This window comes from Crocodylus siamensis, chromosome 8 (genome assembly GCF_052110815.1).
Source record: "Crocodylus siamensis isolate JL-2025a chromosome 8, ASM5211081v1, whole genome shotgun sequence".
In the NCBI taxonomy this organism is placed as follows: Eukaryota; Metazoa; Chordata; order Crocodylia; family Crocodylidae; genus Crocodylus; species Crocodylus siamensis.
In genome coordinates this window covers 11,906,688-12,158,492 of record NC_143402.1, presented here as the reverse complement: position 1 = coordinate 12,158,492, position 251,805 = coordinate 11,906,688, and the positions used below count along the sequence as shown (strand labels likewise).

Genomic DNA, 251,805 nt, shown 5'->3' with positions numbered 1-251,805 from the left:
CCTTGAGAGCTTTTTAAGGGTGCTGTGGGATGCCAGGCAATGCTAGCACTGCTGGGTATGCAAACAGGATTCCCAGAGATTTCAAATAAGAACCTGTAGTGTTAAACTCATTCTGCCCTGTTGTGGTTTTTCTGAGCTCTTTGCAACTAAAGTATTGCCCTAGTGTTATTCTGTAGTCAGAAACTGAGTGAAAACTAAGAGCTGTCCTTTTTCTGAGGGGTGCCTCAAGTCTAAAAGGGGGGGTTGAAAAACCACTAGCCCAATATGTTCAATGTAACTCAGGTTTCTACAATGATCTTGTGACTATGGTTTGTTTGCTCACTGATCACCAGAGGTATTTACTGCTCTTGGCCTTTGATTACTAAGAAGATGATATTTCTTGCTCCTAGATGGCTGACTTGGTTTTACAGACTGGAGGCATTCTCCTTTGTTCTGTTGTCTCCGGGAACATATATGAGTTTATAGCTATTGTGCAAACAACATAAAGGTCTTTTAGAAGATGGAGGCAAAACTGGTTTAAATGCTGTTATGCATGTTACCCAGCTCTGAGATCTGTGAAGCTAGTGCTTTCTGAATTGTTACCAAACAAAACTCTGTCATCTGGATCTAACAATGACCAATGGACTAAGGCCAGCAACTTAAAAAGTGACCTATAAGCATTGGTGCTTCTGTTCTGGGATTGTCAATTTGATATGCATTAAAAGAGCCTGATGTTGAGAGGAGGCTGAGCACCCTACCTATTGAAAAGCTAGCTCCAAGTGTGCCTCTCAACCACTAATGCACAAGATCATTGATCATTACTGACAGTCTTGGCCCAAAGGGGCTACTAGCACTTGGGGAAAAAAATGGATACTTTTTTTTCCTCCCAAAATACTCACAAATACTTCCTTTGCTGTGTTCATTTTACTCTATTGAAAACAAAACCAGTGTGATATGAATGGACAATGTATAGACTATAATTATGAAGCCATAAGACTTAATTAACAAATATTCCCTATCATTAAACAAAGACGCTGATATTTATATTGTAAGCATGGGTAAAAAGGGAGACATGGCTTTGTACCTATTTTAGCATAAGAAAATTAAGTCATCTGTGGTGCAATCTTGTATGTGCTGTCTTCCAACCAACTGATGTCAGCTGAGGGGGCTCAAGGGGACATGATACAGGGGCGGAGATGCTGAATATGCCGGGTGTTGCATATTCATGGGTTTGAGCTGCAAAAATCCACTAGTTAGATTTATTCTTATTGGTCAGATGCTATAGCTGAACGAATTAGGCCCGGGACAGCTCCAGGTGCCCCAGTTCGAGAAGGGTATTGACAAATAGGAGAGGAATAATCATCATCATCATCATCATCATCCTGTTGTATCCAGAAAGGTTCTGGGTGGCTTCCAATAATGACAAACGAACCCCAGGTGAGAACAATAGTAGACTCCCCCAACAATACCCCCAAACTTGAAAACGACCTCACTTCTGCTTCCCTGCCTCTCACCTATAAGAGCTAACTCCCCTGCCCACTCAGTGTCAATGCCCAGTCTCTCACCCAGGGAAGAGCCTTACATTTTCCTCTTATATTTCTTTCATGCCTTTGGCCCCTCTCCTAACAGGGTCTCTGGCTGTCTCCAAAACCATATCGTTCCTCCCCTGCTCTCCAACAAACACAGGTGTAACAGACTGCCAACGTGGGCTCACCAGACTGGCTTGAGTTACTTACCCTGGGCTAGAAACAGTGCCGGTAAGCTCTGAGCGACCCCGAGAGTGGAGCAGGGGAGCCCTGCCCTGGGGAAAAGGAGACGCCAATCTAGAGAAGAGGTTTTTGGTCCCTCGTTCGCAGGGAAGGGGGATGGCCGGGGTTGGGGGCCCACCGCCCTGAGCCCTGGCTGTCTGGCTTGCAAGCCAGGGAGGGACGGCCGGAGGGGATAAAAGCAGCGGCCGAACTGGTGTGTGGGGGCTGCTGACAGCGACGCCGAGGAACGATGCAGGCGGCCTAAGAGGAGCTGGGGAGAGCTGACCCAGCCGAGGGAGCAGAGACCTCTGAAGAGCCTCGACGGCCCTGGGAGAAGACGGCGGCGGGAGGCGGCCGTGCCTCCAGCCCTGCAGCAGAGAGGGAGCCGCGGCCAGGGCTTGGGGCAGAGCTGGTGCCCCAAGGCCCCATCGCAGTGTGCTGGGCGTGCCGGGTGACCCGGAGGCAAGGGGTGGCACTCGGCCCCCCACTCCACTGTGGAGAAGAGCCAGCGGCCAGGAGCACAGGCGGCATCTTTATCCGGAGCAGGGAGCTGTGCCGGTGAATTGAGGAAACCCCTCACCTTCCCTGGGGAAGCAGGACAGCAGCAGGCAAGGCACTGGGATCCTGAGGAGCAGCAGAGCGCCAGGACGAGGGTCCCTGGGAGCTCGGGGCGCAGGCCGGCGCTCGGAGAGGGATTGGCGAGCAATGAGGCGTGTGGGGCACCCAGCCAGTCATCTGGAGCAGGGGTTTAGAGCAGCAACCCCTGGGAGCTGCCTGTGCTGCTGACCCTCTGCCACTGACTGCCCCAGAGGGGACTCGGTCCTGTCCCTTATTCTGCCACTGACTGTCATCAGATGGAGTCCCTGAGCTTTGTGCTTGGGTCATGCAGGAGTCTACTCTGTTGCTTGCTGCTTGCCTTTTCCATTGCCACGGAGGGTCACCTTTCAGCCTCTTTGGGGGTTTGGGGTTTGATGCAATTTGATTGCTGCAGACCAGAAGTGCTGAACCTGTTGCAGTCTGTCGCTTATTGGGAAGCCTGTTGGAGCTGCTGGGGGTGAGCACCCTGCTTCCTTGCTGTAGCATCTCAGCAGTGGCTAAAAGCTGCCAGTGACCCTACCCGTGGTTCTTGAGTCGAGGGTTGGCTAATGGATTCTGGTTGGTTTTGTGATTCTGGTTTTGCCGTTTAAATTCACTTGTAAATAACCTTTCCTATTATTCTTGTTTTGTACATAAAGTGTAAATAGTTAAATCAGCTAAGTGTTAGACCTTCTTGGGACCCCAGGCTGCTCTGTGGGGAGCAGGGGCTGGCTGGAAAGTAAATTGGTGCCAGCTAGAAGCCCTGCCCCACTCTCACCATGCCATCCCTGATATTTGGGCAGAGGTGGCAACTATTGGGCCGCCACCCGAGTTACACAGCATTGAAGTCAAAAGTATCAGAACAAGGAACTAACAGAAAGACCCTCCGTCCCCAGCTGTGTCTTTGCCAAAGGACGCCCTTTAGCATCAGCCTTTAGTGCCACCCACCCAGAAGGGCCTGTCGGCTCTGTAGGGCCTGCAGGCTGGTCTGGTCCTTCTTCCCCAGCTCAGGGGGTCAAGATGGTGCCCCAGCCCCACCCCCAGTGTTATCAGCCTGATTGCTAGCAAGGACAAATTGCTAGAAGGAAGATTAACCAAACTAAACCCCCAAGCAAGCTCAGCTCCAGCCATGTAGATCTGCAGCAATTTGTCCAGGTTTATGCCACAGTAAATGGAGTCTGCACCTGTCCTGTAGCCTGCATACATGCCAACTTCCATCATCCTTTGCAACTGCATATGTTAGTGGCTGTCTGGAAGGGAGCTACTTGGAAAGGGCGAAGAGCTGTTTAGTGCTCTTGCTTGCAGGAAGAGGATTGAGTACAGATTTAAAAAAAATTGCAGTGGGGTCATCTGCTATCAATCTGCTAGAGAAAATGATGGATGCTCCATCATTTCAGACATTTAGTAGTGAACTGGGAAACCACTTAAAAATAACCTGTCCCAACTATACCCATAATGGAGGAGAGTGGCCAAGAAGCTGCAGTCTTCATGCAGGAAGCCTACGTCTCTGCGCAGTTTGGTTGCAACGGTCACTGAGGCATAGGAAACTTGAAGTGGAAAGCTTATTTTCTGAAGCTGCGCCTTGTTTGAGAAGTGCGGCGTTAACAGCAAAAACAGAACAGCTGCAAATTGCAGCCGTCAAACGAGAAGAGAAATGGTCGACCGTGTAAGAGGTAACAGACCCGGAATGAATAACTTAAGGAGTTTTCTACAACCACCCGAGTTCTTGATAATGGCCATATTAACAATGTCAGCAGCCTTGAGGCGAGGGGGTGATTTTTTTTAAGGGAAGGAATGCAAAGGAAAGGTAATGTTCAGGCCCCTGAATATTGTAATTCAGGCAGGTGTGTTTGGAAAGGTCAGTGCGAGCTGACAGATGCTGGAAGGAGAGACTTGCACGTATGGTAGCTTTGGGAGAGAAGACCTGGAGAAGCAGGTGGGAGAGGGGCGGTAATGCCACGGAGAGAGAGGGAGGAGGCAGACGGCACGCAGGAGCAGGAGCTCTGGGAAATGGAGCCAGGAGGGTAGGGACACCCAGAGGAGGGCTTGCATAGTCGAGGTAAGGGTTGGGCTTTGAGCAAGGCGAAGCACTGGAAATGGCAGTGGAGTGGCAGTGAGGCGATTAGCAGTCTAGTCCTGGCCTTGCCACAGGGAGAATTCGGGGAAGTTCTTTAACTTCGCCGTGTCTCGATTTTCCTTCCTGTAATATGAGCGTAACACGGCCCTCTGGGGATGTTATGAAGCAGCTTCAGAGGTGCTCAGATACCACCAGTGCTGGGAGGCTCCAAAAAAGCCTATCCATAAATATAAAATTGAATACCTGGGACTCGGTGGGTCCATCCAGACCTGGCTTTGCGGGGGGACCAGCCCGACTGGCTACACCAATCTGCAGCGCCCGTGACAAGTCACTGTTGTAGCTGTTCCATTATAAACTCTTTTGCTGAATCGGGCAAATTTCAGTTGTGTTTAAAGGGCAGGGGAGTCTTGAATAAATACCATTCGTATTTATTTGCCTCCGACCAGGGCGTGGCTCTTTTGTTAATTCTGTAGGTTCTTAGTAATTAGGCCGTTCGGCCCATATTAGGAGTACCAAGTCAAAATTTGTAGAACAGCTTCAAATCATATTAAAATATGCTCAGTGGCATCTACCAGCAGCCAATAACAAATACCTCTCCTTTCTAGAAAATGTCAGCTTTCCGAGAGAGTGTGTTTCTAACACAGCATCGAGGAAAAAATGGTTTAGCTCTACGGGTACAATCGCAACGTGGCCTGGGCTCTAAAGGCTTGGTGCTAGGTGGACTCCTTTGCAATCGCGCGCATACCTGTGCGGCTAGCCTTTCTACCAGGGCTATATTGGATTTGAAGCAGGAAATATATGCTGAATGTGGACGCAGGGCTTGTTGTCGTCAGGGCTAAATCTTGCTCGGTTCTGAGTGCCTCAGCTCCTTTCTGGCCACGTTCAGCATCTCCCAGATTCAGGCCTGTGGTGGGAAATGCACATCCCCTACTGCACAGATCAGCATAAGGAATTAGCACTTCTTGCCACCCTTCCTGGCCACTGAATGTCAGTATTGCTCCAAACAAATGCAATCGAAAGGAACATTCATTTGAAAGGAAAACCTCCGAGCCTGACAGTCTTATTTTGCATAGATTGAAAGGACTAGAGATTGCTGTCAAAGCTGCACATTACTTGCAATCTCTCTTGCATTTAATTTAAAATAAATTCAGACACACCGCTATGCAGACTAACGGTCAAAATATGAGGTGGGGGGAAAGGGCTTTTCATGCAGCTGGTTGAAACATTTTTGATAGCCTTTTTTTGCTGTTAGAAAATGTCAGTTTGTTTGAAAGCACGACAGTTTGTGGAAGCGTGGTGGCTTGGCGGAAATAGTGCAAAGCAAACGGGGGGAAAAAGTGGTTTGAGAAGGTCGAAATGTTCAACCTTCTTAGAGCAGAGCATTTATTTTGTCTTGAAACAACTGTTTCATTTTTTTCCCTCCATTTCATAAAGTAATTCAAATTAAGAAGTCAATTGGAGGGAAATGCTTTGATTTTTGTCAGTGAAATGTTTTGATCAACCCAAAACATCATCATTTTTTTAAATTGTTTTGTTGGAGTTGTCTCCTTTTTTTCAGTTCCGTTCTGTCTGAAATGAAAGACGTTTCAGAATCGCAGCATACCACCCCCAAATCTTCACCTAGTTACTCTTGAGTCAAGCTGCGTTGATGCACCGTCTCTTCCATCTGCTCCCGCCCTTCAGCATCCTTCCCAGAGCTAACCTCAACTACCCACTGCCCATTCCTTTTTATTAAATAGAAAAGCAAAACCTGAATCTAAAACAAAATAAAAGCTCTTTTAATTGGCTCCTCGGGGCAGCAGAGTAGGCACAGATTATCATGTTTTGAATCGTAGATATATCATGATCTTTACCTGCTGCAGTAAATTAACTCTGAGTTCACCTTTAGGTGTGAATTTTGCCTGCCTACTTTGAGATGTCAACAGCCTCACCGCCATTTGGAAATAATGTTCTCCCCCAAGCCCTTTTCTTGTGTCACTTGTCTTCCATTTCCCTTCACCCCATGGTCCGTCATGTCTCATTACGTTCACCTTCTAGCTAATGGCCCCATGCTACAGTTCCATTGACTTACATTAGTAATTGTTCAGGACAGGGATCTTGTCTTCTTGCTCGTTTGTAAAGCACCCTGTCATCTGATGATGCTGGAGACATAATAAATAATTTAGTAATAACAGTTCGGTATTAGAAATCGGAATACATAAATGTCTGAGATAAGCACAATGCTTTCATTATCTCCTGTTCTCTGCTGTCAGGCGTCGGATGAACCTATGTGGAGCACTCTCCAGCTCACTAGCCTGCCAGTGCAATGATGTCAGATGAAAACTCACTGCAGAGTCACTTGCTAACAGATGCTTAATTTTTTACATGACTTATGCTGGGATGGTCAGGACAGCTGATAGTGCATGGAGTTACGCTGTTGAATGGGCTATGGACTACTGCTCAGTTAAACCTCTCTCCTGTTTAAGCCCTACTTTCTCCCTGACTTGTGTCTACATGAGACACTTTAGTGCTAATTGGACTAATCTACTGCACAATAAAGCATCACCGTCTATACATGCAGGCACTTAGTACACAGTAAATTAGTCTGCTGCACAGTAACTTTAACTACCTACCTATGCATGTGCAGGTAGTAAAATTTACTGCTCGGTAAAGCCAAATAGCATTAACTGCACGTGTAGACACACCCACTGCCTCTTTATTTAACATGTGTTGATTGGTCAGATTCTGGCCTAGCAAATGAGCACGTCACAACCTCTGTGGTTGTGGGAACTGTTTGGAAACGCCTAGACAGCTGCTGCTCTGGGTATATGAATAGTCATCAGACATCACTGTTCTGGTCTGGTTGTCAACAGTTGTCAGGAATTGCTGGCACAAATTTTTCTTTATAAAGCAAAGGCAGGAAATCAAAAGCTGAGCAGCTGTCTGCCATTGCTTCAGCACCTGTGGTGCACCAGGCACTGTACAGGATGTGAAAAGACACATGTTCTGTCTCCATTAAAATCAGTAAAGGGGTAAAACCCCACTGACTTCTGTAGGGCCAAGGGTTCACCCAGAGTTCCCATCCTTGTAGTGTACATATAGCATATATCTTTGCACACTTGCGTAACCCTTCAGACCTTGAAGAGGTCTCTGATCAGAAAGAAGTCCAATCAGCTGGTTCTGTTTACAGGGAAGGGATTCAGCATTGCCGAAGAAGGAGGTTAAAAGTGTGCAGAGAGAGAGAGGAGGAAAGGAAGATGGGGAGGGAGAGAGTAAAGGATGGAAAAGAACAGATGAGAGCTGTGCCAAACCAGGAAGATAATGATGTATTGTGCAAACAGCTGCTGGGGAAAACGGATGGACCCCACCACATGGCTCTTCCACAGCACAAATCTATGAACCTTGGTCTCCAGCAATGTGGTAGGTAATCAGACAGCTACTGATGTTTCTACAGGCTGTGAGCAATACCCTATGGAAAGGTTTTTTTTTTTTTTTGGTTTTTTTTAGTGATATTGCTGGAGCATCCTTTGTAGAGGTGGCTACTTCAGAGGCAGATAGACAGCCTGGACTTGAACTCACCGATCTCAAACTGGTTTGTGAAGACTTCAAGTCTCCACTGCACCAGAATGTGCTGATCCTTAATGTTTCAGGTAGTGGAGGAAGGAAAGCGAGAAATTTAGATGGTGGCAAAGAATGATGAGCATTGGTGGGGAGAGGACACCGCACCTAAAGATAACAGCAAGAAGAAAGAGGGAAATAGATGATTTATTTTTATATGTACAAGAGATGAATCTGGACCTCTTCACCAGTGCCAGTGTTGCAACTGTATTAATGGATTGATGGAGGAAATGTTCTGGAATCTAGCTTCATGGAGACCCATCTTTCTGGAAAGATGCTCTTTTTTTCCAGTCATATTTATTAACCCAAACTAGAAGAGCATTAAGATATGCTGGCCTGACCATGCCACAGCCGAAGATGCTACAGTGAAGTCTCGAGAGTATCTGGGAAACTGCTTTTTGAGTGCTAGCAAGGGGAACTTCCCAGTGAAGCATGCAAAGCCACGGATGCCATCAGCTACACATGGGAAATGATGAAATTAGCTTCTCTTTGACATTTGTTTTAGTATTGGCAACAGTTTGTGTATATCTCAGTATGGTATTAAAGATTCAGCATTGGGGGCAGGAAAACATTATGTTAAAACAGCTTTTTTAATTTGTAGCTCAAAGGCTTACATGTTACGGGGTGTCTTAATTTTAGCAATACATACTGCATTTCACAAGCTCCAGGGATCACCAATAAATTGAGATCAGCTACATAACCCTCTGAAATGATGATGATTGTCATGACTTGTGTACAATATTTTCTTTGTAAACCAATTTTAAATATATTATGCTCTGAATGAATATTACTCTGAATTTTATAAAATCCATGGAAAAAAAAAAATCTATGTACTTAAATTCTTTAGTTTAATTGACTAGAGCTATCATTACCCAGTGGTTGTTTATATACTGCGGTCTATAAAATAAGCATCAATTTTTTCCCACACCAAGGCAATGAATATGAACACCAAAATATTTTGGTAATTTAATTTTAATGACCACAAATAATTATTACTTTCATACCTATGAATAATATATAAAGCATTGTGCTGTGTAGCAAACCTTGGCAAGAAGGCCATGGCAGTATAAACAATTCTTGAAGAAGGGCCATAATTAATTATAACTGCCCTTATGATTTAATTTTAGTGTCAAATGTGTTATTTGCTATGAAGGGAAATGCTTGTGTTTCTGTATCCAGTCCTGTCCAAAGCTGCCCTGTCACCCTTCCTAAAGACTTAACTGGGAGGTGGGATGCTGGGAACTGTACTAAATGCAGTCTGATATGGTGCTAAGGCAAGGGCTAGGTTACAAAAGAGTTGCTTTTACGTATCATTTAATATGATATACATTACATGGCTATTGCAAGAGGCAAGGATTGCTGTGAATGTTCTCGTTTATTGGCCCAACTGCATGGTTGGGGTAGATGTAGACAAGCGTTTGACTGCAATTTCTTGTATTCCTTAGTCAGGGAACCTGTATAAAACTGAACCGTAACTGTAGTCTGAGAACACTTAGCAGCTATGGTTGGAGCCATCGGACTAACCAGAATAGGGTTAGGATCTGAGTGAGAATGTGTCCTTTGGTTAGGTGGTTTTGGGCTAACCTAAAGGTTAAACATGGCCCCAGTAAACTGCTGTGGTTAAGATTAGGACTTGCTGCTACTATGGTATGGACTAGGGTGGGGTTGGGACTAGTCAGCCTCTTTGGCTAGGGACAAACATTATGCACAAACTGGTTTAAGTGATCAGAAGCTGGTTTAAACCTGTAACAGAACAGATGTTCGGTGCACATAAACTGTTCAGTGCACAGTTTGAAAGGGGCTGAATCCAGTTTGAGATAAACCTGGTTGAATGTAGTATCAGCCTTAACCGATTTGGGTCAAACCAGTTTATGCAACATCTGTCCCAGACCTCTTGCTGGTTTAAGGTCAACCAGACTCCTACAGCATCCCAGCATGCTCTCTGGGCTGGGCAGGGCTCTCTGCTCCACAGCAGGGCTGCCCCCACCCCCCCGCTCCCTGGCTGGAGCTCCAGCAGAGACTGCAGGCATAGCAGGGTCTGTCTGGCTTCCCCCTGCCCTATCCCCCCTCCCTGACTGCTCGCTACTTAAGCAGGAATCCACCCCCATCTCCCACAGCATGGACCCCAGCCCCATGGACCCTAGGCATGTGGGTATGCTAGCTAATGCTGAGGGATGTCTGTGTGTGAATGTCTCCAATTTCACTGGGACAGGCAGACAGAACAGTGACCCCTTAGGGCAGCGGTTCCCAATCCATAGTACGTGTGCCACCAGTGGTATGCAGAAAATCTGTTAGTGGTACATGTTAACAGGTTTATTATTATTACTTTATATGACAAACATTTGCTGGTGGTACTTAAGGTCGTATCATTTTAAATTGGTCGTGCGTGATCTGTCAGTTTGGGAACCACTGGCTTAGGACATTTGGAGCTAATCAACAGGTCAGCTGGTAAGCTGTTTAAGAAGAGTTTGAATTAATGGAGAGAGGCTATTCTTTTGCCGATGAGGTGATAAACACTGTTGTCAGCTCCCTGCTGGCTTGTGTGCCTGTCAGTTTGCTGCAGACAGGATAAAGAAGCATGGTGAGGGAGAGTGAAAAGCTCGGTATCATCAACAGATGCCTGCAGTGCGCACCGCCACTTGACTCAGAGTACAAGCCCAGGGCTGGGGGTCTAGTAACACTCCCGCCTCTTGAGCAGCAATCAGGAGAAAGCCTGGGATGGTGCAGGCAGATTTCCTTAATCAGAGGTCCTGCCATGCCCTCCTCAGCTCAGTACTGTGGAAGGGAAGGGCAGGTTACTCTAGTGCCGCCCCCCCACCCCCCCAGCATCTAGCCTGAGCCACTGCAGCCATGTGCCTGGATTTCCTCATCCCAGAGAGAAAGTCTGTCTAGTTGCAATCCAGTTCAGTTTAGCCAGGTTAGACCAACCTACGAAGATTGAATCAATTCAGACTCAGGCTTTTTTTTTATGTCTGTCCCTAGGCTCTGGGTTCAGGTTAGTTTTAGTATCGGGTCTGGGTTGGCAGCCACAACCACGTCCTGGCCTGTATTGAGATTGTTGGAACTTAGGTGGCCTATAGCTAGGGTGAGGGTTTGGGCAGCTGTTCATCACCAGGCTAGAGACAAGGTGTTTTACACTAGTTGGATCCAGCTAGGGTAAAGGTTGGAGCTGCCACGTGATCTCGGTGAAGGGACATGGGCTAGGGTTAGGGGGAGTTTGATCAGAAGGTGACATCACGGCTGGTTGTTGTGGGGTGGAAATTAGCCAAGAATAGGATTAACCTGGAGTCTGAAAGATGAACCTGAAGTAGGGTTGGGGCCGGTATATGTCCTCAAGTAACAGGATAGACTACTCTTGGACTAATTGGCTGTTGGTTTGGGGACCAGGTGCCTAGCTCTGACCCTACTGTGTGCTGCGCTGTATAAACACAGAACAGAGTTCCTGCCCCAAAGAGCAGTCAAAGACAAGCTACAACCATCCAGACATCTGTGTACGAAGAGCCAAGGCGATATTACTGGACAATACACTACGGGCAGCGGTTTCAGCACACCAACTGCCTAACTGATGTCAGCTTCCCTGTCGGCAGCATGGAAAACAGGAGGGTTTGGATGGAAGTAATGAGTCAGTTCTGCAGAGGTTTATAGGGCACACCCCCCATGCAACGGGGCAGAATAGAAGAAAACATGGAAGTTCATTAAATAGTCAGAAAAAGCAGGTGATGGAAACCTGCATCCTGGGCCAAACAGTGAGGAACCATGCACCTCGTAGGGCAGATGAATCGTACACCAGAAGCTGATGGCATCATGAGCGTGCTTGGAAGATTATGGGGAACGGAAGAGAGAAAACCAGGAACCAAACTCGGCAGGGTGAGAATTGAGGCTGCCTGTGGCCGCGGACAAATAGGTCTGGACATCTTTGCCAGTATTTCGCTTCCTGGTGAACAGCAACTGGTGCTTTAATTGACTTGTTTGGCTTAATGAAAATTTATTAGAAAAATGTAAATGAACCATTTTGCTACATTCTTGAGGCTCAGTGAGACAACTGCAGGGGTAGCTTTGCAGAGGCTGCTCTCACAGGGAGAAGATTATTTATTAGTCTGTCATTACAGTTTCTTTCACACTTTTATAGCTCCCACATTGTGAATACGCAGACAAATTAACACCCCAGCTCTCAGTGGTGTGCTGGAAATTTTGACATGTACATCAGGTGGTAGAATATCAATCACTCACATGCTGCTGGTTTTGGTTCTGCTTCCTGGCTTCTTACATGTTGTGTATTGGGTCACAATAGTATGGTCGTAAAGGAGGAAGACACTCATTAGCCTGTTCTGCATGTGACTGAATTTGGGGCACGCAATGAAGAAGGTGGTAAGGAAGGTTATTTTTTTTTTTTCATGCTTCCTTGCCTAGATTGTGTGGGATGCTTTACATATAAATGGAATTGTTTTCTGGTCTTCTTCTACCAGGCTTAATTTGAGGGCAGCATGTGTAAAAGTCAAGCCATAACAGGATGTTGTTTCTGCCTCTTTTGGTGGAGGGGCTATGCTAAGTATGAGCATGAAGCCCATATTCCCACCAGCCAGGCTGGGAACAATCCCAGGATGGTCTGTACAGCTGATCTGCTTACCCCTTTTTCCCTCTGAATGAAACACTTGTGTAATAAGACATTTTTTGCTCATGGCTGTAGCTTATTAGTCAGTATTTTGCTAGGTTTCCCTCTCCCGTTTCGTTTTTCTGAAGCCTGAGCAATTTTCTGCCCAAATCCTTCCTTGCCCACTTGCTTGCTCTAGGAGAGAGTAGGCTATACTCATAGCAGAGACTGAACAGGCTGAAAGGCTCCCACATGCCCCAGTCCCAGCAGCCACGCTCTACCCACCTGTGTAGGAAGAGATGGGCATGTAAGTTTGATTTTAAGTTTGCTTGGCTCCCTGTTAGGAGCTGTCGTCCAGAAGCCACGTGCACTTCACATGAGTAACTTTATCCGTCTTGCAAACTCATGGACAAAGTTTTACCTGGCAGGAGACAGCACTGCTGCCATGCATACAGGTCTCTCTCATCTGATAGAAGTCCTGGCGCCTCTCCTGACAAGGCAGACACTTGGTTTAGGGCCACAGGGCACTGAGGTGGTGTTCAGGCTGGTCACAAGCTTCTCCTTACAACACCCATTTTCTTTTTAAATACTGAAAGTGCAACGTGCCAACTGGATGCTCATTGGGGGCCATCAGCAAGCGTGCCAGCTGAAGTGCATCAGCCTGTAATGATGAATAATGACTGGCAAGAAAATATAAGGCCTAGGGGAAAAAGCTTACTCAAATTGCATTTTTCCTGACTGCAAGGGGGTCTTCATTGCTAGCACAGTCTTTGCTTAGGTTGAAAGAGGCTCAGGCTGCCAGGGATTGTTCTCGAAGGCATGAGATCAGCTTATTCATCACCAAGTAATGAGACGCTTGGCTTTGCTTGGCAAGATGCTGTCTTTTTTTGCTCCGAGCCAGGTAAGACCTTGTCTGGCAATCAATGGCAGGAGGTGCAGAGGTCTTTGCAGTAGAGCAGGGCTCCAGTGGTACTGTATATGCCTAGTGTGAAAAGCTGCCTCTTATTTTTGCCATCAGGTAACACCCCCCCCCCCCCAGCAACCACAGCGATTGCTTACATGTAAAAGTGCTATTAGAAAAATGGTTTAAGGCAGTTAAGCTGCTGAAAACAATGAACAGCCGTCTCTCCAGGGACCCGCTAGAGCTCTGTAGACTACGCATAGGCCGATTACCACTACAGCAAGAGCTCAGCAGCGCTGGAGGGGAGAGCCCTGGGAGGATTATAGTGGCATTTAGAAACCTCATCAGCTGCATTGTGGCATCTGTAGTAATGTTGAGGAAGTCTGGTCTCCCTTACTGTAGCGACCAAGGAAATGTGCCATGCTAATACTCCAGCGCTGTCTTTTCAACTCGGAGGCCTTTGTTTGCCATCCTTCAGATGGTTTCTCTTGTCTAAAGCACGACAGGGAGCATTTGACCGTGCATTTCTGAAGTGGCTTCCCTGCTACTATGCACTGTGCTTCGACTGCTAGCGTCCAGAGTTCCTTATTGGTAAATTTTAAACTTCAGTGCTTTTGTCTATGCCTCTCTCACAAATTCATTCCAGCTCTGTGGCCTTTTTCATGCATTGTCTGGCATGTGGTGATGTACGTAGGGACTGATTAAACCAACACCTGTAGGTACCAGACAAAAGGGACATTCAGTGCTGAACTCTTAGGGTGAGGATCAAATTATACGTCTAATTCTGTTCCAGGGGCTGGGCAGGAGGCTTTGAAGCGTTATCCTCTTCCTGCCTAGGGCCTGAATCTCAGCAGTGGACTGACAATTTATTATCATGATTACTTGATCTAGTTTGTAGCTTGCAAAGTGCTACAGTAACTAACTGCTCAGGAAGTAAAGTCCTCTCCAGAGTTTGGCTTGCAATAGGGCAAATTTAGCTGGACTGAGATCATGGTCCCAGGCAGCGCACGGGGTGGATGCACTTGAGAAGGGTTTTGGTTGCAGAGTTCTGATGAATGTATTTCTAGCAGCACCGTTGAAAATGTGGTGGGAGTTATGGGGACACGCGCACACGCGCACTCTCCAGGGTTTCCTTTAAACTTTAGCACTATCCTGTCTCCATGGTAATCAATAACCATTTAAAACTTTATCTATCTTATCTCCAGCTCAGTGGAAATAATTCTGGTTAGCTTGCCTTCCCTACCTGGCGGTCTGCGTATCACTTTGCTCAGTCTCTCCCCACAACAATAAGCTGCAACAACTGGAGCACGAGACTTTCAGAGGGCCTACAGTCTACTTACACAAGTAAAACACTGACAAAGACCCCCCCGTCCAGTGCTAGTGGAGGCCAGGAGCTCTCACCAGCTCCCAGGGTGATGAAATGACATTCTGAATTTCAGAAAGTGGACAAGTCCCTCGGTTTTGAAGGCAGCGACCTCTAGTCTGTCCTGACAACGAGATGTGCACGGCTCGCGAGCTGCCAATGAAGAGCTGGGGGAGTTGCACGGTTGGGCCCTATAGTCTTTATTCAGTTAAGCAGCATGTGGAATACAGCAGCAGGGAGCGGGTTTTCACATGAAAATACCAAGGAAACAAACTCAAACTGTTTCACAGAAAAGAACAGATTTCATAGAATTTGTTTCCTAGGGAAATTATTGCAACATTTCATTTTGACATTTTCACTTGGCCTCGCTATTTAAAACACAAGTTGAAAGAAAGCCGAGATGAAAAATTTAGGCTTTATCAAAATGAATTGGTTTGATGGTCCTGGGGAAAACCCTATCTGGTCACGTGGCTGTTTCTAAAATGATGCGGGTTTGGCGTTTTTGTTTCAAGGCAAATTTCAACACTGTTTGTTTTTCTAGGTCCCGCTTGGGATGGAAAGGGCTTCAGCAAAGATGGCATTTCCCCTTGGAACAGAATTCTTCCCCACCCAGCTCGACTCCCCCACTGGCACAGCGGACAATGCAACGCTCGGTTGTTTGTGCCATGCTGCCTGCCTCTGTCGGGTCACAGGGTCACAGTGGCTTCTGGTGCTGATGGTTTGAGGGGAGGGATTGACTCATGGACCGTGAGGCTGGAAGGGACCTCAGAAGATCATCGGGTCCAGCCCCCTGCACCAAGCAGGAAAGACAACGGGGTCAGCAAGGTGACTGTCCAGTCTCCTCTTGAAGATTTCCAGGGTAGGCGATTGCAGCACTTCTGGAGGGAGCTTGTTCCACAGTCTGGACACCCTGACTGTGAAGAAGTTTTTCCTAACGTTAAGCCTGAGACGGTCTTCCAGGAGTTTGTGGCGATCACTCCTGGTTCTCCCCAAGGGTGCCCCGGTGAACAGTTGCTCCCTGATGTACTCCTCTGATGTAGCAGTAAGCTGCTACCAAGCCCCCTCTCAACCGTCTCTTTTTTCCGGCTGAAGAGTCCCCGGTCCCTCAGCCTTTCCTCGTATGGCTTGCCGTGCTAGCCTCTAACCATACGGGTGGCCCTTCTGGACTCTGTCAAGTTGTGCTGCATCCTTGTTAAAGTGTGTCACCCAGAACTGGATGCAGTACTCCAGCCGCGGACTCACCAGTGCTGAGTAGAGGGGAAGAATCATCTCCTTGGTCTTGCTGGAGATGCATCGTTGGATGCACGCCAAAGTATTGTTTGCCCTGCTGGCACAGAGTCGCACCGCTGGCTCGTATTCATGCTGTGGTCTATTATTACCCCCGGGTCTCTTTCATTCGTGGTGCTGGTCAGATTGGCAATGCCAAGCCTGTAGGTGTGCAGGGGATTGCTCGTCCCCCAGTGGAGCACTTCACTTTTCTCAACATTAAGCTTCATCTGGTTCTGACTCACTTAACTTGCTAGCCTGTCTAGATCCACCTGTATCTGTAAGCTGTCTTCAAGCGTGATCATGCTTCCCCATAACTTGGTGTCATCTGCAGACTTGGCCAGTGAGCTTTTCACCCCCACATCCAAATCATTGATGAAGATGTAAAGTACAGGACCAAGCACTGTACCCTGCGGGACACCACTGCCCACTTCTTGCCAAGACGACACAGATCAATTCACTACGACTCTCTGGGTCCTGTCCCCGCAGCCAGCTTCATACCTACCTAACCATCTCACAGTTAAGCCCATTATATTCCAACCTTGCGAAAACATCCCGGCATACCAGATCAAAAGCTTTTTGGAAGTCAAGGTATACAATATCTAACACTTCTCCATATCCAGGTGGCGAGTCACGCGATCATAAGGAAATGAGGTGGTTAGACAAGACCTGCCCACGACAAAGCCATGCTGGCTGTCATTCAGAATCCTACCTTCTGTAAGCCTATCACACATAGACTCCTTAATGAATTTTTCCAGGATTTTCCCTGGGATAGAAGTTAGGCTAATTGATCTATAGTTACCCAGGTCCTCTCTTCTACCCTTCTTGAAGATAGGCACAACATTTGCCTTCTTTCAGTCCTCAGGGACCTCTCCAGAGCACCACGGGTTTTGGAGCAGCTTTGGCGGGGGCTCCGCATTGACTTTGGCCAGCTCCTTCAATGCTCTTGGATGGAGTTCATCTAGTCCTGCAGACTTATCCATGTCTAATTTCTTTAATTGATCACGCACCAGTTCTATGGAAGCAGTAGGGAGGTGGTCATTGCTGTCCTGCTCATTCTGTACCCTATCCGGCATGATTTTCCCCACGGCCCGGTGAAACACCAAGGCAAAGTAGTCATTCAGGAGTTCAGTTTTCTCCTGAGTGGTAACTAGGTGTCCTGAGTTGTCGAGCAGCGGCCCCACACTGCCATTTGCTTTCCGCTTGATCCCTACGTACCTAAAGAAGGACTTTTTGTTGTCCTTGATTCCCGTTGCTAATCTAAATTTAGTCGCCGCCTTAGCCTTTCTAATTTGTTTCCTACAAATGTGGGTCATTGCTGTATAGTCCTCCTTCAGGCCTGTCCCCGGCTTCCATTGTTTGCACGCCTCTTCCTTCTTTCTAAGGAGGACTGTGATTTTCCTGTTTAGCCAGGAGGGCTTCCCAGCCCTTCTGTTGCCCTTTCTCCACGTGGGAATGGACTTCCTTTGTGCTTCAAGGATCACGTCCTTAAGGAGAGACCACGCTTCATGCATATCTTTTGCCTTTGGTCCCTGGTCCGGCAGCACTTGCCCTACTAGTGACCTGAGCTTGTTGAAGTGTGCATTTTTGAAGTCCAAGGCTTCAACCCTGCTATCAGATTTGCCTGCCTTGTGATGGACAGTGAACGTGATGGTTTTATGGTCACTGTCACCCAGGCTACCCTCTATTTTTAACTCGGCCACCAGGTTGTCTCCTTTGGCCAGGACCAAGTCTAGGAGAGGGGTAGGCTGAAGTTTGGGAGCTGTGATGTGCAGGTGGCTGAGCCAAGCTTCCCGATCCCTGCCCCTCTGCACTCTGACCTGGAGAGGTGGCTAAACCATACCTCAACCAGTGGTCTTGATGGTGTGCAGCGCCTCACAGATTTGTGGCCCTAATCTAACATGTGGCTCTTTGAGCTCCTGTGGCAGGCTCACCATAACTTATAATCAGAGGAACGTTATAGACGTACCTTTTACAGGGTCAGTAAGCTGCATTAGTGGGTAAGACGCTCTTCACTGAGAAATGATGAATGAACAGGGATAGGTTCTTAATACTACACAGTCGTTTAGTGACAACAGCCTGGTCACTTCAGCCAGCCAGGCGGGATCCTTGAGCGAAAAGGTCAGACCGGTCTTGTCTTTTTTTTTTTTTTCTTTACAATTTTATTTACAAAATGTATTAAAACTCTTTGTACAACACCTCATTAAAATGAGGCTCAGTAATTTATGCCCACACATGCAGTTTACGCTTTTACAGCCATTAGTTTGCTTGGCAATTTTTCTGTTCACTGAAGTGCAGTTGTAACCACCAAAAATTGGAACTTAAAAAAAAAAAAAAAGAGGAAAAAATTAAAAAAGGAAAAAAAGAAAAAAGAAGGAAGAATAAACCCCAAATAAAAACGTAAACAAGAACTCCTCGCGTGACTACTGCTGGACTTCTGCAGCTTGAAGTTGGTAGCAGGAATTTGTAAGCATCAACACTTTTTTTTGTTTTTTTTTTTACATGCAAGTTTTTAAAAATAACAATCCATTTTACCAAACCCCTTCACCGGTGTGAAGCTTCCACTCTTAAAAATCGATGTGATAAACATACATTTCTCTTTATACAGCTTCTACGAAAATGTTTGTTTTTAATACAACTTATAACTGCGGAGCTTTCCTTTCCCCCCTCGCTGGGATGTGATAGCAGTTGGAACCTGAAAATCAGTTTCATGAAAAAAAAGGAACAAATAGTTTCTTTTTGTTCAATAGTGTGTTAAAAACTTGAACAGTGCGTTGTTCTTCCATGAGTTTTTTAAAAAAAAATTTATAGTACATTTTGTTGGAAATATTTATTTCTTTAGCAAGACTTTCTCCATATTATCTTTCTTTCCTTTTTTTTTTATTCTAATAGAAGATCAAATCTATTGTCAAGGAACTAAATGCCTAAAGGGTCAAACTTTTTTTTTTTTTTAAAAGATTATTCATTATCATCTGGAAGATTTTTCCATGTATGTTACTGATGAAAGAAAACTCTATTGAACTACAGAAAGTACTTATTGTCATATTAGAGGTAATTAGTATGCAGATACTTCCTTGAACATTTCTCTGTAACTGTGACAGTAAACGTTTCTTTTTTTTCTTCCTTAAAAATGCAGTAAAGTAGTTTTCTGGCACAGAATCAAGGTTGAAAAACTGCCTCTATTGAGAAGTTGGATGTGAGTAATACTGAGCCTCTATCTTTAGCAGTATATCTTGGAATGCATTGTATTCTTTACAAACTGGAAAGGACACAAGCATCCTTTGATGAATAGCCATGAAACAATTATTGGCAGGAGCTGATATAATATAACAGTACTGGCAATAGTAATGTTAGATCGCATAATAATAGTCTCAAACTGTAGGTCTCATTTGAGACGCTCTCGTTTCCCCATCTCTGTTTTCCAAATGACAATAATCCAAGAAGCATCATCTGAGCACACTGCTAGTATTGAGAAAAGTCGTTTTAACCAGGTGTGGGGAAAAAACTATTTTGCACTTCTCTTGCCTCGCTGCTGAATATTAGCTATCGACTTAAAATGCAAATGCACAGCAAGAAAAGACAGATATATGTGGTCAGAACCTAAATTCACAAGTGGCTATTTTTTTTTCTTTTTTAAAGCCAGCTAATGCCATTTTAATAAAGCACCTGTAGTTATGCCTGATTATAGAGAAAAAGGAGTACAGTATTTTTTTTTTTTTTTTTACTGGCACTATAGTTAGCTTGTCAAGAGAATTCATTTACTGATCTGGAAGCAAGATCTGCAGTTCCACAATCATTTTCTTTTGGACTTACAGATGCATAATCACTGACTTCATCTTTTTTTTTCCCCAGCACATTTTCTTTTTTGATGTGTGTTACATTCACCTTTTACTGATATACATGTTTTACCAATTTAAAGTGGCTAGAAAGAAAAAAAAAAAATCACACCACCCTTTTAAGAAGTACCCAAAGCATCTTGACAGTCGATCACAGAAGTAGCGACAGGCTGGTCTGTGCTCACAAGCAGTGGACGTCTGAGGCTTTAGATCAGGAACGGGGCAGACGATGAGACCGACTTTATTCTGGTTTGAGGACGTAAGTTCATATACTGTGCAGTGGTATCAAAGAATGGCTTTTGTTGAACTGATGTTTTTACAAGTATATTTGTTCACATACTAGTATTTTGTCTAGTTACCAGTTCTGTTGTTTTGTTTTTGTTTTCAAGCAAAGCAAGAATATTTCAGTGATGGTTTGCATTGTTGTGAGTCTCAGAGTCTTCCATAAGGCACTGAAGGAAAAAAAAAAGTTCATTGCACCATCATCAATATGTGTCATGCCTGACACCTAGGAGAGAGTAAAACTGGCTCAGGTGGTCAGGATCCATGAAGTAGCCACAATCTCCACTGCTTCTCCTCTTGCATGCTGTCGTAAGTGAGGATCTATATAATAAGAAAACAAATGTGTCAGTTCCCTTCCTATGAGAGGAGATCACTGTATGTGAACTAGATTGCCTTTAGGGGTCCTTTCCAGCCCTGTTTATTTGATTAGATGGGTGGACTTGTTTGGACAAAGAAAGGGCTAACTGGAATGAGTTATCCAAAGCTTTAGATTGTAAGTCTTTCATAGTATATGGATTTTCTCTTCTTTACATTTCCATAGTGCCCAACACAATGTCACCCCAATATTAAGTGTGCCCCATGGGTGCTTTCATAGTATATTTCCTGCTCATTAAAAGTCGGATTAAATAGCTTCTCTGGAAATCCTTTGCCCTTTTTTCTACTTGCCTTTTTTTCTACTTCTGGCCGGAAGTGGAAGCACTCAAATGCCAGAAGCCGGATAGTTCTTGTGCTATTTCTTATCTGGCCAGAGGCAGGAAGCTCTGGAAAGACCACCAGTCCAGGGCAGAGGAGACCATTTCTTTGCTGATGTCAGTAGAAAAGGTCCAACTCAGCTTAGTGGAAGCAGGACGGGAGCACCCATTGTGTAGGCTCAGGAGTCCTGTAGACCAGGCGTGGGCAACCTTTCAGAGTGGCAGGTTGGGTGCTGGCAATCCAACCACTGCCATGGGAAGCTGAAACCCACCCCTGCTGCCCTGAGCCCTCCTCTGCTCTGTGTGCCCTCCACTTACTGAGTGCTGTTGAAAGCCAGGGCAAAAAGCAGAAGGGGACAACAAATTCACTAGTGAGGGATCAAAGCATGAGGCTTTAACTGGCTGCTTCAACATAGCCCCTTTAAATCACCACCGTAACCTGCCTCCCTTAAGTTATCACTTCAGCGGGGTCCCGACACACCAAATTAGACCTTGAGAGGCAAGATCCAAGCTCTTCACAGGCTAGATCTAGCCCTTCGGCTGTAGGTTGCCAACCCCTGGCTAGACTTGTGGTAATTATCATGACTCCTAATTGCCTCTCATTACTTGTAACAACAAAGTTCATCTGAAGGCTGGAAATCCTTTGATTTCTGTCAACATAAAGGTGGAATCCGTGAAATACTTGGCTGGAATAACTTTTAGAGAGGCCTTTAGTCATTCATTTCTACTGCTTCATGCTTAAGAAATTAACTTCAGCTAGGGTGCATCTACACGTACCTGTTCACGTACCACAATAAACGCCGGTGCTTATCGCACTGGGGTTTATTGCTCCCAGATGCACATTTGCACATGCACCCAGGACCTCAGCACGGTGAGCTGGGTCGCAGCAGCCCCAGCTGGCAGAGGTCTGGGGGGTCAGCCTGCCAGCCCGAGGCTGCTCCTCGCACAATCAACGTGTTGCGGAGAGGCTGGCTGGGACACAAGGTGTGGGGTTAGCCCCTGTACTGAAGCACCCTCATGCCCCAGCTAGCTGGGACAATGTCTACATGTGTGCTGCTGATGAATTTTTTATATTAGTTTACTCCACCCTAATAGGGGCCCGCATGTAGATGCCGAGACACTTACTGCAAGGTTCATTAGTCTACTGAGCAGTAAACATCTTGCATAGACATGCTGCTGTTGTAGCATTTTTGATACTTGGTGAATCTTTGATCAGAAGGACATAAAATACTTCCAAGATTTCCTACTAGCACTTACCTGAGCTGAGCACAGCCCCTTAAAAAATATGGGGGTAAATGTAAGAAGAAAGGAGAAAACAATTCTGGATTACATTTATCACTTAAAGGGATGAAAAGACATTTTGGAATCACTGATATTTCAAATACAGGAATCATTCACTTCAGCATCGATGCTGGCATCGTCATTATAGAGACGGGCTACTTCTTGATTAAGAAACAAAATTAAATCCCAGCTACTGCTTGTGAATTACGGGGGGGTGGGGGAAGAGTGCGTTGCTAGCATGTAGTATAAAAAACCCCCTGTAATTATTTCCCACCAATACATAGAACAGTTCCACCACATTACTGAAATGGAAAAAGGGTATTAATAAAAGGAAAATGAATGAATTAGTTTAGTAGACCTTCGTCGTACCCCTAGATTTTAACACTTTCTGTTCCATACACGTTGTAGCCTTCTCTGTATGTAGCGTAATTCTGGGTATTGGTTGCAGGAGCAGGTTTAAAGTTTTGGGTGTTCTTTGTGAGTTTCATTCGTTTGGATTCTGCCCGAGACTTGTAACAAAACTCTATCAAAGCAACCATCATGGCGAGACCAAGACCTCCAACAAGAATATAGAAAACCCCAGCAACATTGCTCAGGCTCAGAGCGCTTGTCTTGTCCTAAGAGAAACGAACCACTTGATTAGTTTTGCTGCGGCAGAAGAGACAAATGATTACAAGTTATTTTGCAATCAGTCCTACAGTTTGTCTGCTTAGAGTAAGTAAACATAGAAATGACTCTCTTCTTTGTGACTCCAGACTCCCTGTGCCCACACAACCAACCAGTCCAGAGATCCCAGGTCAGAATATCAAGAATATACTCTTACCTAGTTACTTTTACACACTGGAGCTCATGTATCTGTGTTTGTTTCAACTTTGTCCAAGAGACACAGAAATACTAAAACTAGGGATTCTCAGCAAAGTTACTGCTCTGTCTCATTCTGTTCAGGAGGTGAAGCTGAGTTTTGCCATTGGCTTCAGCAGGGTTTGGATTTCACTCAGCAAACCTCTCTACTGCTAAGCACAGCTGGTAGCAAGCAAAAGGCTCCCTGCCAGGGCGTCTCTTATTTTACACAGCCATTGCTTTCCCATATGGGGAATTCCAATAATACTTTCATTTTTTTAACAGCTTCTGGAAATTCGCTGACCCCTCCCCTGCCCCCCTGAAAACCAAACAACTCCCCCCTCCCCCCAAAAAACAAAACAAAACCCCTCAAGCCCACCAGCAGGCATTTGTTCTTGGTGAATGTAGAGAAAATAACTGTAGGTGTTGCTAACCTTATCTATTTTGTATTTAACAATAAAAGTAATTGAGGAAGATGGTCAGTTACTTTCAGGTCAGGCTGTGGATCCCTGTCTAAACTAGCACTTTCAATCACAGACAGAGATAGGGCAACCGAATAAAAGAAATAATAATACTAATCCTAATTAAAAATGCTGTCTAGGTCATCCTGTCAGGGCATGACAAACACGGAAAAAAGGTTTGCAACTTAAAAAAAAGTAGGGTTCTGGCATCAGTCAACAGAACGGTAACCATTTTGCAGCGGGATTGGATTGCTTGCCAGGCTGGTTCCATGCTATTCGGACACACGTTTCTTGCCGAAGTTGCAGCACAAAGACCACTAACACTAACTGGCTGCTCTTAAGTGAGGTGGCAGACCAGTCTGCAACAAGTCTTTGCACTTGCTGAAGACAGTTTTCAAGAAGTACAGTTAGATGTACTTAGTTAGAGGTACTCAGTTTTACCCACATTCTCTAAGGCCATCCCCCATGTCTGTAAAACTAGGATTGGCACAGCCTGAGGAAAGTACAGGCACTTTGGATAAATGCAGTTGTGAAAACTACCTGTTATTTTAACTAATGATAGTTCATTTGAACTATCTGTACTTTGTTTGGTTCAAATACATGGGGCCTGATTTGGCAACTGGTGTGCATTCGTGTCCTCACTGATCCCGAGGTAACCTCGCATGTAGCTGCAAAGTCGCATCCGAAGAGAGTAAATTCCAGTTCCACTGAAACCAGTCACTGTTACTGTTGACTTCAGTGGTGTCAAGAGATGACCTCCAGACTTTGAACCACACAGTAAAAATGGGGGAGATTTGCAAAGGCACCAGCATTAAGCACTTAATCCCCGTGGGTATTTAATAGGAGCGGGCTGATGATCTCCCCTTGGTGGTTTTTGAAAAATCCACTCTCTAATCGTTAGGGATCCTTTGGCACCTTGCTTCCTCCGTGGCACTGTAAGCATTAACTAATCCTTTTGTCTTCTTACTGAATGGAGCAAGCAAAATATTTGCTCCCTAATAAATAGGAAAGGGATAATTGATGGGTCAGATCCCCCACTGGGGTCTCTGGGAATCTGCCCAAGAAACAGCTGCAGGTCCACCCAAAGTGTCTGGCCCTCTTCAGTACAGCCTTTCTGTACAGTTTGGTTACGCTAACCAGTGAGCTGTGCCAATCGCGTGCTCCAAGTATGCACCGTGGTCGAACTCCCCAAGAGCAACAACGTCTGGGCTGTGCAATGTAGCAATACAGCAGCAAAACGGTTCAATATACAATAAAAATGGATGTCCAAGATTTATGGAACGAGCTACCAAGAGGATCATGATAGTAGATTGTTGTTCAAAACTCAAACAGAAATTTTTAAACTTGTTTGGGGATGGCTCGGAAAAAAGGGGTTTCATGCTTATCAGTGAGATGTCTTTCCTGAAAACATCCACCCTTACCAAGCCTGCGGCTATTTCTGAAACCAATTTAACTTACAATTTGAAATCAAACTTGACATACTCTATAAAACTCAATAATAATAATAATAATAATAATTTTTAAAAAAATGTTGGACTAAATAATACATTGACTGTAATAAAACTTGGCATTTAAATGGAGATACCAGGTTTGAAGTGTGTGTGTCTGTTCTCTATATTTTCTTTCCAGCAAAATATCCAAGTAGTGAAATGTACTTACAACTAAAGCCTTTGATACTGTAAGAGAAAAGTGCTGTCATGTTCTGATCTTTCTTTGTATTTTTTTTCTATTCTTTTCCTTGAACCTTCACAATGTAAATGTTAACTTTGGAAAGTCATTTTGTATAAACAAACAGTGGGTCAAAATGTGATGTCTAATCAGTACAAAAAGACCTTCAGCGACTGACCTTACTTCCGGAGTCCTTGGCTCCACATTCACCCTTATCGTACCACCATTTGTTTTTCAGCTTGTCTAAGATGCCTTGTTCACTGAGTTTCAATACTGCAAGGTTTACAGGAGTTCTTCACGTGGGAAATAACATAAATAACATTATATTATGTTATTTTATGTTATTCAAGCTTTAAACTACTTTAAAACTATACAAAGCGATAAAGCAGGGTTCCTGGCCACAAAGTAATTATACTGCAGGCAACTGGATCATCCCCTTAAGTTAATGCTAGAGCAACACTATATTACCAGGTCCTGCCCATATCGCTTTGAGTAATCGGCACACACTGTTAAATGAAGATAACATCAACAACGTAACTCCAATTTCCCTTCTTGTTAGACTTGTTAGGCAGCTCACAGTAGCTTTACAAGCAGTTTGAAAGGTTTGATCCAACAGGACGCTGTATTGTACTAACAGAGGCTAAGCACTGTTTTCAACCAGTAGGGGTAAGCATGGCTTTCCAGTGTCTGAATATTTTGATGGCATTTGAGAATCAAATCTATCCACACAGAAATTTTATATGCTCAAATTCAGCTACAGCAAAACTTCTAATGCACGGCAGTGCAAAATCCTCTCCATTTGCCTGGGACCCTTGTTCAGGGCACCACAGAGGAAATTCTATTTTTGCTCTTTTCTCGGGTGGGGTTTTCACCAGCAAAGAGCTGTTTGCAGCACTGAGGACTCCAGCGTACGTATGTGCAGCCTGAAGCAGGTGAAACAGAAACATCACAGCAGTGGAGGTGGGGGAATTTTCCCAGATATCATGGCATCTTGCCCGTGACAAATTTCCGAAGGTTTCCCCAATCTCTGGAACATTGCAAGTTGAACCATGACATTTCGAGTGCACTGAACCAAACCAAACAACCCGGCACCTTCCTCTTCCTCTGCAAAAGCTCCAGTAATGAACCGTTCTCGACTCAGAGCCACTAAGTTCTGCATGCCGCGCAGCCCGGCCTCCTCAGCGGATCGAAAAGGCAAGGCATGGAGGAGGGGCGAGCACTAGCCCTCCTTCCTAAAGTAGATGCTGCTGAAGTGCAACGTCTTGATACTTTCACGAAATATGAGATGATAATACAACGCCATAATGACTTGGTCCACATGGAAACACTGGGTCAAGCCACCAGCTTTTTATGGCGATGCCTGGAGAAGGGAGATTTTGTTTCTTTTTTAAGTTTCTGCTAAACAGCAGGGAGAACCCTGTTCTTTGCCTTTCCTCCACAGAGGCTGAACCTGTGCCCTGTATCTTTTAGGAAAGAAGGAACTAGTCATATCCAATTGCAGCACCACGGGTTGAGGTGGGGAGAGATTTAGAAGCACAGGTCAGCCTCCTCTGGGGCAAAACGATTTGCCCCCAGAGCTTTGCCTGGACTCATTGCAAAGTGCCGTGCCCCTCTCCCTGCCCGCCCACCTCTGGCAACGTGCAAGGAGGTGAGTCAGATTTATATGGCAGAGGCAAATGGGCCATGCCTGGGTGTCTTTTGGATGTTTGTGGAATGAGGGATTCTGCAACTACCTTTGGTCTTATGGGTGGGGGGTAGAAAGTGGTCACTTTGAGAACCTCTGCTTGGTGCAAGCCCTCAGGATGCTGGGGACAGGCCTGCTGCTGCTAAAGAGGGGCTTTCAGCCCTCCTGGCTTAGTATGGGTCTCAGCTGCTGCATGGTATTAAGAGGAGTGCTGATGGGCGATTCAAACCAAAGAGCCCACAGGTTTTCTGATACCCATGCCAAAATTGCAAGGCAATTTGTGTAGCTACCTGGTGCCCAAGTTCTCCCGTCTGCCTTCCCATAAGGTTGCATCTAGGAAAAGGAATCCTACTTAACTCATCTCACGTGGTCCACACATGGACTTGTTCTGACAGGCCATTTCCACCCCAGCAGCAGTGTATTTCTGTTGTGGAGTAAAGTTAGCATTGTGCCTCTGTCCACAGGGTGAGATCGACACCAAGGTGCACTCACTGCAGCATGATCTTGCTCACTGCAGCCACTTGGATCTTCCTGAGCAAAATATGGAGGACTATTCCCACTGACATGGTAGGGAGAGGATAGCGGGACTTCCCCGTAGAAGACTGTATGAGAGCTCCTTTATTGCTACAGCATCTCCTACCAGTAGACGGAAGAAACTCACCTGATGGTTAGTCCATAGGAAGACTTCGTCTATAGCTGAGTTTAATTAAAATCAACTTTGGAAATCAATTTAGTTAAACTAGTGCAGGCCCTTACATGGACAAGTTAAAATTGATTTAGATCTAGCTTACATTGATTTCAGCTTAATCAGGTTACTCAGCTCAATCCACTTTCAAATAGGCCTTGAGCTAAATCATGCCAACTCTTTTATTTTCAACAAGGCTGAAGCTCCACATTGCTGAGAAAGTCAGGCTTTCTCATGAAAGAGGGGGTGACCAAGAGCAAGAAAAAGCAGCTTAAGAATGAAGGTGGGGAGGAGATATTAACAGATATAAAAAAATATGAGGGCACTTGCAGACCGTATCAGAGATCTGGGTTCTCTTGCCTTCTTGGCCAAAGGTGGATCTGAACCCAGAGCTCCCATGAGTATGCTGTACCCAGCAGGCTGCAAGGTATCCTGTGGTAGGAAGAAGGAACAGTTTCATGCCTTCTTGTCCTAGCTCTTCACGCTTGGCATGAACTATTCACCTATTCACTGGGTCAGAGACAGAGAGGAAAAATGATCTTGACTCTATAGCATAGCTGGTATGGCTTTTAGTGAGGGATGGGAGCCCACGTCTGCCCAGGAAAACTCTGCTGCTGAGAAGTGAGGCACCTATTGTGCCTCCAGGGTCAGGCAGCATCAGACTGAGGATGTCATTTGGGATTTTGTGGCAGCGTGGCAACCACAAATGCATACCTCATTTCACTGCTGTGTAGAGATACCTGTGCTGATTCTAAATGTACAGTGTATATCCAGCCCCATTTAGTACTGGATACAGATATTAACTTAGGTTCCAGAATCAGCACGGCTGCATGAGCAAAGCATCACACCCAGGTTAATTAGTCCTTGTTCCTCAGTTTTAATGAATCCAAGTGGGTCGGCACACAGCGATCCTGCTCCCAGCTGTGAAGCACTGTATCAAGCAGTCATACTCTCAGCTGTGGATATGGCCCTGTGCACTCAGTTGTCAAGACTGAGCTTGCCTCTGTGCCCTGGGGCTTGAAATCTGTCTAGTCTTAAGTCAAGGTGCAGTGGGAATGAGAAGGGCTCACAAAGACCATTGCTGTTTCACTAGGGCTGTAGAAGCAGCAAGAGGTGGGCCAGAGGCTGGCCCCCACTCCCACACGGACAGGTGGACAAAGACTCCAGAAAAGCATGCTGATGAAGCTGCCCTTGCACTGGTGCAGAACACCTCGCAGCTCAACAGGAGCCCTTGCTCCGGTTTGCACATACAAGTATATGGTCCTTCACAGAAACCACCCCCACGGTTCAGATAAAGAAATACATTATCCATTCGCTTACTCCTGGTCTGTAGCTCTGCAAGCCGGCAAGTGCCAACAAACCTGGAAATGGAGGGAAGTGGGTTTTTTTCCAAAGAAAAAAAACCCAAACATGCTTTTAAACTTCCAGAGAAAACTAACCAAACGCACTGTCATCAGCACCACCAGACTTGCACTTGCTGCAGTTAGGATGGCTGTTAAGAAACTAGTACAAAGGAACTTTAAAGAAACAATCTCTCTTGCCACCCTCTGCCAATGACGCTGGAACAAAACAATCTTCCCTTCTCATATCAATACGTGCCAGCTAAACCATATGATCCTCAAGGTTAATGCCAGTGGCCATCAGGCAGTAGAGATCTCTCTATGCTTCCCCAACTAGCCAGCCAGAGGCAGCACAGCCCCTTGTGTTTTGCAGGCACTTTGCACATCCAGCTTCGATGCTTTCCAATATTTAATTTTTAAAATTGCTATTCTTTAGCAGCCGCTGTAATCTAATTAACTATCAATCCAGGAAGCTTATACTTTCCCGGCTGGAGACAAGTGCTGCATTGCAGTGATGAGCCCCAGGAGAGATGACACGTTTGCTATTGCAGCAATTATGAAGCCCCTCAACCAGCAGCTGATGGAATTAGAAAGTCAGACTTATCGTGGCTACTGTTTTGCATCACTGTATGTACAGCATTACAAGGCATGTAGGGTCTGTGTTCATGAATCAAGAGTGAACAAGAAAATAGAAGCCACTGACAAATGTTGCAAATGAACCATGCACGAGAAATGACAGCTTCATATTCTGGAATATTCAAACAAGGACAAATGCTAGGAATACCTGCATTGCTCAAATGGCAGAAGTCTATTTAAACTCCCTAAAGCTCATCCCAGCAAGCACTCATGTGATGGTGATGCACTTGCATCTTCCTAGCATGCTATATTATAACATGGACCCAGGAGAAGCAATATAAACTAAACCACGACACGTGGTTATTCAGGCTAGTGGGAGGCATGATGCTGAAAGCTGGGTGTCTCCCTCCACCGTCGGCAAGCCCCAGTAGAAACCTATTGTGGCCTATTGCTCGGAATGCAGCTCTATAATTTTAAGCTTTCCATAAAAAAATCCAATTTGGAGGGAATTCTTGCAACATATTTTTCCATTTTCAGAAATACTGTGTAGTTGAGAATAAAAGAACAACAGAGAAACAGTTAAAAACAGTTTCCCAGCCATCCTGCACATATTTAAAGTGAAATTATCCCCCCATTCCAAATGCTATTTTTAAATGTGCATGAACTTATAAAGCCCATACAGAGTACAAATTTCCATAACATCCACTATATTATAGATTAGCTTTCATAACACCATACAGTACTGGGAAATGAGGATGGCTTAACATGTTAATTAGGGCTGCTTCTTTTTTAAAGCCAAGATTGCGTTGAATTATGCACATACAAGTTCCAAAAACGTAAATGAAAATTATCTTTCCTAAACAGATGGGAGTTTGCCTAAACTATGGTTTTTAACATAGGCTGTCATATTCCTTTTCATTGTAAACCACTGAAAAAACTTCCATGGTGTTATTTTTGTTTAACTATTTCTGCTCCTTCATCTACAGAAGCCAGGGGGTGGGAAGAAGGTCCAAGTTTCGTCCGCCTTTAATTTATCCATAGTTAGAAGTTCCCAGTTCTGAGAGTGTGTTCAGTAGCCATGGGAACAGTAGAGAGCTGCTGTTTCGCACAGCTGCAGATGCTACGAGATGGACAGATCACTGAAAGTGGTGCTTGAGAAGAGAGTTTTAGGGAACATTATGCTTTCTAGCTGCTTTTTAATGACGTCACTGTTACTCTCTTGTTGGTGTTATGTGGCTTATTCTCTAAATTCCTTGCTACTTTCTTACATGATTCTGGCTGTTTTCCCATTGATGGTGCTAATTTGAGCTAGGATCTCATTATTTCTTGCTTAGGCAGTTTCAAGCCCAGCTCTCTGTCCGGTTAGTTTTCCTTGGCCAAACAGAAGCTTGGAGGCTCCAGAAGTTGCGCTGTGCCTCCCAGGGGACCTTAAGCTCGATGCTTTGGATGTCATTGTTTCCCATTGTCCCACATGGCCTTCGTGAGCTCAGTGACGACTTCAGGGACTTGCAGTGAACAGTGTGTTTACTGGCCATCAATGCATTTTATTGTCGTCTGAACTTAATACTTAACACGGCTATGATCATGCAACACTTTTTATTTTACTGCACAGTTTAAAACAGACTAAGAGTCTCCAAATATAGTGCTTAGCTCTGAGGAAGCGTTGTAGGTAGGGGAATGCAATCTAATTCACACAATATCATCTGTATTTCTCAGTTAACCCACTTGCTGTAGGTTCTTTAACATGGATCTGGTTGCGTCCGTTTTATTTGCTTGGAAACCAGACGACTCCAGTATTGTCAATGCCAAACACTTAAAAATTGTGAGTCAGACCCGCATCAAATTATGAGGTTGCCTTGTTTGTTCTTATCCTGCGGGTTCCTTTTGCTTGCCTTCTGAAGCATTCAGGATTAATTTTCAAGCGTTTATATACAACCATAAGGAAGAGATACTTAAGAGAAGTCTGGGATTCTGATACAATAGAAGGAGGTGAAAGAAGTCCATTCGCTGTGGCTAAACTCCACATAAAATCATGAAGGCTGGTATTTTTTGGTGTGTTTATGCGCTAATGATTCAAGCGGTCATCTTGGCTGACTCAGTCGTGGCTGCATCTTAGTCCAGTTCACAGATCTTGCCAAAGATTTTGCATCTTCTTCTGATGCTCAGGTGTTCTTTGTACATTTATCACGGAGTCTGTGCTCACATTCGTCTGTGATAATCAGATGCTCCCCAGCATAGCCTCCTCAATCCTCAGACAACACCTTCTTCACCTGTGCTCTTCAAGACTTTCAGCTGTCAGCGCTCTTTGGTCTTCTCCTAATGAAGTATTCAATCTCTAAATCTAGATCTGAAAGGTCCACTTAGAAATGGAGTTAAAGGCTCTGAACCAGTTGCAGATGAAGTTCCCATTCCTCTTTTATTTGTCAAGTGGTCCCGCCAACATGGCCAATAGCACTTTTTCCGGGAGGAAAGTCAGTCAACTTGAGGTGGGGTCAGGTCATCGTCAGAAGATGCATGCGAGTTCGTACTTTCTAGTGCTCTGCTTTAGAAGTGCTGCTGCTCAGAAAGCTTTTCTAGTGGTGAGATTAAAAATCTGGGGCATTACAACATGCTTGTGCCAAAAAAATTCAAGTGGAACATACAGCTGGGCACAATGGGTAGTTATTTTTAAAAACACATGGGTGATTTAGGAGCATAAATCATGTAGGAACTCTTGAAAATTCCACCTCTAATCTCTATGGCTTTCTCAGCTGCTACTAACTGGTGTCAGAGAGGCTGATAATATGCTAATTATAGGCAATACCACAGCAATGTTTATTATTTGCAGTCACAACCAAACAAATATGCAGATAGCATATTGTTCCCCTCAAACTCAATGAAACATTGTATGTAAATATTGTAAATTAATTCTGAGCAATCATTCCGAAAAGGCAACTGAAAAGGAAAGGCCTAACAATTAAGACTCATTACGACACTAATCATTTCCCTTCCTTGTAAGCTGAACAGCACAGGGATAGCAAAGAGGTATGCGGACAAATGGTGGTACCTCGTAAAAAACTGAGCTACGCAAATGCCAAGTTGGCAGCTTTCCCCAGTTGCACCTTGCAAACTGTGAACTGAAATTTGTCTTTAATTCAGTGTTACTAGGTTTATTATCTGAGTGCAAGTTTGAATAAACATGCTACATGGCACTTTGTCAGCATGGTGCTGCTGTTCTCAGCAAGGCAGTCAGCATCACTACTGCCCCCATGTATCTTTAAAAAAACACCACCCCGAAAACCCTGTAGGCAGGACCAAAAGAACAACAGTGATGTCTGCCACAAATCTTCAAAGGCCTTGGAGACTTCCTCTCTACCACCATGCACACAGCTAGAGGCAGGGGATAACAGACACAAGTTTCCGGGGGTGTCTGCATCACTTCTTCAGACTCTGCAGCGGAGCTGAGGCCTGCTGGGAAGCAGAGCTCCCTTCTCCACTCAGACTGGTGGATGGGTGCAGGGGACTGGGCGGTGGAGGGAATCTGAGCATGGGTGTGGGAACGATAAAAATGTCCTGGAGAGGGGCTGCGAGGCAATGGCACGGGGCTTTGTAGAAGTATGGGTATTGGATGGGAGTGGGGGGAACATGCAGTCACGGATACAACATTATCAAACTGTCTTGCTATTTTTAGAACAGAAACATCCGTCACATATTGAGGACAGCACCCAACATATCCACTTTCCTCACCTACCACATAGCATGGAAAGATTTTTTTATCCCCATGTAGCTCAGGGGAGAGATGCTGCTCTCTCAAAGCCCAAGATGTGTGCTCTCTAGTTTCTAACAAACAGGCCGGTTTGCCCATGGGGGGAAAAACGAGGACAAGGTAGGTCACTGGAGAATAGGGATGTTACAACGTTTTCTTCTACACTGTAGCCTCTGCAGAGTAAAAGGCTCTGGAGCAGGGGTAGGCAATGTTTTTCAGCAGGCTGCCCAAAACACCTGCAACCTCGACTCGTAAGAAGTTGGTATACCACAGCAGATGGCACAGGAGCCACGAGGGGTCCAATCCTTGTTGTGGCAGTGCAGACCTGGCCTCTTCCTCACTCTCTGCTCAGAGGCACGTGCACCAAGCAAAATGCCTTTGTGCGCCACACTCTGGCACCGGTGCCAATGGCTGCCTATCCGTGCCCTGGAGTAAAGGGGTGTTAGTATAAATCATGCCTGAAATGCATTTGTAACCAGAGCATCTCGAGTAGAAGGATTTTTCATGTGTGTGAGACTTAGGGCCCGGATACGTGTTACATTTAAGATGCGATTAACAGGTTAATTGTGCCTTAAATTGTAACCTGGCCAAAAGCTAAAGTCAATTTAAGGAGTGATAATAAGTTAACGAGCCACAAAGTTATTCTACATATAATGTGTAACTACTATCTGGTTCCTTTTTTTAATCAGGCCTTAAATTGAATGTGTGACAGTTTGGGGCTGAGATCCTGATGCTCAGCCAAGTGTCAGGATCCAGCATACCCACAATTCTGGCTTTAACCCGGCACAAGTCATCAGCTACTGCACACAAAACTACTTGTCTCACATGCAGTACGTGTGTGTGTGTGTGTATATTATTAGGGCTATGCAAAATTTCACTGGCTGTTTTGATTCAACACTGTTTTGACTCATTTTGAGCTCAAAACAGCGAAACGGAACTGAAACAAAGGGCTTCAAAACAGCTTCAAAACAAAATAAGGCTAGTCAAAAGTTTTGAAGCAGCCAGCTGCCAGGTGGTGGAAGTTAGGGGAGAACCAGAGCTGTGCTCCCAGCAGCTCCACAGCCCCTTCCCCAGCTCCCCGGTCCCAGGCGGCAGCACCCAGCTTCCCTCCCTCATCCGGCAGGCAGATCAGGGCCCGCAGCCCCAGGGTGACTGGCACAGCCCCCACAGTCCTCCCTGGGTTGCGGGCCCCCATCTGCCTGCTGGATGAGAGAGGCTGTTTCGAGCTTCCCCATTATAGCGTATGGAAGAAACATTGAAACAGTGTCACTGTTTTGAACTAACAAAACGGAACAGCGGTTTCAAATTGAAATGAAATTGAGTTGAAACCTAGAAACTCAAGAACAGTGCCATTTTGCACAGCCCTAATTTTGTGTGTGTGTGTGTGTGTGTGTGTGTGTGTGTGTGTGTGTATTCTGGATTAATAGAACTTTCCAGGGCGGCTGTATACTAAGATGCCAACGTTGCATTATAAACAAACCAAGTCAGCGTAGGGAGAGCTCAGAGCAGCACATGGGATTTTAACATCTGCAGTGCACAGGGCACCTGGGGTCAGGCTGCCAAGACAGCTTTGCCCCAGGCCCTGGGGTTGCCCCATGCTGGATCCTGAGCATCAGGATCTGACAAGCCTTAGACTGACTTGAGATTTGAGACCCATTTAAGTTCTTGACATAATGTTCTCTTTTCTCCAACCTCTCCTGGTTTGATTAAGGCCTCTGACAGACATTGAGGTTAAGGCACCATGGGATCTAAGCTGTGATCCCAAAAATCATGCCTCCAGTCATGCCACACACGGATGGCCAGATGCATGCTAGGGATCTAATCTCTGAACACAAAATCATGTGTCCTGCCATGCATGTATGGCATGACAGGAGCCATGATTGTTGGGATCATGGCTTAGATCCTGTAGTGCCTTAAACTCTATGTCTGAGGCCTTTTTATCCAGTACTAGCAGACCTACTTCTGGCTTTAACACTGAAAAACTCATCAGCTATTAGACACAAATCTACTTGCCACACACTTGCAGTATATAATATATATCCTGGATGAACAGAGTTCTCCAGGGCTGCTGTATAGTAAGATGCCAAAATTGAGGTATAATCAAACCATCAGAAGCGGTCAGAGAAAAAAGAACATTGTGTCAAAAGCTTAAATAGGTCTCATTTCTCCTTGACCTGCCACTGTACGCAGAGCAGTGCTTATAATACACATGCAGCCCCTTGGCTGGTTCCTGGGCATAGGGAGCTTTGCTTGTTGTTGTTCTTCTAAATGGTTTGCCAAAGATCTACAAACTTGGCCATCTGGGCTCCAGCTGGACATTGAAAAATTCACTTCTTCTCAAATGCTGAGGAAGGGCACGGTCTTGGAGTCATAAAACACATCAAAGCCTGCCCCAAATGTGTGTGAGGCATGTGCCCAGCACTAGTGTTTTCCTTTGCAACAACTCTGACCGTGATGCACAGGACATAACTCCATCACATTTCAGCAGCTCCCGTAATGTGAAACCTGAGCTAGTGCTAGTGCTGAGCTATTTACTGGAATAGTCCCAGCATTTTGAACAGCATGACCAATATTACAGAGCAATCAGGTGCATAACCAGAGTCCCAGGGTCATGCACAGTCGCAGCACCAGGGCTCATTACCAGTGCACCTGCATGGCTATCGGAGGAATCCACAGGGTAGGCAAATGCACTGAGCCAGATTAACCAGTGGGATCTGTCTGCCTCACACCAGATTACAATCTTCAGCAGCTGTACAGCTGGTTTAACTGAGGGATTAAGTGGGGTTTGTAACTAAGAGCACACAAAGTGCCGGGGGGCGGGGATAATCTCAAACACTGGAGTTTAAATGAAGTGGACATCAACATCCAGCCAATAAGATTCATGAATAACTTTCTTGCCAAAAACAGTTTTAAATGTAATGCATTACCAAGCAACTGACTGAATGGGCACTGTTACTCCCAGGGACACAAACACAGGTAAACTGTCATGAACAGCTATATAATAGAGTTTACTTACAGCAGTTGATTCAGTTATGTGCTACCACTACCTTGGAAAGGGATTATATTTCCGTTTTATTTTCTATCTCTATTATTTGTAATATCTCTCACCATCAAGGAACTGATGCATCTTAGAGCACTTTAACCTTGTCAGTTTCTGTCTCATTTATTCCTCATGACCCAATGCCAAATTTGCTTGCTGACGTACCATCATGGTTGCTAATGGTAACACAGACTGAGGAACAAAATTGCAATATCAAAGTGTTTTAAGACTTCAGTGACTGCTCAGATTAGGGAGTTCCTTTCCTTGCCAAATAAAGGAAGAGGAAATAAAAAATCACATGCTCTTTTCTAACTCAAGATATCTCAACATTTTTCAAAGTGAATTTTTCAAAATCACTAGTGTCGCCGGTAAAACTCCCACTCAATTAAGACAGTTCAGTATGCCTTTGAAAATGTTACCTTTAATATGTAGTCAGTGGAGCTGAAATATTTCTGGGGAGAAAGAAATACTCCAAACGAATATGCCACTCCACTGGCAAATGTTAACCCCCCCCCCCCGCAAGAAAACGAAACATGCAATTTATATAAAATCTATCATATTTTCTATTGTGATACAAGGTTAAAAAGAACATATGATAATTTATGAGGCCTTTCAGTCTGCACAATGTAATCTGAGGCATCAAGAACCAAACAATTAAACAAACACCAACACCACAAACCCAACCTCAAATTTAATGCTTGACGCACTACAGCAAAGGAAATTTAAGGATGTTTGTTGTAATCAATACTGAATGCTCTGTTAAGCTGGGTAGGACGCCATACAAATATACCTACTTACCATCTTTATGTCTTTAAACTGAAAGATAGAAATAATCTTACAAGAAATGCCATATTCTACAGTATTTTTAGGCTGGCATCACTGGAGGCTAAAGACAAATCTAAATCCAACAAGGCACTATAGTCCCTCAAGCTCTATAAATCGCAGGCTGTTCTGTAACTATTACATGGATTTTTGTTAAATCTTTTTCTTGAAATAATCATGACTGGCTACAAACCCTTAGGGTAAATGTACTGTCCGACTGCTGAGGCCTTCCCTAAATCAGAAACTTTCATAATCTATTGCAAAAAATTGCCCATCATGACACTATCAGTTTAGCAACATTTGCTGTATAAACTCCATCTCATAAAGCATCCAGAAATAATACACGGGTAACACGTGAGACCTATTTGTGTAATTACATAGTGGGAGATATTAAAAACTCAACATATGCCACTGTAGTGAAAACAGTATCACACGTTCCTTCTGGATTGGAAGATGCTGTGGGCACCTGGAACAGTGCATGTTTTGTTTCTCAAGATCCCTGTAAAGGATAAGAATCACATGGGTAATACATGCAGCTCATATCCAAGCCTTCCTCTTCATAAGGCTCATTCTGATTCATGCATGCATGACAGGCAGGTAAAACACATGATGGAAATTGCCAAGCTCATAATATGTAAAAAGTATTGTCTATTTTTTGGCCCAGCATTTGTATAGTCCCCCTAGCACAGTGTGGCCCTAGCTCATGACTGGGAAGTCCAATGCCAGCATGCCATAAATAATGAGGAGATGGATTCATATTTATTTCCAGCTAGTCTTCAGTAAATTATCTTTTATATTTTATAATCAAGCATTTAATTTTCATATCAAAATCACAGGAAATTAAGTTCTGGAATCAATGCTCTGCCATAGTTGTGTTACTGCTTCAGATCTTAGGTCCAAGCTTATTTCTAACCTAATTTAACAAACAACATGCAGCATTTCCAGTTCAGTTTTGCAGTACTGTAGAGAGGGAGAGTTTAGAACCAATAATTATACACTTTAAAAACACAAAGGACCTTTAAATATAGAAACCAAAAGCTAGGCTTCTTAGCTATGCCACCTTGTTCCTTCAAGGTTTCCTCTTCCGAGAGAGCAGTGGAACCGAGTTTCTAAAAGGAAACACTAATTTAGGCAACAAATGCGCTGTGGGTTTGTTGGCACATGCCCAGAATTCCTACTGCGGCAGAAATGTGTGGTGAGAAGATAGAGGCATTAACCTCAACTTGAAATCCTTCAGTAGACACTGTCTTCAAACAGCAAATCCAGAAATGTTCTCCTTTCCCAAGTTGTTCCGGCCTTGGTATCTATTCAAAAGGGAACATTTTCATAGTGGATGGTCTGACGCTCCTGCTGCTAAATGCTTGATCAGTAGCCGAACCACTTTTCCATTAATGGCAGCTGACTCTTCATTTGTAACGCCTTAATTGAAGTCTCTGTATCTTTTGCCTACATACTGCTGCTGTACAGTAACGTGATGACAGAAACCAAGTTTGTGAGTTAGCACATTCAATGCTATTTTCTGCTGTCATTCCTGCCTGCAACAACATTAGTGAATAGAAAATGTTGTCATACCTGCTGTAGGGAATACATGGAAATGAGAAGTGGATATTTATAAGGGTCGCATCTCTTTAAATGACAGCTCTTCCGATGACAATACCAACTCCTAGATTAGCATAGTCGACTGTAGTTCAGCTCTGACAATGAGTTTGTGTAAATAAGCAGCTTTGCAGAAGGCAACCAGTGGTGTTTTTGATATGACCTTTTTGTAACACATCCAAATTGTCTACTGGGGGAAGGTTTCTTTGATTATTTTTATGTAGTTGGTAGCTGCAGGCTTAGGCTTTGCAACAAAAGGAATTCTGTCACAGTTTTCATTAATTCTTTCCCTGTAATTAGTGTTCTCCTGGGTGGTTCAAAAGATTTCTCATTTTGTCTTTATGTGAGCGTAACATTTGCGTCTCTGTTGCAGTGTCTGTAGGTTTTCTCCCTGGCTGCAAATCGGCTTAATTTTTTAAACCACGTAGTAAACAGTGCGATGTTTTTGCGTACCGTGGAAGACATGTGCAGATACCTGCAGCTTCAGATGGTAACACATCGGGCTGTATGGAGGTGTGCATGTTGGTGTCTTAGACTCCTGCCCACACCTTTGCAGAACCAGATGTGTTACCATCTGATACCGCCCATCTCTAGACTCTTTTCTGGAAGCCTGTAGTCTGCGTCTGACAGCAGCCACTTGCTCTCTGAAAGTTTATTCATTTGTTTCATAAATGTAGCTCAAACATTAAACTTTACACTAACAGGATCATAATTTAATATTTAATAGTAGTGCAAAGTACTAATGCAATAACACATGCATACTGGATTAGGAAATGAGAGCAGTTACAAGTCATTTTAACTCATTTATAACAATGCCCAGGATTGAAACGCACTGATGTGGCAGGAGCAGGAGCAGTGAATGGTAATGGTAGTGCTCAAATCTTTACGTCTGACTGCTGCTGGGGAAGCCGTACGTGGAAGGTTGTATGTTTATACTGTAACAAAAACCACCTGGCAGATCTTCTTGTATGAGGATTTTCCCCTGCTCCCTTCCTTTGACCTTTTCTAATCTGTGTGACCATGGCTATGGATGGATGTATGCAAAAACCTTGCCTTACCTCATATTCCAGCTAGCCTTCTCATTGTCTCTCTCTCTCGCTTGTCTATACATACATCTCCTTTTCCATCTCCAGGGGTTTCTTTTTCCTCCTTGTAATAGCTTTTTCAGAGGCTCCTACTTTCTGGATCATCATTAGGGTTCAGTTTGGTGCTGCCTGGTCTGAGGGCTGCAGAGAACATTCTGGGATAGTTGGGTTGGCTCTGTAAAGCCACGGCTGCCCCCAAACTTTGGTAGATGAGGCGGATCACAGAGAACCCACCTGGATGAATGCAGGCATCTGCCTTGGGTATGAACAGATAGGGTTGCTTCAAAGCAAAAAACAAGAGGTCCTTTAAAAAAAGAAAAAAATCGTGTTTCCCCCAGGTGGCTTCTTTGAGAGGACCACTTACCAAGAAAGAGACCAGTGCGGAACGGTGGCAAGCTTCATCCCGTGTTGAGTATTTCCAAATTGTTCATCTTTTCCACGTGTTTCTTAAAGGTCAGCCCCACGTATAAAAGCTGTTCCACCAACTGTATATAATACATTTTCCAAAAACCCTCCCTTCGAATTCCTGAGTTAGGGTCCTTGTTTAATAGATCCTTGCTAATTTGCATACCTATGAATCTCATACAAACTTTTTGGTAAGACTGGAGTGCTGTAATGAAGCCTCCTGTTATGAAATAGGGGTGTGGAAAATGGGCTGTATTTGATCTGAATTCAGATTCAGCTCAAACTGGGGACAGTAATTCGATTAGTTGATTCAGATCACTGTCCCCGATTTGATTCGGCCCAATCCGAATCTGAAGATTTGACGCTGATTTGGTGAATCAGTGATTTGGTCATAGACACAGCTTTAAATGTTTTTTCTACATATCTCAAAGTACCAGGTGTGCCTTGTGAATGCTGCGATGGTGGGGTGGATGGAGCGTCCCACAGGAGCGCAGGGGCCCCCCCCGTGTGCTTGGCGGTGAACCCGGAAGTGGACCAGAAGTACTTCCAGGTCTGCTGCTGAGTGTGCAGGGTGTGGGGGGTGCCCTCCTGGCTTGGACCCCCCAGAACCAGGAGGCACCAGTCGACGAACCGGGGTGGGGTGTAGGGGGATGCCCCATGCGCTCCTCAGCAGACCCAGAAGTGGTTCTGGTCCACTTCCGGGTCTGCTGCTGAGCGCACTGGGGAGCCCCCCATGCTTTTGTGGGATGCTCCATCCACCCCAACATCTCATCATTCACAAGACACCTGGTACCTTGAGGTATGCAGAGTTGGGCCAGATCCCCACTGAACTGAATCAGGGACCAAAGCTTCACACAACCCTATTATGAAGGTTTCATTATTGTTACAAAATAGGCTACAACATCATTTAATAATATGCTATGAAACAGTGTTTGTCAAACGAATGCACAAAATCATTTTTGGTGTCTTCCTTTTAAAAACACTGCTCAGTAATTTGCAAAAAACCAATAATTTTCACTTGCTAACACATAGCTGCAGATTAGCTCAGTGCTACTATGATTAGTTCTGATCTACCATTTTAGCCCATTTCCATCATCATGCATAGCCCCTGCTTACAGCATGCACTAGATGAACATGTAAATGCATGTTGATAAACACTCTTTTCATGCAGATCGCACAAATGAATTGTTTCATGGCTGTTTTTTTAAGGCCGTGTTTGAAAAAATCGTATTTCTGCCAGGCATCAGACATTTGCCAGTGGGGTTTCTTAGCTATAAAGGACAATCTCAAATAACTCATAACAGATTTTTTTTCTTAAAAATGTACCAGTATTAAAAATACAATGAATATAATAGTACATTGTACCCCAAGAAAAGCAGACGAGAGAAGGGGAACAGAATCATTCTGCTTATAGCAACATTCTGCTCTCAAATGTATAGGATACACCACAGAAGACAATATATGCAAAATGGTTACAGAGTGAATTCTAAAATAAAAATAGCCTTGAAAATTAAATAGCATGGAATCGTTCCATGACTTGGAATGTGTTTCTAAAAATATATCAGCTTAAAAAGTAATTCATTATCAACAAAGCAATTCAGTCAAATAATTAGCAGAGATTCTACGCATACGAAATCTGCTTGGGGACTGCATTCACACTAACAGTTTACTGAAGTATTAAGTGTCACAGAATGTTACTGTCAAGGCAAGGAAACAACCAAAATCTGTCAACACTTGAACTACAGAATTATATCTTTGCAGAAAACCGTTCCTATTCAACTGAATGGTAAATTTAACTTAGCCTTGCATCCTGCTACCTTCATCTATATTATATCTTGCAAATTTTGTCCTTCTTTACACTTAGTTTATCTCTGAGGGAAATGGTTGTATAATAAAATAACGGGACCCCAAACTGGAACCATTTAATAACACATTTTGGGGAAGATTTCCTAAATACTACTACCCTACATTGTCACACAAATAAGAACTCGGCTCAATCACGCAATGGTTTCTGAATACAATATGCGGTACAATTTGGCCATGATTCGCTATGGGTGAGATTAAAATCATGTTCATTTAAGAGAGCTAAGTGAATGAATGATGACATGCAGCCAGCATGCCAGCAACAGTTACATCAGCTTATGCATACTACCACACAGAAATCACATATGGATGTGGCAAGACCTCCATTTAGTCTCACTGAGTAAATGAGCATTGCTGGAATTGGTAAGACTCAGTAGAACATTTGTAGCTTCCATGACTTTGTGGGTCAGATCTCTAGGCTTCTGATAATTGTTGTAGCTGTTGCGAATTGACTTCGATAGAGGCAGGAAATTTACACCAGCTGAAGATCTGGTTTTCTCTAATTATTTCAGACTATAATCTCTGCGGTCTTAAATTACAACTGGAACATCTGGTTTTGGATGCAACAATGATAAATGTCGCACAGTTTGTTTGATGGACCATAATAGAAAGACAACCTCCATAACACGTCAATTTTGCATTCATTTTTTCTCAGTTGCATGACTCGAGATACTTCCAAATTACAGAATTTACAGTCACTGGGTATGTAGCCTCACAATAGAAATAAAAGAACAATATCAGGAGGAGGCATCATGATCTAAAACCACCATAAATTACTTGGTGAACCAAAGGGAGGAAGACAGGCAAGCTATGAAAGGGATTTTCCTGTGCGAATAGATATTTATAGTCCAGCAATCGGAAGCAGTATACAGATATGCAAGCAAAGGGGTCACATACTCACCCCGAATCTTGAGCATAAACCAGCATCGAGGTATCACAGAAGTTCAATCTAAGATGCCGATGCCATGGATCTGTAATGATTTAAACCTATATACACTACACCCACACACATGCACACGCCAACATCTGAGGAGGAAGAATCTGAATACAAACTCAGGACGTTGATATCCCAAAGCCTGGGACTCCACCCGGTAAGCTGATAGATCAATTCCATTAGCTTAGCTGATAGAGTATCCCGAGTAAGTACAGTCCGTAAAATAACATCATAAGACAATGGCGCACACATCTCCTTCCATGATGCAGCTTCCATCTGTTCCTTGAGGCCACAGCTTTTACTTTGCCCTAAATATCATTCCCTTTAAAGAAAACAAAAAGAAGAGTTTTGAAAAGACTGTTTATCTTCTCCTCTTGACATGCGCTGTAAGCAAATAAACATATATTTTCATCAAAAGTAGAGATGAGCCTGAACCAAAACTTGAGATCTCAACTCCTTCAAACTTTAGAAAAATTCAGATCCAAAACCAAGTGCTGCTGGAGCCCTACTCTCTCTTTTGTCTCCTGGGCTCAGGCAAAACCAGCAGCAGACTCCTTACTTTTGGAAGAGTTTAGATCTATATCTAGGCTTTATTTTGTGTGTTGAGCTCACCTATAAGTAAAATCTGCATCCTTGACTCCATCTTTGTTCTGAGCCGCTCCACGGGAATGGACAAAGAGCCAAGAAAATACTGTATCCAGCATCACCAATAGCGTTATCTGAGGATCTCAAAGTTCAGTCCGAGCAGTATAATGTCAAGGGAAAAGAAGATTTTAATATATCTAACAACACATCACAAGTCTTCCACACAGGTCTTACCGCATTTGCTGTTATATTCACACTAATACAAAGCAAGACTCAATTGCAACGATCAGTTCACAACATATTTGGCCTAATTCATCCCTAGTGTAACTCTACTTTTTTGAGTAGAGTTGCACCAGGAATGAATTCTGGCCTACTGTGTTTGCATTTTGTTCTAATCAAGAAAAACATCAAAAGAAAACCTACAAACGAAAAACGGAGTTTATCGTTATTTTTTAAACTCTTGCGTTAGCAGTATAATGGCTGCCCTCATCAGAGCAGATACGATGCCAAAGCAAATGGATTAGTGGTGATCAATATTCATTGCACTGTAATCCTCCGCTGTCATGCCATTGGCTCCTTGGTGGTTGTGACTGCGCTAATGCCCGTTAGTTCCTACTGTTCCCGCGCTAGTTAGAACCGACGGGACACTTCCCTTCTGGTCTTATGAGACAGGCTCCTTAGAGAAGCTTGTGAAGCATCCCCTATCTTGTGAGTTTACTATTCACAGAAACAGTGTAGAAATTATTTTTATGTACTACTTTGATGAAATGCTAAGAATCTGGCATAAAAACAAAGTAGATAATTGTAACGTGCCAAGATGAGGATGGAGAATGGGATGGGAGTTGGGTCCACTGTACGGGCAGGAGAGGGAGGCGGCTTCCTAACCTAGCAAGAAGGTAGGGACAGCAAGAAAGCGACTTTGCAAATATGAAACATTTCTCACTTGCCAGCTATGACTGTTCCTCGTTAAAACTGGCACGGTGGCAATGTTGTGGAACTCGCTGTCAGACAACACAGACAACAAGGCAGCGTTTTCTGTCTGGATGAGTCATTTGGTACTTGGCTTTTTGGAAGCCCTTAGGCTTTCCCTTCCAAGCGATGCAGCAAAATCTTCTTCAAGTCATGAGTTTTTATCCAACCAAAATGTCATTGTTACTACTTCTGACAATTAATTAAACATTAAAAAAACCCCTTTGTTTCTTCTTTTGAAGAAACTCAGTATAAATGGTTGCCTTTTGCTTGTGAATGCTGGGCCTGGGCAAACAAATTGTAAGGACTCTTCTTTGTGAAGCAACAGGAGAAAATGTTCAGCTTTCTGTTTTCATGCCAGCTTTCAAAACGGAGAGCACATTAAACAAGCTTGACTTCTCTCTTTCACATCAACTGCTTCCGTGTGTTGCTGCTTCTGCCTCAGGATGCTGAACTGAGGTGTTGCCTTAGCCACGAATGGCATTTGAGGCTGGAAAAACGTAGCATGTATCTGAGCAAAACGTGAGAAAGTAAGAGAGCAGATGAACAGCTATCATATGTAAGACTTAGAAGGTGGATTCAAGCAGGATCATATATTTAACAGAGAAAACCAATGCCAGATTAATTCCCTGACAGACCACTGCTTTGTAAAAGCTTTTTGATTCAATCGGGTGCACAGAACGGAGAATATTTTGCTGTGAGGTTTATCCCCAAACAGGACATTCTTGAAATTTGTGGAGTTCCCAGGGAAACGTGACTTTTGTCATAGAACGACTCCAGTGAACCACCAGGGATTCATGATCAATACCCGGACAAAAATATGCAAAACAAAATTATTCACATTCTTGGGAATGTGACCAAGAAGGAAATTATTTCTAGCTTGAAGCCTGTCAAGTATTGTTCTATTATGCCCGACTGTACCACAAGGAAGTGATGAAGAAGAACACTGATTGTTAGATTTGTAACTGCAAAAGACGTAACTAAGGTAAAAGATGGCAAGTTAATGATCATGGAACAATTTCTTGGTTGACTGAACGTGGCCGGTTCTACTGGCACGCGAGTCAACTGTTAAAAGAAATGTGACTCTTGCTGGGTGCTTTGAGGGGTCAGGGCTGTGACAATGGGGGAAATACAAAAGGCAAGCACACAGTATATCAGAATTTAGGATCTCAAGAAGACAGCAGGTTTTGTCCCATGCAATGACTGATCTTTGAATCTCACACTCAATATTGATGCCAACTGTTGCACTGAAGCCATGGTATTTTTCAACATGGTTTATAGTGGCTACAGACTTTTTGCAGCCTTGTCAGTGCTGAGATATGACCAGTCTGTCTCTCTTCTTAAGTGAAACAAAATGGGAAAACTGATTTGACATGATCCTTATGTTTTGGTACTAAACTTTGGAACTGTGTGATGCTTAAGTTTCAATTGTTGAAAATTCAAACTTAATAAAGGATCTGCAGGAACCCAAACACAAAGCGATGCCAAACTGCTGACTCCCGCAAGCGGCAACAGGAAAGTCTTGTGCTGCATGGTACTTTAAGGTGATATGCTTTATGGAGTCAACCTCATGTGAAATGAGTCAAGAAGCTTAAGCTGATATTGAAGAAACTATGTGGCTGCAAAAAGACTTAAAGGATTCTGTGGTAAACGATCGTTCTGAAAATGGTATTTGGAGTGATGGCAGAAGCTGCCCGACGATCTGAAAAATCAAAGTTTATTTCTCACAAGAAAAACAAGTTAGAATAATAGAAAAACAGGACTAGAAGGGACTAGGAAGTCATTCAATCGAACCCTCTGCTCAAGGTGTAATCATCCCTGTCTAAACCACTCCAGACAAGTGGTTGTCTCACCCAGCTTCCAAGGATGGAGACGCCACAATCTCCCTAGGTAATTTGTTCCAATATTTAACCACCCTCCTAGTTAGAAAGTTCTTCCTAATATCCAACCTAATTTGTTCGTTGTTGTCACTTAAGGCTGTTACTTCTTGTCCTGTCCATTGCAGCCACAGGGGGTGACTGGCTTGGTCTTTCATCATCTACTCTACAAGCACCCTCCAAGTATTTGAAGACCACTATCAAATTTTCCTCAGTCTTCTTTTCTCCAGACTATGTAATCCCAGTTCTTCTAAGGTTATTCTTATAAGTAATGTTTCTTAAATCTCTAATTATTTTTGTTGCTCTCCACAGGGCTCTTTCCAATTTGTCCAGGTCTTGAAGTGCAATACCCAACACTGGACATGGTACTTCAGGTGAGGCCTTACCAGTGCCGAAGAGAATGGAAGAAACACTTCCCTTGACTTGCAAATGAGACTTCTGGTAAAACAACTCAGTATGCTGTTGGTTTTTGCAACAAGAGCATAATGTTGAGGCAGATTCAGCTGACAGGCTACTATAACTCTAGCAGTCTAGCTCAGCCACTCTTGAACCAAAATGAGAGTGTTCAATGACAAGGCCAGAGATGAACCATTACTTAAGCCAGGAAAGAGTTATAATATTAATTTTTTCTATTATGTTTTGGATACTGCTTTCACATCACTTGAAGAAATTTTTACAACTGTTGCTCATTTTTTTTTGAATATCTCTGACATCTAAGATGACTTGCCAAGAATTACAACAGTACTGCATTAAAAAAAAAAAAAATTAGAAGACAGACAGCTTGGTGGAGAGAGATGTCCATGTCCTCGATCTTTGCAATGAACTAGACTCTTGGCAGGTGGCTGAAAGCTGGAATACCACCAAATATTGCACTGGGGTTTCCTGTGCAAAAAAAGCTTTGGTTTTTCTTTAGAAATGCATTAATCGCACTCAAGCTTCTCTCCTATTGTCTGTATCTGTTGCAAACAGAGAATGCAATATTTCAGAACTCAAGCTTATGAAGACATATTTGCATTAGCTCAGTGTCAGTTTAATTTTGACTGAAAGCCAAATTGTGAATATTATTGATGTGCAAGATGCCACCCACATGTATTCACATACATTAAAGCAAGAAAAGTGAGATTTACTAATGATGCCAGCTGCTAATCCCAAAGCTTTGGGAACAAAAGCTTTAAAGGACATGTTGTGTGTCTTATTCAAGTTTTTCACTTTGTTTCATACTTGCACCTTCACCAATAAACACCAGTGATTAATGTAATTCTTACTGGGGAGCCAGGAGGACAATGAGAGAAGGCAGAAACAAATACTCTTGCCTACCTCAGAAAGTAGGGTTTTGGATGGGAGGAGGGAGAAAGAAAAGGCAAGAGAAAAAGAAAGAGAATTCAGATCTGTCCTTAACCACATATAATATGAAGTGACGTACTGGTACCTGCCATATGTACATGGAGAGGGCTACAGTCTTCCCATGGGGTTTGCATGACAGCTTGAACTTTGCTTTAATGGTATACGATGTCAGTACAATCCTTCAAAAGAATTACAGCTGAGCTACCTGAGGCAGCATTCTTCATATTTGAATGCCGGGATACCAGCCTGTAGTATTAAGTACTGGCAAAAATATTACTTTTTAAGACAAAGCTGTCTTTAATCGAAAGCCAATTTATGACAGCTCTGCAAATAATGGCTAAAACCAGAAACAAAATAAAGCAGAGCACCCACCCAGCTTAATCAGTTGTAAGGCGCTTTCCTCCAACACGCGCTCTCCCCCACGAAGAAAATCTCTACATTTGACCCACATTCACTTCCCAGGTGACTTGTGCTAGCTGAGCTATAAGCCCCTGATAATTGGTTGTTTCAGCTCTAAACTTCAACTAGTCCTTAACCACAGCATGCTACAATAAATTACAAATAAATAGCTAACAAGATTAAAAATAGCAAGATCAAGGTTCTCATTTCCATTTTCTTTCCCTGAACCGTTTAGTTTATCATGGAATAACTGACTCTGCTTCCTTAGCATCTTCTAAAACAGACCTAAGTACTTATTAGCATTGAGTATTATTCTTTTCAAGTGATGCCTGAACACATACCAAAATAGAAAGATGACCTTATCCTTACTATTACCATTATAAAAGTGTCCTATTTAGACTCCTCAGAGCTTTAAATGTTGGTCGGCTGTTTGTAATTTAATGAACTCACAGTGATGTGGCCCATTGAAGCAGCAGCCTTGTACAAAGAGCACTCTTTCATGGAGCAGGGTCAGAGAGGAAATTAAAACATTTAATATACTTGCACGTGGAGCGTTATAGAATGGGATGAATATGGGAGCTAAGCCCCTCATAAAAACCCACCCATTTTTCTAGTCTGGTGATGAGTCCTGAAGAACTGGAGTGATTAAATCAATTTGAAATTCTCCTCTCTCTCTTTTCTCTTTTTATTGTCCAACTGCTTTTGCTAATATTCAAGATGATTAAAGGAACTGATTAATTCACTAAGTAGCCAGATGTAATCAACCCTTATTAATAAAATACGACAGTAATCTGCAATAACTGTCCAAAAATCTGCAGCTTACTAAAAATAGTGTTGCTACGGGATTTTGGACTAATACTGAAGTATTTTATAAGAGAGATTACAGGTTATTGTTCCATGGGGAACTGATTTTACTAACTATACTTTTAAAAAGTCTGGAAATAAATGTAAATGCATTTCAACACAAAATGGCATATTTAATTAATTTTCTCGGCAACGCCTATTCTAGTTATGACCATCAATGTCATAGCAATGACAGTACCTAGTCCAGCTAGTGTTCCTGGGCACTCACATAAGCAAATGAAAAAGCAGTCATAACTCCATTAGCTGTGCAAGGAAGTGGGCAGTATATGGATATTAACTGATTAACTTTTGCAACAAATAAGTTGCATAAAGGAAGGGCCTGGACAGAAGGTACTGATGTAACTTTTCATTGCCTTTGTACACCAGGGTAAGTTACACTGGGATTTGGAGTGGATCTGTCCACTCTTTTTACTTTGGTGTAAAGCTTGGTTACACTAGTATAAACGTGGCATCTGTCCCGGCTCTACCTTAAAGTGTCTCGCTAGGATTCATACTGTTTAAAGTAATAAACCTGATTCTATTGGTGCCGTTGGGTTCAATTAGGATCTCATCTTTAAAAAGAGCAGCAAATCTAATTTTATCTTAGCTCTGTACAGAATGCCAGTTCCTATAACTATCAGTACGCACTTTTCTTCTAGGCTACGTGCTACTGAAACCGCTTTCTTTGAGCTTAATTTCCAGATGTAAATGTGAACTCCCAAGCCCACCACACACTTCAGTTGTACAAGCAGTGTATTACTTCAGGCCACAAGTACTGCGATTTCCAAGTACTTATAATATGTTTCTTACCGTTTTTGGGGTCACGGGAGACAGTGACATTTGTCTAAAATAGTGATTCTTAACCAGATGCTGTGCCACCCTAGGATGCCTTGGGATCCTTTCAAGGGTGCTGGGGGATGCCAATGTTAGCACCATTAGGTGTGCAAACATGATTCACAAGATAAACCCAGAGATTTCAACTAGGGATCCAACGCGTTAAAAACGTTCTGACCTGTTGTGATCTAGCTGAGTTTTCTGCAACAGAAGAATTGCTCTAGTACTTCGCTGTAGTCAAAAAACAAGTGAAACTAAGAGCTGACACTTTCTGAGGGATGCCTTGAGCCTAAGGAGGAGTGCCATGAGTCTAATAAGGTTGCACAATGTTGGCCTAACACTATTTTGTTTCTATAATAGTGACTTCACTTCAATGCACTGAGCCTGTCTCACAAATGGTTTTACAACGCTTTCTTTCCTGAGCTATAGGTAACTTCAAGTAAGAAACGTCTCCCTTCTGGAATCTCATATCAGTGGGAACAATGTTGGGCCCTTAGAGAGGCAGGCAATGCTCACTGTAGACCAGCAAAGGAGCTAAGGAGAACTGATCCTATAGACTTCAAGCTTTGTGCTGGTCAGTGACTTCCCCTATAAAAAGAAACGATTACCTTACAAAGAAACAACTCACTGAATTTCCAATATGCCAATTTGGGACCAAAGCTTATGAAACACCTTCTTCTCACTGCATTGATACGAGATAACTATTGTCCTAAATAATTATGAGCACTTGCTCGATTAGTGCAACTCTTGCAGGGCAAACGACCTCTGTCTGTTAGTAGAATAAGGGTTCCGCATTCGATCAAAAACGGTGCAATGAGACCATCATATTTAAAAAAGCTACTGGGCAAGTGAGCAACTTCCCCTGTGGTTATTCCAATGGTTCTAATCTGTGTGCTTTTGTCTTTTTCCTTGACAAGTACAATAACAGCCTTGCCGATTACTCTTTACTAAGGTACCCGATTGTGGTGACATTGAGGCTGACCTTGGAGTCACCTCCCCCGCTGCCGCACTCTCCTTTGTCGTACCACCATTTGTTTTTCAATTTGTCCAAGAGGCCTTGCTCATTCAGTTTTAATACTGCCAGGTTAACAGCATTTCTTGAAACGATAAAACATAACTTGTAAGAAAATGCACAAATGCTTAGGAAATCGTAACGTATAAAAAAAGGAGCACAAGAGGACAAATTGGCTAAATTTCACAGAACGTGGAGCTATAAAAATGTCTGTACAGCAAATACAGGGTTAAATATTGGAAGGTGGCATGGAGGATAACATTTGCTCAAAACTGAAGTGTGCGGGATGGGGAAATTGTCTTTGAGAAAAAAAGTAACAAGAACACCACATCATGCAGTTAACATTCGTCACATAAGGCAGGTTAACTTGGCTTTTACCATTTAAATTGAAAAAGCCATTGAACTGTAAAATTAAAACAGCAACAAACAATCAGAAAGGACAACACGAAGAGAACATTAAAAAATGGATGCATTAAGTAAATGAAACCATAATTTACCGTCTTATTTAACTCCATGGAGTATTGAAGGTTTTAAACGTTAAAGTTACCTCAAAAATCCACAAGAAAGAAAATGACAACACAATACATCAGGGTAGGTGGAATACTATAACAACATGGATATTGTTATATTATTCCACCCACCTTAATGCTGAGCCTTTTGGAGTTGCTACACCATAGCCCTTGGAATCCAGGTTTCCACCAACTTTCATTGTGTCACAGGGCTTCCGCTGCTCAATGTACTCGTTCATGGTCGACTCCAGCAGGAAGGCAAACTTCCCCTTGGACTTCCGCACTCTGGCCACGCCGTCGGCTGTTGTTTTGGTAAACACGGATGGCTCGGCCGACTTCATGTAAGACCACATTTTCTCATAGACGGCTATTTTGGATCTCTGGGAAAGACAATGGAAAGTAGACAAGGACAAAATGCTTACTTGGCGTTTTTCTTACCGCATGTGAATATGTCCAAGTCCACCTGCTAGTGAATGGATTGTAAGTGACCAAAGATTACGGTCGGTAACTTTGACATTGTCCGCAGTGTGAGACCTAGTGGGGCCATAGGTGCTACCACAGCGTATATATGCAGCAGGTGAAGTTGGGCAATATCAAATGGTGCTGACCACTGAAAAATTACCAAATACAGGAAGCAGGTTAGAAAAAAAAAACCGTAGGCAAGGGGAGCATAATCAAGGTATTTATCTTGCTATTCATAGATGCTAGAGTCGGATGGGACCTCAACAGATCATCGAGTCCGACCCCCTGCATGGGCAGGAAAGAGTGCTGGAGGCAGATGACCCCAGCCAGATGCCTTCTCTTAAAGACCCCCAAGGCAGAGGAGAGCACCACCTCCCTTGGAAGCCCATTGCAAATTTTGGCCACCCTTACCGTGAAGAAGTTTTTCCTGACGTCTAGCCTAAATCTGCTCTCTGTCACTTTGTGACCATTGCTCCTTGTTATGCCAAGAGGCGCCCTGGTGAACACAGCAGCTCTGATTCCTTGCTGCACCTTCCCATTTGTATGTGTGCTGCTGTCACACTAAACCAGATAAAGGTTATTAAATCCTAACTCTCCTGCCTTGAGCAGTGCATGACTTCTTTCTATATAAGTTATCCCTGTTAGTTTATTTCATTCTGCAACATATCACTGGTTAACCATAGACATTTGCTTATTAAAAAGCTCCCAGGAAGACAGGAATTGGTGATGTCAGGTTATAACAACAGATGAGGGACCATAATAGTTCTATTGGGCTTGTAGAAGATGATGATGGTGCCTATCTGGGAGATATGTACTGTGATTACACAGACTTTACTAAGCAATGATCAACTTATTTTGTTGTTTGGCGTTTCTAATGTTGCTGAAAGCATACTAGGATTAGTGGTGAGAGGATCCTCTACGTGAAAATATTTTGTTGTCAAAGTGAATCATTTGCTGGAGTACAGCCTATTTTATTATAACCAACTGCTGGTTGTGCCTTTTTAAGTGTACATTTATTTTTGTTTTAGTTTCTTCAGTTTTAAGACCAAGCCAGATATAATGATTCTGGCTCTAAAACATGTGCTTCATATCCGCAACATGCTGAAAAGCTTTTAAAAACAGAACAGTGCATTATTCCCCCATTCTCCTTCAGGGGCATTATAATAAACCACCATAAAATACTGACAATGACAAGCACTAGTCATTGCGCTGTATCATTTTTTAGCATTCCCCATCTGTCCCATAGCACATTGTAGAAATCCCGGGGATATATATGAGACTCTCAATCTAAGCTGTGGTTATCTGAAATTTATGCCTCCAACTTACTGTCAATTTCTTGTCAATAACACTTCTTTTCAAAACTGGAATGAAATATATAATAGTTAAATCCAGTTCAGATTATAGTGAACTTGTGGCAGGAGACTCTTCATTACGATCAGCTGGAGCTCAAGACATCTTTTCTCTTCTTTCACAACAGTTTAGCATGCCTTGGATAATATACTGACTAACAACTACTCAGCAAACGCTTCACAGAGCACAAATCCTGCCTTTCTTGTATAAAAACTGAGCTGTGATTGATGGAGAAGAGAGGAGAGTATTCTGCAGTGGGAGGGTGTTCTCATTCCCTCCCGTTGGATTACGCTGGTTTACATGGAACAGTAATGGCCATTATACCACAGCGTGAGAACAAGATTATCTCCATCACCCAGGGGTTAAAACACTCCTCACAGAGAGAAGAAATTAGGGATCTGGTCCCTGCCCCTATGAATGTTTAATAGAAACATGCTTAAATGCCCATCAGAGCTGGAACCTGGACTTTCCTCCTAGGTGAATACCGTAACTACTAAGTTACCAGAGTCACGCACTCTCTCTCCTTCTACCCCCTCCATCTTGTCCAATAAGTATTTAATTATTCCATGCTTGCTGAGCGGAACAGCTTTAATAGAAACCACTGAGACACTCCACGCCAGAACGCTCCATAAACTGGTGCTCGGATAGGGGGTCATTAATTGAATGGAAGTCAGACCACTCAGACAGGCAGCGAGAAAAAGCCTGAGCACCTGCTTTTATGACATATCACCTTGGTCAAGCCTCCATTTCTACAGAGCATCTTTCAGTCAAACGTACCAGTGGAACTGCAGCCAATTCAAGCGACATGCAGAAATCACTTTCTGCACCACTGAACCATAGCCGCCCGTCAGATGCAATGTGGCAGGTAGTTAACAAAACACAGTAGTGCAGCACGGTGAGACAGACTGTGACGGAAGGAAACAACTTACCTAATTAAAACTGCACGGGCATTTGAGGCAAGCAGATTGTAACAAGAGAAGTTGAAATTTGGCCTTGAGATGGGAAGTGCTCGAGTCCTCAGTTTTATGTCTGGTATACAAGAGACATACCCCTGTAGCTGTAATGCCAAGCCATTAGTTAAGTATTAATCCAAAGGCCATTGGCACTTGCTAAATCACCAGCTTTCTGCAGCTCTGAAATAAGTCTCCCACAAGCTGAGGAATCCTTGTGTGAAGGAACGTAGCAAGTTGGAGTTGCTGGATCAGTTTTAGACCTTTCATCTATTACCAAACCGTTTCTTTGATCCCATACACAGGAGCTGGCAAGCTGCAAGCTCACAGAGGGATTAGGCAGCCTCGGTGCATTATGAAATACAAATGTTGATACATGAATTTTGTGTTAGGCTTATGAACATTTTTTGAACTATGAAAGCTATGCACATAGACTGTGGCTGGGTGCTGATGTTCAAAAAGCCCGAGGTAGACTAGATCAGACCGATGCAGGTTTCTGTAAGCAGGATAGGTTAGATTGGGAACAAGCAGAACACACTTTTACCTTTGTGGGGGGAGGCACAGGCTGCCTGCGTTGGCCAGGGCCGGCAGATTAACCATAGACAGGTTGGGGGCCCTGTCCCCGGGCTGTCACAAAGCCAAGCTAGCACAGGCTCTCTCCTCAGTCTGGCCTGCTGCCTCTGTCCAGCTGTCAGCTGCAGGCGGGTGGGGGACATCTGTGTCCCTGCATGAGCCCCGGCACCAGCGGCAGGCTGGCAGACCATGCTGAGCAGTGAAGACAGGGGGGATCTGCCAAGTGGAGGATCGGGCCCCTTGGAGCTCAGCACCAGTGGCAGCCGGCAGCAGGAGACTGGGGAGTCCTCCTTTCCCCACTGCCTCCTGGGTTGCTGGGGCCCAGCTCTGAGGGGCCCAATCCTTCCCCCAACACAGACCCCACCAGGCAGCCCAGGAGGCTCAGAGCATGGGCCTCCTGGTGCATCCTGCTGGGCTGCTGCTGGTGCTGGGGCTCAAGCAGGGACACAGACCCCTTCCCCCCTGCCTGCCTGTGGTGGACAGCTGGCCCGAGGCAGAGCTGGGGAGAGAGTCTGTGCTGGTTCCCCACTGTGACAGCTCAGGAGTGGTGCCCGTTGGGCACTCGGCCAGAGGAGTGGAGCATGGGGCGAGTGTTAGCATGCCTCCCTGCAAGACAGGGCTAGTGGGGTGTTGCAAAGGTACCCGGGATGCTGTGGACGGTGACCTAACATATACTGATAGGGCATCTGGTACTGAAGTTTGATGTACCAGTCTAATCTAAATTGATTAAGTCTGAATGGAGATCGATCCAGGCCTTAGACTGGGTTCTGCCATTTTTAAATCAGTCTATGTAAGCTGAACTTCTGTTCAGTTACCAGTTTTTAGTCACTTTTACCAGCATATGTGTAATGTCTGTACCTGGCCTGTGGGTCACACACCAGACGTTTTCTTTTGCTTCCTGTGAACAGACAACATCAGAAATATAGGTGACATCTTCTCTGTGGCTTTGTTGGCAAAGGGCATTTCTCTAAGCCAGTGACTGATGTTTGCATAGACATACCTGGGTAAGCTTTAGTGCCCCTCGCTTGGGTGCTATTGGCAGTGTCGCCACAGTAGCAGAGTGCTCACCGTGGACTGAAAATGCCCAAGTGCCAGCTCAGCTTCTCAAGTGGGATTTGCAGCCTGTGCCGATTTCCAAGCTGTTGTGGTTACAGTTGTAACAGTACCTGAACTAGCTTGATATTAGCTTCAGTGTGTTTTCATGAGCTGCAATCACAGGAGGGACCGCAATATAGACCCTAAGTGGTTTCAGACCCAGTATATACTCCACATCTACCCCAAGATGCAGAGATCAGGAGTAGCTAAGATGGAGAAGCTGGTTTATTAAGTAGTGGAATAAGCTGAAGTTGTTACTAGACAATAGTAGTAAAAATCAAATGAGCTTTATGGAACCTGAATCTTACAGAGTCTTATTTCAACAACTGTATCTCCTTGCGTAGCACCTGAGACTGGACTACACAAACAAAAGACCAGAACCGGATTGAATAAATGCAAAGTGTATTCTGTACGCATAGTTCTGACGCCGCGAGGTGTGCAAGTAAGGCCAATGGCTATCAGGATGATTACCACATTACCAAATCCTAAACTCAGAGTAAAAACTTAAAAAAAATCACAATGGATATTTTGTCATTCTTCTATGTACATTCAAATGCTGTATAGGTATGCTGGGTAGCAACAGATAAGTTGGCCAATGCTGTAATCAACCTTAATTCCAACATGTCCTAATTTCTGGGTACTTGATTTTTCAACTCTAATATTCTTTTGACATTTCTTCATGATAGCAGTAAAAACATGTACAGGTGTGCATGTGTGCAGGCAGCCAACAAAAGAAGAGGAAAGTTATAACTTTGTTGTCTAATTCAGAAAGATAAAGTAGCCCGCCTTGCCAAGATTTTATGTGGCTTAAGTATTCATCTCAAGATTACACCTTTAATTACATAGAGAAACCATGAACTGTTTTTCTTTTTCATCTCCTAGTCCACACGGGCATTTCTGTCTTTAATAAGTTCTCTCAGATTGTTTCCAGCTCCCATGACTACCTAATAGCAATTTTCGATACATCTGTGTATTGTTAATACTAATTTTTATTTGATAAGAGCCAACAGTGTGGCACAAGGTGCAAATAAAGACACACTCCTTATTCCATGGATGTCATAATGAATGTAAACAACAGAGGAAGATTTCCGTAGAGGACAGGATGTCCTTGCAGCGAAGGAATGAGTGCTGGGGAATCGTTATGCTCTGCCACAGACTTCTGATAAATTATGCACGTGTCACTTAGGGCTAGATTTTTGAAAGGGCCTAAAAACGCAGATAGGGAACTGGTGGGATTTGGATGAATTAGGTACCAAGTTTTGGAAATCCCACTAGGTGCCTATCTGCACTGTTAATCCCCTGATATTGAAGTAAATCTGTCCTTTTGTCCCCTTTGTGCTCTAGTTGCATTATTTTTCTGCCGGGGGAGCCCAATGGTTGCTCCACAGGAGGGTTTGCTAAAGCTCACAAAATGCTTTAAGTCCCATCGAAGCCATTCCAAGAAGGCAAGGTATTAGCATTGTGGTCTTTTAAAATATTAAATTCCATCTGATTCAAACACAAAACCATAATTTCCAATGAAACATTAATGGCAGTCAGACTGTCGCACTGTTCTTACATATGATTATATCCATTTAACTCTTGTGCATGATATAATAACAAAAATCAATATTTTTTATGAAATCATCCCAAAAGTCAAAGGCATTTTGCCAATTTCTTCTTCAAACAGGATTTTCATGGGAAGCCACATTTGTTAACCTTAGATAAATACCCTGGTACACAGCCATACAAATATATAAGCCGTCACCTGGGACTGAGAGTAGCATACATTGACCAAATATACTAGAGATTTGATAATTTGGGAATGGGTAGAGTTGTTTGGGTGGCTAAAGCAAGACGTGTTTTAACTGAATTGACTCAATCTTTTATTATAATAAAGAAGAAAAAAGTTTTGTTAAAGAGATAAACATTTCCAACTAAAAAGTAGTAAAAAATAAAATTAAAAGCTAATAGAAGAACTAGGTTATGAAGGTACTGAACAAAATGAAAATGTTCTTGTATTTACGGTTGGTGCTAGGGAATTGGCTGTTTGTAGGCAGCAGTGAAGGCAAACGCCATACAGACAATGAAACTACAGGAATTACTGAGCAGAGCAGTCAATATCTTTCACTAGAATTTTGCTTTTAAGGTGAAAAGTGGCATTTTGCTTACATGGAAACTCTGAAGGAAAAATATACTTCTTTTAACTTCCCAATTTTCTACCAAAAACTATTCAACTCAAACATGATAAAAACCCTTTATTTTCTTCTATAAAGCAAGACACTTCTGCAGAATTTTGTTCGGAAATGTTCTCCCCACATTGTCTTTTCTGAAAATACTTTCTATTTTGTGAGCAGCTTTTGTGTGTGCTTGTTTTGCTGCCTCACAAAACTCTGGCAGGCCCCTGTGGGGGAAGAAATGTAAGAAAGAAAAAAATGTAAAAAAGAAATGTAAAAAAGAAAAAGGAACAGATGTCAGCCAAATCTGAAGCCTCTACATGGAACGGCTTTCTTTGTGCTGGGCAACTTCCTTTTCATTTCTTTGATATTGCTCTTCAGAAGTCCATTGACAAACATCTTCATGTTTCTTGAAGAGGAATATCATTACCATTTTTTCCCCCTCAAAAGCAAACTTTTTAGAGTGTTTCATCTTGGCCTTGGGACACATTAAAGCCTTTGTCATTATCACAAGCTTACTGCAGATATAAATAGACGTGACCTTAGCTTAGTCAACAACTCTGTTTTCCCACTTTAATCGGAGATGATTATGGATGAACATGAGCCACATACATTTACTTCACCTGGGAAAGAACGGTCCATTTTCACTGTAGTGGATCCAACACCCTCTTTGTAACACAAGCACTGTCTCCAATTCCCTGCCTGGCACACTGAGCATTTACTTCATTTTCTGTCTCTTCCTAGCCCCTATCCAAAGATACTTTTCCCACAGGTAGCAGTGCTATTATTTTAAATGAAAAACCCAGTTCAATCAATCCCACTTTTTTCCCCCCCCTTGGAGAAAGGTACTTTACTTTCCAGTTCTCCTATTTGTGTGCGCAAGACTCAGGTATTTAAATGAAAAAACACAATACTTGCTAACAGCAGGAGTAAAAAAAAAAAAAGAAAAAAAAGCTTAATCCAGACTAGATTTAAAAATGATGAATGTCTGCAAATAGACTCTGTCAATTACACGTGGTTTTTTCCCGTTATACTCAAGGGCAGAAATGAGCTCAGTTAGGAATTAGCAATCTTGGCTTCAATAAAATAAAATCAGGTCCAGTTTTTTTTGTAACACTAAAACCTATTTCATGATATACTACAGAACCAAATGACACCTTTGGCTAACCCCCGCCTCTAACTCCAAGAAAAAAAATGCTTGAGACAACCAAAACTTGCTTTCATGGACTGAATTACCTTTCCCTCTGTGTTGGTATCTCTCTCCTTCAGAGTTCAGTTGGCGGTGACACTGTGTCAGTCGCTTCCAAAATTGAATTGCAGCGAAGCTATTATATTTGAAAGAAACCAGGATCTTACTCCCATTCTTAAACTATTTTAGAATAGCTTGTCCTCTCCCTTTCAGACTGTTACAGCCTCTTCTATTTATAGTCTCTGCCTCTCCTACTCTATTAGAAAATTTAATAAAAATGACTAAAATGATCCCCTCTTCCTTTTCTCCTTTTTCCAGAAGAGGCACCAGAGGGTTTCTTTTCTCCACATTATATAGTGTAAATACAACCTTGCCAATATACTGAAAGATATTCCCATGCTACCTTCATAAATGTTGCCTATGTTGCCAAACTCAAACATTCCCAAACCACAAGATTAAAAAAAAAAAAGACAATTTACAACAGGTTCCAAACTTTTGTAACACAACAAAAGGCCAGAAAATGCTTTTTTTAAACAAAGAATAAAAGATGCAATATCTTATGTGTTCAAAGCTGAAGCTTTAAAGGCAATACAAAAGCCTGCAAGACATGAAATATAAATGCAAGGAGTGAAAACACTAAGGTCTCTGCTCTTGTCTTAACTGCATCTTCTGGGACCAGATGAGGAAGGCAAAAGGGAACCAGTTTGTAATGATGCTTCTGGTTCAATAAAGGCAAGCTGTAAAAGCCAGAATAAGCATGCAACAACAGCAAAGGGTAGTTAGAGATAGAAGAGATAGCAATCACAGGGTTTAACTTAACTGACCCTTTAAACTATCCCTTTTTCTCCTTTATGGGAGCAACCAATAGTGCTGTTACCAAAGAAAGCCTGACAGACTGGCTGTAGTCAGAGGTAACAATATACCATTTTAAAAGGGAGGTGAGACTTCGTGCTCAGAAATATGCAACTGTTTAATCTGTCCACTCCTATACCAGTGTGAGTGGAGCTAAACTTGTTTGGTTTAAAGTTACAGAAGTTTAGCTTCAATTATATCGAGCTTATACAGTCTTAGTTTGCTTATACAATGAAGTAATTGCCATTACAAATATGGTGCAGCTTCTGTAATGCACATCCTGATACATACATGACCCTAAATCTTCTTAGGCAAATGTCCAGTTTAGCATTGTTTTCTGTTCATAATGCAATCAGTTTTTCCCTAGCAGTCGATGGAGCCAACAACTTCTGCAAGAGCAGGAGGCAATTACCAAGCAGAAGTGAAGAAGAATAGCATCGTGCTTATATGAAGCTGCTTGAGTCACCGGGTGCTACTATTTCTGGCACCTTATACACACAGCTGTAAAGCACTGAGTGGTGGCTGCACTCTTGGCAGCACCATCCTGCAAATGAAACATTATCATGTCGTCTTCTGCCTCTCGCTGGGCAGAGGAGAGTAAATGATTGCACGGGAGTGCTCACAGAAGAGGAGAGGATGACACTCATGACAGACCCACAGGCTGCATGTGAGCTATTGATGAGCACATAATGGCTGTTATAACAACATTGCATTATAATATGAATATGATAATTATTGTAATTCTCTACTGCCTTTGTCTGAGAGATCCAAGCCCTTTACTAACGAGAAAGAATTAGGTCTCACAGCACCCCATGAAGTATCATTACCTTCTTTTTCCAAGTGAGTAAATTAAAGCATAGGGATGTTAAGTTACTTGCATAGTGTGTGGCAGAACCAGCCAGCCACACACATTATGCAACCGTAGAAGATCAATGCCACAGCTTTTACCTGCACGTGACTGGTGCTGTCAACACTTTGGGTTTCTATAGCCCGTTGCACGTAGTCACCTTGTTTGTACTACATTTTGGGTGAGAACTCCAAGAAGGTCACCTTCCACAAATGGAATATGTGCCGTGGAGTGTCCCCTCGCTAAGGCCAGCTCCCGAATCCACCTGGTTCCCAGGTTCTGCAGGATACGTCAGGAAAGCAAGGCTTTGTTGTGTGGTGTTTTGGGTTTATTTGCTGTGATATATTGATTTTTCATCTTACATTCATGAAAAGTGAGCCTCGTGGGCCAGGAAGTGAGATGGAGATGGGCATCACCATACTCGTTCTTGCCATACTATATTGATATTGGTGGAGTTACAATGGGTGATGTAAAACTAATATCACTGAATACAGAATCAGGCCCTTGAAATCCCTGTCTTCAAATTGTCTCATTTCTTGTGTAACTCATGATTCAGGCTTTGCCTGTATAGAGTCCGTGAAAAATGAACCCCACTTCTAACCAAGCTGGCAAAGACATCGCTGCACTATGCCTGAACCCACTGTGTGCCCCTAGCACTACTTAGGGCAGGGCTGGGAAACAAGTAGGTCACTATCTGGCTGCAGCATGGGGCTGCAGACGATTGATGAGCAATTTTAGATACTCAGGAAATGGCTGAAAAGGCTCACAACAAAAAATCATCTATGTGCACTGATCCCAATTTTCCTTGGACAACTGCCCCAGCCATAAAAACAGCTTTTCATCACTAGCTTATTTTTTTTATAATATTTTCCTTTGAAATGTTATCTAAAGGCAGCTTCATCATTCTGAAAAACACATTTGAGCAGGGACTAGATAATTTGCTCTTCCTTCTTTTTTCATCAGACACATCTTATTTACTTAAGTGGGTTCATTTCATACAGAGAGACAAACAAATCCCCATTCAAGCTGTAACTAGACTTCACTTCATTGACATGCCAATAACAGTCTGAGTAATTGATTGCAAATCAAGTTTTAAAGAATTTCCTTTCCTGCCACAATATTGAACTTCAGACAAAGCCTATATTCATCTCCCTGCGCTCTCTTGCTGACATCCGCTCATCTACATTGGAATATTGAACTCAAAATGAAAATGACACCTTTCACCAAGAGACAAGCTGGCTTTTCTTCATGGCGCATGGGCATCGCTAAGTCTAGGTAGACTAGACTTCCCAAACCATGGAAAAGTATTAGGCTGTGCTGGAAGCTTTGAAGCCAGGCTCTTGGTAAGCCCCATAATGTGGAACTGAAGTCCTGTTACCTTCATAAATGTTATCTATGCTTAGAGTTACAGCGATCTACAGTTTAGGGGCAGAGCCACAACTTTTGGAGGTCCCTGCCGAGGTGGAACAAAATAGTTCTGTTGTGCAGGTAGAGAAAGGATGAGCGAGGGAAGCCACACGTGCGTGGGTGGACAGGGGTGGAGACCTGCAGGAGGAACGAGAATGGAGTGACCTTATTTGCCCTTTGGAAGGGCTTGTGAAGACTATGCCGGCCTTTGAGCTGAAAAGTTTCTTTGAACTGGCTCTGCTGCACAGCAGGGTGGACTCCTCTGGTCACCTCCTCAGTATCCAGCTCAGCTACTCGGGCCGTATTCAGGCTTTGGCCCTTTACGCAGCCTGGCATTTTCTGCATGATATTTGAACACCGCTCAGCCTAACGAGCTTTCGGCTCTAGTCAGAACAGACCGCTATACAGGCAATGATGGAGAAATCCCAGGGGACTGCAAAAGAGGATGTTTCATTTTCACATCATTAGAGTTTCTAAACTTTCATGTGTTTTCTAATTATGCAGAAGTAACACTAGCAGCACTGTGGGTAATTCATCAGCACCCATGTATTTTAAATGAATCCCTAACAAGCACATATTAATGTGACACAGCAGCGTTACATAAAGCAGTACAGAGACTTGAAAAAACAGGGTCCTCACTGTCTTGAGCGATGTCATTATCATCATCATAGAGCTGTTCTCAAAAATGTAGAGCATTCAAACAGCAAGTGATTTTTCCCTGAGGCACTCCCTGGTTTGCTTCCACAGAGCTATGACGTTAACCCATTATTTGGTACTGTATTATTTCACCACGGGCTTGCTGTCCATACACCCTGCCTGATTTGATAGTCACCTGTGCAATACAATTGGCAACTCTATTTCTGATTCAACAGGCATCTTAGCATTGGGAAGATGTAGTCAGATACACATGCATTAAAGGGCCCAGTTACACACACAAGAAAAGTGGAGAAAAGCACACATGCTATGTGGTTTACAGTACAAGGAATGTTTAACACTCACATTTATTACTAAGAGCTAATCAGATAAAACTTTGGCTCAAAACCTTGCTAGTGTGATGTCTCCATTAAATGGCCCATTCCTATTAACCCCAGGTTTAATCCAAATGACATCTTTTCCAGCAAGTGGATAATGAATGGCTTACTAATTATAATTTCCAGAAGGACACATTTCTTTTTTGAATCCCACATGCAGAGGAACCAGCATATTTAATTAGAGTGCTTCACAGAAAACTGTTGCTTTTGTATGCTGGCAGCACGAGCTTTGCTCTTCTCTTTAAAACTGCTTGTTAGTTTTTGTACAACAGGAAAATATCAGACCAAAAGAAAAAAAAATCTAAACCCTGCCATCAAGCCATTAGTTACTAGAAGAGAAAAAATAACAGGCCACTTGTTATCCACTCACTGGATACATACTGTACATACACAGATGTATAGATGTTTGCATGTACACACACATATGTACCTTAGATTTATATTTATTATGTACTAGGTGTCTAAATATATTCCTTTTCTAGCATATTGAATTTATTAGACATTTTACTCAACTTGCCAGTTCTGAAAATCATATCTATATCATAAGAGTTAATGAAAGAATTATTTCTTTTGCAGTTATTTGTAACACTGATACATTTACAGTTACATTTATTATTGCTAACCTATCCATATCCCTTCCAAACCTTGTGGAAGAAATGAATAAAACAACAACCTTGGTTCACTACAATCTATATATTTAACTCAGCTCTCTACAACAGTTTTATCTCAAAGCTCTATTTATTTCATATTTCGGAAGTGATCAATTTTCTGTGATAGTCCATGTCTAGCGTCTATGAATGTAACCACATTTTAATATTGAAGTCAGGCATTTGTGATGATGTCTGTGTTGTTATGCTTGATGCCAAAGCACAAAAGCTTTTACTTATTGGAGTTTAATCCAAAGGCAAGAACAAAGCATTTGCATGTATGCTGTTCTCTGAACAAGCCCTTCATCTTTACAAGCAACATACATTTGGAAATTAGAAATCAAAGTGAGGTTAGCTACAGGGGAAGTCCCTGGGGTCCAAGCACACAGTTCACCATGCTATATTTAGGCTAGGAGGCTCTAATACTGATCTCTACTACTGTTTGACTGTATTAAGTGCATCATCTTTCATTGCAAACATTGGTTTTAACTCTACAGTTTCTTGTTGACCTCTTTGCTGATAGAATTTATTTCAATAATCAGCACTTTCTTTGTCTTTACACAGCAATACAGCTGGAAGGCAGTGCATTCTCAATTATGACTGCATGTACCATGATGGGTTGCACGTTACCAGATGTAGTCTGGATGTTTCTTCTGACAAAGGAAAGCTCTTTTTCTCTCAGTTGGCTTAGGAAAACAGGAGGCTGGAATTTGGGCGTAGTTAGGGAAGCAGAAGAAGATGCTTTGGCCCAAAGATGCCCCAGAGCTTTAGCTCAGTTTGCCACAGAATTTGCCTTGTATCAGGAGAGCTCCAGGCAGTGTCGAGTATGTTAACTGTAGTTAAAACCATGAGCGTTCAAGCAGCAAAACATGTGCTAAATGCAATCATAATTGTGTGTAGACAAAACAGGAGCTCTAAGTTGAAGCGATGGGTTTTTAAAAACACCACTTCAATTTAGGGCCCTTTAAACCCCCAGGTCATGCACACACTGACTTACCTCCCTCTCCGGTGGCAGGGAGGGGAGGGTGAGCTGCCGGGGGGCGCAGTGGTCCCTGGGCTGCAGGAAGGGGCTGGTGCTTCCCTCCACACCAGTGGCAGCCCCCTCCAGGCAGCACCTGGCTCGGGCGGTCCCAGGGGTGCTGCAGCTGCGGAGGGAAGCACCGGGCTCCCGTGCAGCTCAGGCTCGCTGCTTTTCTCGTGTGGAGCCTGCTTTCCCAGGCTGCTGCAGAGCCCCTGAGCTCTGCTCCAAGGCTATAGGGGAAGCAAACTAAAATTCCTCCGAGGAAAGTTTGCTGCGCCCCAAGTCATTTAAGGTGCATTACGCTGCCGAATTTCCCACAGTGGCTGGAATTAATGAGCAACACGCAGCTGACGCGTGCAAACACTGGCACCATTAAAGCGCTGCAGAAGCATTTAGCCTGTTTTAAAGTGTCATGCACACATGCCTGTTTTTCACCTACACATGGCCATAGAGTCACAAACACAGGACATTTCTGGCAAGGAGTATCTCTGGTTGATATTACCTAACTTGCGTTGAGCTAATGCCCGACTGCTCTGCAGAGGCGGCTCACGCGGGTGCTGGGGCCGCAACACACTGGAGCCCGTTCCAGATTCCAGTGTGGTGCCAGGTTTCTGCAGCACACCGCAGTGCACTGGGGTCTTTGCGGGGCTCAACACTTAGGACATGTTTTATTTAGATCATAGTAAGCATTACTGTGTGATGCTCAGAAAACTTTCTAACTCGTAGTAGCACCGGTGACATGTAGGGGGTGCATGTGGGTGCATGTGCCCCCCCGCCAAGCGTAGCGGTGCATCCCCTACTTAACCCCCTACAACACTGTTGTTTCCACTTGCTGAGAAATTTTGGCTTCACGAAAGAAACAAAAAAAAGGACAAAGAGACATTTTTCTGGCATCCTTAACCCTGTGCCTCCCGGTGCTGAATGTGTCTGTAAAACTCCCCAGGAGACTTTTTAAACAGTGTTAGAAAGGAACATTCTGCATAGAGATACGGCAAAGAACAAATTTAGTTCAAACACCCGCACACCCACCAGCTTGAAGGGGACCAATGAATGCACCTGCAGGGATAAGATGAAAAACCAGAGCACTTTGCAAAGTTGCAATAAGTTAAATTCTAGGTGAAAAGCTGTCAGTCATCTTGAGTTTGAAAGGCTTTGAGATGGCAGCAACCATTTCTTATCCACAACTCCAACAAAGCTCAGGCAATAGCAACATCCACGTCAGCTTCCTCATGAAACCACTAATAAATATCTGCTCTGTTTCTGAATGACCAACTGAAGGAGAAAGAGTGTAGCTCAGTCTTCATGTCTGTTTGATCCTTGGCTTGTTTTGCTAGTCTCCTTGATTGGATTAAAACACATGGCTTGAAATAACAGATTCTGCAACTAATTTCAAACCCCCCTATTCCTGCCAATTGTTACTTTAACCTAGTTTTTGTAGTGCGATTATGAGCTCCTTTAAATTTCTCTATACAAGAAAACACGATCTAAGTGTTGCACACTGCAATTTTTCATTCTACAAAACAGCTGTACTCCACTAAATCAATACCGGGGGCGCCCTTGCAGAATTTCAAATGTTTTCAGTAAAATTTTCTCAGTGGTAAATCTGTCTGTCAAGAATTTTTTAATCCAAAATGGTCATTACATGCTATTTTGCCAAATCCTTTCATGAGCCCCTTAGTGCTGTCACCTGCGTCAATTAAAAGAAGCTGTTGGAAAATCAGGAGCCGTTCATACTTGTAAATATCTAGAAACACGTACTTCTTTTACTGCTGTTAAAATAAATGTCATTTACATAAGAATTAGTAATTGGTTGTAAAGATCACTGCTTTTGAATGTAGGTAGATTAGAATCCTGAAACCCGTGAGATTGTGGTATGACACTTTTATAGCACTGGGTAGGGATTAAATCACAATACACTGATTTGACGTGCTGGTTATATTTGTTGAAATTATAAATGAATGTATGAGATGGTGATTCTAACATATGAATTCCTTAAAAGAATGAAGTTAAATATTTGTCATTGCTATCCAGTATAGCCTTCTTTTGAATTTCTAGGGAAAGGAAGATGCACTTTTGAGGCTTTAAAACATTTTTTTACTAATAAATTTCTCTTCCCTTTCAGTATGCATGAATGCCCTTTGAGTGCCTAATGGGAACTCATGCAATGTATTGATTGCCATTTACAATGCTTTTATAAACTGAGCAAGCAAAACATGTCAAAGGTTTCTGACCAGAACCAAGCTGCTCAAACTATTATTATTTCTTGGGTTGCTAATAGTTTAGAGGAATAACTCTTACACAGCAACTCACTATGAGTTAAAATGGTGAATATGGTCTGGTGTGAAAATATCTGAAAATGTGCCAGATTGCTATAGCCATTACATGAATATCAAACTGACAGTATTCGGCATGTGAGTTTGGAAGAGAAATTTTGCAGTTAGCTTTAATGTACAAAGCTTGGATACTGCCTATCAGGAGACATTGCAATGGTTGGGGAAAAAAGCCAGCACCACAAAATAGGTCAGTGGCTGGAATCTACCCAGGTCTGAAGTGGCTGCAAGTCATTACCATCTGTTCATGTGAAATGAGGCTTTGGTTTCAGTCCAGTTCTTCGTGTCCACATTATAAAAAGATACCTGCAAAAGGACCATGGACTGAAAGGCCCTTGAGTGAGCAATAAACACCTCTGGCTCTTAAAAAGTAGCTAAGACATGGGACACATGAAGCTTGCTTGTGCTGTATCCATTACATGGAGAACTAGAAGCCTTTTTTCCCAGTCCTGTTAATATCCCACCATTCGCCTGCCAGTAACATTCACTAAAAAAGGTATCTGAGAGAGGTGTTTAGAGAACAGTTGACTTTGGGTCTTATCCATTGCATAAATGGGTCTCAACAGACTGTTTCCTCCCTGGAACAGTGCTGTCAACTCAGATAAGTTCCTCTCTCTCAGGTCGTGTTTTTAATGTGAATCTTACCTACTTTGCCCACTGCTGGTGTGGCTCACAAAGCAGTAAACGGTGATGTCGATAAGGTGAAATACAGCACACATACTATTATATTATGTTACAGAGGGAGGATAATGCCTCTGGCCAACATCCATACTCACTCTTAGTGGGGTTGGAGAGATGGTGAGGAACGTGCTATGCAGCAGTAGTGGAGACAAAGTGAATATATTTTTCTAGAAGTTGGCAGTTATGAATTGCAGAGTTCTTTAGGAATAGTTTCGAGTTATAGCCATCATTATCATTGTGTTAGATAGATAATAAAGATTATACAATGAAATATTTATGGGAACACATGCTTTTAATCTAAGGTATCAGTTTTTGCCCATCTCAAATCAACTGAAGAAGACTCTAATTACAACAATTCCTTGCTATGTCATTACATTCAAATTAACTACTCTCCAGAAGTTAATACAACTGAAATGATGTAGAGCTCCCCTAGAATGAAAAATGTAGACAGGCACTGGTTAGTGCCAATAATATTACATATAATTGCAACTGGAAGAGACCAGTCTCTACCTGCCTTGTTAAAATAAAGCAGGATTTCCTGTTCATTCCCACGGTCAGCAGAGCTCTGCTCTCTTCCTATTTCCATATTGATTTTAAGACCATTCTTCTTTAGTACCTCAGTTCCCCTCAGCACCAGGAGAGAGTCACAGAATGGTTGAAAACTATTGAAAGCAAAGATTTTGTATGCTTACTAGACTTTGTAGCCTCTCAAAAGAAATACCAGCCCTTTTGATCTCGCTCTAAGGACAGATTCCTATGCTATATCAGACAATTCAGGAAATGAAGAAACACCTCCAAATGATTCCTGTTTTCTGTACTCATGGATGCAAGATATACAGAAGCAGATTTTTTCCCCCTAAGAAAATAAGAGGTCTACAAGTAGGGCCAGGGACTTCTAATAACACTTTGCTAGCTTTTCTGCTGCAACTGCACTGGATGCTACCTGTTTATGTACTTTTGGCAATACAAATTATATGGTATATATAATTTTCCTTATGTCTATTATGTGTGTGTGCATGCATGCATGTACGTGCATATACAACATCGTTGATGCTCCCATCGATTGTAGAGCCAGGTGATAAATATTTACCATGCATCATAATTGAGCTCCGCTCGCAATACTTCTGCTTAGCCTGCACTGTAATACTGAAACCCTCTGAGCAGCTGTAAAGAGCCATCAGGTTTTTATCTGTCAGAAAAAGTAAGTTTTCCTTCTCCCATTTCCCTTAGTTTTACACTTTCCCAGGATGCATCCAGCAGAATGACAGCTTTGCTATGCAGTAATATCACAGGTTTAATGTCTACTACCTCTCAGTAATGCAGAGCTAGAGTTGGGAGTTTTCCAAAGGGCCCTAGCATATGCATTCCTTCCTGGAAGGTGAGTAAGGGATTTTAAAATCTTCACATTTTTAGGTATAGAAAATATGTTTTAGGTCATATTTAGACAGCTTTTTGGCTCCTATTGAGCTCTCTGTTGCTCAGCTCATGATGAAGGAACTTGACTTTGCAAGTAGAAGGAGAAAAAAGAGCCCCAATGAATAGTTTACAAATGCTCTAAAATATTCTTAACACTGTTTCTGTACAAGGGGTGGTGCACACAGAATACGCACTGCTGTGTTGTTTTGGAAAGGGTTCATGCTTACCCATTTAAAATGACATGTGTAATTCCCGGCTTCATCATTACCAGACCACACCATCATCTGTACATGGACAAATTCATTCATCTCCCTGTCTTCTTCTGTGTTTACTAGGCTGCTCCTACAGCTCTAATTCAAAAGAGGATACCTAATGTGTTGACACTTGACTACCCAGGATACCCTACAACTACCCAATAAATGAGACAAGTAATACCTATATGAAGACAGACTTCTTCAGGTTAGTTATCACCAACAGTGTCGCTGTTTCCCACTGAATATGCCAACAATTATTCTTACAGGATTATGGGAATTGGAACTGGAAAAATGATCCAGTCTCCAAAATTCCTCTGATCATAGACAACAGTGAATACAGTGCTTAAACAGTCCACAAGCTAGGCTTCTAGTACATGGAGCTACCATAGATTTAATACTTTTGGAGATGAAACCAGAGCTGAAAAAAACTACCAATGAGTTCAATGGACTTACAGTAGTGGAAGATCTTATTCTTGATTTCCAGTTTGAATAGATTTTTCCCAGTTAAAAATCCTGACATTATTCTGTATCACAGCCAATCCACACTCCTGTCCCCCAAAAGCCATACTCTTATTAAATACAAACCACTAAAAGTCCTGAACAGTGCTGCAATTATACTTGCAGTTTGCAGTTCATCACATAAAACTAGCAATTAATTTATTCTTCCCATCTTCCTTTTTAATTTTGGTAAATAGATACCAAAACTGGCAGCTCTAGTTATTTAATGGATCCTAGCAATATTCTTGTCTCTTGTACAAAAAGGCATAGTCATTGCTCCAAGGGCCTTACATTTTAATTGTTCTGTTGGCAATTATACCACTGCCCCACAAACTGACCTTCTGGAGTTGATTAGTTAAACTCTTTTTGCAAGACTGGATATTTGGAGATGCAGATATCTGCCTCAGTACTGAAATGGCCCTGATCACTAGACATTTTGAGGCAAAGTTTTGACTTGACTTGCTGAAACTCTGAATTTCCAAGGCACACAATATTTTTTTTTAACTTTTGAAACCATTTTCATTCCAGTTGGGGAGGAAAACAAATAATTTTCAAATATCCTCTTCAAATGAAAATTCTGAAATGTGAGAAATACTTGTTTTGTAAGCTCGGGGGGTAATTTTGTAGCTCAAAAATTTGGTTGTGAATATTATCCTAATGTATTTTCTTCTTGATTTTTAAGGCATTTTCATATCCTTTCACATGAGATCATGTTATGAAGGAATGTAAATATATATATGAAAATTTAAACCTACCCACTAAAACCAAATCCTAAATGAAAATTAGGAATATTCTCAAATGAGAATTTCAAAACAATTTTTGTTTCAGAAAACTTTTTTTTTGCCATGGCACCTTTTACTAAAAGCGACAGGGTTTTGAAACATATGAGTTTGGCGAATCTAATATTTTAGGATCCCACCCTGAAAAAGAAAATTGAAGACAAGGTATAACCAGCAGAAGAAAAGGTACAACCAGCATTAACTCTGATAACCACGATGACTTCACTGGAGTTATGACCATGAGAAAAGTTGAGCATACATGTGAGTGCCTATATCAGGACATTATTTTTGAGACATTTAGTATTTAGGAAAGCAGTAATAAACCTTTAAACCACACAACTTACTCTAAAAAATTCTTTGGTTGAGCCTGAATCCAAAGTCCCATAGGCTATTTCAGTTTGCTTAGCAAGATCTTCTGCGCTTTCTATGGGAGAGACCATCCTTTCCACAGTTAGGAAGGCAGCAAGATTAGCAGTGTAGGAAGAGATAATGATGAGGGTGAAGAACCACCAGACTCCTCCAACAATTCGCCCTGAGAGAGATCTACAAAGAAACAAACATGGTCAAAATTACCCATTTTTTTGTTTTTCTTATAGAAAAGAAGTGCGATTTTTTTTTTTTTCACGAAAGCTTCCTAAACCTTGCCTGTAAAGTTCACACAAACACAACCCTTTTTGTGCACAAACCCCCATATTTGCACTTTTCCATGTAAATACAAAAAGGACAAGTATAAGCCGATCAGTGACATTCTTGTTCAGATATTACTGTATTTAATTGCATACCACACGCAGCCCTTGCCCAAAAAGTCAGCCCTCCAAAACTGCGGTGTATGGCTTAAGTGGTGAAGCTGATTCCTTCACTGCAATAGAAGTAGAAGCATGAAGACGCTGTTGCAAAATGGCTCCAGCTTCCCTCTCAACAAGGAAGCAGGAAGGGTATAGTCCAGCGGTAACCCTTTCACCGCCACTCTCAGCGTGCTGGCTGAATGGGAAGCTAGCAGTCATTTTGCAACACAGCTTCTCTATGAAAAAAGCCTGTTTTAGGCCACGACTCTGGAAAAATCTTTTCCCCTACATTCTGACTTCAAAAAACAAGATTTGCAGGAGATGTGAGGTACCTGAGAAAATATGGTACTTAAGATATTACTTGAGCACACTCCCAGGAAAATAAGTAGAGCACAGGGGCTGTAAGGGCACATCCTGAAAAGACTTAGTCTATGATGTCCATAGAATTACTAACTTCAGACATTACATATATTCACAAGGCATGCCTGATTCTGCGATTAAATACACATGGGCTTATTTGCTCATGGTTATAGGCACGCATACAAATTTTATAGCCATGGCTTTAAAAACTCCACTGTTGTCATTTTGGCTGTAAATGATTTTTTTTTTAAAATGAGGCCTGAAGTTGACAGAGAAAAGTCTCAGCCTTCAAGGAAAGAATGATGGGGATCGCAAATGCTTTAGTGCACTTCTTACTTGGTCCTTCCAAAATACACTTGGCCATCTTATCCCAAGGAAGGCATGGCCAAGAAGAGGGACAGAGTGCTTAGCTAGATAACAGGAAGGGAAGCACATAGCTCTTGTGTAAGATGCACAGGAATTTATTTCTGAGCAAGAGTAGAGGACATCAATGTAGAGATTACTGCCAGGAATATCCTGTGTATGGATTTCAAGGAGCCTCAAACAAGCGCTTCCATTTCAAAAGGCAGCCAGGCTTGGCAGAAGAAAGCCAACGCTGTGAATTAGTGGGGCCAGTAATACGTCTCTTCTACCACTTCACCCACAGAAACAGAAGACTAGCAAACACCGAAAACTTTCTCCATTCATCCATCCCTGACATATTCCTTGGAAGATGAGCAGTAAGTAGGGGACAAAAAAATTCCCAGGCTATTAAGAAAAATGCTATGCTGGCTGATTAGAGCAATGCATGGAGTCAATTCAACTTCCCACTGAGGCCTGCCCAAGAGGAGAGACTCCAGGGAGCAGCAGGAGGTCTAATCAGCAGGGCAGCTCCAGAACCCCTTGCTAGAGAGGTCTTTTGCCAGCAGACTTTTGGCTTCAGTGGCAGACTAGCCTTTTCCCTTGATTAGTTCAGATCGCTGCAGTACATTAGTATCAGCACCTCTCGAGGATTGCCTAGCTTGAAAGAAACTGATATTTCTTGCTGGATCTGTCCCTAAACTGTGAAATTAGGCAACAAGCAAATAGGAATGTAATATATTCATTAAAATCTACATTTGCCAAACAAGAATTATCAACAGGTTGCTCTTGTCAGGGCCCAGTAGGAATTCGAATGAGACTGAATCATACACATTGACATGAGGAGACATTCTAGTGCATTTTATGTTAATTAAATTTGCATATCTAAAACCCATTGTTCCAAATCAGGCATAGTTTTATTTAATAATCTGCAGCTTCAGCACTGCCATTGCTGCCTACACCGCTAGCGGAGCACAGAGGACAGCAGAAACAATTCTTTTATTTCATTTTTTTTTTGAAATATGATAGACAAAGGCTGAAGAAATAAGATAAAATCATTGTCACCAGACAATGGGAGGGTTCCTCTTTTGAGCTGCTTTGCAGGTAGTTTTACCGCCTGCACAATAGGCCCCAAAAGCTTATTGGAAGCTCATTGCCCTATTCTTTGCTCATGCCGAACTCCAATTTTAGGGCAAGATGTTGAGTACTGGGGAGCTGCTCCTGCCATCCGTGGAAGCCGGTGGGGAGCGATTACGGATCTACTTCAAGTTATGCACAAACAGGGACATTCAGACCAGGAACACTGCACCAAAATGTTAACTAATCGTTTTCCCCCAACTTTCACTTGCTTCAGTGGAAGGATTCATTCTCAAAAATGTTAAGTCCACAATCCTAGATGAACAATGGGAATGTTCATGAATAATACTGAGAAACTGAGCCCCATTTGATGTAATTGGAGCAGATTTTACCCTAGGAAGAGTGCATTCGCCATACATTGAGGAACGAGTATGTATGGTTTTTAATTAGCTTGTGTAAATCTTTGGGGTTTAATACAGTTTGTCAAAATTGTGTTATCTTCTAGTTTGAAAATTAAACTGGGTTATATGTGAAACAGGGAACTTCACCTGCCCCAACAACTTTAATTTTGGCATTTCCAAAGCTTTGAATACTTTGCTTTGCAACCATTATGTCTTCTTCACATTACTTTTTTTGTATTTCATTTTTATAAATAACTGCAGAAAGACTCTGTAACATATCTAAGGAGTCTTTCTTCCCAGCTCCATGAAGTAGAAAGCGTAGTTTTTTTGAGCAAAGAGCAAGGAAAAAAGTGAAACCTTAAAGTTGCTTCATGTTTTTTTAAGATAATGAAATAAAACTCCTTAAAAATACGTATTTGTATACATTTGGACTATATCACCTATGCAAGAGAATGTGCCAACTTCAACAGGGTGAGAAAACAATTAGAGCAGATCAGGTTTGTAGCAGACACATTAGGCTTGCCCTAGAAATAGAGAAAATGGGGAAGATTTAGCTGATTGTTGGTTTCTTCCGGTCCTGAATGCCATGCCTTGCGTAAGCAGTGCATACTGGGTGTCCTTCCAACAAGGAAAAAATGACATTCTTTGTGGCAGGGTCCTGACTCCCCACCTCAGAAACATGGATGGCTTATAATCTACCAGTCGGTACTCAGTGAGAGTTGGCCTGAGCAATAAATAATTTAAAAAGCTATCAGTGATGTGAAAGAGGAGGTAAGGGGTCTGGGAGCCACACTGTTCAGCTCCAGAGATGAAGTACTGCCTCTTTGTCCATGAGGAAGCGGTGACTACCATGGTATAAGCAAAGGCAGACACAAGTCCTCACTTTCGTGGACTGCACTTGCTTCTTTAATGCAAACTCCCATACAAGACACACAACCAATAGACACTATCAAGCACTATCTCTAAGGAGAATCGTATCGCCTGACTTTTCAAATGCCATGTCTCTTTCTGTGGAGTAGACCTGCACAGCTGTTCCTTCTTTCAGGGGTCCGGACAGAAAGATGCACTGTGGAACGAAGATCAGACTACCTTAAAATCACTAGCTCAAGAGATGAAAAAACGTGGTCGGTTGGCTACTGAAAAGCCAGGTTTAAAAGTAAGCTATACCAATGTAAAGCCAATGTTTAGAATAGCTCAAAGAAAGTCTCTCAAGATATTCCTCAGGGACACAGAGCAAACATCTGTTGGGGATGCCAGAGAAAGAGTGAAGCCCTATGTGGCTAAAGGAAGTTAAAGACTTGGGTGCAGGTTAGCAACAGTGCTGCCCTACATGCAACACAGAAAATGTATCTGTGGGAAGTTGTAGAGCTGAGATCTCATGTGAAGGAAGCTGATGACTTCAAAACCTGCCAGCCCCCTGCGACTAGAAACTACAGCGTAGGTAAGGTGAGCCTGCTGAGTGGCACGAGGCTGATCCACATGTGATGGTTCTGCATCCCTAAACCTTTTTAGTCAACCTTTAGGTAAGAAGAACAAGGAAAGGAGCTTTTTTAGACATGGAGGCAAATCTGATGGCACACATTTGAGGAGAGGATGTACTATGGATTCATTCCCCAAGTCTATTCCCTTAGAAAGGGGTCAGTGTGCTCAGTAGCTACCCAACCCTGCTGTGGGACAGATGGGCTACTGTACTGAAAACCCCGCAGGCTACCAGAAAGGAAGAGAGGCAACAACAACGAGACCACCAGCCCATGCGATAGCAAAACATTCACCCAGCACTGCACATTTGCGCAGTGCTTGACGCACAGAGAAAAGGTAGTGTGTGCTATCTATACAAAGAACAACATTCAAGGAGAGCCTGGGCTTTACTACGGTAATCATGAGATGAAAGAAGATGGGTCGCTTGAAGAGGTGGGCTTTCCTGAAGGACCTGAAGCCTAGGAGAGGGTTCTCCATGGATGAGGAGCAGTTCGGCAGTCCAAGAACCCATTTCTGCTGAACCTGGAGTAAGTTTCCATTTGCTCTAAAAGATTAGATCATTTTTCAAGAAAGCTGGATGCAACCAGAGAGCGGCTTCTGCCAGAGTACTCCAAGGAGAATAAGTAAAACACGCATGACTCTGATGAGGAGAGAGAGAGAAAAAAACACCCATTCCTTTTTTGCAGTGCCCTGTGTTATAACCAGTGACAAGGACAGGATAGAGACAAAAAAATTCCACTGAAGAAAATAAAGATGAAGCGTGGAAGTGCAGTCCCATCGGACAAAACCTAGGACAGAGCAGAGCAGGGTCTGATAGCCTCATCATTTAGAAAACAACCTTTACCTCCCCTCTCAGCCTGCTGGGGCTTAGTAGAAAAACTCTGAATTTAAATCAGGCTGATCATACAAGAATAGTTGCACTTTTTGTATGAGGGAGCCACTTAACTCTTTGTCCAATACTCAGAAAATAATGACAGAAAAACCAACCACAACTTCAAACGCAAGCATCGATTGTTCTGGGCAGGTCAGGCCTGTATATGGTACACAGCACTGCTTTTTAAAAAGGGTCCATTTCCAAAACGCAAACAGCTTTGATGTTTTATCAAAGCCCATGCTTTTCTGAAGTGGATGCTCTCTCAATGAGACAGCACGCTGTACAGCATTAATTTTAAACAAACCATGGTATTAGCTAACACATGGAGATTGAGCCAGTGAATGGCAGTGGTTGCAATAGAGTACTCAGGTGGTGCTTTCAAATGGAAGGGTGCATACCTTGAGAGGAAGCATGAAGTGAAATGAGAGCAAATTAGGAACAAGAGAAAAACAAAGCATTATTTTGTACAATTCACATGCGTCTAGCAGAACTTTAAGACTGGCACATAAATACTTAACTTTAGTCAACATAGTCTGAATTTTCCCTTTATACTACAAAGTGTTTGTTGTTATTTATAACACATAATAAAAATTTGGTTTTGCAGACAAATCCATTATAATTGGCCTCGTAATGACCATTTATCATCTAATAATACTGAACTTCTTTTGGGCAGAATCTGAATCTCTACCATCCCCTTTTCTTCCAAACACACACATAATTTGCCACACACAAAGCTTCAAGCCAACTTCTGCCCTTGTATCACCAGCAAGCCCTCTGTCTGGACAGAGCTGCCTGGGGTGTACATTTGTGCAGGACTTGGCCACGTGACCCTAACCTCAATTGTCAAGTTTGAACACAATAATTGTATATAAAGGTCTAGCTTGAAATATCCCATTCTCTCACCATAGGAACTAACAGTGGGGCTTTCCAGTGCACGTGGGTACGAAACTCTCATTAGTGCTTCTGAAAATCCCACTAAATGTCATTCCTATTGCCTTTAATAGGAGTCACTTGGATCTTAAACTAAGAGAATAAGGCCTTAGAACGCTACAGCCTTAAACTCCCAGACTCATGTGACACTTTTTAATAAACACCTTTCTTTTATGTCAACAGTTGATTACTCTATCAGTCTAGGAATGGTGCATCCTGGACTGGGTGACCTGGCAACCCTACAGTTCTTTGATTCATTCATCTGCATGCGTAAAGAGCAAAGGAAAAGGCATCGTCTCAGCTTGGAAGGAAATTATTTTGCTCAAACTGAGTTATACATTTGATTGTGTTTGGAGCTCCTTTTTATTTCTTGTACGTAGCCTCTCTTTCAAGAAACCAAGGAAATCTATGTTTGATCCACCAAGACGCACCATGATTCTGACTACCTTAGCAGACTATGTTGAAAACATCATATTCTTTTGACAGCAGACCAAAATCGTGGGTTTCATAGATGGGTGGACTCTATGCTATATGATTCCAGTTAGATGACTCCTATTAAATACGGAGAGGAGAGTATAGGGATATATCCTCTGGAATATCCATTCAAAATACTCACCCAGTATAGATCTAACTAGCCATTAGATGTCACAGTTGTTCCACACAAAGGCAGCTGAAAGAGCCTTTATCAGGAAGTACAAAAGTGATCTCTCCAGACTGCTTGTTGGCATCTCTCTAAAAGTGTTGTACACTCTCACACAAGAAATGTATACAGACAAAACTCACAATGGAGGAACAAACCCCTTTTAATGGCAATATAATAATATGAAACATTCAATATAATCAAAGCACTATGAATGATGTAACCCTCTTAAAAAAGTATGGATTCAAAATGGAATGCTTGGGAATCATCTTTTTGTAGGGAAAATAAACTAGACATTAAATCAACTAAAATCAACTGAGCCCTCAAAGTAACAGTGTTTCTGGAATTTAAAATGAAAGTTATTAAATTTTTCTTTTTGATGAAAAAAGTCATGCAGCTGTCTAGCCATGTGTTTGTTACCTTTGTGGATAACAAATTAACTGAACAATGTCTTCAAATGAGCTGTCATGTATTGAATTGACAGTTTTTGCTGGACATACATAATAAATAGATTTACTTCCTAAGTCTTTCTGAGGCACCTATAACTGTAGTGTTGACAAAAAATAAAATATGTTCCATCATTATGCAAAATACTGAAGGCTGACTATGTCAAAGAAACACATGAGAGCTTAACAAAAATCCTATGCACTTCTATTTACTGTCAATAAACAGGTCGAGTGGAAACAGTGTAATGCCTGCAGCTTTCCATGTGATGTCTCAATGCTTATTTCCCGGTCTTTTGAATTGGGCAAACCCATGGTCAACAGCAATTTAAATGCTATCACTGTTAGTCATTTTTGGCAGCAAGCAAAAAGGCATAGTTTCATTACAAATTTGGAGATTAAGGCACAAACATAGTATATAGACATGAGGAATAGGCTAAAAGCTATGGCTATAGAGTGAGAAAGCATACCAGGACATTTACCCATTGAACAGATTCCTCGATAAAATTAATGTGTGCACATACTTAGGAAAATGTGCTTTGTGTGTCTATTTCTGCTATTTTTTTTTTTGGAGAAAGGTAATATTGGGCACTTGTACATGTGTGTTAATACGTTTTTCCTAATGTGCATTAAATTGAGTACCTCCAGCATGGGGTACTAAATAAATGTGCATTAGGCTGCACTAACGCACAGTAGCACAAGTGTGCCTTTTTTAGGTAATGTGTAATTCACAGTAGCCTATTCTACTGTGCATTACTGTATTGGCATGGTTTTTTTACATGCTACTTTAACACACAGTAGAATAGGCTGCTGTGCATTAAAACACACGTGTAAACGCACCCATTAAAATCAACTGTTTTTTTAACTGTTAAAATGCACACATTACAAGCACTGAAAAATAACAGGACCTCTCCAGCATCTCTGCATGCCTTGGATTCTCACTGAAATGAATAGGACATCTGGGTCCACAGGAATGAAAGCTCAGCACCCGTACTAGATTATAACAGGTGAAATTCAGGGTCTTTGCAGTCCATGGGAGTCTTACCTCTGACTTAAATACGGCCATGCTTTCACCCATAATTTCTATTATTCTATAGATTATGAAAGTCTGGTATTTTTTCAAAGACTTTGATACTGTCTTCTTATTGAGAAAGGCACAAAAATCACCTGGCTATATCTGGTTTGAACATGAGCACTTATTAAGAAAATATTTGGCTGTTGCAAGCAACTTCACAGCTCCTTTAACAAAGTTGTTAATAAAGTCCATATGGCTTATGTTAAATCAAGATGTATTTTTTATAATTAAAGAAACTATACACTAAACTAAAAAATATAATTCTATACAATACCAGTTAAGACTCCTTAGAGTAAAATTGCTTGGATTTACTGTTCATCACAGACGTTTTCTAACAATGTATCTGTAGAAATATTTTATCGGGATATTTAAAGAAAACATTTGAAGTATACATTGTTCAATCAGAATTTCACCACTCTGCAATGGCTCTCATGTTTTTTCTTAAAGAAAGTAATAAATTTCTACGGTCTTAAGATCAATGTTGTGAAATAAATTAGAGCTAACATTGAATAGGGTTTACTGATGCCTTATTCAGAAAGACTGTTTCCATGAATAAAAAAAGCAATTTTATAAAAACTGGCAACACTTACTAGAAGGCCACCTTGACTATGAAAACAAGGACACCAGACTAGACTAGATTTCCATAATGATACATAAACAGTACAATACAGAAACAATTCTTAGAGGGCCACATACGGAGAAATGAACATATGAAACACGATGGTAAACAAATTAGTAACGGAGGAAAGGATGGTGCAACAGAAACAAAAAATAAAAAGATAAGGTACAAAGGAAACTGAAAAGGTTAGCATAAGCTATGGTTGGCATGGAGGTGTTTTAAAGTGCTGTTGCATGTGGTTTTTGAAGGAATCAATTCTTATTTTGCAAAGCAGAATAAATATGTTATATGCACCAAGCAGATGACCGTAAAATGAGATATGCAGCAAAAACACGGTAGCCCTCCAAGCATTGCAGAAAATGTAAAACCCTATGCATTTTACAGTCTCAACATGGTGTATATAAGTTTTTGTAGAAATGCATGAATGGCATTAAAAGCAAAGCCACTCACACACTAGGTGAATGTCGGCAAGCATAGCGGCTTGATGGTGAAGAGCTTAGCATTGGATGAAATGTTAAACAAAAAATTTGGAATTAGAAAAGTTGAAAAAATAACATATATGCACCATGGCATCAGCAAATGACCATAAAATGCAAAAAGGTGATGGAGTGATATGGAACAAACCTTGGAGAAATATCGCATCCTTGCTGCATAAAGGCACCCAGGGAAAACCAAAGGCTGTTAAATATTCCAAACTCATTTGGAGGGTCAGGAGGGTTCTGAGGGTCACGTGGCTCTTCATTGTTGTCTTCCAAATGCCATTCATAAGGACTGAATCTGCTGACTAGGAAAAGAACTACGCTGACTCCAATATAAGCAAAGACTATACACATCCAAATTTCATAAGCCAAAGGATCCAGAAAGGAGAATACTCCAGGCTTAGATTTCTGAGGCTTCTTGATCATGATGGAGATGCCCAGGCTCATAAAAGGCTTTGAAAAGTCTATGACTTCTTCTCGTACAAGTGTTATGGTGAGTGGGGCAACGGCTATATCTGCTCTCTGAAAAGACAGAACATATTGAGATGAGTTACATAGCAGTCACACATATTTGCAATCTGCAGTCTCAAACCAGATCACATAATAAAGGAGAAGAAGAACCAATATGCTAAAAGTCTTTGCAAATTGCCTATACTTTGCTGTTGTTAAAATGACTTAATTTTCCATCACCGACAAAATATTATGTATACCTCTCTCCGAGGGGTCCAGTAAGGAGGGACGCTTCTATCTTATGCACATTTGTTTTTCTATGCAATTAAGATGGGTGAAGGATAAACACAATAATTTGGACAATGAAATTATAGCTATTTCTACACTTCCTGCAAATAAGGAGGTCTATGTAATACGATCTTAATATAATCTTCACAGAGAATGTACATTAAGGTCTAGAGCAGCCCTAAACTGTCTTTAAACTAAAATCAAAACCTGTGATTCAAGGGAATGATTTGGTGGATTGAAATCTCACGGAGATTATTTTGATGAGGGCCTTTTTGATCCCCTTTCTCTTCCACAAGTTGTGTGATGATATTTTCTTGTGTTTCAGGCGAGGATGATATTAACAATAACAGGATGTGGGTGATCCACTGATGTTCACTTTGTCACAGGCTTAAGTGTATTGCTGGTCACTAGTACCCGTCTTTACACACAAGTCCATCACTTATGGTATCTAGCTGGTATGATTTATAGCTGCAGTAACCTGAATGCCTCTAAGTGCAGGTGGGTTAGTAAAAGACCTGCAAGAAAAAGGACTGGGCCTTTTAAAAAAGTAGTTAAACCCCACAGGTTTTGAGAATTTATGTTGCATTTTTCTTAAAAAGGCTACTTGGCAACATATACTTATTTTTAACCTTTGGTATCATTTCAAGACTGTCTAGCAATTGATAAATATTGACATTATTTAATCAGCTGATGAAATCTCAATGATAATGAAGAATTTCTGAAGCGTCTAACAAGCAGCGTGCAAGAACAGTTTAGATGATCAGTCTCTAAAACACTGTGCACTGTGGCAGTCAGATTTCTGTTTCCAGCTGTGAAGTAACTATCTTTGCCCAATGAAAGCTGCTTCAGTTGAAGTTGAGAGTAGCAGTTGATAGGAAAGGTTAATAAGAGCTGATTAAAATCAGTGCCATAAAAGAAGTGAATATTGCCTTTATTTAAATCTGATAGTGATGTTCATTTCAGCACTTGATTTACTGCTCATGTTAGAGAGGGCCTTTTGGAAGTTTAATAAGTGTAGAAGAAGAAGCAGACTGTACAGCTAGTCACAATGACACGGGCTGTTTACCTGCCAGTACAACTGCAAAATCAAGTATATAGGATGTTCTCTAGATAGCTTTCATTAACATTAAAATTGATTTCCCTGGTTATGTCTATGTGAAGACTGCTGTACTGGGCCCGGCATAGGCCTGATTATCTCAGCTTTCAACATGAGCAAGCTATATTGCTCATATAGCAAAACACCCCACATTGGCTCAATGTGTTGAATGACTGGGTACATGCACAACGGCACTGGTTTGAATAAGCAAACAAGCAGCCTTACCAATTTTGTAGATGCAAGTAAGGAAGATCTTTGAAAAAACTGGTCCTTTACATATATTCTTAGAAGACTTTCATGTGTGCTACACATGTCGACTTGCACACCTGAAAGATTACTCTTCATTCAGGAAGAACATCCACAACTGACCTTTGGTTACTTGTTAGTCCAACATCTAATTTGAAGTGGCTCAAATTAAAAAATGGAGAACGAAATTTGCTTCTTGGAGGCCAGGCATGTATTGCAAATATGGTTCAGGTATATGGACATTCAAAACACAGTTCATGTACATGATGGTGCAACTTTTATGGGGGCAATTTAGCTAAGAATCCAGTAAAGAAATTTAGTAAAGTCAGTACATATATAGGTGACACAGTACATATGTGTCATTATGATGAAGCAATAAGCATCCATGGCTTGATTGGGAGATGAACTGCAGTAAAGGGATCAAGTGCAGAAACATTTTGGTATGCTTGAGGAATATTACTCTTTGCTACATCTGTAAAGGGAAGGATTGATTACCTAGAGTGATATTTCAGGATTTTTCGAGACGATAAGGCTGCTGTTCTGTTTTGTGCTGACAGCAGAGTTTTTGAAGGCTAAAATGTTGCGTGGACTATATCACTACCTTATTTATATTGAGGAACCTGTTAGAATCCACGTGCCAGCAATTTATTTTAAATGAAGTTATTTTGACCTTAATCGTCTGTCACTGAGAGGAAGGCTTGGTTTTACTTTTAATTGATGTAAATCAAAGTGAAGTATTACAGAATAATTTCAGACATGAGTTACCACTATTTATATCTGTCACATATTTTGTGGGCAGCATCCATGTTTTTCAATGAATTTTAAGTACTTTTCTCTGCTAATATTGATTCTGGAGGTCAAATTGAATGCTAAAACCAAAGCAACCCCTCCAATTAAATAAACACATAACAAAACATACCTCTCTTCCACCCACTCCCCACAAATGGAGGAGCAAATGTTAAAAGAGGAAACAATTGTGATATAATATAAAAATACAAAATCCTTGCACAACTCTAAAAGAGTAAGAGGTCTGATCATAATCACACTGGTGAATGATGAAGTGAGGCCAATGTTTGTTTACTTACTTAGGTTTAAAAATAATTAAAAAGATGCTTATCCAAATCTCTAGGGTGCCCTAGCACATCATTAATAATTACAGAACTATAGTGAATTTCTCTCGTGATTACAGATGTGGATAGGCTCAGCCCATTACAACTGAGCCAGATTTAAATTAACCACAAACAAACCCTCCCCAGTGAAGAAGCTGAAGGGTTTCTAAAACAACTAGCCTTGCTAATCTACGGGAAATGTTCATGATTAATGGGGCTTCAGGCATCTTCTTTATTGCTCGCTGCTTCTGAGCCGAGCAAAAGAAAACCTTATGAATTTCTGCAAGGCTTGCTGTGTCTCTACCTGCTCATGCGGACGGGCGGGGGAAGCAGAGGAAATAAATGTACAGACTGCCGACCACAGGAAGGCTTCCTACTCAGTTAGACAGATGAGAGCTAACTTGGTGGTGGAGGAGCAGCTAAGTCTCTTGAGTGACAGGGGAAAATACCACATACAGATGTCCTTCCATATGGGAGAAGTAAAGCAGCACAGAAGGGTATATAAGACACTCCTTTTGCCCTAGCTCAAGATGGGGTTGGGAGACTGGAGATAATCACAAGCCTGGAGATAAATCCCAGTACCAGGTTTGGGCAGCAGAGACAGACCTAGCATGAATATATGGACAGGGGATTAGGAACCTCATTCCTGCCTTTACATATTTTTGTTTGTTGCTGTCTGCAGGCCTGGTAATGTCTTTGCCAGTGCTTTGCTTTTCAAGGTGCAGGACTGAACTTCACCACTTTGGAAGACCTTTGTCTGAGCTGGGAAATGGTCCAAAACGCAGACTGCATTCAAGATGTAATCTGAGTGTCCCTCGACTCCTATGTAAAGAGTAGAGGGACACTACACCAGGTGTTTACCAAGTGATTTCCACTGGGAAACAAAACCCCAGCTGCCTCTTGAAGTGTTGACTGAGGATACAATGGAAACAATAGAAGATAATACTGGGGAATCATGCAGTGCTTGTGATTAAAACTTAACCTTTGCCAATGTACAGTGCTATTTGAGATGCCATGATTTCTCCATACAGAGAGAATAAGCAACCACAGCTGGTGTCTATGTAAGATGTGTGCCAGCAAAGGTTGACATTTGAATGGCATATCCCCTATCCAGGGATAAGATAATATCAACACAAGGGGGAAATCTGTGGTTTTTAATACATAAGCTGACTTTTGTTTACAAACATGTTAAAATCTTAATGTATATAAGGCAAGTTGAAGGCTTAGTGCGTATTAGCTGGATGAGGAAAGCCCGATTATTAACATGTGTTAGAACTGTTTGGACTATCACTTGACTTGTCTACACTCCTGTTAGATGACATTTCGCTAAGAGGCATTAGTGAACACTGAAAACATGCCTCTTCCTCTAGGGGAGGTATGAAGTGTTCATTAATTCAAGCCCCACACTACCCCTGTCAGATAGGGAAGTACTATCATCTCTGTTTCACAACAAGAGAGACCAAGACAGAGGGAAACAAAGGGACACAAGTTAGGGAGCAGACTTAGGAGGAGATTTTGGTTCAATTCCTTCAATTGCTCGTTTTCCACCCAGAACATAACAGCTGCAGATCCTGCTCCTGAGAGCACTAGATAATTAAGCACAAGAGGCCAGAACCATGTGAAGCAAAACATATTTAATTGCCAGTGGTAACTCTGTTTAGTCCAGTGAAGTATACAGGCTTGCCGAGTCCTACATACTGCTAGGGAGAAGGTGCAGCTCCTGCTCTTCCTTCTTCCTCCTTTTTACAGCATGTTACCTTTTGAAAGAGTTTATAAAGCCCCTTTTGTTAAGGGAGGACGTATGGGAGTCCTAGGGCTTGGATTCCTTTTTTTTGGGTATTCATAATGAAGAAATGTGTACAACCTGCTGTTAATGATGTGAAAACCAGATCAGGCCCAGGGAGGGGAAGATTTCCCTGGCTGAGCAGTAAAGAAAGAACAGCAGCATACTTTAAAAAAAGAAGAGAAGAAATACAAGCTGGTAGAAAGAGACTTACTCCAGATAAAGAAGAAGAGCCATTGTCTAGCCCTCAAAGGCTGGTAGGTATAAAGCCCCGAGTGACAGTATCTACTGTGAGCACTCAGTGAGAGGTACAGTTGCTAATTAGCAGAAGTCAAGGGGATGTCATTAGTGGATGGATCACTGCAGTAGTGTGACTGAGGTGGGGGGGGGCACGACTGGGGTAAAAATAGCTGCCTCAGGCATCCTAGAGTAGCCTGGGTCACTGGAGGAGTCTTGCTTTGGTGGCTTGCTCTGCTTGTCAGAAAGACAGCGGGGCTAGGAGAGGGCTCGGCACTGTCTCCACCCAGGCGGTACCTCTGGGCTGCAGTAGGAGTGGGGCAGGATACTCAGAGGCCAGAAATGCCTATGTTTATGTAGGGTGTGAATGGGAACAGGTGTCAGGACCTGTTGCAACCTATTTTGGTGCCTTCTTCACAAGGACTCTGGAATAGATGTTAATACACAGTCTTCCTACACGACCCTCACCATGCCGGTGCACAGCCAGATTCTCCAGTATGGCCCGATGCTTCTGCCCCATCCTGGCAATTCAAAGGGACCAGGAAGTGGCCAGATCCAGCCAACGGAGGAGGGGCTTCCCATATGGCACCATCTATCCCGCCCTGACACAGGGGATGTGTCAGGCAGGGAGAAAATCTGCTAGAGGTCATTGGCTGTCTCCCATGAGGACTGCTGGTAAGTAAGTTAGATAAGAACATACCATTGGCTACTGTGGTTTCTGCTGGGGTCACGGCTGACACGTGGACCCTGCGGAGCACTTCTGAGTCCTCTTTCCGGTTCTCTGGCCCCTGATACATGTTATAGTATGCAATTAAGCAGAGAATCACGCACTAAATATAGACCAGCTGCGTGTGCAAAGTAATTATCACTTAATAAAAAAGACTGTCCAGCTATAAAACCAGCCAAGCAGCTATAACATTACTGCTTGAAAATGTGTAACTACTTTATAGCTGGTTTTTATTTAGCTCTAGTCTGAACATGTAGCAGGACCCTGGGAGTGGAAATGCAGCATAGCAAGAATCTTCTCCTTCATTTAAGACAGAACGTGTAAAACTGTGGATAACCTGGAAATCTAGATTTTTAGTTACAAGAATGTAGTTCCAGAATCTCCCGGCCACTACCCAGAATCCTTTGTTCCCCTAAGGGTCTGTAAAAGAACAAGGAGTTTTCTGTCTCCTCTCCAGGCAGCCCGTGGTGTCCCAAAAGAGGCAGAAAGAGGTGAGAGAGAGAGAGCCAGCAAGAAAGAAAGAGCAAAAACTAAGCATCAATTAATTTTAATTAGATTTTTAGCATAGGAATGTCAGCCCCTGCTTTTTCTACTACCGTCCTTAAAGCAGCACTGAGAAAAGGACTGTCTGAAGTTGGTATGGAATAGGATTTGCATAACGCCTCCTCAGCTGTGAAGACAGGTGCTGACAAACTTGTCAGGTAGCTGGATAGGACCGGCACAGGGCAGGGGTACCATGAAGTAGGGCACCTACAGCAGCTTGGTTGCACAACAAATCAAACCTCCACACCGATACAGGCATTTCAAAAGCAATCCTCCTTTCATCTGCCCAAAATAGAAGCTGGAGGAGCCAAATGCCACCATCATTTCCCAGAGGAGGCTCCTGGGGGCATCTGGGGAGACGAATGCTTTTAGTTGCATAATAGGGCTTTAAACGCACAGGAAAGAGGAGAGCCATCAGAAAACTGACACTGCCGTTCCTCATGATTAGCACTTCTATAGCACTTCTCATCTTCAAGCACACTCCTGAGCCAGGCCCCTCTGCGTGCAGCTGGCAGGGTGCAGCCCCTTTCCACAGACGGGAGAAGAGACGCGTTCTCCGGGAAGGCAGCAGAGGACTGCCGCCGTGGGAGGTGGAGGAGCTGCCTGGAGAAGACAGTGCCAGGTGGGCTCTCCAAGGCCCGCCGATAAAGCACTACCCTGGCAGAGCTGAGCAAGTGCTAGGCTGGCTCTGCAGGCCAACCTCAGGAGACACTATAGAGGACAGTCCGGTTGTCCTCTGTCCTCTATTGATACGAAACCAGATGCCTTTATGTCTTCTATTTTTCTCTTCAAGAGCCTTCATGAGAAAAATCTTCAAGAGAAAAATAGAGGACATAAAGGCGTCAGGTTTCGTATCAATAGAGGACAGAGGAGCAGAAAACCGGACTGTCCTCTATGATGGCCGCCCTAGGAGACGCACAGGGCCTCTGGATAACCGAGTGTAGCAGCTAAGTCAGATTCAGATAAGCAAGCCATGGCTGCATCAGAATAAGGAAATTGCTGTCCTTTTCCAAAAGGCACTGGGGGGAAAAAATGGTTTTCAGTCGGTTGTTGACTAGAAACGTACACCCTTGCAAAGCTGGTTCCTAAATACAAAGAAATGAACCTCTCAGTAAGAAACAAAAGGCAGCTGTACGGGCAGGTTTTTGATTTTCTCACAGAGCAGTATCAGCGTCTGTGGTGCTCACAAAACTGCTCTTCTGCCTGTGGGGAAAGGTTTGTGAATACGTAAAGCACCTGGGGCTTGAAGCAACATGAAACAGGCATGGCCCTCGGGGCTGCTCCAGTCCCAGAAGGATGCAGCTGAGCACTCTACATCAAACCAGCTTATCCAAGGAAAGGTTGGCTTAAACTCAACTGTTTCTTCCTCAAGAGCTGCACTTTGGGGCCAGACTGCAGAGCTCCCAGACGCATGCCCAGGATGCAGAGGCATCTTCCACTGTCCAGAAGCTGCAGAAGCTAATTTATTTGGACCAAGTCCCTAAGGAAATGACATAGTTCATGCCACACTCTCCTTGCCCCTGTGAGATCAGTCATGGTCTGTGACTAAAGAATTAGGAATTTAGTTTTCTCTTTGTCATTTGCCTTTCCCCTGGGCACAGGATGGATTTTTAAAAAATGAGCGTGCCTGTTTTAAGAGCTGCTATGGACTTAGACGTCTCAGGCAGTTGTAAATGACCCCATTACAAGTAGCACTCTTGAGGTTCCTTGAACAGGACAGAGTTTAGGATGTTGTTGCTACGTAATAATACTTTTCACCGAGCCTTTTCCTTCCTTAGATGGTCTCAAAATGCTTTCCTCTGTGGGGACAGGTAATTCCAATTTTATGTGGTAGAAATGTAGGCACACAGATTGGATGACTTAGCGCTCCAGTTAGGGGAGTGTGGAGACAGAACTAAGGATTCTTGATATCTAATTCTCTTCCCAAAATCTGCCATATCACAAAATCATTGTTGATAATGCATAAACAGATAAAAGTTGAATAGGAAATGCACAGGCAGGCACAGGAAATCACAAGTTTAGCCTAAGAATCCTTTAGAAACCACTTTCTAACTTACGTTTTGCAACAGAAAAACTGTATCATATGGTGTGATATATCACAATGGGTGTGTTTACACATGCAATTAATGCGACTGAATATACTCAGGCTCAATTTGAGCCAGAGTATATTCAGTCGCATTAACTGAGCCAGAGTATACTAATCCTGAGTCAGAGTATAGTAATTGAGCCAGAGTATACTAATCCTGACGTTATGGTCTAATGCTCAGTAAAGCACACGTGTAGACCTGCCCAGTGACATTTTTCTCTGACTTTTACAAACAATATATTCCAAAAGGGGGAATAGAGGTAGAAGCCAGAAATATTCATTCCTGTTCTGATAGCCCAGTAAAAAATAACTTTATTAAAAAGAAACTTTAAAAAGGTCTTTCAAGAAATAAAAAATAAAATCATGTAATGTGCAATGGAAGAAGTAATCAAAGATGAAATATCAGCTTACAAAATCTCCTGTCTACAAAGCTAAGCATTTCCAGGCCTGAATTATCTGTGTACTGTTTCACCATTCCAAAAGCCTTTTTTTAAAAATACAATGGTAATAAAACAGTAGTTACTTGGTGCCTTTTTAATCTCTTACACAAAGTGAAACATAAAAATAGAAGCACAACTAATTAGACAGACTGGTGAACAGGAGATATCTAAAACAAACGCCACAGTTATGGAAAGAAAGAGCTTTTTGTGAAGGTGACACTTTCACAGCATGGCTGGTAATAGGCCTGTTTTTTACAGTATGCCTCGGTGAAAAGGCACAACATGCCTTTAGGGCAATTCGGACCTGATTCTATACACACTGGGGCCATCTACACATGTGCTTTACTGCGGAGTTGACTAATTAGCTCTGCAGTGAAGTGTCACTGTCTACACGTGAGCTTGTATTAAACTGCAGTGAGTTAATTAACTCCACCATAGGATAGTACTGCCCGACACAAGCACAAACCTATGGCAGAGTTGTTTATCCTGTTGCAACACACGTGCAGATGGTGACCGGAGCTAGCTGGGGCACAAGGGTGTTGCATACAGTGCGGGAGCTGCCTGCCGCCTAGCCCCACACTGAAGCACCTTCATGCCCCAGCCAGCTCCTCTGGAGCATGTTGAGCTGGGGCAGAGCAGCTCCAGGCTGGCAGACTGACCTCCCAGGTCCCTTGCCAGCTGAGGCTGCTCCGCCTTGGCTCAATGTGCTGTGGTCCCAGACACACATGTAACTGCTGTGCCCAGGAGCAATAAACTCTGGTGCGAACTGTGCTGGAGTTTATTCAGCCATGCTAACTGCACACGTAGATGTGCCCAGTGAAACCAAAAGTACAACTTCCATCAACCTCCGTGTTGCAAGATCAGCCCATTAATCACACTCCAGTGATGTTTATAGTTTTCTACGGATCTAAATGGGACAGAACTGAGCCCCAGAGCACCATCAGCGACAAGTATGATCACTACCTCCTGCAGCTCCAGCTCTGTACCATCTTTTTATGTGGGCACGGTGTGAACTTCCCCTTCCCCTGTTTTGTGAAAGCCGCCCCTGCTGCTGATGTTACCTTGTGCAGTTGTAGGGATCCAAGGAGTATGAGGACCCACTCCTGCCTTACATGTGCACAGATTAGTGGAAGAAGCCTTTGGTATCTCCTACTCACACTTATGTACTTCATTGGGCCAGGCACAATAAATCCTCTAGCACCTGTTTTTTATTAAAGATTATAGGGAGGAGACTGAAGTGGCTCTCACCCTGCAAGCAGAAAGTGAGGTCTAGCTTGGATCAGCATATGAAGGCTGTTAGCTCATAACAAAGCCAGGAGAACAGAAAAGGTCTTGCTATATTTAAGAAAGTAAAATCTGCCAAATGCCATTTCTCACCATTCCCATGTAATCCTCATTGGAGGCTGGCAGGGAAAAAAAGACATTTTCCCTGCAATGAAAGCCAAACCTTTGGGGTGTAGACCACATCAAGGGGACTGCAAAGAAATCGCTAGAATTTTTAACATTGGATTTAAACAGGAATTCTTTATTTTGCAGGTTATTAACTTTGTGTATCATTTTTCTTTAAAAAGAACATTAAAATGAATGTGAAAGAAAACTTACCCCATAGACCAGCTCACCCACCATGCCATTCCAAATCTTAGTTTCAGGGTCCCTAGCTCCATATTTCCCATCTCCAACAATTGACAGTTTGTATTTTATTCCAACATGTTTTGCTATTTCAAAAGCTAAGTCTACACAATATCCTTCATATCTGTCATTCCCTTCTAGTTGTTCATGGTTTTTCTTATACATTACATATGGTGATTCCTTTGAAACAAAAGCAAAGATCAAAAATCTATGGATATAAAATATGCTTTTCAAACATACAAAATGAGAGCTGTTATAAGCATTTCTTTACTGGCAAATATCTACAGCATTTTCTGCTTTTGTGTGGTAACTAGAACGTTTCTGAAATCAGACTCACGTATACTTTAAACTTTAACGTGCAGCTTAAAAATCTTTAGTAAAGAGATTAAATTTATGAATGGCTCCACCCAGCAAAATGTAAGCAACTGCCTTTAATCATGGGGTACTCCCACCAAAGGCAATGGGACTACCCATATGAGTAAATTTAAACCTGTTTGCATGATTAAGACTAACTCTTTAGTAGATCAAAGACAGCAACATGGTAAAATTATGTAAAACTTAACTCTTCTAGCTTAGACATAACCCACTTCTGGTCCCATTAGAGTTAACTGCAAATCTCCCATTTGATTTCAATGGTGCAAGATGGAGCCATAAGGCAGGCGTTTTCGAAGAGACTTAAGGCTGTCAGGTGCTCTGCTCACCTCCGTTGCTGAGCACCAAACTGCCTCAGATGTCTTTGAAAAACCTGCCTGAAATGCTGAGTACGTCTCACAAATCATACAAAAGAACAATACTTTCAGAAAGCTCCTAACACTGGCTCATGCTTCATACAAGTGTAATGTGATAAAGGACACACATAACCCATACTACAGAACACATGAGCAACAGGCTTTAGAACTGGTACATGCGACATGGGCTGTAATATATAATAAGACCATCCCTCTCCAGTAATTGCACAAGCATTGGATAGCTTTAATATCTTTTTATAGCATTTCCAATGCACTATGGGCCAGATTGTGCCATTCTTACTCAGTCAATGGAGTCTTGCCTGAGTGAGGGCTGCAAGATTTGGTCCAATAGCAGGAAGGCCAGATCCTGCAATCACTGACACACACAAGTTCCTTTACTCACGCGAGGAGTTCCATCGAGCTCAAGTGACCGGGCGGCAAGAAAGCACAATGTTGAGTTCAATGGGACTCCTCCCGTGAGCAAATTCACTCATGCATAAAATGCTTGCAGGATCAGGCCCTCAGTGCATCTCTGGAGGTTACTGAACTTCCCAGTCACTTGAAGTCATATAGCATTCAACATTGTGCTTTCTGGTGAGGCATTCAATAGATCTCAGAGCCGTATGCCCTATTACCCCAAAACAAACAGGCCAAGAACATACAACTTACCAAGATGGTAGTGACAACTATAGTTCTGTTCTCCACAGAAGAAGTGTCGTTAGACATTAGCTGGTCCACAGCTGGCACAAAGCGTTCATATTCATTCCAATAACCAGCCTGTAAAAGCAGAGAGTATTACCTTGTTAGGTGTTGTAATGACATTGACCCATGAATCTGATGCCTACTCAGAGCTGCCCTTTTAACATTAAAACGTGATTTGACTCAGGATTTCTTCAAGATGAAAAAAAAATGAATATTAATTAAGAGCTTTTCTTGGACCTTGTACATATTTAATCTATTTGTGAGGCTTGGTTCACAGAACATTTCCTGGCCGGCACTGGAATGAGGTGCCTTTATGGTGAATTGCCTTAAAAACACGGTGTTCCCATCAAGTTGCAGAACTATTTACATGCAAAATATATGGGAAAATAAATGTTTCATATATATAATTATACAACATATCTTGTCATGATAGCCATGGAATAGATGGCCAAATTTCTGCAACCACAGAATATACCACAGACAAGAGAATAAACTGTGGGACAATTAAATAAAATACCTTATTTTGTAGCCTGGACTGTCTCACTCTACCCTTACCCTACGATGGAGTGACAGCTCTGCTCTTACCCCGACATTTCAGCCTCAACTACTACTAATACATCAAATCCAAGCAGCTGTGAACAACGATTATTCAAAACAAAACAGCATCCCTCAAATAAAACTGGAAACAAAAAGATAAGCTACCATAAATGTGGTTCAAGTCAGCTCACAGTCCCTTAACATCCCAGGATGCTTTGCACCTCCCTCACAAACCCACCCTGTCAGGGTGGGCGGGCTAGTCTTGACCTAAGCTGTCTGCTCCAGTCTAGCAGGGATGTGCGCTAGTGCTCCACAGCTTCTGGCCTGAGCCACTGCAGGCATGTGGCTACATTTCCAGAATCAAAAGTGAATGTCTGTTCACTTGCTTATCGGTTCAATCTACGCAGCTTAGACTAACCTGTGAAGATTAAATCGATTCAGATTGGGGTGTTTTGACTGTCTGTATTTAGCCATGGTGCAATTAAAGCCAAGAAGAAGACAGTTTGGGTACTGACAATGGGCAAATATTTGTGCACTAGCCCTTGCTTGGGTATGTGCTACCATGGCTACTGACCTACCTATTTTAATGCTCGCTCCAGTCAGTGAGGACAGGCAGGCTGCTTACAGCTGCTAAAAAACCAAACCAAACCAAAACAAAACAAAACTGCACTTTACCAGAAGAAGCAGCACATTAATTCAACCTGGCTCTGCAGCATCTGTATACAGCGGGCACTTCAGCAAGACTTTCTGACACTTTTATCTAATAGTTGATTGATTCAACTATTAGATAAAAGTGCCCAAAAAAGCTCTGTTAAAGCACCCCATCTTTACAGATGGTGGGAGAGCCGGGTGGAGCTAACATGCTGCCCCTTTTGGGCATGCACGGGGCTCAGCATGGGAGCACGCTGAGTTTAAAGTAAAACATCATATTTTGGGTTTCTTTAACATCTATAAGCGGCCACAGTGATTGCAGTGTGGACATACCCTCAGGAAAGTTCCTCTTATTCAAAGATACTTAAATGCTTAATGAGCAGGGATCCTGGTTTTCTCTGTTTTAAAAACTGCAAATTCTCTGATAAAAATTGCAAATTCTCCAATTACAAAACCCCAAATCCACATTTTTCTGTGATTAACATGAAATGCTGCAATATATGTGTGTGTGTGTGTATCAGTAGAACACAATGTTTTATTGCTATATTTACAATTTTAAAGCAATTTGGAAGTCTATCAGTGCCTACATCACTATAATAAAATACATTCTAAATACCTATACATTTTGGTATTTAATTTTAAGTTTTTTATCATGAAAAAATCAGAGCTCCCCCTGCCCCCTTCACTCACCAGGATATGGGTCCAACTGCGGCTATCTCTCTGACCGCCCCCGCCCCGCTTTGTGGTGCTGAGCAGACCTGAAATGCCAGTGCCCTGCCCATGCCATTGCCCTTCACTCCCCACTCACAGTTTTCTGGCCCTGCTGGTGCCCCACAGTCCTTTAGGTCCTGCTGTTGCCCCTCACTCTCCATTCACAGCCCCATGCCAGCCCTACCAGAGGATTATGGGCCAGGGACCCAGGTCCACAGTCCCCTGGTGCCTGGGTCCTGGCTGCCACCAATAGGAGGCGGTGGCTGCTGTGGCTAGAGCAGCGTGCAGAGCCCAGTTCCTCTTGCCCCACGGGCGACACTGCTGAAGTGGAGCTTGTGCAGGGGGCAGATGCCGGCTGGCAGCTGCAGGCTCAGGGCTCCCCACCTTGCTGCTCTCCCTCCAGGTGCCTCCATGGCTCAGAGGTCAGGACCCGGTGCCACAGGGCAGAGTGGGGCAGGGAGCTCGGTGCTGCCATCGGGAGTCCCACAATGACTGCCATGGTTAGGTGCCCCCTGTCCTCCCATCAGCAGTGTGTGGGAGAGCACAACTCCATGCTCCCACCCCCACTGCTGCCGGGTGGGTAGGGGGTGCCTTGCCATGGCAGCACAGGGCTCCCAGCTGTCCCACTCTGCCCTGCTGCGCTGAGTCCTGCCAGCTGAGCCAGCGGGGAGGGCAGCAGAGTGGGGAGTGTAAGCCTGCAGCATACAGCCTACATCCACCCCCCATGCAAAAACCATGAGCCCCCCATGTCTCCACCAGGAGTGCGTGCAGTGGTGGTGAGCCAGCCCCCCGCCACCCCCAGACGAGCTCTCCATGGCTCCATCCCACACCCCAGCTGGGCCCATGGTGGCACATTCCCACCCCAGACCCAGACCTCAAGCCCCAGGCCCCAAGTACCACATGCACATGGCGCTCCCTGCCTATCTGCCCTCCTCATAATCCCCCCAGCCTCTTGCAGTCTGGAACTCCGCCAGCCTGCAAGGGGAAACCTGCCATTTCCCATGTTTTTCTCCTCAAAATTAGAAAATCCACATTTTCCCGCAGTGAATGGAAAACCAGGATCCTTGCTAATGAGGAAGATGGGAGTCTAGTGGGATTTTCCAAAAAGGCTTTGTAAGTCTGATGCCTGATTCACATTGAAATAGATGGGATTTAGGTGCCTAACCTAGTTAGGTGCTTCTGGGTGCATCTATAGAAGACACTATGTTGCACAGCAATGAGCTACCCTGACGTAGCCTGTCGCTACTGTGGCGTAGTGTCAGTGGGCACGAACCATGATGCTGATGCTACTGAGCAGTAGCTCATTCCTACTGTGCAGTAGCCTTGGGAATGACTTGTGTGATACCAGGACTACACAATAACGGCAATTACTGCATAGTCATTTACTACTTGCTTAAGTACTAAAGCAAGTACTTACGCAAGTACTAAGTGACTGGGCAGTAACAACTGCACAGTCTGGCGCATGTGTAGATGCACCCTCTGTGAGTCCCATGAAGCGCTTACTCTAGGTGCCAATTACCTTTGGAAATCATGTCTAAGCCACTTCTGAAAATGGAATTTAGGCCTCTATGTCACTTAGGAACTTCTGCATATTTTCCTTAGGACATGAGATAATGGTCTTGTGAAAAGTCATGTCCTGATTGAAAATCATACACTGCTTTACTTTATTTATAAGAAGTTTCTATAATATATTAGCTCCAACTTCTCTACTGCTTTGAGGTCTTTTATGGAAGGTAAGGAGGAGATGAAGAAAAAATTAGGTAAGGGGATGGAAGAAATCAGAACTGGGATGTGGCAGTACGGCTTTGAACTTGAAGATAAGAAGTGTGAAGTTAATATAGAAGCCGCTGATTTAAGAAGGTGATCTGGTCAGAATAAATACAGTTTTAATGGAAGAAGACTCCTCCAGTAGGGAAGGAGAGAAATAAATAGAATTCAAGAGAATCTATCAGGATATACACTTTCAAAACAGCTGTATAATACTTTTTGAGCTTAAAAAATGTTGGAATAAATAGTTTCAAGAAATCAGGCCGCAATATGTATATGGAGAACTTACTTTCCGAGATCCAGCAGCTTTCATTTCATATACATCAATTGTATAATTTGTTCTACGCCCATAGGTGTCAAACTGGATGTTTCCAGTCATTCCTTGTACTTGTACCTGATGGGGAAAATAGAGCATTATTGGTATTATTAACTTTGTAATGTCCTGAAGGAACTTAGTAACTCTGATAATTTCCAGTTGTACCAGCACCATGTCTAGGTTCCTAATTGTAGCTAATTATACAAACTTTCCCCAGTTTCCCCAGTTTTAATGGTATCCATCATTCTTCAATGCCACCGTGCTACTGAACGGCCAGTACCTTTCGCTGTGAATCAGTGATAATGTAATATGTTTATTAAATGTAAGACTCAGTTCTACCCTGCTTATTCACAATGGGTGGGATTCAACCCTGTGGAAAGGGCCAACACAAGGTATGTGGATAAATGCCACGTACATCCTGACAATAAGACACAAGCGGTGCACACTGCATAAGCCCTGTACTATGGGTCAGATCTGAAATTCTCATTCCTATGGAGTAGTGCTTTATTCCAGGACTATCCTTACTGAATGAAGTGCCCTGTGTGAATAACGGTGGGAGAACTATGTCTACAGCTCATGAGGAGTTTTGGGCTCTATCTGGATGGATGGTGCTATATAAGTACAAGTCATTATCATTACTAAGTCACATTAATCATGTTGTGGGAAAGTATGAGGTACTTTGTTTCAAAAGGAAAAAAAAAGTCTGTCTCGTTTCCCCTAGTACGAAAGGATGAGCTACTTCAATTCATCACTTCTCGATACTGACAAGCTGTCAACGCCGGGAGGAGAGGTAACAGGCTGAAACTTCAGTAGGGATAATTTATATTAAATATTAGAGAAATTTTATTATAAGAGTTGGGCTATGGAAGAATCTGCTAGGGCAGGCAGGCTCTGGAGTCATAGTCTCTGGAGATGTTCAAGGTTGGCCACTGATCTGTCAAGGATGGTTTAGCCATGATGCAATCAATCTTGTCATGCTGAATGGGGAGGGGCTACATAATCAAGTAAAAGATCCCTTGGCCCCAAACTGGGCCATATTCAAAGGGGCTGTATCAGGCATGTAAATCATACAGCTGCAAGGGGGTGCAAGTCTGTGCTAGGGTGATTTATGAGTTGAGGGGCTGGAGGAAGATATAAATTGTACCATCTCTGCCTTGCTGAGGTTCCTCTTGACTTAGCTCTTATTCTGAACTTTCTGAACTTTGACCGCAAATATAGAAGCTGTAGATACAGGTTTCCCTTGCTTTATGCAGGTTCTGTATGTGTGAATTCGCTCTTATGCGATGACCCTTTTTATACCAAAAATTCATTATATGCAAGGTAAGCTCACTCTTATGCGATCGCTGTGGTGGAAGCCCGCAGTCAGCTGCTTGGTGCAGTGCATTGTGGGAGTGACATGCACCGAAATATAGTCTCCTGTGTGGCTCTGTATGCCTCGCTCGTTGTCCGCGACACATGTTTCTGTAGCTGCCATCCCCATTATGATAGTGCCCTGTGGTTGTGTGTAGTGTCTGCTGGTGGCGAGTACCAAAACTCTTGTAAACGTGGTAGGAATGGGTCTGGGGGTCAGTACGGTCGAGGGTCTTGGAACATATCTCCATTTGTTACATTGTAACCTGGGTTCTCCTTATGTAAACTCAAGTTATGCGCCGTTTTCCAGGAACACGTGTACAGCATAAAGCGAGGGAAACCTGTATCCTGATTCACCTGGCTATCCCTAATTAACATGTGCTTTACTTGAAGCATGTGCTAATCAGGTGGTGTTCAACCTTACTGTCTGGCGGGTTGGATGGGCAGTGCCTGGTTTGCCCATGGGCTGGATCTGGCCAGTGGTCCCAATCCAGTGCCCAGTGTGGTCACCGTGGGGCCCCGTCTGGCTGTGCAAGGTTGGGGGGTAGCCCAGCCTCAACTGAGCCCCGTGGGGGGAACAGGGGCTTGACTCAGTCCCAACCTGGCCCTGTGGAGGAGGGGGCCTTGGTTCAACCCTGATCCAGCTGTGGGGGTCAGGGCATAGCCTAGCTCTGATCCAGTCACTTGGGGTTTGGCACTTCGGCAGTGGGAGAGGGTGGTGGTATTAATTGCTGCTGCTCCCACACTGCCAAATTTCCTGACCTGTGTGGAGTTTGCAGATCAGATACCATGGCTCCATGGGCTGCTTCTTGCCCATGGGCCAGAGGTTGAGTACCTCCGTGCTAGTCCTTTTGATTTACACTGGACCTTAGTTTTCTTGAGTCAGGAACAATGTGAATGCATTTTAAGTTTAAGAATACATTATACTTAATATTGGCTCCAAATAATGATGCTCTAGCTTCAGAGCAGTTGTTTAATTTATAGGGATTAAACAGTGCTTGATATCATGTCCTTGGAAGCAAGGAACTGTGGTCTGTGTTTTATAACAACATATTTGAAGGCAAAATAACATTCTGGTAGCTACTGAGACATGGTCTTGAGAAACAGATGCATGTAACAGCTCATGAATTCAAATTTGTTTTTTTTGTTTTTTATACTTCAGTGGGAATGAAGGATGTCCAGCATATTACAGGATCAAGCTTTATTATAGATAAGAGGGAGATAAACAGAGACATTGAATGCTTTTATGATCAGGAAGTGTGGAGGCAATCACAAATGAAGTGATTATTTATACTTGTCCAGGTCACTTATCCACTAATCAGACACTTTGGGGTCAGATACAGATAAGGAAATATGGACTTGCTTAGTTTTACAATGATGCAGAGATGCAGAATCAGGCAACATTATCATCTGGAATTGGATCATACTCCTGGATGAGTTATTTTGAGGACGTTCTTAGCTGCTTCCTGGCCTGAGTGGGTCAGACACATTATTAAGTAAGAGTCATAAGCTTCTTGAACCAAAGGTAAGCAACTTTTGCCTAAAGAAGAAGAGAAAGAACACACCAAACTGTCTGTGCTCTGGTAGGCATCATGGGCATGTAATGATCTTGCACTAGATTGGTTGTAGGAAACAACTGACAGTCATGTGCAAAACTTGTTTAGTTATGTTCAATATTTAAATATAATAGGATGAAATTAACTCAATAATCTGTGTTTGCAGCAGGCTTAAATTCAGCGCTCTCTGGTTTTGGATTTTTGGCTTTTTCCAGGCAACTTTTGGGTTTTTTTAAACTTCCCCCACAGGGTGTCTCATGGCATTGTCTGTTCCAGTTTGAGTCTTGCTGATGTGGATAGTTTTTGTCTTGTTTGAAGGAGTTTTAGGTTTGATTTGTAATTAAATTCTAACCAGCACTACAAATCCTTTAGCAGTTGCGAAGGTTGAATGTAATTAACTTCTCTTCAAGAGTACGTAACACTCCATAAGTGAAACCTCAGTCAGGACATTTGTTAGAAAAATGAAATAAATGACAAAGGGAGACTTCTGACAAGGAGGAAGTGAACCACAGCTTTTGTACTCTCGCAGATCAGGAGAGGGAATAACTCTTTTGATCTAATCCCACCAATTTGGCAAATTTGAAAAAAAGCAGTATTTAAAAGCTGAGTGCCCAAAGTCTTATTTAGGGAAATTTTTTAAACAAAGGTCAGCTGGATTCTGATTTTGCTTCCCCAGTCTTACTTCCCCATGCTCACCTTTCTTACTCCCATTGAGCTCATCCTAATACATAGTGGTCCAAGTCAGCACACATGCAGCTGGGCCCTAGGTTTTTCACCTGTGTTCATGAAGATGTTACCTGACACTTCCTGTTTCACTCACTTTTATGACTTTAAAAATCAGCCCAATACAAAAGGGAACAAAGTTAACCAAAAGCAAAGGGATTTAACTGATATTTAATCCGGTAGTGTAACTGGTGGGGGGGAGGGAAGCAAAAGGAGTCATTGCCATAGCGGCAGCTGATCACACTACCACAACTGGTAAGGCAGGAGCAGATGCTACTCTGGGCACAGAGCTGTGCTGCACCGGATCAAATCACATTAAAATAGGTTAGTGCACTTTTTCTAGTACTTCACAATGGAGGGTGCCTATACACAAGCATGGAGACTGCTCTGCTGGAATTAACTGCAGTGTGTCGGAGCAGACTCGATTAAAGGTGTTCGAACGAAAGCTTATTGTACGTTGAATGTGCTCCAGTTCAAGACCCCCTGCTGCCATTTTTAAGTGCAGGGGTGCTGATACACAAGACATGGCAGCCCTTTAATTAGAGAGACTCTTGGAGCCACTCTAAATAAAGTGCCATCTCCCACTCCCTACCCTCAGAGCACATGTAAAAGTCCCTGGAGGTACTAGATGTAATGCGTATTACCTAAAGTGCATTAATGAATGTGTAGATGTGCTGAGATCAAACTGTTTACCTGGTTCTGTTTTGTTTTGGGTTGCATTATCAGCTTTCATCTGGCCTCAAAATACCCATACAATGCTTTTAATACAGAGGCATTTGCAGAGCTGTTAGCGAACATTGTATTGGGCACCATGAAGCATCGGGTAAACGTTACAATTAGTACCCAGTTGCTTGTTTTGTATTTCTGTGAGCCCCGGATGCTAGAGGGCAAATTTCTGGCCAAAAGGACAATGGCAGGCATGTAGTACTGCATAGTGTGAACACATCATTGCTACCCTCTAATAGACGGCATTTCAGACCTCTTGTGTTTGTCACTAGCCTTTTTAAAGGCATGGCTGCAGTTGTCCGCTTCAGTAGCAAGACTTTGTGCTTATGCAGAATAAGTAGGTGAGCTCTACCCAATTTGGCAACCAAAAAGTCTTTGCAACTGTATCTGTTGTAAAGTTACATTGGCGTATATAGAGGTAGCTCATGACCAGGGATCCTGGTTTTCTCTGATAAAAAACCACAAATTCTCTGAACCCCCCCCCACATCTGCAATTAAAATGAAATGCCACTATATATATAGATACCAACTGAACACAATGTTTTATTGATATATTTACAATTTTAAAGCAATGTGCAAGCCTACCACTGCCTCGATCATTATAATAAAATAAATTCTAAGTACCTATACACTTTGGTATTTGATTTTGGGTTTTTTATCGTGGGAAATCAGAGCTTTCCCTGCCCCCTTAGCTCACCAGAATGCAGGTCCAGGCACCTCACTCCCAAGCCACAGTCCCCCAGTCCTGCCAGTGCGCCTCACTCTCCACCCACATCCCTGTGGGCTTTGCTGATGTCCCTCACTCCCCACCCACAGCCCCCCCACCCACAGCCCCCTGCCCCCCAAGCCCTGCCAGAGGGGGTCCCTAGCTACTAGGGCTTTAGGACCAAGGACCAAAATTTGCAACCTCCTGCCCCCTGCAACAATGCCTGAGCGCTTGCTGCCACCCATTGAGAGTGTGCAGCGGTGGGGAGCCAGGAGCCAGACTCCCCTCCCAGCAGATGAGCCACTGCGGCCCCGTCTGTTCTGCGCTGGGGCCTTGCAGCTGCGCATTCTGGCCCTGTGCCCCAAGCCCCACACACCACCTGCACTGGGCAGTAGCCCCTGCCCCAGCCCTGCCCAACTCCCTCCCTCCCTCCCTTTGGAAGCCTCAATTCCCCGCCCTGACTTACCTGTGGGACCTGCTGTCCAGGCTGCCCGGTGGCCACGAGCATGTACATGCACATGGCACCCCCTGCCTGACCGCCCTCCTCCCGTTCCCCCCAGCTGCTTGCAGGCTGGAGCTCTGCCAGGCTGCAGAGAGCTCTTTGCAAAACTGCAACATCCCCATGCTTCTCTATTAAAATGAGAAATCTGTGTTTTTCTCAAGCAAAAGGGGGAATTCGTGTTTTTTCCCCACTTTTCTGTAGGAAACAGAAAACCCGGATCACTGCTCATGACAGTTACATCCTTAACCATGTCCTTGGAGATGCTGCTCAAGAGATAAACAGAGTGCTGTTGCAGTTTTCAAAGCTGTACATTTTAAAAATGCAATACATGCATTCAATAGCTTAGGCATGTTTGCCCTTACCATTTTCAGTGCTCGTTCTATATCGATTCCTTGGCTCCAGGGTACGGCAGGGTTTGCTAGGCAGTCTCCAGCACTGCCTCTCCTGGAGACATCAACACGCTGCCTTCGGAGGTAGCGAAAAGCCTCTGCTATTACTAGGATTGCATCATGGGTCAGTGCAGATGTATACTAAAATTGACACAAATAAAATATTGTGACAAACTGTACTCTGACATTGCCGCAGGTTTATCAGGTCCATTCTTTCTCTTTGCTAAAAGGTTTCCAGAGCAACTGCCCCCTTCCCCCTGCCACAGATCCTGTGTGTTATTTAATGATTGCATCTATTTCAAGTACCAAAAAAAAAAAAAATGTTCTCATTTCCTACAGCATATAACAAGAACATCAAGCTTAATCTTTATGTAAGGTAATGAATTGATTTAATTGTAGAGCTGCTTCTTTAAATGGAGACCCAGAATGCAAAGCTGGGCCATGTTGTACCAACAGTAATGTAAAATCCTATGTGGTTTTGCTCTGAAAACAAGATGGTCAAGACAAGCAGCTGTGAGTCATAGGTAACATTAATCAGTCCTGATATTTCTGATTAGCAAACTTCTGTGGCCAGCAATAAACTGGTTGATTTTTCTGAGCAAAAAAATCCCTCACATTTCTGCTTTCTGCTATTGTACAAAACGGCAGTCATTACTTGGGAAGGGACTGCATTAAGTTTATAGACAATGGATGTAGTCTACCAAAAAGATTACCACTGTATAGTGCCGGTAACACTTTCATATCACAGGCCACAAGCATCACTAGATGGTGCTTTTACATTTATTTTATATTTCCTAGATCATGATTAAACTCTCCTCTGCTAGATACTGCCCCACTCCCTGGAATATTTTAGCTGTGCACTGTCAATAGGCCTAAGATTTGGAGCTATCTTGGGTACTCAGGATTGAAATGCCACTGAAATATATAGATCCCTAATATTATCATAAAAATTCAACTGCTCAACAATCTATGGGGTCTGATTTTAAAAAACTCCTGCAATCAGCTCCCTCATATATCTGTGGTGTTTGTATGTAAGTGAAATATTGTATGTTTATAGGAGAGAGAAATATTGGATTTCCAGAAGGAATCTAGTGCTTGTGATTCCCCCCAAACCTTCCTCTGGAACGACTGTGAAAACAGCCACGTGTTGCCCAGGCACTGGTTGGAAAGATGGAAATCTAGACTTCAAATACATTTTCAGCAGCTCTTCTGCAGGATTTCAGTAACTCCTACTGACTTCAATGGCAGTTATTTCCATTCTGCAGGAGTCTGTGGAACTGCTGATGCCCACCGCTTAGTACAACGTGTTTGATCTTTTTGCGGGAAATCATTGTTGCAATGAGAACCATTAAAACCTCTGGTGACCCATGCAAAAACAAGGTTTTCTATGCACACAGATCCAGAGAAACACACCTGATAAACAAAGCAGCAAAAGTGTCAGGGAGAAGATTTGTGCCAGACGTTCCTCCCAAGTTTTTAATTACAGCAGCTTATAAACACTTGACTGCCTTGTCCTTTTAATAGTGAGATCTTGAAGATACTGCCAGAATCTGGATGCAACTCTTCTTTCAGTCCCTGTCCACCTTATTTTTGATTCTCTCCTGTGGTTTCAGTATTGCAATGGTCTCCTTCTCTCTCTTTTTAATAAATTAGCAAATATTACATGGCATATTCCACTCAACAATGCAGAACCAGATAATATTTTTAAAAGATTTTTTTCAAAACAGTATCATAATGCCTGTCCAAACTAGCACTACAGAAATCTTACATGATGATAATTTTTTCAGTAGAATGCATCAATTGTCAGTAACTTTAATGTAGTCCCTTCCGAGTCATGCCAAGAGAGCTATCTAATTTTCTACTTTATTCAAACTCTACTTACAAATGCATGAGCATGAAAAGAAAAAGAGAGAAAGAGAAAGAGCGAGAAGGGGGGGGAAGGCTGATAAAATATGGAATAAATTAAACATCAGGGCTTGAATCTCTAAGCAATTTTATTTACTAATCAAAAGTATTGTACATCAATTTTTAAGCATGTTTTTTGTTTGATTGATAAATAGTGTGCTAGTTTCTATAATGAGCAGGACTTTGTACAAAGGTAATGTAATCTCTGTGCTGTACTATATACTTAAGATTATTTTTAAAGGCTAGAGAACAGTTTTTTGCTCAGTGTGAATTGCCTTTAAGTGGATTAAAATCTGCCTAGGATTCTTTCACATATTGCTAAGTTTTGAGAGTAGTATGATACTCACCGTCGCTCCTTCCTGTAAAGTGGCACATACTCCTGGCACCCTAAGAAATAGGGAGCTAGCCCTAACTTTCATGGGGTCTAGCTATCTCTCTCTCCACATATGACCCAGATTCTTAAGTGGCAAGTGTATGTATCCAGATACCCATTAGGATAGGCCAAAACCAGTCACGGGGGTGCTTCTCTTTTAGAAGTTGGATGGGATTTTGCTGCAAAATGGGTATATGGAGCTGGTAAAGAAGTAGATGACTGTATTGCCTATGGAAAAAACATTGACATAAACTGCAGCAAAGGGTTATTTTTCCTTCCTCATATAAAAATCACAGAATCATAGAAATGTAGGGATGGAAGGGACCTAAGGTTTTCCCTCTGTTCAGAGACAGGATACTTAGGCCATCCCTGACAGGTCGTGTCTACCCCCCCTTAGAAACATCCAACAACAGGGACCCCACAATCTCTCTTCCAACACGTCACTCTCCTTGTAGCTAGAAAGCTTTTCCTGCTATTTAATCTAAATCTCCTTTGCTACAAATTAAGCCAATTACTTCTTATCCTACCCTCAGCTGACAGGGATAGGAATTAGTCACCATCCTTTTTATAACCAACTGTGAAGACTGTTTTCATATTTGCCCTTAGTCTTCCCCCCTCCAAACAAACAGACCCACTTATTCCCATCTGTCTTTGTAAGTATTTTTCCTAAATCTCCTGTGATTTCAGTTTCTTCCTCCTATCTGCCTACCTGTTTCTTAATATGTGGAGGCTCGAGCTGGACACTATTCTGAGCAGAGGGGAATGTCTTCCAGACAAGACTCCGATGAATACAACCCAACAAATTTGCCTTCTTTTGAAATAGCAGCTCATTACTAACTTGTGGTCTCTTTTGTGATCTACTACTGTATAGTATTGCTGCTTAGCTAGATATTCCTCAATTTGTGTCTGGCCATCTGGCTTACTCTTCTTACATGTTATATTTCTGCACTGGCTTTTACTGAGCTTTACCTCACTGATTTCAGGCCATTTCTCAGCATTAAGACCATTCTGAATTTTGATCCTGTCCACCAATGTGCCAGTAAACCCTCTCAAATTAGATTGAAGAGAGATGAACACTCAGTCAGAGGTGGTTACTAGATGGTTTAAGTTTCCCTGATATACAGTGAAAAGGATGAACTTCCCTCAGATGGTCTGCTTTGGAGTGACAGACTTTGAGGGTCTGACTGTGCAAAATGTCACAGAACTGGTGGACACATTACCACCTGTCCAAATTGGACTTTGCTCTCTCTGGAGGGCTCAATTCAGCTGGGTAAATAAGTGCAAAAGTGGCCTTACTAGCAGAGGAAGAAAGGAAAAGCCTAATGATAATACACAGTACTTCTATAGCAATTCATGTCTGCAAACATCACCTGATGAATTCTTGTGTCTAAAAGCAAAGCCTCAAAAATCTGAATATGCTTCCTTATAATTCAGTCGCCTGTGTGCAATTATTGGGGCCTCATACTTGTGAAGGAATACTGGAGGGGGCTAATTGCCGGATCATTTAGACCCAAAACTGAATTTCCACACAACAAAGCTATATTCAGCTCTGGAGTTTCGATTTACATCCATCTTTAGCAGAAGTCAGCAGGTGTTTCCTGTGTGGCAGGACCATAACGTTGGAACGCTTTTCTTTTTCAGAGTTTACCACCTTGTGTTTATTTCTTGTTTTCAGCTAACAATCTTTCTCCCTCTCTCTCTTTTGGACTCAAAGTGAAGGTTTTGACCTATTCCAATCTGGGAAAACTATATTTATCCTTTAATCAGATTCTTGCTAAATGTAACACAAAGGACTTCCATTACTGTCAACGAAAGCTTACCTTTAACGGCGAGTTCTTAGCTTCAGGGAATTCCCTTTCATCCAGCCTAACCCACCGTTGTAAGAACTGTTGAACCATTGGGTTTTCATTGTTCACAATCTGGAATCCAGTAACGTTGGCACCTCCATGCATTACTCTCTCCAACGTAATGTCTGTGAAACCCTTGAAGCATATATATAGAAAAGGAGAATTAGTGTCATATGAAGGTTCTGCTACTTGGCTTAGTTTTAAAGACAAAAACTGGTGGCAAAACTATTTTTGATCAGTTACAAGTTTAGTACAGAAGAAACTGGTGAAAGTTCTTTGTGGCTTATAGAAAATATCCTACCTAGGGGACAACTTTAACACTAATAAATTGTAGTCCTGGAATAAAATGGAGTTTAATTTTGGTATCACCTTGTAATTCAGGCCTTTGTGATGGAAAATTGGCTTATGAGAGTGTGGCAATGTTTCCAGATCAGCCACAGTGTACCAAAATGATTTTCAATATTACACATGAGGCCTATTAGAAGATGGCTGGTTAGCCATAGCGTTAGCAAAATACTTACCTTTCTTGTTCAAATATGTAGTGTTGAATTAGTGTGGGGGCTTCCTTTTTGGGCATGTTTGAAGGCAGGTGGTGACAAGGGAGATTGGTCACAACGACCTATCAGGGATCACCAAGTGCTAGACGACTTGAAGTGTAAACTAGCCCAAGAAGTATAGTTTGAACCCATTTTTTTCTCTCCACTGACCAGTAAAGCAGCACAAATGCTCCTTCTTGTCCAGCAGGGTCTGCTGGGAGCCACTGGGTGTGTCTACATGTGCATTAGATCTGGGAGCAGTTTACTTGCCAGTGAATTACTCCTGAGTAAATGCTCCCAGGCAGGCATCTACATGTGTAGGGAAGCAGGAGCAGATGTGCTGCTACTGGCAGCAAACTGCTCTCACTTCCTGGGGCCCTGCAATGGGCCCCAGCTGCCACCAGGGGGAACTCTAGGACCCCCCGGGTGCTAGCCCAGGGGCTGGCAGGGAGCACCAGGGCAGGACACAGCTGTCTCCTGGCCAGGGTTGGGACACTGCTCCCTGTCCCCGGGGGGCTGCCTGCTGCAGAAGGGAGCTCCCAGCCCCAGCTCCCTGATCAGGGCAGGGGACTTGAAAAGAGCTGCAGAGGAGGGGCAGGTCCACCACTGGGGCAGCTAGCAGTGAGCCCCTGGCCTGGTGAGGATTCCCCACCCAGCTGAGGGCTTGCTACTAGCTGCCCCACTGGTGGATCAGGACAGAGGGCTGAGACCTCCCCCTCCCCTGCAGCTCTTCCCAAGCCCCACACCTCAGTTGCCCAACTGGGGCAGAGGGTTGAGACCTGCCCCTGACTGGTGGTGAGCACAGGGGTGGAACCTGCCCCAGCAGCAGGAAGTTCCCGGGTGGGAATCTCCCCTGGTGGCTGGCTGACCAGGAGCAGATTTGCTCTCAGTCAGGTGTCTACACGAGTGCTACTGCGCAGTTAGTAATCACAAGTAAATTTGCTGTGAATGCATTCACTTGCATTTGCAGGTAGCAAATTTACTCACAATTAGCAAGGTTTACTGCTCAGTAAGCATGTGCAATGTAGACGTAAATGCTTACTGTGCAGTAAACTACCCTGCTTTACAGTAAAGTATCTCACATAGACGCACTCACTGCGTCCTGGAAGCATAATGCTACTTGCTACTCTTACAGCTGTGTTGTGACCAAAATCACCCTTGTTACCAGGCTACTGCCATGATATCACACCTTCGAATAGGGTGGGCTCGATCCACCCTGGCCCTGCACCCCGTGTTGTCATTTCATGTCTGTGCCAGGGGACTGCAAATTGGTGCTGTTTGATTCCATAGTAAATTCAATGCAATTGGCCATGCATGGAGCAAGGCAGTGCAGAATTAGGCTCCCTGCATTTCTTATGTATATGAACTCCAGTGAATAGGAATGGGACTGACCCTCTAATGCAGTGAGGCAATTTAAAGCTGTATCGCCACATTAGAAGCAATGCTATTTTAAAATGACTCTTTCCTACTTTAGTCACACAAAGAAAAAAAGTATTACAGAAACTCTTAAGTAGAGAGCATGATTTTCCTAGTAGAATTTTTTTTGCACACAGGAGACACAGAATCTAAAAATTATTCTTCCTGCAGCATCAGCTACAGGAAACCTAGCAGATGACTTTTCAAAAACATCATAAAGAAGTATAGGCAAACTAGAGTGGGGGGGGGGAATGCATTTTTAATATGGATAAAAATATACTGTCCTGTGCCTGATTAATGAACATGTACAAAGTGGTAACTCTCCAGTAAGATGCTACCTATAAAGCACAAATGACTAGCTGTGCAGCCTGGCCATTTTACTAGATGGAATTATAGTTTCAATTTGGCTCTTTATGCCACTTGTATTATATACAAATAAAATGTAATTATTTTCCTAGTGTTTAAATTTAAAAATCTGTTATGCAGAGGATTAGGATTAATCAAGTGTGTTATTTAAGAGGATATAAATTAGTGGAAAACATATAATTGAATTATTATTTTTAAATTAATAGAGGATATGAGCTTCTTAGATAAAACAAAGACTGGATAATTGAGTACAAATTACTATTACATACCAGTTCTGGTATTTACTGAAGTTATTTCTCAAAATCCATGGACTCCTTCATGCATTACTTCCTTGGCTGATTAAAGTTGACACAACCTGAACAGAATACATTACCCACTAACTTAGCTATACTTCTGGTGGCAAAAAAATATTCTTACCAGGTTAGCTAGCATGTAGTGATATCCTCGAGAGTGTTTACCAAGGATTACAACCTGTGTGAGGAAGAGATAACATGCATCACTCAGTGCAAGGGAATGGTTTTCGTAAGGGAAAAACAAACAAATTCAACCATGAATATTTTGGAAACACAGGACCCAGTCCCAGGCAAGTTATCAGGCATTATAACAAAACACCATGATTGAGCTTCATACACCTCTGACACTGATCTGTGGGGTAGCAGAGGACAGTACATCAGGGTAGCTCTGCCAATATTAGCAGAGCCAGACACAGGCATGGGCACACTGGGGGGGCTGCCTGGGGCCCAGACAGAAAGAGGACCTGAAAATGGTTTATTTTTTTCTGTTGTCTGATTATTATCATTATTATCTCTGGTGAAGGGGAGCCCAATGCCAAAAGTTTGCTCAAGGCCACCAAGAGTCTAGGTACAGTGCCGAATATTAGCACCTGTCACAAAGGGAAACAGAGGAGAAAGCAAAGGCAGGGAAATCTAAAAGAAAAGCTCAGCTGCCAAAGGAGACTGCAGAACAGAGATGAGGGATGAGGCTGCAGCAGCTGGGCTTTGCATTAAACTCTCAGTGTCTTTCTTTAACCTAGGGGAAGCGGATATGTACCCCATTAGCAGGTGCGCATAACAAATTTCTCTGTCTGGTCCATGGAAGATATGGGTTATACCGTGTAACCTCATAAATCCAGATGTCAAAAATCCAGAATTCTTGATAATCCAGCACTTTTAAAAAATACATTACATCATAGAGTAGTGGCGGCTAGCTGCCACTATCATCTACCACCCCACGCTGCCACTCTGTGCGCGGCCGCTGCTCTGCGACCAGCCGCCCCTACCCCCCTGCTCCGTGATCAGCTGCCCCTACCCCCCCGCTTCGGGACCAGCCGCCCCTACCCCCCGCTCCGGGACCAGCCGCCACTCTGGTTTCAAAAACCCAGAATTTTCAAATTTCCAGCAGGTGCTCGGTCCTGAGCACACTGGATTTATGAGGCCATACTGTACTTGAATCCCCAGGTGTAGCAATTTATATAAGCCTTGGCAGCTCAGTCCCTTGTAATTCAGCCAGTAGGGCAGCTGCTACACAACTGGGCTGTGTGTGTAACAAGGTCTCTGGAGAAGTTGTGCTCAGAAGCCAGCTTTGGCAATGCTAGACACAATGTCGCTTCCTCTTTTGTATGGAGCTAGCCGCACATCTTCACCAGCAAAACTAAAACTGTGTGGGCCTAGAGGTGCCTTTGCAATGACACCTGTACAATTATGCTGTCTTCAGATTATAACCCCAGTTGTAGAAGTGCAGGCCCATTACCCACATAGGCTCCACGTAGAATTGGGTCCTGCAACAACTGCAAATCAGCAAACAATCCTGCTGACTGAGACAGGATAGAGTTCAGCTACCTCGCTCTTGGCTTGATTATACTAACAAGAATGAAAAGTAGGAAATGTTTCTATTTGATACTGTATTCAGCAGATAGAGCAATGAACAGAGACAGGAATGAGCTCCGTTGGGTAAAAAGGTGCCATTTTCTGGGACACTCGTCAGAGCAGAATTGTGCTCCATGTGGAAATAGCTAGCCTACCACATTATCCAAACCCTCCGACTGCTCCCTGGGTGACAGATAAAGAATCCAGATGCCACTCTCTTGAAGACATCTTTCCAACAACTCCACTTATCTCTTTGATAAGCTCAACTGACATTTGAGTTGATGGCTTTAGATATACTGCTGAGTCTGTTACAATACTTGATTAAATTATTAAGTTCCCGATTGCCTCTTTGGGTTGCCTTGTCCTTAATAGATGCCATTTCTTTTAAATTCACATTTAATTCTGAGGAATTTGCATACTTCCAGCAGTTCAAAAATAAATTGCCGCTCAGGTCCTCTTGAGAACTGTATGTACACTCTGTTGGTAGAAAGCATCTGCTTCTTTACACTCGCATTTGTTTTCTATGGAAATGTGTGTGCTTCCCTTAGATCCATCTGGCATGCATGCTATTTGCATACTGAATACTCTGTATGTTTGAGTCTTACATTAAAAGGGGTGATTTACTTTTAAAAGGTTAGAGGTAAAGGATTTTAGCCCTGTAAATCTTCACTATTCTTCACCATTCAAACCTTAGTAATGAAAAGAACTTTTTTTCTCCTAAAAATGTGCGTATTTCCTGAGAGACAATACCACTAGGGATTAAGGGCCAGATTCTGCCCTTGCAACTGAACATGGGGTTCCTGTTGATATCAATAAAAATACAGCAAATCGGTGTGTAGGAAGTTGGACTCACTCATGCCAATTGAGCAAATCTCTTAACAGTGACTGGAAATAGTTATACTGCATCAGTGTCTAAAGAAAGGTTCAACTGCTAGATTCAAGTCTTAGTTTTAAAGCATTTCCCAGAACCTGTTCAAGTTTAATTACTGAATTACCAGATTTCACCAAATCCAAGATGGTTTCAAGTTTAACATGACGCCCTAATGCATGGAAAATCATTCATTTGTTATAATTGTCCATGTATAAAATCTAATTATCGGAGGGGTGTCTTAAATTCGTAGCCATCACTGATGCACCAGGGAAAGCAGCAGCAGAGGGGAGAGTGGTGGGTGGTAAATGGCAGGGGCGCAGGCAGCCTGGCCCTGCCTGTCTGGTCTGCCAGACCCCCTCTGCCACTTCCCTGGCCTGTGCCTGTCCCCCCTAACATATCTCCCCCTACTGCCCCCCCAGCCACTTATCTCACCCTATCACTGCTCACCCTATGGGATACAGAGCACGTTGTGGCCAGGCAGCAGTGGTAACAGTGGCAGCTCTGGCTTCAACCCTGGCCCCAGCCCAGGGCAAGTGGCAGCTGTGGCTGCAACTCTGGTTCTGGCCCCACACCCAGCCCCAGCCAGGCAGCAGGGGCAGTGGGAGCTCTGGCCCCAGCCTGTGGCAGGCAGTCCTCCATGATGAACAGGGGCATAAAAACCTCTATCTTAGGAAATATGGTAGATCTCACTAATGCTTCTTAAAATTCAACACATATGGCACCCTAAAAGCTGAGCAACCATAACCCACGCCCAGCAAACAGTGCGGCAATATGAATAGAAAGAGGAGTTGCTGGATTAGTGAGCACAGCAGAACCAATCAGCCACATCAGTGTTACTCCTGTGGGAGTGAAAGAATGGATAACCCTTTTCAGATGAAGGAAAGCAGCAGTCTAACAAATAAATCTCATCAACCACTTATATTGTGCAGCTTATATAACAAGTGGGATATTGAATAGTAGCACTGAATAGAAAGCTAGGATTACAGGACAAGGATTTCGCCGAACTACATGTCTTCAGCAAGTTTCACTTCCGAGAGTTAATATTGCTTTCACCCTGACTGAAAGAAAAGCTTATAAGTTTTATACTGAACAAAGGAGGAAAAGAAATGGTTAGAAACTATCATGAATAATTCAGACTTCTGATTCGACATCATTTTTATCTTCTAGATAAAAAAGCTTATATTGTCTGCTTTAATGTAGACTAGCTATAACCTTACAATTTTAAAATTAACCCTTAAAATGTCACTAGTTAATGAGCAGAAAATCTAATAGGGTCACCATTAAAAAAAAATCCTTGGCTTTAGAATAAGAGTCTCAAATTTATCGGCCTGTACTAGATGTTCTTAATACTGGGTGGATTATGGGATTACATTTGTTGTCAGAGATTAGATCAGCCTGGAGAAATTGTAGTTTACTTCTTTGCTTGGGGAAAATGCCATTTACTTATTATAATTATCAGTTACCATGGTAATCAGCAAGCAAGTAGAATTTGTGCCCGGGCTTTTAAATTTTTATGGCCATTTTGCAAGACTGGACTGCACTGCTTAGGTAAATTTGTTCCATTTGTCCCAGGTTGAATTGTTACAAAGCCACTTGACATTTTTCTAGCAGTAATGATGAAAAAGCATTTACTTTTGATATGCGGCTGCACAAATTAGCTTGGGTTAAGGGAGTATTATCATTATAAAGAAAATTCTCAATGAAAAGACTCTCTCTTTGCAGGCTAGTGGCTCTCTTCACACCACGTACCTCCTCTCATGGAGTATGTTTATACAGCAAAATAAACATATGATATGGTAAGATGCCTATACCACATGGTATTACATATATCACACTAGCTAACGAGGGTTATAGTAGCAGTGACAATGCAGTGGCAAGGGGTTTAGCGCGTGTTAGCAACTACTATACAATTCCCCACAAACTCTAGTTGCTAATATAACCTGAGGCTAGTGTTATCTCACTCTTCATGGTTATCGTTACCAGTGCTAGGTAGACTCAGATTGCACAAGTATGCTGGCTCATTTTAAAGTCATGCCTTCACACCATACATGCTCTTCTAGGAGTCTATCTTTGTTAGGATCACAGCAAGCTCCATTCACATTTTATTCACTGAATAAAGAACAGTGAACCTGGAAAATCTCCTAGAATTACCAGTACAATGACTCGCTTAAAAATTTGCATAATCTTTAAAACACCCATTGGGGTATGACAATCAAGAAGACACTACTGTATTATTTCCTTGATGTAAATGTACACTGGCCAAGAACAGTGGTGAACAGCAAACTAGCAAGCCCAGCTAATGCCTATTTAGATTTTGTCTAAAATCAGATGCATTGCAGTCTAGTCATTTCAGTGTGTTTGACAATATTATTTATTCCCCTTTCCTTAAAAATAAAAAGTGAAAACTAAAATCAGGCCACAAAAGGATAGAAAACTGTTGTATTCTGTCAGACTGCCTGCTTTAAAGGTCATAATTCAGATATTTATAAGACTATTATATCTTTCTATCAGATAAAATACTGAAGATGACAAGCAGTGTTACTACAAAAGAAGGCCTAACGATTTTTCCTGTGGTCTTCATAAATGACAACTCATAGGAATACACCACTTAAAAAGAGTGACAGCCAGAGATGTGCTCTCTTGTAACACATCTTTCCATTTCTATTCAGCTAGGGAACAATGAGGACATTTAACTTTTGTACTAGTGTTACCCAGATGTTAAAAAAGAAGAATTAAAAGGCGATCGACCTTTCTAGAGCTTCCAATTTTAAGACATAGCAAAAATTAATGAGTTTGGTATCAAGGAATTTTTGTTGTGAAATTGTGTGTAATATAAATAATCATAGAGATGAAGCTATCCCAATCCTGAAATGATTTGCACATGTTTAAATATGTGAGTATTCCCACTTCCTTTTAAGCTACGTCTCTGAGGATTTTGGTACGGGTACCTAAGTCCATAGGCCTTGTGTTAGAAATATTACATGGTATGACTTTACCAATAACTGACACAGGTAATAAGAAGCACTTGAATGGCATTTTTCCTTCTCAAAGTCCTATGTAAATGTAAGAGATATTGTCACAATGCCTTTTAGTAACAAGCAAACAAATAATGTGGGCCAAATTTTCCAAAAAGCACAAGACAGGTTTCTTGATTCAGGTGTGGAGTTGACTGGGCCACTCAGACGTGACTACCCAACTTTGAGGTCAATACTGATTGCCTGTTAAGGTGACCTTTGACATGACAGAGGTTCCCTGCTAGGTTGGCAATAACTGTTTATCAAGCCAAGTGAGTTGTGGGCCACCCCACCTTACTCTGTTCTCCTCGCGTTGGCCAAGGGAAGGTTTTGTACGAAAGCATACTATTTAGGGGCTCCAAATAGACCGAGCCTTGTCCACACAGGTGGAATGTGAATGATCTATTTGTGATCCAAGAGAGATTTTTCCATTTGCTGACTGAGGAGTTTTTCACTTCCTCTGGAACTGTCCATAGGGATCATCTGGTGGGAAATGAAAATGTTTGGGCAATCTAAACAGAGGGGCAGGCATATTTTTCTTCCAGTGTACTGTGGCTACTGAGTTTGGCAAGACATAGGGCCCTGATCTGGGTATTAGTGAAATTGTACTTGGGTGGTGGCTCTTAGGTTGTAAAATGTAAGTCTCTTGCTTTAATTTCCTTGTCTCAGTCCCCTTACTCAAAGCTTGGATCTTGCTTTGGGTGCAAGCTGGTGATGCTTGAGTGCATGGCCTAAGTTAAAGCCTCCTTCATACATGGACTTAATTCTACCTGACACTGGATACCTGACAATGGTTGAGGAGTTGTAGCATCTCAAGCAGCGTTTCATGTGGTCTACAGCAGAGCTGTTCACCTTCCAAGTAGCCATGGGTTATGCATTTCTCCATATTGAATTGGAATTGGAAATATGGAGAAAAGCGTATGGAAATATGCTTTTGTCTCAAGATGAAGCCTCCCTCAAGGATTCTGAATATGTATTTTATGCTGGACCATCTTTGACTAAACAGCCCAACAGATATCAGACATTTCTCCCTCTATGTTTCTTCCCCCTTTGTTCGCCATCACCGAGAGGTCAGATTCCTAAAGGAAGCAGCACAGGCTGAAGCACGGTGGCAGCAACATGACCCAACTGAAAAGATGACATGTCTTTGCTTTCAGTGAGAAGAAACTACTTCCACAGTCCATGTACTGTCATGCCTCATGCACTGGAACAAACACTAACCCTAAAATCACTGGGGTATATCTACCAAAAAGCCATTTATTTCTCCAAATGAAATGGGTTAATGGAATTAGAATCTAGCCTCCAGGGAATTTGAGGGTCCAACAAGGTAACCAATATTTTATGTATATTAGTAACTTGAGTATATTAGATACTTGAATATTAAAGGAGGATTCTATTAAATACTAAAATTTAGATCCTAAACACATATGCTTTGTCACAGACAAAAATAACTACATACATTGATGAGATTAATTCATGAACTGTTTTGGAGATACAGTGTCCATGAGGAAGTGTCACAACTATGCAGGTTTTCCCAATAATCAGATTTTGTATTTTCATCTACTATACGAGGTAGCTGAAAGTGAACATAAAAATCCACAGACTCTTTTTTTTCCATGTAGTTAAGGATCTATGGATTTTGCCTGTACGCTTCTGCTGCCTCACATAAACTTGTCATTCTGCCTCAGAACTGAAATCCTACCTTTTTACACTGTAGTATATTAAGTACTGTAGTTTTGGATGCAAAACATGTACCTTAAGTCTCCTTTAAAGCAATCCAACATCACAGATATTTAGATTATATGGATCTGAGGATCCATAATTTCTCAATGACAGCTGATCATGTATTAAGTATAGATCCCTTTAAAAGACAGCACTTCTTCCACTACTGCAATATTGCTACAGTTCTATAACATAAGACTTTATATTCTTACTAGGTGTATGAAAATCACAGGGCAGAATTTAACTCTTACTGGACACATCTACATGAGCTGCTTTACTGCACAGTAGCATAGTTTACTGTGCAGTAAGCATGAACACTCACATGTGCACATACTTACTTTGCAGTAAATGATGCTATGCATGTGTAAATCTGCTACCTTTAAATGCAAGTAGCAAATTTACTTGAGAGTAGTTACTGTGCAGTAACACGTGTATAGACACCAACTGACAACAAATTTGCTTCCAGTTAGCCCTGCCATTGGGCTTGAGGCTAGCTCCAGGGCTCTGGCTGGGTGCCTCTCCTGCCCCAGGACTGGGCTGGCTCTTTGGCAGCCCCAGCCTCAGGCCCTTAAAAGTCTGCAGAGATTTTTAGCTCTGAGGCACATGCAGGGAGCTTGAGGCCACTCCAGGTTAGCTGCACCAACCTGCCTGCACCTGGCACTGCTGCCTAGCATTGCAGTGCCACACAGCTGCTAGGCCTGTGCTGAGCAGGCCTGCAGGGTGCCCCAGGACCCAGGCTGCAGCTATGTTGTGTGCAGCAGTATGGGTGGCCTGCCTGAGCCCCTGCCATCAGGTGAGGGCCCCTCGGCCCTCTAGCAGCCCATCCCACTGAGCACCCTGGCTGCAGCCTCCACCAGCAGCTTGGGAAGCCTGGACCAGAGCCTGCCCCAACAGCTCCGCAGCCCCAGCCCCAAGGCATGGCCAGCCATGTCACCACCAGCTGCCAGCAAAGTCATCTCTTCCCTGGGGAGGGGCCCCTGGCTGGGTCCCTGCACACCACATCCTGCCTTCCAAGGACACTGCCTGGAGCCACATGCCATCACCACCAAGCAGAGCCACCAGCCACACCGGCCCAAGCCACGTGGTAAGCCCTGCACTGGGGGAAGGCCCTCCAGCCCCTGCCCCTGGTCCCCCTCTCCGCCCCGCCCCGGCCCAGCCACACTCCCCTGGCTCCAGGTTTCCCCCCAACAGTGCACGGGGAGGTTGGAGACAGTGCAAAATTTTATTGAGCAGCTGTGCCCTTGCAGCTGAGTGGGCATGGGCCTCTCACATGCTGGGGAATGCATCAAATCTAACGGTGATGTCCTCCTTGGCTGTGGAAGGCAGAGACATGTAGCACAGCCACAGGTAGCCCTCTGGGTGGCAGTGGAGGCTGTGGGGCAGCCCAAGCAGTAGCAATGCATAGAGGGTGCACGGGGGTGCCCGTGCACCCCCTGACAGGCACCCCCAGGGGTGCAGCCAGAGCCCGGAGCTCCTCCCAGTAGTGGCAGGGGCCTATTACAGGGCTGCAGGAAGTGGCAGTCATTTGGTGCTAAGAGCATGTGTAGATGTCTGCCTGGGAGTGTTTACTCACAAGTAGTTTACTTGGAAGTGATCTCAGATCAAATGCACATGTAGACATGCCCACTGCATTTGACATAGCATTTGACAATAGAGTGCAGGTATTTATTTATCTGCACTAATAAAAATCTTATACCTCCAAGATAAGTCATGGCTGTGTATTTTGATCCTTCTAAGTTAAGAAAAGACCAACGTCTGAAAGCCATGTTGCTTTTTCTTGCCATTCCTTCTTACTAATAGCATCTTTTCCTGTAACTTTGTTGACATTTGCTGACTGAAGGTGATGCAATGCAAGGTGCATCTGATGATGTCTTCATAAAAGTTTTTACCTGAAACCGTTTAGAAAAAAATTACTGTCTGAATCACAGGTTTTGAGCGCACATTATGTTTTCTCATTTTCTTTCAATTTGGTGTGATGTTTTCTGGAAATGTATGGTGCCTTAAAACTTTCTTCTTGTTTATGTTCCGCTTCCTTCTTGTTGGAACTTAACAATACAACCAGGTCAACTAAACCAGCCACACTCTTTTTGTTAAAGGATACACTCTACTCCCAAAACATCAGGCCCTTGCAGAGACAGAAATGAAAAGATTTACAGCCCTTTGCAGGTGACATTTATAATCACAACTGTTTACTCTTCAAGCCAAGCAGAATTTTTTAACTAACTCTCTTTTAAATGAAGATCTTTTCTTGCCTCGATGGATGAGAACAAAAAAAAAAGAAAGGTGTTGTATCTCTCAGCATTGCGTCCACCTCCACAAGCCATGTTCTTCAGAACAAAGACCTTGAAGCCAAAAAATCAATCCAAAACAAAAGCTACCCTTCACCACTCAAAGCCATTCCACACACACCAAGATCAGAGTCAGGCATTTATTACAATGCACGACACATTTCTTTATCAGGACATGAAAAAGCTAATCAAAAGGACAGCCACACAGATTTTGTTGGAGAGACATCTTTGTTCCTTTTGCTGCAAAGGGATTCTCAAGAGTAAACCTTCACTCCTACAGACAAGTCCAATGGGACCAAGAACATGTGTACTGCCTATATGTTTTTGTCTCTGCATTTTTTATTAGTAAGCCCTTTAACTTTACAAGTGTAAATAATAAATTAAATAAAATGCCAACTGTATTATAAAGGTGTCCTACCAGCACCCTAGCTAAGCTTACAATGAATTTTTCACTGCAAGAGGAAGGTAAGTCCTTTAATTAAACATGTCCATCTCCAGCAGTTAGCTCAGAAACAAACACACACTTTAACGTCCCAGGTACTTTCCACAGAGACTAGAACATTCTTTGTAGAATCCCAAAAGATTGAAAAATTGCAATTATGACAATTTCAATGTTTTCTCTGAGCTGTATAACATCATATTCTCAAATTCACCAACTTAATATTTCTCACAGGGCTCAAGTCTACAGAAAACCATAGAATATGCCAATTTCTGGGCATTTCAAAGGGCAATAAGTTACTGGGCTTGGTCACCCAAACTGGTTTATTCTTCATTTTGGTGGCCAGCAGAACATTACGTCTCTCCAGAGGAAATTTGCCCCGTGGCTCCATAGCTTACCTGTTCTGTTTTCCTCTCTCCTTCTTGCCTAGAGAGGAAAAGTGCTCCAGTGACTAAGGGCAACAGCACAGACCCCTGCTGTAAAATTGATGAGAATGTGCCTGAGAAATTTGAGTCATCTGTTTAAAGGAAATTGCGTGCACGGGAGATGCCCTCAGCACACATGTAAAACAGTTTCTCAGACATATGAGAATACCAAAAAGATATCCATGTGATTTATTTTTTCCACCTTGTATTCACATGGGATTTTAGGGAACTCGTAAGCACTTCTACCCCATTATGATCTCACAAGGAGAGCTTACTGCTGACATTTATCACTCCCTCTGGGAATGTACCTTTTAGCATTAAGTCCGTTTGCAAGAGAAAGCCTTACTGCTTCGCTACTCTGACACTGGGTCTCTATTGACAACTCTGCTTTTCTCCATTTTTCTTGGGAATCCAAAATAAGCTGAATTCTTGATAGCTGCCAGAAGAGTGAACTTGTGGGTAAACAGCAGATGCTTTGCAGTGAGACAGGACAAAATGAGCCAGTACTTATCAGTCAACTGTCTGCCGGTTAGACTGGAAAAGCAGAGCTCACGCGCATGTCCATATTGGCAGTATTACCTCCCTGTCTCTCCAGCAATAACTAGGAGCTCATCTCCCTCGTTGCATCGGGCAGCCAGTTCTTGTCCCAGTGACCAGACACCTCGGTCCTTTGCTGAAAGGTCCAGTCACGATGCTTTCATATGCTGTTTTCCTTCGCCGCCTGTCATTAAAAGCTAATGTCCAGTTGATGACATTGCACTATATCACCAAGGTAACTTCATTCACTTGCTGATGGTTCTTGATGATTTTTTTATACTAATCCAGAGATAGATTTGTCTACGTGGGCAGGCAGAGAAATGTACTCTTTCAGTCTAACTAGCTCACAGTACAATGGGGAGGGATAAACAGCCATGCATATTTTTCATAAAAATAATACAGAAGTTCTCCTCCCTTCTACAAAGCAGGATCTCGCCCGCCCTTCCTCCCTTGCCCCAGAGTCCAGGGAAGATCATCTGCTTCCCTTTTGGACAAAGTGTCTGCTTTGACATGTGCATCCCTCCTCATTAATTGTTTCCTTGTTCTAATCACAGAAGGACAGACTCGGCCTCACAGCCTGGAGGCAAAACCTTTCGTATGATGGAGCCAAGTTATGGGGTGAGCGGTCAGTCTATGCTGCAAAATGTCCCCAAAAGATGGCTGCAGCTTTCTGAGACACTATGCAATTGCAAGACACCTCTTGTCCAATCACTGCATAGCTCTCTTCCCTAGGAAACAGCTTATTGAACAAATGCCTATACAGTTGGAACGCTCTATTAGCACCAGCCTGCATTAGCACAGTATGCAGCCCTGTCTTCGAAGGGTTGAAGAAAAACAAAAGGTTTGTCAAAACTAGGAGTCACTGGGACTAGATCTTTGTTTAAGGCATCTTTCAGTGTGCAGAAAGGCATTTCATTCTGTTCAGGTCAGATGATCTTTTCTGGACTGTCACTTTGATACAGAGAAGTGATGGGAGCTGCTAGGGAGGTCAAATGGGATATTATTTCACAGGATAGAGGCCTTAATAAATGAGTAATGGAAGATTTCGTATATAAATCCCCCAAACTAACCCTGCCATTCCAACAAGGAATTGGGCCTATTTTTTGATTTGGGGAGTTCACTAGTCCTTACCTCCTTCCTTTGCAGGTTCTGATTTTCTGTGGCTGCCTCCTGCCACCCCTACTTTACACTTTTCCACCTGCATATTCAAGGTCCTTACTTTTGCAGGCAAGCAAGGACCTTTCTGATCAAAAAACATGTTCTTTTTGGTCAGCTAAAATACAAATGTCATCAGTACATACAGGGTAAACCTCTCCATTCCCCTTAACAGCTGATCTACCACATGTTGAACAGTGGCCAAAGCCTCCTTAGACCAAAAGGTAAAGCTGTAATTCAGAAAAGCCCTATGTGGTTGAGGCTGAGTACAGATTTCACCTATCACCCGAGTCCAAAGGCACTTGCCAGTAACTGTCAGTGGGGGCTGTGGTGGTAAGGCAACAATACCCCACTTTTCAGCTTGCCTAGACTCTTTTTAGTCCTAAGCATGGGACAAACTTGAACAGTGTTAACATGAAGCACTCTGCGTTCTACACAGGTTTTGATCAAGCCATCTGTCTGAAGTAGCTGCGCCACTGATTAGACCCACAGGTGGTTTGACTGATGAAATCCCCCTCTGTTTCACAATGTCTGTGATTTCTTTTTTCCAGGACTCGCATAGTTTGCCCCAGGATGTGAGGGAAACATGCAGTGGGAGATGTCACCTGCGGGCAGAAAGGTGAGTGAGCCCAGGTTTCCCGGAGGACGCCCACGGCACTTCCCCAACCTCGCTGGGCAGCAGTCAAGTAAAGAAGGGCAGTGATCCCAGCACGCAGCTGATCTCTGTTTCTGCTACCAGGTCTTCCAAGGGATCTTCCTCCTTTTCTTCTCACTGTTCACACTGTTAAGACTGTCAGAGCACAGTCTCATAATATTTACTTATTACTCTCTGCAACAATAAGACAATGTTAGCTGCTTGAGGACCTTAAAGGGCCCATTTCAGGCAGCTTATTTTTCCACAGTGGAAGAAGTAAGCACCATAGCCTATACTGTATGAGCAGTGGTCATAGCAAGCCATACCCTTCTCCTGAGCTGTGGCTGGGCTGTCCAAGGACTTGGGTTTTTCTTACCCAATTGATTCCCAGCTCCTGCAGGGTTCTCATGCACTGGTATCACAATAGGCTCCTCCTGCTCACTGTCAGAGCTGTACAATTTAGTCTCCAGACGACTAAATGCTATAATATAACTAAAATATTTTTAGGGCTTAATACAGTCCAGGTAAAACTTTTTGGTTTGCAATATGCATTACTTCAGATTAGATCACCTAATAGTTCCTTGTAGCCTTAAACTCCATGTAACTATGTTGAAAGACTGTGCTGGTTCTTAGTAATGCAGACCACCCTACACAACCAACACCTGACTCTTCTTGTGACCCAGTGAAGAAATTAATTCCTTCAGTCCTAGGAGCTCTCAATACAAAGGTGAGCAGGTAAATCAAGTCAAACATTTTTCAGAAAAGCTATTCAGAAATGTCCTGCTTTCCCTTAGAATTACAGTTTCATTGGAATTACAAGGCAAATGCTGTATTCACAGCAAGGGTTCTTCGATGTGAATGAGGGTCCTTGGAAAGAGAATTCTTCTTATATAAAGCTTTCCTGTATTCAGCAACCACGTCAGGATCACTTCAAACTATTATTTGGATATAACCCAGAAGTGTCGCAGTAATTCAGTCCCAGTGCTCACACAAGAATCTTTTGAAAGGGGGTTTGTACTGCAGAGAATTGCCTTCTAGCAGGCTGAAAAACACTGAACTGCAGCCACCTTTTCTTCCTTTTAAACATTTCCTTTCATTTTTTAAGGCCTTATGAAATTAAAAATACAGTGCAACCTCCTACAGGGAAGACAATTTTATAGCACTTCACCGTAAATGGATGTTCACTGTAACTGGAATTATACACAATCTTTTCTTCTCAATACATTAAAGGAGTTTTAAAGGTTTATTCTACTTAATCATAAACAGAGCTGTGTAGTATCTGAGTTCCCTGTATAACTGGGTGTATAAAACCGGAACCAGGAGAAATTATGAAGAGTTAATTCATTTTTATTAGATTTTTATACTGCAATGTAGACTTTTTACTCATAGAGAATAGTAATATTACAGGATTGTTTTCCCTTAACTGTTCTTTTAATTGTAATTTCTTGGGAGGTAAAGGAATATTGGCTATTTTTAAGGGATCATACCTATCACTGATAATTCTGTCTACGAGTATATTTTGAAGGAACTGAATTCCAACAGCAAATACTCAAACAAGCTTGCTGATATAACAATTTATGCATGTAGCAATTTGGGATTTTTCCTCCCCTCTGGTAGCACATGATTTCCTCTTAAATTCTTATGCTATTTTCATTCTTAAAGTTCACCAGGCAAGTTGGCTGCTGAATAAACTGCAAGTCACACAGCCCACACTGTTTGCTACACCTGCATGAAAAAGGGAGTTGCTTAGGTGGGTGGGGACATAAAGGGCCTGATTCTCTTCTCACTTAGAATATATCATTGTACACATGAAGTCAATGGTAAGCTGGGTTGCATTAGTAAAGTATCATGGGCATGAATGTAGATAGACTGAGGATGACAGACTTGCAAGGATGCAGCATTTAGTTGAAACACTTTCCATTGCTTTGGATCAGCAGAGCTGCACCTCTGCTCCAGAAGCTATACGCACTGGTTGTTAAATACCTCCATTGTTCTCCAGACTATGAAAGCTACAGACCCTGAGACAAATCCTGGCCCTAAAGAGCTTACTATTTAAAATTTACTGTGCAAATGCTCCAGAAAACTCACATGGGAACTTCATGGGCCTTTGGGGTTTGAATAGGACTGGTGGCGCCTCTTCCTCTTCTGCATATCTAATGCTTGTGTACAGCAGTGAAGCAATGTGTCCTGACTTGGGTATTGGCAAGAACAGCCATAAGGCCCCTACAGCTTTGCTTCTCCTGAGTTAGGGTGCCCCCTTATAAAGGAGCTCATGGAGACACCAGCACTCTCATGCTGCCCCTAGTTATGTATATCATCGGTCTGCACAAGGGTATTACACTATTACTGTTCATTTTTTATTCTGTGTTTCTTTCTTCTCTCCGTTGGTTCAACTGAGTTGTCTCCCTGATGGTTGCCTTGGAAACTAATTAAGGAGAGACTTTGGGTGGAAGCAGAGTTTCAAGCATTAAACTCTATTTGAGAGACAGATGCAGAAATTAAAGCAATGCCTGAAAAGATGAAAGGGTTTATCCTTTATTTTGCAAAGAAAGAACTACATTAACTGTTAGGACAGTAACAATGCAGCATCTTATGCAACACTGGTTTTTAAAGAGAAGTGAGCAAGGGATTTAAATCCAGCCTGGTTCAAAGTGGTAAAAGTGACGTGGAAAAGGTTCTCAGTGCAATTAGGGATGGTGAGATGACCACCCACATTGATTCAGATAAAACTGAACACATCATTTTTTTGACCAAGTTCCAGGCATCCATCCTGCTCTCTCTCCTTCTCTTTTTTATTTAATAAAAAACATGTCTTGCGAATGTTGTTAATAAAAGAAACCACCAAGATAGCCACAAATATCCAAACCGGCTTTCTTTAGACCATATACTATCCTAAAGTATCAGTACAGCTTCTCTCCTAATACCAGACCTGAGCACCTCCAGCAATCTGAGAGTATCTTAACGGCCCTCTCAGCCCTTGGTCTTTCTACTAAGGCTGCCAACAAGGGGAACAATTAGTGCCAACTACTGAAGTAGTTTGTACAATGTAGATACTGTTTAAATAATAACGCGTGCAAAAAGACTTGCTGACAGTACTTGGCAAGGACAACCACAAATGAACATTTGATTTCTGAGCTTTAGAAAGGAAGCAAAACATGACTAGTCGTACAACAAATGAAAAAAATAGTTTTTCTAGATACCTATTCATTGAAGTTCAAAGCAAATAGTTCTAGCTTTCTTTCAGAAAATGCATTGTCAACCATCCAAATTCAAGCTAATTCTATTCATTCCAGCTAATTCAAGAACACTATACAATTTCCCTACTTACCCACTGCAACTACAAAAGATTTTGGCTTAAAATGCATACAATTAATTTACACTATTATCTATATGAATATACGCATCTCATTGCACATACACACATATAATATGTACCATGGTAAAAATATGCAAAAGATCAACAGCAGGTGGACACACATGCGTGTATTTATGGCAGGTTAACCATAAATGGTAAGTGTGAATCCAGGGCAGAATAATACAAGGTCTCACCAGAGACCAGAATTTGGAGCAGGGCAAAAGATTTTTTGTTGGAGCTGTTCTACTATTAGAGGTGCTGAATATGTGGGGGCCCAAGGGCCCTGGCCCCCCTCAGGCAGAGGACTGTCACCTGAAATGCATAAAACTTTTCACACGTCCATCAACTTGGACCCCTCAGCAAAAATAAAAGCCAGCCTCCTTGTCTACTGTACAGCAGAATGTACACTTATGATGATGAAATTGTTTTAATAGTATCATTATTAATTATGTAATTAATGCTCTGAACTGTGATTTTACTGGCCTTTGAGTCATTTTATTTCAGAACCTGTTAAAATCCAAGTGAGCTTAATCACTCTGCTGTACAAATAATTCTGATTGTTAAGTCCTTGTCATTTTGAATCTGGGAAATCTTATGAGATCTAGATGGTGTCCTTTAAAAAAAAATTAACATTTACAAGCTAGGCAATCCATCCCATGGGAATGTCTGAACGGTTTGATATGTTCGGAGAATTATTCGGGTCTGAAAAGAGCGTTTCCTTCTCCATAGCTCATTACCATGTCTGCAGTTTCATTTTTAGTTTAGTTCCTGGTTGCTTCAGGCCCTTCAGGCATATATGGCTGTAGCCACTGGTGCTCATGCATGCTTCACTCAATTTTGCCAATATTGCTAGCTAAGGTCTTGAAGAGTGGTGATCTCGGGGCACATTTACATGTGAATATTAATGTGATGCAATAAACTCTGGTGCTTATGGCATACGTTTATTGTTCCCAGGCATATGTTTACATGTGTGCCTGGGATCACAGCATGCCGAGCAGGGTTCAAGCAGTGCACAGGGGGTCAGCCTGCCAGTCCAGGGCTGCTTCCCCCAGCTCAACATGCTGCAGAGAGGCTGGCTGGGACACGAGGGTACTTCAGCGTGCGGCTAGCCAGCAGGCAGTCCATGCACTGAAACATCCTTGTGCCCCAGGTAGCCGGGGCAGTGTCTACATCTGCTCTGCGGCATTTTTCACGCTGTTGCAGAATACTACTTGTATTTGCAAGTGGTATCTTGCTGTGCTATAAAATAGTTTACTTCAGCCTAATAGGGGGTGGATGTGTGGACACATGATGTATAGCGCACAACTAATTAGCCTGCTGTGCAGTGAACATCTCATATAGACGATCCCCAGGTGATTCCCACTTCATGTCATGGGAGATCTCAAGTCCAGTTTGTTTTTTTCAAGGCAGAAATGAACACGATGCTTGTGAATTCCCGTTCTCCCTTCCTATTTCCCAAATGGACTTAAGGGTGTTTAGAGTGGTATAATCTGTGTTGGGGACACAATAGGTTGTTTCTTGGTAATCTCAGATTCCAACGTAAATACTAGATTTTCTCAATACTCAGAACACTTGATGAGCAAACGTCCAAAATTTCAAATTTGTAGCTCACTGGGAACATGTAATTGTTTGTTTTTTTTCCCAGTCACTATATATATATATATATATATATATATATATATATATATATAGATATATAGATATATATATATAGATTAGATATTCCCTCGGTGCCTCATGCTGAAACTCACTGAAACCCTTTCCCTGGCAAACCAAGACCTACAGAGGACAAAATCCTGGAAGGTGACCACTCTGTGGCAGAGCCCTTACCAGTGCCCCAAAGCTCTGTGCTTCCTATGAGAAATCTGATCCTCAACGGGGGAAAAGAAAAAAGCAGGCAGAGAATACCCAGTCTCTCAGCACCTTACATTTAATATACCCGTTTGATTGTTTGCAAGCTGTCAGTGCTTCTGGGAGAATGCAGACGTGCCAGTACAGTAATTTAGCTTTACAATGTAACACAGCCGACTTAAAGCACATACGACATGCAATGTGAAAACAGGACAATCTTTGCACCTGGACTTTTCGTCTTTCTTTTTTGTTTTTATGAGCACTGACTGTGCAACATAAATACTAATTTGTTGTTATTCATTTTGAAAATGCCATTAATCCAAACTTCCATGCATTTCACTGAAGGCTCTTTAAAGTATTACAGGGATGGCTGTATCAAAATATTGTAGGCCATCTTCTTAATCTCCAAATTTCAGACTCAAAAGTCAAATCATGTTATATACTTCCACTGAACAGAGTTCAGTCAATCAGATCACCCTTGTTGCTCCTGTGGACGCTTCACTTGAAGGCTTTTCAGCAATTTGACCATCATTTTAAAATGTTGTGCATTATGTTCTATCCTGCAATATTACTTACGTTTTGTTCGCAGATGCCTCCATTCAATACTGAGATTACCCTGGAGCCTAAGCCTTATGATTTTGTCTGGAGATAGCCTCCTTTTGATGAACAACATATATTCTCTGGAATAAACAAGTCTTTTGTAATGTTTCACCGTTCTGACCCTGAGTGGAGTTTCTACCTCCTTATTTTTCCTTAGGGGATTTTTTCTAAATGGACACAAAACCACTTTAGTCTGAAATGCAACTTGCTATCTTGGGAATAAAAAAAACAAACAAAAATATTTCTCAAATCAAAGATTTGTCCCTAAATATAGAGTCTAATTCTAAAAGCGAATGCTGTTCCCAGAACAAGATGCCTTTCTGCTCATGAAAAACAAAATTGCATATCTATCTGCGAAAGAACATTGGAGCATTTTAGCATCAAGGGACAAGGAGAGATGGGAGGTTATTAATGTTGCAGAGCAGCAATTTTTGATATCAGTAAGCCTGAGAAGCAACTAGATGATTAAATTAGATAATCATCTAGTTGTCAAGTAAGAAGGGAAATGGGCCTCTCTTCTCTCTGGGTTTCACAGATAAAGGAGTGATCCTCAGGCTAAATCTTAACGATAATTTGAAAAACAATTATTTTCATTTAATAAACTTATGAATGGCAGGGTGAATTTTGGATACTGAATGTGACTAGTAAATTTCATTTTTAAAAGACAAAATTGTACAAAATCCCTGGGACTTGAGATGTTCACTGTGGGGTCATTTGTAACATTCGTAAGTAAGTCAGTTAACAAAATAGCACAGGTCACATACTTTTGATCAGCTAATATATTGGAATAAATCTCCTTAGAAACATTGTTGCTTAATCTCTTTTACAAAGTTTTTCCAGCTGCAAACTACAGCCAACCTAATCTGACAGAGAAGTTGGGTGCTTTACAAAATTACTTCAGCCCCTATGACTTAAAGTGCCATTTACGTTTAAAATATTAAAATGTCACACGTGTCGCATCTCAGTGAGATTCAAAAGGGCTAGTTTTCAGAAATCAGTTGCCAGTTTAACTGAAAGTGCACATCCTGTTGATGTGACTGCAGTACATGCTGCTGGTATTATATCAGTTAATCTGAAGCATGTATCGCTTAAGGTATATTCTGAGACCAAGATATTGAAAAGCAACAAGAGATTCTGGGGGGACTCAACTGAATGGGGGTTGAGTTTTGGGGGAAGTGTGCCTGGCATATCCTGAAAATTTGGTTCCTTTAAGATTAACATTTATGCTGGGCACTCAAATTCTTAATGTGTATTGGCCTAGGTCTATTCTAAGAGTACCGCAATTATCACTCATCAGTATTAACAGTCTAAGTGCCTTATATATGTGTGTGTGTATACACATACATATACAACTATACATGTGTATACACACACACACAGATGTATATATACATACATATATGTGTATATATATACACACACACACATACATATATATACACACATACATATACACCCCCCCCGTATAGTTGTGTGTGTGTACACACACACACACACAAACACATACATATATAGGGTATTAAGACTGTTAATATTGATGAGTGATAATTGTGGTACTCTTAGAATAGATGCAGGCCAATACACATTAAGAATGTGTGTGTATATATACACACATACATATACAGAGAGAGAGAGAGAATTGTATATGTATAGTTGTATGTGGGTGTGTGTGCACGCATGCGTGTGTGTGTGTGTGTGTGTACACACATGCACGCATGCATGCAAAGATATATAAATTCAATAGGAAGTGCTCACTTTACTCATATTCCAGTGTCTGTTCAGTTCACTTTTTGGCAGAAAACACTTTTAACACTATTAAACAGAAAAAACTCCAAACTGCAATATGCAGATCCAAAGCTATCTTTTCCCACAGCAGTGTACTATCAGCAAACTGCAGTTGTCTCAAAGGAGGACATCTTACGATCCCCTTGAGTATCTCAGCTGGAGAGATCTAAGGGTTCTTGGAATTTTTTGTAAGATTTTTATTAACTTTATGACAAGATAAGGAGCTAATTTGAAAAGACAAAATAAAAGCCTTAAAATGAATTGTTCTATAGTCAGCCCATGGGTATACCAATATTGCCTTTTACCTGTAGAAAACAATGCCATTGTTCTTGGGTCTTGGACCAGAAAACTCTCTGGTAGTGGCTGTCTATACATATTTTTTTCACAATGTATCATGATACAGGACACAAACCTACAATTCTTACTCAGGTAAATGGTCCCAGTGAAGTCAGGTGGTGGGGGGAATACTTGTGGATTAGTGCTATATATAGATATATATTTATCTGCAATTTTGCTGTTATTTTATAGATGCAATAAATACCAGAATATTTATCGAAAAGGTGTTTGTTTTGCTTTACTAACTGGATTGTTTCCTTTCATGATCAGATTACTCAAGATCTAGTTTTAGACACAATTCTGCATGTGCACATGTGCACGCATACACACACACACTTACAAGTAATGTTACACACAAGTAGTTCTGTAGAATCAAGTGGAGTTACTCACATATGCAATAGTACTTATGTCCCATTAGATATCTGCAGAATCCAGGCCATAATACATATTGTAAAATGGTTAACTAGTTAGTCATATTCTGTACTACTGCATTACTTAAAACTATAGATTCATGATTAATAGATCAATAGATGGAAAGCTGAATCAAATGTTTAATAAAAAACATAACACCAGCAGATTTGAAGTCAGTGCCTTTGCAGGAGAAAACAGATTATCAATCCATTTTGCTCGAGGTCTGGGATAACACGCAGCTATCATTTTGACCACTGGTGTGGTCCTCTGTATTTTTTCTCATGCATGCAGTACAAATAAATAGAGAATGAAAGAGGCGAATGGATGTGGGGTTAAGAAGTTTGAAAAAAAAGGGCCTGCCCTCATCAGAGGCTCGGCTCAAAGTTCATTCATGGTTCATACTTGGCTCTACTTGGTGCTTGCGATGCTTTCAGACTGCATTATGGTGCTTCAAGTAAGAACTCAAGCACACGAAAGAAAGAAATCCCCAGGCTTCCCATGTTCTGCTCTGTGCATCTCTCAGTGATAGAAGACCAGAGGACCAAAAGTGGATCCATGTTCATATTACTATATTTTTTGTATTATCATAGTGCAGAAGAGGCACACCCCACCCAGGACCCCATTATCCTAATGTGATACAACCAAAGCATTCTCTGGGTAACCAGGCTCCACATTTGACTGACTGATGTTGGAGGCAGTTAGGCCCAGGGCTAAAGAGGGACCTGTAACAAGGCAAACCTGCATTCCTCACACAGGTAGAAACCAAGAATTTGCCTGGTCAGGAAAAACTCCAATTCCTTCCCACCTTCTATATACCTTTTATGGACATTTAAGTTCTATATAAGTCACTTTTATGGACATTTAAGTTTGCTCCTCACTGCACAGCTCTCACAAAGGTGCACTTTTATTACAACTCCTATGAGGTGCTTGTGAGAAGGAGAAATCCCTCTCCCTCCCAATCAACTGCTAAGGGAGGGAGGAGGTATTTTGGATCCCCATGCCTAGCTGTGTGTCTGGCTCACAGCTGTGTTTTGTGCAGTTTTTTTTTTCACTAGGCTATTTCTCTGCAGAGATGCAGTCCTGTCCATCTCCCATCAGTCATCTGGGAGGCTGTCTGCTTCGGAGGAAGTCCCGTCTCCTGACAGTGCCAGTGGCAGTCAAGGTGATGGAGTCCGAGATGCCATTGCTAAGGAGGGGAGTTGTGGGGGCTGTGCACACATTACACAAGGTCCCGAGAGGCCAGCATCTCCCAGAATCAGGACACGGGGAGCAACCAAGAACCCCCAAGCGCTCAATGCCTTGGACTTGGCTTGGAAGAAGACTCAGACCAGAGTGATTAAATGCTAGGAAAAGCTTATGCAGCCAAACCATCTCATTCTGCTGGTTGGCATTATCAGGACGAACTCCCATTCGTTTTGAACCCGTTACGCATGTCTCCAGCAGTTCTCTTTTCTGGACACTGCTCTGAGGCACTCAGACTTTCAGGCTGAATTGGATTGCTAGGACAGAAGGGACACTTATGATAAATTGCCTGATACTTACCCTGCACATAACAGCACTAGCTTTGAATTTTCAGCAGGGACCAGATCCTTCTCGCAATTAAGTCAACGGCAAAACTCCTATATCATTCAAAGTCAGCCCTATAATTCCAGGGACTGAAGCCGATTCAAGCTCAGGGCTTCATTGAAATTGAATGCTGTCGGAATTGATTCACATCTCTTGCAATTCATTGGTTTTGTTTAGGGTATTGAGGTTAGTTTGCTAACAGCTGATGGCATAGGATTTCTAAAAGAGTATGCTAATGCTTCATGAAATTTGCATGTTACTTTTGATTTCTTCCAGACCGTAAAGATGCAGTTAGATTTATGAAGTGGCATTAATTAGAGGGTTTTGCAGTCTTAATAATAAGCAAATCTTTACATGCCTTCATGGGTTGGGTTCCATCAAATCACATGGCTCTGCTGTAGCTTTTAGCTGCTACCTAGAGTACAGACAGTGAAGAGCTATTTTGTATTGGTGTGAAGGGGGAGTGCTCCTGCTGAATGCCCTCCTCAGTCCAGAGCACTAGACTGGTTAGTAGTGAAGAGGATAGGACCATGGCCTCACTTCATTCATACCTGCTTTGGGAAAGTTACCAAAGCTACCAGGAGCCCGATCTTTCCCAGTCCCCATGGTTCTTGCACTGCGAATGCTGTGTAATGTCTACTCAACCACCCCATGCCTGGCAACCCCCTACCTACATGAGTAGTCCATATGGGACTAGGGCTATTTCTCTGAGTGAAGGGTTTTAGGATTTGGCCCTATTTTTAAAAAAATCTCTATTCGTTTGTAGAAAAAAAAAAAATGTACAGAGATGTTTTCTGTTGGGTTACATTGACCATACTTGCCACAAAACATGAATGCCTCCAGGACTGTTATTTTTATAAGGATAATTGGCAGGTTCTTGGGCTCCTGGTTTAATAGTCATTTAATTCATTTCTATCACCAGACCATCCCAAAACCAAAACTCCCAAAAATGGAAATGAAGTCTGTGACACAAGAGTGCAGATCCAGGAAGTTACCTGTTCCAAAATGGTGTTTATTCTCTCTACTTCACAGTCGATTAAGTATCTTTTTTCTTGCCGTCTGTCCATTTCCTCTATGATTCGCCTAAACTCTTGAACATCCTTTATGTTTCCCACGGATCTGGCTGTCACTTGCCAGTTGTTCTGCACTGCTGCCTCCATAATTGCCTGAAGAATGGAAAACCCTAGAAAGGAAAACAAACACACAAACCCCACCGTCATTTAACAGTAAAACAAAGCAAAATTATCCTGAAGATTTTAGAATAGGTTTAAATACAATTAATTGGCCTGACTGGAAATACAGTAGCAACAGCCTGCAATCACTCCAAGACCAAGAAAAAATATCAATACAGTAGGAGCCAGGTTTTGATTTATTTTATACTGCTGTAAAATCTGAGCAACTCCATGGACTTCAGCAGAATTATTTCACTAGTAAGTAAGCCCGATTGGAATCTAATCCAGGAGATCTTCTGATGGCCCTACTGGGCATGTTTATGGGTCTACTGGAGCGTACACGAGCAAAGGGCTGATTCTGCAGTCCTTTCTTGAGCAAAACTCACATCAGCTTCAAAAGATGGACAGAATCCAATGGGAGTCTTGCCTGCATAGACACTGCAGGAATGGGTCGTTAATTGGCACAGACCCAACCACTGCATACCAGAATGCCAATTAAGTTATTGTGCTGATTATTGGAGGCATGTACCTTAGGAGAATATTTTGCTGATATTCACTTTTATTTCAATAAATGTTTTTAAATATGGAGTTTAATAACATTAACTACACTTCCCATGCTTATATTAAGGTAATATTGACTCATTTAGCAGCCTCAACAGAGCAGAGAAGCAGCATGAAACGAACAAAGAGCTGCACAGTGGGAAATTTATGCTAGCAAACTGCAATTCATTCCTTGCGAACAACTGTGACTGGGCTGCAGATAAAACTTGAGCGCACTGCCGTGAGCTAACTGTAGTGAAGCTGGGGAGGGTAATCTCTTTCCCTAAGGCAGCTTATGCAGGAGCTCCGAGATACTGATTTGTATTCCTTGTCTTGTAGAATTTAGCCTGTGTTTACTGACCCCTCTTTTTATTTTCACAATGTTTAGACCATAGGACATTTCCAATTACTTCCTATTTAGAAGGGCATCAATTCAGGAAGTGTAGGTCACCTACTTGAGATCTCACACCATGGGTGCCAAAGGAATGTATCATTTCCGGCACAGACACTTCCTAGTGGGCTAGGAGTCTGTCTAAATAATTCATGTATAAAAGCTCTTAATCCAATAATTTATTTACAGTTTGGGGTTTCTTACCCTGGAAGCTCAGAGGTTCTTTACAGACACACACACGGACACACACACAAGCTGGAACAGCTTCATTTTTTTATTCATCTTTAAATATATATGTATAAAAATAGTGCTGTGTGGCAAACTGCCCCCTCCCTCCCCCTCTGCTTTTGAGACCGGCAATCCTTTTAACACATGCAGGAGCTTTGAGTGATGGCAGTTGCTATTCTGAGCTCAAACCTTAGATTTCACTGTCAGGTTATATCTGATTCTAAACAACATGGGCTACAGTCTGACCTCACTTACAGTGGAGAAAATCTGCTACGATTCCAATTCAGTCCAGGCAGTTAGTGATGGGCAGGATCTGATCTCTGCTCTTTTGCTGGATCCTGCATTAAGACTATTACAACTTTGCAGGAGTCTCCTCCTCCTGTTCCCCTCCCCCAACCACAATGTCTGCACTCCAGCTACCTAAAGCTCATTGATTATTAATGTTCTTCCTTTGTATGGACGCACTTCACTAGCTCATGAAAGGTGGTGACAATTAATACATGCTCTGGTTGGGAATCTTTGTTGGCATCCCCTCTCCCCTGAGACCATTAAAAGAAAGACATTTACATATGTATAGCACAATGAACTCAGTCTTCCTTAACATCATATTTTACAGAGATGGCTGTGATGTCTCAGACAGTGTTATGATTCCAGTGCATGCAGGAGGAAGATCTATGGCAAAGATACTCAATCAGTTACCAATGAAGAATTTTCATTTGAAAACTCATAAATACAATTAATGGCAATATATCAAAGCTGTGCATGTAAAGATTTGGATTTTTTTAAACATTTGATTCTACTGAATAATGAATATCTACACCTCTCTGTTTCACTTCATTAACAGATGAATCTTGTGTTTGCTCTGAACAAAGGAAAAACAGTCCATGATTTTAGAAGGTTTTCACTCAAAAAATGTTCAGTTAGGTTTCTGTAGTTCATAAACACGCTGACTCCATTTGGGAACCTGGACGTCTTGCATTGGTCTGTCTTTTTGCAAACATATATACTCCCTGCCCATGTATATGCCAGGCGCAATGCATTAAAAATGAATATAATGAGAATTACAAATATTATTACAGTCTTCCATTAACACCATACTCTGGGTTCTGTGTTTCCTGGTCTCAACTGAAGTTCTTGAGTCATATTTGGCTCCATCAAAACCAGGAACTCTTACATGAAACGTCTTTAATTCTCACTTCATTGTATGGATCTGTGGGTGTGGGTGTAGATGTGATTGCCCAGTAGTTGCCATTTCAAAGCAGAAAAAGGAGTGGGAAGTTATTCACAAACTTTTTTTCTCACCTGAAGATATAACTACCTTTACTTTCAGCCTGAAAGAATTCCAGATTCCACCAGCAGTCTATCCTCTGCATATTGCTCCTCCTGGTCTTTGCAAACACCTTTACCTTCCACCACTTTCTCCCCATCTGATCTCTTCTCTCTACTCATCCCACAACAGTTCTCCTTGCTGTGTCAGCCTCGCGTGTTCTTTCTTGTCTTACTGAGAGGTCTGTCATTTACTTCTAATGCCCCAGCTAAATGGAAAATGATGTGCCTTCCTCCACCTAACTAATTTCCCATGGTTCTATATAAATAAAGTGCATTAACTATGGGTGTGCGAAGTGGACCCTATTTGATTTGGATTTGGCCTGAATCAGGGACAGTGATTCGAATTGTTGATTCGGATCACTGTTTATAACTGGGGGGTGCTCTTGGAGCTGGTCTGATGTTGGCCCGCCCACCTATTCCTGGGATAACTGCCCACACCCCACTCTCCTGCCATGCCTTGTTTTTTCATAACTGGCTCTTATTAGGTGGGAGGCAGCCCATCCTTGCCCCGATGCCAGGGGGTGCTATCTGCAGCTCTCTTCCTGCCTTACACTGCAGCCCAAGCCTTGCAGATGGCATCCAGGTGACACAATGCTCCTGGCCTACAGCTGGACCAAGCTTAGCTCTCATTGTCAGGCCTCAGATACACGCATTCATACTGCCCTCCTCTCACTAGGGCCTCTCATGCTCCACTCCCTCTCACAGGGTCTCGTTCACACATCGACAACTTATACTGCCTTGCTCCCTCTCAGAGTGGGCCCCTTTGGCCATAGGCTTTATCTAGTGCATACCTTGGGTGGCAGACATACTGTCTTTTGGGCCTTTCCCATGGTCCTCACTGGGGTAGTGGCCAGCCAATTACTTGACTGTGAGGCCAAGCCTGCCCTGGCCCCTTCCAGGGCAACTCTACAAACTCAAGCACACAAACCAGGCTCCCAGTCCTCTGGTTTCCCCTCACTGGGGCTACAGGGCTTCCCTCCCCAGTGGGGGCTCAGGTGGCTGTAGCTGTGCCTGACCCCAACCGCTACCCACAGTGATATGGGTTACTGAGGTGCCCCAACCTGCCTTCCGTCGGGGTGGTAACTGGTTTGGTATTTTCCTGGAGGCTCCCACACCATTGGGAGCCCCACCAGGCCACCCACTCTCAGCAGGGTGCAGTTTTAGATCATGCCCGGGACCAAGAGCCTCCTGCTCCTACTGGCAGATGTTCTCATACAGCAGCTCAACCAGGCAATGTTTCCTGCCTGGCTGCTCTGTTTATATAGGCAGCCATGATTCTAAAAATGGCTGCCGCAATCAAGCACCTGCTGGCTGCTTGACTTGGCCCTTAAAGTGGCAGGCACCAACAGTGTCCTGCCACACTGTCTCTGATTTGATCTGGCTGAATCTGAAGATTCAGTGCTGATTCAGAGAATCAGCGATTCGGCCATAGACACTGCTTTAAAAGTTTTTTCTACATACCTTGAGGTAGCAGCATGGCTCATGATCACTACAATGCTGGAGCGGATGAAGCATCCCATATGAGCCCTCTATGTGCTTGGCAGCAAGCCCGGAAGTGGACCAGAAATACTTCTGGTCCACTTCTGGGTCTGCCGTGGAGTGCGCTGTGGGGCCCCCCTGTACCTCCCCAGCTCATCAATCGGCCATGGGAGGAACCCCCAACCCAGGAGGCACCAGTTGCTGAGCTGGGAGGGTGCAAGGGGCCCTCCAGTGTGCTCCCTGGAGGACCTGGAAGTGGACTGGAAGGGATTCTGGTCCACTTTCAGGTCTGCTGCCGAGCATGCTGGGGAGCCCCCTGCACTTCTGTGGGACACTCTGTGAGCCCCAGCATCGCAGCACTCATGAGCCCCTGCTACGTAGAGGTATGTAGAAAAAATATTTAAAGCTGTGTCTATGTCCAACTCTTTCTGAATCTCTCTGAATTGTTTTGGAGGTTTCTGATTCAATTAAATCCAGAGAGGTTAACGGGTCCTCTGATTTGATTTGGAGATTTGGCCACTGAATCGGGATGAATCTCCGCTGAATCGAATCAGAGTCCGAAGCTTTCCACAGTCCTAGTATTAACCCACCCCGCCACAATTTTAGCTTGTTCCCCACACCCACTTTCACTTTCCTCAGCCCTTTAAACCTCTCCATGCTTACTGTTGTCAACAACTTCTTTCTGCAATGCACATCATGAGCCATTACGAGTTATCTGTATGAACAACATGTTCCGGGCTTCAATTGTATTCTTTTCTTGAGAGTCTTGATATATTTAGCAGCAGGATGGTTTAAGGAGGGATATTTTTAATTCAAAGAGTGAGGTTCCCTTTGTTTAACATCACAGCAATACAAATTGGGGTTGTCTGCAGGATCTATGTTAGGGACTGAATGGTTTCATGAGCAAGCCAGCATATTGACTCTGTCCTTCCTCCTTGCTTTTGCCAATAAATCTATTTTGATACGAGTGTTTCACAAAAGCTACCATGACATGGGCAGAGGCCAGGTGCTCAGCTCCCATGGATACTTTTAGTTTTCCGCACATAGAACCCACTATATCAGGTTTGCCTACATTTTGCTGATATTTTAGAGCAAACGTTGGCTTTTTTCTTTTAAGGGGAAAAGGGACAAACAGTGTTTCTAGTTCATCTCTGTTAGCAAGCCATTCAGGAAAAGCTTGATTTGGTTGTGTTGCCAGTATCAGATCAACTGTTCCATATAAAACTTAACCAAAGGCTGTGAATAACAGCTGACCCAAGAGAAACTAATATCCTTCTATGTAATGTTGGTAAGGAGATGATTTTAAAATGGGTTTATTAATACCACTGCCAAGCCCTCACCAGAATCACCTAAATAACCCAGTCTAACTCAGTTGGAGGCCTAACATTCAAACCAGTCATTGTCAGCTGCTTCTACTGGTTCTAGAGATGCTGGTGATATCCAAAATCTAATCCCTGTCAAAACACACCTTTCTGTAACTGAAACAGGCTCACAGGTTCTTTCATAGTGAAACCTTTAAGTAAGTGGCTATATACTTCACTAAATTCAGAGGCTTCAGAGAGAAAAGCAAAGTCTGCGAAAGGGTTGTGCACCACTCACTCCATCTGCCTATGCATCTGAAATATTCCAGACCTATCCAACAGAGAGCTGCACTCTCCCTATGCCCCAATGACATAGTTTCACTGCTTTCTTTGGGCAGACTAAAATGTAGATACAATCCGTATCTTCACTGCAGAGCCTATAGCTTGGCTCCTCTTTCATGCCATTCCTTCTGTCATGGGCTTCTCCTGACTAGCCCTACTAGCACTGTTGAAGAGAGCAATTCACCCACTTCATCCATCTGTGAAACCTCAGGAGACTCTTCCCAAATCCAGCTATGCAAAAACCTTCCATTTGAACAGCTTGTTCAACCAGAAGGAAGTCTACCCTATACAAGATTAAATTTGGTATTGATGAGGTAGCAAGAATCACCAGTGATGACATCATTGTTTAATTACGTCCAATTGACCAAACTGGAACATTCTTGGCATCCCTTCATGATTGACACCAAAGAAGTTAATAGAAAACAGCATCATTAATTTTAAATAACTCATAATCTTAATGGGCCATATAAGATGAATCCTAGAGCACTATCTCATATCACAAATGGAAGTCAATTAATGTATTTTGCTGGGTCCTTCTAAGAGGCAGAGATTCAGACTGGCAAACAGGACTGCAACCTGATTGTGTCTCAAATATCAACAGTGAGCACCGCTGTTTACCTGGGCTACAGACACCATCAGGCAGTTAGAGATCAAATACTGGAATGTGGGTTCACAACTGAACTTCAGCCATCCAGCTGTGGACCCACATCGGGCAGACGCAAACTGAGCCTGCAAAAAGGCCACCTTGTGCAATTTCTCCTGAATGTCAGATGTGACCTTTTCCCAACTATATCTAAACTCCTGGGACTACATGGAGCCCCAGGAGTTTAGCTATAGTTGGATTTTCCCAGTGTTTGTTCCTCATCCAGCACTGATTTAAACACTAGTAAATTAATGCTGATCAGAGTAGAGGTATGGTTTGCACTACAAAATCGTTACGCAGATGCGTTAAGTAGGGGAGAAGTTAGGAACCTAACTAAAACTAATAAGAGCCTGAGCAAATGACTAGTACCCTGAAGTGCTCTCTAATTCCAATTATGTTCAGTTAAGCTCAAAAACTTATGATATTAAATAAAATTATCTCATTTCATCCATTTCCTGCTTATTTAAGAAGCCCCAATAACTTGCATATGATACACTATGCTCTGCTCTTCTGGGCTCACACAATTGTCTAGCAGGGGAAACATATAGGCTACTAAGTTACCTTTTTCTTTTGCCATCTATATCCAGTAAATCCTATAGTCTCCATGTTAAAAAATTACATTGCTGCAACCTGTCATCCATAAATATAGAAATCAACATAAATAGTGTGTCCATTTGGGTGAGTGAAAAGGAACTTGCCTGGCATCGTCAGCTAGAGGAAAATTTACAGGAAACATTTGGTCTGCATTTGTTCGGGGTGGGATACAACTGAACTTGCATGATTTCAGTTCTAATACATGGAACACAGTGGGTGCATCTACACATGCATTAATGCACTTTAGTTAATGCACATTAAATTTACGGGCATTTATATACATGCTCCAGGAGTGGGAACATCATGCGTATTGCATCCCTGCATTGAAAAATGGTGGCGGGGATGTTTTAACTAAAGCTCATCAAACAAGCTTTAGTTAAAGTGCCCCCACTGCCATTTTTCAGCACAGGGACACTGATGCACATGACGCTGGAGTCTGCTCTGACGCACTGTGATTACATTGCATCGGAGCAGCCTTGCTGTACATGTATAGGTGCCCTCCATTGTGAGCTACTAAGAAAATGCACATTAGTCTGTTTTAATGAGCTTTAACTAAAGAGCATGTTTTTTAAAGTGACACTTTAATGCACATTGAAACAAGCTAATGCAGATTCTTAAAAGAGTACTTCTGGTTGATGGCTGCTCACTTCTGTGACGCAATGTTGGCGTTTCTGTGGCAATACTGGGCATAGTTCATGGCTGTATCACTTCAGTTTGTGTCAGCGCAACCCTAGTGGGTTCAATGAAGCTGTACCATTGTAGAACTAGAACAGAGTAATTCAGCAGGGAATCAAGCCCCAATGAAGGGCAGGCTGAGGTGTACCTTTCTTAATACTACAAGGTAACTTTAGCAGAAGTCTTTCATAGGGGTGGGGAAATGGGGAAACTGTTCTCATGGCAGTGGAAGGCTTCTTACATGTGGAACCCGCTGCATGATTCAGAGTTTGCAGAAGGCTGAAGCCAACATTTTTATCTCTCCCTTGGGATTCTTCATTCAAATGCTTCCAAGGAAGTTATAAAGATTGGGTAAATTCATAGTTTTCTGACTGGTTTGAAGCCTATTTGAAACCAAGACCTTTTGTGCTTCAGGAAAATCAAGCAATAATGATTGCCCAGATAAGGCAGAAGAACACGCACAGGAAACCACAGACAGGAAGAATCTATTTTGAGAAGTAAAAGAAGGTGAAGGGCATTGTGGGCATGGGCTACAAGGGATTCCCTGCATCCCTACTGCTAAGAATTTGGAGAACTCTGGATATTGATTCTATCAGAAAGGTAATAGAGGGGGTATTAAAGGCTCATGTCACCAGGGGATGCAGGTGTGTAGAACGCATAGGCCAAGGCAAACAGCCTTCCAAAGGGGAAAGCCATTTTAATGTGACTTGTTAAATGCCAAATCTTTTGAATCTAACAAATTTAGTTAATCTTGGAAGTTCCAAACCAACAAACAAGCTTGTTTAAATACAGAGGAACCTTTATCTGACAAGCACTACAATGAGTCCAGGGCTCTGTCGCTCTTCAGCAAAGAATGATGACATTAAAGCCTAGAGCAGTGCAATAAACACCACTGCCTACATTGCTTGCACTGTCAATAGCACAGTGGGATACCGAGCCATGGAGCTCAAGTCCAATGATATTCCTTCCCAACACAGACTTGTTTAAGTGTCCTGAATTACCCTGTCAGACCAGACTCCCACCAACATCAGCAAAATCAGAATAAACCATTTTCTCAGTATGATCATTTATAATTCCTTTAAAACACCTCAAAGAGCACCATAATGTAGCTCCTTTTGAAATGTACCTTCCTGTGGCAGAAAAACCTCATCCACATAAATCCACTTGGGTGATTTACCTCAAAATGATGTGACCACAATAGCTGTTTTGCAGGGTAGGGAGTGAAATGAAGAGAAACAAATAGGGCTCTACATGTCTGTACCATTTTAACATAGTCTAGGAATAATCTTTAAAAGAGAAAGCCTAGACAATTACTATGTTGTGGCACAAAGATAAGAGCTGGGACAACAGGTATGTTGGAAGAAGCTGGACACTTCAAAATAATTTGCAGAAACATTTCTGGAACAAGAACAGCTCTGTAGATAAGACTTATTAATCATCTCTTTCCATTTGCACTGTTTTGGTGCCAAGCCTGTGGAAACTCCTAAAGACTATCATTTAGACAGACATGAGAGAGAAGGTAAGCAGAAAAAACACAATACGATGAAGAAACATGTTTAAGATAAGGGAGGAAAATTCAGAAAGGAAATTTGCTTGCAGCAGTACCTTACGGGTATTATTTGTACCATATACCTGCAATGCACAAAGCCAAATGGAGCAAAGAAATCTGCATGCTTACTACTGCACAACTGAAGAGGCTAATTACTGTGAGTTAAATATATATATATATATATCTCCGTGTTTATATACTTAACACATGAAAAGGGGCTTAATTAGGAATCACAGTTAGTAATTAGCAGGTTAGTGGATAACCTAGACAGCTGATATGCATTCCAGGAGGAACGAGTGCTCAAAGGCAAGACTTGCAATATTCATTGTCAGGCAGCTCACTAATGAGGATGGGATGCCATTGGCTTACTAAGTGCCAAACACAGGAGCTAAGTTTGTCCCTGAAGAAACTATCAGGAGCAATGGGATTGCACTAGGGATGAATCTAGCTGACTATACCCTTCTGACATGAAAAGTTACCATATTAATAAAGCATAAAGAGGTGCAAGTAGTAGAATTTGTGCTCAGGAACGTTTGGTGGTTAAACAGCATTATTTATCATGACCATGCCTGGTCCCTTAGACTAGAGAAGCAAAGACAAGTGACATGCTGTGTCCCATACCAATATCAAGAAGCACAATGCCTGTTGCTGTTGCTGGTCTCCCTTATTAGACCAGCAACAGCAGTGGCTTAATGGCACAATTTAGCACTGGATCATCATTTCCAACATACATTACATGAGGAGCTGTTTGGCACTCAGTTAAACAGAGAGGTGACTGCTCACAGTAGAAAGGAGTGCACTTCATAAGGGAAGTTTTCCAGTGTTTAGAAGTCTTTCACACTCACGCTAGTAACATGTAGTACTTCTCTGGTAGTCACAGTTTGCAAGTAACTAACTTATCATCACAACTTCCACACTGGGTAGGCAAATATTATTTCCCAGAGGTAGAGTAACAAATAAGTTGCTCAAGGCCATATAATGAATCAATCCTGGGGCTGGGATCTGCAGTCAGGAAATCCTGATTCCCAGGCATAGGTCCATTCCATTAGATTGAACCGTAGGGTTAAGCTTAAGATTTTCTTCTTCTTTTCTCTTTTCTTTCTTTTAAAATCCATCCTGACTGTTAAAACATTTAGAAACCAAAGAAACTTTACATTAAAACCACAATCATCTTGTTTTACAGTAAACATCTCCCCTGGGAATCCTATTCAGTGCAGTAAATACACTAATATACTAGCACCCAAACCAAATATAGTTTAAAGATTTATCAGTTATACCACATAAAAATAATATAGTCCTGAGCAGTATTAAAAATCACTGTGAAATGATCAGCTTGGATGAAAAAGAACTATTTTCCCAGTATATTTATTACAATATTTTTAGGCAGGCAAAGCAGCAGCCAAAAGTATTCATTTTCTATTCCATATGTATCAGGAATGGGAAAACCTGTATCCACTCAGCAGCAGCTGTGGAGTTTCAAAACAGCTGAAACTTGGCCTTACATATTGCTGCTCTTATCTGAGGAACTAAAAATGTAATTTCAACAAGTGCTGCAATCTTACAATTATTGATAACACAGATTAATTCCTTTTGCGCTATGCACTGGTCCTTTTAGCAAGAGTATGCAGTAATAATGCTTAATGCTTTTTGCTAAAAAAAAAGTCTAGAAACTGCAAGTTTAAATAATGATAAATATTATTCCTTTGAAGAAACAATCACAGGAGATTATGGTAATCAGACTATGAATAGAAATACATATTCATCACAAATGAAACCATGTTAACTCAGTGTGCCTTAGATAAATGTCCTGAAGAGAGTAAAATATGACATGGATGGGATTTTTCTCAAGTATTGTAAAATTCTTCTTGCTATCAGTCAATCATTTTAGAAAAAAAATATTCCTTTCCCTAACCTTTATCTAAACTTTCAGTTGCTCAAAATACCTGAGCAAACAAATCTATTGCTTTTGAAGATTTTCATTAATAAATATTATCAGGCTTCCAAAGCCTGTCTTCATCATCCTCTCACCCCTTGGAAACAGGTATTTTACTTTCCAGCACAGTGGGAGTACATCTCCTGTCCCAAACCATAAATTAATTTCTTTGTATTAATTGTGATCACCAAGAATGCAGTAGTTGAGAGGTCAGAGCACACTTAAGCAAGTAAGCAAAATTTCATCTGCTGTCAGTTGCTGTATGGAGTATAATAAATCTAAAGGCAGCAGAATTACATTCCTTTTGATGAAGTACTGTGCTATATTGCAAGTGGGTCATGAAAAAGTTGCATTATCAATGTTTGTTAAAGGGAGATATAGGTCTAATTAAAATGTTGGAGTCATGTCTCAGGTTCAGCTTCTGCAATAGCTGAGGATTGGTTCAGTCCATTATAAATATGGAAAAGTTTGGATTCAAACCCAGACTTCTCCAGTGTTCATGACTCCTTGAACCTCCTGTTTCTGTCATCCCTTCAGAGACATACAGTTTGTTAGAGCTTTATCACACAATTCATTTTATGTTCTTTGGTCCAATTCTGAGTGGGAAGGAATTAAGGGATTCAGATATATCAAAGATAAAATAATAATGTTGCCTGCACTTGGCCAGAATTTGTCTAATTCCCAGTCCTGATAAACCCCATTTAAGAAACGCCACTGTGACAAACTTTGCAAAGGTAATGAAACAGACTTGCGGTGACAGGAGATGTATCGGCAAAGGTGACCTTCAATCAAAGGCTCAACCTTGCTTCAGATGTGGACCTCAGACATAAACTGTGTTTTCCATGATGATAGATTAGGCAGCCTGTAGGCATTAATATTCTTCCCAATATTAGTGCATAAGAAATGCACACCGTGGTATCACTCTGTGAAGCAGTATTAGTAAAAGGTTAAGGATGCTGCAAAAACTATTGGCCATTAGATTGTAGTTAAGAGCTGCAGGATGAATACAAATGACTATACATCTTAGTCACTGAAAGCGTAAGAAAATACATTTCTTAGCCAAGCATTCATTTGAAGAATGAAAGATTGACAAATCCAGAGCAAATCATACTGGCTGGAATTTGGCCAAAGGTGTATTTGATTATCAAATATAAAAAAAAATGGTAGGGAATTTCTTTCTTATGTGTTACGAGGAGGCAGTGCATTTCATAATTTTCAATGTATACTGTATATAATAACATGTTCCTCTAGAAGCAAACCTCAAGACTATTTACACTGCTTGGAGATACTGGATGCCTTTACTGTTACACTTTATTCTGGCACACTCTGAAGATGACTTTAGAATGACTTCCTCTTTGGGCTACACCAATAAGAATTACTTTTGAAAAAGATCTCATTAAACAACATTTGAATGAGGAAGCTAGCACAGCTCACCATAAAACAAACCAAACCAAAGGACTCCCGGTGCGTGGGAATAAGTGTCTGTAGCAAAATTCTACCTTCAAAACACAGTGTAAAGCTAATAGGACTGTTGTAGTAGATGCAATTACAGCACTTCGCAAAGTGTATTGATGGGCTTGATACAGTTCTAGCAAGAATGAAAAAAGGAATGAAACCAAAAGCACATGCTGGTTTTCTTTTAATAATAAAACATATTTGGGCTATTCTTACATCTGGACACACAGGAAAAAAGGTCCAAGTTATTTGATCCCCTGGCCTGGATCCAGACTGAAGGGCTTCTCATGGCCCTGAGAATCACTCCTGGTGGCAGTGGCTTGTTGGTGTGGATTGGGAACGGGTGAATACTGACACTGCCCACTCCCCCCTTTCTCTTGATGATAATATGAGCTGCCAGTGACAAGCAAAGACCCCAAACTGGCAGTGGGCAAGGGGATGTGGGCATGACTGATGGCAGTATACCCCCCTGGAATCCAGAGCGGTGTCAACGCAGCGGGCTCCAGAAGCTGTGCTGACAATCCTTGCGGGTGCATCTACACATGAAATTAATTTGATGCAATAAACTCTGGCACAGTTTATGCTGGAGTTTATTGTTCCCCAGTGCAGCACTTACATGTGTGCCTGGGACCACAGCACATTGAGCCAAGGTGGAGTAAATAACACACCATAGGATAGTACTTGTATTGGGAAGTAAATACTGTCCTATGGCAGAGTTAATTAATTTACTCCAGCATAACAGCACCACATGTGTAGATGCTGATGCTTTGCTGTGGAGCTAATTAGCTGGCTCTGCAGTAAATGTCTTGTGTAGATGTGCCCTGTGGGTGACAATTTTGCTCCTTGTGGGCCAGCAGTTGGACAGCTCTGTGTTAGCTGATCAAGTAGTGTTAATCCATGCACTGAAATATGCCTGAACTACTTCAAATGACTTCTCTTGCCCACAGGTGCCAGGATATGGAGTCACTTCACAGTGCACTGTGGGTAAAATATTCAAAAGTGCCTACGTTCTATTTTTAAAAGTGACTTAGGCATGCAAAAGCCAAAGTCTCTCAATGGATCCAAAGCTTTTAGGACCAGATTTTCAAATATTCTTAGGTAACTAAAGAGGCAGAATAGGTTTTCAAAAGTATTCAAACAGGCTAGGCATCTAACTTCCATTAATTTCAACGGAAATAAGTATATAATTCAATTAGGTGTTCCTGAAAATCCCTCCATGCTTCTCTTTAGGCACCTAAATATTTTTCTATATATGGATTCTCCATGCTTTAGCCATTTTTGAAAATAGGACTTGACCCCCTAAGTTATTCCAAGACTTGAAATTTTATCCTATGTCCTATTAATGACAGCATGTTGTCACAAAATGACTACATCAACCTATTGTTAACTAGCTATCTTTTTCCAATGAGTTTATTAAGGTGCAGCCATGTAAAATGCATAGCATTTTACAGGGGGTGCACACGTGAATTTGATGTAGGCACATCTGTGAGTGAGTGAATATCAAATATTTATTTGGAGAAGTCTTTTGGGGTAGTATTCTTTATCCCTGCAGAGTAGGAATCTGGAAGTATATTTATTCATGAAAGGAATGACAGTGTTTCCTCCAGGTTGCAGTGCAGGCTGCTCTTTAGTTTCCCTGCTTTTAAATTAAATTCCTCTCAGTGTTTTCTTAGACTTATTTTGTAGAATTAGGAAGCTGTAACAAACACATTCCTGGGACCAGTGAGCCACGGCACTCCCATTACTTTGGGTTTTGCAAACAATTACTCTGCCAAGTGTTTACAGTTATTCAGAACATTTATATGCTATTTGAATATTCAATTCCATATCCAGCGAAACAAAAGAACCCTACTATTCCATTTGTTATGATATTACAGCTGATGCATGACTACTCTTCCATGGCTCCAAAGTACAATAAATCCAACTCTATGGTTAGCAGCACACAGTGATAAAATATGCAGCAAGCTTGGTATTAACTACTCTGATAGAGAAAATATATAGTGCTGTGCACGTAGAGAAACAAACAGTCACTGATCTTATCCCCATATTTATCATTATCTTAATAATTCAGCCCATGAAAACTGTTACACATTTAACAAATGAGATTTGGGACAAATACAATGGAGAGAGTACAACCGTTCTGCTCAAATGAACTCTTTCAAGCAGAAGATTTAATTTGATAATTCTACTACTGCCATCCTCTTTTTTGTTTCAGATTTGGTATTATTTTTTCTCTAAAGCAAACAGCAGAAGATTTCTTTATTTTAACATTTTCTTCCTATGATATTTATAGCTGTACAAAAATGGAAGGCAAGAGAAAACGGGGTCGCTATTGCCTGTGAGCTAGTGGAGTTGCCTACAAGAAAAATTCCATTTAAACTGACTAATTATTAACATAGAAATGTTCCAGGCTCAAAATATAATGCCAGTGTTTACTCTAGGGAGTTGATCTACCCCCTTTGCCTTGTATATTAACCTTCCTACTGCAGTCAAGCACTGAATCAATCACCTTCCTTTTACAAGAGAAGGGGCTGTTTCTTTCAAACATATTCAAACATTTGAAAATGCATATTTACTAAATGCTATATTACTTACAGCTTACGCTGTATTACTTGGTCATTAACTGATTTGTCACCTTCAAAGTCTTCTACTGAAGTCTCCTTCTCTCACATCTTCTTGATACTAATGTTGCCTTTTTGTGCCAAATGAATGTCTTGTTCATCACTTTGAGCATGTTCCAGCCCCTGCCTGTCACCCTTGAGACATTTAACTGTCTTCCCATTGCTCTTCTCATCAAACTCCTTGTCCTTGCCTTCTGGGGTCTACATTATGCAATCCCTGCCTTCAGCTATGACCTGGTTTCTTACTTTCACTCGCCTTTTCTGCTCTACCAGTGAAGCTAACCTTCACACTCCCATCACTCCCTTCTCTCGTAAGCATCTCTGCATCTATCCTGCCGCTTATGTTTTCAGTGTACTTTGAGAAGTCATTCATTCACCAGGCTACCTCCTTCAGCTCATTCAGTTGCCTCTGTCATCCTATCTGTAAGAAGGGAGGAGAGAGTGAAAAGAAAATATATGCTGACAGAATTATGAAAGAGGGTCTTAGGCCATGATCTAGCCAGGTGCTTAATAGGGCTGCATAACTCTTTGGTCCCCGATTCAATTTGGCAGAGATTTGGCCCAATTCGGTGGCCAAATCTCCAAACCTGAATCAAATCAGAGGACCCTTTAATCTCTCTGAATCGATTCAGAGAGATTTAGACAGATTTGGTGATTCGGACATAGAACAGCTTTAAATGTTTTTTCTACGTACCTCTAGGTAGCTGGTGGCTCTGAACACTGCAGTGCTGGGGCAGATATGGTGATCCACAGAAGCATGGGGGGCTCCCCAGAGTGCTCGGCAATAGACCCAGAAGTGGAGCAGAAGCACTTCCGGGTCCACCGGGGAGCATGCGGGGGGGGGGGGGGGGGCGTGCTCCCTTGGCTTGGAGACTGGTTCCTCCTGGGTCTTGGGGGGGCACCCGTGGTCCCCCTGTGGCCGATTGCCAAGCCAGGGTGGGGTCCCCCCTCTGCGCTCCCTGGCAGACCCGGAAGTGGGTCAGTACTTTTAGTCCGCTTCCAAGTTCACTGCTGACCCCCTGTGCTCCTGTGGGATGCTCCATTCACCCCAGCCCTGCAGGATTCATGAGCTGCACCTGGTACCTTGAGGTATGTGGAAAAAACTTTAAAAACATTTGGACCTGTGCCCAAATCACTGATTTGCTGAATCAGCATCGCATAGTCAGATTCTGATTCAGCCAAGTCGAAAATCAGGGACAGTGATCCAAATCAATGGATCAAATCACTGTTCCTGATTTGGGCTGAATCCAAATCCAAATCAAATAAGGCCCATTTCACACACCCCTAGTGCTTAACCAACAGCATAACCTCAGGTAACCTGAAGATCCCCACTGTAGAGGGCTATGTACCCATCCAGAGGTTCAGTGGGTGTGTCTACATGTGCGCTTTAATGCATATTAAAGCATCACAAAACACCCATGAGCTTTCACATGCACATCAAAATAGGCTAATGAGCCTTTCTCTAGCACCTCACAGTGGAAGGACTAAATTTAATATACATTACCAAAAGTGCATTAATGAATGTGTAGATGTGCCCAGTATCTCATAAGTGCAGTATACTCTGGCAGCTCCTTCTCAAGCCTCCAGGCCATAGTCAGGTCAGTTCCTAATGCCCTCTACATGGTGATGAGGAAAAGTTGGAGGCACAGAGTGAGTTATGTTGCCTTTATACTGCCAGTAGATCCTCCTCTGAAGGAAATCCCCAGCTAACTTTTTAAAAGTAGTAGAAAGAATAGAACAGTCTAAAACAGTGACCCAAGAGTTGCCTTCACCTCTATACCCTTCTTTAATACCTACTTTCCTCCAAAGATTCCTTCCTCACCCATAATTTCTCCTCACTCTCCCTTTTTTGAATAGTGCAGTGTCTCTTCTTGTACTTGACTACTTTATTGTGGGGGCTTGATCCTGTTCAAGAGGATAGGAAATTATTAAGTGGGTTCCATGAGGTTATCTTGGAGTACACTGCAATGAAATTAAGCAAAAGAAAATTTGCCATGATTATCAAAGGAAGTTTCTTGATGGTTGTCCAGCTTCTGATTTGTGGTATGTTATTACTCTGCATATACATCCACATAAATGAGATCAGCTATTGGAATACAATTCTATTGCACTGTTTCATAATCTCTCATAGGAAATGGTGAAAAACTCATTGCCTGAACATTTAAAAGTAAACCAAAGAAAGACCTGGGAATAGATATTATACAATAGGGAATCTTGTTGTCTGGAGAAAAGAGAATGGAGCAATCTACCAGCTCCTTTTCACCTCTGATTACTAGAGTGTAGGTCTTTCAAAACAGTGGCAATCAGTACAGGCCTAATGATGCCCAAACAAGTTAATGGAGTTTTAGCATTAAGTATAAGGGGAGATCACTGCACACAACACTTCTGAAAATCCCACCTATATTTTCCCAAGGATCAATATGCTTTGTTCCAAAAGAAATTTTGTGTAAGTATTGAATTTAGTCTGTCCAGATCCTGATGACTACCAGGAACTCTTAACTATTCAGAGTTGAAAAGTAAGGAATGCTACATAGGGATACAGCCATTAAAAAAAAGGTTATTTTAATGTTTGTCATATTGATCAGGCAAGCCACAATAACAAGGAACGCTGCATAGGTGACTCGCAGCAGGGGCATGTGTCCCCCCTGAAATTAGCTCTTACCAGCTGGGGAGTGGGGTATGCTAGCTGGTGCCTCCCCATGAAGCACCAGTGGCACTTCTGGTTTGCCACTGAAGCTTCTGGGGTTGGCAATCTGCCACTGGGGGACCCCCCCCGCCTTTGCCAGTGATCAGCTGCTGGTTCCCGCCCCCCCCCCCCGAGCCAGGAGGCACCAATCACCCACGGAACACTGCATGTCAAGATCTGGGTGAAACGAGGCATGTGTTCAAGTAAGCATAAGTAGCACTTAACCTCTATAATGCTTTCCAGAAAAGCATTATATGAGCACCCCTGAGGGCCTGCTACCTGCTGTTGCCATGTGGGGGAGTCCCTACACCCCCCCACCCTCCCACATACCCCCACGCACTCCTAAACCCCCCACACCGCCCCCACATCCCCTACACCTCCCAAAACAGCCACACCCCCTCACAACCCCCCCCACATCCCACTATACATGCAAACCCACCCTCTTAACCTCACCCCATACCCCCCACACTCTATACAAAAGTAAGACCTTATTTTTGAGCTATTATGCAATCTATATACACTATGCAAACACACATAAATCAGGATGGAATATCTTTTAAAAATAAAATTAAAATATGTTATAGTAGATGTTTGACTTTTAGTATATGTTTTGGTTTTTCTCTGGTTCCGGGATGGCACCCCACCACCCCGGATACTTCTGGGAGCAAGCAAAGGGCCTTCCAGTGGCAAAGGTCAGAGGTTAGACTCCTGGTCCCAAGATGGTGATCAGGGGACAGGGCACCTGTCTAGACCACTTTCCACAAAAACAAGGAATTGTTAGCAATAATAAAGTCTAATTTAGAATCCTTGAAAATCTACAAGTATTTGCTACCAATAGGTGCTTCCTATTCTGAATAGTCCCATTCACATGGTGTTTGATCCAATAACACTGAAGTCAGCAGGAGTTATGCCACTGACTTCAGCAGAGCTGGATCGAGCCCCACCTTGGATTATTCATGGTAACAATAATCATGCTGGATATGAGCAGGATGAAGACCTTACTTGACACTTCTTTATTGAAAACCAACACAGAGGTTTTGTCATATGACTGAAGAGTGCATCATTTCTTAATAAACCAAATTATCCGGTACATCAACATTAAAAATGAACTTGTATTGACATGTTATCATAGGCTGTTGCAGAAGATGACTGCAAATGCAAGATGCAGTCTTGCAAAATGCATCTTGTAATTTAAGATGAAACTGCAGACAAGCTGAAAACCAAGACCCTTAAATTTTATTTGTCAAACATGGAATCAGCTCTAAATGCTTTATTCAGGTTAGATTTGTCTCCAAAACCACACCTAAATTTTCAGATATCACCAGGGACAGTTAACAAACTGGAACTTCATTTTCATTCAGAAAAATATTGGTATACAGCTGCTATAATGCACGAAAAGCAAGTGAGCTTTTAGAGAGGGAACTGGGTCAAAGTCTAAAATAGAAAGAAAGGTCCAAATGACAACACAGCATGAACTGACAAAGACATGAAAACACTTGTAACTCATATTTAGACAACAGACATGAGATTCAAGTGATCTTGATGGAACTGTGTCACAAAAATGACATGCCGGAGAGGCTTGGGTACAGGAATGCACTGACTTCTAGAAGAGTGGTGTATATAAAAACTTCAGAGGCATCAGGCTGGGTGCATAGTATTGAACTGTTTCTAGACTGATTCTCCAGTGTAGCAAACTGTGCTTTTCTCATTTACTATCAGATGTTCATATTATCTTGCCCTCTATTTTTCTTGAACAAACCTGTACTATTGACAGTACAAGAGCAGCACTGTGCCCTATTTCAGCTTGATTTCCCTGTGTGTCCTTTGCTTAATACCCCAGGGCGTGATGCAGAGACGGATCTGCACATGTGGAATGGGTCCTCCTTTAGCATTCCAGTGTCATAGAAGTGATGTGTAGTACTCAATGATCTTCTGCACCAGTAGTTCCTTCTTTTAGGCAGTAAAAATGATTTCCTTTAACTTGGCATGTGAAGACCCACAGCATGCTCTCTCACTCATGAAACACTGGTATTCCATGACATCAGCATCCAAGGAAACAAAGGCAGCAGATTATGAAGCATCAAAAGTGGCAGCATGCAGACTGTGTTGCAGTTCTTCCTTACCAGGCATTAACACAGTCCTGGTAGAAATGAAATTTTCCTTCTTGGTTCCACAGGCTGCATCCCTTTACACCAGAGGTGGGCAAAATACAGCCCACGGGCCAGATGCAGCCCACCAGGTGATTTAATCTGGCCTGCAGGTGGCCACCAATTAACTGTACCCAACCCAGCCCACACATTTTGCTCCCACCCTTGTGTGCGGGAGGCGAGCATGCACAGCTTCCAGGTGAGGCCGCTGTTGCCACTGCTGCAGCTGCCAGGGGACCTGCTTGTTTTTCCCAGTGTCCAGTGGCTCCTCCTCATGTCCCTGCTGCAGCACTCACCCAAGGCAGCGGGGAGGGAAGCAGCAGCAGTCGGGGGGAAGCTGCAGCTGGGCGGGAAAAAGCAGCTTGCGGCTGAGGCTGGTGGGAATGTGGAGCCCAGGGCCCATGTCCAGTGGGGAGGCAGGAGCGCAGAGCCCAGGTCAGCCCATGTCCATCATGTGGGGCTCATGGCAGAGTCCCAGGAGCTGCACGTGGCAACAGGGAATGGGACCAGGCCACCGGCTCCATCTTGCAAGGCTTCCCACCAGTGGTGTGCGTGTCCTGGGAGCTGCATTTGAGCCACGGGGAGCCCCACGTGATAGAGATGGGCTGGCCTGGTTCCTCTTGTTGCTGCCACATGCAGCTCTTGGAATGGGCTTGAGCCATGTGCCCCCGGACGACAGCACCTGTGAGGGCCATGAGCACCCCTGAGGGCCCACTGCCTGCTGCTGCTGCTACCAGCAGGGCATGTGTGCCATGGGGGACAGGTGGGGGGTGTCCCCACACCCCCCCACCCTCCCTCACACTCCCAACCCCCCACACATACACATCCCCACATCCGCCAACATACCCTACACCCCCTCACAGACCCTACACACACCCATCCGCGCTCCCCCCACCATACACTCAAACTCATCCCCCTAACTTCACCCCACACACTATATACAAAAGTAAGACCTTATTTTTGAGCTATTATGCAAACACTTCTATATAACCTAGGCAAATGCACATAAATCAGGACAAAATATTTTTTGAAATAAAATTAAAATATGTTATAGTAGATGTTTGACTTTTAGTATATGATTTGGGAGTTTTTTTCAGTTCCAAGATAGCTGCACGCCCCCCCGCCCCCAAACCCCGGAGTACCTCTGGGAGCACGGGGAGGGACTTCCAGTGACAAAGGGCAGAGGTTAGAGGTGGGACTCCCAGTCCCAAAATGATGACCATGGGACAGGGCACTTGTCTAGGCACGGGGCTACCCTTGCAGCCCAAGACAGCTCACCAAAACTCATTAAGTGGCCCTCCAGCCGAAATAATTGCCCATCCCTGCTTTACATTGTGCACTAAGACAAACGGTGTTACCAATATCTTAAATATGCTCCCAATGGCTACGTACCGAATGCATTTTGTTTCCTTTGAAAGAATCCCAAGGGGGTGGCGGGTGGGGGAGAGGAATTTGGAGAGATCGTAAAAGACAAAAAAATCATTACAGAGCCCTTACTCTTTCTTTCTTTCTTTTTTTTTGGCCAGAGGCTGCCAGGCTTGTTCTGTTGCAAACAGACTGACTTTTATTGGTTGGTCAGCAGTTCTGACTGGATTTAATAGAAGTACTGCAGGACTATTACAGTGAGGTTTATGCACTGTAACTGCACCCCTACCCATAGCAGGTATATGAGCTGAAGTACATTTTCAAAGCAATACACAGTAGCTGAATGCCCCAACCCAATTAAGACAGCAAAAGAACTGCATGTATACTGTAACTCCCAGGCACAATTAAGGAGAGAAAAAAAGCCCCCAAACCCTGATGTCTAACATAAAAGACTTCCTTGGCAAAAGTGCATTACTGTTAATTTGAAAAGGGACATTTGGGCTTGCAATCTGACTTTCCGCCACAGAGAACAGCAGCCAGGAATCAGGGCAGCTTCTCTTGAGGACACTGAGGCATGGCGCTCCACTTCCCCAACTAGGCTGCACAGAATATCTGGCTAGTCCTCTGTGTTCTGCCCCCATTACTGGTAGAAGACATGGACTCTCCCCTTTCCTTCTGCACCGAGCTGGTTTGCTTATTCCTCGAGGGTTTGTATCCTGAAATCTTGGATCCTGCTCCAGCTGGAAAAGTCATCTTGCAAAAGCACCACTTGATATCAATGGGCATTTAGAGGAGTGGGTCTTTAGAAGAGGGTATTTGCAAGGACTTTGGCAATCCCGGCATGAACTGATTCAATTTGCTGGGGTTTGGGTGAAGTGCTTTCCTCATGAAGGACCTGACTAGCTTACTCATAGCATTCCCCACACATCTTTGCAGTCTTTAAAAGGAGGGGGTACTGCCACAATTCTACACAGAGAGTCTTCTTTTCTGTGATGTTATGGAAAAATAGCTAGGTCAGGCTGACCATGTCCAGAAAGGCCTCATGGAAGAAGTCTGATATTAAGCAGCGAGTGTCCCAATTTTACCTCATCTATTTACGACCTGCTAGAGCCTGGAAGGACTCAAATGTACTCAGCCCTGTTACTTGGGTTGGACTTGGAGCCCTCATTGAAAATAATTGATATAAAGCGTCTGAAGTATAAAGTATAAATGTGACTGTGAATGCAGGTTTAACCAGCTGAATGTCAAGTGCATGCATGTGTAGGATGCTGATATGTAGAAAGGATATATCCCTGTCCTACTGAAAATTGAAAAAAAATGACAGAGAGGACAAAAGAGGACAGAAAGTCTGTCAGTCACATCAATACCACGAGTCCCACTGTAAATGGCTGAGTACTGAATAAGTGAACAAACATTTTTAAAAAGCCCAGAAGGATGATGAATTAACATTTCTATTGTACTACCAAATCAAAGCACCAAGGTTAGAGGTCTATGGTGCAAATGCCGCACAGGCGCAAGGAATGGTGGTACCCTGAGAAACTGAAGTGCTTACAATACGACAGTTGTCACAATGACCAGGTTTAAGTATTTTTAGAATACTTGATTTGAGGACCACATTTTGTATTAAGGATGCATTTATAAATTATGTGTTAAGGAATAAAAATGATTGAGGGATGCAGAAAAAATAGCTTTTTTTTATACAACTCAACAAATCAATAGGTCCCTAACATCTCTCTTTTATAACTACTGACAAACAACAGCTACTTATTTGCTCATGCCCATCATTAATTCTACATCTGTAACACACTTAAAAGTTCCATTAATAAATTATTTGTAAACTACTTCTAAATAGGCTTTTATAGCAAGTGGCCAATACTATATTAATTTAGACATAAACAGCAGCACAACGACAGTAAAAGGAGACCCTAATGTACAACAATAAGCTATTGAAATAGCCAAGAGAAGCATTCAGATTATCAAAGTAAGGTCCTGCTTCACTTCTTTTTGGTAGCCAGTAATGCTTACGCTGTGTGTGATGTCATTTAGCGAACTTGTGGCTAGGGGCTACTCGGAAACAAATTAAAGAACCTCTGATGCCCTGTACTTTTAGGCATATACATAGCGTATGGTCAGGCCGACTGTTTATGAAGTGTCCCCCACAGTGTGTCCTGCCCATGAATTCAGTACTACAGCCCAATATATATATATTTTTAATTAGTAGTGTATACTCGCTGGAAAAAGTTGAGTTTTGAAGGGGAGAGGAACCAAACATTTTTGTAAAATTTAGACCAAATTCAGTGAATAGTTTAAGAGGAAAGAGACAGGGAAGACATTTCAGAAACGTTGTAAGCAACTGCTGGGCCTTGGATCAAATCCAGCCTGCAAGGGGTTAACCTACAGGCCCTGGACTCCCACCCAGCTGCTGCTGCTCCGTTGCTCTGACTGCAGCGCCAGCAGCAGTGAACGTGGTCTCTGGAGCCACCCTGGGAAGGGGCCTGGTGAATGTGTTGTCTGTATGCTGGGGCCAGCGCCAGCAGGGAGGCTCATGTAGAGCTGGGGGGAGCTTGTGCTTCTCACACAGCAGTGGTGGAGCAGGGAGGATTGCCTGCCTGGTGGTGAGAGCAGAGGGGCTTATGCTGCTTGAGTGGTTGGGGGGCTGCATGCAGCAGTGGCGGTGAGGAGCCTGCGCAGTCCCCATGGCACGCAGCCCTCGTAGCACGCAGCCTGGGCCCAAGCCCGGTGTGATGTGCTGACCCGGCTGCTCTGAAGCTGGGCAGCCCTGTCCCTGCACTTTATTTTGAATGGTTTGGAATGAAACCACATTGAAAAGTCCCATAAAATGGAACAAAAATAACATGACACTGAATACACTGACCCCAGAGAGAAGAAATCTATTGAAGAAATAACTCAGCAATGGAAGGTTGTGTAATAAAAGTGGAAGATGGAAACCAGAAATACTGCACTTCACACCCTGCAGTTTGAAAAACTTATCTACCTCAGAATTACAGGAAGGAGGAGATCATGTGCAAGAGTGATATAAGGCAAGGATGTTAAACTCACCTCTTGCCCTGGAATGGACCAGGGGGCACAGGTGCCAACTCCGTGGTTGCAGGGCTCAAGCACCCACCAAAAAAAATTAATGGGTGCTCAGTACCCACAAGCCATGGCCACTTCGTGCTTGCAGACATTAAAATAATCCAAAAAACTGTGCTTTACTGAAAGAAGCAGCATGTTACTTCACCCAGCTTTGCAGCATCTGTAAAGATCAAGTGCTTCAGTGGGGCTTTTTGGTCCTTTCAGCTAAAGCTGATTCAAGCAGCTGTTAGATAAAAGCGCCCAAAAAGCCCCATTAAAGCACCTGATTTTTACAGACAGTGCAGACCTGGGTTCAGGTAACATGCTGTGTTTTGTGGGCATGTGAGGGGCTTGGCACAGGAATGTGCCTAGCTTAAAATAAAGTGCCATTTTTTTGGGGGGGGGAGGGGAGGTGGGAAGGGTTACATCTCCAAGCACACACCAGCAAAAACCAAAGTCGGTGCCTGTGCCATGGGGCTTCTTGTAGTCTGGATCCATGCTAGGGCACAGGGTGGCTCTGGAAGCAGCAGCAGCAATGGCTCCAGCTCCTACCACATGCCCCATGCTAGAAGTGGAGCTACTGCCACTATCACTTGTTTCATATTGGGGCAGCAGCACCCACCTGGGGCTGTGGTGTTGGTAACAGGTGGAGGGAGACTGGGGCTGCATCAGGCCTTGCTCACCCTCCTGCCTCCAAGCACCAGGGACTGAGCCTCCAGATTCTGCAGCAGGCCATGTCCCCTGGCCACACACCTCAACTTTTAGTGGCCCTCTGGGAGCTTGGTGGGCTGGATACAGTGGTTCTGCAGGCCACGGCTGTGCTGTTTGTTTGACACCTCTGATGTAGTGCAAGGTATTGTATGATAATGTAATGAAATGACAGCGCTGCAGTTCAGTAGTGCTATTCTAAATCTTCAGTTTTGTCAAAGTTCCACTTTTCCTGCATCACTTGTCTCCCTATAACATTCACTACTTCAACGCCAGCCATCTCAAACCCTCGAGCTTGGGGGGAGGGGCAACGCAAATCCAATGTCAAAGGGAAACCTACCTCTAACATATCACTTGAATGTGTCACAAAATGCAGGAGAGAAAGCACGTATTTGTTATTTCTGTGGCATAACGTATCACTGTGTTGTTAGCGAGTTAAGTATAATGTAACAGTGAATGTGAGGCAAGACTGACTTGTAACTAGAAAATAAGGTAGAGCACTAAAAGCCATTCTGCAAAGGCATACTAAGGGCAATCATTTTCTACATGAACGGATTAAAAAAAAAAACACGCGCTGAGGCTTTTCTGCTGTATGCTAGAAAACTGAAATAAAACCGTATTCTTTTTCAAAGTGTCCCAAGCAATGCCTTTAAGATGCACCATTTACATAACTAGATGGGTGTTCTATATGTGGTACACACACAAATGAATCCCCTCAAGGCACAGTCGTTACTGTGTTTGTCCTGCTAGATCCTGTGGTCCTTAGGTGCTCAGTGGAGCATCTACACTTCCTGGAGTAATGCATCTGAATCCTTAGAGTGAGAAAACTGGAGCTAGTTCTGAAGCCTCAAGCTAAATTCCCCTGGCATGCCTGATCCTGAAGCCTTGGTCCTACTGCAACGATAAGTGTTTATTATCTGTATGGCAGTAACACTTATCAGCCTTTGGGGTTCATGGACTACGGGCTCACTGTGCTAGGTGTTGTATAAACACAGAACAAAAAGACAGTATATTCCCAAAGAACAGAATTGTCGAAGGGCACATTTACACGTGCAATTAATTTGAAGCAATAAACTCTGGCGTGATAGGAGTGCTGGGGACCACAGCACATTGAGCTGGATCAGAGCACCCCAGCTGGCAGGGGGTCCCAGGGCTCAGCCTGCCAGGCTGGGGCGGCTCCTGACTGGCTCAATACGCTGCAGAGAGGCTGACTCGGGAATGAGGGTGCATCCGTGTGGGGCTAGCAAGCAGGAAGCCTCTACACTGAAGCACACTTATGTCCCAGCTAGTTGTGTCAGTGTCTATACATGCATTGCCATGGAGTAAAAAACTCTGCAGCAGCATAGTACCCGTGTTTACAAGTACTACCCTGCTGTTGATTTTATTAATTTACTGCGGCTTAATACAGCTGCATGTGTAGATGCTGAGACATTTACTGCGTAGCTAATTAGGCAGCTCTGGAGTGAATGTCTTGTGTAGATGCACCCTCTGTTCCCGAGTAAAGACTGAAGGATTAAGTCCAACAATTAACACTTATTTTTATTACATGATCTTCAATGCTTAGGAAACAGTACTCACCAAGTAATCTGTAATGGGTCAGAAAATAAAATCAGACATTATTCATATATGGGTTACTGGGAAATATATGTTTTTAGGAACATACTGTTTTCCTGAGTGATGTCAAATTAAAAAAAATAATTTGCAAGGATTCAGGAAAAAAAAATAAAGCCAGGTTTAATATTTGACCTAAGTAGGTGAAAAACCGTACTGTTTATTGGCAAAGTAAGCATCATTCAGATCATTATCCACATTCTGCTCTTTCTTTCTCTAAAGCACACAAAGCCAAATCTTCACCTGTTGCAATTCAGCACAGCTCCAGTGACTTCAGGGGAGCTGTGCCACTATGGATCTGAGATATGTTCTGCTTTTTATATAACTAAAGTCATGTGACTACATACTGTATCCTGCTGTCATACTTTTAATAAAATAAAAACACTCTAAAAGGAATCCAGTGCTGTATTCAGAAAAGACCATTAACACAGAGAAAACCATTATCTGCAAAAACAAAATGTACATTCCATAAGCTGAGACTGCATGTACGCAAAATAAATAGCTCTTAAAACTGATACTTAAGAGCAATATTATTATTGTTGCCATTAACATTTTACACATAACCATCATAAGAGACCTGTTAAAGCACTACGAAGATGCACTTAGCATCTTAATTTCAATGCAACTTGGTCAGTCATGATGCTGATACTCCCCAACGTTGCCTGTTTTCACAGAAGGTCAGTCCTCAGGTTGCTTAAATTAAATCTAAACGAGAACTGCTTACAGCTGCTCCCATTTAATATGTTTGGCTGAAAATATAATTTTAATGAAGACTCAGCATAGCTCTTTTGAAGACTCAGAACTTTCTGAGCCACGGTTCTTTCTCACTTGACCAGACTGGAACTGAAGGCAAAGCTTGCAACCAAATTTCATGCCAGCTAAAGGGAAAATAAAAACTGCATGGTCTGGTTTTCTTCTTTACAGAAAGAAAATGGTGGAAAAACCCAACTATAAATACTGGTGTATATGACTTGACAGTTCATATTAACAGGGAAGCCTTCTCTGGTTCTACAGATCAGTGAGGATTATAAGCAGATAGCATTTTCTAGGACTAGTAACACAGTGAAAACCTCTATTCCAAAATGGACATTACTCAAATTAATGACACTAGCATCCATTTTGTTCATTTGAAAAGTGCCATAATGGACAACTGCAACAACTCCCCTGCCCAGCAGGGCTGTGTGAAGCTTCGGGTGCTGCCTCGATTCAGAGGAGATTCGGCCTGATTTGGTGGCTGAATCTCCAAATCTGAATCGAATCAGGGAACCAATTAAAAGGCTGGAATCAATTCAAAGCTCTCTGAATTGATTCGGAAAAGATTCGGAGAGCTTTGACAATTTGGGCAGTCCCTGGTTGCTACAGAAGGGAGCTGGAGCTGGACTCAGAGCTGCTACGTAGCAGATAGGGAGATGGGGCTGGAAGAGGGGACTATGGGGAGACCCCGCCAGGCCCCATCCCCTGCCCATTCTCCCAGCCCCCCCATGGCTGCCCCACCTGGCCCTAGCTCTCCGTCCTTTAAAAAAAGCTCACATTCACCGGGTGCTGCTGGGGGGGGCGATCCCCGCTGCCCCTCACTGCCGTACACTGCATGGGAGGCTCTGCCACGAGCCCCCCCACCTCACTTCCCTAGCCCCACCCCCATGGCTGCCCCACCCGCCCCAACTCCAGCCCTTTAAGAAAAAAAACCCCAACCCCCCCCGGACTAACCAGCTCCTGCAGTGGCCTCAGGGCTTCTGGGAGCTCGTGAAGAGCCCCCCATGCAGCATGGGGCAGTGGGGGGCAGCGGAGATCACCCCCCCCACTGGGCAGGAACCAGTGAGTGTAGGTTTTTTGGGGTTTTCTTTTCTTAAAGGGCCAGAGCTGGGGCAGGCGGGGCAGCCATGGGGGCACTGGGGGACTGGGCAGGGTTGGGAGGCTCATGCACAGCCCCCCCACGCAGCATGGGGCAGTGGGGGGCAGCGGGGATCACCCCCCCACACACACCTGGCAGCACCCGGTGAGTCGGGGCTTTTTTTTCTCAAAGAGCCAGGAGCTGGGGTAGGGGGGGCAGCCACTGCCAGGATGGTGGGGGATGGGCTTGGCTGATTCAGATATTCAGCCAATTCAAATTGATTCGAGACAGTGATTCGAATCACCGAATCGAATTGCTGTCCTCTGAATTGGCTTAATTCGAAGTAAATACTAGCCGCTTCGCACAGGCCTAGTCTTCACCTTTGCCAGCACATTTACATACACAACAAAGTTGCAACAAAACAATGCTAGAAAATCCATCCAGACACCTGAATTCTTATAAAAGCCAGGGAAAATAAATGTTCTTTCTATATAACTAGTTTTCTTTCCGCTGAAATAGGACAACTGCTGTGGAGTGATGTATGTGCTTCAAGTGTTTATGTTCAGACTGTCTCTGTGATGCAGAGCATCTCTAAAACAAACACATACACTAATGTATCAGAAGCAGTTGCTTTGTAAAGCTTTCTTTTTTTTTTAAATAGCAGAGCATGACGCTCAGACTGTCAGTGCATAAATTACTGCTGCCTTGAGGCTGCAATAACTTATGCATCCTTGTTTTCACCCCCAATGTGCCCCCCTGAAATTTCTCTCTTTCTTTGACATAGATTCAACCCCCTCTCCATCTCCATCTCCCTCTAGAGCAACCACTCCAATGTCATTAAAAATATGTGTGTTTGCAGTTAAGTGTGTAGGTGGAGGAGACAGAGAACAGTTTAACAATGTGAAGGAAATAGTACATGAAACAAAACAGAAGATTTTTGAGGAGGGGGACATTTTTTGAGGAAGCCCTGCAAAAATGTTATTGCAATAATGATCCTTTCACATAGGCCATTATGACTTGTCTACAACCAGGCATGACCCATAATTAGATTTTATTTCTTTAATAAAACTTGATCTAATTTGAGGTTATCGTTGTCAGTTCACGGACAAAGCACAACTGATCGATACTGCTGCTACGAGTGCTAAGCAATAAAGCAATCCTTGCAACAAAGCAATTACTGGCACTGATGTAGTCAGGTCAGAGGTCTGATCTTGCTGAGCTGGACAGACTGCAGTAAGACTGGCATTATTTTTATGCATACATACCTATTTTGAAAATAGGTTTTGATAACCGACAAAGAGAAAACAATCTTGAAATTATGCATGTTTCTTACTTGGGTAAAGAAATAGAGACAAAATACTGTAGCAAAATACATTTTTGATACAGAGACATAATCCCAGCACTTTAGCTTCAATAGTAGATCATGATATAAGCCACTCTGGGCTGCTATGAAGTCAGGTGTCATAAACTGTTGGCAACATAATTAAATGTAATTAAGAGGTTTTAGTCAGAAATCGTTGCTTATACTCAGATTTCTCCAGGAATACACGGATCAAGATCAGCACAATACAATTCACTGACATTTCATACACGTGTGACACCTAAAGTTTCTCTCATGTGCTTTAGCTTTAGATAGCACAGCAGTATATAAACCAACAGTTGGAAATTTAATCCGAAGGAGGAAAGACATGTTTATATCAGCTCAATCCATCATCATAGCTTATGGCATGGTTACCTGTTAGAGCTCTACCTTGCTGAGTGTTAATCACACCGACTGCATTAAACTTGAACAATTTCCATTGTAACCTCTGCAACTGCATCATTACTTTCAGTGGTACCCACCCACCCACAAGAGAAATCCACTAAGCCACTGGCATAGTACCAATTTGCTGAAAGGATGGATACTGAGGAGATCAGCTTCCAGTACTCTGATTTTAGTCAGCTGAGAAAGATATTAGGAAAGTCTGTGTAGTAATTACTGTACTTACCTGGCAACATTGGGAAATGTTTTGAATAGCCAACGGGCTCTTTGGAAAAAAAACTCTTTCATTGTTATAGTTATACAAACTTTTCTTTGGGTCACACTAACTTTACACAGTTACTGTCATGACAATAAAGCTATACTGCTTCATCAAGAAAGCATTCACATAATTTTGATTATTTTTAGGTCTTAGGTCTTCAGCCAGCAGTGGATCTGGGAGAAAAGCAAGAGCAGATCAGTGGCTAGTGTCTCTAGGACCATTTTACATTATATATTATAGAGCTTATATGGAGGGTGTTCATACTTTTTTCCCCCAGCAACTAATGGTGAAGCATTAATTCATCAGACCAAGCCAAAATAGGTAGAAATGGGCAACCTAAAAGGGGTCAGATACATGCCACACAATCAAACAGCTACAGGCAGGAAGATACAGCACTGGTTTCAACACAAATTCTGTAAAAGTAACATCTGACTCCCCTGATGACAAATTGGGAAGATGTCAGTACTGGAGCAAAAGCAAAGCAAACAATTTGCAACTGCCCTCAATTTTATGCAGCACAGAAGCAAGGATTACCTGGGCTGCCCAAAGAGAATCTCAAGTACAACAGGGCAGATATTAGAAAGGTATTAAAAGCGTCAATCATTGCTCCCCTCAGCCACTTCTTGATTATGAAGAGCGAGGAAAAATGCCTTGCTAGCCAGCAGAACAAGCTCCATACAACACCTGAACAACGCACAGCACAAATATCCAAGATATTCTCTCAGCCAGTATGTGTACTACACTAGCAAGCTATTGCATATCACTGTTACCAGGGGCTCGGTGCACCATCAATAAAACTCTCACCAAGGGAAAGGACGCTTTTAAGTTCTGCGGCATCCAGCAACAAGCCTCCTAAGAATTCTTACCAGCTATCATTATACCTAAACTAAAGCATATTATTCTAATATAAGATGACCCCACTGAGGCTAATGAAAATAAAACCAGGGTTCATGGTTTCATTAGTTACAATTATAGCTTCTGAACTGGATTTTTCTGAATCAGAAACTATCTGTTAACGGGTAGGTGCTACTATATACATGGCCAGCTCTGGAAAGCCAAGCAGGAGCACCTCTCGTTACCTGGGCAGCATCCCACCCAGCTGAATTATCTGTGCCTCACCAGAGTCTGTATCACGTCTCCTTTGTGCTGCGCTTGTGCTTGTGGATCTAAGTGCAAAACCCATGTGTCCTGGCTCAGGTGGGCCACACCAACTGAAGGGAGATCTTTTGCTTGTTGTGGTGTTTGCAAATCAGTGCTTACGTCACTCTAACAACCCGTGCAGAGGACAGGGCTGGATAGCTCTATGCTGTACTGCTACCTGACTGCAGATTTGGTTCCTTGTACCTATTAGCAACCAGGGCATGTTAGAACTGCTTTGACTCAGTGCAGAGCAACAATCATAGAGCAGGTAGGACCTGGAATGGAGAAGTGAGCTTTAGGGGCATGTCCAGATGAGTGGGAACGTGCGTTTTGTGGTGCTTTTGAGGCACGCAAAATGCACACGGCGCACTTGAAAAGGTTGCATCACGGAGTCAAAATTAGATACCAGGAAATCCCAGTATCTAAAAAACCCATGCCAGAAAAAAGTGTGGTGCACATGACAACGGCATGCGCTGCCCCAAACTGGAGCCTGGCTGGCTGCTGGCTAGGCTCTGCATGCTCAGGCTGCCACTGCTGCAGCCCCGGGAGGCACCCTGGGCCGCAGGTAAGGCTGCTAGGGTCAGCCCAGCCTCCCCTTCCCCACCTGCGCAATCTGTGCTGGTGCTTTTTGTCCCCGGGGGAATGCATGTGCACACTCATGGGGACGAACCCTAGGTGATCTTTTTCTCTCAATGACTAGTTCTGTCATTAATCCTAGCCAAAGATCTAACCAGCAACATGTGTGCATCTGGGCTAAACTAAATTAGTAATTAAGTGTTAAACATTTTTGTCAGAGAACTTTTGATATTGTTTCTTCGGGGATTAATACTTAATCACTTTATGGTGGCATTTTTATTCTTTTGCATAATAGTGGCATACGGTGTTACACAGTTCCTCAAATGCATATTCACAGTGCTGTCAAGCTGTGAAACTGTGGAGGGAGAGTTTAAAAAAACGGATAAGTATGATTTTAAATGTCTCATGAGGAGACAGAACAAAATCCATCTTCATAAAAGCAAAACACTTTAAAACTACCTTAAAATTAATACTACATGAGGTAGTTTCACCTGCCAAATGAGTGAGGTTTGTCATGACTGCATCCATATTTATTTTTTTCTATAAAACATTAGTCTCAACTTTGTGCTCACTGAGACGATTAATGCTTTCTGGAAAAAAGGACATGGATAATTAACCAGGTGAGAGGAACTAGTTTGTTCAATTGTCTAAAAGTTTGAAAGGACTAACCGCATCTAAAAAGGCCTTGGCACATCAAGCCTGAACTGTCTTGAGTGAAGCAAGGGGTTGGGATTGTCCTGTATAAACTATAGGGCAAATACAACCTCATTAACTACCCTGGATGCAAAGTTTATTTGGTTCACATTCATTTGTTTTCCAGAAGAGAAGGGAAATTAAAACTAAATTTAACGGAAAAAGTGTGTTTGAGTGTTGAGCTCAATGGGAGTCTTTCCACAGATTAAAGCAGGCTTTGGATCAAGGCTATAATTATCTGCCCCTCTCATGCAGGTATGCTGATGTACAATTTATTCCTATTTGTAAGGTATTTTGACACCATCAGATGTGCAAATTGTCTTTACAGTCTCAGTTCTTAAACTTTGTCCCTCTAGTACTGCCCGCATTTTGGGACTGAAGGAGATTTAAGAGGTAGCTGAACCTGGAGTGACAAAAGAGGTGTCATTACTCATTTGAACTAGAAACTGAGAGCTTGGAATCACTGTATCAAAGAAGAAGGAGCTCTGATTTTTCAGCAGTTCAGATGCTCCATTTTAATCTGTACTCCTTGGGTGGCATAAAAGTTTTATTGGTATTCATTTGTATCAGCACCTGCAATGACAGAAGTCACTCCCAACTCATAAAAGCCATACCATCATGCGTGCACTCTGGGACAGGTCTACAGCAGCAGTACATGGCCAACTTATATAAACCCCTCTATTCCTTCTCTGTGCAGCATTTGAAATAATGTTGTTTCCCTATATGGGAAATAACTGTCCAAGCACTGACGACAACGCTTGGTCTGGGTGAATGAAGATTATCCATTTCTGTATGAAAATGAATGCACCAAAAGACCAAAAGCTGAATCAACAATCACATCACACATAGGGCAAACAAGCTTAAAAAAATCCTACTCTCAACATTTTTTCTTCCTTCATGGTCACATACACAATTAAAATCCTTTCTCAATTCAATTCTTAATGAGAATATATAATGTCTTTGAAACATACACTGATTTTTAACACATTGGAAAAAAGCTGAATATACATGTCTTTGTTGATACATATTAGGTATCTGGTTGGGATGGCTACTCAAGGCCCATCAAACAAGGCACTTAAGCATGTGAGGAGTCTTACTGAAGTCAATCAGGCTCTTCGTGCAATTTAAAATTAAGCATGTGCCTAAGTGCTTTGCTAAACTGGGCTAGCAACGTGCAGGATGGAGCCCTGTGGCATATCCCCACGTACAGGGGTGTGCGCTTGCAGTGGCAAAAATAGTGGTGGCAGGTGCCTGCATGTGGGCTTTGGGCAAGCTGTCCTTTCCCAGTTTCCACTGGCTCCCAGTGTATTGGAGGAGTCAGGGCAGAAATAAAGGAGGGGAGAGGCTCTGGCCAGCAGCTAGAGTGTCTCCTAGGAGGACTCAGCCTCCATGTCTGCCAGCACATGCTCCCGTGGCATGTGCCACACTGCTTTTTTTTCCCCCATAGCAGTTTTTTTTTTTGCTACCAGGATTTCCTGGTAGCAAATTTTGCCCCTGCACTGGAAGTTTGCAGCGTGGGACACATTTTAACATGCCCAGGATGCAGTCTGCGGTGCCACAAAGAGGTTTGTAGCACCACAAACTGCACATGCCTGAATGTCTGGATCCAGAATGTCTGGATCCAGCCCTAAGGTATACTGGGGCCGATCCAACTCCAGTTGCTGTCAATGATAAGGCCTCCACTGACAACACTGGCATTGAAGTGGGCCCATTCAGAACGTGAAGAGATTCAGCATTCAACAAACTCTATTTGTTCCATCTTCCCCAGCCTCAAACATCAATGTAGGAAATGAAGCAGCTGCAGTAATATATTAATGTCTTAGTTTGCAGCAAATCTCTTTCTTCCTATTAGGTCTATAGCACCTTGTTTCACATATACGTGTACAACAGCATTAGAATTCATCCCTATACTATTATTTTTAATGGCGGAAGAACAAAAGAAACTCAGAGATGCTTCATAGGGACCTCAAATTATTTCTGCAGTTGTTACAATTGGCAGTCATGTACAGGTTTTGAAATGCACGGTTCCCATGGCTTTCGAGACTAGCAGTAAAACATGTGCTTTATTTTAAGATGAGACTGTGGAGCATACTCAGTTGTATTAAAGTTCAAATTATTGCTTTCCCAAGATTTGTCTGGGAAGCACTGAAGAGGTGGCGGGGTGATTAGAAAAGCACTGTCTGACTTCTATTCCACCTAGAAGCCCATTATGGCTTCAGAGAAGCTCAAGCACAGCAGTACAGAAAGCATGATTTCCCATTTCCCCTCCCCCAATCTGGCCATCAGGGCTTCAGCTCATTGTTGGGACACTACATTTTGAGTAACGTTTTATTTTTTTTAGCTGTAGGGAATATTTGAAGTTTCAAACAGAATGTTCTGTATTTTCAAAAGGACTGCTTAAAGGAAAAAGGCTGTAATTGCTCCAGGATGAGGGAAAAAGCAGGTGTTTCATTTAGAGATGTTTCAGGGCAGCTTAAATTGGGAAAATTCATATTTCAATTTCTTCTCAAAGCAGAAGAGTATGTTATTTAAACCCTGCAGATACACACATAAACTCTACAGAAAACAAAAGATTTCTTTATTTAAATAATTTATATGTACAATATAAAAAGGATGCGTGTTATACCTTATTCACTAGGAGTAGATAAAAATATGCATATTCATGAATCAATAAATATTTAAATAACACATTTAAACTAGATTCATTTTCTGAACACGGTACAGTACCAAAGATGTTCGCTTCTCCATGCTCCTAAAATTCCAGTTGCTTTCTTTAGGGCTACAGTTTAGTCCATATACTTCTTTAGGATTGTGTATACCACCTCCCTGGGTCTTTTCCCTATTTCTAATCCAGACCCTAGTTTTCTTAGCTGATGCATTCTCACCGCCTTATTGTTTTTCCTCCCCAAATTAATATGAATCATCACACAGATTCAGTTTGCAATTGTCTGGATTTTGTCTTCCTTGGGACTCTCAACATGGAGTAAGGTACCAGTTAGCATAATTAAGGGTATCATCATTTTCCCTCAAGTGTGCAGGGAAGAATGAAGGTTACCATATTATCACAGCATGCGATATGCAGGAGCAATCTTGGTGTGTTGTATTGGATTCCTGCTCTGGTTTCTCTGCTTTGTTTTTTTTCTTCCTGGTGCACCTGATAACACACACGGGATCTGATCTACAGGATACCAGAATGAACTCTGCTCTGTAGCTGTATCTCAATCGGGCCAGCATGACACATTGCTAGCTGGATGACTTTCAAAAGTTGTTCTGTCCTCTTATGGATGGGTTTGGTACATTTGTTGGCTGACATGAGAGGAAAGGCTGCAGTGATTACCAGGGTTAGCTAATCAAATAGCAGTTATTGTGAAAAACCAGGAGGAAACTGCCTCAGGCACCCAGTCCATCTTAAATGCAGCCAACAGCTATTCTCTTAACATTTGTTTAGGCCAGGATCAGAAAAAGAGCTTTCCCAGAAATCTGAATAGCACAGCGACTTACATTAAGGAGCCTGTATGAAAATTTACAGAGAACTTTCACGTACAGAGGGAATAAATGAAGAGTGATTATGAAAAGCTAGATTTAACTGGTCACGCTGAGATTATTGCCTGCTGCACACAAGCAAGAAAGTCAAACAGAAAAACCATCCTGTGGTCTGTGAAACACTGGAACGTGTCAGTTTAGAGATGGATTCAGAATACCAGTATATCACCCTTACTTCCTACATCACCCTTTTGAAGGTACTGATGCTATCAATACACCATGATTAAGAATATCAGAATATGCTCCTTAGAATAAATTACTTGTATTTGGTTATAAGCAGTGTTCTTATACCAAATACCGCTTGCTATTCACCATAAATATAAATTGTAGACATGATAAAATTCTCGCCATGATGATGGTCAAAGTTCTCTCTGAGTTTGAAAGACACAATTACATTTTCTTTCTCTCAACCTTTGTCTTTTAACTCCAGTTAGCACATTTCATACCACAGGGTTTAAACTATGTGCTCAGCACTGTAGCAAAGCCTAGGAACTTGCAGCCAGATGGCACCCATTCATGGAAAAAAAAAAAAGAGGTGGCAAAATTATGTGGGAAAATTGCTAGTTGCACTTTGCTGACTTTCTAACTCATCATCAATAAGTCAGTAAGGCAGCTGATATAAAGCTGGATTCATCTTGAGGCAGACAGACATGTGACACCTGCTTCTAGGGGTCACTCTTCACCTGCCTGCCTTGTTTCTTATACTTTTCCTAAAACAACCACCATGTGCCCTTATTGAAAACAGGCCTATTTGATGTGGGAAGGTCATGGCACTAAGCCCATCATGGAAAACTATAAACCTCCCTGAATAAGGGACACCACTGGGGACACATCAGCTGATTATGTGGGACAACAACAAAAAGAACAGGAACTGAGCGAGGTCATAGCTTAATAACTGGGTCATCAGAAGGGGACACCGAGCAGAGCATACAGGCCAGCATCCACTGCAACCTGAAGGAGTTGAGGGAGCCTGGGGATGCCAACCAGTAAAACTGTCCAGATTTGCGATCAGAGTAGTGCTAGTAAAGCAGCCCCACGCTCACCTGGGCTCCTTCCTGGTCTTATCGATGGCCAGTTTGGCCAGAGCCAGGAGGTAGTTGACCAGGAGGTCCCAGGACTTGGTGGGGCGGTGGATGGGAAGTCTGTAAAAGAAAAGGTGTGGGGAGAAGTGCAGCCAGAGCCTGAGCACGAGGCTCTGGAGGAGGTTTCACAGTTTCATAGTTTCTAGGGTCGGAAGGGACCTGAGCAGATCATCTAGTCCAAACCCCTGCCATGGCAGGAAAGAGTACTGGGGTCAAACGACCCCAGGAAGATGTTCATCTAACCTCCTCTTAAACACCCCCAGGGTAGGAGTCTGCACCACTTCTCTTGGAAGCTGGTTCCAGACCCTAGCCGCCCTGACCATGAAGTCGCGCCTCCTGATATCTAACCTAAACCTGCCCTCTGCCAGCTTGTGACCATTATTCCTAGTCACTCCTGGCGGTGCTCGGGGAAACAGTGACTCCCCCAATGCCTGCTGATCCCCCCTGACTAGTTTATAACAGGCCACAAGATCCCCCCCTCAGCTTCTCTTTTGGAGGCTGAACAGGTTCAGGTCCTGCAGCCTGTCCTCATAGGGCCTGCCCTGTTGTCCCCTGATCATATGAGTGGCCTCCTCTGGACCCTCTCCATGCTGTCCACATCCCTCTTGAAGTGCGGCGCCCCGAACTGGATGCAGTACTCCAGCTGTGGCCTGACCAGTGCCGCATAGAGGGGGAGGATCACCTCCTTGGACCTGCTCGAGATGCATCTGTGGATGCATGCCAAGGTGCGGTTGGCCTTCCTGACTGCCTCCCCACACTGCCGGCCCATGTTCATCTTGGAGTCAGTGATGACCCCCAGATCCCTTTCCGCCTCCATACTGACAAGAGGGGAGTTCCCTAACCTGTAGGTATGGTGCCGGTTGTTCCTCCCGAGGTGCATCACCTTGCACTTGTCTGTGTTGAAACCCATCCTATTCTCATCTGCCCACCCTTGTAACCTGTCGAGGTCTGATTGTAGCCTGTTGCATCCTTCCAATGTACCCACGCCCCCCACATCTTAGTGTCATCAGCAAATTTGAACAGGGTGCTTTTTATCCCCTCATCCAAATTGCTGATGAAGACGTTGAACAGTGCGGGCCCGAGGACCGAGCCCTGGGGGACCCCACTGCCCACGTCCTTCCAGGTTGAGAAGGACCCATCTACTACCACCCTCTGGGTGCGGCCCTCCAGCCAGTTGGTGACCCGTTTGACTGTGTGGGTGTCTACACCACAGCCCCCCAGTTTCTTAATGAGAACAGGGCGAGAGACAGTGTCAAAAGCCTTGCGGAAGTCCAGGAAGACTATATCCACTGCTACCCCTGCGTCTAACCATCTGGTGATCTGATCGTAAAAGGCCACCAGGTTGGTCTGACAGGACCTGCCACTGATGAACCCATGTTGGTTGCCCCTAAGCATGCAGTCCGCTGCTGGCCCCTCCTGGATGTGTGCCAGCATAATTTTCCTCGAACAGCTTGCCTAGGATCAAGGTGAGACTAACCGGCCTATAGTTTCCCGGGTCCTCCTTCCTGCCTTTTTTGAAGATGGAAGAGGGACTGCAGCCTGGCGCACTCGAGGTAGGCATGTGCCAGGGTCTCCCTCTGGGCAGACTAAGCAGGTGTTGGGGGTGTCCGTAAAGCACACCAGATACATGACCGTGGAGATGGCTCCGTGGAGGAGCTGCCAGCTGAGGTCCCTGGGGGCTCGTGGGATCAAGGTGGGATCAGGGTAGTCCACTGGGGACCCTCTCTCTTGCCTTCACCTTGTGTATCCTGCTGCTTGTTGTTGGGGTGGGATGTGAGGATGGGATGATGGACAGCGTGGAGCATGAGTGTGTTGAGCTGGTGGCAGTGGGCTGTTCAGAAGCAGACTGGCTTAGTGTCCCCCAGCTTGCTGAAGTGGTGAGGCAGGGAGTGCTGTGGGGCCAGCTGAGGCAGTAGCCCCATGACGAGCTTTGGAGGGCTGGTGGCACTGGGCAGTGGGGACTGCCCTGGAGCAGGACCTGGTTGATGTAGGCGAGGGCAGTGGGTGCCAGGGCAGACTTTACCTCCCACAGTATGTGGCAGGAGCATGGGCAGCTCCAGGCACTGGGCCACAGCAGAGGGATTTACCCTGACATGGTCCAGAAGGGCTCTGACATGAGTGATGTCGGCCAGGATCATACTCTGGCACACCCAGGGCACCTCCATCATTGGCACCACCAGCTGCGGGTTTTTCAGCAGGGGCTTGGCAAGGAGGTCAGCACCCTGGGTGACCGTCCCAAGATGGAAACAGGATACTGGGCTAGATGGATCTTTGATCTGACCAAGGTACCTAGTGCAACCGCTGCTCATGACTACATGGGCCCCACTAAAAGACTGTCTCATTGTTGGGGAGTCTTAAAAGTGGGAGAAGAATGAATGACCATCTGAAGGCTAGAAAGACATAATATATGTCATACACACTATTCTGGGCTGGTGTCCAAAACACTCCAGCAGTACAGCCATAAACCTCCAAAGAACCAGGCAAAGTTAGCAGTAGTTATTTCCTGTAATAGAGCCCTGAATGGTTTATGGCTTTCCAAACAGACAGTGTGCGCCCCATTATTCTTCTGCACAAACTGATATTTACCAGAAGAAAATGTAAAGATTCTTCATCTTCTAGGAATCTTGAAAGTGTAAGCAAAAATGCATTGCATCAGCCTTACATATACGAGCAAAATGACAAGAATGATAGAAGACCTGACGGTAGCTGCAGCCAAGCTGTAACATTTTTAAGTGGAAAGAGTCCCACAGTTAATAGAGAGAAAATTACACTTGTCCCTAGCTGCTGTTGTTAGACCTTTATTTCCTCATGTAAGACATCAGCCTAATATTTTAGTTAGAGGAATAACTTCCATGCTCTGCAGGATGACCCTTCTAATGAATAACTTTGCTACTTTGTTGCCTCCAAAAAAATAACAATCATCACTGGTTGCTACAATCTTCATGAATTACCTTGCCAATATTACCACTGATTTCCTTCTCTGACGTAAGATTGACAATATATATGTTGTCAATATGATGTGTAAAAAGGTTATATGAAAGTATCAAAGACTACAAAGTTTAAGAAATTAACTATTTACTAGTAGACAAAAATCTCACCCACACCTTTCCAAATAGAGCACTTTTGGATTTAGGATTTAGTAAATTAGCATTGTATTATATTCCCATTCTGGTTTTGGGCAGAGATTTCCTGATATAGACAACATTTGAACTGGGTCTTCAGAGGCAAAAGGCACCACTCCCTGTTTTATTAACTGTCTGGCAGATGTGGGTATGTATGAAGTCTTGAGAAGTTTTGTTAAAGTGAGGACAGAGCTTGTAATGACTTACCAGGAGGATGGCAGATAATGGAGCACCGTCCCCTCTCTCCTACCTCTCTCTCTTTCTCTCCTGCTCCCTTGTCTTCTGCCTTCTAGTTTCTCTCTCTCTATCTTATACTCTGCTTTCTGCACATCCTTTCACGTCATCTGATAAAGTGAACTTGGGTTCACAAAAGTTTGTGCTCCCCCCCCCAAAATTATATATATATAAAAAAATGTAGTTCGTTTATAAAGATGCATATCTATCCTGCCTTATGACTTCAGATGAACACGGCTAACTACCTCTCTCTGCTTATGGAGGAAAATACCCATATCTAGAAGCTGTCATCAAGATATTTATCCTCTCTATACACTCCAGTATTAAGAGCAGCAGGCTATGCCATCCATCTCTAGGCCATGATTAACCTAGTGTCACATTCACATTCTTAACTGTTCGTATCCACCAGTCTTTACCTGGGTGAGTGACTATGATTATTCCACTTGTCCACAATGGAGAAACTGATGACTTGCTGTGCTAGCTAGTCACTGACCTGTATTGTTGTATGTCTGTCTGTTAAGGTGGGCAGCAGCAGCAGCAGCAGCAGCAGTGCATGCCCTATTGCAAGTGTGTCTATGTTCTGCTAATGGAGCCCTTTTTGCTGTCAGTCCTGCAGAGAATGACTGTCCAGATTCTCCTTCCCAAACAATTCTTTTAACATATTACTTTTTATAGCGTCATTCTGTTCTCATAATCTGACAGTGGAAGTGCAAAACTCTTTGCTCTGTTATGTGGCAAGCATGTTTCCTTCTCTATGCAATATGCTGCAGAGATGTCCCTGCTGGAACATGCTTCTAAAACTTGCTGCAGGGATCAAGCCAATGATTTAATCTCAGTGCAATGGTCCCAACAGATAAAATATTAGCACTGGGGCACCCTGGTAGTGAGAATTAGCTCTTACGAGATTCCACCTTGGCTAAGGCAGCATGAGTTTGCTATGCTGTAGCATCTGCACAGTCAACTCTTTATGGCAGCATAGTACATGTGACCTATCTGGGATATGTAGAACTGGAAAGCCTTGAAAGTTGATATTTCCAGGCTGCAGGAAATTTCCAGTTTGCAGGAAATACTGAAAAAGCCATTTTGTAAATGAGTCCTGCATTTCCAAAATGACATGCTTTCCCAGAGCGTAGACTGTGCAACTGGCAAGAGTGTCAATTGTGCTCATTAGCTGCCACCTCTCCCAGGGTCTGGCAGCCCTCACATGCAGACTGCCTGAGGCTAGGGACACCTTAGCCTCCAGAGTCCAGGGCAAGCTGGCTCCCAGATTGACCATTTAGGAGTTGGGCAGCCCTGGAAACCAGCTGGCCTGGGAATCTGGCAGTGCTTGTATTTCAGAGCTTCCAGACTCTTGGATTTATAGCTGGAAGCCTTAAGAGTGCTGGCTCTTGTTAGACCTCTTGGGTCTTCCAGGCTTCCTGCTGTGGATACAGAAGCTGATCACTAGTTGAAGGCAGGCTCCCAAGTCTTCTAGGCTAACAGCTCTATGGCAGTGACCTTGGAAGTCCTGGACTCTCCCAGGGTTCGTGGGATTCTTGCTCCAGCCAAGGCATTGTAAAAGCCCTGTACGCCCTGGGCCATGCTACAATTCTCTTGTCTTCCAGTCTTCCTGGTGTGATCCTGGGAGCCTGGAATATGATACGAAAGCCCGGCTGGAGATAGGTCTCTGTCTAGGACTGTCAGGTTTCTAGGTTCATGTCAGGTTTCTAGGTTCATGTCATAAAGCCCCAACCCTGTTGCAAGCATGGGAGCTGAGCCCCAGTTAGAACTGGAGCTCCCAGGGCTTTCAGGCTCCTGGTTCCACCAGAGCTGCCCTGGAGCAACAGCTCCCTCGAGCCTGGTCTCCAGTCCTGCTGCAGAACAGTGGACTCTGGTAGCCTCAAATTCCCATAGGACACTAGGCAATGAGGCAGGTTCCACAAAACTCACAGAATCCAAGAGATTTAAAAAAATATTTCCTGTTCTTATGTGTTTTCTGATGAAGCTGATCCCTACGTCTAAATTATGTGGGAGCTTTTGTTTCAGGCTCTCTGCATACACTGTTCCCCGGTAGATCATATTGCAAAGGTTTTCTTTGCAACGCTTCGGGCTTGAAATACGATTATTTTTCAGTGAAATATGAGATTCTGCTTTCCTTTTGGGAACCTGAGGTTAAGTACAGAAGTTCAAAAAGCCCCTGGTGGAAGCGCTCTATCCCACTTTACTTAAAGCACTGTAAATTCGAGTACAAGCAAACCAAACAAACATTTGCTGTTCGCTGGCTGCTGGGATACCCTGACACCTCCCAGGAGGCTGGTGTGGCCCATCTCCTCAGCCCTCCTCATGCCCAGCTGACGACTGCCAGCAGGGGCTGGAGGAGGGGGAGACATACTGGACCCCTTCTCCTGCAGCCCTCCTGGCCAGAAAGTGGTGCACTGTGGGGCCAGGGCTGCTGCAGGGAGAGAGACTCCAGACTTCTTCCCCTGCGGCTCCCCCGGCTGGATTGCAGTGCTCTGTGGGGTTGGGGCAGCTATGGGGAGAGAGATACCTCTTTACTACCCACTCAGCCAGGCTGCACTCACACCTGGCCAAAAGGGAGGAAGCAGGGCTGGTGTTAGTAACAGCTGAGGGGGCAGAGCTGGCCTGGCACTTGGGCACAGCAAATAAGCTCTAACAGAGGCTAGAGCACAGCCCTGTGCTATGCCGCTGGGGCTGGTGGCAAAATGTGACCTAGCTTAACTTGTGATGGACGTTGCGCACACATTTAAAAAGCACTTGAACAGAACTTTTGTCTTGTACCACATCCATCAAGAGTTAACTTGGAGAGTGATCTGCCATTTTAAAGTGCTCTAAAAGCCATGAATATTTGTTCAGTTATGGCTGTAGAGAGCTTTCTGCATGCTTAAAGCCTGAAAGGCTAGGTACAGACTTACACCTAAGAACTGGATCCTTAACCAGAGGTCATTAATGCCTCAGCTTTGACTTTGTACAATATCAGTGTTTGGGGGTGGGGTGGGGAGGGGAGGTGGAAGACAACAGCTGTTAAATACCTGTGCCCACCAAGTCATTCGATCCACAGGTTCCTAATGACATGACTAACTTCAGAACCAGGACCATAAACAGTAGGGCTGTGTGAAGTTTTGGTCCCTAATTCGATTTGGCGGAGATTCAGCCCAATTTGGTGGCCAAATCTCTGAATCTGAATTGAATCAGAGGACCCTTTAATCTCTCTGAATTGAACTGGAACCCTTTGAATCGATTCGGAGAGATTCAGGCATTCGGCCATAGACACAGCTTTAAACGTTTTGTTTTTTTTTTTACATACCTCTAGGTAGCATGGGCTTGTGAATGCTGTGATGCTGGGGCGCATGGAGTGGCCCACTGAAGTGCAGGGGGCTCCCCAGCGCGCTCGGCAGCCAACCCAGAAGTGGACCAGAAGCACTTTTGGTCCACTTCTAGGTCTGCTGGGAAGCATGTGGGTGGGCACCCCTGTGGCCCCCCCGGCTTGGTGACTGGTGCCTCCTGGGTCTGGGGGGCCAATTGCTGAGCTGGGGAGGCGGGGGGGAGGGGGGCGCGTGCTCCCTAGCAGACTTGGAAGTGGACTGGACGTACTTCTGGTCCACCTCCAGGTTCACCGCTGAGCACGTGGAGGCCCCCCCGCACTCCTGTGGGATGTTCCATGTGCCCCACCATCACGGTGATCACGAGCCATGCCCAATACCTCAAAGTATGCAGAAAAAACTTTTAAAGATGTGTCTGAATCACGGATTCTCTGAATCAGCATTGAATCTTCAGATTCAGATTTGGCCCAATTGAATCAGAGATAGTGATCCAAATCAACAAATGGAAGCACTGTCCCTGATTCAGGCTGAATCCAAATCCAAATTGAATAGGGCCCGCTTCACACTAAATACAATAAACAGCAAATGCATGAAATTCAGAGTTAGTGTAAAGAGGTGCAATGAAGCCAAATATGATTAGCTATTGTATTTTATTATTATATTTGTGTTATAGTAGAATCCAGACACCTCATTGAGGTTGCAGCCTCACTGTGCCACTAGACACTATACCAGTGGGGGCCAACCTTTTTGGCAACTGTGCCATAAACTAAGTCCTGCAAGTACTCTGAGTGCCATGCTTCTTCCCCTGCCTAATCTGCTGCTCTGCTTTCTGCCTGCTTCCCTATCTGGTGCATACTGAACCCAGAGGCTGCCCAGGCCAGTGGCCACCTGTTATATGTGTGCTGCTGATTGGCCACCTCTGCACTACAAACATCAAAGAAGCTGTGATTAAATGATGAGTAGCATCAGCCTAAGAAAGGGTGAGAGGGCTAGGACCACACGTATGCACAATATCTGGGACAATTCAAATTATTTACTTGGTATAAATAGACGTATTATGACGGATATGATCATTTTCAGTACACCATATCTGCAGAAACAAATAAATAAACTTTTGCGTAGTGAAACGTCACATCAGGTGAGATACAAGGTCAAAATGAATGCATTTGACTAGAAGGCTGAAAATGTATAAAAATGCAAAACATACACTGAAATGTTAGTTAAGAAATGTATTAAAAATTCCAATTCAAGAGCTGTCCAAATTCAGAATAGTTTCCTGCCTGTAACCCTGTCATCATCAGATCCCAAACTTGATCGTAATTAGTCTCAGTTCTACTGCAGAGAAGCCTACCAAGGCATTTAGTACCATACAATTAAACCGGATATATTGTGGAGACCACAAAAGCAGGGCAGGAACCAACAGTGTCAACTTACTGACTTGTGTTAATCCAAACAAAAAAATCAACTCTGCCTTTTTCCCTTTGCACATGAGCTATATGATGCAGAGATAGAATATGGGAATAAGTCTTCAATGCCTCACTGACTCACATTTTTTCCTTTAATAGATTTTTCCTAATATGCCATTCCATCCCACAGAGCATAATGTATTTGCTTTTGGATTGGTATTGGGAAGAGAATAAGCAAGTCTATATTTCACTCCTATTGTTGAGGCTACAACGCAACAGCACTTAGTCACCTAACAGCACCTTGCAAATAAGATTATTGGCCACTGACACACAAGCTTATTATAAGATTACCTTTGACCACTGACACATGTTCATTTAAGGGTGTGATGGGATTTGATTCCCAGTCCCAACAATTGCACCTACTGCATTTTATGTTTTCCAATCCGGGGCCGGGGAGGGTCCCCATGCGAGCTAATCTGCCCCGGGCCCCGCACCCTCCTTGAGCTGGCTCTGGGGCACCTGCCTCCTGTTACCCTGCAGTCCTCCTGCTTGCCCACAACTGCAGGAGGGCTGCAGGGGCTGTGCTGGAGTCCTTCCAGGAGCGCAGGCGAGCCTCCAATCTGCATGCTGGATGAGAAAAGCGAGTGTTGCCACCTGGGACTGGCAGCAGCAGAGATCTTCCCAGCACTGGTCCCAGGGGGCAGCACCTGGCTTCTTTCATCTGGCAGGCAGACTGGGGGGTCTGCACCCCTGGGAGGACTCTGGCACAGCCCCGGCAGCCCTTCTGGGGGTGCGGGCGAGCCTCTGATCTGTCTGCCGGATGACAGGAGGCGGGTGATGCTGGCTGGGATTGGTGCTGATGCCAGTAAGCCTTTCAAAAGGTTTTCAGTTCCCCTAGTTCATTTTGAAGCTGTTTCAAAAGCTTTTGTTGCATTTCAATTTTACTGTTTCAAGCTCAAAAAGCATTGAAACAACTTCAAAACAAAATGCCAGGTGAAATTTTGCACAGCCCTAGCAGTTATTTTGGTGGCTGGTTTCCTGCTATATTGCATCATGAATTGGTTAGGTTACACTGTAAGATGCGATTAACTGGTTAATTGTGTCTTATGTGTAATACCTGCCAGGGGCCTGAATGTTTTAAACTGCACACATATCTTGCATAATTAGAGGCCTTATTGGCTCTCTATGTCAATGGTGCTCAACTTTTTGGCTAAGGCTGTTTCAGATGAAGGATGTGGCGTCTACAGACCTAATCCATCACTGCAGCCCAGCAGGGGCCCCAGTCTGGTGCGTGGGGATGGCCTGGTCAGGGCCCAATCCAGCACATGGAGTTGGCTTGGGGTGTGGTCCCAGCCCCACATGTCAGATGGGGCCCTGACCCCAGCTCTGGCACAAAATCAGGCCCAGCCAGGGTGGCCCTGCATATTGTATTGGGCCCCACCCCAGATCATGGTTTCAGTCCCATGCACAGTGCCATGTCCTGGTCCACAGGACTTGGAAACTTGATGGCAGAGGAGTGGTGGCTACCAAATATCCAACCCATGAGGAGCATTGTGTGTTACGCACGGTCTATGGACCTAGCCTCGTCAGCCTGCGACAACTTTGGATTCACTATTAACACGAAGAAGACTGAAGTGATGGTCGACAAGTTTGTCCATCTAGGCAGCACACACACTCTCCTGTGCTGTCCACATCAATGACGAAGTCAACACAAGACTAATGAAAGCTAGCACGGCCTTTGGCAGACTCCGTAAGTTGGTCTGGGACTGCAGAGGCATCAGAACGTCGATGAAACCGAAGGTATACAAAGTCGTCATTCTCCCAACCCTCCTTTAAGCCTCCAAAACCTGGACTGTCTACCAGCGTCATGCCAAGAAACGAAACCACTTCCACCTGTGCTGCCTGAGAAAGATACTAAAGATCAAGTGACAGGACAAGATTCTGGGCACTGAGGTGCTTGGAAGATCAGCTCTCCCCAGTATTCGTACTCTACTGAAACTGGCACAGCTAAGATGGGCCGGCCACCTTTCAAGAACGCCTGACACCAGCTAGCTGAAGAAAATCTACGGCGAACTGTCGAATGGAATACGCTCTTGCAGCACTCCAAACAGGTGGTACAAGGACACCCTAAAAGTGTCCCTAAGGAGTTCTGGCCTTGACCCAAAAGTCATGGAAGCAAATCACCCGTGACCGTCCATCCTGCAGGTCATCAGTCCAGAATGGAGCTCTGGCCTTCGAACAGCAACGCACGGCAGAAGCAATGAAGAAACACATGGCCAGGAAAACAAAAACTTCTCGTACCCAGTCCTCATAGCTTTCCTGACCCTGCTGCAGCAGATTGTTCAAGGCAAAGATTGGGCTAATAAGTCACCTACCGACCTAGCCTCCACCCCCTCTTTTCTCTTTCCTTTCTTTCTCTTCTTTTTTCTCCCTCCCAGTTTCCTTCCCATTTATTTTCTGTCTCCCCCATTTCGCCAGCTGGATGCAGTCATCTTTGCTCGCAACGGATGAACAACACATATAATTTATCTGTACTGTCAACATCAGAGCTGAACACCGTGATATTAAATCTATTCATACCAAAGTATCAGTACTGATAGTGGGTTAAAAAACGTTGATACTGGATTAACCCATAGGCTACTGTCAACCGTCAAACCTTCTTACACCCTTTATTCCTTTTAACAACTGACTTTTAGTTGAAAACACTATCAAGGCATGTAGTGCTTTGTGCCACCTGCAGACTATTTATCATTGCCTGGTGGACAACAGCTCGAGAACCACTGAGTAACCATCATATGATTAGACTGTTTAGTGAAGGAGGGGGGGGAAATCATTGCTTAAGGGAAATGGGTTTAAAGAGAATCCGACTCCCATAGGCTTAGCTTGAAATAGTTCAGTAAACAATATAAAACCCCAGGAAGAGACTTACTAAGTTTTGTATGACATTTGCAATATGTTACAGTATTTATTAATAGTAAATGCAGTGTTTAATACCTGGCAGAGCCTTGCTTTATCAGACTATTGTAAAACTACCTGTGAAAACAATATGCTAGTAACTAATATTCAACATATGAAGAAATAGTGTAATGTTTTGTGATTTCTCAAAGATAGCTTTTAATAATCTGTACCATAGATACTCAACTGCTCTGGGGCATAAACACTATAGAGAGGAAGTGTTGAGCAGTTTGCTGTTACTTAAATGCTTAAATAAATTATAATTTAAAATGTCTCTTCTCTATAAAAGTTATTATCTTACTGGCTTGTCCTCTGAATTGAACTATGACGACTCTAGTCTTTTCATTTTCAATGGAGTATCAGCACAGGCATGCGCATTATCTTTTATTCACTATCCACCAAAAAATCCTTCACCATTATTATTGTTCAGGCTCTTGAGATGCTCTCTCATTTGAAGACTCATCACAATAAATTAGGCAGGCTACTGAAATTGCCAAAAGTTTCCGGTGCTGCCACATACAATTACTGGTTGAGAGACAAAGAAGTTAATGTTTGCTTCATGGTGGATAATGCCCTACCTCTTCCTGTTATATGCCTTCCTAATTTTTTAGGATGCTTAAAAAAAAAAAAAAATAGGGATTTGAATTTCAATAGCAATAACACACACTGAGACTATTTTAACTAGACTAAGCTCGTCGGATCAGAACATAATTAATTGCTAATATTTGTTCCTGTTTACCAAGCAGTAAGTCTGCTATCCAACCAAGGTGGGTGAGGCTATTTGTCATGAAAGGCAAATATAGAGGATCCTAACCTTCCCTAGTTACACATCCATTAGAACTACCAGGATACAGATACACTTAGGTAAGATTTTCTCACAGTTCACTACTACTCCTGCAATGCTCCAAAAGCACTTATACTTCTTCTATCCCTACAGGCTTCCCAAAGATGCAGTCTTCCATTATCATGCAAGATCACACCCTATAGTTTAGTAACTCTGTTAGCCTTCTCACTGGATCCTTGCTGTCCTTTAACTGAAATTAAGGTATGTGATAGTCAAAATGTGATAGTGAGTCTAGGCTTATGATAGAAGCTTCCTAAAAAAAACTATAAGGACCCATTAGGATGCAAATGGGAAGGCAGGAAGCAGGGAGATGTGGAAAACTGCAAGGAAAAGAAAATGACAGAGCGATTCCCAGGTCTTGTATTCTATAGGAAAAAAGTAATATGCTGTTACTCGTAGTATATATCAGGGGGTGGCTGATGTGCGATATGGGTGCCTCAGGTGACATGGACAGCTTCCCTCCAAACATTCTGAACAAACCCAAAAGATATTCAACTGCAAAATTTCTTCCACTTTTAAAGATATGAACTATTGCATGGCATCTTAGTCATTCCCTTCCTACTTCAGTAAATGGCACAGCTGCCTAAAACTGCATCTACAAATGCCCAGATGAGTTGTATGGGCTGAATTAAAATAAAAACACAAACTTTTTTGTGGTTTGAAAAAGTTTCAGCAGCATTTACAACTGCAGGGTGATTTCTCCAGATATTTCTCTTTGTCTTTGATCTCACACCTCAGCAAAGACATTTCAACTTTACCGCCATCTACACTTCCAACATATATTGGCACTTACACCTCTCTCTACATTGAATCTCATGTTTAAAATGTTAGTTGACACAGACTCTAGCCCTACCAAATGCTATAAAAACTTTGCATGAACCTTCTTAGTAAGAATGTGCAAAAGTAGCCACTTAGGACTTGACCTTTGTTAATACACTGTAGAACCAAGTCCCTCAGGACTGTAGGGCAATAGCTTGGACAGAGCCAAGATCCTTTTTGCTCCAAATATGACATTCTTCCCAGCTGAACTAATGGAGCTCTGTTTGCTCTTAGATTATATGGCACCCAGTTGAATGCTGAATTTATTCAACATGGGGGATTACTAGTAATATTTTATTGCAACAAACATTATCAGAAAATGTCATACTGTATCATACCACTTTATGCAGTACGTGGTCAATCGCAACACCAGCTGCTTGAGAGGAAGGTATTAAACTCCAATAGCTAGTAGTTGTGGGGTACCCTGCCCTTCCTTATGGTTTCACCCCGTTTCTTAATATAGTTAAAAACTGGCCTGAGCCCTAAAGAAAGTGGTTAAAAAAAACCCATCTCCCAGGTTTTCTTGTGGGACTAACTACTATGGGCTTCTATAGATGTGCAGGGATGCAGCTCCAGCATGCTGGAAGTACAATGCATCGGAGCAGAATTAACATGCAAATTAACATCCTCCAGCAGCCTCCTGCATCATGTGCATCAGCATCCCTGAGCTGCAACATGGCAGCGGGGCACTTTGAACTAAAGTTCGTTTGATGAGCTTTAGTTCAAAGCACCCATTGTCTTTTTTCAGCATAGGGGAGGCTGATACACATGATATTTGGGCACTTTTAATTAACACGGCTTGCTAATTAAAGTGCCCCCCCATGCCTCCCAGAGCACGTGTTAAATACCCTGTGAGTCAGGATATGCTGGCTATCAGCTAAATATCCAAGCTCTCTCTGAATATCCATGAACATCACTCACCCCAAAGAGCTCAAAAGCAAGCAAAAATTACATGCTGAGAATACCTCCAAGACCAAGTGGCTGTGGGGTGTAGGATGGTGTTATGTATAGCCTGTGTGTAGTAGGGCACTGTGGGGTGCCTGCCACTTCAAGAGGAGAAGCTGCCCAAGAGGCAGCTTGCAGGTGGTGTGGGGGATGATTGCAGGGTCATCTGATGAGAAGAAGGCCTGCCTAGGGCTTGATAGCCCAGTGCCTGCACCGGTCAGGGAGCCTGGCCCCAAGAACCTGAGGAGAGGCATTCTCTGCAGCAAGTAGCAGGACTCCTGAAGGACCCATGAAGGTAGGAGAAGCAGAAGGACTAGAGAACATTGCCTGGGGCAAAGAAGAAAGGGTTTATGCAGGCAAGGGACCTTTGTTATATGTTAGAATTAATATTTGAGTTACAAGCCTTGAGCCCTGCTGGCGGCAGGCTCAAGGCCTACAGAGAATTCCCCAGCCCAGAAAATGGGCTGAATAAGGGAACAGTGCCCACCAGCTCAGAGAAGGATCTGAGCGGCATACAAAGGGTTTCCCAGCCCAGAGAAGGGACTCCATCAGGAAGCTGAACAGAGGACCCACTGGCTAGGAAGAGTTGGAGTGAGGGATTAGAGCACCTACAGTCTCCGAAAGCACTGTGTGAAGGGCTAGGGGTCTGAGGACCCAACAACAGAGGGCTGAGAGACCCAAGTGGGGCTAAGAGAAGTTAACACCTGGAGCGATAACACCTGTGAGGCTTGGGCTGTGGTGTAGGGGAGGCATGGAGCCACACACAATTTGCCCTTAAGACTATAGGTGCCCTGCAGGGGCACTGCCAAGCCAAGAGGGCCTATTTAGCATAAGAGTTGGATTAAGACTAGCGGGGTCTAGGAGGGACCCGTTAAGGAGTTGATTGGGCTCAGGTTCTCTCTAAGGTTCATAGACATCCTCGCTTACTAAACTTCAATAACAACAAGGCATGGAGGGCAAGCAATTAAAGGAGGGCCACATCAAAGAGAGTCAGGCAGGAGCCACACAGACATGAGGGGGTATCATGGCTGCTCCTGTGGCATGAACCTGCTACAATGTGGCATAACAACCTGGATTAATTTTGTCCAATCCCATAAAATAAAGCACATTTGTAAAAAGCACCCTGGGATCTTCACTGCCAACACATGGCAAATAGGGGGTTAATGCTTTTACCATTTACTCCCCTTTCCAATACCCACTGCAGTGCGAGTCTAAGATGGTAAAAATGGGCTGAACAGCAGTGGTTTTAATCTCTTAAGTGCTGGCTGCATCAAAACACCTTGCGGGAGTTGAATGTACGGTCCTGTGGAAAGCAGGTATCCAATCCTCATGCTTAAGCTCTTAAGTATTTCCTCAAGCAACTATGTTTGCAAATGACTGAGAATATAAAGAGGCCCCCTCTCTCATTTCCCCCTTCATTCCCTTCCTGCAGAATAAATGCTTACTTCAGGACAGTCGTTCTGAAAGCATGCTTTGTGTTCAAAGGCTGCCATGGATGTCATGTATTCCATTGGTACAATTAATATTTCTAGCATGCAGCATAATATGCCACCTACAAGGACCGATGCTCACCTCTCTCGGTGTCGTAGAGGTACACAAACTTTTCCCATTTGTAATATGTCAAAAGACTCAAGATGGCTCCTTTTAAGGCTGGCCGCATCTGGATGACAAACTGCACATCTGCATCTGTTGGGAAGCTGGGGGTGATGAAGGATGTGTGCAGAGCCCCACAAAACGACGTCAGTGTGTTCATTGACATCTGGTCATAGAATCCAAAGATGGCATAAACTCCTCTGGAGAACTGTGAACAGACTAACAGAGAGGAGATGGAGCTATTAGAATCTCAGACCACCATGAAACCATGAATAATTCATGAAGAGAAAAGATACATTGCAGTTATGCAGTGGCTAAGTGCTCAGGCATCAGACTAAGGAAAGCAGCAAGTTTCAGAGTAGAGGCTTTTCCCCCCTCTATCCCCAATAGAATACACTTTGCCTGAACCTTCAGTTGTTTAAATTTAGAGACACTGTTGGCTCCCACACTGCAGCTAATCTCAACCAGCAGGTACCATCACAAAAAGGTAAGAGATCTCTGAAACCTTCCAGCCTTTTATCCTAGAGCTGTACTGCATCATTGGCAGCTCTATTTCTTCTTCCCAAAGTTCATCATAAATGTGAAATCATCCCTCCTAAAGAGCAGAGGGACTTTTCTTCGGGCAAAACTCTCCAATGACAAAGCAGCTGTGTGAATTCCCAGCCATCATATGGACCCGGGCAATTAATCCCATGCATGCAATGCCCCTTTTTTCTTGTCGTCTGTGAAGATCATTACAAGTCAGAAATCGGACAAAGTCTCTGGTGTTCTTATGAGCTGCTGGCCTCTTTCATTTACCACAATGGAAGGAATTCAGATATACAATAGCTTAATGTGATTACCCTCAAAGGGCACATCTGCACATTCATCAACACGCAGTGGCTACTGCACATTTAATTAAGTACTTGTATGAATCAGGTACTTAATAAATGCACAGTAGCCAGAGTTACTGCATGGTAGTGCCAGTGAATGCCTTTTAGTTATGCTACTGCACAGTAGCCTAATAATACGGTGCAGTAACGTATTAGCACTGTCTGTGCTGTGACGTGCTACTGCACAGTGTTATTAGGCTACTGTGCAGTTAGTGTATCATGTAAATGAGCCCAAAAAGTAGCAAAAGAGAGGGGTGATACTCATGGAAAGCTATAACCAGATATTGGGATTCATTTATGTAAAAACAGATAGTGACAGCACAAGACTATTTTTTAGTCACTTATACTTTTACCACCATCACAGGGCACCAAGCTGACACACCAAAAGACACCCCTCCTCCTGCAACAAAGGGGAAACCACATGGAAAACTTTACTTTTCCTATAAGGGAGGCTTGCAAGCTTCCCTAACCCCTGACATAACTCCACTTTCAAGCCCCTCAGAATCATGAACCATCAGATCTTCAACAAATCACAGGTTCAGAAGTAAATATTGCTTATCCTGAGCCTCTGGAAGATGAGATACCTTTGCCATGCAATCTTGGAAAGCTACATTTAAGGAACAACAGGCACATTTCTCTTGCTAATTGCTTAATGAAAAAAAGTGGCCACTTGAGTAGGAGGTAGTGGCTAAAAGTGTCTCCCTTTTCCCAAAAGATGTCTTTTATGTAAAGCTGTTCTGGTTGCTCAAAAAAGAAAAAGAAATCATGGCAAAAAGAAAACTTCACCTTATTTAATATTATAATGAAAGTAATACTTGTGAAAGGTCCTATAAAAATGGCTTTGAGACTATATACCGTTTCCATCAAGAGAGCAGCCATGGCACCTGCAGCAAAAATACTTCTTCACCACATGCACCAACCCTCATCACCCAGCAGAGGCCAGTCATGTCCGAAAAGCAGGTGGGCAAGACAGACATGTACATGGAGGCCTGTGGGCCAATGTCTCAAAGCAAAGTTGGAAAGCCTATTCTGATGATCCTTCCTTATTGTACCATTTGGGTCTCTCCTAAGACTGCTCAGAGGTATTGTTTTCCAGTTACAGCAATGGTGTTTTTGTGATGTATGCACTCATTTACTAGGAAGTGGCTTGAGGACAGCCACCAGATGTTACCAGCTTTGTGTCTACTGTGCTGGGATGAGCTCATGTTTAACATGAGCAAAATAAAAGATACTATTAAAAGGTATGATGAATTTTATCCCACTGTGTTGTAATTATCCACCAGTCTTTCCATGTTATTTGAAAACAAACATTGGATCCCAGTACTGAGATACGCGATCCTTCACTTGAATCATGCTATATGCCTCAAAGGCTCTACTTTCAATTACATTAGTAATTTTGGACTTGTCTACCAGTAATTGTTATGGAGCTGCTGGCCTGCCTAGACTACTTTGCCTGAAAAAAGCTTTCAGAGCAACCTTCACCCTTTTATTCCATTCCTTCACAAAATCCACATGCAGAGTGCAGACTTCTTATGGTAGGAAATGATGCAGGCAGTGAGGAGCACAGCCTGGCAGCTTGGAGAGCTGCATACAGCTGGTAAGTCTGGTATAGTGCAAGGGGAGGTGGGGAGGGAAAGGGTGTGTGGCCGGGCAGATCAAGGCCCCCGTGATGAGGGAGGATTTGGGCTGGGGCTGGGGTAGGGCGGAAGTGGGATGGAGCTGTGGCTTGTCCAGGGGGGCAACTCCCACCACTGCTCCCGCTGCTTATCTGGGAGGGCACCGGTGGGGGGGGGGGGGCCTGGACCTGCATGGGATGGGGCACAGTGGGCTGGGGCTGCATGGGGCTCTTCCTGGCCCACCCTGCCCCACCTCACACAGATCTGGGGACACAGCCCCCCTCCCCCCCAGTGCCACCCCAGATGAGTGAATGGCAGGAGCAGCGGTGGGAGCTGCCTGACAAGCTGCCCCTGGATGAGTGGCATGAGCCACTCTCCCCTCCTTGTGCCCCCGGATGAGCCACAGCTCCGCCCCACACCCGCCCCACCCTGGCTGGGCAGTGCTTGCTGTCCCAGCCCCACTCCTTCCTCACCACAGGGGCCTTGATCTGCCTCCCTCCCATACCCAATGCCACCCCACCCACTCCCCATCCACCGCACCAGACTTACTAGCTACAGGCAGCTCTTCAAGCTGCTGGACTGGTATCAGAAATCAGATCTGTATTGGCAGATATGCCTCCTTAAAAAAAAAAATCAGCTATTGTTATTGGCCCCAAAATCACTATCAGTGCACCCCTAGTGTAAGCATGCATGCTTACACTGGATAGGCATAGACATGCCCATACAGTGTTTGTGAAAACACTTTTAAAGGTCTTGCCAGGTTTTCCCAAAATTACTTGCAACTACAGACTTTGGTTGGAGTCCACCAGAGATTAACTATAAGGGCAAGTCTAAATGTTTTCTTCTATGGAAAATATCTAAATTTTCCTTGAAAATATTTTTTTGTGGAGATTTGAAGATAGAAAAATTTTGGCTGAAAACCCAAATATTTCACTCTGAAAATGCACTGGGGAGTTCGAGTATCTGAGCCTCTTGGTGCATCTCAATGCTTTAAGAGAGATATGTTTTTGAGCATAGAATGTGCTCTTAAAAAAGGGGAAACTGGAGTGCCTGGCCATGATAGGGGATGAAGTCTGTCCAGGAAACTTGACTCAGAGTGAAGAATAAAACCACAAAGCAACCAAACTACAACTCCCAAGAAGCAGTGGCAGAAGATTTAAAAACCCAAATATCTGTGGTTTGCCATGATATTTGGCGAACTTGGGGAGGGGGGGGGCGAGGGGGAGGAAATCAGTAATAACCATGTAAATTGATGCTTTTCAGAAAGTGTTTCATTTAGTCAAAAAAAACACTCAACAAAATTTTCAACCTGCCCTACTAATCACCAGTGCCCTGAAGCCATACGTTTTACCTACCAAACTGTAAACGGAAGTAATTACATAAAAGGAGTTGTGACTTCTATATGAAAAAAAACATTCAAGCACTTTCTAGAGTACCACCACAAAAAAACATTTCTACCATAAATGCTAACAGTCAGAATCCCTAAAGCTTGTTATAGTAATTTTAAAAAGGATAATCCACAATACCAGCTCACTGACAAGGCATCATAGATAACACCTAGGATAGTTACTCAGGTGTGAAAATTTGATTTTCTTCCAGGAGACCCAAATATAAAAATAGTAGCACCATTAAGGAGCTTTTTAAGTGCGTAACCATTGTAAATGGACATGAGCAAGAGTGGATATTAAAGCAAGTAATACCAGCTGCTTAAGGTAGAAGAAAGTCATCTGGCAGGCCTAGAGAGGGAGAATAAACAATGAAGTCTTCTAAAGATTTTTAAAAGAGCAAAGAAAAAGAAAAGATACAGAAAGACAGCCACAATCCAACATGCAGTTACTCCCTAAAGGCATGACAGATTAAATGCACTACCTTAAAATGCATGTTTGCTATATTATATATCAGCAGGAAGTAAAAATAGAAACACTACTATAAAATGTGTCATCTGAAGAAACAAATTAAAATGAAAACAAAACAAACAAACCTGAACCCAACCTACAGGAAAATGAAAGAGTAGCAAAAAGGTGGTTAAAAATGCATCCAAAATTGATAACATTAAATCATCTCAACAGCATAAATAAACCTTTCCATTCCCTTTACTAGCTCAGTGGTGTTCAACGTTCTGGCCTCATAGGCCAGATGAATGGTGTGGGGCCAGCCATCCATCAAGAACAGGGCCCTGGGGCTCTACACCATCCATGCCCTCCCGTCTGCTGGGACTGGGGCTCCAGGGCCCTGTGCCAGCCCTGCATGCTGGGATCAGTGCCCTGGGTCCCCAGGCGACCCCTGCTCAGCCCCACATGCTGGGATTGGGCCCTGTGCAGCCAAATCTAGTGAGCAGGACCACGGGGCTCCTCATTTTTCCATCCCCAACCAGGATGGCCCAATGCTGGGGGCTGGATTCATAGATTCATAGATGCTAGGGTCGGAAGGGACCTCAATAGATCATCGAGTCCGACCCCTTGCATAAGCAGGGAAGAGTGCTGGGCCTACATTACCCCAGCTAGATACACATCTAGCCTTCGCTTGAAGACCCCCAGGGTAGGGGAGAGCACCACCTCCCTTGGGAGCCCGTTCCAGACCTTGGCCACTCGAACTGTGAAGAAGTTCCTCCTAATATCCAATCTAAATCTGCTCTCTTCTAGCTTGTGGCCATTATTTCTTGTAAACCCCGGGGGGGCCTTGGTGAATAAATACTCACCAATTCCCTTCTGTGCCCCCCTGATGAACTTATAGGCAGCCACCAGGTCGCCTCTCAACCTTCTCTTGCAGAGGCTGAAAAGGTCCAGTTTCTCTAGTCTCTCCCCATAGGGCTTGGCCTGCAGGCCCTTAACCATACGAGTGGCCCTTCTCTGGACACTCTCCAGATTAACCGCACCCTTCGTGAAGTGCGGCGCCCAGAATTGCACGCAGTACTCCAGCTGCGGTCTGACCAGCGCCCGATAGAGGGGAAGTATCACCTCCTTGGACCTATTTGTCATGCATCTGCTGATGCACGATAAAGTGCCATTGGCTTTTCTGATGGTTTCGTCACACTGCCGACTCATGTTCATCTTGGAGTCCACTAGGACTCCAAGATCCCTTTCCACTTCCGTGCCACCCAGCAGGTCATTTCCTAGGCTGTAGGTGTGCTGGACATTTTTCCTCCCTAGATGCAGCACTTTGCATTTCTCCTTGTTGAACTGCATTCTGTTGTTTTCTGCCCACTTGTCTAACCTGTCCAGGTCTGCTTGCAGCTGCTCCCTGCCCTCCGGTGTGTCCACTTCGCCCCATAGCTTAGCGTCATCTGCAAACTTGGACAGAGTACATTTCACTCCCTCATCCAAGTCGCTGATGAAGACATTAAAGAGTATCGGTCCAAGGACCAAGCCCTGCGGGACCCCACTGCCCACACCCCTCCAGGTCGAAACCGACCCATCCACCACGACTCTCTGGGTGCAACCCTCCAGCCAATTCTCCACCCACCGGACTGTGCAGTCATCCAAGTCACAGCCCCTTAACTTGTTCACCAGTATGGGGTGGGATACCCTATCAAAGGCCTTCCTGAAGTCCAAGTATACGACATCCACCCCTCCTCCTGCGTCGAGGCATTTTGTAACCTGGTCATAAAAAGAGACTAGATTGGTCAGGCATGATCTGCCTGCCACGAACCCGTGCTGGTTTCCCCTCAGCATAACTTGCCCTGCCGGGCTCTCACAAATGTGAGCCTTGATAATTTTTTCAAAGACTTTGCCAAGGATGGAGGTGAGACTAACTGGCCTATAGTTGCCCGGATCCTCCTTCCTCCCCTTCTTGAAAATGGGAACCACATTGGCCCTTTTCCAGTCCTCCGGGACTTGACCCGTGCACCACGAGCGTTCAAATATTCCCGCCAGTGGCTCTGCAATGATGTCGGCCAGTGCCTTCAGTACCCTCGGATGGAGCTCATCCGGGCCTGCTGACTTAAAGGCATCCAGTTCTTCCAAGTGACCCTGCACCACCTCAGGGTCCACGCATGGAAGTCTGGTGCCTTGCTGCTGCCTCCCTACACTCCCAGTGAGAGACTTGTCATGCCTCTCGCTTAGGAGCACTGAGGCGAAGAACTCGTTGAGGAGTTCAGCCTTGTCCCCTCTGTCCGTCACCAATTGTTTCTGCCCATTTAGCAGGGGTCCTATTCCTCCTTGGGCCTTCCTTTTACTCCCTATATATCTAAAAAACAATTTCTTATTGTCTTTTACTTGGGTTGCCATCCTCAGCTCCATGGTAGCTTTGGCCTGTCTAACTGCCTCCCTACAAGCACGAGCAGAAGAGGTATATTCCTCTTTGGTGATCTCTCCGTTTCCACTTTTTATGTGCTCCCCTTTTGGCCCTTAGTCTGCCCTGGATTTCTCTGGTCAGCCAGGGAAGCCTCCTGGCCCCTTTCCCTCTTTTACCTCTCACGGGAATCGTCTCGCTTTGTGCTCGAAGGATAGTTTCCTTAAGGCACAGCCACCCTTCTTGGGCTCCCACCATTTCAAAACTACTACTCTGTAGTGCGTCCTTCACTAATCGCCTGAGTTCACTGAAATCAGCTTTCCTAAAGTCCAGCACGTTCACCCTATTAGTTACCTTACCCACTCGACGCCTTATGTTGAATTGTATTTTTAGGTGATCACTGTCCCCCAGATGGCTACCAATCTGTAGGTCCCCTACTATGTCATCCCCCGTTGCCAATACCAGATCCAGTAAGGCATTCCCCCTAGTGGGACCATGTACCTCCTGCGTCAGGTGGAGGTCCTGTACACAGGTTAGAAACCTGTGTGAGCGGTGGGACTTTGCTGTCTGTGTCTCCCAACAGATGTCCGGGTAGTTTAGGTCCCCCATGACCACCGCCTCTTTAGCTTTTATGGTCTCCGAGAGTTGCTTCAGGAGCCCCAAATCTATTTCTTCCCCTTGATGTGGGGGTCTGTAGCAGACCCCTACCACCAAATCCTTTTCTCCTTGCCCCCCATTTAGCCTAACCCACAGTCCTTCTACTTCCTCATCCTTTGATTCTGTCTTGATGAGGGTTGATGTATATTGCTCCTTGACATAGAGCGCAACCCCTCCCCCCTTTTTCCCCACCCTGTCCTTTCTGTACAATCTATAGCCCTCGATATGTACCGCCCAGTCATGGGATGAATCCCACCAGGTTTCCGTCAGCCCCACTAAGTCATAGGTGTTTAGTGCAACCAGCATGTGCACATACCAGGATCTGGCATGTGGGCTGAGCATCCCTGTATGAGGCTAATGCCTGATGCTGAGACTGTCAAGAACTGTTATAACAGACAACTCCACCCAGACTTATTGGCCAGCTGGGGTACATCAGGCTGGCCATATATGAAGACCTCCTGATTGCCTAAGTGGAGCAACAGGCACAATTGTCCATAGGCTGTTTGGCAAGCTAGCAACCTTGCTCTTGGACATCCTGCTCCTTGCTTCTCAATCCCACCTTCCCTCCCCTGGCTCCAAACCGCTCTTCTTACTATAGGGTCTGACTATGCACATCCCAGTACCATAGCTGAGAACAGGTAGGTGCCTCAATTTCCACTGGCTGAACACCCAAATGAATTGGACCCTTAGGCTAAGTACAGACAGTTAAAAAGTCTGAGGCCGAATCATTTCAAACTGGGCAATTTCCTCTAAGCTGCATAGGTTGAACTGATAACCAACTGAACTGACATTCAGTTTTCAATTGGGGAAGGTGGGGGAGGCCTGCACTGACCCAGGCCAGTAGGCAGGGGATGCTAGATCACGTCTGCCAGCTGCCAACCTGCTGGCCATTGCCAACCCAACCAACTGTCCCCAGTGCCCTGCTGTCCCCCAACAGAGGTTAAGGAGCCTCCTGTCTGGGTCCTGGTCCACCTGGGGGAGCCTCTCTCTCAGGAGGTTTCCCCCAGTCCGGGTTCCCCAGCCCAGGCAGCCCTGGGGAGCACCCCCACTCCCCAGCTGCTGCTGGAGTGGCAAGGAAGTCCTCTTGGCCAGGTGCTTGCCCTTGCAGCCCATCGTGGGGGCTTTCCCTCCCAGCCCAGGGTCCCCCAGCTCCCAGCAGCTCCAGGAGCTGCGGGGAATTCTTCCCAACCCCATCCATTTGCTTTGGCTGCTGGAGCCTCAGGGATATCCCAGGGAGTAGAGGAAATTTTGTCTCAGACTCATAGTAATTAAAGCAAAACTGGCTGTGGAGGAGCAGCAGAATTTCCCTCCACTCCCTCAAGCTGCCTGAGACTAGCAGGGGCTAAGGCAGGGCTCTAAGATTTAAGAGGAAAAGAAGTCCCTTCAGCTCCCTGGGGCTGCCAGGGGTGGGGGGGACCTTGGGCTGGGGTGAGGGGAAGCGCCCCCCCCCCAAGGCAGGGGCTCCCCAGTGGCAGACACCTAGCACAGATTACTCCTCCTCTTTCCCTCCTGTGGCAGCCACTGAGGGGAGAGGGCTGACAGGGTCTGAAAAGCCGATACGCCAGGGGCTTTCCCTCCCGCCATGCGGGAGGGGGCTGGGGCTCTGTTCCCCTGTTCCTTTTTGGCTGATGGACACAGGCAGGAAGTAGGCTAAGGCGAGGCAATCCCTGCTTCACTGGAACAGGCAGCATAGCCCAGGGCTGCAAAGCATCCTGGGATGCTGAGGGACTCTGAGTTAACTTGAACCAGGAAGGGGTCTGGGACAGAAGTTCCATAAACCAGTTTGACCTAAATCAATTAGGTCTGATACTACATCCAACCAGGTTTATTTTAAAGTGGTTCTGGTCATTTTCAAAGCAGTTCATGTACAATGAACTTCTGTTCTATTACAGGTTTAAACCAGTTTCTAATCACTTAAACCAGTTTATGTGTAACTTTTGCCCCTAGCCTTACTGACTGATTTTGTTAATACTGTAGATGGATTGTGTATCATAGAGAACACAGGGCATTTATTGCACAAACATATCCGCTTAAATGCTACAGGTCAAGGAAGCAGGACGTGTCTTTTTGAGATCCAGTACCTCTTAGATCTTCATATGACTGCATTACTACTTCCCTCTACCAGTTAGAAGGTCACAACAATGAAGTTCATATCATCACACTGTTGTCTTGCCACTGCAACTTTAAGGCTTAGAAGATGAAAGTTTTAAGACTAACAGGCTTGATTATACTGTAGATTATTCACTGATAAATGAATAATATTTGACAGCAATTTCCCTATAGATGTTTTTTTTCCCTGTTATTCCTCTGTAGTTTCAGCATTGCTGTGCTTCCCAATAACATGGCAATAAATGCAGGGTTAGTCACAAAAACAGTCTTTCAGCACTTTATTGATCTGGAAGTTTTAATTCTTAAAATGGTTCAGCAGAATCACCATAGAGGCACACAGAAATGCAGACATTTATTATTAAATAGATGTAAGCATATGGTATACAAAAAGCAACTACCATTTTGGGTAGTTCCTGACTTATGGATTCAATATTGATTTCTAATCAAAATGAGTGCCTGAAAAAACTGGCTTTAAACTTATGGTTAATATCGTTTCATGCCTGCATAGCTCTGGTTAGTGAGTAGGGACATAGCTAGGAGTCAGGACACCTGAGCTCTATCCCTCTTTTGCAGGTGGGAGGGCGAGGGGCAAGGGAGAGGAGGGGGCCGAGCAGTGCACTCGAGGATGCTGGAAGACTGCAAATTGCTTATTTTATCTCATTTGCTCATTTTAACTGAAGTTACCCTAATACAAGCTGGGTAGTATGGCCCAGTTTTAACCCTTGCCTGAAGTGGCATAACTTTGAGATGCTCAAAGGGCACTTAGCACAAGTGAACCAACTTCAATGTGCAGGTGCTCATGTTTTAAGTGTCCTCTGTATGGTCGAAGTGTAATGTGTAACTTTACCCTACATATTATGTGTTCACCAAATCATTAGACGCAGGGGTTGCTGTGGATGTAGTCTTTTTGGACTTCCGGAAGGCTTTCGACACTGTCTCTCACCCTGTCCTCATCAAAAAGCTGGGAGACTGTGGTGTCGATGCCCACACGGTCAAATGGGTCGCCAACTGGTTGGAGGGCCGCACCCAGAGGGTGGTAGTGGATGGGTTCTTCTCGACCTGGAAGGACGTGGGCAGTGGGGTTCCGCAGGGCTCGGTCCTCGGGCCCGCACTGTTCAACATCTTCATCAGTGACTTGGATGAGGGGGTAGAAAGCACCCTGTTCAAGTTTGCTGATGACACTAAGATGTGGGGGGATGTGGGTGCACTAGAAGGGTGCAATAGGCTACAAGCTGACCTTGACAGGTTGCAACGGTGGGCGGATGAGAATAGGATGGGGTTTAACACTGATAAGTGCAAGGTGTTGCACATGGGGAGGAAGAACCGGCACCACACTTACAGGTTGGGGAACTCTCCTCTTGCCAGCACGGAGACGGAAAAGGATCTTGGAGTCGTCATTGACTCCACGATGAACATGGGCCGGCAGTGTGGGGAGGCAGTCAAGAAGGCCAATCGTACCCTATCATGCATCCACAGATGCATCTCGAGCAGGTCCAGGGAGGTGATCCTCCCCCTCTATGCGGCACTGGTCAGGCCGCAGCTGGAGTACTGCGTCCAGTTCTGGGCGCCACACTTCAAGAGGGACGTGGACAATATGGAAAGAGTTCAGAGGAGGGCCACTCGTATGATCAGGGGTCAGCAGGGCAGGCCTTATGAGGATAGGCTACGGGACCTGAACCTGTTTAGCCTCCACAAGAGAAGGCTAAGGGGGGACCTTGTGGCCTGCTACAAACTGGTCAGGGGGGATCAGCAGGTATTGGGGGAGTCCCTGTTCCCCCGTGCGCTGCCAGGAGTGACCAGGAATAACGGTCACAAACTGGCGGAGGGTAAGTTTAGATTAGATATTAGGAGGCGCTACTTCACAGTCAGGGTGGCTAGGGCCTGGAACCAGCTTCCAGGGGAAGTGGTGCAGGCTCCTAGCCTGGGGATTTTTAAAAGGAAGTTAGATGAGCACCTTGCCGGGGTCATCTGACCCCGGTGCTCTTTCCTGCTAAGGCAGGGGGTCGGACTAGATGATCTACCTAGGTCCCTTCCGACTCTAGCTACTATGAAACTATGAAACTATGTTTTTATATGTATGTAGTACCAGATATTGAGAAATGTTTGATAATCTGCCTTTCATGTGGAAGCAGGGGTTTAGTACCTCCTAAAAACAGGCTCTCCATCCTGTGGACCGATTTATGTTTCTCTTGGCTTTTAGAAAGCAGATTTGGCTTATACCTATATGCTAATCAGGTCAAAACTACTTGTGCAGAGTGCATTTTCTATGGGCATGAGTAACTTGAGCGAGCAGCCTGCTTAGTGACTGTGGGCAGACTGGATATGTATCAGCATCTATGCCAGACCAGACCTACAAAGCAAAAGTGGGATATTATTGGCCTGGAGCATCCCAGGAGAGCTGACATTACTTGCTACTTTTAAATTTTGCCTCAGCTCCTACCTGTAACTAACACTTTTCTGAGTTGCTTCTTCCACAGCTCCAGTATTTATACGGTTGTCTTAATAAACACCCCTCCCCCCCAAACTCATATTTCCTTTAAATTATGTCACAATTTAATATGAATCTTTACCTATTTAATGCTTTACAGCGTGATTATCTTAATTTGCTCCATTACTTGAGAATATCTTCATCTCTTAAGCTTCTCTGCTTCATTCTTTACAGCTTAAGTCTCCCGATTATCTATTCAGCACACACTGTAGGGTGCCAATTTGATTTTACTGGCACATTTAAAGGGCAAATAAACCTTTGTTTTTATAAGAGGAAGATAAAAGGCCAATTATCTTAGTCCTCAACATTCATTCATTTTGGGGGGTTTTTGAGCTTATAATTCTGTTATGATTCTGCACCATAAAAATCTCTCCTTCACTAAGCATGCTGTTCACTGTGTATATCTCAGGACATTTTCTAGCTTGGTTTCTAATAAACAAATATATCTTTAAAACCATTAATTTCATTATCTATCTATAAGAGCAGGTGCAAAGGCAAACCAAACACTAACTTGATCTTGGTGGTCAAATGCTTAAATGGATTGTTAAATATGCAATTTTGTCTAGTCACAATGCCTACAAACAAACAAACAACCCTCCCCATGGTAATTTCTTTATGAGGAATCTTGGCCTTACTAGATTCATTACAGTAGTAATTATTATTTCTAAGAATTGCTTTCTTATTTATGCATTACAATATACCATTTTATTTCAAAGCTGGAAAAGCAAAACTACTCGTATTCCAGTATTTACCTACAGGGAATTTGGCTACCAAATAGGTGATCAATCTTATGGGAGATGAAGTGCAGTATACTACTTGGCATGTACAGTAAGAGGTCTTTGGGAAGAGTCGGAAGTTCTTTTTTATATCAGTAACAAACAAACCAGCAGTATTATTAGTTACATGAAAAGCCTAGGATGATTTTGATGTACAACATAGTATTCAATATACATCTAACAAAGTAAAAATATATATTTTAACATCATAAGAAATGTTAAGTAGACCAGGCCACAGGAATTCTTCAATCGAAGTTTCCATTGCAAAATGTGGCTCCAGTCAGTCTGCTAATAATGTCTTTCCCAAAGTATTCATTCTTCTAACAATACTTCTGACTATATATCCTCTAGCAACAAACACCTGACCCATCTATTTCTATGTAATGCATTAGGCCTAAAACTGGTAAAGTTTAAGTGATAGAAAGTTTGTCCGCAGCAGTGAAAAGACAAAGCACAATAATGTGCGTGGCAAGAGCTATACTTTGAAAACCTATAGATAAATCAGTGACAGCTGCGCTAAACTATAACATCTACGTTTGCCTCTGCAACTGATAAGCCCACTCTTCCTTTTTCTTTCGTTTGCACTGAAACGCACACAGAAATAAAGTATGAGAGAGGTGAGATGCTATTTTGGCATGACTCAAAACATGGAAACAAAATCATTAAAAGATGGTGAAGATGTGACTGCTAACAGAATAAGACATTTACTGATATTTGTTACCACTTACGTGGAATAAGTACAGAAATTGATGAGTCCTTAACTAGGTCAAGAGAAGATGAGGAAGTTTAGGGATGTGGGAGTTTGAAGATTTCCTCTCAAGGGAAAATAACTTTCATAGAATTAAACCACAGATATCTGGAAATTTTCCTTTCTTTTCTTTGAGTTCAGAAGGACTCAGCCATCATTTACATTTATCTCAAAATCTTATATTTCATAGATTTCATAGACATTAGGGCTGGAAGGGACCTCGGGAGATCGAGTCCAGCCCCCTGCCCAGAGGGCAGGAAGTCAGCTGGGGTCATAGGATCCCAGCAAGATAAGCATCCAATTTACTCTTGAAGGTGTTCAATGTAGGTGCTTGAACCACCTCCACTGGCAGGCTGTTCCAGACCTTGGGGGCTCAGACAGTAAAGAAATTCTTCCTTATGTCCAGCCTGAAACGGTCTTGCAGGAGTTTGTGACCGTTCGACCTCGTCATCCCTTGGGGCGCTCTGGTGAACAGACGTTCCCCCAGATCCTGGTGGTCACCCCTGATAAACTTATACGTGGCCATCAGATCACCCCTGAGCCTGCGCTTTTCCAGGCTAAAGAGTCCCATGGCTCTCAGCCTGTCATCGTAAGATCTGTTTTCCTGACCTCTGATCATGCGCGTGGCTCTCCTCTGGACTCTCTCAAGCTTCTCCACATCCTTTTTGAATTGTGGAGCCCAAAACTGGACGCAGTACTCCAGCTGCGGCCTCCCCGAGGCCGAGTACAAGGGGAGAATGACGTCCCGGGATTTGCTCGAGAAGCATCTATGGATGCACGCCAGCATTTTGGTCGCTTTACTAGCCGCAGCATCGCATTGGAGGCTCGTGTTCATCTTGTGGTCAATGATGACCCCCAAGTCTCTTTCTTCTGTAGTGCTAACCAACGTAGCACTGCTGAGCCTATAAGGGTGCTGCAGGTTTTTCCTCCCAAGGTGGAGAACCTTGCATTTTTCGGTGTTTAATACCATCAGGTTCTCCTCCGCCCATTTGCTGAGCTTGTCCAGGTCAGCCTGGATCACCCACCTATCTTCTGGCGTGTATGCTTTGCCCCAAAGTTTGGTGTCATTGGCGAACTTGGCCAGTCCACTCCTGACTCCAATGTCCACATCATTAATGAAGATGTTGTATCAGTTACAGCATATGAATTGCATTTGACTATAAACACCTGTCTATGGTATCTTAGAGGGAAACAAAAATATAATTGATTAGGCCAGTATATTGGTAGTGTCAGACTGATGTTTTAGCCATGATGGTCCAGGAATTATGTTTGGGTGAATTTCTTTGGGTAATTTATTTTACTGGACCGACTTCAAGAATTAGACAAGCATTCAAAAGCTTGTCTCTCTCCCAAATATGCAGCTGGTCTGATAAAAAAAATATCACCCACAAAAATTCTTGCCAGCACACTGGTCATTCAATACACTTTTCTCTCTAAGTGAGTATTCACAAGCAGCTGATTCTTCCAAACCTTGCAAGCTGAAACCTCAACCTTAGCGAATAGAAACCAGGGTACAAACTCCAGGGCAGAATGCCAGACTTCAATTCTATCTCCACCAGTTCCTAGTCTCACAGCAAATCATGGCTCCTACTGAAGTTGTCCTAAAGATGGTTGTGGCATCTCTGATGTAGTTCCCAGACAGGAAGACTACAGGGAACACAACTACACAGAGATACCCAACTCTTTTACAGAAATTAAAAGATGGCTGATCTTTTGCCATTATTTTTTATTTCTGTTTTTTAACAGTATCTGGTTCTCATGGCTTCTTCTAAATTGTATGTACTCATGACTGGAAGGTTGCATTAGTTCTAGTAATTCTACAGTCTGTCAGGTAGAATCAGGAGGGGTCCATCTCATTTTTGAGGCCTTTATGAAATAACACAAAATGACCTACTTTCACCTAAAGGACCTTACTAGCAAGGTTTATACTTATCCTATTGGCTTTATGTTTTTGAAGAAAATATGAGTAAAGCCAACAAAACTGACAGAATCACCGAAAAGAATCATAGGTCATCCAGTTCAACCCCCTGTTCAAAGCAGGACCATCACCAACTAAATCATCCCACGCCATTTGATATCAGCTGCCAACTAGATATTGATCCATTGATTACTACCCCCTGAGCCCGGTCATTGAAAGAAACTTCATCAGAAACAAGTTTTTAGAAATCAAGTAACCTTTGCAATTCCCTTAGCTTGTCTTCATCAGCCATGTGTCCCAGCCCCCAAAACATCTGTTGCACTCTGCTGGACTCTCCCCAACTAGTCCACATCCTTTCTGTAGTGGTGGGGGGCCCAAACTGGACACAGCACTCCAGATGTGGCCTTACCAGTGCTGAATAGAAAGGAAGAATCACTTCCCTTGATCTGCTTGCAGTGCTCCTTTGCAACAAGGGCCCACTGTTGACTCATATTCAGCTTATTGTCCACTGCAGCCCCCAGCTCCTTTTCTGCAGAACTGATGCTTAGCCAGTTGGTCCCTGGCCTGTACTAGTGCATAGGACTGTTCCATCTTAAGTGCAGGACTTTGCACTTTTCCTTATTGAACCTCATGAGATTTCTTTTGCTCCAGTCCTCCAATTTGTTGAGGTCTCTTGGAATCTTAGCCCTAACCTCCAGCATATCTACTACTCTCTCCAGCTAGGTATCATCTGCAAACTTGCTGAGGATGCACTCTATCACATCTTCCAGGTCATGATGCAGACATGGAAGAAAACCAGCCCCAGGATTGGCCCCTGGGGCACGCCATTTGATATCAGCTGCCAACTAGATATTGATCCATTGATTACTACCCCCTGAGCCCGATGATCCAACCTTTTTCTATCTACCTTACAGTCCATTTATCCAACCTGTACTTCCTTAGCTGATACTGATGGAACTGTTGCCAGCTTGTTTTTTTATACGGTATTATTAATAATTGATGTTTAAATAGGGTTCCATACACGTCCAGCACTTATTGTACCTCTGAATAGCAGGAATGCTGTCTAGTATTAATGGAGTAAGAACAAGAAATTAGCCAGCCTACTGACTCACTGCGTAACCACAGACAAGTTACTTCCATTCTTTGAACCTTCATTTCTTCCTCGGGATAATGGGTGTGAAAAAAAATATACAAAATGGACTTATGTAACAAGGATACCGGTGAATTTTAATTTGTTAATATTCGTGTAACTCTTTGGACAAGATGTTATTATTAATACATAATAATCAGTATTATTATGATTTTCATGGTTTTCTCATGCAACAGTTGCTTCAGCTTTGTGCTTATTTCCCTGCCCTATATTTTCAGTCCCACCTCTGAGTCTATACAATTGCTGTTGCCAGTAGCTACTAATAACACTTAATATATGAAGGAGTGTTATCCAGTATGTCCCCTACACCACAGACAACATCCTGGCAATTTTGCTCCATCTAAGGCCCTCCATTCTGACTCCTTTACTGTAAAACTTTAAGGATTCTCCTAGAAGTGCACCAAATTCCACTTCACACAGAGACTAGATGGACTCTTTAAAGAGGAGGAAGATGCAGCTCTTTTGCCCCTTCACTTGGAAATAAATCTTGTGTAACAAAAAGATGCTCCTTTCCTCAGACTAGGCCTTGGGGAGAACTGTGCTGCACAGCTAAAGGGATATTGAACTGTGAGACTATTCACTCTCCTTGAATGATAAACTTGCCCTATGAAAACAGAAATCAGTGTGAACTGCAATAATTTATAGCTAGCAAAACTACAGGCTATTGAACAAATTATAGACGCAGCTTATTAATTTATGTATAGGAAGTCAGATGCATCACAAAAGGAGTGGTCTTTTGGGCATTAAATTGTGAAAAAGAATAATTTGGTTTCATGGCAAGAACTACAAGCTACTATTTCTGCTTTTTAACCCTTCCTTCAAATCAGGCTGAAGACTAAAAACTGGAACTAGATGATAATACTCCTAGGAGTGTTGGTCGTAACATTATTTCTCACCCTACCTAATAAAGTATGTGTTCTTGCACTATCAAAACAGGCTCACATCACAGAGACATGCGACCTATGCTTGTTACTTTATTTAAGACACCAACACTTTTCATACTACCACATGGAGGCGTGTTGTGCTTCATCTTTTTTCCTTTCATAGAAAAGACAAACTCCTTAGATCTGCTATATTCTACTAAGTGTCTTCTAATAAGTGTTTGTCTTTTCCCTTAGTTAGTATTTCTTTGTATGAGCCAATAAAATAAAAAATTGAAAGTTCATTCACCTGCCTTAGAGAAAATTGCCACTGGCAATTTGGCATATGGCTAAATCCCTGTGTTTTTACAAACACCTTATGGAAATCAAACCAAATGAAAACCCCAGCCCTGAGCATCCTTAAACATTGTTGTGTTCAAAAGCCTGATCCACCTGCACACATGAATAAAGAATGTTACTTAATTATAATCCATATTTCAGAAGAACCTAGAAGCTTTGATGCCAATAAGCCTCTCAAAGTGATAGGTGTGGCATGGACACACATTGTTGCAATCTCTTTCCTTAATGATCTGCCCAGTCTCCACTCACAGCTTTTTATATGTAATTAGTTGCATCACCTAGGATAGTCAAAACTGCTGTATACAGCTTACTCTTATAAATACTCTAATAGGAATATTTGTGAAAGATGCCAGCTCGAAAGCAATAGAAACAAGGAGGTAACTAGCTCAGGCAGACTGCTGCACTAATGAAGCTGTATTGTTTCTGGTATCTCAGCTGACTCATTTACTGTCCTTTGGTGTGCAGACATACTGGTAAAAGCTCCAGTATTGACAGTGGCAGCGAAAGCTTTTGGCGTACCGTGTCCCTGCTGTAGCCTGGGAAAACTGCCTGTAAAATTAAGAGAACAATTCAGTCTCCCCCACCCACCAATTCAGTCCTTAGCTTTCCACTGGAGATGGCCATCAACATGGTACATCAGTAAGGAGACCTCCATTATGAATACTATTGGCATCTTCCCAGTAGAAATAAGATGGAAATAAACTGGTGAAACATGGCCCACCCTACATGTTGATCCAAACATCGACCAAGCCATAAACATTCCCATCCTCAAATTCATAAGCCTTCCAGTCACCTTGAGATTTCTATATATTCTCGATAAACTGACTTTTCATTCACAAGCGTCCATTGATCCCTTGTATAGTTTGTAAAGCCACTTGATGGTGAAGACGGTGCCCATTCTGAAAGTGGAGTGAGACTGCCCTGATGGCTATGGCTTCCATCTTGAAAGAAAACTTGGAGGAGTTAGGAGAAATTTCAGGAGAAGGACTATGGTGAAACTTGAATGACAGTCTACTATTTAAAAGTAACACTCCTGGACAAAGAGATAGCTGCTGCCCAAAACAAACCAGTTTTCAAATCTAAACTTCAAGGGACTAATAACTAAGCAATTATCAGATGGTAAGGGACTTTGATCACCTCACCAGGCTGCTCAGGATGTCATCTGCAAAAAGGGGACTTGAAGTAATAAAAGAAACAGTCTGTTATAAAATAAAACGGGCCATTTTAAATAGTGTGCAGAAAGAAACGGGCTGCAGAGCAGAGAGACAACCTCCATGTTCTGGAGAAGAACCCACGTGCAGAACTGCACTGAAGAGCTCAGACCTAAATCCAGAAACCTGGCGAGTGTCCAGCAGCAGGGACTTCATCAGCGCTGTGGTATACCCCAACATCTCCCATAGCTTTTTGTAAGAGCAATATTGGTAGTAAAACAAATCTCCTTAACTATATGAGTTTTAGGAATTTAACCCACTTTAAAAGCCTTATGTAACATGAAAGATATTCAAAGTACCAGCATCTCAAGCATTTTGCAAAAACCAAAATGCCCCTTCATTTACTTTCTTCAGATAAACAAAGATATATCAAATGTTTCCAACTTGCTGAAATGCATAGTCATAGAAAGTGTTGTGAAGGGCTATGGGGTTTGGAATGGCTTGTAACATGCTGTGTTATGTTTTTACATCTACTTGGTTGCTTACTAGCTGCTTAGAAAGCTAAAAATTATGTAGAATTGGGGTTATTATGCTGTCTTTATTTCTAGCGTATTACCCCCAAAAACTAAAACAATAGGTATAAACTTGAAGAAAATCATGCATGAAATGAGTACTGTGGCCTACAACCTGCTACATGTTCCAAAAATCCCTTGAAATTCTCTATATTTCAACCATTCTTACAATACCTAGGAAACCCAGGAGTCCCCGAAACAATTTTTTAGTAAAATTTTGTTTCTTCAAGATGTTGGATCAAGGCTTTTTTTGGTAGGTCTCAAAAATGAAAAAATATTTTGTATGTTTTTATCCTTGGAAACTTGCTTGTTGATTTAAAAAAAAAAAAAATTTTAGATGCAGTATTTTACGAGAATATTCCTTGTAGAAGGATATTAAAACTGATTATTATGGATGAATAAGAAAAGTAATCTGTTGGAGTTCTAGAGAACCAAAATGGAGGTTTAAAGATTAAAATGGATTAAAAGGTGAGAGGAATGAGAACTTGCCAGCTTATTAATTAATTTTTTTCTTGGAGGATTTCAAAATGAATAAAACATATGAGGGCTGTATTTTAATATATGCTGTTCAGAATATTACTTGACGTTGCCCAGAGAGATTACTTTTTATTATTTAAAAGTTAACAAGTTAGTTCTACTCAGCTCTAGTATCCTACAGTATACATCATATCACCTTTTTTGTCAAAATGTTCAATTACATTGCCCGAGTTCCTTGATTTACTACAGAAACATTAGTTCAAAGCATTACTTTTTAACATGCATTTCTACTTTAATGCCATAGGCTCCACTAAGTCCAACAGCTAAAATATTATAAAAAAGCTCTGTGAATAACTGAGCTTTCAGTTGACTGAAAGATTTTTTTTTAAAACAGAGGAAAAAGGTTTTGATTCTGAACATTTTTAAACAAATTAAAAATAAAAATATAAAACTCATGAGAATTTGTAAACTAGAAGTCATGTCAAAATGGGACAGCAAAAAGTTCTGATTAAAAATGATTGTAATGGGCGACTCATTTTGGCATTTAAAAATATTTTTCAACATGAAAAACCAGTATGAATTAGCAAACTGAATCTGCAGTTTTGCTGAAAAATAATCACGAAAATTTTGCCAATTACTATGCCCTTGCTTAATACCACTTAAGTCATACTATGACAGCAGTGAAAGAACTGCCAAAGAACTATACTCTCCCATTCTGGGAAGGTATTTGTATTGTGTATTATAACATTCAAAAGTACAACAGGGATCATGAACTATATACTGTACAATAACGTCCTTTTTCCATCAGTTTAGAACAAAATTTTAAATAAGTCAAGCCTAAAGTTCAAAAGTAGGATCAAGTCAGGTCAAAGCCAGACATCCCAGGTGAACACTGTCATTAGTTGTATATGTGTCTGGCATTTCTTTCTGGAGTCCAAAGCATTTAGATATAATCAATTTATGAAGAAAAAGCATGGTATGTATAGTGTACTGTTTTAATGGGAGGCACATAAAACATCTCAACAACTCATTTCTTTAGCATATAAACCATTTATACTGTTAAAATAAAATGTTATGATAGCCTCTGATTATAATTATTTCTTATATTTTCTAATGCCCCATCTTGGATGAAAGACTAGATATCTCTAAACACACATACATGGTAGCATTAATTTAACATCTATTTCTCTGAAAAATAATCACAGTAACAAAACAGAAGGGAATGTAGCAATAATGAATTTACTAGCAGCTGAAATACTTTGCCAATATGCATATACTAATAAGTAGCCACATTTACTAGCTAGATATAAAATAATGAATGTTTCTATATTATAGAAGGCAGTACAGCTAGGGACAGAAGTTACACATAAACCGGTATAGGTGATCGGAAACCAGCTCAGGTCTGTAACACAACAGAAGTTCAGTGAGCATAAACTGCTTTCAAAATGGATGAAAGCAGTGCAAGATAAATTTGGATGAATGTAGCATCAGACTTAACTGATTTAGGTTGATTTATTGAACTTCTGTCCCAGATCCCTTCCAGATTCAAGTTAACTCACAGTCCCCTAGCACGCTCTGGAGTCCCCCAGCTTCTGGCCTGGGCCACTGCAGGCATGTGGCTGCTCTTCCAAAATCAAAATGAATGTCTGTTCACTTGCTTCTCAGTTCAATCTACACAGCTTAGACTAACCTGTGAAGTTTGAATCAATTCAGCTTTGGCCTTTTTGACTGTCTGTACTTAAGCCAAGTGTTTCACAAAACACCAAATATACTGCATCTTGAACAGTCAGACATTTAAAAAAAAATTACACATGAATTTGGCAAGGTTTGACAGATCTTATAACTGAATTATTATTTTTCAATGACTTCGATGTATGTCATGTTTGATCATATGATCCATAAATAATAAAAAGTTAAGGAAGCATTTTGTCACCTACAGGAAACAGACATTTGCTAGACTATAGCTCTAACACATAATAGTAAGCTTTGTTCCATTAAAAATAGTTAAATGCAATGTTGTGTGTCACAATCAATTCCAGAACATCTATAACAGTCCACCAATTCCACAGGGAACCATTACTTGACTAATAAGAATGCGTAAGACGTTTGAAGCGGGGTTGTGTTTTCTGAAATGCATTAGGCAAATTAATCATTTAACTGATTCTTAACCAAGGAAAAGATTTCAATCCACTTTCTTTTTTTTGTTTTAAAGCAGCTGATTTTTCAGGTTTGCTTTGTCATTTACCAGCAGAACGTATGACAAGCCAAGGCAAGCGTGTACAAAGGTATGCTAGGTTTGTTGAGGAAGTGGCCATCCGCAGGCCTTTCAAGATATGCTGTACAGGGTGAGATGTAAGAAGCGCTCTTTGCTAGCAATACTGATTGAGCAGGATGGAAGCCACTCCGATGTAACAGGCTGGTGCAAGGCCTACATGAACCCCAGTCTGGGGGCTGTCCAGGGAAGGAAGAAAAATGCGATTGACAGCACAGCAGCTGTGCAAGAGGCCTTTACACCTGTCCTTTCAGGACAACATAGGCCAGAACTGAGAATGGCAGCGGTCAATGGCTGTCCTTGTTCGATCAGAGTGCAGTACATTGCTGGAGTCTCTACAGTAGCTATTTGAACAAGAGCTGCTACTGCATTCCCAAATTGGTAGGCTGGACACCACATCTCCAAGTCCCCTCCCTCTGATTACTCAAGGCTTTGCGGAGCCAAGTAACGTTCACCCACTAATTTATATCCCACAGCTGTCGGCACATCGATCTGTGAGGCTTCAGATCAGCTTCTGCCAAAGGGAAAAGAATCGCTGTAAAAACAGGATTTCAGACTTCAGTGCCTCTGCCATTTTTTAAATCCATGTTTACCTACCTTGGGCTAACTTCTGTTTCAGAGAACTTTTTGTGAAGAATATTCAACAGGCTCTATGTTCTTTTAAGCTAAACTTTGAGGGAATGTTTAAACATATACACAATTCTGCTTCCAGTTAAATAATTTCAACGTGCTATTTGTGGATCCCGTCCAATTCCCTCCTGAAGTCATTGGGGATATTCTCACTAGCCTCATTGACTGGGCCTGAAATGACTACTTAATTCAAAAGCGGAGAAAGCTAGGGGAAATCACTAAAGGCAAACAAATAAAATCACATGCCATTATTTTTTGGTGTCAATTATTCCTCACACACAAAATCAAAAGTTCTTCCATGGGACCAGTATGAGCACATCAAAGATCACATTTGTCCATAATTTATAGAACTGAATGCCCCCCACCTAGGTTAGTGTTTTATTTACAAGTAAGATGAGAATATTCTTCGTTATAAATTATGCATAATCACTATTCATCATGCTGGGTTAATTAGCACATAACAAAGAAGTTGTCTAGTATATAGCTGAATAACATGCAGGCCAGAATTGATGGAGATCATACAAAAAGCACTTGATTGCAACAGAGAAGTTATGTGTTTGGGATCCTAATTTTTAACAGATTCACTCACTTTTTCAAAACAAAAGAAAATGGCAGGTTAAAGTGGAAGTATACGTTATTTTTAAAAATTCTCTTAATCTAAAGGAGGTTTCGACAAAGCCTCAAATAAACCCCTTCCTTTTATTATCCTATTGTTTTTCAGGAATAGGCAACACTAGCTTTAAGGCACAGAATAATCCCAAAATGCGCTCTTAGCAAGCACTGGTGTAACTCTGGAACAACTCTTTCTGTTACGGAATCTGAGGCCCAGGGGTGGGTGGAAAGAGTTAAGGAAAGGCACATGGACCACACTGGCAACCCCAGTACAACCATCCAAATCCATGACTAAATGGTGTACTGCCATGCCTTACAATGCAACAAGACACCCCTCCTTCAAAGCACAGCAAATCCATAACAACTGATTTACCCACACCTGTTGCAGCTGGGGTTGGTGACTTTTCAGACAGCAAACACCACGTGCTTCTCCATGCTAAGGAGTGAGCTTGCATTTCTAGAAATCTGTCCTCTGAAATCTGGCCGTTCTGTTGCCACTGTGGGTCATCCCAGGTCTGCAGCACAAACCTGTCCTGATGCCTAATGCCTGTTTGCAGAGTCCAGAAAGTGATGCCTCACTGGGTGAACCCACTCCAAGAGAAGTTCATGCTAAAGCATTTACTCGATTCCTGCCTCCTCCTCAGCTGCTTTTATCTCCCCGTTTCTCAACTTGCTGCATGACTTGAGACATCTGTGCATAAGCCTGTTTAAATTTAATGACAGTTGGGAACTCGGTACTTCCTCTGTGCCGCCCAACTGTGCTTTGAAAATTGCATGAGCTCACAAAAACCGGAAGACTCACTGGACAGCAGGGAAGGAATCGTGAGAATCATTTTGTTTGACACCAAGTCCCAGAAATCCAGGGGCTTCCGGCAATATTCTGAAATGCACAATAAGAAAAATCCCAGAATGCATAGAGCCTCGTGGCAGAGCAATGCATCATGGGATATCTGCTTAGAGAGTTGAGCACTTCAAAACAATGCTGGGCTGTGTAACAACACTCCTAAAGGGAAGCGATTTAAGCAGGACTAGCAAAGAGGACGATACAATGTTACTGCAACAGTCCTAGGTCACTTAACATGGATAAACCTAACATGTAGGGAGAATCTATCATAATTAATTTTTTTAAACTTCCTTTCAAATAAGCTTTTAAAAGATCAACTTGCCATGCACATCACAGTGGAACTTAATATGCGCCTCCCGTTAGAAACTGTAAATAAAACCTTGTTTTAAATTAAAACTTACCCATGACCCACCAAATATAAAATGTGTTAAGTCTGTGCATTCTAATTTGTCATAGGTTAATTTGTAATATCTCCAGTTTTTACAAGTTAATGACTCTGACTTTTAAACTTGCAGATGTCAGGGTCAATTCCAGTTTAAATTCAGAATAAATGTTTGTCCTCTGCATTAAAGCCAATATAGTAGTCATTAAGTGATTTTTATTCAAGAAGAAGTATGCGTTTCACTCGACTGACAGCAGCCTATCACAACCTTAGATTCTAAGCATGGGGAAGTATCATAACCAGTAGTGTAACGAGGGGCGGGTGAATGGGGCTTGGGGCACAGGAACCTACTTTCAGGGGGTGCCAGAATGACAGCTGCTGCAACTGTGGACGTAGCCACCCCCACCGCTGCAGCTAGGCCCAGCCCCTGCTGCCACTGCTGTCCATGGCACACACCATGGTCGTTATGCCCTCTGAAGTCAATATTGTGATATACCAGAGATGTCTTTGTTCCACATAAAATGCTGTATTATAGGATTTTTGTACCTTTCACCTGAACTTTCCAGGGTGATGAAGGTCAATTTCCCACCAGATTTACTGGCCAAAGTAGTCAGTCAGTCCTTCATTTTTAGGAATCATAGTTTTTGCAGTCCTTTAAATAGATCTGCTTGGTGAACTAGGGTAGTGTAGCTTTTCAGACATTAAGAGATTAAGTGAAGTGTCTCTTCAGACTATAACATAAAGACAAGAGGTTTCACTTTCCAAGAAGTGTTGGTTATAGGAGTGGAGGACTTTGTGCTACTGTAGCCTCCTGCATATGCTTAATTACTAGAAAAGAACCAGGCCTTTCTTCCCAATACTACCAGAATACTAACACAGAACACACCTTTCTATACAACAATAGCATGGAAATATGCAACAGAACAAACTAACTGAATAAAGTATACTGATTCTTGCTTTGTTCACACAGATTCAATACACTCACAGCCACAAAGGCCACCAACATACCAAGTCTGGTGGCATCCTCACAGGCCACCACCTAGATGAGAAACAGTATAGCTGTATTTGCATATTGCTGTGGAAAAATTAATTGGCATGGACTCTCAGCAGTGCAGATACAGCTACATTCCTTCCAGGCTGAGTAGTTACATAGATGGAGCCATGTGATGCATTACCAGCAAAGCATGGTAAATTTGCAGTCTAGATGTGGACAAAGATTAAAATGCTCTAGTGGAGCTGCGGAAAAGGGAAAGCAAGTACAGCAGCACTTCAAGTATTTAAGCAGTCACCATCCAATGCACCTTATCCCTTCTTATGGCCATATATTTCATAAAAGGGGAATAGGCCGTCTGTCTCTTGGCATCTTTACTGAAGACGCCACTGACTTTGCACTAAATAAATACACAAAGAAGTTTTAATGTTTTTTCTCCAATTTCTTGCAAATCCTTCTGGTGAGAAATAAGAGGCTTATAACTCCCTATACCATTAAAAGATTTTTTTCTGAATCACGTAGGGATGGGTGCAGGCTTTTGACATGCCTGATTTTTCTGTGGATCTAATAAAAAGTGAACCAATGTTAAGATTTCAGAACATGTGAACCAGGTACAACGTACCATGTGTTTGCAAAAGGAGGCAAGAAAGGCAATCAGGATGCATGCAATCAGAATGCAATCAATCCAATCAAGAATGCAATCAGTCCAACATTTCAAGATGCCTGGATACCAGTATAGGAAAAGGAAAAAAACAAGACTGGTAACTTAAAAAAAACTCTAAAAGAGATAACTATTTGCAATGGAACCCCAGGCCAGATCCTGCTGTGCTTGGCATGTACTTGATTGCAAAATCCTTACTCATATTGAACTCAACAGCTTCTTGCTTCACATTTCATCCCAACAGAATCACCTGGCATACCTGAGAAGTTAAATGCTGCTGAGTGGGAGTATGAGCACCTCAGTTAGGGCCATGAGAATAACTGATTGCAGAGGTTGGCAGCTCTACCAAAAATTAAAAAAGAAAAAAGAAAAAAGGTTCAGATTGAAATAACTGCAAATTTGTTTGTTTGGTTGGGTTTTTTTTGCTAAAACAAGTAACTGAAAGATTCTCTTTTGTTTTATGCCAAATGTTTAATTCAGCCCCCAACTAGCTATTCAGTTTTCAGGCCCTTGAAAGACAAGTAAAAGACATGAGGAGCTTGCATGCCAAAACTGACAGGGGAGCAGGTGTTCCCCCTTTATTCTATAGCTCAGCAGCCAGAGCAGGCACCCAGGAGGCACAAAGCCAGCATTTTTAATATCCCCCGCTCCCTAACAATTTTCCCCAAGATGCTCCCAGTTATCAGGCTGTAGAGAACAAGAACCTATGCTCCACCTGCTGATCCACTGGCAAAGTAATCCAGATGCCCACCTCCCTAGTGACAGTTCTAACCACCCCAGTGTAGTCACACATTCACCTGCAATGGCTGCAAATTATTGGAATGCTATGACCTATTGAAGTCAGTATGTATTCAAGTTATTACGTTCGATTGGTGGTTTTCAACCTTTTTCATCCGAGGACCCCTAAAAAATTTTGAATGGAGGCACACACCACTTTGAATTGTAAGTGTAGGTATTCACATACCTTTGATGGATCACAGTCATCTTTTGTGGACTCTTTCAACATAGTCTGTGGACTGCCAGGGGTCTGCAGACCACAGATTGAAAATCACTGGGTTAGATAATCCACACCTGAAAGGGAGCAGCTTTGCTATGCTATGATGGCACTTAACATGTACTAAACTGCTTGAACGTGCATTTGCTCATGTTTTAACTGTACTTGGCAAGTGATAAGATGAACATGTGACACCACCCTCAATAACTAGTTAAGTTAGAACAGAACGTAGAACAACTCCATTGAGAGGGACTGAAGAAGACCTGCTGACGAATTCTGCGCAAGGATGGACCGACTTGGTTCAAATCTGTCTTTATAATCAGGCAGAGAGGCATTCCAAGCTTGCTGTTTTGTTGCACTGTAAATCACAAGGTGCAACTGAAGCCAAGATAATTAGTAGGGCTCTGTGAAGCTTCGGGTGCTGATTCGATTCAGAGGCGATTCAGCACGATTTGGTGGCCGAATCTCCAAATCTGAATCAAGTCAGGAGACCAGTTAAAAGGTCTGAATCAATTCAAAGCTCTCCAAAAAGGTTTGGAAAAGATTTGGAGAACTTTGGCAATTCAGGCAGTCCCTGCTCGCTGCAGCTGGACCCGGACTCTGTGTTGGTAAGTGGATGGGGGGGGGAGGGAACCATGGGGGCCCCCTGCTAGGTCCCATCCCCTGCCTGCTCTCTCAGCCCCTCTGAGCACCCCCCAACCTCCACCTGCTCTCCCAGTGCCCCCCATGGCTGCCCTGCCCACCCCAGCTCCTGGCCCTTTAAAATAAATAGCCCCCTCTCATCGGCTGCTGCAGTGGCCTCAGGATTTCTGGGGGCTCATGACAGATTCCTGGGGGCACTACCCATGCAGCACAGGGCAGTAGGGGGGGCAGCAGGGATTGCTCCTCCCTCCCCCGCCTGGCAGCAGCCAGTGAATCAGGGTTTGTTTTTTTTAAAAGGGCTGAGAGCTGGGATGGGCCAGGCAGCCATGGGTGGGGCTGGGGACCCCATGGGAAAGCCTCCCACATGGTGTGGGGCAGTGGGGATGACCACTCCCTTCCCCCACCTGGCAGGAGCTGGTGGGTGCAGGGTTTTTTTTTTTCTAAGAGCCAGGAGCTGGAAGAGTGGACGGGGCAGCCATTGAGAGTGGGTGGGGGATAGGGCCGATTCAGAGATTTGGCTGCAGCTGAACCGATTTGGGACAGTGATTCGAATCACCAGATTGAACCACTGTCCCCCAAATTGGCTGAATCTGAATCCAAAGCAAATACTATCTGCTTCACACAGGCCTAATAATTAGATTAAACTATCTTGGGTATATTTGTCTTGGTTCATAACCCTTGCTAATCACTTGCAGTTATAGATAAAGCAATCATGGAAAACAATAATCTCTGAGTTCAAAGATGGCAGACGGGACCGATCTGGGAATAACAGACCCAGCTGCAACTCAGGCATGTGTTTCCATGTTGGGTGGGTAGCTCTGGACTGGGTGGGGTAATTGTGATCGGTTCACAACAGCAGGGAAGAGACAACAGCATAAGTATCAAGGGGACCCCAGGTACTTACTCAAGTTACCTAGATTAAATGTTTCTACTTTAGCTGCAGGTGGAGACACAGCTGGAGGAACTGACCATTAGCCAGGTAGCTAGGGCACGCACTTGAGGCTCAGACCACTGGCCTCCACTCCTTGCTTCACTATTTATACTAAGTGGAACACCATTATCAGGAGAGGGACTTAGAATGCCTTTGCCCAGGAACACTCTTCAGAAGCCGGTGGTTAGCTCCTTCAGGAGCTGAGCTCTATGGGCCAGACACCGTTACACAGCAAAAGAACTGAATCCCACTGTCCCACCCAAGCAAGTGCTGTAAGCACTGCAATAATGAACAGAAGAAAAGAGATGCCACACATTTTTTCCCCCCGGCAGAAGCTAATCAAGCAAACCACTTCCTTTTTGGGGGGGAAAATTCACCATTTCCTGCAAAATTTTCATCCAGGTCTAATCTCAGTCTAGTTTTATATAAGTGGTCCTAAAATTAGGTCCTATTATGACCACCAGGACTGGTTCACCATCTTGAACATGGAAAAGAGGCTACCATAACAAGTAGGAAATTAGTGATACTCAAATTCCTCTTTGTTTTCTTAAGTTCCTACCAACATCTAGATAGAGGATGCATCTACACATTCAATTAGTGTGGTGCAAAAAAACAGTGCAGTTTTACGCTGGAGTTAATGGCTCCCGGGTGCAACATCTACAAGTGTGCCTGGGACCACAGCAGTTTGAGCTAGGGCAGAGCAGACCTAGTTTTGTAGCATGCTTGGGAGGTTGGCCCCAGGCTGCCTGATAACATGATCCGGAGCAGAGGGGTTGGCTGGGGCACAAGAGTGCCCAAAGAGTGGAGCCATGTGGCTAGACAGCAGACAGTGGTCTGGCCCCCCCGCTACCTGAGCTAACTGGGTGCAAGTTACACCTGGGTCAGCATTGACATTTGCATTTAGCCATGGTTATTTTTGCCACTGATACTGTCATCATCAGAACCATCTTATGATGGTAAAAATTAAATTTGCGGTGGTCTAATAGCATTACACTTGTAGACAGTGATGCTTTACTCCACAGCAAATTAGTAGGGCTATGCAAAATTTCACCAAGTGTCTAGTTTCAAAGCTGTATCGATGAGTTTTGAGCCTGAACAGTGAAATAAAAACAAAACAAAAAGCTTCAAAACAAAATGAGGGCACTCTAAACATTTCAAAACATTTTGAGTTTCAAAACAGCCCAGTGGCAGAAGGCAGGGGAAACCCAGGGCTGTGCTCCGAGTGGCTCCACAGCCCCATGAAGCTCAGTCCAGTGGTGGGAGGCAGAGTACAGCCCTGGCTCTGCCAACCTCCCACTGCTGGGCTGCACTCCATGGAGCTGAGGACCCCCATGGAGCTCAGCCTGGCAGTGGGAGACAGGCAGAACCAGGGCCGTTCTCCAATCAGCTTTGCCGGCCCCATGGGGCACGGCCCAGCAGCGGGAGGCAGGCAGAGCCAGGGCTGCACTTCATATCTTGCCACTGACCTGAGCTCCACGGAGCCTGGCAGCAGCGGCAGCCTCCTGTCACCTGGCACAGGTCTGGGGGCCCGCACCCCGGGAGAAGTCCAGCACAGCCCCGCAGACCTCTCAGGGGTGTGGGCCCCCAGACCTGCATGCCAGATAACAGGAGGCTGTTGCTGCTGCCTGGGGCCAGTTGCATCATCAGTTGTGGGTTGCACCCAGCACCCATCCCAGGTGGCAGTAGCAACCTGCTGTCATCTGGCAGAGACCCAGGAGGGGTCTGGCACAGCCCTCCTGGGGGTGCATGCCCCCAGATCTGCGCGTTGGATGACAGGAGGCTGCCGCTGCCAAAACAACAAAACAGTTTCGACGAAACAAGATGGGACAGTGCTTTAAAACACAACGAAACAATGAAGCGAAACACTGTCCCTTCAAAACAGCGAAATGAAACAATGGTGTTTCGCACAGCCCTACAAATTAGTCTACTGAGTAGTTAAAACCATGTGTAGATGCAGCCAGACAGTCAGTGTTAAAAGGCATAATCTACAAGGAATTGCAGGTACTAAATTCAGTCCAATTCTTGTCATTTTACAGTCATATTTATCTATGCAGAACAAACTCATAACAACAAACCTCCCTGAAACTTGGAGATTTGTTCATTAAAGAGGTTCTTTGCTATACTCGTGCTTGTCAATTAGCTGCATTATCATATTTTTTAAAAATTAGCTCCTGTTGGGATTGTTATAAACAGGTTTTATTATAGTAAGGTTATAAGATATACCTTGTTTTCATTTTTCTCTCTGCCTCTTGCTACTGTAAAAGGCCAGAACAAAACAGAGGTCAAACTAACAAACATAGCAAAGGAAAGGGTACAACTTTCTAAACAAACATTTGCCTTGGACAGTGTACACAGGGCTCATCCTGCCTTGAGCAGGGGATTTGTCCAGTTGATCTCCTGAGGTTTCTTCCATCCCCGTTTTTGTTCTGATTCTAAACTAGTCAGAAATTGCTGATGTGCACAAAATACACTGACTGAAGAAAAGTTGTTTCTCCTCTAATCCTTTTCAGTTGCATTGGACTTTGAGCTACTTGTAAAGATAGTAAAAGCCATGGTCAGACAAGGGTAAATTTCTTTTATGTGAGAGGCAAGGATTTGTGTGGGTGATGAATGATAGAAAATGCTTTGGATTTGAAAGTTTGTCTAACTCTATTCCAACCACACTGTTGGTTCAATTAAAAATACTACCCATACAATCCTTGCCTCTTGCATAGGGTGACCAGCCGTCCCTCACTGGGCAGAACAGTCCTGGAGTGGGAACCTCAAATCCCAGTCCTGGGCTGCATAACTATGGGACAACAATGTTCTGGATTTGCAGCATCAGGCAGGGACCTGCCGGAAGTGGCAGGTTTCTGGGAGCAGGATGCAGGGGGCACCATGTGCATGTCTGCACATATGCACATGGCTGAGGAATACAACTGGTCAGAGTGGAGACCAGCTCCCTGCAGGTAAGTCTATGTGGGGGAGGAGTTTTGGGTGGGAGGGAGGGGACAAATCAAGATCCCCATGGTGAGGGAGGGAGTGGGGCTGGGGATGCTGCCCAACAAGGGCAGTGCATGGAGCTGGGGTGTGGAGCAGGACAGTCACGGACAGCTCATCCACAGGGTGCAGGGCATGGGAGGAGCAGCTCCTCCTGCTGTGTGCACCCCCTTGGGGAAGCATGGAGGTCATGTGCTCCCTCAAATCTATGTGGGGTGGGAGTGGATGTGGGCTGCCTGCTGCAGGCTTGGGGCTCCACACCCTGCTGCCTGCTCCCTGGAAGCCCCACGCCGCTATGACGACGTGCCCCCTGCCTGCCCAGCATCAGTGGGGTAGCCGAAGCATGGAGTTGTGCTCCCCACTGCTGCTGGGTAGGCAGGGGGCACACCGTCATGGCAGCATGGGGCTCCTAGGGGAAGAGCAGCAGGGTGGGGAGCCCCAAGCCCACAGTGGGTTGGTTGTTCATATCCACTCCTCTCAGCGTGGCTTGGCTCCAGCCATGCCACTGGCAGGGGGGGGAAGGTGAGGGGGGGGGCAGGCACATGTCCTGCCTTTACATTTCAAAAAGGTGATCACCCTACTCTTTCGTAATTCCTGGACCATCACAACTACAATATCATTCCAACCCTACCAAAAGAAAGAGTTTTCTCTATGAATTCACAGTGTCTCTTTAAATCACAGCCCCTTTAGAATTTTTTTCCATTCGAACCTGTGTTTTGGGTATTAAAGTACTTCCATCCTTCCTAGCTATAGCACTATTCTAGATAGGATGAGCTGATGGAAAACTTTTGAACCATTACTTCATTTCTGATCTAGTCAAAAGGAATGCAGATTACTCTGATGCTGAGCACTACTGGAGGACTAATAGCAGCAACAGGTTGATAAAACCAACACAGCTTGGCACATAAAGAAATCATCTCTCAACAGCAGTACATCACAGGTGCCCTAAAAACTATGATCAAGGGGAAATCCACATAGGGGTCACACTGGTGGGAACAGGACTAGAATCTGGTTCAGCTAACGTATTAAATACCTCCTAAAAATAGATCATTGCAAATAACAAGGGATGACTGGAATCCAAGGATAATTCACAATTTTATGAGATTATAAACAACATGAGAACCTTTTACAACAAAAGGAAATAGTTTTTCACATCCAGAATGTTACTTATATTGTTACCCAGATATACTACTGTTCTTCCAGTATTACTGTTCCTTTTGTTTAATATTAGACAACTTAAAGAATAAATGGAAAATAAAGGCTGTTTCTTCTGTCAGTGAAGTGAGCTAGACTTTCCTATACCTTCTATACAGCCCAGACTTTGCCCATGTGGGGGTTCAATATGAGTTTCAGTCCCTGCATGCCCTCATACATTTGACATGTAGTATCTGTTTGTTGCATCAGGATTCTCGAGTGCTCCTTGGAGTTGTGTGTGAAGTGGTTACCAAGCCCCTCCCCTCAAAAAAAAAAAAACCAAAAAAAACAAAAATCAATCAGATTTTCTAGAGATGAGAGCAATGCAATCCTTTTGGTCCTACCCCCTGCTACAAGCGATGCCTTTTTTTTTTTAACACTTGTTTTAAGAAAAAAAAAGAAAACAAGTAAAGCAGATTCTGCCACCCTGCAATTTATCCTGACTAGTAAAATAAAATCCCATCATGGGATATTTAGAAGTCAAAAGAGGCCAAACTGACATATTGGAAATATTTCCTTCAACCAAGGGGGCATCCAAACTAAAGTAAACAAGTGTGCCACCTAGTGCTTTCATAGCTTGAATGAAGGAGAGCAAATGTAACAGGTCAAGCAAGTAAGTAAAAATAAATCACTCTGTCCAGCAGTTGTCTGAAAAGTAAGTCACATTGTGGAGTCAATTCCTAAACTGGAAGTACTTACAAGAACTTTCACACACAGCTCATTATAAACTTCTTGAATAAAGGAGAGGACCCCAACCTACTTAGCTAATTATATTTCCCACATCACTGGATCCAAGACAAATTCTTAAAAAAAAAAAAAAAAAAAAGGATTTAACTTTGTGGCTTATGGGAGGTTTTTGGTGGAGCAGGTAGGAGATCTTCATTCTTCTTCTGCTTTGAAACTAATATTCTTTAGGAAATTATGTTCAGAAAGCAACCTAGCAGGTTGTAACATAGGATTGTTAAGAAGCAGCACTGATTCGACTTCGCACTGCAGTTTATATTTCAAACTTTTAAGCAGTTGTCAGGGATAAGAGTTGATCTCACCTGCACAAAAAAGGAGCTGGACATTTCATTCATTTAACTACTGCAAAGAGGAGGAAGAATAAAGAAAGGGACTTTGACATCCATGAAATAATTAAACAATGTTTTTTTAAATTAGGAGAATCCTTCACAAGAAGAAATATAGTTCAATAGATGCATTTACTTCATCAAAACAACATAGATACTACCTCTTTTTCTGATTGAAAAGTTACATAATTGTCTAGAATGGGAAAAAACCTACTTAAAAAAAAAAAAAAAAAAAAAATCACACTCCAAGGAGCAGTTAGCTAATGCAGAAAACACTGAACTTTTTTTTTTATTAAATATTATATTTGTTGTTCTGATTGGCCCTCAAAAAAGCAACAAGTCAGAGCCATTAAGGCTAGGCAACAGGCTGCCTCCTCAACAAGACCAAAATGAAAAGATGATAAGCGATGTCTTCCGTTTCAGATCTCATATGAAGGAAACTTCCGTTAGAACCTGAAACTGCACCACCATCTTTCAGAGGGCAGTGACAGAAGTGACATTAGTTACATGACTGGCACCCTGAAAGTGCTCTACAACCATGCCACAACACTTGTGCACAGCTGCTGTGTATTTAAAAGTGGCCAATCATGTGACAAATTAACCCTCATTTAATGAGGGAATCAGATGGAGGTGCTCCAAAGCAAAGTACCTCTGTCAATCTCTGAGTGCAATGGGGCTGGGCTGATGAAGCCACCACCGCCCCCAGTGCCATCTGCAAAAAGGGAGGGGAGAGAAGGGAAGAAGGAGCTGCAGGCTGGGGTTTGCCCAGACTGTGCTGGAAGGAGGCAGGTGGATTGGAGCCCCTCGCCTCACAGTCATCCCCTACAGACCCCTACTCAGTCCTGCCCCACTCCAGCTCAGGCTGAGCAAATCCCTGCAGCTCCCTCCCTCTCCCCCATCCTCCCTCCTTTCCTACAGATAGCACTGGAGCTGGGAATGAGGGGTGGGGCTTGGGGAGAATGGCTGCTCCTCTGCTGGATTGGCTCCAAAGTGGAGCTTAATCCCTACCTACCCCACTCCCAACCAAACAGCAAATTTCTGTTGGGTTGGATGGCTCACTAATGGTGCTTTTTGTAAAGTGCCATGAGTTAGAACAGGGAGCTGCACATCTGTCAGCACCCACAATGTAATTTTCTAATAAGTGGCTATAGGAAATTCAGGACCACCATGTATTTGGATCAGAGAGATACAAAGCTGCAAAATGCTCTCTCCAGCTGCATGTTTGGCTAACATATTAGGGTGCTTATGTTTAACAACTGGGTCTTTGAGAAAGCTGTAATGTATTCCAGAGGTGGGTGTTCCCTTTGTGCATGATTCTAAATAACTTTAGAGCCCTACGATGACGTTTTTACCTTCAAGTTGCATGCTCAGCAATAGAAATATTTTGTCCTCTGACAGAATGGTCCAGTATTGCGAACTATCACTTAAAATGCTTTACATTAAGGCTAAGTACAGACAGTCAAAAAGCTCAAGGCTATAATACTTCAGTCTCTGCAGGTTAGTCTTAGCTACATAGACTGAACCAATAAGCAAGTGAACAGACGTTCACTTTTGATTCTGGAAATGTAGCCACATGCCTGCAATGGCTCAGGCTAGATGCTGGGGGGCACTAGAGCACATCTCCCTGCTTGGCTAGAGCAGACATCTTCGGCCAAGGCTAGGTCACCCACCTTGTGAGGGGGGGCAGGGCTTGCTGTGGAGGTGCAAAGGATCCTGGGAAGCTGAGGAACTGTGATCTAATGTGAATCTGGAGGGAATCTGGGACAGTAGTTCAATAGACCAATTTAATCTAAACCAGTTAAGTCTGATACTACATCCATCCAGGTTCATCTTAAACCAGTTTTTTTGGAAACAGTTTATGTGCACTGATTTTCTGTTGTATTACAGATTTGAGTTGGTTTCTGATCACTTATACGGGTTTATGTGTAATTTCTGTCCCGGAGTAATCCCATTATTGGGATGAATAGGATCATTTAGCTCAAAAAGCACCAGGGTTTGTAGGAGTAGGATCATAGTATGGATGTACTTTGCACATACAAGCAGTCCCATTGAGGGTCAATGTAATATACTCATGGGTGCCAACTCAGTCACATGCATGTGTGTTTATAGGACTGTATCTTACATTGCGATTATGTCAGACCAAAGAATCAGATGTGTTGTAGCACACCCTTCTACCACTACAGTGGTAACAGGTAAAAGATGAATAAAAAGAGAACAGTCCTCTAGAGCTTCAGGGGATTTGTATTTTACTCTGCAGTGCTCTATGGAAAGAATCACAATTTCTGATAATACGAAAAATTCAAGACTCTTTTGACTGCTGTTTTCCCCCAAACTGTCCTCTTTGAGGAGAAAAGCAAAGCTGTTAAGACTAGTTTACCAAGCAAAAATATCTGCTTTTCAACTCCCAAGTTAGCTATTTGGATATCTTGGTCCTGTAGCTGAACAGTCAAACTTTGCATACGTGTTTTAATTAGAGGTAAGATGAGCACCTACTGTTTGCATTTACAGTATATCTGGTTTGTGAACAGCAGGAGCAAGTTCACCCAACACAAATGTTCAGTTTGTGTTGCTTTGCTATATAATTTCAAGGAGAGAAAGCTTTGATAACAATTAAGCAACAACATTCACAGCTGAAGATACCCCTAAATTTTGCAGAATACAGTAGCTAGTGTTTTATCTTTTTTGCTATATCCTGTCAGAAGCTGCATTGCACAAATCATCAAAAGAATCCATCTTACACTTGTTTCATGCTGAAAACATAGGGGGGTCTATTCTCTCAGTGAGGTGTAGCTGAATAAATCTCCTAACTCCCATTAGCTTTTATGGAGGTTGAACATCCTGTACCCTAATAGGTGAACAGACCCTTAGAGAGTGGTATTCTATTATCTGCTCAGAAAAGTGACTATCAATTAATGCAGCAGTGTTCAAGGTACACTAGACTCATTCTAGAAACTGGTACAAAAGGAAAAGAGAACAAATATCTGGAACATTAATGGTCAGGTGAAAAGCAATGGTTCACTATGATTGGAATTACCAGTCAAACAAAAAACTTAACCCAAGTTTTAATCCATATTTAAAAGTGGTGTAAGGAAATACTTCCTCATTTGAAGCTACTAATATTCAAAGAAAAGAAAAAAGTAGTTGGGAACAGATTTCAGATATTAAATATTAAAAATATTACATGTAAAAATATAATGGAAACAGAATGCAAAATTGCAAATCAAATGAACCTTCTGATAAAGGAAAAATATGCTGGTTGAGAATTATCAAGTATTATATCAGCATAGTGCTCTAAAAAAAGTGATATTTTAAGAATTATGGGTCAAATCTTCAACTGCTGTAAACCAGTTTAGGTTCAATGAAACCAGTAGTCCAAAGTCAGTTCATAGCAACTGAAAATCCAGTCATATATTTTGCATAAAATTAAAAGTACGGTTGTAAACTTTCATAAAACTGAGCATTTAATTCTAACTATGCCAGACCTTTCAAACAACTTTTGACAAGTGGAAAGCTTATTGTCTAAAGTGTCTAGTGAAACACTTCTCTCTGTTCCTCCAATCTTAATTTTAGAGTCAACTAGAATTACTCCAAAAATCCCATTAGTAAAACAATGGCAAAAGAAAAATACCCTTAGAGCACATTAATCTATTTTTGGTTCTCTCCTGGGAGCTACAAGGAAAAATGTATATAAAAGAACTCTTGAAGTTAGTGTCCAGAATTCAATACAAATATCAATCAATCATAGATACAGTAATGCATCAATAAAAGGGCACAACATCCAAGTCAGGCATGGGCTTTTCTTTCTTTTTCCTGGTTAACGACCTGATTGAGAATAACAGATTGCTCTAGGAAAAGCACAGAAGCAGCTGCCAAAAAGACATCTGCTGAGCTTCTCTCTGATGAATCCAGTACGGTAAGAGGAAGGTGACTGGACTACTTGGGTAACTGGGGTATCACCATCAGCACAGCAATGAATGAGTGAGACAGGCTCACGTAGACTCACACAACCTAGAGCTGATTCTACTGAAAATCAGAACAGGAATAAGAGGTATGAGCCTGGAAAATCCTGTCACTGGGTTTTTTTTGCCTTTTAATGTACAGATTATGGGTTGAAAAAGGCACTTACATCTTTACCTGACAGTAGATCATTTAATAAAATGAAATTTCTTTAGCATCTATAGTCGACAGTTGTTCATACCAGTTAAAGCTCATCCCAGTCTTATCATCTCATACCTGGTTTCAACATACATTTCTTAACTAACCCCTACTATTGAAGGCATTATAGTAATCTTCTGAGCCCACTTTGGGAATCCCCAATTATGCCTTTTGTAAGTAACCTCAGTTCTCTTAAACTACAAGAGATTTTCAAAATGAAACCTGCACTAAAACTGTATTAAGGAGAAGCCTCTGAATTTACAGCATACAAGGAAGCATAACTTAGTGTATCATTTCATATCCTGGCTGTCAGAGACACAACATTTTTATAATACATGTATTGTATGCATGCCAGTGTGAGATGAATAGTCCTGTAACTATAATCAATACAGTTCATTCAAACAAATGGCGATAGCATTTCAGACAACTGGCAATTTCATCAGTTTTACCAGGCTGTCCAAAAATAAACAAGTTCAGATGACTGACTGATTTCTACACTTTTCTATAAATAATGCTCATCTGGTTCGTTTTAGGGGGCATCATTAAGGATGTCAGAAATCTCGTTTTGGTACAAAATTTAGTGAGAAGCCTGCCTGATTTCTAAAACCTGAAAAAGTGCTAAATAATTTTGTTGTATTAATTAAAGATCCATTACAAACACAAAGGGGAATATTTCCACAGTGAAAACAACCCTGCCGGTGGGGTCAAGGTGTAGCATGGTGTCAAGGTTTAGCAACAACTCCAAAAGTCAGGGCCGATTCACTGAATGCTTCATGCAGTGATCTGAATGGCCTTGGCCCCAGCCCCGGTTTGAGGACAAGTGGGTCTGCACCAAAATTCTCATTTAAAAATGATTTCAATGTTAAGCATGGCAGCTTCAAATGGAGTCTCTGAGATGCAAATAAGTCCTATTGCTTGAAGAGAAGCAGAGTAAAATTCAGACTGGAGGGTTGAAAGCAAACTCAGGCAGATAAAAAAAACCCCAATGTTCACAGTCTGTTTGCAGTTCCTGTGAAGTGAAAAAGCTTTGCTTATTGAGCTCTATATTCTCCTCTCTGCAGACTGCAAGAAAGGAGCAGCCCCCATCTGGGTTGGCAAGATCTGACAGAGAAGTACAATTACACACACACACACACACACACACACACCCACACACACCCCCAGCTCTCTAATATTCAGGCCCTAGGTCCACATCCCATGCAACCTGGCCACAATCTACCCCAGTTCCATACAACTGGGGATATCTAGCTAGGATTTAGAGTTCTGCAAACACTTTCTTCTCCTGCAGAAAACCCCCAGATCATTAGAGTTTATCAGGTTCTCTCTCAAATTTTTTTTTTTTTTTTTACCCGTTGGTTTTGAGCCAACCGCACTTCCCCTAGGAACTGAGAGGACAGTCCCATCAAGCAGCATTGAGCTTTTCATTACCCTCTTCCAGGAGGTGCTGATGCTGCTGTAAGACACAACCGCTGAGTTTTATATACCACAAAACTGTAGCAGTTGCTTTTTCATACAGATTCCCCAGGGAATGGGAGCCAAGGTCTCCATCACTCCCCTACAGCACACGGAGTAACCTTCCACTAGGTGAGCTTTGCAAAGGTGCCTGGCCCCTTTAGGCAGACTGTCCAGTAGGAAGCTAAACAGCTTTCTTTGACACTCATTTGAGTTTGGAAAGCCACAAAATTTCAGAGGGCTCATACGGCAAGTGGAACTTGAATTAAGCATCAACACTATGAAATAATCCCTTTTACCTTTGCTAATGCTCAACCCTTCTTTTTCAATTCTGGCCATCACAAGTAAAGTTTAAGCATCAGCACATTCAAAACTTGCAGCCTTGCATCTATGGAATAGGTCAAGACATGAGCTTATCACACCACAGCAAATAAGCCTATCTGCTGCACATTTCTGGCATGATGATGATCAATAGTGCAAAGATTAATAACATTAACTCCAAAATGCTGAGAATTAGGCAAACTCTCCAGACTGAACGAATACTGGGTGCACAACCCTGTTGGCAATATTGCCTCAGGGTCTCTGAGGACTCAGACTTTGCAAGCTGGAAGAGTCTCTCTTGCAGTCACGAAGTCAACAACTCTTTCAAAAGAAAGCTTTGAGTGTCATTTTTGAAAGTATCAATATCTGCAACGTATTTATAGGGAGATCCTAAATCTTTGAGAACTGATACATTTTTCCGTCTTGCGGATTTGTGTTGTCCTGCTCATTATTATTTAAAAATTATATTGGCTTAAACATGACTAACCTTTTTTCTAGCCATTGCTACATTGAGGATCAATCTGTACAATAGCAGCTGCGATTACTGTTCTGTCACATTGCTTGCTTCCCAAGGAAGTGAATATTAAACTGTACTGTAGCTGAACAGTTATAAAAAAAAATAAAATAAAATAAAATAAAAAAACAAAACAAAACAAAACAAAACAAAACAAAAAGTCAAACAAACAAACCTGGGCATTGGATGATTCAAAGAACAGCTAACAGGGCATATAAAGCCTTTCAGTTCTAGGTAATGACTAAGAAAGCAATGCAGGGTGGTAGTAACTGATTCAATGATGCGCAAAGTGAACATTTCTTAGCGGACAGCAGGTAACAAAAACCACAGCCCTACAACTGGCACTAATTGACCCCTTTCCTGGCAGGCTCAGCAGATAAGTTAGACGGTAGCATCTGCACTACAGACCCTTCTCATACAGAACAAAGCCATGCAGCCTCCTGATCATTGAGCTGCTTTGATAATAATACTTTACAGTTCTACAGTACATTTCATCTGGGATTGAGACTGGCAGGGCACCTTGGTGATACTTAAACTGCTGCTGACTTTCCTGTACCTGGAATGTAGAAAGAGAATTCAGGACATTCAGGCACTTTTTGCAAACGCTCAATATTTTAATATATATATGGAATAGCTCAGCTCAGTCTCGGAAACACCGAAAGGATTAGGTCAACTCTGACATGCCATGATCCTTTGTCTTCTTGAAGGCTCAGTTAATGATCAATAAATGACACAATTTTGACTGCCCAAAAGATCTGGGACACCTTAAGGAATTATAACACTGTAATTAAAACACTGATATAGTCTGAAGATAGGATCAAACGCCACCCAGCAACCCACCTGACATGCAAGACACATGCTTTAAAGCACCACATAGTACAAAAACAGGATTCCATATAAACAAAGCTTGCAAATCTGTCTAAAAGGATGTTACATGCACATCTGAGTGAAGGCACAAGGCAAGACAAATCATTCCAGGGTAACAGACGCTAGAATTGATTAATAAAAGAGTACTTATTAACATGGGGAATTTGCAGACACTACCAAGAATGCATAAACATTTTTTCCCCAAAAAGTTTGTTTGGGAAATTTAACAAGTTTGAAGGAAATAAAGAAGCATATTTGGTAATGACCCAAACTGAAATTAGATTGGGATATCAAGGTAGCTCCACTCTGCATGGGGAAAAAAAAAGCTCTCTTGACCACAGGTGGTCAAAGCAACCGTGTCACAAGTTTATGCAGAAGGCTAAAGCTGTACTTAATAGACTGAACCGGACAAGCACAAGCTTCCATGAGCAAGAGCTTGCTTCGTTGAATACTATGAAAGAACATGCCAAGGTTTGTTTGATCTATAAATGCAGAGGAACATGGTCCACTGTCCTATTTGCTTTATCCTCACTCGGGGAAAGTGCTATCTACTTCAATCACCAGTACCACTTTACCTATGCAGGTAAGCGCCACCAAGTGTTATTTGACTCCCATTAAAGTCAATGACAAAACTCCTGCTGATTTTAATGAGGTCAGGATTTCACCCAACCCTTCTGTACATTAAGTTGAGGTTGCAAAATCCAGAAACTGGAGCAGACATAGAAAACACTAATGAGGGCATGGATACCGAGAAAAAAAAAAAACCAACCCCAAAAAAACCCCCATTGCATATTTGGAAAAAAAAAAACACAAAAACCAGAGAAATGGAGAGCAAGTGAAACAGGCTAAAAGCTAGGTCAGTATTCTGCACTGAAGAATGCTCGATTTACGAGTGTTTCAACTGAAAAAACAAAATCTTTCTTCGGCAGATTCTGCAGTCTATTACGATACTTCTGAGGAACTCACTGCCATTTACACGGCAACATGACAGTGTGAACTTTTTGTGACATCCTCCAGAGTTTCAAAAGGAAAGCATGTCTAACATTACACTGTGGGCCATTTGTTCTCATACTGGTTCCATACTAGTTTAACTGCATGAGTTACTCCGCATTTACACGGGGGTAAATGAGATCAGAATCAGACTCAGCATGCCCATGGACCACCTGTGTTTTTCAATCTGTACATCTGGAAGGGCCATTTTTTTTTTTTTTATATAAATAGTGCAGCAGTGAGATACAAGTATATTTAGGTCTCAAAAGTCCTCTCAAAGTTGCTAGTATGCATCACTGCATGTGATTTACAACTGTTTTAAAGCACAATAATATGCTAGTCAGTGAGGTATTCCCAGTGCACATGAATGTATATTCTTCTAACAGAACATCTTAAGTGCTATAGAGCTTGGAAACTGTATTTAGTCTGGAGATACCCGAGTTAGCCCTAAATGAGATAGCCAGAGTAAAGTAAGCTAGACAGTAAAACAGAAATACAGATAAGGTAATCTATGCTCCTCAACCCAACAAAGTCCAATTTTATGGACCCTACAGACATAATGCAAGGCCCACCTATTTATTCAGGGCTTTGTGGTAGACTGGATAGATTAGTTTGCAAACTCTCCCCGTGTGTGTGTGTAAATAAAATAAAAGCAAAAAAGTACAGGATGCTTCTTCCAAAATGCAGCAAGTTATCTTCCTTCATCCCATTTATTATGTGCCATTAGGAGAATATTTTCAGTGAAAAGTTTCTCTCACCCAAATAATGATTCAATTTCACTGGAATATTTCAGAATCTCATGCTAACTTCACCAAATGGTTTCAGTCAGAAAAAAATAACATTTTCAAGAAAAGAAAAGAGGCCATCCAACCAAATACCCAAAGTGGTTCATGTCTACCTTTTGACTCAATTTGTAAAAATGAAGCTTCACATGGACAGATCAGTTGTGTTAGAAAAACTCTTTAACATTTAACAAAGTTAAAACCCAAGGGTTTTTTTTGTTTGTTTGTTTTAAAACAATTAATTTTGGTTGATCCAAAACTACTACTACTTTTTCATTTTAAATTTTTCATAGCTACAAACGAATTGAGCGGAGTGGGGAGGGAGGGAAGAAGAAGAAGAAAGAAAAATAAATCAAACACTAATACAGCTATAACCATTAGGGCTGTGCAAACCTCTTCAGTCGCTGATTCGATTCAGCGGAGATTCGGCCCGATTTGGTGGCAGAATCTCCAAATCCAAATCAAATCAAATCAGAAGACCCTTTAATCTCTCTGAATTGAATCAGAACCCAGAGTGCTCGGCAGCAGACCTGGGAGTGGACCAGAAGCATTTCCAGTCCACTTCCAGGTCTGCTGGGGAATGCACTGGAGGGCCCCCCCCACTCCTGGCTTGGCAACTGGTGGCTCCTGGATCTGGGGGTCCCCGGGGTACCTCTGCAGCTGATCGCTGAGCCTGGGGGTGCCCCCCAGCACACTCAGTGGTGGATCCAGAAGTGGACCGGAAGTACGCCCAGTCTACTTCTGGGTTCGCTGCCAAGCACGCGGTGGGGGGAGGGGAGGCGTGCTCCTGTGGGATGCTCCATCCAATCCCACCATCACAGCATTCATAAGCCATGCCTGGTACCTCAGGGTATGCAGAAAAAACATTTAAAGCTGTGTTTATGGCCAAGTCTGCTTGATGGGAAGGAATCTGAAGTAAACAGGGATAGCTGGGATTGCATATTTCTTCTTAACAGGCTAAAATATCTCATGCAGTCTTAGTCATGTTACCAAGAAACAGTAACAGAAACAGACATCTTTAGATAAGGATTTAAAAAGAAAAGAAAACAAAGCTATATTGAGGGCTCAGTCATGCAGCTTTTACCCAGGGAAGACTCCTATGACACCAGTGCACTAATGGTGTAGGGACAATGGCTGAACTATGGATCAAACACTTGAATAAAACAATATATACATATGTACACAAAGTGTATTACACTTAAAGGGTGATTTACAATCCCTAACCATCGGCTCGATACCATTTCAGATTTAGAGCAAGGTTGGACCTCAGATCAGTAGTTCACAAACCAAAGAATGCTAATTAGCTTCCATCTAACTATCGGGAGACAACAAATGCATATAAACTTCAGTTTGATGACTACCATGTGTCATTAGAAACTGAACTTGGTGACATCGATTATGAAGCCCTAGAAAAAAAACAGAACAAAACACAACATCTTGCATGTTTTTCAGGAATTAATTTGACACAGCAGTCTAGTTTAGGTAGCTCAGGGTAGGCTCACCTGCTGCAAAAATAAATGAATTACCTTAAAAATAGATTTGAGAGTCCGTATCATGCTTACAAACAGAGCCAGGTCACGATACAGCAACTGTGAAATTCTTTACAATCACTTGGTTACTCATTTGAAAAATAATTAGGCCCTGCATGGAAATACTGATTGAAAAGCACTGGTCCTGCCAAGGGCTGAGGGCCCTCAACTCCCCTGCTCCCATTAATTTAACTAGGAGCCAATGAGTAGTCAATGAGCTAAGTGTGCTCAGGGCATTGTAAGACTCAATGTTAGGTCTTAAGTCAACCTCTCAGCAGTCTGAGAATCAGGATTCTTATTGCCATCGTCTTCTCTGGGATTCATTCTTCACCACTGTGGTCAATAGGTGTTTTGTCATCTATCTGCTCAACAGCCAGACTGAGCTGTAAGTTCAACCGCTGCTATGGTTGCTAACTCATAGAAACTTGGTACCCTAATCTGAGGGTCATTTTAATGCTAGAATTAGCCAACAAACTACACTTATGTTCTCCAATGGCATGGCACTGAGAACTCTACACAGTACTTGGAGTCTCCAAAAGCATGACTAATATTTAGACATCCTTCCTCTGACTGACATCTCTGAAGTGGAAGTCAGGAGGAAAAAAGGGAAGGCAACCAGCCACAAAAATCACTTGCACTATGTATCTTGCTAATTAACCACCACAGATTCCGATTTCAGCACCATCAGCACATCTGAATAGGGGAAGCCAGGAGCCAACAGTGCCCCTAGTAGAGATGGTTTCTCCTCCCAACAGTCAGGTAAGCATATGGCATGCAGGTCTTCTTCCACAGCCCATGAAAAACCTGTGTTGTAGGAACGTAGACCAGGCCTTAAGTATGGAGCCATGAATGTGGAAGGCAAGAGACTTTACTAATAAAAAGGAGCTCTCCTCCCCTCCAAGAGCATCACAAATTTCAGGTGGAAAGCTGCAGATTTTTCCTTTGGTCCACTATACAGTTGGAATATGTGCGGTTCTGGGACCATCCTAAGGCTGTACATGTTATTTTGGCAAGGATGCAAAGGGCCAGATCCCATTCCACTGATTAGGCAGCTAAGTGGCACTTTGCTGTCTAAGTTTCTCGGGGCAATTCTATTCCACCCTGCTCGGATCCTTGAAAAAACTGTTACCATGTCTACATTTGTAACATTTCTTCATTTTAGCATTAAGACTAGGTCACAAAAAGGAGGGAGGAGAAGAAAGAGCCACCCCGTCTTCTGCGTTAACTGCTTTTCAGTGACACGAGCAGGGGGACCGCACAGGGGGAGGCACAAGGAAACAGTGGCTGCTGCTGCAGTCAATAGGCTGCAGAAGTTTCTAGAGGAGGAAAGTGTTACTATTCTGAAGTAGAACGGGAACAACATTCAGCATGTATTATTTCTCTGCTATTTAGAGACAACCTCAGTTTCATGGCCATAGGCAGACGCAGGATTTTGAAAAAGGGGTGCAGATGGCGTGGCACATAAGTCACGGATAACACATTTCTTTCCAGTTAAACAGAAACTAGATGCTTTACCAATATGCTAGGGGTTTACACTATATTATTCACTTTAAGATCAAAGCCAAAACAAATATAAATTAAATTGGAATGTTCACTAATTTGCTAGATTATTCAATGTAAATAAAAACCAAAATAAAATTGGCAAAAACAGGCAAAAAGAATAGTGTTTCATTAATCCTGCAGTCATCACAGTTAAATATACATCTCCTATTCAATTTGTAAAACAAAATCTTGAGCGTCTTGACAGTGCCTCCAGAACATCACTGTGAGTCATTTCTACACCTGAGTTAGTTAATATTTCCACACCTGAATTAAGGTTTTTAACTAGAGTTAAAAACAGTCTGCAGGGATGCAAAATAGAAGACAGACATTACCAGGAATGTCTAACAGCAAAACAGCAGAAGAAAGAATAATCTGAATTGTACAACATCAAGGCCATTAAAGGGGAGAGAGGGGAGAGCGAAGAGATTAGCAGGAATTAGGTAGATTATAAATGGCATATGAAGTCAACTGATTCCCTAAGCACAGCCTGAACAGAAATGCTGCTGACCCTCCCAGGCAGCTGGTTTTGAAGTCTGGGTGGAGTGGGAATCAAAGGGGAAGGTGCAACTTAACCATTGCCCCCTGCCTGGATCCACCCTCAACCACGGGTATATCATATTCACAAAAATATAGAAGACAGAAAAAGACCCAGTTATGGCTGAAAGCACTGATTATCTTCTAAAAGCTTCCACAAACAATGGCATCATCTAAATCATGATCTATATACCAAACTGTGAACGTTAACCATTTCCAAAACAGACATGTCTCAGAAACAGCACTTGCAGATATTTTTTTTCCACTGAGCTCACTACAAAACTAACACTGACTTACCAATAACACCTAACCAGACTCTGCAATGAGCCTTAACTAGATCTGTAAAACAGTCATGACAAAGTGGGCATTTTAAACTTTTGAAATAGGAAAATATGGAATTGCTGGATTGTGCAAGAGAGAGAGAGAAAGAAAACCCACCTCACTGATGTGCCTTCAAGAACTTCTTACAGGAGAGCCCCACTTCCCAAGCTCTAAAGGGCTTGGTCCAATGTCCACTGAACTCGTAGGAAAGAAACCTACTGATGCTAATGGCTTTTTGACCAGTTTCCAAGACCTCTCTCAATAAATTCTTTTTAAAAGCCTTTTGCCCATTGCTCAACTCATCATGAGGGAGTCTCCATGTTCTTCTGGAACTGGATTGTTTTAAAACTGTCAGGGATTAAAGATCAACCCTTCCCAGGAGAGGGAGCTGTCTAGTCCCACTGGAATAAATAAGACCATTTGTTGAGCTTTTCAGACCTTGTCCCAGAACCAGTGTAAATTGAAAGGCCATCAACAGGATTCTGCGTGGTGTTTGTTCATTTGGTAAAGCACCATGCACACTTACAGAGCGCAGTATACAAATATTTACTCAAACTGGATTTCTCCCTCAATCTGTACAGTATCAAAGGAATTAAATCATAACAACTAAAAAAAAAAAAACCAAAAAAAAAAAAAACACACAGAGAGAGAGAGAGAGAGAGAAGAGGAAAGCTATTCTGTCTATTTTAAAATCAAATTAAAAATATTAATAAAACTTCATTTAAAGCATCACGGTTCCTTGCTAACAATAATAAAATCACCATAAGCTTAATGAGAAACTCTCTTCTCTTCCATTAAATAGTTATAACTTTTAGTTGGAAACAACTTTTTGCTGTCATTCCATAGACTCCAAACTACAAAAGCTTTAACAATTGATTGAACATGGTATTTTTCTTTCCAACAGAATGGTAAAATAGAATGATCCGTAATTTCCACAGCAATAAAGCTATTTGTTTAATCTGTTCGGAACAAGATTATTTTGAAAGCACATTTCAAAGTGTTTTGCCAAGACTGAGGACTGAGACAACCCACAACCCATTCCCTATAAAAGCTAGGAAGGCAATGAACAAGCCTTTACAGAAAGCCCCAGGGCTGGGCCTAAACTTTGCCTGAGCTTGAGAGAGACAAGGGTAAGTCCTGACTGACCATTTTCAGCATCAGTGTCTTTTGCCAGCTGGCCAAAGAGAGCAGAGATGCAAGGAACGCACATTGTCTTCCCACTGGCAGAAATAAATGCTGAGATACGCCTAACGTGCATGTGTGTGTGGGGGGGGGTATGTGCATGTATATGCTATGTGCTGGGGGAGAAGGAACAATATATGCAGGAAATAGCACCTCTTATCATTTCTGTTGTGTCTATTTCTATAATGATATTGTGGTGGCCAAAACCAGGTGCTGCTTCTATGAAATCCTACCATACTTAGTTTCAGAAGATTAAATACAGAAGGGAAGTAGAACAAAAAACAATATTCAACCAAAGACACACGTGCTACACCCAAGAAAGTACCCAAACAAATAGTTAAATGGATCCTAGCAAATTAGGATAATTAGGTAATTATACTCTTCTTCCTCTCTCTTTGGTTTGTTAAAGAATGAATGTCTGTGGTAAAGATAGTACACATCACCATTTGTTAAAATATAAGGAGAGACTCCTGGGTTTGAAAGATATAAGAAAAATGACTTAGAAAAATTAATGGGATAGGAATTTACAGCTGACAGGTCAGGTTGAGTTAGGAGAGAGTCTGTGGATTAATTTGATTGTGTAATCAAAGTCCTTTTCTCTCTGACACATCCCAACACCAGCATTACATGATCAACAGATTTTTATAAAAACCTAATGCGTTCCCTAGAAAAATTCCATGGGGAATTACAGAAAGGTTGGGCTTGCTTCTCTAAATGTTTCTTGCAAACCGTACATAATCCAAGAGCACATTTGTTGGCTGTAAAGGTGTACAACAGCAATTTTTGCAATGACAGTGCAGAGAGGGAATATGAGATCTGTGTGCTAATGAGCTGACACTGCAGAGGCTAGAGCAATGTAGTATAGTGCACTACAAGTGCAGAGCAGAAAGACATAGGCAGGTTATTTCTAGGGAATATGATCTACGGAACACAAAGCATAATTCAATAGTAATACTAACATACTCTATTAGAGGTTACCTGCAACATGCTTCAGTGATGAAGTTATACATTTGAGCTGTTTCATGCAAATTATTTTGATAAAGACAGCTCACTCTGTCTTGAAGAAATGATGTAACATCTGTGTTTTACCTGCTTTTATTTAGATTCAGCTCAAAATAGCTTCCTCAATTTTCATTTTCTCTGCAGATGGGTGAGCACGTGTGTGTTAGAATACGTAATCGCTCCACAAAAACCCACCCATAAAGTTTAACTCACTTTTCTTCTGAAAAAAAAAAAAAATTACATTCTCAGTTGAGTATCTGCATTCCCTCTCTATCTATGGAGATCATACATCTGAATTAAAAAAAACCAAAAACATAAATCAGTGGATGGATAGATTCTGTAGACATATCTGTCCTAATACCGAAGGAGGGTATTCAGAGAGTAGACAGGGAGATCTGATTATGCAGAGTTTTAGCTGAGAAGGGAGGGGATTAGGATAGAAAACTGCTTGCCTGTGAAGGAGTGTTTTTCCTCTGCAGGACACCTACCTGTTCAAGACATGCGTGCACATGACCTATACCTGCTATCAAAGTACTCCAGAACAGTGGAGCCACTGAATGCAATGGTTTATGGATGCTAACACACACGCTTGAGCAATACACAGGTCTTGTCACTCACTGCCCCCTCAATTTCTTGCCAGCACACCCTCCCAAAGTCAGGCACACCGACTCTCACGGGCAATGGCCGTCTGTGGAGTCACTGCAGGTTTCTCTCCTATGGATCCCTGCCAATTGTAAGTTATTGATCACAAGCCTGGGTGACAGCACTTGAGACAATTGATTCTTATTTTCAAGAGGACTAAAAATGTTGTCAGAAGAGAGTTCTCTCAGTTATATGCCAGTACCCTGAAATGATCTACTCCTCCATTAAGAAGTGATGATCTGATTGGGAATACTTAGGCCAGACAGCTTTACATGTTAGCCATGTAGTGTGATCAGCCATTAGGTTATCCCAGTGGATTGGTATGTATGAGCGTTCTGACTTTCAAAGACAATTGCCTGCAGATCTGAAAAGAATGACAGCCCTTCTAGTTATTTATCTGTAGCTGTAAAGACCCAAGTGTTCAGTGGGATGGATTGTAAGTAGCTTTTTTTTTTATTTACAGTATATTACACTGTTGGCATAGCTACTGACAAGGTCACCTTTTCATTTCCTTTCATCTATTTATTTACCCATGCTTACATATTGTTTAATATTTCCTTGCAGATTGATATTCCCTGTACTAAGGGGTCTCCAGGGATTTAACTTTTTCCAAATTTCACTGCACTAATATCTTCACTAGAATATGCAGCACCGTGCTCAGGTCAGTACAGAAAACCAACTCGTACATTGCTAAATTGCCATCACTTTTGACTAGACAATGTGAAAAATCATTTCCTGTTGGAAGATTAGGAATACACTAAATAATACATTGGCTGTTTTTGAATAGAAGTATGGTTCACTTATCTTAGAGGGATCTGTAAAGAAGTACTGATAGAAGCTAAAAAAAAAAACAATTAATAGTTAATAACCCTACCAGATTAATGTATTTAGTTTAAGTCCATATAATTGATATTTAGGAAACTATGTTTGAGATACAGCCTCTTGAAGGGATTACACTGATTAAGGATTAATAGTCAGATGTTTGTCGTAAAAGCTGTTGAGGAAGGATAGGATTAGTACAATAAGATGAAAATACAGACATAAGATTTGGTACCTTTTAACACTTTGCCAAATATCATAATTGGGTATTATATAATATTTAAAAAAAACTTGTAAAACTCCTAATCCAAAACCCTTCAAAAGGCTAGGGATGCACTAACAGAAAGGAGTCACAAGGGGTATGCATTAGAAAGGCAACCCATATGTTTTGCAAAGATTTCCTTACAATATAAAACTTTTAAATTATTCTGTTTTCCACAAAATATTTTGTATGTAAAGGAGGATAAATTATATGGTTGTCTGGCCTTTCTAACAAAAAAATAACACGTTTAAGTCACAAGGAGAGAGGCTGCATACAAACTATTGTGCCATAAACAAGGAAAAGTTAAGGGTTTGCGCCTACGAAATTACAAAATACAAGAACTGGCACTGTCCTAAACTTTCAAATTCTCAGTTGACAAAATATTACATAATAGTACTGTGCTTTTTTCCATAACAGTGCTTTTTACTGTACCAGTCAGGCTTCTTATTTATTGTACAAAGTTGTCTAAGATTTTAAAACAGCAGTTGGTACATTGTATTCATAAATTCTAGGTCATACAGACAAATCTCTGTACAAACTGCATAGTATATCAACGCATCTACAAGCAGAGCAGGGCAGGGTGGTACCTTGGAGACTTAAGTTGTGTAGAAATTCATAAGCTTTCGAAGGCGCCAGCTTCCTTTGTCAGATGTGATAAATCTGATAGAGCATCTGATGAAATAGGCTGTCACATAGGAAAACTCACGAATTTCTGAGCAAATTAGCCTGTAAGGTGCTACGCTGCCCTGCTTTCTGCCCGACTTCAGACCAATACAGCTAACTACCTCTGTCTACTCATTGAATTCATACAGTTACCTAATGGTAACTATCCTTCCATTTGTGAACGTGCTGTGATTATGTTTAAAGCCATATACAAACTTCCTTCAGATATAAAAACCCCCCCAAAACACAAAATAAAACAAACATTTAAGAACTTCTACAGATAATGTAATGCTTTCTTAAATGCAGAACCCATGACAGCCTTCCAGAAAGGGGGCTTATTTTTCAATCCATACAAATACCCCTCAAAGCCATATTTTGAATCAATTACTATTAAAAAAAACCCCAGTGAAATGCAAGCACTGCTTATGCTGAGCAATGTTTCATAATGCTAAGATCTCCTGCTTTAATAGTATTCATCAGTCTGTGGTCTCATTGGTTTTTAAATCAAGATTTTCAGAGTAGGAAAGAAAGCTATTTTAGGACAGAAGGAGGTCAGTAAGCCCATCCAGTTCCATCTCTTCAAGGTCACTTGCAAACAGCCTTTTCCATGTTTTATTTCTTACACTTGTAGTACTTGTCAAATTCTGCTTTTTCCTACAGCTAAGCTGTAGCCTTAACAAGAAAGTGGTATGTATCATCAGCACAGCTGTACCAACCTAAGACCACACATCACGCTTTGATAAATAAACTATATTACCTCTACAAAGGAAACAAAAAAACCCCTAAACAGTGACATTTTTAAAGGGAAGAAATGTGGTGAAAAACTTTCCCTGCAATATCATCTAACCATGCAATGCTCTAAATCCATTAAACCTGTTGTCATATGCACATTTGTTGCACTGCAACCTATGAAGTATTCATCCAAACTCCAATATATCAGGGAGCAGTTCAAAAAAATGCAACCAGGAACCCCAGTGCACTAAATTAGGAGAAACATATATTTACTTACAAGCATTAGTCACTGAAAAACTGTTGGAGGAGTCCAGGTGGTCTACATGATAGTTCAAATGGAAGGGCTTTTCTGTGATATTTTGGTTTGTGTTGTATAACTGCACAGCAAATCGGAAAGCACTGTGCTCCTGAACAGTATTTCTCATGAAAAGTCCGCCTACAGTGAAAAAATACAAGGAAAAAAAGATATCTGAAAACGATTTGTTAGCAATATTGCATAGAATAAGATACGTGTCCATAAGGGCCACATTAAGCAACACCGAAGAGAACAAGCTACAACGGGCATGCACATGTAAAATCTGCACACAGTATATGCATTAAGCACGTACTCCAAGATTTTCAAGCCTGAGTCCTTAAAGTCAAAGCAAGCTGTAGGCACCTAAATAAGAATTTAAAAAGTGTCCTGATATTCATGTATGGTAAAGAACACCCTCAAAATTACACTGAAGGCAATGACAGCTGTTGGTCTTTCAAAGTGACACCTCTAAAAAAAATCAAGCCACTTTTATTGAGGTGCTTAAATGTGGATTGGCAGCCTAAGTTGAGGAGCCTGGGTTGCTAAAATTTGGCTGTGCCCTAGACAAACCTCACACACATAGATATAGCGCTAGTGACGTTTTACAGTGCTGTGAGCAGCCTTTCCACAGACTGCCGCAAAGGTAGGAGAAAAATCAAGTTTAACTTGCTTGTTCTTCGACTTCCAGCACAGGCGGTCACACCTTTAGCGCTCGCCTTTATAGCTTCATCTATACCGTTAACCTTTGGTGCCCCCCACCATTTCCTTTGCCACGTACAACGTTTTCCCTTCGGGGGATGATATCACAGGAACACGGGTCAATCCTCTCTGTCATTAGCCAGGCCAACGCATAAAAACAGGCGTGCGGGAATGGCTCGGAGTCGCCAAGCCCAGACGCAGGGCACGGCTCGTGCAGCTAAGCGGCGATCAAAACTACATTACGGGCCCGTCCCCCTACCCCGCTGGTGACATTGGGAAGCAGGCAGGCGATTGATTATTTCGGCGATGCCTTCGCTTGGTCCTCCCAAACCAACACAGCCCCCTCCGCCTCTGCAAATGGCCCACGGCACCTGCCACCGCCGCCTGAGGAAGGGGCTAAAATAATTGGGGGGGGGGGAAACTTCCGTGGGATCCTCACCAAGCAAGTCTCCCACCCGCCAGCATGCAAGCGGTCCCCTAGGCGCCTCCTCGGGGGGCCGGGGGAGGGGGTCTGGGGCTGCAAGGTCCGCAGGGCAGAGTCGGGGGGCAAAGCCCGAGGGGGGAGGCAACAACTCGGCTCAAGTTGCCCGCTTACCGATGCTGATGGTGTTGGGGAAGCCGCCCAGAGCCTCCGCCAGCAGCCCCGCCAGCAGCAGCGGCAGCAGCGCCCGCTGCCCCATGGTCTCCGGCGCCGGCGCTTCGGTGCCTACGAGGCGAGCGGGCATGGGCGAGGGTGCCCCCGGCTCGCAGCCTCCTCCTCCGCCTCCGCCTCCTCCTCCTCACCGCATGGGCTGCGCGCCCGGCTCTCCCGCCCCGCCGCCGCCGCCGCCCCCCGCCGGGGATCAAAGTTGGGCGCCCGCCGGCTCCATCCTCTCGCCGCCCCGGCAGCGCGGCGCGATGGAGGGGAAGCGCCCGGCCTCACGTGCACCCGCCGCCACTGGCCCCTTTAAAGCTGCATTGCCTCGGCGTGTGCGTGTGCGGGAGTGAGTGAGTGAGTGTGTGTGTGTGTGTGTGGCGCGCGCGGGCGAGTGAGTGTGTGTGTGTGCGCGTGTGTGCGCGCGCGCGCCGGGGGAGGAGCGCGGCCGCCCCGCGGGGCTGCAGGGAGGAGGCCGGGGCCCGGCGCGAGGGCAGCCCCAGGCGGGGGGGGGGGCAGGACACGCGAGCCCCCACCGGGCGGGGGGGGGAGGGGGAGGGGCAGGCGTGGGACGGAGGACGAAGGGGGGTCTGCGTGGAGCCTGAAGTGGGGGCGAGACGTGGAAAGTAGGAAGAAGAGGGGTCTCTGTGGAGCCTGAAGGGAGGGGACCTGCAAAGCGGGGGGACAGGTGGAAGAAGAAGGGTTTTCATGCTGCCTGAAGAGAGGGGATCTGCAAAGGGGGGTGGGGAGGAAGACATGGGAAGGAGGAAAGAGAGGGGTCTTCCTGGAGCCTGAGGGGAAGGGACATGGGAAGGAGGAAGGAGAGGGGTCTTCCTGGAGCCTGAGGGGAAGGGACATGGGAAGGAGGAAGGAGAGGGGTCTTCCTGGAGCCTGAGGGGAAGGGACCAGCAAAGGCAGGGTAGACATGGAAAGGTGGAAGAAGAAGGGTTTTCATGCTGCCTGAAGAGAGGGGATCTGCAAAGGTGGGGGGGGGGAAGACATGGAAAGGAGGGAGAAGAGGGGTCCTTGTGGAGCTTGAGAGGAGAGGGGTCTTCGTCAAGCCTGAGGGGAGGGGACGGGCAGACAGGGGGAAAGGAGGAAGAAGAGGGGTCTTTGTGGAGCCTGAGGGGAAGGGAGGCTGGCAGGGACCCAGGAGAGAGGGGGGAGCCACATGCATAAGGAGGGAGCGCTGCCAGCGGCTGGGGTGGCCGTGTCACTAAGAGATTTCTGAGGAGGGGGAAGACAAAGGTGGTGAGGAGAGAAGAGGGTCCCACGGGCTTTTTCCAGGGAGGCTGCCTGCTTGCTTTCCCTGGGAGAGCTCGTTTCATTCATGCCTGATGCCTAGCGGAGAAGCCTCCTTGCCAAGGAGCAGCACATCCTGTCTGCGAGGAGTATCAGACCCCTCCAGACTGAAGCTCCAGAGGAGCGAACCCAGTACCATTTTGTTGTTTCATCTCTCACATGTTATCAGGAGGAGAAACACAGAGCAACTGTCCTTAGCAAGCAGGATGTTGGCTGGCCTACACAGTGGGCTGCGAGATGTCAGACAGTCATCCCACGTGGCCTGTCTGGGCTGCCCCGTTCCTTAATGGGTACAAGTTCTTATGCCCCCGGGCTCACACCTGCTTGCAGGGCTACTGCACTGCACACTTCTTTTAGGTGTGACTATTGCCTTCATCTCACGTTTATTAATGCCATGCTATACAGACCCTGCAGCTCTTCTTTTCACGCTGCTCTAAGGCTCATAGAATTGTAAAAAATGGAGATGGGAAAAGAGCTGTAGGGTCACCCAGCCAATCTCCTCAACCAAGGCAAGACTGTTCTTTATGTAATGCCTTCTGTTCATTGATTTCCCTAGGACATCCTTCCTCAGTTCCTCTGTTTTCATCACAGACTGTTATTACCTTTGAACTATGTTCTCTGTTAGGTAAATTAGGGATTAACATAAAGTGCATTTGGTCCTGCAAATTATAAGCATCTGTGGCCTCATACGCATTCAACCACTCTGCAAATCTGCTAACTGCACACACTGCGTGAAGGAAACAGCATTCACAAATTCAAATCACTGCCCTGTTGATAGCAGATAATGAATCAGCTCTACTAGCTCATTCCACAAAAGGGAAGCTGGTAAAAGGTTTCCACCCAATCACACCCTTGGTCATGTACACTAGTCCTACTAAAGTTGCACACAGCCATTGAGTGCCGTGTTGTGTGCTGTCCCTGTGCTTGACCAGTTAAGGAGGCAATTCTCTCAATAACTGAGTTGGAGTTGCATGCTGGAGGTCTTTTGTTCAATCCCCGCTATTGGCCAAAATGCCAGTTGTCACCCAGACCAGTGGTTTATCACAGTCCTTAAAAAAATTGGACCACGTGTGGTAAGGCTAAAGCAGTAGTACTCAACTGTTTTAGACTCAAGGCCCCCCTCAAGAGACTCAAAGCACCCCTTGGAAAATGCCAGCTCTTTGTTTTCATTTGTTTATTAGACAACAGGAAATAATAGAACAATTATTTTATTGCAAAGAACCCAGGATGGGCCCCCACAATATGCTCATTCTGGATTAATTCAGGAAATGTCTGGATTCTTATTTGAAAAGTTTGGGTTTATCATGGCGAATTATTTTTGCACACATAACAATGCTAACATGGCCTTGCACCCTGTGGCGCCCTTTAAAGGCTCTTAAGGCACTCCAAGGTGCCACCCTAGACAGGGTGCTGCAAGATCTTGGTGGAGAAACACTGGATTAAATGTACAAGTCCTATTGCTATATATAGTCCTTTCAAGCTTAAAACACATGACAAATATGATCTAGTTAATGCTTATAACATCCCACAGAAGGAGACATTAATGCCCATTTTATGGATGAGATACTTAAGTTGGGTAAGTGACCCAAGATCACACAGGAAGGCACTCCCTGTGCAAAAATTAAGGCCATAAGAAATGGCAAAGCTTTAATCACTAGACTGCACTCTCCTCTGAAGTGCTCTGTTGTGAACAGGCTGGTAAGAGCTGCAGACAGGTATGAATGATAGAGGAAGCAAAAATTTTCATGCTCTTTATGAGCCAGTAACTCCTAATACTCTTCTGACTATTCACATTTCTGCCACCCCCATGGTAGCGACACTTTTGCCATGGGTCTTCCCCCAAAATGTTCCATAGCGTTTTCACAGTTTTATCCTCCTTGGTTCTCCCTCCTAGTGGCACTGCTTCCTTTGCTCTCCTCCATCACTGCATGTTTTCTCTCTCCCATTGCAGCTGTGCTGTAGGCTGAATGCCATCTGTCAGCAGACAACATGCAAGAAGGAATGAAGTTCAGCACCATGAATCTTAGGACAGAAGAAAAAGTAGGCAGGGGTGGAGAGAATAAGGGCACTGGTCGCCACAAGCCACCAGAAGCATGGATGCTTGGTCCCCAAATGAATTTGAAGATCTACTGCATCCTAAAATGGAGAACCTGGTTACAATTTAAAATAGATCTTTGTCCAAAAGGGTATAAATGCATTTTCCTTTTCATCCAGTTTCTTCTTCATGTAGTCCCTATGATTCAGGTTAGCAACATTAGCATTTTGTAAGTCACTGCACCTTCCTTTTGGAAGGTAGGTACATAATCATGACAAGAGATGTAACAGCCGAAAGCACCCCTGCTACTCCTGACCAGGATTCTGGATAACCGCAGAGAAGGCTGCTTTTATCTTACCCAGGTTTTACAGTGTCCTCAGTCTGTTCTGGGATAGGACTGTGGGAGCTCAGTTAGTTTTGTGTGAATATTAATATACCGCTAATAGTTTACATACTTCACTAGGGAGTTTCAGTGTCTCAATTTAATGAGTTCCATAGTAACCTAGGTCATACCAGATGCTTCCCCAAACCTTACCTAACTAGCTATAATCAAGATTTGGCAGCACAGTCAGAGCAGCACGTTTAAGCAATTTTTAGTGATTTGGGCCAGTGGGGAATTCTGATCACTGTCTACCTTAGGAGAAGACAGCAATGATTTATAATTAGATAACATGTTCCAATTGTAATGTCAAATAATGGATTACAAAAGGGCCGTGGAATTTGGGACACAACGTGCACAGAGTTCTTTCTGACTGTTAATAGTTTGTACTCATGGCAATAGTACAAAGCAAAGGCAAAATTCATACCAGTGTAAGGGGGCTTGTGAGGGCTCTGCTGGCATGAATTCCACCCTAAACGTACAAGGCTGACTTGATCCTTTTTGTAATTTCCATTTCTTAATTGCAAGGGAGAACTCCAGGCAGTGTACTACTGGCACTTATTGTGCTTCTCCTAACACCATCCAAAGCAGGCTATAATTGCCAAGAAATGTACTGTCTATTGTGCCTTGCTGCTTAATTTTTTTTACTACAAGAAGAACCTTTCAGCTAATCAGAATACAAAGCTCCTCTATGGTTATTTCCTCATAAAATAGAGGAGACGCAATTAACTGAACTTCATGTGAATGCCAGCATTTTGATTAGCTAACCTGATTAATTCTAGAGGATACAGTTTACAGATAGAGTGATAGTGGAGACAGAAACAAAGGTGAAAGGGGATTAAGATAGGATAAGGAAAAACAGATGGAGTCAAAAGGAAAGTACAGTAGCAAAAGAGAAAGTATGAATGTGAGCAGAATATATAGTTTGGATCATAGAAGAGCAAAAGGGCACAGTAAAAATAGGATATGATTGTGAGTGGGAATAGGGAAAACCAGCTATAGCTACCCTTTCATAATACAAGTGTGGCAGCATACAATAAAAGACAACACACATGGAACGATTAAAACGATTATTACTGCGCAGTAGCATCATGTCATGGTTTTTGCCACGTGACGCTACTGCACAGTAGTGTAGGATTACGGTGCAGTCTGCATCTCACGTAGACAGGGCCAGTCAGACACTTGCTATACAGTGTATAATAAATCTGTGGAATTTCCTGACACAGAATATTCCTGCAGAAAATAGCTCAGTATGTTTTTAAAATAGGGTTGAACTTTTAAATTAATAAAATACTAAATCTTGTCACATTAGCTAGAAAATATCTATGGGGGTATCAGCCTGTTGCTGGCTATGCATCAGTCAGTCAACTACCAGTTAACCAAATGATTCCCTGCTGAGATTACTCCTTTGTTAAATGATACATTAAAAGACAAGGAGGCTATTAAATAAGACCAAATAGACTTTTGTTGTACAGAACTAATAATTCATTACATTAACAGAAAAGAAAGAAACATGATAAAAGTATGAAGCACAAGTGTCTTACCCAAGCATTCTTATTGTGTTTCCTTAAGGGGCCACGGAGCACAGTAGTGAAGTATCTGTTTATTTTCAAATTTATTCAGCAACTGAATATCTGAGCAAATAACTTTCATAGCCTAGGCAAAATGGGTGAAAGTTTTAGATTCATGGTTCTCAAGGTCCTTGACAGCCCATTCAAATCAGTTCCACAGAGATCTGTGGGAGGCACACAAGATACAGACTGTGCAGTTGTAACTTGGGTTACAAGTATTAACAAGTGTTTATACAAGTACTAAATCAGTAGCACTGCTGAATGCCTTTTTATGACGCTACTGTGCAGTAGCCTAATATTACTGCGCAGTAGCATCATGTCATGGTTTTTGCCACGTGACGCTACTGCACAGTAGTGTAGGATTACTGTGCAGTCTGCATCTCACGTAGACAGGGCCAGTCAGACACAGCTTAGCACCCTGAGAGGATGATTTGGTCCCTAAGAGCGTAGCTCTTTATTACATTAGGGCTTCCTATATTGGATGGTGCTAACTGACCCATAAATTAATTTCCCTAATATGTTTAACAGGTTCCATACTAATAAGGGTAAAAATTAAATTAAAGGATAAAAAATTAAATAAACACTTTGGTCCTTTGTGCCTGCCTTAGGGGTTTTGGGAAGTTTGGTTGAGGCCTTACCATATGTATACCATTCAATTAGAGGAATATACAAATAGTATACAATTATGTAATTAATTATTATTAATATACTTACATTACCACATACAATTTTTCAATTATTTTAATTGTAATGTACCATATTTACTTGAAGGGTTCTCCCCTCCCCCCAAACAGCATGGGGAAAAAAGCCCCTTGTCTTATATTCGCACACATGGAAACCTCATTAAGTGCACTGTCTATCATTAAACTGCTGCCAAAAACAGCATGTGCTCAGTAATGGAAATCAACTATGAAGCTGATTAAATGCAGCCAACACTAAGCATGACTATAAAATACATGGCCCATATGGAAACCGTGTGCATGTCTGTCTGTCCCTTAAAGAAAACAGGCAGTTGCTTCCCCAGGAGGAACTGAGCACTGGGCCTGAAGGTACTGCAACACCAGGCTGGCATCTGGAGAGACTAGAGCAAGCTCCAGCACCCTCTGCTGATGTAAAGCATGCTGTTAAGAACCATTTTTTTTGGCTCTTAAAAACATGGACAGGCTTTTCCTCCACAGGGAACTGGTACCAGGCCTGGAGATACTATAATACCAGGGCAGCATGGGGAGAACCAGAGCCAGCCCCATGGGTGACGGGTGCCTCCTGTGTCTGGGGCACCAGATTACTGATGGAGGGTGGTCCCCCAGCTACTGATTGCCGAATGGGAGGCCTTCCCCCCCCGCAGCTGATCACTGACTGGGGGGGTGGTCCCCCAACACCCAATCACTGAGCCAGTGGTGAAGCTGGAAGTGCACTTCCACTGGCGAAACTGGAAGTGTACTTCCACTGGCGCTTCCAGTTTCGTGACTGGCACTTTCAGGAAGTGCACGATCAATCTCAGGGGGTGCACATGCACAAATGTGCACCCCCTACACATCACCAATGGCCAGCCCTGACACCCTCCCCTTGGTACCTGATGTGCCCGGTGCATCAGGCAGGACGCTGGGATGCACGAAGTCCAGATCCCTGGAGGAAGCAACGAAGAGACCAAGGTCTTGGCCTGCATGGATGACCTGACCATCTTGTGCTGGAATAGATGTGCTGTGGAGAAATCCCTGTGGCACAAAGAGGTCTACAAGGTCTACAAGGTGGCATATATTTCAACTTTCTCTTCACTCCCACAGCTGAGCTATGCCTTTCTTTCCCATTTCTAATACCTGTATCTTCACCAGCCATAAATGTCTGGCAAACATCACCAAACGTGACCCCAAACAGTTCACCCCCATCCCTCTGTTGCCCTCTCTTTCAGCCTGTTGCATATTAATTTGGCCCCTACCCTGCACAGGGTGGAGCCAGACCAGATCACCCAGCCACTCATCTGCATATACATTTTTGGAGGATCCTGCGACTCTGGTTTGTCACGAGTCGGGGCTAATTAATATATGAATCCTTTGTGGTGAGTATCTGGAGTACACACACATACTGGGCAGTGCTGAGCTGTGGGAATACCATGGCTTGAAATGCTGTCAACTCCACTGGGTTGAACCCAGTGAACTATGTGGTAAATCATGAGCCTGTGTCACCGTAATCCCATGATTCATGATTAAAGAAGGTAAAGAAGATTTTTTTTCCCTTGATGTATTATTGGACTTTGTGATACATTACAGAGGCTACACTTTCTTTGAAGAATCTTGCATAGATCACTGTTGGAGATACAGGATGTGAGACTGAATTAATCATTGGGCTATTGTTGTTATTTATTGCTCTGTACAGAGAAATCCTGAGATCCTGGGACCATTGAAATCAATAGGAATTTTGTCACTGACATCACTGGGTCAGGTTTTCAACCAGCATGTCCTGGGATAGCAATGTTTCTAACAAACAGGAATTGTCAATGCGGGCATGAGCGGATGGCCAGGATAAAGGGAGTTTTGCACTGTCCAAGTGGAAATCAGCTGGTAGATAAGCATATTATATTAATGTATTATTGGAATTTGTTTAGTCTTGGCAAAAGTAGGAACAATTCCTGCTAGATTAAATGGGAACTGCTGTCACTTACAAGAGAATTTAATTTGATTACAATTGTATCGACGAAAATACTGATGATCACGTTTGGAAATAAATGCTTCTCTAAATGCTCTTCTTTTGCCATGGGTGTGGCATTGGTATGCTTTTGTTACTGCAAAGTTCTTTCAGTTTTACAACCCAGGACATGTTAACCAATTCGACTGTAGTTTCAGTTATCGGGAATCTTGGATCTGTCCCTTGTTCTGTGGTAGATTGTCTAGGCTTAAATTCCAAAAGCAATGTCTAACTTTGGGGTAGCCAGCTTTAGAAACCTACAAACTGTTTTTCAAAATGGGTGAACTGTGTTGCCTCAGGCAGCCCTTTGGAAAACTCAGATTATCAATGACTGATGTTTGAGGCATTTAACCATTTCTAAAAATGTGCACCCACATCTCTAGTCTTTCTTGTTCTCATTTTCCTCATCTGGAAAATGGAGATACTAATAGGCCTTTGGGAAACTTAGCTGAAGAAAGTTTGGAATCACATTCTGTGATCCCTGGTGGTAGAAATGCAGAGTATTATTACTTCCCTACAATGTAGAAACAACTTATATTAAGCTCTGCCTTCTGATTAACTGTATGCTAGGTGCAGGTGGCAGAAAGTTGGCTTACAGTTCTTATTTAAAACCTTAACTTTTCAGTGCTCATGTATATTTATTACTTAAGCAAACAGTATAACAAACCAAAAGGTAATAGTATCCATTATACATTGTTAAAAAAATGAATTTTCTCTGTCTCTCTCTTTCTCAAAACATACATCCACAGATTTCCATGATCTTGGGAAAAATTATACCCCGTTCTAAAGTGCTTCAGTCTCTGCTCAGTATCCAAGTTTTTTTGTTTCTGAATATTTTATTTTTAAGTGCAAGGATTTAAGGAGTTCCTTTTTTTAAAAAAAAGTCATTGCATGGATTTACACTGTGGTCCTAGGCAGTGCTCACTACAGGTGATCGTGAAATGCTTGCTTTTTTTTCACCAGTATGCCTGCTGTAGCGCTGCCTTGGTCACCTACCTATAGGTTGGATTTTTATATGATTTCACTTACAAGAAAACTATCAGGTTATTTATTATCATAAAGGTCTTGCCTAAGTATATGTAATACATTGCTATAAAAAACTGGTTGTGTTTGGATGTAAACTCTCCTTGGCAATAGCTGCAGACATGACCAGAATGGATAACTGAACTACTCTGGTGCTAGTACATCTGTAGCCAATTGCCTTGCTTACCATACCAAGGTTACACTTACATCCTGTTAAAACAATGTACAGTCCTGTTCCACCTGATGAGAACAGTATAGCACAAACAATTTGAGTAAAATGGCAGAACAGGATAGGGAACTGTAAGTGCACATCTTCTGACTAGAACACTGTACCATGTGAGGAAGGCACTAAAGCAAAAACCACAAGTGAAGGCAGATAGTGGGACAATGAAACTATCCCACTAAAACATCAGTTAGTCCGAAACACTTGCTGAAAAATTCACCCCTCCGCCAAAGGGCCCAACACAAGCCGCTTAATCTTTTTTTGAAAGATTTAACTGGAGTACAGAACTTGTATTGGCACAATTTACACTTCCGAACTGAGTAGTGTCATTGCCTTTAAATGAGACTGATTGTAAGACTAATTCACGAGTAACATCAAGGCCATATTGAACACTTAACCTGATACAAATGGCATGCAGCTTACCAAACCCTGGAACCATATAAAAGAACCTCAGGTATTCAGGGGCCTATGCAAAGAGAAGAACTGGTTCCTAGCCTCGCTTGCTACAGCGTGATGCCATTGCTGTCTGAGAGGTCTTTCTTGTGCTTGATAGTCTTTTTGGAGCTGGCTACCCTGAACTCCAAGGAACCTCTGGAAACATTAATTATGCTAACATTTTGGTCAGCTGGGTTAATTTAAGAGGGAACTTGCCTATAAGGAACCCTTCTCTCACTGCAGGAATATATAGGCCTTTGGGGGAAAACGTTACTTATAGCCATGGCAGACAGAAGTTGTGAAAACACCAGATCCAACTGACAGTAAGATGGTAGAATGCCTCTACTCAAGTTGCATTACAGTCTTTGGAGGTTGTCCCTGTTTCTTTACAGCTTTAGTGTAATTGGACTGCATGTCTGATTAGTCTTGAAAGAACAGAGACTGTAAAACACTGATCAGACTCTGAACAGTTCCCTTCTATTCCGCAAGATCATGAAAAATCGAGAGCCAATTTTTATAATCACTTTTCAATAATTGTTTAAAATGACTTTATATTTTATTCCTGCTACTTACCACATTCTTGGGTACGGTGTGAAGGTCTAATCCAAAACACATGAATAACTTTAATCAAAAGAATAGTCCCAGTGATGGTAACAGGATTGTTCTTGTGAGCAATGCTATTGTCAAATAGGATCTCAGGAGCCGGCTCTTACTTCTCACTGGGCGCATCTACATGAGATGCTTAACTGGGCAGTAGCATAGCTTACTATGAAGTCAGCATGTGCAGCTACACATGCACGTGTACTACACAGTAAACCTCACTAGTCATGAGTAAATTTGCTACATGCAAATGCAAGTAGCAAATTTACTTTCGACTAGTAAGGGCACAGAAATGCTCACGTAGACAACTGACTGGGAGCAAATCTGCTCCTGGTTAGCTGTCCACCAAGGAGTGGGAGCTTGCTCCCTGTTCCCAGGAGCTGCCTGCTGCCAGGGTGGGCTCTGCCACCATAGCCTGGGAGAGGACCATGTCCCCCTGCCCTGGAAGCAGGAAGCTCCAAGTACCCTGCTCCAAGATTGTGACTGGGGAGCAGGGGCTGAGAGATCTTTAGCTCCCAGCCCCCACTCTGCCATCACAATCAGGGAGCGGAGGGCTGGGAGATCCTTATTTCTCAGCACCAGCTCTATGGTTGCAGAGCTGGCGCTGGGAGCTAAGGATCTTCTAGCCTGAGCCCTGTGATTGGAGCTCAGGCTGGGAAATAAGGGTCTCCCAGCACTAGCCCCATGGTCACAGAGGTGGCGCTGGGAGCTCCCTGCTGCTGGGAGCTCGGGAGCCTGTTTCCCATCCAGCTCTGTGAGCCCAGAGTTGGGTGAAGAACAGGCTGGGGAGCTGCTAGCTGCCCCACTGGTGCACAGGGGCAGAGGGCTGGAACCTGCCCCTCCCCTGCAGCTCTTTCCAAGCCCCCTGCACCGCTCCAGCAGGGCCAGGAGCTCCCTGCTGCTGGGACAGGGGGACACTGTCCCCGCTGTAGCAGGAGGCAGCCCCCAGAGGCAGGTTGTAATGTCCCAGCCCCAGCCAGGAGACAGCTGTCTCCTGGCCTGGTGCTCCTTGCCAGCCCCCTGGGCTTGCACTCAGGGAGAACCTAGATCTCTCCCTCGTGGCAGCAGGTGCCCCAGGAAGTCAGAACGGTATGCTGCTATTAGCAGCAAATCTGCTCCTGCATACGTAGATGCCTGCCCAGGAGCATTTTCTTGTGAGTATTTTACTTGCAAGGGAACTGACCCTGGATCAAATGCATGTGTAGACACTTCCACTGTAGTATATCTATTGGTTGACAATATTCACGGTAGCTCATTATTACCCTTCTTACTCAGACAAAATTCCTATTGAACAGAGTACTACTTTTGTGCGAGAAGGGCAAGCATAATTTGACCTACTAGGATACATCTTGTTGTCAGTCGAGTTGGGACAATTTACAGCCACTGAAATTCTGTCTTATTATGTTTAGCTCTTAAGTATCTTAAAAGGAATGAAAAGTCAAGGCTTCTTTCTCTTCTATGACTCTGGCTGATAATGATTTTAAAAAACCTTCCTTAACAGATGACAGGAAAATAATTGGTTTGTCATGCAACTCAAGAAAGGTCATCCAAGACTTTTTAGAGAAACTCGTTCAAGCAAGATTCATCTTATTCCACTGACAGGAAGCCCACCCACATTTTTAGGTAAACAACCTAATATCAGAACGATTCAAGACTCATTTTATTTAAAATATCTCATATTTACTGCTGTATGGCTTCATCCTACTTTCATTCAAGTGACTGAATTTTGGGCATTTATACAGGTGCTCCAGGAGTGGTGTCGGGGGGTGGGGGGAAAGGGGGTGCTCTAATTAAAGTGCCTGGAGCATCTTGTGTATCAGCATCC

General features: G+C 43.1%; 1 protein-coding gene across 6 annotated transcripts; it reads right to left on the bottom strand.

Moving 5' to 3' along the window:
- Nucleotides 1-17,920: 17,920 nt before the first annotated feature.
- Nucleotides 17,921-240,136, bottom strand: GRIA3 (glutamate ionotropic receptor AMPA type subunit 3). Of its 6 annotated transcripts, none has more exons than XM_090061112.1 (16): nt 239,692-240,136; nt 238,380-238,538; nt 185,587-185,826; nt 132,635-132,822; nt 109,203-109,256; nt 106,441-106,602; nt 102,316-102,483; nt 96,364-96,468; nt 92,376-92,483; nt 90,952-91,158; nt 80,490-80,866; nt 71,188-71,386; nt 51,438-51,685; nt 50,767-50,881; nt 22,559-22,806; nt 20,399-20,537 (listed from the first exon to the last, which is right to left on the bottom strand). In XM_090061112.1, exons 1-15 carry the CDS (start codon nt 239,819-239,821, stop codon nt 22,561-22,563), a joined length of 2,706 nt encoding a protein of 901 aa, XP_089917238.1. In that variant the 5' UTR covers nt 239,822-240,136; the 3' UTR covers nt 20,399-20,537; nt 22,559-22,560. The 6 variants fall into 6 exon arrangements, 3 of the variants coding, with proteins under 3 accessions (XP_089917239.1, XP_089917238.1, XP_089917237.1); XM_090061111.1 differs by lacking the exon at nt 50,767-50,881 and adding an exon at nt 25,337-25,451; XR_016443972.1 differs by lacking the exon at nt 20,399-20,537 and adding an exon at nt 25,337-25,451 and having other exon boundaries at nt 22,667-22,806.
- Nucleotides 240,137-251,805: the final 11,669 nt, after the last annotated feature.

Bases quoted from the DNA above. Each gene is read 5' to 3' on its own strand.
- GRIA3 (XM_090061112.1), bottom strand. From the start codon at position 239,821: ATGCCCGCTCGCCTCGTAGGCACCGAAGCGCCGGCGCCGGAGACCATG. The intron at 185,827-238,379 runs GTAAGTAAATAT...CCTCTCTGTTAG, and splicing joins TTTTTCAGTGACTAATGCTT to TCTGTTCACAGTTCTCCAGA. The intron at 80,867-90,951 runs GTAAGTTTTCTT...CTGTCTTTTCAG, and splicing joins TGGGTGAGCTGGTCTATGGG to AGAGCAGATATAGCCGTTGC.